The 266,388-nt window shown below is 32.8% G+C and overlaps 9 protein-coding genes and 6 long non-coding RNA genes across 43 annotated transcripts; 3 read left to right on the forward strand and 12 right to left on the reverse strand.

The window, feature by feature from the left end:
- Nucleotides 1–8,079: 8,079 nt before the first annotated feature.
- On the reverse strand, nucleotides 8,080–20,364 carry LOC127714989 (uncharacterized). The gene is made up of 4 exons (XM_052221031.1): nucleotides 20,239–20,364; nucleotides 14,512–14,650; nucleotides 10,019–10,111; nucleotides 8,080–8,251 (listed from the first exon to the last, which is right to left on the reverse strand). Exons 1-4 carry the CDS (start codon nucleotides 20,257–20,259, stop codon nucleotides 8,121–8,123), a joined length of 384 nt encoding a protein of 127 aa, XP_052076991.1. The 5' UTR covers nucleotides 20,260–20,364; the 3' UTR covers nucleotides 8,080–8,120.
- A 6,918-nt stretch (nucleotides 20,365–27,282) lies between these two features.
- LOC127714991 (uncharacterized) lies at nucleotides 27,283–31,998 on the reverse strand. The gene is made up of 4 exons (XM_052221033.1): nucleotides 31,842–31,998; nucleotides 29,686–29,833; nucleotides 28,436–28,516; nucleotides 27,283–27,454 (listed from the first exon to the last, which is right to left on the reverse strand). Exons 1-4 carry the CDS (start codon nucleotides 31,860–31,862, stop codon nucleotides 27,324–27,326), a joined length of 381 nt encoding a protein of 126 aa, XP_052076993.1. The 5' UTR covers nucleotides 31,863–31,998; the 3' UTR covers nucleotides 27,283–27,323.
- A 17,910-nt stretch (nucleotides 31,999–49,908) lies between these two features.
- On the reverse strand, nucleotides 49,909–132,626 carry LOC127714986 (uncharacterized). 2 transcript variants are annotated; one of them, XM_052221026.1, is made up of 4 exons: nucleotides 132,536–132,626; nucleotides 126,260–126,407; nucleotides 125,049–125,138; nucleotides 49,909–50,053 (listed from the first exon to the last, which is right to left on the reverse strand). In XM_052221026.1, exons 1-4 carry the CDS (start codon nucleotides 132,554–132,556, stop codon nucleotides 49,911–49,913), a joined length of 402 nt encoding a protein of 133 aa, XP_052076986.1. In that variant the 5' UTR covers nucleotides 132,557–132,626; the 3' UTR covers nucleotides 49,909–49,910. The 2 variants fall into 2 exon arrangements, with proteins under 2 accessions (XP_052076986.1, XP_052076987.1); XM_052221027.1 differs by lacking the exon at nucleotides 49,909–50,053 and adding an exon at nucleotides 123,821–123,976 and having other exon boundaries at nucleotides 132,536–132,623.
- LOC127715007 (uncharacterized) lies at nucleotides 52,261–55,667 on the reverse strand. The gene is made up of 2 exons (XR_007988062.1): nucleotides 55,595–55,667; nucleotides 52,261–52,323 (listed from the first exon to the last, which is right to left on the reverse strand). It is a non-coding gene; the product is annotated as an uncharacterized LOC127715007 (long non-coding RNA).
- Nucleotides 59,743–65,987, reverse strand: LOC127714990 (uncharacterized). Its single transcript, XM_052221032.1, has 4 exons — nucleotides 65,900–65,987; nucleotides 63,623–63,761; nucleotides 62,334–62,423; nucleotides 59,743–59,963 (listed from the first exon to the last, which is right to left on the reverse strand). Exons 1-4 carry the CDS (start codon nucleotides 65,924–65,926, stop codon nucleotides 59,836–59,838), a joined length of 384 nt encoding a protein of 127 aa, XP_052076992.1. The 5' UTR covers nucleotides 65,927–65,987; the 3' UTR covers nucleotides 59,743–59,835.
- Nucleotides 75,619–119,143, reverse strand: LOC127714987 (uncharacterized). Of its 3 annotated transcripts, none has more exons than XM_052221030.1 (4): nucleotides 119,036–119,143; nucleotides 116,907–117,045; nucleotides 115,596–115,685; nucleotides 75,619–75,840 (listed from the first exon to the last, which is right to left on the reverse strand). In XM_052221030.1, exons 1-4 carry the CDS (start codon nucleotides 119,060–119,062, stop codon nucleotides 75,713–75,715), a joined length of 384 nt encoding a protein of 127 aa, XP_052076990.1. In that variant the 5' UTR covers nucleotides 119,063–119,143; the 3' UTR covers nucleotides 75,619–75,712. The 3 variants fall into 3 exon arrangements, with proteins under 3 accessions (XP_052076990.1, XP_052076988.1, XP_052076989.1); XM_052221028.1 differs by lacking the exons at nucleotides 115,596–115,685; nucleotides 116,907–117,045; nucleotides 119,036–119,143 and adding exons at nucleotides 76,926–77,015; nucleotides 78,173–78,320; nucleotides 83,035–83,179 and having other exon boundaries at nucleotides 75,627–75,840; XM_052221029.1 differs by lacking the exon at nucleotides 75,619–75,840 and adding an exon at nucleotides 113,453–113,779.
- On the reverse strand, nucleotides 88,096–104,615 carry LOC127714984 (uncharacterized). The gene is made up of 6 exons (XM_052221024.1): nucleotides 104,369–104,615; nucleotides 98,221–99,029; nucleotides 96,510–96,602; nucleotides 92,467–92,526; nucleotides 90,580–90,686; nucleotides 88,096–88,864 (listed from the first exon to the last, which is right to left on the reverse strand). The coding sequence occupies exons 4-6, from the start codon at nucleotides 92,516–92,518 to the stop codon at nucleotides 88,367–88,369; spliced, it is 657 nt and encodes a 218-aa protein (XP_052076984.1). The 5' UTR covers nucleotides 92,519–92,526; nucleotides 96,510–96,602; nucleotides 98,221–99,029; nucleotides 104,369–104,615; the 3' UTR covers nucleotides 88,096–88,366.
- A 5,728-nt stretch (nucleotides 132,627–138,354) lies between the features above and the next one.
- On the reverse strand, nucleotides 138,355–150,475 carry LOC127714963 (uncharacterized). Its single transcript, XM_052220987.1, has 5 exons — nucleotides 149,625–150,475; nucleotides 146,986–147,078; nucleotides 142,670–142,729; nucleotides 140,782–140,888; nucleotides 138,355–139,127 (listed from the first exon to the last, which is right to left on the reverse strand). Exons 1-5 carry the CDS (start codon nucleotides 150,427–150,429, stop codon nucleotides 138,630–138,632), a joined length of 1,563 nt encoding a protein of 520 aa, XP_052076947.1. The 5' UTR covers nucleotides 150,430–150,475; the 3' UTR covers nucleotides 138,355–138,629.
- Nucleotides 150,476–154,704: 4,229 nt separating this feature from the next.
- On the reverse strand, nucleotides 154,705–155,896 carry LOC127714995 (uncharacterized). Of its 24 annotated transcripts, none has more exons than XR_007988045.1 (6): nucleotides 155,741–155,896; nucleotides 155,293–155,676; nucleotides 155,101–155,164; nucleotides 155,005–155,068; nucleotides 154,816–154,879; nucleotides 154,705–154,784 (listed from the first exon to the last, which is right to left on the reverse strand). It is a non-coding gene; the product is annotated as an uncharacterized LOC127714995 (long non-coding RNA). The 24 variants fall into 24 exon arrangements; XR_007988039.1 differs by having other exon boundaries at nucleotides 155,293–155,580; nucleotides 155,645–155,896; XR_007988051.1 differs by having other exon boundaries at nucleotides 155,293–155,420; nucleotides 155,453–155,896.
- Nucleotides 155,897–157,282: 1,386 nt separating this feature from the next.
- On the forward strand, nucleotides 157,283–175,403 carry LOC127715002 (uncharacterized). The gene is made up of 3 exons (XR_007988058.1): nucleotides 157,283–157,491; nucleotides 172,862–172,953; nucleotides 174,863–175,403. It is a non-coding gene; the product is annotated as an uncharacterized LOC127715002 (long non-coding RNA).
- Nucleotides 160,791–164,942, reverse strand: LOC127715000 (uncharacterized). Its single transcript, XR_007988056.1, has 2 exons — nucleotides 164,458–164,942; nucleotides 160,791–161,118 (listed from the first exon to the last, which is right to left on the reverse strand). It is a non-coding gene; the product is annotated as an uncharacterized LOC127715000 (long non-coding RNA).
- Nucleotides 175,404–185,665: 10,262 nt separating the features above from the next.
- On the reverse strand, nucleotides 185,666–212,236 carry LOC127716630 (uncharacterized). The gene is made up of 3 exons (XR_007989049.1): nucleotides 212,113–212,236; nucleotides 206,934–207,066; nucleotides 185,666–186,673 (listed from the first exon to the last, which is right to left on the reverse strand). It is a non-coding gene; the product is annotated as an uncharacterized LOC127716630 (long non-coding RNA).
- Nucleotides 198,407–205,133, forward strand: LOC127716632 (uncharacterized). The gene is made up of 3 exons (XR_007989051.1): nucleotides 198,407–198,485; nucleotides 203,115–203,201; nucleotides 204,358–205,133. It is a non-coding gene; the product is annotated as an uncharacterized LOC127716632 (long non-coding RNA).
- Nucleotides 212,237–221,658: 9,422 nt separating the features above from the next.
- On the reverse strand, nucleotides 221,659–232,230 carry LOC127716626 (uncharacterized). 2 transcript variants are annotated; one of them, XM_052222876.1, is made up of 4 exons: nucleotides 232,025–232,230; nucleotides 224,956–225,148; nucleotides 224,156–224,262; nucleotides 221,659–222,432 (listed from the first exon to the last, which is right to left on the reverse strand). In XM_052222876.1, exons 1-4 carry the CDS (start codon nucleotides 232,083–232,085, stop codon nucleotides 222,365–222,367), a joined length of 429 nt encoding a protein of 142 aa, XP_052078836.1. In that variant the 5' UTR covers nucleotides 232,086–232,230; the 3' UTR covers nucleotides 221,659–222,364. The 2 variants fall into 2 exon arrangements, with proteins under 2 accessions (XP_052078836.1, XP_052078835.1); XM_052222875.1 differs by lacking the exon at nucleotides 232,025–232,230 and adding an exon at nucleotides 229,357–229,508.
- Nucleotides 232,231–248,279: 16,049 nt separating this feature from the next.
- On the forward strand, nucleotides 248,280–253,660 carry LOC127716625 (WSC domain-containing protein 2-like). Of its 2 annotated transcripts, none has more exons than XM_052222873.1 (4): nucleotides 248,280–248,559; nucleotides 249,357–249,481; nucleotides 251,673–251,808; nucleotides 253,409–253,660. In XM_052222873.1, the coding sequence occupies exons 1-4, from the start codon at nucleotides 248,355–248,357 to the stop codon at nucleotides 253,423–253,425; spliced, it is 483 nt and encodes a 160-aa protein (XP_052078833.1). In that variant the 5' UTR covers nucleotides 248,280–248,354; the 3' UTR covers nucleotides 253,426–253,660. The 2 variants fall into 2 exon arrangements, with proteins under 2 accessions (XP_052078833.1, XP_052078834.1); XM_052222874.1 differs by having other exon boundaries at nucleotides 248,285–248,541.
- Nucleotides 253,661–266,388: the final 12,728 nt, after the last annotated feature.

Below are 266,388 nucleotides of genomic sequence, written 5' to 3' on the forward strand. Positions count from 1 at the left end.
ATGTATAGCAAATGAAATGACGTTCCAAGGACTTTGTTTTTATGAAAATAAAGTATCCTTTATTGAAAATTGGATTATTTTATCATATGATAAAAACTACTTTACAATTACAGAATACCTTTTCACTATTTACGTTTGTTGTTTTTTTTTTTGCTGTAAAACTCGTAATTTAATCTTTAAAAAGAAAACATAATAGATTTGTCTATGTTGTATTGTAATATAGGAAGATCCCACATTACTATTTTTAAGCGAAATTAAAAAAGCAGAGAGAGCGCTAAATTTGTCTATTACGATGTTAGTTTTGTTGTATGTCAAGTAAATATTTTGCAAACTGCGATAAAACCTTATAAATACTACCAAGATAAATCTGTCGACGGTTATCATAAAAATTTATCTATTTTACCTCGATTGTTTTCAAATCATGTAGCCTTGGGGACTATTTGAAGTAATCCCGGAATAAGATATATGTATCTTGCCATTAGTCAGGCCTTATCGGAACTGGAGAAGAAATTTCCGACCGTCTGAAAAACGGCAAAATGGTCATCTATGCAGGCAAGCCGGTCATTCTATAGCGACCATCCTTCATAAAATAGTGTATTATTTAATACATTTGAAGAGATACATTGAAATATAACTGGGACTGTCTATGGACACAGCTTGTACCATCAAAAGAGACAATTTACTCTAAACACCCTTCCAAATAGAAACAAACCCAAGCCCCAGCTTGTTAAAATGTGTCCACAGAAAAGTGGAAAGACCTAATTATTCACTAATGTTATTGAACAGCATCAAAGGAGGCAGGTATGGAGGACTTCAACTGATGATGCAATTTAGCCAGTATTTCTTCGATGTTAAAGAGGTTATGTAAACTGATATTGATATTATGAAAACGTTATTTTGTACAAAAAAATAATTGAGGATTAATGATTCGAAAATAAGGAAATTTAAAATATATATGTATAGCGTCATATGGCATATAAATAATTGATAATATATGGGAAAAGAAACTGTACACCCACAAAACCCATATAATGTAAAAGTATAATGTGTCAAAATCTTCTTAAAATAATGTTTGCAATGTATGAAGACTTTTCCGGTGGTACATATGTAGGACCCTAAAGTGCGATGGTACTCTAAAGTGTGATAGTCATTCTAAATTGCGATGGTCAAGCTAAAGTGCGATGGTTCTTTATTTTGTTAAGTGCGATTATATGACACGCTAAAGTACGATGATATGACACGCCAAAGTGCGATGTACAACACGCTAAAGTGCGATAGTGTAACGGGATTGGGATTCAGGCAATGGTTTGCGTTTGTTGCTGTGTTCCTATTAGTTTTTCGTTTATTGTTTTCTTTACAATTGAAGCCGTTGTCATTCTCTTTTGAATTGTTTTACACTGGTGATTGTGTGGCCATATATAGCTTGTATAATATAATATAATTATTAATTTATTATTTATTTAACAGGACATTGAATTAATCTTTAAGTTATTTCATTTTTATATATTTTTCATTATGAATTACTTATTTTGAATTTAGCTTAAACATTTTTTTTCATTATTTTGTTTGAAAATCCGTGATTTTGTTTGAAAATCCGTGATATAAGAAATAAATTTTTAAGATTTTGAAAGTGACTTATAGACCCAATGGGTCGGGTGTACTTTATTGTTTTTGTAGCATTTTGTATTTTGTTAAACTGTCTTTACACATGTCACTATAATAAACATTTACTTATTTAAAAGTCTGCACCACAGTTTTTTTTGTTATTTCGAATAGACAGAAAAAATATTACAGTCATTCCTTATAATTTAATTTTAAAAAGGAGTAAATCACGATGAAAACGTTGATGAAGTCACGGTCACATGACAAAATTATGTCTATGAGCTGATAGACAAAACACTTTCAGCCAATCAGAAGACGTGTTACATCCAAAATTAATTTTTTTGGCGATCATATCATGATACTACACCTGTAGTCGTTAGGTTACTGTCTAGTTGACGAATATCTATCATTTTAACAGAAATGACGAACCATATTGTAAAAACAATGTTTTGAAATGGCTTTACACTATCAAAAGACATATTAACAAAAGAAATGTTTTATAGAATAATTCAATTATAATCACGCAAGCACATGACGTGGGATTATAAACATAGAAAGAGTTTCTAAATTGTATTTTTTTCTCTATGGAACTTCAGCTGTATTGATCAGATTTCTTTTTACAAACCAAGTTAACCGCTTCCAGCGCCGACCAAAAATAAACCGGATTGGGATCATTTGTTTCTCTCTTCTTTCTTTTGTCTAATAAAAACCTTTCATTTGGACAAACATTTTCGTTTCCGGCATGTCCATTTTTGTTTGTACAACGGTATGTGATGATGCTAACTTCCATACAATTGCGATCAAACGCAGTTTCGCGGAAAAACGCACTTTAGCGTATTGAGGCATCGGACTCCAACGTTTTCCATTGAATAGCCCAGACCATCGCACTTTAGCATATCAAACCATCGCACTTTAGCGTAGACCATCGCACTTTAGCGTGACCATCGCGTTTGAGCGTCCCCATCGCACTTTAGAGTCCTACACATATACCAAACTCAGCATCACGTTTTGTTTCACAAACAATAACCTTTAAACGCAGCCTCGAACAAATAAAAATCTATGTTCAAGGGAATCTGAGGTTTAGTGTTTATCAAAAAAATATTCTGTTATATTGGCTATCGATTCATCTAAATGGCGTATTCTACTGACTTTACATCATCCAAACATCAAGTTCCCACCGCTTTCGATGGCTAGTTCGACCGAAAATGAAATCGTGTAAATTTTAAATCTGTTTAATCATTCGAAATATTCATCGCAAATATAACTGAGTTTGAAGCATGGCTTAAAAATGTTTCCTAACGGCATACGCGGGAAACGTGTATCATTACAAAATTCTGAAAACGCCTACTTTTAATATTTATCTAAATTATATATATATATATATAACCAGTCTAAAAGGGTACAGCATCACCAAAAATAACAATAAAATGAACAAATGTAATTATAAATATTTCGGATAACAGATATTTTATTGTTGTTTTTGGTGATGTTGTACCCTTTTAGACTGGTTATACATTATATTTTGTAGTGTACTGTATCATAATTATATGATCCATCGCCCCGTAAGATTTATCGTTGGTTATAATTCAGTCATTTAATATTGAGAGAGAGAGAGAGAGAGAGAGAGAGAGAGAGAGAGAGAGAGAGAGAGAGTTAGCGTTAAATGTTAGTAATGTATTAATAAAAGCCAAGTTTATTTTTTCCGCTTGACAATGTATAGATAGAACATATGATGGTTATTTTGTTACATAACTCTGTTTGTCCTATTTTCGTCTTTTGGAAAGGTTAAAGAGGCCCGTAAGACTTTTTCAATCATAGCAAAATATATGTGGAAGAAATGACCAGCAATATCTTCCACGGTATTAACCTCAGTCATGTCCTATTCTCATCGTTTATATTTATTACCGAATTTTTTATAAATTAATTATCCATACTATAAAATGATAAAGCATTTGGGGTAACAGTTTTTGATTCAAGTGTTGTCACAATAAATGTGTTTTAAGCTTGAAATCAAATAAAATAGATAATAAAACTGTTATTCAGCTTTGATGCGTTGACCATGCTATTCTTTTTTTATTAATGGTATATTTTTTTTTCTAATGTAATTAAATATAATATTTTTATCACTATTATCGCTCATGATCATAATATGCCTCTCATAATGGTGACTGTGTTTAATTTTGGTACTTTCATCTTAGACACCAAAATAAACAAGAAATGGTTACAGCCAAAATATAATTAACGTCTTGTTTACAATGTAATAACAAATTTAGAATAATGAATTTAACAAAAGCGATTAAGTTTCATTTGAATTGAGAATGCATTTTCTAACATATATGTTTATTTTGGATATATGTTCCTTATTGTTGTCGTATACCTGAAGTCCGTACCTAATTAAATCAGGATTATGCTTTCTTCTTTTTTTTTTTCATAATGTTTGCTTGACAAAATCTTCTTATCAAGGGTTTACAATGCTTTACATGATGGTTGGCATAGTATTAATTACTGAAATAACTTCATTCAGAAGGAGCATTTTTAGTGATTAAAAATTCTTGTGACTTGTGTTAAAAGGACCATTTTTTTTTCATTTGAAAAGTGTGAGGTTGTTCTAAAAAACATCCTGTTGCAAAATGCTCACAGTTGTTTTTGTAAAGATTTTATGCTTACGAGTACTCTCAAATCGTACTTTCGTGTTAATTTGACCTGTTGATACAATTTTTTTTTTTTTTTGTTATTTAATGTTTACTTATTCAGTGGTTTATCTAGTTTCACTATTTTTAATATATACCACCTTTGATAAGTGTTTAGTATGACGAAACATTTTCACTTTTGTTCTCTTACTAGGAACAACAAAATTATTTATTTTGTAAAAATTATTTCCGTACTCCATGTATACCTTACAACAAAATCATTTTATTTACCTGTGTACGTTATTTTATTTGGCGGCATTTTGTCCAAGGTTATGGTTGTCTTTCTGGTATTGATTTACATCTAACTCCCTTGTTTTATTAATTTTGTATTAACATTGTGTCATAGATCAAATTTATTCGTTTAGTGTATGTTCACTTGTTTTTGTTAATATGTCTTTTGATTGAGTTAAGCCATTGCAATTGATATTTTATAGTGTGTCTTTCTATGTTGTGATTTTACACTATTGTTTCAGGTAGGATAAGGTTAGCGCCTATTAAAACGTTAAAATCCACTGCATTTGTTTGCACCTGTCCTAAGTCAGGAACCTGATGTTCAGTGGTTGTCGTTTGTTGATGTGGTTCATAAGTGTTTCTCCTTTCTCATTTTTTATATAGATTAGACCGTTGGTTTTCCTGTTTGAATGGTTTTACACTAGTCATTTTTTGGGCCCTTAATTTATAGTTTGCTGTTCGGTGTGAGCCAAGGCTCTGTGTTGAAGGCCGTACTTTGACCTATAATGGTTTTCTTTTACAAATTGTGACTTGGATGGAGAGTTGTCTCATTGGCACTCATACCACAGCTTCTTATATCTATTTACAGTTTTGTCTGTTTTTCAACTTAATGGGGCATTAGGCAGCAGTGTCTCTTGTTTCAATTGGTCTTCCATAAACAGGTCTGATCATACGATCGTTTTTTTAATGTTTTGGTTTGAATGGTAATGGATGGGTTTTTTTTACTACACCTGGTACATCTTTTGAATTTAGGATAGTATATAAAGTTGTATTTTGTTCTGCTGGTTGAACTGCTGAAACAATACCATGATGCTCATACCTAAATTTTGTTTTTGGAAAATATGTGATATGCTTTATGCAGTTGATTTATATCGTTAATTTTTCATACCCCATAAAAATCTGCAAATAAATAAGTTTGATCAAATACATTTTTCACAATTGTTCTATTGTAAATTCTTAAAATGAATTTGTATTTGTTAATGACCAATTTTTCCTCAAATAAACAAAACAATTTTTGCTTCCAGTCGGATGACAGTTCGTTGAAACAGTGGGTTTTGTGTTATGCGCGTCTATATAGTATCGAGTTTTGTTTAACGAAGTGCAGGATTTACCTGTATAACTGAGCTATTTTCAAACATAAACACCTAGTATTGTGTCACATTTGATAAAGACACTGACACTGAAGACGGCCAATTGTTTTTCCGATATATTTGTCAAATTGTTTGAAAACGACTTTAATGCTTCTTCGTATATCGCTATCTTATATATGTACCGTTGCACAAATCGTAAGACTTTAATGATGTTTTCCATATCTGTGTAGTATCGCCTAATCTAGACGGTCCAGTACATATTAAATTTGCCGATTAGTTTCTTTTATTATCAGTTTGTAATTATATCCAACATGTCCTGTTTGACCCTTACATGTTAATGATTTCTGGATGTCTCTCCTGGTGTTTTCTATGTTCGATGTTGTTTTATGAACAGAGATACATGTGGTAAGAGGAAATGACCTACGCAATCATGTACTTTGTTCTCAGTATTCATGTAATTTATAACAATTCAGATCAATAAGATATGAGTACAATTAAAAAATTACTCCCCTTCAACCATTATTTTGTTTTTAATTTTCAGCCATGTAACAAATGCTGGTTTATAAGCCTGGTATCTATGATAGCAGGAGCAAAATACACAAAAGTTATATAAGTCATCTAAGCTATCATTTAGTCAAATTGCCAAGTTTTGCAAAGATTATTCATGAAAAACACGTTTTTGTTAATAAAAAGAAATCTATGTGATAGCATTTTAAAATACAATATGCTTTAGGAAAACGAAGAGAAAAAATGGTGTCACCGAACTAATTTTCTTGCTACAAGTAAAGATATAACATTCCTTTATAATTTTTTTACAAAAAGAGTTATATCCCCTTAAATGGCTAGTTGAAAAGGTGGTTGAACAAAAGCAAATATAAAGTATTTCTTAAAACAGTCTATATAATACAATAAATCATTTATTTTCTTTATTCAAATAAACAGTCTAACCCATTAATTGACAATCTTTCGAAAAATTTGCATATTCAAGCAAAGAACTTTTACAATCCAAGATGGCTGTATACAGTAAATCTACCTTAACTGATTAAATGCCGTTCCATCTTTATATATTTATATGAGTTACCAAATTATGATGTAAAATTTAAAAACAAAAAAAAAACAGTACAACGTCCGTGTTATGTAATAGTTTTAACAGACAGTCTATGGTCAGGTGTCATTTTCTTCTCACAAATTGACGAACAAAAGGCATTTTTCTGAATAAAGTAAGCAGCTACTTCAAAGCAATTCCACACTAGTTAGAGTTCGTGTTATTATTTCGACGTATTTACCATTCAGTCATATTTCCTATAAGATTGAAACATGATGGGGGCTTTTTACACGGGTTTGGTTTTGCTTATTGCAGAAGGCCGTATAGTGAACCTATAGTTGCTTACATATACATACGTCATTTTGTTTTCTGATGGGTAGTTGTGACATTGGCAATTATAACACATAGGTGACCTATAGTTGCCACATTGACGTCATTTTTCTGTGGTGGATAGTTGCGGCAATAGCGATCATTCCACATGAGGTGCTCCGAAAAAGAAGCAGGATCGGCTCAATATCTGTCGTGTTGCTAATGGTGAGTACACATTCTGTTATGTGTTATTCAGTGATGTCATAATCGAGGTGAAGGACGGGATTGCCGTTTCGACACTTGGTACATTTGTGAAATATATATATCATAACGGTCACTCCAATCGTCATGGTGTCTGTAAAATTATCAAAGAGGTCACCTAAACTTTACCAGTTAGTAAACTTTTGTATCATGTTTAAGAATTTTTTAAGACTCACTTAACTAGTACAACAAATGTATTTAGACCTTTATGCTAATGAATTTAAAATTATGTTCTGCTTCATATCTCAATTTTTAAGATAAGTTGACATGTTCCTATTACTAGTTTATGTAAATTTCATATTTTTCTATGCGAGTGAGCAAATTTCAAAAATTAAACCGCAGAACTAACTCTTCATTTGCAAAAAAGAAGACTACTATATTCAAGAATTGGAAACTGTGACCCCAAGTCATATGGTTGCACTGTCAGTCAGTCTCAGATAAACTGAAATTAAAACGTAAGGCAGCAACTAGAAAAGTTATTAAAATACATGTATAGAAAACTAGATGAATATCATCGTTTATTGCAATTGCTTAATACTACTATTTATCTCGATGTAATCAGGGGTGTACGAAATTTTACACCGATATGTTATATTCCGTACACCCTTGATTACACGAATGTATTTCCTATTTCCTATAATTTATATGTATGAAAAATCTTTTCGTCGCCATTTTAGAAAATTTATATCGTTTCATATTGATGCGCGTTAAGTAATCTTACGATTTTATCCTTGGGTGTAAATTGCTAGGGCGAGTTGTTATTTTCTCAGCCGGATAACTAACCAATCTTGTTTCAAAAGAAATGAGGCTTTTTATCTGTTTTAAATGTATTAAACTATAAAGGTAGTGTTTAATATTTTATTGTTATGTTATGTCTCTTTTATGTATATTTTATCTAGGAAAAAAACATGTTGGAGGGCGACAATTAGCCCAGTAACGTTGTCTTTGTTCTACCCACGTGGCATTGTAACATCTCATTGGAGGACAGCATACTCCAGACATTGGTCGATAACATTTATAACCTATAAAAAATCGTTACAATTATTGGTGTAATCAATTTGTTTGGTCGTTATTTCACAGGTGTGAGTTAAATATCAATTTTGTTACTATGGAGGACAGTTGGTTCATGAAGAGCAATGCGAATTAATATTGATAACGATATGATAAACATAATATTCTATTTTGTATTCCAAATAAAATTCAAATATTTGTACTTGTGTTTTCTTTCTCTCCCAGGTATTACTTTTGATTTACATATCAGTATTAGATGATGCAGCCGATTTCGAAAAAAAGGTTCCGTAACACTAGTACGGAATTATGTATCATTCTTTCATATTGTATGAGAAAACATAATATAGAAACTACGAGTAGCCTGTATCGCTCACCTTTGTGTTTTCTTTTTGCATAAAATTGATACAATGCGAGATAAATATTTCCGTCTGTTGAAAGGAATTTCTATGGGCAAACATTATTGTTATGCTGATACTTAGAGCTGTTCAAAGTTTTCAATTTCTTCTTGTAGGTTTGTTTTGTTGATCATTTATTACTTTTTAAAGTTTCTCTCTATCTATTATTGTTTTGATATATTATAGCTAAAAACGCCAAATTTGATAAACTCCTTTATTTATGATTAGTTTTGTCTGTTTAATGTCAAGTGGCAAATATATCATGCATGTTCAAGACGAGAAAATAGGTCCTGTTATATAGGGTCGACCGGGATAGATGACGGGGTATTTTGAATGGCATTGGAAAATGAGGGTGTATTGGATAGGGACAACAATTGAGACTTGTAATTGCTTTCAAGATATTTGTGATTATATAATTACCCCCCCCCCTTTTATTCCTTTGTTCTTAATAGCACGATAGCTTTGATGTATGGAAGGCGGAATAAAAGGTCCAACTTTTTAAATACATTCCACAAGATGATTGTGACCTTGTTTGGTTCACATTCGAAAAATAGTTTCAAGAAGAAGATTTTTGTGAAAGATAACAGACACCAAACGAGGATGACAAATGCAAGTGAAGACGTTTGCTCACTCTGGCCTTTTTGTCCAGGATAGTTAGGAAGGAAAACATGCAATACAATTTGATGAAAAAAGAACCTGGTGGCATCAACTGTAATGCACAAAAAAAATGCACTGTCATCCCATAACCACTTATCACAATTCAGTCTTGACTTAAAACAAATATTTATTGACGAAAACTTATGAAACGAATATCCCTTGCATTAATATCATTTGCTTCTATTCAACATGGTTAAAATACAGATCCTGTGTTAAAGCTTTGCTTACAAGGATCTGAAAACGCCTCGTTATACTTACTGCTTTTTAAAGACCATTTGGGATCGTCTGATTTGTCAGATTAATACACACCTTCAAAAATTTTAAGGCTGAAATTGCATTGGCTGAAATAATAATTACAGAACTTCTAAGCAAAGCTTGGACACAGGATCTGTTGAAATTAATTAGATTGGGGTCTAATTATTGTAAAAATCATAATCTTCAAGGGAAATGAGTATTTCCGTGAACCAAATCTAAGACTGGAGGGTGGATAATAAATAGAAAACGATATTCAAGTCTATATTTTTCTAGTGGCTGAGTGTTCCAGAAATAAGAACTTCGTAGTTGATTTTATTAATTTTAGTTGCGTTTTTAAGGTTTTTGCATTCATTTGTTTTTTTAAATTAATTTCCATAATTTGTCATTAACCATTGTTTAGCTTTTCTGCTGTTGTCAGAATATGACAGCATGTGTTTCAAAGATCTTTTAGTGGTTCATACATTTACTTACCTGATTCACAACCGCAAGCAGAATCACAAATAGCTCTCTCCTTTCCGAGTAAACTGGAACATCTTCCACTTTGTGATGAACTTTTATGTTTCCCTAACAGATACATAATACATTTCAACAGAATGTTCGTTATATATGGACATTTTATTTTAAATATCCTTTCCAATTCAATGCAGATTTTAACTAGAAAAACTTATCAAACCTACGACATATTAATGTGCCTGTTATTAACCTCATTAAACGTTGTCCTCGTTCATATAACTAATTGTTTTTATTTGGAGAATTCGTTGGTAATGGTAGACGATGCAGGTGATGGACGTTTTAGAGCTTGCCAAATAGCAGAAACGCTAGCTATTGTTGAAGACTGTACATGTATGTTGCCCTCTGGTTCGTATTAACGCCTATTTAAGCCACATTAGCGATTTTTGAACTCGTATTAACGACTTTGTGAACGTAGAATTTTGATGTAAAATTAATTTTTACATGTAATACAAAACAACTTCTATTTAAAACTTCATAATTGACATTTGATATTCTACAACTCATATTGACAGTTTTTAACCAGCAACTTCAATAGAAAAATTGTGATGACTAAATATGTTTTATATTTGGAGAATTCGGTGGTAATGGCAGACGATGCAGGTGATGGACGTTTTAGAGCAAACGCTTGCCTATTGTTGAAGACTATACATGTATTTTTTATGCTGGTCGCTAATCCCAATTCTTATTTAATTCATATCTATCAAAATGCCATGTTGATGGTGCCTTATGCTAGCACAGCAGATTTGCTTTTTCCCAAAGAATGCAGAAAATGTGCCATTGACATTATGTAGCAGGCTTGTAGGTTTTTTTATAACTAATTGGACATTTGTTTCATACTTTTAACTCTAAAATACAAAACATATGGCCAGAATAACCTTAAATGATCGGCGAACAACCAACAATAATTGACGTTGCTCATGGGAAATAGTGCTCAACAGAATTTGGTACATTGTTTTTTTATCCCTACTGCTTTTGGTTAAGATGTTAAGGAATAATTGTATGAAATATTTCATCGCCGAAAATTTCTTAATACAAGTCGTTTGGGGCATAACTCTGTTTTACATGCTCTATGGAGAACTTAGGTTAACCAAACTAAGTCAAACTAATTATCACTGTGCAAATGCATTTTGGGAAAGTGATGTCAAAAAGATTAGGTTATTGTAATTGTAATTTGGCCCCAAAAAAATGATCAAAGTACATGTACCAACTATGAAGATTTTTACCAGGTCTCATCATATGTCGACTAGTCAGACAAATTTTGGTTCAGGTGTCGGACAGGAATTATTACAAAATTGCCAGTGGTTACAACATATGAATATTAGTTGTCATGAATAGATATAAGAAGATGTGGTGTGAGTGCCAATGAGAAAACTCTCCATCCAAGTCAAAATTTATAAAAGTAAACCATTATAGGTCAAAGTATGGTCTTCAACACGGAGACTTGGCTCACACCAAACAGCAAGCTATAAAGGGCCCCAAAAAATTACTAGTGTAAAACCATTTAAACGGGAAAACCAACAGTCTAATTTATATAAAAAACGAGAAACGAGACACACTTATGAACCTCATCAACAAACGACAACTACTGAAAATCAGATTGAAGTTTGCTTATCGATCAAGCTATTTTTAGAGACTGTCTAATGATACTTTCAGAACTATGATATGTCTGTTTAACTGTACTACAAAGTGAGAGATACATTGTATTATTGCACACTAATTATATATATAAGAAATACACCGAGTTATCAGTTATATAAAACAGTTTGAATTCATAATGATGATACATTATGTAAAAACATGAAATATGTTAGAATGTATACTTTACAATCCAAGAGCAAAGTTGAATTGTACCACGGAGAATTACTGATTAAGCAGCAGTATTTTGATTGTCGATTTTAATTTTTTTTATTTACAGAATATATATTTGTCACTTGTTTTTAATATCTAAGAAATGAAGAATATAAACATATAAAAAAAGACGGACAAAATATTTGTATAAAATTTGTTGTAAATTTAATAGATTGACCACTTAGAAGTACAATAATGTAAAAGAAAATTAAAAAGATAAATACATTGCATCATTGCTAGGCCAACAAAATCATCATTTTGTGTTATATGATAAACAATAACCTTACACCACCTCAGATTGTTCCCAGTACAGAGATGGGGTCGATTACTATAAAATGTAATCGATTAAATTACAATTTCTTTGCTACATTAATGTAATCGATTACATTACAATACAATTATACCTAAATTCAAATGTAATCGATTACATTAGATAATTTTCTTTAAAGTAATCATGATTACTTTGGATTACTTATGATTACATTGTATATTGTATATTGTAATATTAAAGAATTTCTTTTAAACTTTTTATCCTCACGAACAAGCTAAGTTTGTTTTTTTTTGTTTTTTTTTTTTTGTATCCCTATTTTATTCATCTTATCAAGAAAGCAGACAACTAGGAGCAGTGTAACATGTGTAAAGTTTAAAAGCATTGACAAGTGTCCTTTTCTGTAAAAAATATAACATTGTTTTTATAAAAATTTTCTCAGACATTGAATCTTTAAAACAGGATATATTTTTTAAAGTAATTTAAAAAAATAAATTATAAAAAACGGTTATATGGTATATCGGTTGATAAAAGTGTGTAGGATAGTTGAAATCAGTGCAGTACAAAAAAAATATATACTTGAGATATAACAAGCTGTGATAAACAATTAAACTACCTCTTCCACAGTTTTCACCATTACTTTTGCCTTGGTTTGTGATTTACTGCCTATAGCGCTCACAGTGCTTTGGTAGAATTAAAGCTTTGGGCTCAGTAGTAAGTACTAACATGATTACCATATTTCTCTAAAGTTCTCCGTCAATCTTTTATACAAAGTTGACCTTAGAAGATGTTCGCTATTTTGTTATGGTTCCAATTTGTAATATAGCTACTAACGTTTATCCATATTAAAACATCCCTGGCTTTCCAATATTTGGCTTTGAGTATTCCTGATGAAGATATATTCAGAAAATCGCGCCTGTTAAAAAGTTTATACCCGCCGCATTTGTTTGCACCTGTCCTAAGTCAGGAACCTGTTGTTCAGTGGATGTCGTGTGTTGATAAGTGTTTCTCGTTTCTTCTTTTTTTATATAGATTAGACCGTTGGTTTTCCTGTTTGAATGGTTTTACACTATTCATTTTTGGAACCCGTTATAGCTTGTTGTTCGTTGTGAGCCAAGGCTCGGTGTTGAAGGCCGTACTTTGACCTATAATGGTTTACTTTTACAAATTGTGACTTGGATGGAGAGTTGTCTCATTGGTACTAATACCACATCTTCTTATATTTAAAAACAACTATTAGATTTCGAAACAGAAAGTAATGTTATCCCAATCTTACTTGAAGCACATGAGATCACCCCTGGTTATTGGTGGGGTGCGTTTTGCTCAGTCTTTAGTCATCTATGTTATGTTTTGTATTTCATTTTTTTTTTAATCTTTATTTTGTATTGTTTTTCTTCTTCTTTTTTTTTTGCAATGGCGTTGTCAGTTTGTTTTAGACTTATAGTTTGAAGGTTCCTTTTTGTGCTTTTTGCCTCTTTTATATAACTGGTAGATGGTACAACATCCCGAAAACCGACATGTACAAAAACCGTATGTAATGCATTCGTTGGTGATAAAAAAACAGTATTTATATATATAGGTAGTAGCAATATTATATCTGAGCTAATCAGGAAAAACATGTGCATACTTATCCGCGCTGTAAATGAAAAAAAAAAATTCATTATGACGATGTCAGTTTTCATACACCTAAACAATTTTGACATTTTAATCATGTATCTTTAGAATGTACTTGTGCTCATTGTTGTAATGGAATGTAAGTCCAGTATAATACTCTGTAAAATTTTGTCGAAATAACACGCGGCAATTTAACAAATAAATCGAAATTTTCATTATCTTTGAAATGCATGAATAATAAGAGAAACTGTATTTAAAATGTGCATTTGTATCTTGGTTTATATCTGTAACCGAAATGCGACAGTAGAAATTGTTATTCGATTGATTTACTTTACTGACTGTACATACTGGTAGGACACATTCTACTTATGAGACAGTTTCAATTAGCATTGATTGATAGGTTATTTCTTCAACATAGTAGTTAATTTAACTGTATAAAGCTCTTAAACAAAGTTCATGGAAAGTCTGAAAGAACGTAGTATGTCGACATGTAGTAAATGTTATTTCTCTGTGCATGTGAATTAAAGTTCAAGGTCAATATTTAATTTATCTATATAAAGGCTAGATATGTTGGTGTGTTAGTCCGATAAATAGAACAAGATAACGTTCTTTAATTTTCATTTTTCACTTTACAAAGACATAAACGTTTTGGAATCTAAAAATTTTTGTTGATTTTTTTTGTATTTGAAATAAAGCGAGTGTATTATACATAAATAATTACCAAAGTGTTGTTGACCAGCAAGTGCATGACCGTCAGCATCCCTACAGCAAGGTTTGGCTTTGCTACATTCATATGACTTTTTACATTCGGTACTTTTTCGTATATGATAATTTGTACACCACACAATTGCTATCAAACTCTAAAAAAATGATGAATGAGGTGAATAGTGTTTGGAGGCAATATTCTTCATAATTTAAAACAGGAATATCCTTTTCTAGTGAAATTAAATGACGATTCTATTAGACACAAATTAAGACAATTCACAATAATAGATTTTGGAGATTGCATGTCTTTTTTGTGTTTATTTGTTCATATTGATATGCATCATTCATTCATCTTTTTTCCAGATTTTGTTACAATTTTATTACTATTATATATTTATCAGTATCTTATTAACGTCTGTCACTCAGACTCAGAATTTCGGATACCGAATTAAAAAGTTGAAGTTAGAAGTCAGTCTAAAATGTATAATTTGATGCGTTTATTGTATAAAAATATCGTTTTTTTTTAAGTATTTAGAAACGTTTTTGTACTTCCTTTTAGCATATACATCACTAATAAGAACACGAATTTTAAGGGAAGTTCTCCCCCTTGTGATCCCTTTAACGATTAATTGTGTTGTTAAAAGAGAGAAAACAATATACCGAGGGGACAATAAAAAATAATTATTCTAATAAAGCAGACACCACTATGGCTAAAAGGAACATTGGGGTTGAAGTCGGGAGGTTCAGAAGAAACTTTAGTTCCGGTTTTACTTTTCACACTCGTCGTGTTACTCATTGAAAGTAAAAATGCTGTCGAATTCGATAATATCCCAATTAAGATAAGATCAACTTCTTTTGCAGTAACCATTTTTATATACCATTAACAAACATTTGCTCCAAAAATCTACTCATATATATGTTGTGTACAAGTTATCATTTTGTACAAATTATATTGTACAAAAAAAATTGTATGTTAACTTTGTACAAATTATAATTTATCCAAAATATGCTCGTACAAATTAAAATTTGTACAAAATTTGATTAAATTCACTTATTAATTGAATAAAGGATATATGATAATTTAACACGATAAAAAAGATGGCCTTTTATATATTTTAACAGAAATGCATTTAATAGCCTTGAATTCTTTTGGACTGTTAATTATTTTGGGTTAAATTAATTTAATAAGTTGTCAAAAATATATATCCCCGGTGTTTGTGAACTTTTGATGATATAGTGTAAACATTGCCAGCATTGTTGGTCAGCAGGATAAATTTGTCCAAGAAATTCTGAACCTGGCAGAGAATAATACATGAAAGCACAATCATGTGTTCACCAAGGATTGTTGGTACTGCACTTGAACAGCTGTAGAAATTTTAACAGGATATTTGTCTAGAATTCAAATTCAAGCTGTTAAAGATAAATGTTTATTCATAGCAACGGTTCATGAGCTTCAACTTTCGCTACGTGAAGCAGTTAAAAAGCTTTAAAACTGGTGGTCCGGGGTTTCTTTCATGTAATGCAAACAGGGTGCAGTAATTGTTATTGTGAAACAATGGAATAATTTTGAATTCTAGAAAATAGATCAGAATTGTATGATAAAAACTAAGCCAATTAGGGAGGATTAGACATGCATGCACGGTTAAGTGTTGTAAGTAGGTACATACCGAAATATCAGCTAAAGTAACTTAAACCTACATTTCTTCTCAATTTCCCAGAATTCAAAATTATTCAAGATTCAAATAATTTCTTGTTTAATTGTAAAAAGCAAAGATGTTGTGCAATTCCCGATCCCATAATTCTCTCACATGCTCAAACAAATGTTATAGAACTATTTTTTTTTTTTTTTATTATTATGTAAACAAGGTTTACTGTGTGGACATTAAAAAGAAATGCTATAGAATGTATCAATGCTTTTTTAACCTAATCCATATTATAAATTATTGTATAAGTTATAAGTAAATTCTTGACAAATTTTGTACAAATTGTAAGTTATATAAGAACTTTTGGACGAATTACAATTTGTACCAAGCTAAAATACAATTATAATTTGTATAATTTTTTTGTGCAATTTATGATTTGTACAAAATGATAACTTGTACACAACATATATATTAGCCTCAAATGTATGTGCAGCCTGAATTCTATATTGCATCATAGAAGTAATAAATCTATGTCCATTCTTTTCTCAAATCAGTGTCCTTTTCAACAAGTCATGCAGTCCTATGTTAACGTCAGATTTATCACAAGGTCTTCCTGTAAATACTTGTGTTGCCATAAGATTTTATATTTTCAAATAGAATTGAAAATATCATGTATGGAAAACTACGTAAGGATTAGTAAAAAAAGGGATATGCTGGAAACGTTTCATTGACCGATTTTTGTCTGAAAGCAAGAGAAGGGAATTTGGAGTAAGAGGGAAAGGGCGATTTAGGAACTCCAATGTTAATCCCCTTTACTTGGTCGCTTACTGTTTTTCCTCATATTAAAGAAAAGTTTTAGAATAATAATTCCTTTTTTTTATAATAAGTTAGCCTTGTTTTCATTTCTTTTTTTAATCAATTTTGTTAAATAGTTTAATCAAGTCAGTAGTGATAACAGTCAACAGTTTTGTTTTTTGAATTTTTTTGAATTTTTTCAATTTCACCTCAGAGATAAATATATACACTCATTATTCAATTATACTATATCATTCCATATAAACAGCTATACAATCCTTTGCCTATTCCATACCCAGTTTAAGATTATATATATATATATATATATTGTCGTTAAATATAATAAAAAATAGCTCATGACATATATAATTTTTTGTTCCATATAAATAGAAAGTTTAGATAATCAACTATCATTTATGTATAGTCATTTTTCATAGATAAATTGATCAACCTATAAGTCGTTTTGTTCCATCCCTAATAAGTTGGTGGTGAGTGGTGCAAGTTAACCTTGCCGCATTCTATGTGCCTGTCCCAAGTCACGTCATATTACGGAAGGCCTACTTTATAAACAGGAGAAGGATTTTTAAAAAGACCAAAGGGTTACTTGTTCAAAACGTCACGGAGCACAAATCATGTGAAATAACATATATTGGAGACTTGGCAACCGAAAAGATACAGATTTGAGTGTCATGACGTCATGGAACACATATTCCAGAGAAGAACATAAATTTGAGGCCGGAAATAGATTTGACTCTTACGTATATTTACAGAAAAGTTCGTTTTAAACCGTGTTTCATGTTACAAAGAAGGCGGAAGGACCTTTTTCGGGACTTCGGGATTGAGACGTTTAATTCGCGGGGATTCAGGAATGGCCAGTTATTTCGTCGGGAATTCGGTTATTAATTATGTTGCGATGCGGAACACACACATTATTTTCACGGGAAATCGAGATTTGACATTTGTTTTGTCTGGAATTTGGAATGAGACCTCCTTCTACACCCAAACCCCACCAACCCCCAACATATATAGTCTATTCCAACAAAATATGTGCATTCAACACACAAACAATACATGCAGTCTATTCTCCCCTCCGTTATGTTTCATTGCAATAGGTCGAGATACGATCTGGTAGTTTGGTTATGTCGAATATTGTCGTTGTATTGAATCTCTAATAGAAGTTTTAAAAAAGCATTTAAATCATTTGAAAGATTGTTGACTTAATGTTCATGACTTTATTAAAAAGCGGATGATCGAAACTTTTTGATGAACAGGCATTTGGTACAACAACATGTGGCGAAAACATTATGTGTTTGGTCAAACCGTGGAAAGTTTGATGATCAACTCAAAGTCAAAGTGAAAACATTCCAGCATTTATATTGTCCCTTTTGGTGGCTTTTCTCCTTTACACTTCGGTCAAAATATAAATAACCTTCTGATTTCTACTGTAAGCATTGTTATACGCAGTGTTCAGCATCGTTAAATGTTAAGAGTCACACGGTCATTTTTTTTTCACCAAATAAAATTACAATATTTTCAATAATGTTAAACATTTCAAATATAAGCTACAGTAGTTAACCGATGATCAAATCTTATTTATCGATTAAGAAGGCAAATTTAGGATGTACTTAGGTGAAATTAAAAAAAAAAAAAAATTCAAAATTGATACTATATGTCGGAAGGGCATTAGTTAAGGGACAAAATAAGCTAAAAATATATGGGGCTCCTTTTCGAGATATCTATTGGTTTTAAAATGGCGGAAAAAGGCTGACTCAGGAATTTTGGGTCCTCAATGCTCTTCAACTTTGTACTTGTTTGGCTTTGTAACTATTTTTATCTGAGCGTCACTGATGAGTCTTATGTAGACGAAACGCGCGTCTGGCGTATTAAATTATAATTCTGGTACCTTTGATAACTATTTACACCACTGGGTCGATGCCACTGCTGGTGGACGTTTCGTCCCCGAGGGTATCACCAGCCCAGTAGTCAGCACTTCGGTGTTGACATGAATATCAATTATATGGTCATTTTAATAAATTTCCTGTTGACAAATCTTTAAATTTTTCGAAAAACTAAGGATTTTCTTATCCCAGGAATAGATTACCTTAGCCGTATTTGACACAACTTTTTGTAATTTTGGGTCCTCAATGCTCTTCAACTTTGTACTTGTTCGGCTTTATAACTATTTTGATCTGAGCGTCACCAATGAGTCTTATGTAGACGAAACGCGCGTCTGGCGTATTAAATTATAATCCTGGTACCTTTGATAACTATCTGACTTTTATCTTATATTTGCATTGGTATTATTTGGGTCTCAAATCGAAAGAAAAGAAATCTCGAATCTGCTTGAATTTTGGAAAATGACCTTTTATTAACTATTGAAGTCTTATATGAAAAGCAAAATGGGTGTTATGGGGCAAAATATTTTACCTTGTATCATAGGAAAAAAACCAAGGAGTCCGAACATCTGACACAAATTCATTAAACCTGACCTAAGTACATCCTTAAGGTAACAAAAACAATTGAAAATCCATTTGTACTTAATGCACAATTCGGGGAAAAAATCTTCATAGGAGCCAAATGAAGGCGAGAGTATAGTTAACCGGTGTTCAATTCTCTTAAATCGTTGAAGAAGAGACCAATCAAAGTAACAACCCAAACACTATAATAAACGTGAAAAGAAGCTAACCTGGATGCGCCGACACTGTAACAAACTCATTAAGGTATCAGGCTAATAATTTGGTACGCCAGATGCGCGTTTCGCCTACATAAGACTCATCAGTGGCGCTCTATTTAAAAAAGATAAAATCCAACACGAAATCATAAAGCGTTAAAAAACGAAAAATTCCGAAAGAGTTATGCCTAAAACGGCTGAGCCAATATTTGCCTGGGTGTAGAATAACCTCAGTGTTTAGAATAATTCAATATCGTATCCTGCTATGCATTCATTACCTGCCATTCGAATCCACACTCAGTCAAAAGTCACAAACGATATTAAACACAATCGGTAAGATTATCGATCTACGACTATTCTGGCATTTAAAGATCTAAGACCGCGAAAACATGTCGCTAGTGAACTGAGACATCGACACATCCTTTCGATCAATCTGTTCGTCTTGTTGACCATAATTCTTCATCCACATAACTCTGTTTAATCAGTTTTTGGACAAAGAACATTCCCCTATAAATGAAATCTGTAGAGTGTGAACATGGACCAGCTAAAAAAGACTTTGATTGACAAGAGTGCTTTAAGTCGTATATTTAAGATGCATATATATATAAAACAAATGATAAAACAACGTTCTCACCAGTATTATAAAACTCTGCATCCTTTTAATATTATATCCTTATTTTCAAATATGGTACATGCAGAATCCACCACTTCCCAAAAGTCCTCAGACTACTCCCTGATTTAACGACCACATATTGAGCGACAGGTTGTAGTTGGTATTGAAGTATTAATCTGATGTAATATTTACATTTAAGCCTAGATCAGGCCTGTAGTTACATTATATTTCATAGCTTTTCAGATGTACTTTATTGTCAAATTAATCTTGTTATTGAATGCGTAGAAACTTACATTCCTTGGATAAACCAGGCTTTTGATTAAACACACAACCGTCCGCACTCGAGGCTTGTAGTCACATTATATTTTCTGAGGTACTTTATTGTAAAACTATTCTTATTATTGAATTAATTTAGTTACATTATATTACATAGCTTTTCAGTTGTCCCTTATTGTCTAATTATTCTTTATTATTGAATTCGCACTCGAGGCGAGCACAGTGCACAGTATAATTTACTAATTTTCCATTATAATAATTAAAACATTTGTCGTATTATGAACTCGTTACACACATTTCTAGGATAAACAACATTGTAAAAGAGGGACAGTCAAACTCATAGATCGAAAACAAACTGACAACGCCATGGCCAAAAATAAAAAGACAAACAGACAAATAATAGTACAGATGACACAACATAGAAAACCAAAGACTAAGCAACACGAACCCCACCAAAAACTTGGAGTGATCTCAGGTGATCCAGAAGGGTAAGCAAATCCTGCTCCACATGTGGCACCCGTCGTGTTGCTTATTCTATTACAAATCCGGTAAATAGTCTAATTCGGTAAGTCACATTCGTGAAAAGGGAGGGTATTATACTTACGAAATAAGGAACATATCCGATATTATCTGTGAAACGGTTATTCCATAACGGTCAACCAACTCGTGATGGCGTCCGTAAAATTTACGCAGGGATGACTTCAACTTCACCATTTGGAACTCTTGGTTTAATAGCTTCCTTGTGAGCAGCAATCCTCTATCAAGGAAATCATGATAGGAAACACAAGCCCGGGAATATCGTATCAATTGGGAGATATATACTCCGTATGCAGGCGCTGCTGGAATGTTGCTACATAGAAATGGAAAGTTCACAATTGTAAAGCTGAAATCATCTTTTTTGTCGTAAAGTTTTGTTTTCAACCGACCTTGCCTTAAACAAACCTGCTACATGACAGTCTATGAAGCTAAGGTTAAATCTGTTTTAACTTTTGAAATAAACTTGAAGTCAAAGTTTATTTAAAATTCATTTTACCCTTATATATATCTTGCATATAGAAATGGAACTTGTAAAATTTAACAACAGTTCGCGGATCTAAGAAAACAAACCATCACAAAGTGAATTATTCTCAACTTATTCGCAAACTGAATAAATACTAGTATCCGAGGTTCTTTTTTTTGTGAAATGTGTGTGTCAACGACCAAGTTTACAAATCTATAATGTCTACTTTTCATCTAAAGGATGCAATCATGAAAAAATATAGGGATCATTCTACGAGCCTGAACTTCATAAGACAAATCAAGACGTGTACACTATCGAAAAGGTTAGTTGTATTGCTCAATATGTTTTATAAATTGAAGTAGACAGACCTGAATGCTGATTTTCAATAATAGGATTTATATTAGATCATTAAATGTAGTATAAAAAATAACCGTGAACCGGAAACATGTGGTGGATTTGGGTTTATAGACAACGAGCTAGATTTCGGATGAAATAGGAAATCCTATGTGTTCGTTTGAATTTAAAAACGTCAGATGATATAGAAATATATTATATATGTATTTTGGTCATATATTATAGAAAAAGATTTTAAATGAAGACTCTTATTTAACAACTTTAAAGTACCCACCTAGCATACGGCTGTATAACTTACGGCTGTCATACAAGTGAGAGGTTTAGCTAGCTATAAAACCAGGTTTGATCCACCGTTTTCTACAAAAGGAAATGCCTGTTCCAAGTCAATTGTTTTCCGTTCTTTTGATTTGTTTGAGCTTTTGATTTTGCCATTTGATAAAGGACTTTCCGTTTTGATTTTTCCTTGGAGTTCGGTATTTTTATTATTTTACTTTTTATATATCATCTGAAAGCTTATCATTTGTACTTTGTATTTTGCATGGTCATAAACAAATCCGTTGAATGAACCTTCCAAACTTTTGCTAGAATAAAACAAAATATCCTTATCTGGTTCGAATTTTTATACGATAAAATGTGTATTTAAATAATACGAACCTGATAGAACACAATGATTCAAAATCAAACGTAAAGTTAACAGTATTTTTATGAGATTTTGTCTTACTTGTTGGAATGTTAACAATGCTTTGGTTTTACAGTCTACAATAGATATAAGAAGATGTGGTATGAGTGCCAATGAGACAACTCTCCATCCAAGTCACAATTTGTGAAAGTAAACCATTACAGGTCAAAGTACGGCCTTCAACACGGTGCCTTGGCTCACACCGAACACCAAGCATTTAAAGAGCCCTAAAAATGACAAATGTAGAACCATTCAAACAGGAAAACCAACGGTCTAATCTTAATAAAAAACGAAAAACACTTATGAACCACATCAACACACAACAACCACTTAATAACAGGTTATTGTCTTAAGACAGGTGAAAACAAATGCAGCGGGTTTAAACGTTTTAACAGGCGCAAACCTTCATCATCCTAACCTGAAATAACAGTGTTACATCACAACATAGAAAGACACAATATAAACTATCAATTGAAATGGCTTAAATCAATCAAAAGACATATTAACAAAAACAAGTAAACATATAAGTTTGATCTATGACACAATGTAAATACAAAGTTAATAAAAAAGGGGGTTGAGATGTAAAACAATATAAGAAAGACAACGATAAACTTGGTCAAAATGCCGTTTAATAAAATAACGTACACAGGTAAATAAAAATAATTTTGTTGTAAGGAGTACATGGAGTACGAAAATATTATTTACAAAATAAATAAATTTGTTGTTCATAGTACAAGAACAGAAGTGAAAATTTATCGTCATACTAAATACTTATCACAGGTGTTATATATTAAAAATAATGAGACGAGATATAACACAAAATAAGTAAACATTAGATAATAAAAATGCATTGTAAATTGTATCAACAGGTCAAACTAACACGAAAGTACGATTTGAGAGTACTCACAGTTACTGAAAGCTAGTTCAAAACAATTAATAATAAAAAAATCATTCATCAGAGACTAAAATCAACTAAAACACATCCCAGGAATTTAGTGTTTTAACGTCATGGACAGTCAAAGAAGACATGACTTGTGCAATGCCAAAATAAAAGTATCGACAAGCAGTAGGATAGTTACGATTTAACCTTAAATAAATATGTAGAATGTTATATATAGATGAAGTAATCTCTAAATAGAAAATGAACGTGGATGTGTATTTATACATCCCAAAAAACATTTGAAATGAATACAAATTTAGTTATGTTTTAATGTTCTTTATAAATTGTATACCATATACATTCCATTTCATATAAAAAGTATATTCAGTAACTGGAAAACAGTAAAAAAAATATCAAATGACAACATTTCTTTTTTTACATATAACTTTGTAGTACGCGTTAAAAATTTCCTTTCTCAATGCAAGCCATTGGACTTTAAACTTACTCTTTTCAATTGAAAACTGTAACACCACGTAACTGTTGCAGTTCGGCAAGTAAATGAATTACCATCTGAATTTGATAAAAAAAAAAAAACAATTCCTTAACAAAGATATTTGATATAAAGATATGCGCAGAAAGAATGGAAAATACAATATATGTAATCCCCATTTTGAAATTTAGTAATACTTATATGAGTTCTACACTTGACTCTATCCGTCTCCCCATCCTATATGAACTTAAAAACGTAGAATTTAGATCGTTTAGCTGTAACGGGTGTCAATTCGGCGGAGTAGTGAACTAATGGATCAATCTTTGAAATTTGAGAGTATAGACTATAGTGACTCTAACTAGTTATGTTAATTATCTGTGTTACCAGCTTTAAATTATGATCAAAACCTTCTTGGCACTTTTTCAAAAATAAATATAAAATATACAATTGAAATTAAAAGAAATATGTTTCTATAAATTGAAGGCGAGTATGTGAACACAGAAAATACATTTTGGTGAAAGTTTTTGGCAGTAGAGAGACTAAAGATACTGAAGGAACATTCAAACTCATAAGTCTAAAACAAACTGACAACGCCATGACAAAAAAAGAAAAAGACAAACAACAGTATACAAAACACAACATAGAAAACTAACGACTGAACGACACGAACCCTATCAAAAACCGATGGTGCTATGGAAGGGAAAACAGATCCTGTTCCACATGTCGTGTTATTCATGTTAATACAAACCCGGTGATAAGTCTAATTCTGTAGGTCACATTCCTGAAAAAGGAGGATTAGGTTGTGGTTACGACGATTGGAACATATTCGTTATCATCTAAGAAACAGATATTTCATAACGGTCAACCAACTTGTGATGGCGTCCGTAAATTTTAGATGGGAAGTCTTGGTTGGATAGCTTCCTTTGTTAGAAGCAACCCTTTATCAAGTAAATCACTATAGGAAACGCAAGCACTTGAATATCTTTCCAACGTGAAGATATATACTCCATATGCAAGCACTGCTTGAATGCTGCTACATAGAAATTGAAAGTTCAAAATTGGGAAGCTGACATCATTTCTGTTGTCGTAAAGCTTTGTTCTCAACCGACCCTCATTGTCAATTTCTAGATGTAAGTTAAGATGTGAAGATCAGATTTTTTTCAAGGGCATTAAAATTCAGAAACGAACTTGCTAATACTTTTTGTACATTATTAAAAATCGACTCTACATGATTTTAATTTTTTTTTTCATCCTTTATAATATATGAATTTCACGCCTTTTTCTCTGTCCAACTATTCAGACTTTACTACTGTTGATATATCGTCTCTTAAGCCATCGGTGTACAATGACAAATGCTTTCTACCATTTGTCAATGAAACTAATAAGAAGATGTGGTATTATTGCTTAAAAAAGCATCCACCAGAGACTAATTGGAAATGACGTAGATGTGATAAACTATAAGGCTTGATATGACAATCAACAATGATCTAAACATTTACCATATAGTAAGCTATAAAAAGCCCCCCTATTACAAGATCAGCATGTAGGGCATGACATTAACAGTACCAATTTTTCTGCAACAGATCAGCACTTCGACAATGAAGTCTCTTCAGTAATAGCCGGATCAAAATATTTGAAAATTCAATTCCAAATCGTATTAAAAATAATTAAAGAGCTTATTAACCAAAAATGTTACATTTTTAGAATAATGCTTAGAAATCAAAATTGTCACATTTTGAAATAAAACATAAAAAGTTTGTTGACCTTGAAATTAAACTGTTGCTAATAGCACTTAAAGACTCTATTATTTATGTAGTTACAAAATATTGGACTGATGTTTTTCACCTCTAATGTAGAACTGAAAAAAACTTCTAAAGGACTTTGCTACATACTATTGTTATTATTATGACCACTGTTTTGATTCTGTTCGTCTTCGACGATTTAGTAAAAGATAGATGGGTTGTGTCAAATGCACAATTCTTTGGGCTGCCGAATTTTTTATTTGAACTAGTAACGCATGTGCTAGATTAGATTAACTAACAATACAATCTGCCGATTAACAACGCGACAGTTATATGTATAGCCGAAGAAACGAAGATTGAAGGTTTTTTTTATACAAATCATGTATCCTACATACCTGTTTATCTGTAAGTATAACGGTTTAAAGAATGTTGATGTATCCAACAAAGCTCAAAGATACTGTTTCGTAAATATGCAACAAAAAGGGCACTTGTTGTCTGATGATTAAACTTTGAAATACTACATTATTGAATGGTTATCTCATATTTTTATTTAGTCTATTGCCTGACTTTGTATAAGTGGATATAAAAAAACATTTTATATTCTAGAGGGAATTAGTTTTGTTTTTCAACTAGCCCGATGTGTTGTTTTGCTCTTATGATTTATTTCAAATATCTTCTAGTTAACTTAATGATAAAAAAAAGACGCGGAAGATACTAGAGGGGCGTTCAACATGTATCATTTGATAAGTCTCATTCGGTGATGCAACAATAGGTAAAGCATTTTGAAAAATTGATAGAATCCAGATTTATATATGTATAATGTCCTTTACATTATAATCCTCATTTCACTAAGGACTTACGTTCTTACATTTCATTATATACTAGAAATATTTGAAATTCGATGAGACCTCATCACACCTGCGTCATGTTTAGAATTATTTTTTTCTCTAATTTGATAAACAGTTAAAAAAATGATCTAGTAAGTTTAATTTTATCTATTGACAACTCTTGTTTCATTAATCACAACATAGTACATGTCCTTGGTTCCAGTGTGGTCGAAGAATCTCTATTTTCATGATTTGACATTGTAGTATATTTTAGGCTTGACCGTTCCTGATGAAGTTTAATCCATAAAAGTGCTCTGAAAAAAATACAAAATGTATAAAGAGGTATTTATAGTGTCCCTAATATTTAGTTTTGCTTTATAAGCTAAATGTCAGAGCCACTTTATTTAAATAGTGTAGTTCCTTATAGCACGGAAAACGAACTGAAAAAAGAAATCCGATAAAAATATCGTTTTACAGCTTTACATCTCGCAACAATAAATGCAGATGAACATTGCCATTCTTGCTGAGATTTAAGACAGATATATAATAATGAGTCTTATATGAGTAAGCTTTCAAATGCACTATGTTACTTAAAGTCTTATATTTATTTCTTTTTTTAAATCCATAAGGAGGGACATTGGAACAATTATTATTCAAATAAGTACGGAAGAAGTATATCTGAGATAAACACTTAACTAAAAACGTAAGATAGCATCGTGATCAGAGAAAATTTAAGATAGATAGCAGAATGTTACCGATTTTCACAACTACATAATACAACTGGTCTTGCCCTGTGTTACATGAAGTAAACAATCAATACGGAAATTGATATTTTATTTTGTTATGGTATGACACATTTTATACAGGATAATAACATGTTGGCGGGTGACAATTTGCCCAGTACTGTTCTTGTTGTTTTACCCAGGCGGCATCATAACATTTCCTTGGAAGACAGCATACTCCAGTCACTGGCCGATAACATGTTAAACCTGTCAAGTATTTGTTGCAATTAGCATTTCATAGAGTTGTCTGTATTATTTCACTATTTTACTCACGGCTGTGAGTCAAATAAAAATGGCATTTCCGCAGATGATAGATTGTATATGACGATAAATGACGAGATTATTTTCAAAATTACATTCTGTTTTTTTTTTTTTTTTTTTTTATTGTGTATGTATCATTGAAAACATGTATGTGGTTTGTTTTTAATTACAGTTTTAACTTTTAATATTCTTGCTATTAACCATAACTTTATATTGTATGATACAACATCAATCACGAAATGATAAATAATCCCACTCAGTAATTATTTTACATTCGTATGAAAAAAGCGTGTAACATCCACTGTTTTGACTCACAATCTGTACTGATAAAAAAAATATTGGAGGACCTACGAAACGTATGACCTTATTGGAGTCATTATTTTGTTTCGTTGTAATGTTTTTATCATATCTTTGTAATTTTTTTTTCTAACTACAAGCCAATTTAAAATCTATTTTGATAGCAGTGCTAAAATTTTAAACAAAACACAAATTGAAAATAAATCACAAATCCGAGACTTGAATTATCTTACTGTGAAATCTATAGATAAGAGCAAAGCAAAAATCTTGGATTCGGTTTATTATTTTTTATATAGTCAAAAAGGTTTTGCAATATTTTTTTTTATTTTTAATTTTACACTTTTGATTGTCTTACGTGTTTTGAACGTTGTTCAGCTAATATGAAAATATAAATTTTACATGCATTGTTGTCGCTAATTACAAAACCAGGTTTAATCCACCATTTTCTACATAAGGAAATGCCTGTACCAAGTCAGGAATATGACAGTCGTTTTCCATTCGTTTGATGTGTTTGAGTTTTTGATTTTGCCATTTGATAAGGGACTTTCTTTTTTTGAATTTTCCTTGGAGTTCGGTATTTTTGTTATTTTACTTTTTCATGGTGCGTATATTAAAAAAAACATAACTAACCTAAATTGCAACCACAAGAAGAATCGCAAATATCCCCCTTCTTTCCAATTACACTTGAGCAAGTTCCACTGAGTGGTAAACCTACAGAAGGTAAAAATGGATAATTTTGATATATATTAGTATCATCTGTATGGTACAATGTATATAACATATATAAACATCAAAATTTTAAACTTCAAACTAAATATATTTTACGAAATACCCAGCTGATTACGATTATCATTATAACGCAGAATTTAAACATCCATGTCTTCGTGAGCATTATGATTTAGAGTATTTAAGTAGAAAAAGAGAATACATAACATAATTGATTAGTAAAACAGTCGAATGTATTTATCAACTGATAAGGTTGGGTTACATATACAGTATATGTGCATTATTGAGGAAAATATAATTTATTTATACGAGCTTAAGAAACGTATCTCCTGTTTAACAGCGAATACAAATTTTTGCTTATTTTCAGACAGTGTATGCATATTGTTGTTATACTGTAGTTAAACATTGACACTTATATAGTCATATTTCTTTTTAATTACAAGTTGTTCAGTTTAGAAATCGACATTGCATAGACGCGGACTGCGAAGACAGCACTGTGACTTAATCAGTTATTTGAATGCTACTCTTGACAGAAGCAGGAAACCAGGAGACTATACAAAATGTACACATGTATACTATACTTTTATCGTTTCGGTCAGGCTTTACAGCTGTATTTGTATAGTTAAACGGTCGATTGCAAGATAAACTTCACCAATGAGGCATTTATAATGAATAAAGTTATCTAGAATTGAATCTTCAAAATAAAACTGTAAAAAGGCTGCAAAACTAAGTTCACTTGGAATTCCTTAGACAGCTAATGTCAAAATTTATAAAAAAAAAATAGTTCCATGTAAAACGAGGATAATTGTTAAGTATGCTCTTCAACTTAATTTGGCCTTTTAACCTTTTTGATTCGAGCGTCACTGATGAGTCTCTTGTTGACGAAACGCGCGTATAAAGGGATAATTCTGGTTTTTTTTAGGAGTTTCATTTTAATGGTAACACGTTAAGCTAAATGTAATCAAGACCTTCTGTCGAGGTATTTGTTTAAGTATATTAAATCATGGTAGATATCTTTCTTTTATATATAATAAAAATAAAATAAATGATTTGTTTTGTATTCTGAAATTTTATTTTCAAATCAGTTAGAAATTTCGCTTTTTGGAGTTTCATGATTTACAATTATGGAAGTGCATTATTCATTGATTACATACCAAGTCCACCAAAGTCTTCGTCGTGAGTAAGTGTTTTACCGTTAGCATCTCTACAGCAGGGTGTGGTTGTGGTACACTGATAAGAGTAGGTACATAGGGTATTTCTTTTTAACCGAAAACTAGTACACAACACAAAACATACTGCACTCTACAAAGATTAGGGTTAATTACAAAAATAATCTAAACATTTTATACTATATATTAATATGACGGAATGTAAAACTTTGATATTTTAAACTTTTGTATTGTCTTGGAGTTTATGAGTATTTAATGAATATTTAAAACCGAATATAAAGGAAATTAGTTGTTTACATAGACGTATGTACGTGCAGTTGGTCTAGATTTGCACATATAAAGCCAAACAGATGAAAAGAACGGCGGACATGTTACTTGCAAAGTTTCAAGTTATTAAGACCAAAAATTATTATATCTCAAAAACCAGGACACGGACTTTACATTTTTTTCTGCTTTTTAAGTTTCTTTATTCATATTCTATCAATTTATTTCAGTCTGTTAAAACCCTTGTTATTTTGAAAGAGAGGAGCGAACATCCTTAAGTCTTGTTTGGGTCCTTTTCCTTGAAATTGTTATGAACATTCTGCAATGTTTACTAAAATAAAAATGTGTTACCTGGCAGTGTTACCTTTGATTTTCATAAAGTCTTACTTTATTTTTTTCTTAGACATTTGATGTAATTGTTTCCTTTTCGTGGATTTCATATTTCAGGGATTAAACACAGATTGTGCGCAACTATTACAATTTACAGTTAAACCTATAATAAGCTGTAACTCATGGGAAGTAATAAAAGTGACTGCTCAAGAGAGGTGACCTTCAAAATGCAGTTCCGTTAAAAATTCCGACATCGCACGTGGCATGGATCGGGGGCAAATTGTTTTAGTGTTTTAATTCGTAGAGTTACAAGTGAGAGGTTTAGCTAGCTATAAAACCAGGTTCAATCCACCATTTTCTACATAAGAAAATGCCTGTACCAAGTCAGGAATATGACAGTTGTTATCCATTCGTTTGATGTGTTTGAAAATTTGATTTTGCCATTTGATTAGGGACTTTCCGTTTTGAATTTTCATAGGAGTTCAGTATTTTTGTGATTTTACTTTAAAGTTTTAGCATTCTTACAATCAGGCAAGTAAAAATGATGGATTCCGACGCACTAAATTTGAAGAAAAACATTCAAACTAGTAAATATTCGAGAATAAATAAGTCGATGATATGGTTTACAATAGAAACAGAAAGCAGTGGAACACGAGAAATTTACGAATTTATCTCGTTGCAAACGGGTTCCAATTCTCATTATGACCTCGATACTGAACACATTTATGTTTCGTCATGATTAAATTTTTACTGATAAAAAAAATGAAAATGACCGTTGTTAAAAGTAGAAATGACGATTTCGTGCTGCAAAAATTAGGTAACCGCTGGATAGAGTTAACTTATATAGAGAAAACATTTTTGGTGGTTTAAGGTTGACCGTTAAAGGCAAGTGACTGCTACAACAACGTGACCGTTAAGGTAGGTTTGACTGTACAAGCTTGTAGAGGCTAAACGGGACTAAATCCCAATTAATTTGGAATATAGCATCTTATTGCCAATTATTTCCGGGTATTTCAGTAATACAGAACACTTTTTTCAAAATTTGTGTTTGTATGCCTTTTTAACATTCCCTCGTCGATTTAAAGCGGTTTTAACATACTGCGTTCGACATAGTTTATAGTAGTTACTTTTTATAAAAATTGTAATCAGGTAATAGAAGTAAAAATCAGTAAACCGAAAGAAATAGGAAGGATTGGCGACTAATCGTTATTCTCGAACATTCTTTTTTACACTCCGATTAAATTATAATTACTTGTGATTTGCTCTTTATACATAAGTTACATTCAGTTTGCAGCATTATGCAATTTTTTTTTTTACAGTCAATATGTCAAACTGAGCTTCAATTGTTTTACCCAAAGAAAGCTTTAACATTTTTAAATGTGAGTGGTATACAATATATTCTAATACAAAAATAATCAAAGCTAATTTAAATTGTATGCGCCGTTTAAAATTGTATTTCTCGTTAGTGGTGGTTAAAAGAGATTTCATTAACAAAATTTTCTAGTTGTATTATTAAGATGCATAGACAAAAATAACAGCCTTCTCACCAGTATAATGAAATTCTGCATTGTTTCAGAATAATATCCTTATTTTCAACTGCTGTACATTCAAATTCCACCACTCCTTATTGTCAGAAAACAAAACTTTACAAAAGTCCCTAGATAACTTCCTGATTAAACAACATATGTTTGGGCGACAGATGATAGTTGTTATTGCAGTATTGATTTGATGTAGTATTTTTACATGTAAGCATGTAGTTAAAAATGACAGCATAATTATTATATAATTACGTGTACTCGAATCTACAAGGTGTACTTTATTATTAAGTTGAGCTAAACTATTGGATGTGTAGACATTTCAGGGCTTGTTTCATTCTAAATATACATGAACGAAAGTAAAACTTAAAACTGAGGACAGTTAAGCTAAATCATCAGAACAACTGAAGCAATAAACCCCTTTAAAAAGTAAAGTCTTGGTTAAATGTGGCATGAGATCCGACACAACTTATGGCACTCTCTGTGATCTTAATACTACGAAATTACCTAAGCGGTTTTACTGACTTAATATAATTATATCTAACACTGTCGTACTTTCACATTAAAACAAGCCCTTTCGAAGGTAAACAAATGTGTTTCTCGCGCTGGACAAACCTCCTTAGTGTATGACCATTTGTAAAGATGAATTATAGTCATTTCGTACCCTAATTATTTCGTACCCCCCCCCCCCCCCCCCCCATTTCGTACCCTGGCAAAAACCATTTCGTACCCTGACCATTTCGTACCTTGACCATTTCGTACCTCATGGAATATTAACATGTATACCATTTCGTACCTCATTGAAGATTTGTATGTATACCATTTCGTACCTCATAGAAGATTTTTATGTATGCAATTTCGTACCTCATGGAAGATTTTTATGTATGCAATTTCGTACCTCATGGAAGATTTATATGTGTTTCATTTCTTGGTAAAAAAAAGTCTCATTGATGTGCGCCATTTCGTACCTTATGGCAGATTTATACGTATGCCATTTCGTACCTCATGGAAGATTTGTATGTTTACCCTTTCGTACCCAGTGTTCGTACCTCATGGAAGATATATATGTTTACCATTTCGTACCTCATGGAAGGTTTGTATGTATACCATTTCGTACCTCATGGAAGGTTTGTATGTATACCATTTCTTACCTCATGGAAGATTTATTTGTATGCAATTTCGTACCTCATGGAAGATTTATATGTATGCAATTTCGTACCTCATGAAAGATATATATATGTTTACCATTTCGTACCTCATGGAAGGTTTGTATGTATACCATTTCGTACCTCATGGAAGGTTTGTATGTATACCATTTCGTACCTCATGGAAGATTTATATGTATGCCATTTCGTACCTCATGAAAGATTTATATGTGTTTTATTTCTTTGTAAAAAAATGTCTAATTGATGTGCGCCATTTCGTTCCTTATGGAAGATTTATATGTATGACATTTCGTACCTCATGGAAGCTTTGTATGTATACCATTTCATACCTCATAGAAAATTTTTATGTATACCATTTCGTACCTCATGGAAGGTTAGTATGTATACCATTTCGTACCTCATGGAAGATTTATATATATGCCATTTCGTACCTCATGGAAGGTTTGTATGTATAACAATCCCTACCTGTCCCACATAGACGTAGCTGCCATTGTAAACAGCTATCACATTGTAGTGCTTCTTGTCTTGGACGAATTGTACTATTACAAAAGAGGGACGAAAGATACCAGAGGGACAGTCAAACTCATAGATCAAAAACAAAAGGACAACGTCATGGCCAAAAATAAAAAGACAAACAGACAAATAATAGTACAGATGACACAACATAGAAAACGAAAGACTAAGCAACATGAACCCCACCAAAAACTTGGGGTGATCTCAGGTGCTCCGGAAGGGTAAGCAGATCCTGCTCCACATGTGGCACCCGTCGTGTTGCTTATGTTATTACAAATCCGGTAAATAGTATAATTCGGTAGGTCACATTCGTGAAAAGGGAAGGGTATTGTAGATACGACATAAGGAACATATCCGATATCCTCTGTGAAACGGTTATTCCATAACGGTCAACCAACTCGTAATGGCGTCCATATAATTTACGAAGGGATGATTTCAACTTCACAATTTGGAACTCTTGGTTTAATAGCTTCCTTGTGAGCAGCAATCCTCTATCAAGGAAATCATGATAGGAAATACAAGCCCGGGAATATCGTATCAATTGGGAGATATATACTCCGTATGCAGGTGCTGCTGGAATGTTGCTACATAGAAATGGAAAGTTCACAATTGGGAAGCTGAAATCATCTCTTTTGTGGTAAAGTTTTGTTTTCAACCGACCCTCATTGTCAATTTATTGATGTAAGTCAAGATATGAGGCAGACTTAACTGTATCTGTAGTATCCTTTATCTCTAGTTCGATGGGATAGATTCGTTCAACGTAGTCTTTAAAAGTTTAGGTATTGGTAGAGATGCAAACAGTTTTTTTTTCTGTCAGACATTGGGGCCTACAGGGTAGTAGTTTTGCCAGACCCATCAAATTTTTGCTAGACCTATATTTTTACTCAAAAATAAAATGAGACGCTTTTGAATAATTAATTTTTATTTTGTTATATATAATTGTAATCTGTGATTCATATTCATAAACATTGTAGTTTATTCAATATATTAATACATAAATGATGACCCAAGAGTTATTCCTCACAGGAGTACTTTGACACAAGATAATCTAATTGTTCTTACGCCAATAATTGGCATAAGAACAATTAGATCAAAAACAAAGACAGTGGCAAGCTACATTTGTACGTCAAAACGAATAAATCTGTTCATACATTAACTAAAATGAAGAAAAAAACACTCTTAGAAAACTAAAATAATACTTGTTTTTGTTTAATTTTATAATTTACTTAAATTTAGTCATTACGACATTAGTTGTCCCTTAATAGAACTTTTGGTTTTCAGTGCTTTTCAACTACATAATTGATTTGGCCATCTATTGTTCCAACTGTTCATGCACCACTGATGTGTCATATGGAGACGAAACTCGTTTTTTATACTAACATTATGTTCTCGTTATGGCGACTTATTCGCGCCATGGACGCATGGTTTTCTGTCTGGACGCGCCATTGCATGAACCGTGCGTCCAAGGAACGCGTCTGATAACACTTGCTGAGTCTTGTAATCAACAGAATTATCCCTCAGCTATCAAAAAGAAGCTGAAAACATGCTTCTACTCAATATTTTTACCGGAAATTTACTTTTGTTTTCATTGCTATGTGTAATGATAATTCCCGAGAAATACGAAAAATAATTATGATCACATGACTTGCGCTAATTGGATAAACGCAAAGAAGATCGAAATATGTTTACATCAGCACATTTTCCTATTACCGGCAATAAATGTGTCATTAGAACTTTCGGTTTTCAATGCCTTTCAACTACATTATTAATTTGAATGCCAAGGTTACAAGAACCAACAAAAATTTCAATTTTGACGGCCCCAAACAGTAAAAATATTTGCCGGTCATTGGGTCTGACACAAAGACGTCATTTGCCGGACCCTCTAAAATTCTGCCCCCCCCCCCCCCCCCAGGTCCGACAGGTCCGACGATTAGTTGCATCACTGCCCGGGCGGGTCACCGTCACTATCAACGATCTCACAGCCTTAATTACCTTAGTCACGTGTCGCCTGTCATGTTTGTTTTTGCATAGTTGCCGTTTCGGCTTGCACTTTTTATGGAAAACCATCTTCAGAAAAAGTTATCTATTGGTTGTCTGTAATTTCTCAAATTGAAAAAGCCATAGCAAGTTCACAAAAAGTGCAAACAAAAAAGTGTAATTAAAACTATTAAAGTTTCCAAGTGCTGCTTTATTAAACCAATCATCGGTCTTTATGAAATTTCTACGGCTGGATGCATAATTTAATTTCTTTTATTTTTTAAAAAACATTAAAATCATGACAACTTTTACAAATATATGATACGAAATAGTAAACATGTATTTAGTCCATGTTTACTATTTCATATCATATATTTGTAAAAGTTATCATGATTTTAATGTTTTTTGAAAAATAGCTGCATTTGCACCACATGGTACGAATGGATTTTATCGAGGGTACGAAATGGTAAATGTTGGGTACGAAATGGCAAATTTGGGTACGAAATGGCAGAGGTACGAAATAGATAAGGTACGAAATGACTTGCTTCCGTCAAGATTAGGTTAAAATAGTTTGAACTTTTGAAAAAAAATACGTAAATGAGGTCAAAATTCCTACAAAATAACATGAAGAACTAAAAACAGACAACTACTGTTTCTCGAGTCTAACCTTTATTAAAATAAGGAGATATGGTATGATTGCCACAGAGACATCTATCCACCAAAGTTAGGTGCAGTCGAAGAATTCTAATAAAAACTGTAGTTAATTGGCCCGGGAACACAGTTATTTTCGTTTAAACTGATAATAAAACAAACTAAAGTTTATTGTAGTCATGAATCATACACATCCCATTTATGCTTGTATTACATGCATTTCATACCCTACACAATGAAATGTAAATTTGGTTATCAATCTTAATGGATACAGCGTATTAAAACATCGCATATCAAGTCGGAAGCCAATCTTTGTACATGCCAACTTAAACGGGAAAATGATTTCTGTTGGATATAATTTAAACAACATATAATCGTGTTTCTTACAAAACGTGTTTCGTAAATAAAATTCCAGTACGTGAATAATATCCCAATATTAAACTGCTGTACATTCAGATCCACCACTGCTTATGGGCAGAAATCAATACTTCACAAAAGTCCCTTAATTTGAAAACTTCCTGATTAAACGACACTAGAACACACCCGCGAAATCGCGGGCATTTAAAGCTTAGTTGAAAGTATGTAAACTGTTGTAGGATGAATTTTTGTAAAAGATTTTATGTCTGGAGAATTTCAGAAAAGGTATCAAAAGTCGAAGGTACTTGGAGACAAGCCCTCTCCCTTTTTTCCAATGTCCGTTTTTTTTTCTGTTAAATTCCATTATTCAGTTCGCGTTTCTGTATACTCTGAACATATGTATATTATAAATAAAGTGTATTTGCTATTACCTATCAATTCCAATTTTCTTCACCACGGCGATCACTGCTATATTATATAGAGAAAATCTATATATTACAGTAGTAAAATCATAGTATACATGCAGATAAACGCGAAAGTAATTGTCCTGTCCCCAAGTACTTCCCAAAGTCGGTCTGATTACGGAACCAATATCCAGACGCCTTTATTTTCGTTTTTCTCCCAAAATAACCCAAACTGAATAATCATAAGAATGGATGACAAATGCGACTATGCATGGTACCTATAGGACACAGAGGCATGATGATAAATTTATTGTGGAAGGAAGAGAAGCGACACACAAAATGAGGTCTTCTCGTTTAATAGTATAGATATGTTTTAGCGACAGGTGATAGTTGTTATTGCGAATTGATTTGATGTAGTATTTGCATGAAGGCAAGTAATCAAAAATATAACAGCTTATTAAAATATCGCATATCAAGTAGGAAGCCACATTTTGTACTTGCCAAATTAAAGGGGGAAATGATAATTTAAACAACAGCTAATTTTGTTTTTTACAAAATTTGTTTCGTAAATAAACCTCTAGTACGTGATCTGCTTGTTTTTCGATGGACAATATACAACCGACTGATCGCATGAACTCCAAAATGATACCGTGTGTGTGAATTATTAATTTTGTATACAACTCGTCGAAAATTGGGTTATCAGTCAGAACCCTCCTGATCTTCAATTATCATGAAATGCGGTTAAGGGCTATACAATGAATCATTATAGATTCTTTCAAAGGAATTTTGTTAGTATTTGCATGAAACCAAGTAATTAAAAATACAACAGCTTATTAAAATATCGCATATCAAGTAGGAAGCCACATTTTGTACTTGCCAAATTAAAGGGGAAAATGATAATTTAAACAACAGCTAATTTTGTTTTTTACAAAATTTGTTTCGTAAATAAACCTCTAGTACGTGATCTGCTTGTATTTCGATGGACAATATACAACCGACTGATCGCATGAACTCCAAAAGGATACCGTGTGTGTGAATTATTAGTTTTGTATACAATTCGTCGAAAATTGGGTTATCAGTTAGAATCCTTCTGATCTTCAATTATCATGAAATGCGGTTAAGGGCTATACAATGAATCATTATAGATTCTTTCAAAGGAATTTTGTTTACGGAGCAGATCCTTTCAAATAAGTGGCACTATCAGTTTGTCAATATTTTGCAACATGTTAATATATTTCAAACATGCCAACCAAATGAAAAAAGCTAACGGATTGGCCTGAACACGAGTATTTTTTAGTATTGTTTAAATATTTTTTTTTTATAAGTAAGTTTAATTCTACACATTGAAGTTTGATGTTTACATCAAAAGAAACCCCAATAAGAGGAAAGAGTTAGCTCAATAGTGCTTAAACGAAATGAAAAATAAGAATTTATCTAAAGTGTTGTTTTCAAAGATTCATTTGCTTATGTTTTCTATTTCATTAATCAAATTAATCATCAATAATTTGTCTATATTTGTACATTCCAATAATAGAAAAGAGAGGAAGATTATACCAGAACATTTGAAATGTCTTATATCTGCACGAGATAGAGAGAGATAGATTTTCACTTTAAATTTCGATTTTCAATATTCTGTCCGCAGGATTTTGTTTAATATGTTATAGTTATTGAACAAGCAAATCGGTGTATGTCATTTAATCTGAATGGCTCAGGTGACCCTACTTCTGTTTTAATACACGACGCCATCAATTTACATGACAGTTTGGGAAATATGCGGACGATATTCAATCCATGGCTCCTGGTAAAGTTCTCTTGTATGTTAAAGAAAGGGGAAATTATGCCTTTAAGTAGTAAAAGATTGGTACCTTTGGTATTTTTATGTTCAGGCTTTTTCCTAAATTGTTACATTATTTGGAGAATTGCGTTTTAATGGCAGATCTTTATTTGTTTTTGTTAAATGTATTCACGATTTTTGTATAAACTCGTCACGATTTAGAACTTGACATACTTTGTAGACACCTGTTTCTTTTTGAAGACTATATGTTACCCTCTTGATGTTTTTATGTTGTTTTTGTCGTTTGATTGCTGTCATATTGACGTTTATACCACATCTCCTACAGTTTGAGTTCCGTTTGATTACTTTTAAATCAGTTTATGACAAATCATAACTGAAAGGGTTATTGATTATTGATTAATTGCTTTTCTTTCCCTCAAGCCATGAACATACTCAGCTGAGGAAGATTAATCGTTGAGAGATGTACCTAAATTAATAGTACATAGTTAACAGAAAAAAGTTTCACTTTTCGATCTTTAACTTCTCCCCTCCTCCCACAATATTCCAATTGTATTAAATTTAGACAGGTCACATCCAAACGAAGTCTGTTTTTTTTGCAACTATAATTTTTTTCCAGTTTTGGCACATACTTAAATATGAACCTCATTAAATTCGATCTCAAAATAGTCACTATTAAGGAATAAATATTAAAAAAAATCTAATTAAATTCCATTGAGCACAAAACTAATCCAAATCCGATTTCAATTATTTGGTGATTCTAAAATACGTTTTTTTTTTGGCAGAAATTACAATTATTTTTTTTTTATCTTGTATGACTTTGAAACACAAATTTAAGATTTACATTGTCCACAAAATATCATAAAATGTTCCCAGTTTAAGGAATACAAAACACGCTTTCTATATTTTTGTTTTGTTTACAAAGTTGTTAATTGATTAACTATGTCGTAATTGCTAGGTCAGTGGCGGATTCAGGGGGCGAACAGAGCGTACGCTTCCCCTTTGATTGGAAAATATATAATTTTTAGCATAAAATCATCAAATTTGTTTTATCCTACACTCGGCGTTGTTTCTTCATCTGTATAGCACATGCTAGTGAATTAATCTAAATTTCAATCAAATATATAGTAATATTTCTTTTTCATCACTTTTTTTTATTCTTAATATATATTTAAGAACATCAGTTGTTCGACCTGTTAGTCAAATGCGTTTTGTTTAAATATACCTATTCACTTTTTTGGTCTTTTGGAAAGTATTGTTTGTGCTGTATTTAGACCCCTCTACCAAGAAATTTGTTTTGCATGCACACGTATAAAAAATGCGGTTTGGGCTAGTATTATATTTGCCTTCGGGTTTATATGATCCGTTCATCCTATTTCGACTCTTCAAAATTCAAAAGTCTATCCTAAATTGAGGTAAATTATATGGCCTTCCAAGTACCGTTTCGATTCCTAACATCACTGAAGAGACATTAATTGTCGAAATCCGGATATGGTGTACAAATCTTTGCACCTCATGTTTGCGGTATACCATCTTTTCCGCGAGTTTATTGTTTTCTGTTTGGTATCAAATTAAGAATAAAGATCCATTTTGTTACATCTTGTGATCCGTTTATTTGGCAATCGCCAATGGCAGTCAGCCGTTGTTCGACCTGTTAGTCAAATGCGGTTTGTTTAAATATACCTTTTCACTTTGTTGGTCTTTTGGAAAATGTTGTTTGTGCTGTATTTAGACCCCTCTACCAAGAAATTTGTTTTGCATGCACACGTATAAAAATTGCGGTTTTTATCCAACGCAATCATAGGTTTGAACGTTGTTTTAAATTTAGACTTATATATATAAGCGTTGTCTATTTTTTTATATGACAAGCCCAGAGTAGCAATGACCTTTTGATGATCAATTCATTAAAAAAAAACTATGTCGACAGTGTTCAAGCATCATCACACACAGGTGTGTTTCATAAGACAGCTGATTGGATAAAAGTGATAGATTGCCACGCCTACATTAAACTGATATCCAATCAAATGCCTTCAGAAACCTGTCAATAAAAAAAAATGCAAACATGGATAAGTTAGAGATTTGATTTTGTATTCGATATTTGAAAAAAAAAGTTAGATCGCAGAGACATATAATACGTCTCTGTAGATAGTTTCTATTCGTACAACATTAAATTGCGAAGAACATGTCGTGTAACAACCCTCCCCTTTTCCCGTTTTCGCCTTCTTATTTTTACACTTTCTTTTTAAACGGAGAAATATAAAATATGACCGTACTGCAAGTTTCTGAATTTTACAAAAATTCTATATAGCAACGTGCGATTCCCGGGAACATCATACTTTCAAGATTTGACAGACCTCTGAAAAAAGTTAGATCATACAATTTTCATCTACCTCGCGCTAAAAAAAAACACCAAATTATATTTGCAAATTGGAAAAGATTAAGCAAAGTTTTATATCCGTACTAAAAATCTTCTGCAATTATTTGAAATCAAACAAAAAATATGTTTCTCTCTGCCTGAATGCAATCGAAAACAAATTTTCATTTTATTCTTTATCTATTTGCAAAAGATTAAGGATGCTCCTTAAAACTGTAAATTATTAAAGACAGACTAAGGATAAATTACCAGTGAGTACTACCATCAAGGGAAATGAGTTTTCCATAAAGAAACTAATCCTCAATTCACAACCGTCCATGTACATGCAAAACTATGGATTTATTTTTGATATTTTACCTGCGAGATCATAAAAGACATATCTAACAAGAACTTCGATGGCAAAAATGAAACAATAAATGTTTTTTTTTTGTAGACGAGTAGCAAATTGAATAAGGAAATTTTGTTGAAATAAAATTAAAATATATGCACATCTTTCTAAGTAAAGTGGCAATACACGCATATAGAGTAACGTAGATGCAAAAGAATAATTTTATTAGTAGTAATTAACGACTATTTCATAGAATAAAGGATTATTGGTCGAACACGACACACGATTCATGATTTCCAATGTAGATAATTTAAAACAGGTTTATTTATTTGTTTCTATAGAATGCATTCCGATGTACACATGCTTTGCTATGATCGTTGAATGTTCAGCGAACAATATTACATGGTACGCAGGATGATATCAATCGACAACAAAATAGAAAGATTTAATTTTCGAAATCAGAGCATTCCTTAAATTCAACATTTAAAACAGTTTTTTTTAAGCACCAGCATGCATATTTTGATTAGATAAATATGAACTTGAGAATGACTGATGTACTTATCATTCTATCTAACAATTAGCATTGGTAGTATCGGCAGCTTTCTCTCCCTGAGTGGTCCCCAAGGGTGACTGGGGAATAGAAATATGGTCACTACAGGTCTCCTTCCGACCGGCAGTAAAACCGTTGCCAAAGTGGGCCGGGGCGTCCGTTTGGCCGTGCGGGATGTATCAAGTACGCAGTCACGTCCGGTCAGAATGGAGACGTTAAATCCGATACCTCGTGTAGAGAGAGTGTCAAGCTCTCTGCACGTTATGAACCCTAGCAACAACTCTTTGAGGGGTCCGTAGGTGTCCTTTTGCAAGGCCAAATTTCTGTCCCTATCCGATATACCCTCATTTTCCCGTGGCAGTCATATTTTCCCGACCTGCAACCTAGTTGACCTCTATTACCGGACCTACCTATTTTATTTATTGTTAATTTGTTCTCGTCCTGAACATTCATGAAACATTTCCCACTGGACGTTAAGCAAGCCAACCAACAATCAATCAATCTCCCTGAGCGCGGGAGGTCCTTTTTTAACGGCAGATGGACAGAAAGTCACAGGACAAAAAGTCACAGGACAGAAAGTCACAAATTTGATAGAACAAAAAGTCACAGAACAAAAAGTCACAAATAATTTGTTGACAAATGTTTGAATATATAAGAGAAAAATCTTGAAATACTTACTTTTTATTACATATATATTTTTTATAGTTTAAGAAATTGTTCATTAGTCTTGATAAATGAAGATTCATTAAATTTTAATCATGCAAAGGATATATTTCTTAGCACCATAAAGCCGTTTAGGTACAAAACCACTTTGACATTTTGTTTTCTATAGGGAACATGGTACAATAGATCATTTTCGAGTCCTAATTCCAGCGTATTGTGTACAAAATTCCAAGTGTTACCTTATTATACTTGTCTTGAATGGTTGATAAAGAAATATCATGGCGAGATGTACAAATATGCAGCTACGTGCGATTTAAGGTAGATTCATGGTATACCGCCATCTTGGATTGTACAATCCCAGTACAAAATCGGTCTAGTTATTTGCCTAAATCTGCAAATTTGGAGACAGATTTACAAATTATTGGTTAGATTGTTTATTTGTGTAAATAAAAATTGGTGATTCATTGTACAACTCAAAATATTTAAACAAATATCAAATTTTGTGTTTTAGAATCAATTTTTTCAAATAAGCCATTTCAGGGAAGATAACTCTTTTAGTAAAAAATATATACTGGACTGATAGGGAAATTTTTAATTTTTGACTTGTAGCAAGAAAACAAGTTCGGCGACACCATTTTTTCTTTTTATTTTCTTAAAACATATTATAAAACCTATCTTCTCACAATTTATTTCAAAATTCTATCTCATAGGTTTTTTTTATGCACACAAATGTGTTTTTTCATGAACAATCTAACCAAATTTAGGCAATTTTAAAACGACTCATAGCTTGGAAAATAGCACGGTGACCCATAGTTTTTATTATATCTTTGAAAAAAGCATAGTAAAATCTTCATTTTGGCAAAGTATAAGAAAATTCTATCTAAAGAAATATATACCTATGATCTACCTTAAAACCTTTGTCACAACTATTTGAGGGGTCCGTATATGGCCTTTTGTATGGCAAAATCCAGGTACCTATTCAGAATAACCTCTCAATCGAACGCCTTTTAACCAGTGGACTCTCTTTGAACAACTTGCCTGTATGATCCATTGTTAATTCGTTCTTGTCATTGATATGCACGAAATATATGCTGACGGGCATCGCTTATCACAAACACAAATGTACTGAGTTAATTAAGCAATAATGACTTTAAGTGTCGAAATTGTAAAGCAGTCATAATCTTTTGCGGGGCAATGAAATCGGCAACATTTTTCAAAAAAAAATATTACTAACAAGTATTTTTACTATAAGATTTTTTTGTGAAAAGAGCTCCAGGAACTTTAGCACTTATGGGATATATATTTTACAGAATCAGTTATCTAGTTCAAAGCTACTTTAAGTCAGTTGTTTTTTGTTGTTTTTTTTTCATGGTTAGTCAGTTTCAATACAAACGTTTATAAATTATATTCTGTTCATATTTATCCCTATCCAGCTGTTAAGGCTGTTTTCATTCTTTTACGTGTCATCTATAAATAGGCTTTCTACCGATGCAATGTCAAAAACAAAACGGTAATGAGTGATGCGACCCTATCTCAATGGGTTTGTAACACTCGTTTTAATAATCAAAGATTCGCCATTGTTAAAATTTAAAGTTTACCATCATACGTGTTTACAGTTTTTACACAATGTTCAAAAATAAAGAAATTTTCCGCATCTCAGATTTACTTATTCATTAGCTTTCCTCACTTTTTAAATACTATAGATTCATTATTATATATATTATTCGTTGCATACATCTTTTCGTTCATTTCCTGGTTACAGGGATACCACGAATTTAAATGTTCAACGATTTGCTAATCCTTTACAAGAATTTATGCATGCATTTTAAAAACCAAGGTAATCAAATATCCACGAAAAGCAAGTTTTCTCCAATCCTCGAAAATGAGTACTCATGAAAATAAATGAATATACAGGAGGTAGAATGCAGAATGACATATTAAACACACATTTCCTATGAATTAATAGGGGTCGATGACAGTCACGTGTAAGTTTTAATATTGTGATAATTACACATAGATCTGCTTAGTCCTATAAAGATAGTTCCAATATTATCGATTTCAAATGATAAATATCAGTTTAAATCATAATGGGGTTAAAGTTTAAACAGTATCTATATGACTTACCTGCATGTGATAGGACGGATATTTATCATTAACCTTTATTATTATAGTATTAGGACTGTTTAGTTGCATAAAGTATTTATGCTTTCATTTAATTGAGTAAGTATTTTTTAGAAATATGATAAACGTTTTAATTCCCCTAGAACACTTTTTAAATCTGTGTAATAAACTGTGATGACATACAGCAGAGTATACACAAGTTGTATCAGGCATTATTAAGTATGGGCAAAATGCTAAACACTTTAAACTTGTTTATAATAAGGATAATTAAGAAGATATTTAACATGTACTAGAAGCAACTCCTCGTTCGTGGGAGAACTCTTTGAATCGGGTATATGGCATTTAAAGCAAATTCACATCCAACTAAAAATTCTACAAAAAATTGGAAGGTTTTTTTTCAAATATGTTAATATTCATTTATTTTAAGGGTACCGCCATAGAATGTTTGACTTTACACAATAGAATCAAAGAGTTTCGACAAAATCATTTTGCAATTTGTTTGTGATAGTGATGCAAATCCTGGTTATTAAGTAGCTCGTTTTCATCTTGTAGCTTTAATGACCTTGAATATGACAGTGCTTTTTATTATAATAACGAATTGTTTTGCTTTAGTAAACATAGAACATGGTTACGATTCTGGATTTGCCAACCACTACAGTAATTCACATTACAGATTTTCTGAACTGGGAAGAAAAGTTCGACTTGGCATGGGCTATACCTGCATGGAAAGATCTCTTTAATTCGACAAAAGTTTGGCAATATATTGAACTAGACTGTGGTGAATTGGAATCAAAGGTCGACATACAGCGGAGTATACACAAATTTGTATCATGCATTGTAAAGTATGGGCGAAATGTTAAAAACCTTAAACTATATTTTCATAAAGAAAATTTAGAAGATATTTTACATGTACTAGAAGCAACGTCTATTTCGTGTTGGAACCTACATGATCTTGCAATTGGGTATATGCCATTTATAAACATTTCACAACCAACTCAAAATTTTACAAAATCGTTCTCCTCATTCGTTTGCAACCTTTTGGCAAAATGTCCAGGTCTTAATTCTGTTGATATATCGTCTTTTAAGCCTTCGATAGATAATGACGAGGGACTTTCAACTCTTTTGTCAATGATACAAGATCAGCATGTAGGGCATAAAATTTCAGGGATAGATTTTCTTTTGATAAGCCCTTATGAAAACTTTGACTATATGAAATTCTTCAACGTATTTGACAATTTGAGGAAGTTGGCAATCAGACGCGAATGCATAACGGGTAATTGCCTTCTGCAAATGGTAGATAGAAGTCTCTCTGAATTAGCTTTGTACGGAGATAGTGAATCAGATGACATTTCAGTTCCCAACGATGAAAGCTTAAATGATCAAATTTGGAATAAGATACTAACAAAACGCCCAACTTTTCTTGTTGACTTGGAAATTAAACAGTTGCCAGTAGTACTAGAAGACTTTCCATGTGTGATGCCTTTACGAAATATTGGACTGACCTTTTTCACCAGTGATCTAAAACTAATAGATCTTTTGAAGCACTTCACAAAGTTCTATTCCAAAACGCTGGTTAATCTTTCATTCGTCTTTGACAATTCAGAAGAGGATGGAGGGTTTGAGTTTGATGAGCAGTTCCGTAGGCTATCTTTTGGTCTGTTGGAACTGGTAAGGGCGTGTCCTAAATTATCCTTCTTACGATACAATCTGCCAATTAACAGTGCAACAATACTGTGTATAGCAAAAGAACGAAAGATGCAAGAACTTATTTTTTATAAAAATCAAGTATCGTACATTATAGAAACCGATAAATCGTCATATAATATAAAAATAGAATGGCTAAAAGAGTGTGGATATGACCAAACAAAGCTCGAAGATACTGTTTCATCAATATGTAATAAAGAATGGCACGTGTTACCGGACGAAGAATATGAAATTCTAAATCATTAATTTGTTATTTGATATGAGTGACATTAATTACATTAGTTCGTAAATCTCTTGTAGTTGTAGATAATATTCAAAAGACAGTAGGTTTTCATTTGGTATAAGTTGTGCTTTTAAACTATCCGATGTGTTGTTTTGTTGGTAATAATAATATTATAAAGCTTCTACAAGACAAAAATAAAAAACTTTAGCATAACAAAACCATTAAATTGCACACTCAGATATATTGATTATGTTCCATACTTTTTAACATCCTAGAGTTATTTGGTAATCGATGGTACGTTATACTTACACAATCACTCCTACGTCATATCTAAATTATCTTTAAATTGATACTGATAAGATTGTTGAATAATTGACGCATGGTGATTTTAGTCTTATCTGTTCTCAATTCTCCATTCTTCAGTCACAACATATCATTTACCAAATGTCTAACTCTTTGCATTGACGGGTCTGGTTTATTATGACATGCACTAGTAAACGTATAATAACGTTCAGTCATGTGTCAAAGTGAAATGCAATTTAACAAAATTGTTTGAAGTACTATATTGGTTTATATATAGTTGTAAGTTATCACGTCTTTCTTTAATATTTTATAAATAGTATAATATAGTATTCTATAATTGACTGATTACTTCCTGTGCAATAGAAACTTCAACATGCATATTCAGCAAAGAACAACAATGACAAAAATATAATTTGGTCCTACAAAATTGGTCGGAGAAATAATGGCAGGAATTTCGACTGCAACTGGTAGATGAGGGTATATTCGATAGGGTCAGACATTGTTTCTTACAAAAGTCAACTTTCGTACCCCTCAAAGAGTTGTGTTCATGTTTTTAACGTACTGAATATACGGCACTCTCCATGCACGAGTCATTAGATTAAACTTCACACATGTGACCAGACGTGGACCATCGGTTACTTGAATATGTTTACTGCCAGATAGAATTCTGATGATGACCATATTCCTAACACCATTCAACTTTTATCGTTGGGTTAGAGTTTTTCTATGGATGAAGTTAGCATGTCTGTATAATTGGAACAATACGAAATGATGATACAATAAGGTTACTATATAGGTTGAATTGTAAAGAAAAAAAATGTTTAAGTATTTTAATTACTTTTAAATGAAAACGCGCCTTGCTACATTTCGATTTAATATATTAATAATAATATTTATAACTAGTAAATAGAATGGTTGATAGAGTGACAAATTATTTTGTTAAAACGATTTTAGTTTAGTACATATTTGTTTTTATTAAGTGTCCATTATATTTTATCCATATTTCTAAAATATATAAAGGCACCGAAAAGGTGAATATTAATCTCCTTTTGACATAAACAAACTTTGTCATCCGTTTTGGGGTTAAAAGTTGACATTACAATGTGTCTATTTCATATCAATTACCTTATTACTCAAACACCTCATTAAAAATGCCTTTTATTTTTTGGTTTTACCATCTCTTCAAAGTATGTATTTCAAATATGTTTGCCTTTTGCCTCACTGAAGAGACATGCATAGTCATAAAGTGTATCGAGTGCAGTATATATGGTACCGATAACGTTTTTAAAACATGAAGTAAAAAAATAAATGTTGTAATGAGCACGCGATCTCGCTCCCTTTTGAGTTACTGCGATTTCATTATTTTTGTAAGTTACCTTGATTTGTCTCCTCCTAATCGATTTACGAGTTTTGAACATCGATAATATGCTATCGCCTTAGTTTTCTCAATGTTAATAAGGTTTGTAATTTTAATTTGAGATAATCTCTGTATTTAGCCGAAAACGAAATGAAGTGATCAATTCATTTTTCAAATTTGTAAGTCGAAGAAAAACTGATATTTTTTTTTAAATCTTTTGTCGTAATGTCGGGTTTTAAACCGACCCCTTTTGACGATTTATAAATGTAAATCTAGCTACGAGACAAACAATTGTATATGTGGTATCCTTTATTACCTTTATTTCATTTTTGATGGGATAGATAGCTGCACTGGGCAATCATTTTATTGTTGTCTTTACAGTAACGACTTACGTGTTAGACTTGTACGTCTCTGTTGGAGAGTTGTCTCATTGGAAATCATACCGTATCTTCCTATTTTTAAAGTTTGAGGTATTTAAGCTGGAAAAAAATGGTTTAACCCCTACCTCACTACATGCCTATACCAAGGCAAACTATCTGTACAATGTTTTTTTCGATGCTGTTCGTCTTAGTATGTTCGTCTATTTCATTCGGAGGAGCCTGATGTTGGTGTGGTCTGTTGTAATGTCCGGTATGTTCGGTATTCGTGTCATTCTTATTATGTATTAGTCAGTATATATGAAGTATAAAAGTAAAATGATTTTGTTATAAAGATTCCTGTTAAGATAAATAGCAAGTTATACCTAATAGTCATTTATATTCTATATACATTTAAAAAGCCTGTACATTTAAATGTAGTCACTTTTCAAAAGTGATGACAAAAAAGACATACAAGGGAAACTGCATATCTGAAAATTATTTTCGCATATGCAATGTAACAAACGAAAATTGTTTTCTATGTTGTGATTTGTATACTGTTGTTTGTCTTTAAGTCGTTTTTTGTTATAGCCATGGCGTTATAAGTTTGTCATCCACTTAAAAGTTTGAATATCCGATTATTTTGATATCTTCCACTTCTCTTGTCATATTTACAAGGTTTTCGACTGGAACATAACGATTTATTACAATTAAGTAAAATATTAAACCTGGAATCTAGTTATTTCCTAATTATAAAAATCAACGCAGAAGAAGCGTGTGGGAGATAAACAACGAAGAGGCTACACATCACAATCACTAAATCAGAGGAAGGCACGAAAATATGACGTCATAATCAAATTTAGGCCAATGAACAATTGTGATCAAACGAACGATTATAAAAAAGAAATATAAAAGTAAAATCGCAAAAATACTGAACTCCGAGGAAAATTCAAAAAGGAAAGTCCCTCATCAAATGGCAAAATCAAAAGCTCAAACACATCAAACGAATGGATAACAACTGTCATATTCCTGACTTGGTACAGGCATTTCATATGTAGAAAATGGTGGATTAAACCTGGTTGTATAGCTAGCCAAACCTCTCACTTGTATGACAGTCGCATCAAATTCCATTATATTGACAACGATGCGTGAACAAAACAAACAGACACAATAGGTAAAACCGATTGCTTAGAATTAATCACATTTTATTCTATAAATACGCGGTTTCCTATTTTTATATTGTTATGGTATGAATTTATGAGGATAATGACATGTTGGTGGATGACAATTAGCCCAGTAATGTTGTTTCTCTTCTACCCACGTGGTATTATAACATCTCATTGGAGGACAACAATGTCCAGACATTGGTCGATAACATTTATAACCTATAGAATAATTGAAAAAAATCATTAGTTACAGCTATATGTATTTATTTGGGATTTATATTTGAGTAAAAAACAAATGATGTTACTGAAGAATTTAGATGGTCTGTAAAGATTAATGACGATGCTATTTTAAAAATGTTATTTTGAACATTATTGTGGTTTTTCCCTATATTTTGGCATAGTGCATTCATCTTGGAATACATTTATTATTTAATGAGTATTTAATTTGACATGTAAGAATTATCTGATTTATCTGGTTTCCATTTAAGACATCGTAGGCCTCGATGGCCGAGTGGTTTAAGTTATTCATCTACAGCAATCACTAGCCAGCTGTCAACACAGAGGTTATCAGTCCGAATCCCGCACGTGGCAGGTGCCTTCGACTCTTATCTAAATTGACTAGGATTTTGAGTTTTCTGTGAAGGTTTGTGGTTCTCTCTGGGCACTCCGGCTTCCTCTATCCAGCACAAAGTGGCCGCCATGACATAGCCAATAGTGCTGAAAGTGTTGTTAATTTAACACCAACAATCAATCAGTCAAATAAACACATCGTTATCATTAGAAACGAAAATGGTGTCATACCTTTATATTGTATGAAATAAACGTTCATAAATGTATGAAAACATGTAAACACAGTCTGACTCTTTATAATTTACGCTTGGCATTATTTAAGAACTACTTCAAAACTCAAGAAACGCGCTTTCTTTTTGTACTTTTTTGTTTTGTCTTTTTATGTTTTTATCTTTATCATTGATAATTTTGAAAACATAGGTTGTTATTAGAAACCAATTTTGGATAACATTTCATGTTAATAAAGATAAAACGTTTATAAACCACAAGAAAAGAAAACAATCTTCTTTCTTTTTCATCTGTAAGTTCTGTAGAAATGCAAACAGAGGAACAAAACATGGCCTTATTTTCAGACCGCCTTTAATTTTTACTTCTGGTTTTCTGGGTCATTAACGATTAAATTGATTTTCCTTTGCTGTACACGTATGACAATATCGCATGCATAATAAAATACTTCCTTTGTTTTATTCATCTTTATACACTTACCTGATTCGCATCCACAAGAAGAATCACAAACATCACCTTTCTTACCAAGTACACTGGAACAAGTTCCACTTAAACCTCATGGGCTAATAAATAAATGGGGTATACATTCATATCATCAGAAAGATATCGAAAGAGACTGAGGATACATAGGGAAAATCAAAACTGAAGAGTCGAAGTACTAAAAACGACAAAACAAACCAACGGCCTTCATAAACTACATACAAAAGTATAGACTGAGCAACACGAACCCAACCAAAACAAAAGCAGCTACTGCGGAAGGGTTAGCAGAACCTTAATGCACATGGGACAAACGTAGTTTATGAATATAATAACAATGAAGTAAAATTGTAAGAATATGTTTATTATATGATTGAATGTTTTTAATCCTATTATACTAGCTGAAAAGAAATTTTCAGGATATAACACGTGGTATTTAAAACAAAATGATCATAAAAATGATCCGAACCAGTTAAAGCGTATAAATAATTCGAGAGAAAAAAGGTTAACAAGGTATGTTGGATGTATTTGTCACCACCATACGACAGTTGGAAGATTCATTTTGTTTTACTGTGCATGTGTGTATGTTATTAAAATTGTCTTCTTCAATATTAGAATAAAAACTGCAGTAAAGTCAGAAAGAAATTTTTGAAGAAAAATGAAAAAAAAAACTTGATATGCCAATATGTCAAACATGATAAACCAGGGAGTGATATGCGTGAGCTTGTGAATAACTAACTTAAACGAAAACAAGTTTACTGAACATTTCTTGCTTGATCCTACCTCCTGAAAATAATCCTAAATCTCAGTCCATATATTATTAAGTATTTATAGCTAGGCTTGGTAGAATTTCTGAAACCATAAAATAAAACAAATTCGTTTCGCACTCTCTCGTTATTAAAATATCAATAATAACTTGCGTTAACAGGCTTCCAGTATTTACAATTACGCTAGTACATTAATCATACACAGTGTGCGGGACAAATTTGCCATTCCAGAATTGGTAAACCTGACATTTTACTGGTAAGAGATATTGTAAACATTCTTCAATACTAGTAAAGCAATAACATACAAAAGTGTTGTTGCTGGTCTGCAGTAATTGTATGATTGTTAGCATCCCTACACCAAGGTGCGGTTGAATTACAGTCATGTGATTTGGTACATTTGGTATCTCTTCTTAAATGATAATTGGTACACCACACAATTCCTAATACACTCTACAAAGAAGGTAAATGACGCAGTCAGTTTCAACGATGAAGATAATTTTTAGCCATTGCCAATAGCCGATCCTTGTTAAATTTAATGACAACGTTCCTATATTTTGTAAAAATAAATATTATGTATTGATTTGGGGAACAAAATACCTTATATAATAGAAGAAAAACAAATCCAAAAAGGCTGTTTCGCTCATTTTGAAGTACAGCATTTATTTTTCTTCTATTTAAATACACTTCTTTGTGTTCCTTTTTTTCTGTTTTAATAGAAACGATATTCCATAGCTAGGGTTCCTTAAAGTAAACTCATCTCTTAAAAAGTCTTACGAAGGCCATAGAGATAAGATTGACAATTATGAAATATCTGTGTTGTGAATGACCATGAATATTAGTATGTTCCTCTAGTTGTAGCCAAAATACTGTCATCATCTATTCAAATGTAACATCATATAATGCGACAAATAACCCGAATATTAACTTCCCATTAGCAAAAAGACAGGTGCGACCAGTGGTGCATGGACATTTTAACCGTCTAAACAATACGACTTCACCTCGATTTTGGTGAATTTGAGTTGCTCAATCTTCAAATTACTGTGACGAACATGTGGATTGATGAACGTCTTTTTGTTGTTTCATTTGATTATGATGTTGGCTTTTTTTCATTCTTTTTATTGTTTTTGAAATACTTTGAGGCACTGATAGAAAAACAACGCTTTTGGAATACGTAAAATCTAAAATAAAACCTCAAATCACAACTTTCATAAATACGTGTTTTTTCTGTAGCCTATATAGCTAGTTGTGAAAAAATAAATCTTCCTGTAAAAAAACATTGCCCATATAAACATGTATTCACATGATATTCCATTTTCATCTATTGTCATGGAGGATGCAGTTTAAAGAACAACGCGTTATAACCTTACAGTTAAAACTTCCTTAATATACCCCTTTTGAACATGAACAGGAAAGAAGAGGATATTTAATAGATAAATGTACCTAATATGTACATGTACATTTTTTGTGCCAAGACCATGGAATACATCGAGCATTCCTAACTCGTAGATAGAATTTTTTATAGTATTAGGAACGATTCGTTTAAGTCCGATTTTCTTAAAATTTCTTCTGTGCATTAATAATCAGATTTGTAGAAAACTAATCCTTTCATAATCTGTTGCATTTAGAGACAAAGGTCATTTACATAAAAGGAGGATGTATAATAAGAGCCATTATTTTGCCCCTGAAACAGCAAATTAGTAAAATTAATCAAGCCATTCAAAATAATGGCACGTTTATTGATGAATGAACAGATTAATATCATCCGGACACTTTGGAGCACAAAAGTAACTGTGATGTTGAAATTGACATAATTGACCTACAATTATGGCAATTTTGTTCATAGTTTTTTGTAAAAAGGATATGAGCAAAGCCTTTACCTAAACAATTTTCTATACAGATTTACATCTTTTTTGGTAAAATAAATCTTGTAGCAAAATATTTTTTTTTTGTAAAGTATTGGCTCTCATATAAATATTTAAGACAAGATCTGATAATGATACTATTTTAGCATATTTTACAGGTTACTAACTAAATTCAAGAAGTTTACCGAATGCAGATATGAAAATATAAAAATAATGATGTCTGACAGACTAATGCCTGATAACCTCTGAAGGATGATTTTTATTGATTTATGATACCTCCTTATTTTCAAATTAGCATGACCGATAATAGATTAGTTTTATCGCACCTAGTCCTTTTGTGCATGTTATATTTTGATGGGTTTTTTTCAAAGCTGAGTTGAGAGGTTATAAGGATGTATGATAACAGATTGTGTATCTTCCTATTACAGTTTCCAGTCTATTAGAGGCTGAAAGCCTTATACTACTACAAGTTTAACCTTTCAAAAAAGGTATGGAGCGCTTCGCACTATCATAAATTACGTCAACATGTATCAACAATTGTTGATCGTGTCTTCAATACCCATACTGTAATTTTATTCCTTATCATCCGTATTTGATATTTTCCCTGTCTGGTACATGTTCCCAGTTCTATATCTCATTGTAGCCAATATAACTTTAGCCAAATCACGATGCAGCAAATCAGACTCGATATTTGTTAAGTAATAATTTCAAGACGACGTGAATGTCGAGGCGAATGAAACTTATAGCTTCACACAGTAGTGGGAAGCAAATACGAAATTGAGCATTCATTTATCCATATCACTTCAACATTATCAATTAATCAAAATTAACTGCCTAAGAAAAACTATTCATTCATCGGGTATCGGATCGAATCTTGATTACTCATACTGTAAATTTTCCGTATTTGATATCTTCTCCTGTCCGGTACATTTTCCAAATTCTATATCTAATTCTAGCCAATAGAATTATTCCAAAATCATAAGACAACCAATGAGAACTTATATTTGTTACGTAATGATTTCAAGATGGCATGAATATTGTATGAACTAATAGCTTCACACAATGATGCGAAGCAATTAACTCATCATAGATACCAGGATTAAAATTTTGTACGCCAGGCGCGCTTTTTGTCTACAAAAGACTCATCAGTGATGCGCTCAAAAAACATAAATAGACAAAATAAAGTGCGATATTAAAAAGCATTGAGGACCCAAAATTCCGTAAGGTTTTGCCAAATACAGCTAAGGTAATCGTGTTCCTGGGGTAGACAATCCTATGTATTTCGAAAATTTAAAATTTTGTAGCAATGTTATATGGTGCATAGCTAACATAGCACTGAGCTCAGTCAATTATTTACAGGATATTAATAGTACGGAAGTGTTGACATCGTATTTGTGACCTTAATGATGGTATCATCACCTCAGTAGTCGGTGCATAGGAACTGGCATGAATTAAAGTGTGCTTTTTTTAAATTCTCCGTTGATAGATTTAAAATTTATTTAGAAACTAAGAGTTTTGGTATCGTAAGGTTTTCAACATCCATCAATTTTATTGTTCACAGTCAAAAGGTCATACTGGGCATCCAATTAATTTTATATTAATCAAATTAAAAATTGCAATATGATCAATAATATACGTTAAAAGTGCAAGTCTTTCTAAAAACCTTCTTTTTTATAATAAAATGGTACAACACTTGTGTTAAAAAAAGACAGCAAATTCCTAAATAACTTAATACCAAATGTGCATTATAAAAACAAATTTTCCGTTCAAAATGCTGCCAAATGATCAGTTTGTTTACGAAATAATTTTGGTGGTGTACTGAAGATGCACTACCTGAGATAACAGTAAATTATACTTACCAGTATGATGAAATACTTCATCATTCTTATATCCTTATCTTCAAATGAAGTTCATACACGCTTTCTTTTTCTAATCATAATGTACTAAACGAAAGTGGGCGTTTTGATAACCGCATTAATCAAGAAACACATACGATCCAAAAGAATAAATCTTGTAATCTTCATGAGTTCAGAATATTTATTGTGAAAGCTTCTGAACTATTGGTTGGGCTGTTTGTTACAGTAGCAGTTACATTTTTATTTTTGCATAGTATCATAAAGTTACATCATACTACATCATTTCTAGTATTCAGCTATGTTTTTTTAAAGGTAAGCACACTTTAGTATTGGAAGCGTACAAATGTCATAGCTTTTATTTCTATGTTTCTAAAGAAATTGATATTCAGCACATTCCGTGACTAAGATTTAAAATTGAGGATTATATTTTATATAACCGTAATATGCTGATGCATGGAAAAGATGAAGAGAAGGTAGATCTTGACAATCTGAACAATTTTTTCCTGTCAGATTTTTATCTATTCAACACTTTTTAAGATATAAGACGATATTGTTTTGGCACTTTAGCGGTTTTTTTTTAATTTTTATCCATGGCTCCCATGTTGGTTGGCAGGCGGGATCATCGGACTTTTTTTTTAAATATTAGCCTCTCTGTGTACAAGTAAATGTAAGTTATGTATGTTCTCTATAATATGAAAATAAATTAATATAAAGTGAAAATAAATGAAAATAAAGTAGGTTAAATGCAGAATGACATATTAAACGCACATTTCCTATGAATTAATATGGGTCGCTGACAGGCAATTGTAAGTTTTAATATTGTGATAGTTACACATAGACCTGCTTAGTCCTATAAAGATAATTCCATTGTAATAGATTTCAAATAATAATTATCAGTTTATATCATAGTGGGGTCAAAGTTTAAACAGTATCTATAAGACTTACCTTCATGTGATAGGACGGATATTTATTATTTAACCTTATTAGGACTGACTATTCGCATAAAGTATTTATTTTTTCATATTTAATTGAGTAAGTGTTTTTTAATAATATGATAAAAGATTTAATTCCTGTGGAACACCTTTAAAATATGTGTAATAAATATATTCCTCATTTGTCGTGCAAACTTACTCACTTAGTGTAATTTAACATCACAATTTGATCTGTGAAGTATTCTTTTTATGCTATCACTTATGACACTATAAAGGATAGATTAAACTTATTATTTATGGTGTTATATTTAATTTAAAAAAAAACAATGATTACACAATAAATTGAACTAAACTGTGATGACATAGAGTAGAGTATATACAAGTTGTATCAGGCATTATTAAGTATGGGCAAAATGCTAAACACCTTAAACTTGTTTATAATAAGGATAATTAAGAAGATATTTAACATGTACTAGAAGCAACTCCTCGTTCGTGGTAGAACTCTTTGAATCGGGTATATGGCATTTAAAGAAAATTTACATCCGACTCAAAATTCTACAAAAAAATGGAAGTTTTTTTTTTTTTCAAATTGTTAATATTCATTTATTTTAAGGGTACCGCCATGAATGTTTGACTTTACACAATAGAATCAAAGAGTTTATACAAAATTATTTGACAATTTGTTTGGGATAGTGATGCAAATCATGGTTATTAAGTAGCTCGTTTTCATCTTGTAGCTTTAATGACCTTTAATATGATAGTGCTTTTTATTATTATGACGAATTGTTTTGATTTAGTAAACACAGAACATAGTTACGATTCTGGATTTGCCAACCACTACAGTAATTCACATTACAGATTTTCTGAACTGGTAAGAAAAGTTCGCCTTGGCATGGTCTAAACCTGTTTGAAGAGATCTCTTTAATTCGACAAAAGTTTGGCAATATGTTGAACTAGACTGTGATGAATTGGAATCCAAGGTCGACATACAGCGGAGTATACACAAATTTGTATCATGTATTGAAAAGTATGGGCAAAATGTTAAAGACTTTAAACTATATTTCTATAAAGAAAAGCTAGAAGATATTTTACATGTACTAGAAGCAACGTCTAGTTCGTGTTTGAACCTTCATTATCTTGGAATTGGGTATATGCCATTTAAAAACATTTCAAAACCAACTCAAAATTTTACAAAATCGTTCTCCTCATTCGTTTGCAACCTTTTGGCAAAATGTCCAGATCTTAATTCTGTTGATATATCGTCTTTTAAGCCTTTGATAGATAAGGACGAGGGACTTTTAACTCTTTTTTCAATCAAACACGATCAGCATGTAGGGCATAAAATTTTCTTTTGATAAGCCCCTATGGAAACTTTGACTATATGAAATTCTTCAGCGTATTTGAAAATTTGAGGAAGTTGGCAATCAGACGCAAATGCATAACAGGTAATTGCCTCCTGCAAATGGTAGATAGAAGTCCCTCTGAATTAGCTTTGTACGGAGATAGTGAATCAGATGACATTTCAGTTCCCAACGATGAAAGCTTAAATGATCATATTTGGAATAAGATACTAACAAAACGCCCAACTTTTCTTGTTGACTTGGAAATTAGACAGTTGCCAGTAGCACTAGAAGACTTTCCATGTTTTATACTTTTACGAAATATTGGACTGACCTTCTTCACAACTGATCTAGAACTAATAGACCTTTTGAAGCACTTTACAAAATGCTATTCCAAAACACAGGTTGATCTTTCATTCGTCCTTGACGATTCAGAGGAGGATGGAGGGTTTGATTTTGATGAGCAGCTACAATCTGCCAATTAACAGTGCAACAATACTGTGTATAGCAAAAAAAAAGGGAGATGCAAGAATTTTGTCTTTATGAAAATCAAGTATCATACATTATAGAAAATGATATATCGTCACATAACATGAAAGTAGAATGGTTGAAAGAGTGTGGATATGACCAATTCAACCTCAAAGATACCGTTTCACCAATATGTAATAAATAATGGCACTTGTTACCGGACAAAGAATATGAAATTCTAAATCATAATTTTTTTTAATTTTATATGAGTGATATTTTGAAATATTTTTTCACAAATTCGCTTAAAGTTGTGTATTTTCAAAAATAGTAGTTTTTTATAGGTGTAAGTTACCAAACCAGCCGATGTTTTTTTTTGTCGGTATGAAGAATTCTACAAAGTTTTTACGAGACAAAAATATAATACGTTAGCATAGTAAACTCATTAAATTACACACTGACATATATTGATTATGTTCTACCACGTTCCTCATTTCACTATGGAGTACTTAGCATTCCAGATGAAGGTAAATTCAGAAAAGCACTATGGACGCACAAAAGTAATAAAATGGTCAGTTTATTTTCAAAACTTAAGTCGAAGAGATTTTGATAATGCTATGGAAAAAAAACGACAAACGACAAAAAGACAAACAAATCCACAAAATACTACATTAAAAATATAGGACTGAAGAAAACAAGCTCCACCAAAAACATTGGTTAATCTTGGTTGCTTCGAAAGGGTAAGAATATCCTGCTTCACTAGATACGTCAGTCATGTAGTTCATTATAAGTACAAATTTGGTAATGTTACAATTAAAGAAAAGAAGAAGAGATTGTGATTACGGCAATTAGGACATATCCGTGTTCATCTTTGGTCAACTTGTGATGACGTGCGAAAACTTTCGAAAGGATGACTTGTACTTTATCACTTGAAACTCTTGGTTCAACAGCAACCATGTAGGCAGCAATTCTGTATCAAGGACATAGTAATAAAACACTTTAGCTCTGGACTATCGTACCAACTGGGAGTAAATAAGATATACTCCGTACTTATATTGTAAGTTAGTCATGAGTTTGAATATCAATTTGGTATCGTTTGCTTCTCTTCTCATATTTCCTAGGTTTTCGACCGGTACTTAACGATGTGTTACAATAAAGTAAAATCTCAAACCCATAATGAAATCGTGGTATTTTCATTATCAAAATCAACTCGTAAGACGCGTGTCTGAGATAAACAACATATCACAATCAGAGGAAGGCAAGAAAAAATGACGTCACAATCAAATTTTGACCAATGAACAAATGAGATCAAACGAACCACACGTTAAATATAACAAAAAATAATATTCAAGTCGGGAAAAGTTTAAATCTGCTCAGAAGAGTCTAAGGTAAATATTTATGATAACATAACCGATTGCTTTAAACATTTTAATACAGTTGTTTTCTGTTGTAAATCTTGTCTACTATAAACACGTGGTTCACTATCTTTATTTTCTTATGGTATGACTTATGGAGGATAAAAACATGTTGGTGGGTGACAATTAGCCCAGTAATGTTGTTGCTGTTCTACCCACGTGGCATTATAACATCTCATTGGAAGTTCTATTCCAGCCATAGGACTATAACATTTGTAACCTATAACAAAATAAAACAAATCATTAGATATAAGTATTTGTTTGGGATTTAAATCATATCTTTGAATAAAATAGAAATAATGTTACTGTAGAGGTAAGATGGTCTGTGAAGATGAATGAGGAGGTTAATTTAATAATGATACATGTATGACGAACATAATTGTGGTTTTTTTTTTTTTTTTATCTTTTGGCATGGTGTAATTATGATAAAATGCATATTTATGGCATATTGTATTTATAATAAAATACATATTTATGGCATATTGTATTTATAATAAATTACATATATGATTTGATTAATATTTAACATTACATTTCAGAGTTATCTGATTTTTATTAAACCCATCGTTATCACTAGGTATGAAAATTGTGTCATACCTTTAATTTGTAAAAAAAAACGTTAAGCACATGCAGTCGTCTTTTTTATTATTTGATGCAATAACTGGTGGCATCAAAAAAATCAAAAAAAATACTAAAGTCTGACTCTTCACATTATACTCTTGACGTTATTCAAGAACTACTTTAAGAGTTAAGATACGAGTTGTTTTTATGTTTTTCTTTTTAATGTTTTTAATATTTTATTTATATGTAATATAAGTTTTGTTTATACAAACAAGCATATGATTAATATCTTGTGAAAGATGCTGACATCATTGATACATTTAACATCATTGACCACCTGTTTTAGCTTGAGAATAATTTCTATGGTATTTAACATTTTGAGGTTATGGAGTCTTACCAGGACGCACCTTATCTGTTCCTAATCAGATACATGTCACAAACAATTACTCGTGGTGAGGAAATGCAGATTATGATAACAGATCTTATAAAATTAATTGCACAGCAATTAGTATATCATTCTGAATGCCAAGTGAGTCAGTCTCCTCCCATTGATGTACCCAATCTGTGTGTGAAGTCATATGCATGGTCTTTGTATACTAGTAATCACTTTCTATGTTCATAGCAGTCTAACTAGTTGATATAGTTTACAGTGCTATTATTCAATTTACCACCCACCGTCCAACTTCCTAACACCTTCAATAATGTGTCATGACAAGGGAAACATTTCAGCAATTATAAATTTTTTTTTTTTCATATTATATTTCCTTGATGGAATTTTATCACTGGTCATTTCTAAAATTTCATTCATCCCCAAGCATTTCGGGGACAAATTTTATCAAAATTATTCCAGCGCCAGTTTGATAGACCCCTGCTACTCTACGAGCACATGGGCTATCTCCTGATGCAGACCTTGCACAACCCGGCTGCAGATGAGATGTCTAGTCTCATCCTCTCTGTGGAGACCCCTCGCTCCACTTCCTGGCTGGCGCATTGTCGGGCAGGCAGGTTCTTCTTCACGCTGAAGTTTGCAAGCTGACTTGCTCAGGCAGGAACTCAAAATTTTATTTTGTATGCTGAGTGTTTCTCAAGGGCCAAAACTGATTTGATAGTTTATAATAAAATTATTATTCTAACATATCTTCCTGCTTTAAGTCAGTGTGACTTGCAAAGATTATGTTTTGGTTAACACACAGATATCCCTTATGTTAAATTTGGTTTAGTTGTGTTTGGAGCTAGTAATTGGTGTACATGCTCAATTATGTGGGTTGCTGTCTTGACTTTATTTGAGATTTGCTCTTGAACTAAATATTGGACTTCAGGACTTCTCATCAATACACATATAAAATAATTTATCTAAATTACAGCTATAAAATACATATTGATGTGATCATTAATTTTTTTCATTTCATCAATGGAAGGCTTACATTATGAAACTTTGGTCTTTGGGATAGGTAAATAAAATTAACTCAAAATATCTAGTAGGCCTGCCATTGGTGACCTAGAATGTTTTGTTCACTGACACTATACATTTATAAAAGAAGTTTCTGCATTCCACTCGACAATAACAAAATAATAAACAACCACCTTCTTAAACTACAGGAATTATTTACACCTATGAGATTTCAGAAAAGATTTCAGATAATATACAAGAGACTACAAGAAAATTACAATATGAGACAATTACAGACTGACTACATACACCAAGTTTGTATAAACGTTATCATTGTTAAATCTGAAAACATTGGTATCTATTGGAAATCAATTGACTATAACATATCATATTGATAGAGATGTAACGCTTATAAACCACACGAATACCGTGAGTAATGTAGAGATGCGAACAGAGAACAAAACCATGTCCTGATTTTTATCCTTTATATAATTTAGACCGCCTTTCATTATTTACTTCAGGTTTTCCGTGTCGTTAACGATTGAATTTAAGTTCTTTTGTTGTACGCGTATGACAACAACGCATGTAAAAAAACAAAATACTTTTTATGCTTTATTCATTTTATTTAAATAAACTTACCTGTTTTGCATCCACAAGAAGAATCACAAAAGTCATCCTTCTTTCCAAGTACACTTGAACAAGTTCCATTTGAACGGTCTAGACGCGGGACTAAAATGTAAATGAGGTAATATTCATATCATCAGACTAGTAGGCAATTTGCAGACCTTTCAATTTAAATAATTTCAACAAGTCAGATTTGAAATGCAAGTCTTGGATTTAAACAATCGATAGTGAAAAGAGACCGAAGATACATAAGGGAAAATCAAAACTGAAAAGTCAAAGTAAGAAAGACAAAATCGGGCAAAAAATACCCAGAAAAATTACAAAAAGACAACCAACAGCCTACAAAATACTACATACAACACAAAAAACTTAGCAACACGAACCCAACCAAAAGGCAGCGGTGTTCAAAGGTACTCTGGTAGGGTAGGATCACTACTCCACATGAGGCACACGTAGTGCATGAATATCATATAAATGAGGTAAATGGTAAAATCTGTTCCTCTTATGATTTTTTTTAAATCCTATTTTATGCGACTGTCATACAAGTGAGAGGTTTAGCTAGCTATAAAACCAGGTTTAATCCACCATTTTTTACATTAGGAAATGCCTTACTAAGTCAGGAATATGACAGTTGTTTTCCATTCGTTTGATGTGTTTGAGCTTTTGATTTTGCCAATTGATAAGGGACTTTCCGTTTTGAGTTCGGTATTTTTGTTATTTTACTTTATACTACTAGTATTTGAAAAGAATTTGAGGGAAATAACACTTGACAATTAAAACTAGATAATTATAAAATTGGCCTGAACCGGTTGAATTGTATAAACAATTCGAGAAAAAATATTAACAAAATATGTTGGATGTATTTGTGACCTCCATATGACAGTTGGTATATTCATTTTTTTAGAGGAAGCTGCTATCAACATATCTTTCTGACTTCAAAGTTATATTTACAAGCTGTAATAAAAGTTGAAAGAAAAGATATCTTATTTATAAATTAAAAACAAAACTTAACATGCAAATTTGTCAAACATGTCATAAAGGGAGGGGAGGTGCTTGGGCTTGTGAATAACATAAACGGCCCCAATTTTGCTGAAAATTTCTGGCTGGATCCGACCTTTTTGAAATCATCATCTCAATCTATGTTTTTAAGTAACCTAACAAAACTTAAATCATGAAATAGAACAAGACACTACATGTCATTTAATACTTTCTCGTAATTTAAAATCAATGATACATGTGATAAGTTTTGTTGCAGGTTTTCATTATTTACAATTACTGTAGTTCATTATACATAAATAACATACCAAGGTGGTCCTGGTCAGTAAGTGTACGATTGTGAGCATCCCTACAGCAAGGTGCGGTTGAAGTACAGTCATATGACTTGGTACATTTGATATTTCTTCTTAAATGATAATTGGTACACCACACAATTCCTACTACAATCTACAAAGAAGTTTAATCACGTAGTTATATTCAATGTTGTAAACCAAATTTTTCGCCATTGCATAAGACAAGAATAGCCGATCCTTGTTAAAATATATGAAAATGTTCCTTTGTCATAAGTTAATAAATAGCACGCATTTATTTCGGGGATTTTTTACTTGAAACAATATTTCCTAGCTTGAGTTTCCTATTTTTGCTTTCTATAGAGACCGTATCGGATTCCAATACTACATAATAGTAAAGTCATCTCTTACAAAGTTTTACGGACGCCATGAATATTTGACTGATAATAATGAAATAACTTTTTTGCGGATGACCATGAATAAAAGTATGTTATTTTACCTGGCCAAGATACTGTCCTCGTCTCTTCGATAATTACATCATATAATGCGACATATATCCGACTTTTTACTTGCCATGAGCAACACAATGGGTTCGAGTAGTTATGCATGAACGTTCTAGCTGTCTGGAGGACCTTAACGATAACTTCACCTCTGATTTTTTTGTGAATTTCAGTTACTCATTCTTTAAATTTGTCTGTTCGTCGTTTTTGTATTTGCGTATGATTTTTGTTTTATTCTACAAATGGTTTTTAAAATACATCGGTGCGCTTGTATGAAAATATCACATTTAAAATAAAAAATATTTTTGTCTTTGAATTCAGAAGACTTTCTAAAATAAAACCTCATATCACAACTTTTATAAATCCGTTTTTTGTTCATTGGTTGTGATAATGTACCGATAATGGTATCCAAGTTGTTGACATGTTATTCGTTTTGCTGTAGCCAAGTATTGTAAAAAGTAACATTTCCTTAATGTACTCTTTTTGACCATGAAAGGCAACGAAAGAAGAGAATATTTACTACAGAAATGTAGCGGATCTGTACGAGTATGCCTTTAAAGTCAGGAAGATCAAATACAGCGAGCTTATCTTAACATCCATACTACGTAGATAGGTCTTCTGTAGTATAAGGGACTAATCGTGTATGTCCGATTTTCTTATATTTCAAGTCCGGGTTAATAAGTTCTACTCATTTTTTATTAAGTTTTGTTAATCAGATATGTAGAAATTTGGCTTCTCCATTCTCAATTGCATTTGGAGTCAAAGATCAGATACATTAAAGGAGAAGGTGTAATAAGAGCCATTATTTGGTTGCCGAGACAAATAAAAAAAATATAGTAAAATTATTCAAGCCATTCAAGATAAAGTTTATTGATAAATGGACAGATTAATATATAGTCCGGAAAGTTTAGTGCACAAAAGTCAGTGAGATGTAATAAAAAAAAAAGATTGATCATAAAATGCAATTTTACACATAGTTTTTTTTCTACAAAGGAGACGAGCAAAGCCCTGACCAAAAAGATATTTTATACATCAACGTCTTTGTAAACTACATCATGTGGCAAAATATTTTTTTTTCTTGGCTCACATTTAAATATTCAAGACAAGATCTTAAAATGAATATATTTTAGCAGTTTATACAGTGTATTCATTATATTCAAGAATTTGAATATCCCTGTCGTACCTTTCGCCACTCTTATTAAATTCTCCGCTGATAAATATATAAATTATTAAGAAACTAAGGGTCCAACTTAGTATCATAAGGTTTTCAACATGCATCAATTTTATTGTTTACAATCTACAGGTCATGCTGAGCTTCCATTTAATTATATATTCATCAAAAGAAAAATCGCAACATGTTCTATAATATCTAGTTTTGAATGTATTCAAGAAATCTTTCCAAAATCTTTCTTTTAACATATACAACACATATTGTGATTTCAGAAATTATTGCGAGGATTTTATTAATGCGAATAATGCGACTAGGTGAGTATCGCAGTAATAAGAACTCGCATTATAATATCCGATACATATAGCTGTATGCAGATTTTCCTGAAATCGCAATAATTAATCTCGCATTTTGGCCTTTTTTAAAACATTACAAGAATATATGCACGCAATAGTTTCTGAATTAACAGTACTCAAGACAACATATTCCTTGAATATAATTAAACAAAATGCGCAATATGAAAATAAATTTCTCGCCAACGGTGTTCCAAATGAGAAGTCTATTGACGCAAATATTTTAGTGGTTAAAGAAGATACACAGACTGAAATAGCAGTCAAACAAACTTACCAGTATTATGAAATACTGCATCTTCATTGTAGCCTTATTTTCAACTTAAGTTCATAAGACTTTCTACTTTTTCATAATATACTAAACGAAAGTGGGCGTTGTGATAAAAACAAATTGTCAGGAAACACAATCCGGACGTATAAATCTTGTAATCTGTATTTTTATTGACAAGTAAACTTAAGGATTGAATGCATAAAAATGTCAGAGCCTGTATTTCTATTTTCTTAAGTTGAAAACATCGAAGCGTAAGAAGTTGAGGATTATATTTCAAATAACTGCAACATTTTGATGCATGAATATGTGTTTTTTTTATTTTTGTTACACCATATTGATTTTAAAAAATACATTTTTTTACCACATATACTATATCAGCGATACATCAGTTTTTTTATATTCAAGTTTGTCCAAAATATCATAGTAACAAAAACTCTATCATATTCATTTACACATTAGCATAAAAATTGCACTATGCCATCGTTTCTCTAAGCAACTTTAATTCTGCAACGTTAGCATAAGGTACATCTTATTTATGTTTTCTCTAACTCGGCATAAGGTACATCTAAGTTACGTTTTCTCTTACTCAGCATAAGGTACATCTAAGTTACGTTTTCTCTAACTCAGCATAAGGCACATATAAGTTATGTTTTCGATAACTCAGCATATGGTACATTTAAGTTACGTTTTCTCTAACTCAGCATAAGGTATATCTAAGTTATGTTTTCTCTAACTCAGCATAAGGTACATTTAAGTTACGTTTTCTCTAACTCAGCATAAGGTACATCTAAGTTATGTTTTCTATAACTCAGCATAAGGTACATTTAAGTTACGTTTTCTCTAACTCAGCATATGGTACATTTAAGTTACGTTTTCTCTAACTCAGCATAAGGTACATCTAAATTACGTTTTCTCTAACTCAGCATAAGGTACATCAAAGTTACGTTTTCTCTAACTCAGCATAAGGTACATCAAAGTTACGTTTTCTCTAACTAAGCATAAGGTACATCAAAGTTACGTTTTCTCTAACTCAGCATAAGGTACATCAAAGTTACGTTTTCTCTAACTCAGCATAAGGTAATCAAAGTTACGTTTTCTATCAGCATAAGGTACATCAAAGTTACGTTTTCTCTCAGCATAAGGTACATCAAAGTAACGTTTTCTCTCAGCATAAGGTACATCAAAGTTACGTTTTCTCTCAGCATAAGGTACATCAAAGTTACGTTTTCTCTCAGCATAAGGTACATCAAAGTTACGTTTTCTCTCAGCATAAGGTACATCAAAGTTACGTTTTCTCTCAGCATAAGGTACATCAAAGTTACGTTTTCTCTCAGCATAAGGTACATCAAAGTCACGTTTTCTGTCAGCATAAGGTACATTAAAGTTACGTTTTCTCTAACTCAGCATAAGGTTCATCAAATTTACGTTTTCTCTAACTCAGCATAAGGTACATCAAAGTTACGTTTTCTCTCAGCATAAGGTACATCAAAGTTACGTTTTCTCTCAGCATAAGGTACATCAAAGTTACGTTTTCTCTCAGCATAAGGTACATCAAAGTTACGTTTTCTCTCAGCATAAGGTACATCAAAATTACGTTTTCTCTAATTCAGCATAAGGTACATCTAAGTTACGTTTTCTCTCAGCATAAGGTACATCAAAATTACGTTTTCTCTAACTCAGCATAAGGTACATCTAAGTTACGTTTTCTCCCAGCATTAGGTACATCAAAATTACGTTTTCTCTAACTCAGCATAAGGTACATCAAAGTTACGTTTTCTCTAACTCAGCATAAGGTACATCAAAGTTACGTTTTCTCTAACTCAGCATAAGGTACATCAAAGTTACGTTTTCTCTAACTCAGCATAAGGTAATCAAACATAACAAATAGCCATTAATATTCCAGATTATGTAGAACAACAAAGCAGGACAACACGGCAATATCACCAAAGTAAATTTAGAAACCTTCAAACTTCAAACAACACCTACAGCTTCTTTCCACGGACAATCAAAGACTGGAATACCTTACCAATAAGACTGTTAAATATAGAAGATGCAGAGGCATTCAAGAACAGCCTCACATCTTATTAAACAGAGTAGTCACGCAACAAACACTAAATTTTGATTTCACATGTAAATATGTTTTTAATGAGCACCATATTGAATGACTTAATTAGTACTTGCGTGATGGGTCTTAGACCCTTTGCATTTCAACGATGTAGATGTAGAAACCTTCATACAATTTTATAAAACTTTGGCAGAAGCTTTTTTATGATTAAGAGATAATGTCTGAAGCAAACTTTTGAAAATATATTTTTTTCATTTCAGTATTTTTCTGAAAAATGGACTTAGTTTGTTATACATTTACAGACAATCTGGGATTGAATTTTTTTGACATGATAAACTTTCATGGATTTGAACTTGGACAGGAGCTCGTCTTAAAGTTTTGACGTAAATAGATGGTAAGGAAATCTCAACATTTTGAAAATCCCTGCTCCTGTCAGATTTTTTCTATCTATAGCAGTTTTCAAGATAATAGACAAAAGTTGCATTTTACCCCGTAAGTTCTATGTTTAGCCGTGTCGGCCATGTTGGTTTGAAAGAAGGGGGTGGTCATCGCACACAATTTCTAAAACTCAATACCCCGATGGTGATTGTGGCCAAGTTTGATTACATTTAGCCCAATTGTTTCAGAAGAGAAAAATTTTGTAAAAGTTAACGGACGACTGACGCCAATTGATGGGAAAAGCTCACACTGGCCCTTTGTTCTTAAACTATACTTTGAAAATGATTTCAGAGACTGTATTTTTATAGCTGGGCAATCTGTTCCATTAGATAAAACGCTGATGTTTACAAAAATGACTAGACATGATTCGTAGACTGTCAAAATGTTGTCAAACGTAGAATTCAACTGCCAGACTTGAATGTACAGTTCATGCTGGTTCCAAGGACCAAACACTCAAGAAAATCATTTTACTACCAAATTGTGATGCAACAGATGCACGTCATAATACATTCACAAATATTTCTGTTATATAAACACATATATTAGACAGAAGAAGCAAATATTTCTCGTTATAATGTCCTCAACTGATCTTGAGTTCAATATATTCAATATTTGACAGTAGTATTTCATTTAAATCTGAAACATGTACTACATCTGCTTCATCAATTGTTTCCACTTTATTAGAATTGTCCACCAATTCATTTGTTTTCTTTAAGGTAAAGTTTCCAAATAAGCTTCAGTTCTAATTTGATGATAACCATTCTTTTGGTGGAAACATTTTATATGGAGTTGGTTTTTTTTTCAATGCGATCGCAAATGCCTTCATCACAAGGTCTTTTTCAAGTTTTTTTTTCTCCTTGCTCAAAAAAGCATACAATATAAAAATAAGAAGATGTGGTATTATAATAAGTTCTCTTTCAATTTTGGGGAAATTTTACAACTATCTTAGGCCTTTTCAAAACCCAGCCTTTATTTATCAAAACTTTATGGTTTTCTTAGTTTATTTGGGAAATCAAACAAACTGAATTTTACATGTACAATGTATGTCGAAACTTTCTGATCGAGACCTTCAAAATATATTTCTTAAAATTCAAAAAAATATTGCAATATAAATAACACAACAGATTTTCAATGTCACCCGCCTACTAAATTTTTGAACAGGGCTCATTTCCAAACTTGACCGGTTGTCTGTAGAAAGCTACTGCCTAAATTTTATCCAAATTAGATAACGATTAATTACTCTAGAAAGTTTACAATCCGGACCGATGCTCGCTCGGACAGACAGATAAACGAAAAACATTTATATATTCCCTGTCGCAATGTGATGCAGAAGGGGGACAAGAAGAACAGATACGGGGTTTATGTCAAGAAGACAATATTTCATCTCAGAAGTTAATTAAACAAAAATGTACACCCAGAGGTCGCCACACGCTCTGCAACATACTGGGAAACCTCACACCATGTAGTTAGCCCTATATATGGCCCAGACTGTGGCATGACCTTAGTTGCATCTTCATTTTTTGTACAATATTCAATATAATTTAAATTTGCTTTAATCAATCTCACATGTTTGACGGTCAACCTGAATACGCAATTATATTATTACACACATTAAGTTCTGAATTCACAGTATTTCAATTTTTTTCTTCATAAAGTCAGATTTCTACTAAATTGTCTTTGAATTTAATTACAACTAAGTAGAACCGTTTTAGTGAATAAAAAATAATGTCTCCCCTGTAGAAGTCACTCTGGTAAAAAAAAGATTGTCATTGCAAGTAAGAATATATGGTTAATGTGTGGAAATATGCACTGTTTTCAATATATTTACTAATTTATGAAACAAAGGGGTAGAGCATGAGGGACAAAATATACGTTACACTTAATTGGTCTAGTCATGATATATTTATTAGAGTATATGGTTAAGGGGTGGGTATCTGACCGGTATCTAAGGGGCACGAACCACAGCAAAAACATGTACATGTATGGTGTACTCAAAGGTGGTGTCATGCTGATTGAGAATATATATATATAATTTAGAGGTAGGGATATGAACATATTTCAAGCTATTTTACCATCAATGGTATATAGGGGGCAGGGTATGACCCCTCCCCCCCCACCCCCCCCATGATGAACTAGAAAGGCAATCAAGAATAAATATGGGTTCAGGATAGGGTTCTGAACCCTTTTTTAGATAAATCTAAATAACAACATTATTATATGAAGGGGCGCGGCATGACCCCCAGGCACAAACCCTTAGGTGCACTTCAAAGGTCTTGCACGTTCTGTGGCCTCAAATTGCTTACTACCACTTCATTTTAACTGTGATGGATAGTTGTCTCATAAGCAATCAGTCCACATCTCTTCATTTTCATATTGACATGGCAAGAAAGAATATGTTTGGTTTTAGGGTGACATATAAAATTAAATATTTGACCTTGACTTTTTATTTGACCTTGAAGGTCGAAAATCAAGGTCATCATCCATGGTACGCGACACTTCATATTGAGGTGCTGCACATGTGTGTCAAGTATTAAAAGAGAGGAAAGGGAGATGAAAAGGTGTGCTCCAGCTAAGAAAATGTAAAAAAAATCAATTATTTTGACCTTGAGGTCAAAGGTCAAGGTCATTTGACGGTTTTAGTTTTATGAGATACACTGTCTTATTGTAATACACCTTCATGTCAAATATCATAAGTCAGTGTCAAAAGGTAAATCAATTTTCATGATTAAATACACGGATTATTGTGAAAATTACAATTGTTATTCCGTTGCCATGGTAACGGTGTAGAAGACCACAGCTCAAAAATCTTAAAACTTGTAGCACACATGTAAACCTTTATAGAAACATTTAAAAAATCAAAGTACTTTAAGAGATTTCATGTCTTTTTGTTGATCTTTTTAGGAAGTATCCAAAAAATGTCCAAAATGGCCTTTTAAGACCTGTCAGCCCCAAAATATAGCTATACTCAAGGAAAAACATTTTGTCAAGTTTCGAAGGACAAATGATGCTTGTCATAAAAATCTATTCAAATATCAGCTGAAAAAAACCATATCTAGCATATTCAGAGTAACAAAGTTATGACATTTTTGAAGAAATTTTGGGAAATTAAGCCTTTTCCAATAGATGGCGCTGCAAAATCTAAAAATAGCCTAAAATCAAATTTTAAAGTTAGATTTTTTTTCTCTTCACTATCATAACATAAAATTTCATTACATTTGGCTGACATGTCATTCGGACCAACTTATAAGCCTTTTGCATGGTTCTATCAAAGACTTGGTGTTAAGTAAAAAAAAAACTGCTAACGCTATGGCAAAACAATCGACAGACGACGACAAGTCCCCGACTACTACTTTATATTAAAACTATAGGACTGAGCAAATTGAGCCCCACCAAACACTGGAGTTGATCTCAGTTACTCCGGAAGGGTAGGAATATCCTGCTCCACTAGTGACGTCCTTAGTTGATTAGTTGATGTCACAATCGGGAGAAAGAGGACGATAGTGTAACTACGACAATCAGGACATATCTTTGTTCATCTTTCGAAAGGTGACTTCAACTCTTCCACTTGGAACCTTTGATTCAATAGCATCCTTGTTAGCAGCAACCCTCTATCAAGGACATCGTGATAGGAGACGTAAGCACTGGAATATCTTACAAAGTGGGGGTAAATAAAATATATACTCCATATGCAGGCACTGCTACATCGAAATGAAAATTATACAATTGGGAACCTGAAATCATGTCTTCTGTGGTAATGGTGTGTTCTGAACACACCCATATTGACAATTTCAAAATGTCAAGCTACGAGAACTATTTCACGTTAGATGGAGTATATAGAAGGCTGCACTGTGCATCCTTTATTTCACGTTAGATGGAATATTTAGAAAGCTGCACTGTGCACAGTGGAAGCATTTAATTGCGTTCTTTAACTGAACGACAAAAGGGATAGAAAGGTTAAGTTTTAAGTATTTAAGCACAAAAGATGGATATAACCCCACCACACAGGTTGCTTGTACCAATCTAAGGCAGGTTATCTGTAACATGTTTTGTTCGGTGTTGTTCATCTTTGAACAATGTATGTATGTCTATTTTTTCTGGATGAGCCCGATGTTGGTGTGGTCTGTTCTAACGTACAGCATGTTTGGTAGTTCATGTTTTTCTTATTGTGTATTAATCAGTTATAAGAAGCATACAAGTAAAATGATTTTGTTATAACGATTCCTGTTATGTAAACATTTCCATTTAAGATAAAAAGCAAGTTTAACTTAAGTGTCCTATATATACAATATTAATTTTAAAAGTCTGCTCATTAAAGGTAGATACATTCCAAAAGTGACTATAGCTAAGACTAAACAAGAGAGTCTGCATATCTATAAATAACATTCACATATTACACAAAATAAAAGACGAAAATTGTGTTCTTTGTTGTGTTCTGTATACTGTTGGTTGTCTTTTAGTTGTTTTTCGGTTTTGTGCAATTGATGTATCAACGAAACGGCTATATATCACAATCTCAAAATCAAAGGAAGTCAAAACTAGAGGCTCTTAAGAGCCTGTGTCGCTCACCTTGGTCTATGTGCATATTCAACAAAGGACACTCTCTATTATTGCAGACGAGAATAGAATTCATGACAAAAATCTCTGTTTTCTTGATCTTGTATTGCTGATCATTTAGTCTGTTTAGTTTCTCTATATTTTTTTTAGTTTTTGCTCAAAACACAAAAGAGGATAAAAAAATCCTCATTTAAGGGCAATAACTCCTATAAAGAGTGACAGTCTACAACTACCTATATCAGCAAAATTTGACTTGTTAGTAGATCTTGCCTTGCTGATCATTTTTGTGATTTAAAGTGTTTATTTATCTATTATAATTTTTATCATGTAAGGCAAAACCCTTAAAAAATGGTAAAAATCGTCATTAAAGGGCAATAATTCCAAGGAGACGTCGTACAATTTCCTCTATATTGTCTTAATTGCAGATCTTGTCTTGCTGATCATTTTTGCTTATTTAAGTTTCTATCTATCTATTATAATTTTTAAGATATAAGGCAAAAACGCAAAAAATTGGTAAAAATCATCATCAAAGGGCAGTAACTATAATAAGGAGTCGGCTGACGATTTCGACCATGGGACTTATTTGTAGAACTTGTCTTGCTGGTCATTTTTGCAGTTTAATGTTTCTCTGTGGTGTCTTCCTGCTATTCCTACATTTTAAAAATACATATTCCTTCTATTCCTACAAACAAAGTACAATAGCTGTTGTTATAAGGTAATTTGTTGTTTTAACATTTATATCTTATTGGTGTACAGGTAAATAAGTGCACAAAATACACCCTTTTTACTTATTTATGACAAATAATATAATTAAGATAAAAGCATGGATGCATTGCAGAGAATGAAATAGAAAACTTAAATATAGAAATGTACTTTGAATTTATATAAAAAAAATCCAAATATGACAAATATGAAAAACAATGAGGAAGAAAAGACTTAACCCCGCCATATTCTTTATTTGCCTGTCCCAAGTCAGGAACCTATATTTCATTGGTTTTCATTGGTTCATGTCATGAATAGTTGCATTGGCAATCATACCTCATCTCCTTATTTTTATATTTATACAGAAATGAGGAATTCAAAATGAGTTATACATATTATTTAACACATTTAGTTAAAATTTGAACTGTAATCTTACTAGACAGCCTTGACGCTGGATAAATGCTACAAAAATATAGTGTTAAATAGACAGAGCTAAATTTAAACTACACTTTATATCACTCAAAGTAAGATGGTCCACAGTACCCAGATGCTGCATGCGTCACACATAGGATCCATAGATAGGACCAATTCATGTATGGTCAAAGATCATACTGACTTTATATAGACTGATTTTGTGATAAATTCTCGTATTTTGAAGAAAAAAACATTGCATTTTAAATTTTGTTAATTTTCTAATGGTTCATGTAACATACATCTTGTAGAACTTGAATTCTTGTTTCATATGGACTGATTTTATGAAAAATTCTCATATCTAAACAATTCATTTTGTCTAGTAATTTTGAATTTTTTTTTTTTTCTCTCATGTATAAGATAAATTTTTTTTTTATTGTAGACTAACTATTTAAAGTTTAATATGGTGCTTAAATACTGCTTACATAATTGTAATAGTGAACTCTATCTTTTGGGTCAGACTTAGTACCATTTTGTTTTATTGGTTTTTGATAGATTCACTAAATGGCATTGCCTTTTCATTACTGGTGCAAATAAACACAATAGTTTTGAAAAAAGATAGAAAAATAAAATAAAACAGAATAAGCATAGATGACAAAGACATGCATCTGTTTACAACTTTGTTTTTACATTTTCTACTATTAATAGTTTCCACCAAACTCGACAGCTTTTATGGATATTTACCTGAAGTTAATTAGCTTTATGTTTTTACAACTTAATCTGATTTAATCCCTTGTTTATTCAACTATTCCTCCTATTCTTACATAGATTTTTCACAAATGGCATACGAGATTTTAAAATGAAGGAATAGGAGGAATTAACCTTCTCTGTATCTATTATAGTTTTCAAGATAATAGGCAAAACTGAAAAGAAATGGTAAAATTTGTCATTTAAGGGCAATAACTCCTATAAGAAGTCGTCTGACAATTTGACGTATATGGACAATTGGTAGAGCTCGACATTCTGAACATTTCTGCTACCGTCAGATTTTCTCTATTCATAACGGTTTTCAAAATAATAGACAAAACTTGCATTTTACCCCTATGTTCTATTTTTAACCTTGGCGGCCATGTTGATTGGCAGGCGGGGTCATCGGACATATTTTTTAACCTAGATACTGCAATAATGATTGGTTAAATTTGGCCCAGTAGTTTCAGAGGAGAAGATGTTTGTAAAAGTTAACGGACGACGACTACGGACGACGGACTACGGACGACGACGACGACGGACGACGACGACGACGGACGACGACGACGACGGACGATGACGACGACGACGACGGACGACGGACGACGACGACGACGGACGACGGACGCCAAGTGATGACAAAAGCTCACTTGGCCCATTGGGCCAGGTGATTTAAAAATATGACGTAATAATCAAATTTTGACCAATGAACAACTGAGATCAAACAAACCACGCGTTGGTTATAAAACAAAAAATCAACTGGTCGGAAAACGGAGTAATAGATATATTGATATAAATGTAACCGATTGCTTAGGGCAGTTCAACACATTTTTTCTCTGTCATAAACGTAGTTAACTATAAATACGCGGTTCAATATTTTTTTTATTTTGTTATGGTATGCATTATGGAGGAAAAAAACATGTTGGTGGGTGGCAATTAGCCCAGTAATGTTGTTGCTGTTCTACCCAGGTGGCATTATAACATCTCGTTGGAAGTTGTATTCCAGCCATAGGTCTATAACATTTGTAACCTATACAATAATAAAACAAAATTATTAGATACAGATATATGTAATTCTTTCAGATTTAAATCACAGCTTTGTGTGAAATAGAAATGGTGTTACGGTAGAATGTAGATGGTATGTGACGATTAATGATATGTAATTCTAATAATGATATGATATGGGGGGATTTTTCGGCATAGTTCATTCATCATGAGATACATTTATTATTTAATTAGTGTTTAACGTTACATGTCAGAATTATCTGATTTAGCCGGTTTCCATTAAACACATCGTAGGCCTTGGTGGCCTAGTGGTATAAGTTCATCTACAGCAATCACTACCTTACCAACACAGAGGTTATGAGTTTAAATCCGGCACGTGCTTTCGGATCTTATCTTATTTGACTAAGATCTTCAGTTTTCTTGCTGAGGGTTAAGGGTTCTCTCCGAGCACTCTTGCTTCCTCCACCAATAAAAACTTGCCGCCATGTTATAGGCAATAGTACTGAAAGTGGCGATGTTAAACTCCAACAATCAATCAATCAATTTAACAAATAGTTATCATTAAGTATGAAAATTGTGTCTTTATATTGTAGGAAATAAATATTAAGACGGAAAACATGTAAACACATTCAGTCGACTTTTTATCATTTGATGCAAACACTGGTGACAACAACTGACTTAAAATGTAATGACTCTTCACAATTTTAATCTTGTCTTATTTTAAGAACTACTTCAATATTTTACGAAATGCGCTTTCTTGATTCTTTTTTGTTTTCATTTTTGTTTTCTTTTTAATGTTTTTAACATTGTTAAATTTGAAAACATAGGAATTTACTAATAAATCAATTTAGGATAACATATCATGTTAATAAGTATAAAACGCTTTTAAACCACACGAATAGAAAAAACTGCATCTTGCTCATACTGTGAGTTTTGTAGAAATGCGAACAGAGAAAGAAAACATGGCCTTATTTTTAGACCGCCTTTCATTTTTACTTCATCATTAACGTTTAGATTGAGTTTCTTTTGTTGTACACGTATGACAATATCGCATTCATAATGGAAAACAAATACTTTTATGCTTCGTTCATTTTTATTAAATAAACTTACCTGATTCGCATCCACAAGAAGAATCACAATTGTCACCTTTCTTTCCAAGTACACTGGAACAAGTTCCACTTGAACCACCTAGAACCGGGGCTAATAAGTAAATGAGGTATTTATTCATGTCATTAGATTAGTAGGCAATTTGCAGACCATTCATAATTTTATTTCAATTTAAATACAGATTTTACGAAAATTCTCCGGTCAGTGAGGCTTTCAACAAGTCATATTTGAAATGAAAGGCTTTCCAAACAAATCAAAAGATATCGAAAGAGACTGATGATACATAAAGGAGAATAAAAACTGAAGAGTCGAAGTGAGACTGAAAAAATCGTACAAATGCGTAAAACGACAAAATTAAAAGACAACCAACAGCCTTCAAAATACTACATAAAAAAGCTGAAGACTGAGCAAAAACCCAACCAAAAAATAACGCAGCTACTCCGGAAGGGCTAGCAGATCCGTTCTGCACATAAAGCACACGTAGTTCATGAATATCGTAACAATGAGATAAAATTGTAAAATCTGATTGAATTTTATAAAAACAAAATAAGCATATAATATTATCCAAAAGATATTTCCAGGATATAACATGTGGCATTTAAAACAAAATAATTTTAAAAATGGTCCGAACCAGTTAAAGTGTTTAAATAATTAGAGAGAAAAAACGTTAACAAGGTATGTTGGATGTATTTGTCACCGACATACGACAGTTCGGAAATTCATTTTTTTTTTTTTTTTTTTTTTTTTGTGTATGTTTGTATGTTGTTAAAATTGTATCTTCAATATTATAATGAAAAGCTGTAGTTAAACCTAAGAGAAAAATTATCTTAAAAAATAGAAAAAAAACAACTTAATATGCCAATGTGTCAAAACATGTTAAAACGGGGGATACGTGGGATTTTTAGTAACAGAAACGGTTCTAATTTTACTGATTTTTCTTGCTTGATCCCACTTCCTGGAAATCATCCTACAAGTAGATCTCAGTCTATGTTATTAGGTAACCGATAACTAGGCTAGATAGGATAAAGTCATAAAATAGAACAAGACGCTGAATTTCGTTTAGTACTCTCTCATGATTTGAAATCATTTATAATTTGAGTTTACAGGCTTTCAGTATTTACAATTACGCTAGTACATTAATCATACACACTATGCGGGACAAATTTGCCATTTCAGAATCGGTAAATCTTACTTTTTACTGGTAAGAGATATTGTAAACATTCTTCAACAACAGTAAGACAATAACATACCGAAGTGTTGTTCCTGGTCAGTAAGTGTATGATTGTTAGCATCCCTACAGCATGGTGCGGTTGAAGTACAGTCATATGATTTGGTACATGTTGTACTTCTTCTTAATCTTAAATGATAATTGGCACCCCACACAATTCCTAATATACTCTACAAAAAAGGTAAATAACGCAGTCAGTTTCAACGACGTAGACAAAGTTTTTCGACATTTCGTAAAACAAGAATAGTCGATCCTTTGTCTTTAGAAAATAAATATCATGTATTGATTTGGGGGATTGTTGTTCTATACCTTACAAAAAAGAAGCAAAACAAAACCAAACGGCAGGTTTCACTAAGTGCAGCAGTTTTTTTTTTGTCTTATGTCAATACACTTCTTTGTGTTTTTTTTATTTTTATTATAGCTCCAGTTTCCTATTATGATTTTCGTGAAAGATTGTTTCTGTTTCAAAGGGTTCCTTATAGGTGAGCTTTTTACGGGCGCCAAAGAGATTGGACTGACCAATATGAAATATCTGTGTTGCGGATTACTATGAATATTATATATATAAGTATGTTCCTCTAGTTGTAGCCAAAATACTGTCATCATCTATGCAAATGTAACATCATATAATGCGACAAATAACCCGAATGTTTACTTCCCATGAGCAACCGTCTAAAGTACTCCACTTCTCCTCGGTTTTTGGTGAATTTGAGTTGTTCAATCTTCAAATTCTACAACTTTCATAAATCCGTTTTTTTCGGATTTTGCAAAAAGTGGTTGTGATAATGTACCGATAATGGTACCATAGTAGTCATATTGTTCGTTTTTCTGTAGCTTAGTTCTGAAAAATAAATCTTCTTGTGACAAACATTGCGCATATATTCACAGGAAATCTCATTTAAATCTATCGTCACGTTATAACCTTACAATTCCTTAATATACCCCTTATAACCATGAAAAGCAAAGAAAGAAGAGGATATTTAATAGATAAATGTAGCTGATCTGTACATGTATATTTTTTGTGCCAAGACCATGGAATACAGCGAGCCTATCTTGGCATTCATAACTCGTATATAGAATTTTTATAGTATTAGGTAAGATTCGTTTAAGTCCGATTTTCTTAAATTTCAAGTCCGGATTTCTACTTTGCTTTGATAATCAGATCTGATTCCTTCACACTACGTTGCATTTAGAAACAAAAATCAGATAAATTTAAAGAGGAAGTGTGGTAAGAGCCATAATTTGGCCTCTGAAATAGCAAATTAGTAAAACTAATCAAGCCATTCAAAATAATGCTTAGTTTATTGATGAATGAACAGATTAATATCATCCGGACACTTAAGAGCACAACAGTCACTGTAATATTGAAATTGACATAATTGACCTACAATGGCAATTTTACACATATTTTTTTGTACAAAGGATATGAGCAAAGCCCTCACCTAAAAATGTTTTATACACATTAACATCTTTCTTGTAAAATACATCTTGTAGCAAAATATCTTTTTGGTAAAGTATTGGCTGACATCTATATATTTAAGACAAAATCTGAAAATGATACGATTTAAGCAGTTTTTACAGGTTTCTAACTAAATTCAAGAAGTTTACCGAATGCAAATATGGAAGATTTTATTAAAAAATATAAATAATGATATCTGACAGACTAATGTCTGATAACCTCTGAAGGATGTTTTTTTATAGATTTATGAAACTTTCTGATTTTCGAATTCGTGGGACCGAAAAGGATAAGTTTTATCACACCTAGTCATTTGTGCATGTTATACTTTGCTGTTTTTTTCAAATGCTGAGTTGAGAGATTATAAAGAGATATGATAAAAGATTGTGTATCTCCTTATTACAGTTTCCAGGCTATCAAAGGCTGAAGGTGATACTACAATAAACTCATCATAGATACCAGCATTAAAATGTCTACAAAAGACTCATCAGTGATGCGCTCTAATCAAAAAAGTTACATAGACCAAATAAAGTGAGAAATTGAAGAACACTAAGTTCAGTCAATTATTTACAGGATATTAGCACGAGTAGTAACGTCGTCATATCGAGGAGCGTTTAGTACAGTGATTTTGTTATAGTTTGGTTAAGTTAGGTAACTTCCCAGAACGATTGCCTCAGTTCTTTTTAAATGAGCAAATAAAAAGCAAATAAGATGTTTGAATCTATATTGTAAGTCAAACGATCTACATTGAAAATGTTGTTTTTAAGAAATTAAGGCAGGATAACCAAAATATCGAGATTGATATGGTTTGGTTAAGCGATTGCCATGGTTCAGTTAAGTGTCTAGAAATTCATCATGGTTTTGATCACATTTGTCATGGTTTAGATCCAAATTAATACATATTTGTTTCACCTTAATATCGATAGTTTGTTTGATGGCGCTTATGAAAAAATGGAGTTACACAATTTACCAATTGACTAGGAGGGGAAAAAAGCCTTGGTTGGCGTAAGCGGCAAAGCGTACATTTAATGTTATTCAGGGTTATATCTGGTCTATATACCAGCTTTGATAAGTGTTTGGTATTACTATAAATTTTCACTTCGTACTATGAACATCAAAATTATTTATTTTGTAAAAATATTTCCTTTCTCTATTGGAACTGTATACGTAAACCTAACAACAAAATTATTTTCATTTACCTGTGTTCAAATTAATTACAAATGGCTGATATTTTTGTTCGAACACATTGTTTTTCTTAAATTGTTTAACATTTCATACCGGTATTACATGTTACTTTTATTATTCTTCCCTTAGTTTATTTATTTTGTATTTACATTGTATAATAGGTCAAATTTATTTGTTCAGTGTATGTTCACTGGTGTTAATATGTCCTTTGATTGAGTAAAGCTATTTCAGTTGATATTTTATAGTGTGTCTTTCTATGTTGTGATGTAACACTATTGTTTCAGAAAAAGGGTGAAGGTTTGGTACCATTAAAACGTTTAAACCCGCTGCATTTGTTTGCACCTGTCCTAAGTCAGGAATCTGATGTTCAGTAGTTGTCGTTTGTTGTTGTGGTTCATAAGTGTTTCTCGTTTCTCGTTTTTTATATAGATAAGACCGTTGGTTTTCCCGTTTGAATGGTTTTACATTAGTAACTTTTGGGGCCCTTTATAGCTTACTGTTCAGTGTGAGCCAAGGCTCCGTGTTGAAGACCGTACTTTGACCTATAAAGGTTTACTTTTATAAATTTTGACTTGGATGGAGAGTTGTCTCATTGGCACTCATACCACATCTTCTTATATCTATTATACATTTTTTTTCTTTTCGTGTGTTTCCTAAGATAGAATTGATATATCCACTGCTGTTTGTAATTGGCATTCTATCAGATAAATTACAAAAACAGAAAGCGTTGCTTCTGTTTCACCTAGAATCTTTTCTCCTTATTTCCATGATGGACTCTGCCGGGGATATCGTGAGCGGCGTTCCTAGTCAAATGGTTAATAACGTCTACATAAAGTTTAAACTATAATCAAAACATAATTTTTGTTTTACTTTTTTTTCTAGTAAACTATACATCTGTTGTTTTTATCTTGAACCAGATTATGTCTATGATGAATATAAGGAGATGTAGGGTTATACGCCTATGATACAGTAACCCAGCTACAAAAACTAACCAAACAATATCGAGAGGGAACCATACAGTCTTCAACCCTCCACGGGACAAACTGTTAACATGGACAACAGTTAAAACTTATTTTTTTTTAAAACTATAAATAAAATTACTAAGAAAACTACTTTCCGAATTCAAATATATGAAAGATCACAATTTCGAATTTGAATTAGGTTGATATAATGTCCATTTTTATCATGAATAAAATTGATTATGTTTTTGTCAAATTGTACAAATGTATTGTGTAGTATCACTTAACCCGTTTAAGCTTTTTTCTTCTATCCAATTAAATTTCCATAATATCAGAAAAAGCTCTGTCGATCTAATACTTAGTCTGAAAAAATGAACATTATTAAATGTGATTGAAAACAATGATTTAAATTCCAAGAAACACATGTTATTTTGCTTGGTACAAGTACATTTAAACTGTGTACGACCTTATTTTTGACCCGACAAAACATAACGTTTGTCTTGGATTCATGATATTTTTGTTAGTTGTTATTGGCTTGGAACTAGCTTCCAGTAAATGCGAGTACTCACAGATCGGTTCTTTGTGTTTTTAGTGTTTATGTTACTTGATTAACTTGCCTTGAATCAATCTGATGACTCAAGTCCTTTTCAACTAATTTTTATAATTTGTTCTTTGTTGTGCTGTTACACCACTGCCCAGGTTAATGACGAGGAGAGGGCTGTGAGCCCGCAAACATGTTTAACCCCACCATATTCTGTATGTGCCTGTCCCAAGTCCAGAGTGTAATGCATTGGCTGTCATTTGTTACTGTATATCACATTTGTTTTCGCTTATTGTTTTTAACTTAACCAAACTATGATAAAATCACTGTACTAAACGCTCATCGATATGACTACGTTACTACCCGTGTATTAATAGTACAGAGGAGTTTACATTGTATGTGTGACCTTATTGACGTTATCATTAGTCGGTGCTTAGGAACTGACATGAATAATAAAGTACCTTTCTTAAATTCTCCGTTGATAAATTTTAAAATTATTAAGTCATAAGGATATCAACATCCATCAATTTTGTTGTTCACTGTCAAATGGTCAAACTGAGCAAAAGTGGTACAACACATTGTGCGTAAAAAGACACCATAATTCTTAAATAACTTTGTACCAAATGTGCATTATGAAAACAAATGTCTCCTCAAAATGCTGCCAAATGAGAAGTCTGTTTAAAAAAATTCTTTCGTAGTGTGCTGAAGATGCTCAACCAGTAATAAAAGTAAAATATACTTACCAGTATAATGAAATACTTCATCTTTCTTATATCCTTATCTTCAAATGAAGTTCATACACACTTTCTATTTCTAATCATAATATACTTAACAAAAGTGGGCGTTTTGATAACCGCATTAGTCACGAAACACGTACGATCCGGACGAATAAATTTTGTAATCTTTATGAGTTCAGATTTTTATTGTGACAGCCACTGAACTATTAGTAGGGCTGTTTGTTACAGTAGCGGTTATATTTTCATTATTTGCATTCTATCATAAATTTACATCATATTACATCATGTTTAGTAATCAGCTATGTTTTTATAGATAAGTACTGAAAGCGTACAAATGTCACAGCTTTCTATTTTTCTAAAGAAATCTAAATTCAGCACAATTGTGACTAAGATTTGAAACTGAGGATTATATTTTATATAACCGCAACATGGTGATGCATGAAAAAGATGAACAGAAGGTAGATCTTGACATTCTGAACAATTTTTTTCTGTCAGATTGTCTATCTATTTAACGATTTTTAAGATAATAGACGATTTTTATTTTTTTTTTTTTTTATTTTTTTTTGTCATTTTACCTATATTTGTGTATTTTTAGCCATTTTTTAAAATATTAGCCTCTCTCTGTACAAGCAAATCTAAGTTATACATGTTCTCTATAATATGAGTCTGAAGTGAGTGGCCTGTTCGCTGTTTGATATACAATATATAATCGTTCGCTCTTCAATTTGAAGTGATTTAGATTCAATTAATTCATATATGTTTGAAATGTACTATGAATAAATATGTGTATTCAGCAAAACAAATAACGCACCATTTTCAAGATATTAGTTTCACAATTTCCTCCCCCACCCCCCAGACACACACACACACACACACACACACACATGGGACAGTGGTGTAACAGTACAACATAAGAACAAACTATAAAAATCAGTTGAAAAGGGCTTGAAACTCATCAGATCGATACAAACCAGAAAAACATCTAACAAATAAACTCATCACATAGATACCAAGACTAAAATTGTGAACGCCAGACGCGCATTTCGTCTACAAAAGACTCATCAGTGACGCTCGAATGATTCTACTGTAAAACATGTTCACACCATTTCAGCTGCCAAGAAAAAGCATCCAAAACTCTAGGTCAACACGGCATTCCTTATTCAATTTGACGTAGTGGTGCGAATCATTGACAGTAGTGGACAGCACTATGGGATAAGAAACACTAGGATCTACCAGGTAAAATGACACATGAAGCAAAATTTAAGTATCCCAAAAGCTGCAACAATTCCTTTTTTATTTATGAATTTTCATGTATAATTTTTTTAATGAATTCACAGATGCGATTGACTTTTTCAAGGGGCAGTCGAGTTTCCATTTTTTTTTGGAATCTTGAATTATAATACACAAATATTCTAAACCTTTTTCATTTCAATCCCTCTTTAAAAAGTATATCCCAACTCGTTTGCTATGGCCGTGTCTGCAGTGACGTTTTGGATTTCAATGACCTTAATTAAAAGTATACACAATAGAATGTTTGACTCCAATGAAATTAATGAAGGTTGTGCGTTTCTTATTTAATGAATTTACTTCAATAATTCATTGTAATTGCAAAGAAAAACTAAACGTGACACCCCAGAATAATGTTCCAATATCTATTGAGTAGAACTAGGGGAGATACAATCCAGTGTTATCATAGAGTAAGGCTAGGGAGAAATATAATTCAATTTTGGCGTAGTGTAAGAGTAGGGAGTGATACTATTTAATCAAAATCAGCCTGTCAATATCCTTAATATTTGACCACAATCTACATTGCAGGCTCAAGATTTGATCACGGAGAATATTTCGACACTTACAGTAACTGGTATATCCGGAAAAGGTGTAGTTTGATATTAAAGTTATTCATTTTTACAGAAGACCTCTCGTTTTAACGTAAATTTTTTTTTATCTTTCATTGCTTTACAAAATTTGAACACATAAGGCCAGACACAGCTACAAGACATTTTAAAAATCTTATCTTCGATATTTTGCGCATTTTAAAATCCGATCGAAATATATTACAACCAATGAGACCCAATGACAGTTTGAAAACGATTGCCATGTTAAATGTCTTTAAGCAAGAACGTGAATGATACGTTAAAAAGTAGTTTTTTTCTTCAAATTTTGTCAGAGGTAACCCTTTGGAGGAAATGGCGACTAAGATTATGTCATCATAAGTTTAGATTTAATCAACACAATAAACTTCAGTTAGTACATGTATGTATATTATCATTTCCATAAGCTCTTGCCAAGTCAACAACTTTTGAAAATTCCCCAAGGAGAAAAATTAACCTATGAACTGATGAAATCATCCTTGTAGAATAGCCTCATCACCATACTGGCTGATATACATAAAAACAAGTTTAAACTCGTCTCTTATGTACTTTTATGTACAGGTTGTCCTTATTTTATGTGCAAAGTTTTGTCATAAAAAGAAATTTCTTAGTTCCAGAATCACACGTTGTCTCCTGTTTTTAGTTTTCAAGGACGCTGATAAAGTCTGACGTCATTATAAATATATTTAAAGACAAGAATGCACACGCTGACATGTCTCGCCTTCTTTACAAACCATTGATATTATGTTGATGTCCTAAATATAAAGCTTTTCTATAACTATCACATAAACTTAACATGATCCAAGAAAATGAGGTCAAAGTCATATAAACCAAACGTGAAAAACATGTACGCCTTACGATCGTTCAATACAGCAAATATAGTTGACCTATTGCTAATAGTTTCTAAGAAACAGACTTAACCAAGAAAACTAAACATTGACCAATGAACCATGAAAATGAAGTCAAGGTCAGATGAACCATGCCAGGCAGACATATACAGCTTACAATCCTTCCATACAACAAATATAATTGACCTATTGCTTATAGTTTAAGAAAAACAGACCAAAACACTATATAAATAACACATAGCTGAGAGGGGTGATAGAGCAGATTGTTACCCCGAGAAAACATTGTCAACTGAGGCGAAGCCAAGGTTGACAATGTCTTTTCGAGGGGTAACAATCTGCTCTATCACCCTCTCAGATATGTGTTATTTAATTTATTATACTGAACGTTCTGTTATTACTGTCAATTAAATTTCAAATTCAAAGTAATAAACTATGACGTCTTGTACATAACAACCATCCGTATTTAATAAAGCGCACACTTGATCAAGCGTCTCCGTGAAAGGTAATAGAGTATTTGCCATAGGATAGAGTCGTATTTAATAAAGCGCACACTTGATCAAAAAGTAAAATCACAAAAATACTGAACTCCGAGGAACATTCAAAAAGGAAAGCCTCCAATCAAATGGCAAAATCAAAAAAAACAAACACATCAAACGAATGGATAACAACTGTCATATTCCTGACTTGGTACAGGCATTTTCTTATGTAGAAAATGGTGAATTGAACCTGGTTTTATAGCTAGCTAAACCTCTCACTTGTAGTATGACAGTCGCATCAAATTCCATTATCAAGCGTCTCCATGAAGGGTAATAGAGTAAATTAACACCCTCGTATTAGCCAATCAAAATATGGCATTTTAACGTGAAGTATAATAAAAAAAACTTAACAATGAGCAATGAACTGTGAAAATGAGGTCAAGGTCAAATAAAACCTGCGAGACTGACATGAGCATCATAAAATATTTCTTTACACCAAATATAGTTGACCTATTGCATATAGTATTAGAAAAAAAAACCTCAAAAACTTAACTTTGACCACTGAACCATGAAAATAAGGTCAAGGTCAGATGACAAGTGCCAGTTGGACATGTACACCTTACAATCATTCCATACACCAAATATAGTAGACGTAGTGCATACAGTATAGGAAAAGCAGTCCAAAACATAAAAACTTAACTAAAACCACTGAACCATGAACATGAGGTCAAGGTCCAGTTGGACATGTGCACCTTACAATCCTTCCATACACCAAATATACTAGAGCTATTGCTTATAGTATTTGAGATATGGACTTGACCACCAAAACTTAACCTTGTTCACTGATCCATGAAATGAGGTCGAGGTCAAGAGAAAACTGTCTGACGGGCATGAAGACCTTGCAAGGTACACACATATAAAATATTGTTATCCTATTACTCATATTAAGAGAGAAATTAACATTACAAAAAATCTTAACTTTTTTTTTCAAGTAGTCACTGAACCATGAAAATGAGGTCAAGGACAATGGACATATGACAGACGGTAACTTCATAACATAAGGCATCTATATACAAAGTATGAAGAATCCAGGACTTCTACCTTCTAAAATATAAAGCTTTTAAGAAGTGAGTTAACGCGGCCGCCTCCGCCGCCGCCAGATCACTATCCCTATGTCGAGATTTCTGCGACCAAAGTCGCAGGCTCGACAAAAAACAATTTACCGCGTTTCACACAGCTTATTCTTATGTCAGTATACTTTGACACTACTGTCCCATTTTACAGGGAGGGTTTTGCCAAGCAAACATGTTTATCCCCGCCACATTATGTATGTGCCAAGTCAGAAGCCTGTAATTCAGTTTTTTGTAGTTTGTTTCTGTGTATCATATCTATTTTTTGTTAATTGTTTTGGACATTAATCGGGTCGTTAGTTGTCTCGATTGAATTGTTTTACATTTGTCACTTCGGGCCATTTCAAAGCTTACTATGTGGTAAGGGTTTAAAATTTGTTGAAGGCCGCGCAGTGACATCTTGTTGTTATATTTTATGTCATTTTGTCATTGGTGGAAAGTTGTCTCATTGGCAATCATACCACATCTTATTATTATTATTTTTAAACATAGTCTGAACTTTGTTTCACTTAAAAACGTTTGAAATGACTTCTGTTTTAAACATGGGGGAATAGAGTACATTTTTGTAGTTTTATTTTCTATTCAATTCCTTTCATTTATAGAACTCTAAACAGATTTAACAATCAATTTAACAAATAAACAGTATCGTCAATTAGTTGACAAGTCATCGAGCGCCTTGCTTCAAGTTCTTAATGATGTATAAGAAAAATGGAGTGTACGATCATGGTGTGCGATATCTGTATAGCTAAAAAGATACTTTATTTACCAAAATGTTATAATTAAAATACAATGAAAGAGATTTTTACAGACAGAAATTTACAAAAATGACACTTTTATCGTTTAAACTTATATTAAAGACTAATTACTTTCGTGTAAATTGATATATCGTATTAAGTAATATTCCAGTCGTTGCTTGTCTATATGTTTTATATATTTACTAAAATTATCACAAACTTGTTTTGCACATTGACAGTAATTCATATTTACACACATAAACGAACTTGTCTTTTTTTTTAACCTGCTTCAATATTTTCTCTTTGGCGCTTTACACTCTTCGACGCCGCAATCATTCCGGTCTTGACCAATGCTTTCACAAGTTCCTTGCCATTCTCAACTTGTGTGCTGTATGCTTGACCAGTAACACAATATGTGGCTAAGTGTTCACAATTGTTGCTGAACACACTGTATATAGCTATCCTATCCTCTTCTGTGTACCCGATGATAACTTCTGCCATGGTGGCTGTGGCCTCGTGAAGATAACGGTCCTTTTCGTTATACTCTAAGACATAAAACGCTTCATCTAATTGTTTCATTTCCTGTCTGATGAGTGGTGAATCTTTCATTTTATTTCCAGATGCTGGCGGTTGAAAATGAACGATCTCATATTCATTACTTTCTGGGAAAACGTTGGTAACTATTGCATGATGGGAGTAGCCAAAGAGTCTTTTATATTTTATATGATCTCCCCTCAATAACTGAGATATTTTTATCACTTTCACTTCTTTAGGAATCTACAATAAAATTTTATTATATATTTATGTATAATATAGATGCATATATATTTCTAAATCCTTGATGAAATTCACGAATACTATTATTTTACTTTATTGTTCCTATATTCTATTGATAAATCATATAAATAAACGTCAAGTGTATGCTTTATTTGTAACTCTTGCTATTGTTATTAAAAAAATAAAATAGACAAAAGAAGAAATAAAACCTCAAACGACGGCATACATTAAGTATGTTTTACTTGTGTCTGATCCATTTTGCTTTGATCGAATAAAAATAAAAATACATGAGTGTACACAAAGTTGTATAAGACGTAAAGATCAAAATGTATTATGGTAAATATGATAATATCGTTCTTGGCCCCTTGAAATCGAAAATCTCAAAGTATAATCAACATGTAAAAATAGCCGTGAATACCGAGGTTGTGAGTTCGAACATCGAAAGTGGCTGGCGCGTTTGTTTCCAATCTTAATTGGATTGTCAGTTTTCCTGTCGAAGATCGGTGGTTTCTATGGACACTTCAGCTTCTTCCACCAATAAAAACTTATCCCACGAAATATCCAACATCAAACAGGCGTTGAACATCAATCAATCAATTGAATTTTACTCATATATCTGCTGTAGGTCTTTAAACTTATTGAATTGGATAAGTGGGAAAATTTTAAAAAAAAACTGACTAAATAACCTCTTTCTGTAATCTTCAAATCAATATTCAGAAATCACAAACAGCTTATTGACAATGGCTTTTTATATTAGTGAAAACCTTTCGAATATCAAAAGGACATCCCATTATATGACGTAGCAAAACTTCATAATCTTATTTGTGTAATAAAAAAATGAATATGGTGTATCTAATCATACTCTAATATTACGTTCTTCTTTCGCTTTGTAAACAAACCCATGTTATAATTCAAATAGCACATGATGTGCACGTGATTGACGTCACAATTAAAATTGCTGCAACGTCACTTGTTTTTTGAATAACTCCGCGAATCAAAATGGACGTTAGTATTTGGTCGATATCCCATGCTAGGAAATTAAATAAAATATAAATCTACATGCATCTGTTCAGTTTTGAATCATGAAACGGTTGTTTTTCTATAACGTTTCAAAATGGCATCATCAAATCAAAATGGTTGCCTTTCGAACGTGTCTTAAATGTCCTATGCTCAGTTTAACATGGGTATGCATCATATTTGTCAACATTTTGCACCTTGCTAACGCTTAGTATAAAGATATCGATGCCTACCTAAGTTAAAATGTGCATAGAGCATGACATAACATAATTATTTCTATACACTTAATCCCAACACGCACTTGCCAGAAGCTGAAGAAACGCTGTTTTCATTGGTGTTCTCTGTATCAACGTCATAGTAAGGTTTTAAAACGGGGAGCAAAATCGTACTTCTTACTGCGATATCAAGACGGACCGGTTTCATCCTGAATTCTTTGCCAGACGTGAAACGCTACAAATGTGTATCGAAGAAAAGTTGCTGGGTAAAGAAAATTAATTTAACATCTAGTTTATTAATGTACCCGACAACCTCATTGTCAAATACAGAAACAATCAACTATTTAGACAAGACCGGCATATATATAAGCAAAATATACGTACACTATTAGTTAGGATTGAAGAATTTTGTCTTTCTGCAATTTCAGGCCTGTCAAATGGCCATCCTTTCGTTCTGTTTTAGTTTCAGTTTAATAGACTTACATGAAATAATTGAGGTCGTTCCGATACTTCTTTATCTTTACTTTCAGTAGTTTTATGTCGCAACCTCGCAGAACTACTCCCCTGTAAAGTATTTACCAGGAATTCACCTACATAAAGAATGATTTGTTTAAACATACTATTATATATTGTAATATAGAAGTTGGTGATTTACAGAGATTTCTCTCTGTGATTAAGTCCAAAAATTCACTTGTGAAAAATGTCGTCCATTACACTATCGATGCTTCTTCCCCAACTCCCCAAATTTGCATGAAACGTCTTGGGGTGAGGCAAGGGTCGTAGTTTACTATTCAGTCATGTATCAAAATACCCAAAGACACTACAAGTATCGTCACACAACCACGCGTTTGTTTTTATGCAACAAATTGCCCTATTAAAATTATTCAAAATAAGTGTACGTACAAAATATAACGCCGAAATGGAGTAAAGTCATTTATGCGGAACAAGCCAACTTGTTTAGTCCATTTGCTGTTCTGTCACAAGGGTCATGTGCCTATTTATACATAAAGAGCGATTTACCGTGCTTTGATGATTAATTCCTTGATACATAATACAGTTATAGAATTGAATGCATTCTGAGAAATACTTTAAAACGTGTAAGCACGGACTCTGTGGCAAAACAACGACATAACAATCCATATTCATAACATGGTACAAACAATGAAATTTCAAAAATCCTGTTGTTTGAAAACCATGAATTGATGAATAAAGGAAAAATATGTTTTAAAATTATACAAAATTCCATAAACTAACACTATTTGAATATGTACAGCATGACTGATATAACAGAAATTTTCGAAAGGATGTTTTGTCAAACTGCTCTCGAATATTCTAAACTGTAATATTATATACTCTTTGGTTCCTTAATTCTGTTTCTTAATATAATTAAGAAGCATATCGAATGTTCTTATTGTGTAACTCGTTTAGTTTTAACTGAATATAGTTATTGCTGCAGGTGTATTAATGCTCTCAACGATACGTATGTTGAATGATATATAAATGAATAATTTGATTTCCGTGAATGCAAATCGTTTTTTTGGGATAGTCGCCATCAAGTACACTCAAGACCAAAAGTTCAGAAAGCCAAGAAATATAACCTTTTCAAGAATGTAAAGGTGTATCGATTTGTTATCCGTGTCTGCAATTACAAAAACACTGGTTTTTGTTTTTACTTAGAAAAGGTGAGAATCAAGAGAAGAATGACTTAAAAACTTATAATTTATGCTAAAATTGTAAAAATAATGATCTTCCGATCCGCTTTAAATAACTCATCAAAGATACCAGGCTTATAATTTGGTATGCTAACTCATCAGTGGTGCTCGAATCAAAACAGTTGGAAGGTCTAAACAAATTCAAAGTATCCCAACATTGTATGTATGTATAGAGGACTATTGGGTCCTCAATGATCTTCAACTTCGTACTTTATTTCGCCTTTTTAACTTTTTTGATTCGAGTGTCACAGGTGAGTGTTTTGTAGTCGAAACACGCGCCTGGCGTACAAAATGTTATCCTTCTATCCATGTTGAGTTTTTTTACGTTATTAATGTTATCCATGATTCACAAAATCAGTCCGTCTAAGATAATATATTTGCCACACCCTACTTAAATGATTAAACTTAAGTATACCACTGATCTCCCCTAAAATCGAAATATTTTTTTTTTCTCAAAAACAACAACTTTCAATAATCAAAATGGTAACGTTGTTTAAAAAAATGAAACAAAAAACATGCGCGGAGTTAAATGTGTGGTATAATTTTTTTTATCATTGATCAAATTAAAGTTTATGGTTTTAGAAAAACACAACCCAAGTATTTCGTCTACTTTTTGCTTACATGTTTGTCAACTTAAATATTAATAAACTATAATTACCTGCCGAGCTGTTGTCCAGTATCCCTTTAGAAGCTACGATTACTTTACCCATGGTTGCAGCTGTTGACAAAAAATTCAAATTATAATTGTTTATTTTTCTTTTGATAACTTTATGCTGGATTACTTGTACATTAGATTACATCATATGTTTTGTAGACGTGATATAAAAGGCGTAATTTTAATTTTTTGTTAATGTGTATAGAAAAAGAATGTAGACAGTCGCAGTCTTTGCCAAAAAACAACTAGCCCTAAGATCATGTAAAGTTTTAATCAAAGTACTGAAGTACTGAACATCGGATGACCACAAGTTCTTGTGGATGGTCAACAGCACTTGTCTCAGAAAAAAATCATATATCTCTTTACCTGAAACTGAGGTTAATGTACAGAGATATTTTTTTTCTGAAACAAGTTTGTGCGGGGATGATAAATAAATGACAGGAAATTTAACTTCACCGTAATAACTATTAAATTGTAGTGATACAAATCAGTATACACTGATTTGTTGTTATATTTCATATTAAAATAACAGTTACATGTATATATGATTTCCATCCATTTGTATATCATTCTATTCTACTATTCTAATAATAGTGCAATTCAAGTGCATGGTGGACACTTTCTGTCAAAATTCGATTTTTCTTAAAGATTGGATACGAGTAGGCATTCATATTTTCCCGCAAAAACAATTACAGAGTTACCGGTACTTGTCGGTATTGTCGCAAAAGGTTCTTTGAGATATTCTTCCGCATGCTTGATCACAATTTTCGGTACGTGTGCATTGATATTATCAATGATTTTTTACTTATATATATATATATATCTAACTACAAAACATTTTCATATTATTAATTTATGTTGTAAACAAAAATATTTTTATCAGTATTCATTAAAGAGTTGTATTTATATCAAACGATAAGGAATGTTATTTTGCACTCGTTTATGTGCGCGTATTTATCATGTTTATAGATCGGTTACAAACCCAAAACTAATTTACATAATGGAAATCTAGGCGATAGCAATACATCAGAATTACTTCAAGGTCATCGCGATGTAAAAAATGGTGAGAAATATATATCTGAGGTTTAAACGTTTTTGGCCCAGTTTGCAGACTTGTGAGACGTTGTGCGCATTTATGATTGGTATAAGTTTAGTTTGTTAGGAAAAATGAATAGAAGTTTGCGTTATCCTTTAACTTTACTTTCCGCTATATAGATGACGTCATCTCACAAATATTTCAAAGTTTGGTGACTATGTTAAACGAATCTATCCCAATGAACTTGAAACAAAGGATATACAAGATACAGTTAAGTCTGTCTCATATCTTGACTTACATTTAGAAATTGAAAATGAGGGTCGGTTGAGAACAGACAAAAGAGATGATTTCAACTTCGCAATTGTGAACTTTCCATTTTTATGTTGCAACATTCCAGCAGCGCCTGTATATAGAGTATATATCTCCCAGTTTATACGATATCATCAGCTTGCGTTTCTTATCATGATTTTCTTGATAAGGGGTTGCTGCTCATAAGGAAGCTTTTAAACCAAGCGTTACAAGTGGTGAAGTTGAAATCACCCTTCGAAAATTTTACGGACGCTATCACGAGCGAGTTGGTTGACCGTTATGGAATATATGTTTCACAGATGACGACAGATATTTTCGAATTGCCGTAACAACAATCCCGTCCTCCTTTTTCCCGAATGTAATCTACCGAATTAGACTTATATCTGCTTACCCTTCAGGAGCGCCTGAGATCTCCCAAGTTTTTAATGGGGTTCGTTTTGCTCAGTCTTTAGTTTTCTATGTTGTGTTTTGTATACTGTTGTTGGTCCTTTTGTCTTTTTATTTTTGCCATGGCGTTGTCAGTTTATGTTCGACTTGTGACTTGAATGTCTCTTTGGTATCTTTCGCCTCTCTTTCTGAACCAAAAGGGAAAATAATTGCTGGTCTCAATATGGAATAGTTTTATTTCTCTAATTAGGTTAACTTGAACTTCACTTAATTTTTATTTCTTGTTTGCTTGGTGTTATGTTTATCACAATTCCTTCTTCACTAACCGCCAACATATATATATAATTTGCTTTCATTATTGAAACATAATTCAACAATTTGATTTTAGTGTATTTGCAATGTAGTTTCTTTTCATGAATGCATATTTTCTTATAATTTATTCATACGATCTTATGATGGAATATCTTCTCTACGATGTTACTGGATTATGCCATCTTAAAATTAAAAGTTGCTACGTCAACCTTTAAATTTTTAATATTTTTCGAAAGTCACATTATTTTTAAATATAGTTTATGATATAACAGAATTGCCTTCTAGTAGAGAAGAAACTGCTTCCCCCTAATCTTCTGGAGCAAGGGATATATGTTTTTTTTTTTTTTTTTTTTTTGTTGTTGTTTTGTTTATTTATTTTTTTCGATGTTCCTGACTGCCTTTCTTTGACTTTTGCTTTTTGATTGGCCTTTGTGTTTCTTTTTACTTTTTATGAATATATATATATATATATATATATATATATATATATATATATATATATATATATATATGTAGGACTCAAATCTATGGTGGGTTCCAGATCTATGGCAGATTCCTAATCTATGGTAAATATGACGTCATGCCATCCCAAATCTATGGCAGATTTTTTAGAATCCTAATCTATGGCAACTTTTTAGTTTCCTAATCTATGGCGGGTTTCTAGTTTTCAAATCTATGACAAATTTTCTGCAAAGGTCGGACTAGTCAGTACATATCTGACATGTGATTTCGATGTCGAAATGTCCAAAGGTAGCCACAGAGCTGCTTTTAAGTAAAAACCAGTATAAGAAAAACGGATTAGGATTATTACCATATCCATAACTGTTTGTAAAATGAACACATACTTAAAGGTTAAAATTATGTGCCCCGGAAGAATACATATTTCCTTCTCTGTGCATGGTACCTGTTTGCCTCTTCATTTAACCAAGTCCCTTAACAATACAAAAAGCAGTTTGAATTTTTAACTAATGTCGATTTGAGCGCTAAATAATGTAAATCTTTTTTGACTGATGACGATTTAAGTCCTGTAATGAACAATGACTGGCCTCAAACACGTGACTTTCTAAAAAGAAATCCTTATTTCTCTACCAGTACAGTTATTCGACATATTTATAGCGGAAAATAATATTAATATCTATTAGAAATATATGACATAATCATTATTTCCAAATCTCAAGAAAGATTATTTGCTACAATAGTACAGGTAGTCACTGTTATATAGCTGACAAAATACTTTAATTTGTGTTACTTCTAACAGAAAATTACAGAGATCATAGGGATACAAAAAATAACAAAACAGCAAAAAGCAAACCAAAATGCACAGTAAAAGCTCGTACAAGTAAGGGTGAGGGCAACACCAGCAACACGAAAATAAGAAAACAAGGGTAGAAACAAACACACTTTATTTATTGATTAGGATCCTTGCAAACTTGTTTTTCTATCTTTTTCTTTTCCTTCTGAATAACAACACCGTCGTTGTCAGCGACAGCTTCGACGTTACATGAAGTTATTTAATTGTGACGGATAATTACGTAATATCCAAATCTGCCATAGATTTGGAGAAAACAAAAAACTGCAATAGATTTGTGATTTGTTTTGCGTTTGTGACATCATATTTGCCATAGATTAGGAATTTGCAGGAATTTGCCATAGATCTGGAACCCACCATAGATTTGAGTCCTACATATATATATAACGTTTGATGCCGATTTGAATGCGCATGAATAGTCTTTATTAGAAACGGACAAAGCGATCAAACTCTAGTGAAGCAAACAAATAAAATATGAGTGAGCTTCAAACCGAAATAGTTCTACAAAAGTCTACTGTGATCTCTGCCAGAGGGAGTTGAAACTTAGTTTAAGCACAAATACATAATTTGTAAATCAAATATAGCTTCTGTGTACAAACAATTACTCAGGAATAATAAGTATAACACTGACTGTAATTCTGCAAAAGATAAATCTGTTAAAATAGTAAGCAACATTATAGACAACGTTTGTACCTGCATCATTAGTAGATTCAGTAAAATCTGCAATAGCTAATGTGACTTAAAACGCTGGCTGATGCGTATTGGTTTCTTGGTAATTTTTTGTTTCTGAAAAAAGGTTACCAAACATTAGTGAAATAACCTATATCATCAACATATATCAATTATTCTTACATACGTGTTAATATGCCGTAATAGATTTTCTATAAATTGTTTGAAATTTTACAGTGATATCATACTTTAACTTTGTTTAAACCTGTTTATTTACTTTTGACTTTTATTATTTATCCCTTGTAACTTTTTATTAACTGTGTATTTGCATTCAGGTGTCACAGGTCAAATTTATTCGTTCATTGTGTGTTAATTTACGTTTTTTGATTGAGTTAAGCCTTCTAATTGATATTTTATAGTGTGTTTTTCTATGTTGTGATGTTATACTATTGTTTCATAAAAGGGAGAAGGTTTGGTACCATTAAAACGTTTAATCCCGCTGCAAATGTTTGCACCTGTCCTAAGTCAGGAATCTGATTACAGTAGTTGTCGTCTGTAGTTCATACGTGTTTCTCGTTTCTCGTTTTTATATAGATTAGACCGTTGGTTTTTCCGTTTGAATGGTTTTACACTAGTAATTTTTGGGGGCCCTTTATAGCTTGCTGTTCGGTGTGAGCCAATGCTCCGTGTTGAAGGCCGTACCTTGACCTATAATGGTTTACTTTTATAAATTGTAACTTGGATGGAGAGTTGTCTCATTGGCACTCAAACCACATCTTCCTATATCTATGTAAGATGTAAATTGCATATGACTATGGCGTTCTTATATATTGATCGCTAGTTTTATGAATTTAAATTTTTGGACACTCCACCATCTACCTTGGATAAAATAGATCTTAGAATAGCTTAGGTGTTCTAATAAGGCACCTTTTTTGCTTTCAAGGTGTAATTTATTTTCTTCTAACAATTTCATATATTTTGATACAAAACGTTTGGCCACAACGTACCGGATAAGTGACGTTAATATTGATCGTATTCATACGCATATACATGTAGTAATATATATTTTAATCGACGAAAGTTTATTAACAAGAAGATTATGAATAAACAATATACAATTGTTTTTCGCAACCACCGATAAAAGTCGTTACCATCGGCAGATAAATTCTTACATCCACTTCATTTGAACTTTGGTGGATAGTTGTCTCATTGGCAATCACACCACATCTCCTTATTTTTATACTGAATTGTTGAGACACTGATTTCATGGATACTTTGATAACATACCTGATAACACAACAGGGTGTTTCCCAGATTTAGATACTTGATAACGTACATGATAATACAACAGGGTGTTTCCCAGATTTAGATACTTGATAACATACCTAATAACACAATATGGTGTTTCCCAGATTTAGATACTTTGATAACATACCTGATAACATAACAGGGTGTTTCCCAGATTTAGATACTTTGATAGCATACCTGATAACACAACAGGGTGTTTCCAAGATTTAGATACTTTGATAACATACCTGATAACACAACATGGTGTTTCCCAGATTTAGATACTTTGATAACATACCTGATAACACAACATGGTGTTTCCCAGATTTAGATACTTTGATAACATACCTGATAACATAACAGGATGTTTCCCAGATTTAGATACTTTGATAACATACCTGATAACACAATATGGTGTTTCCCAGATTTAGATACGTTTATAACATACCTGATAACATAACAGGGTGTTTCCCAGATTTAGCATGGGATTCGATACTCTGTGATTTTGACTTCTTGTTTTTGGAGTCTGATGGTTTTTGTATTTTATAATCAGCATTTCGGTTATTATTTTCAGATTTCACTTTTGGTTTTTTCGTTGATGGTTTCTGATTTTTTTTGGCTTTTGCCTTTATTTCTGTTCTTTTTTGCCTTGGCCGTTTGCTGATTGTAAGCCACTCCTGCAGTATGTCCGGCAAGACCATCAAAAGCTAGAGAAGTAGCCATATCAACCCACTGACCCGCATCCTCGGGCTTTTCTTTTATTTGTTTTATTTGATTCAAGTATCCGTATGGTTTATCCTCGTCATGGATTAATGTGTCCGCTGTTGTAATTGTTGCATCCATTATTACCCCTCCTGTTATCCCTCCTGCAATTGCACCAATAGGTCCTAATAATCCAAATCCAGCAATACCACGATCTATAGTACCAGTCGTATGTGAGGCGGACTTCATAGCTTCATCGCCACCCATTTTGTCACCGGCTATATAGTGCACCACACCTTTTGCATGACCTACTATTGGAATACTATTTACTGTGTCATTTATCATGCTGAGAAACTCCATCTGTGTTTCCTTTGCACCTTCCATGTTCCCGTTGAACGCTTGGTGTACAGATACGGTTTGGGAAACAATAGGACATCGTTTTGCAAATGTTTCCTGGGTTTGCTTTGCACCTTCTTCATCGCCAGCAGATATCTGGACGATCGACTTAACTTGTGCAACCAGAGGAATCCAGTCGGACATCTTTGACTCAAAGAACTAAAATAGAAGTTTTATAACTATAAACTGATGACACAGAGATATGTCTCGACTGTTTGTTTTGATAGTAAATGCAAATGTTGAAATAACAATAGCAATACTTTCACATTTGCATGGAAATGGAAATAAGATATGCCACTGCTGATATAACTGCACACCAAATATCATTATATCATAAGTGGTTTTCCTTAAACAGACCTAATCACAAACTTTAACATGTAAACAATTCAGTTTCAAAAGCAAAAGACCATGACTGAGGGGGCAGGGCCAAAAAAGATGAGTCAATGCTATTACAACTAAAATTGAGAATGGAAATGGGGAATATGTCAAAGAGACAACAACCCGACCAAAGAGCACACAACAGCCGGATGCCACCAATGGGTCTTCAATGCAGCGAAAAAATCCCGCACCCGGAGGTGGTCCTCAGCTGGCCCTTAAATAAAATTGTGTACTAGTTCAGTGAAAAGGGACGCCACCATAAACTGCAAAACATATAAATGAACTAGAATTAAAAAACATACAAGACTAACAAAGGCCAGAGGCTCCTGACTTGGGACAGGCGCACACATGCGGCGGGGTTAAACATGTTTTGTGAGATCTCAACCCTCCCCCTATACCTCTAACCAATGTAGAATAAAGAAACACATAGCAATACGCAGAGTAAAACTCAGTTTAAAAGAAGTCCGAGTCCGATGTCAGAATAGGTAACAAAAGAAACTAAGCAAAATGACAATGATACATAAATGAACAAAGGACTACTAGCAGTTACTGACATGCCAGCTCCAGACCTCAATTAAACTGCATACCAAATATCATTAACTTATTATAATTGGTTCTCCTTAAACTGACATAAACACAAACTTTAACAAATTGTTGATGACGCCGCCGGAAAAAGCATAGTAAATTCTAGCTTGTAGACTTCGTCAAGGCGAGACAAAAATAGACATATTTATTTCAAGCTTGAAAAAAAATCATTAAAACAAATCTAATAATAGCCATGACACAATTTACTCGTTTTATAACATTTTTATTTAGAGATAAAACCACGTACTCAATAAGAAACACGCGTTCGACCAGATTCGCCTCGAGTCTACAACAGTTTTGACTGAATTGAACAAAGATTACCGAGTAATTGACAAAAACATAATCCGAGTTTCAAATGGTAAACACAACAATGGTGCTAAAGACGAGATGTCTGACTCGTTTACAGTTAGCGATTATGAATGAAAATATATTTAATGTAAGAACCATCAATATATTACTGAATGAAAGCGACCAAAAAACTTCAGAACAACAAAAGACAGGAAAGAAAGAAAATTCATGTAATTCCTGAAAGTGGGGCGACTATAACAGAGACTGACGTTCTTTTGAAACTAAAAGAAGCTGAAGAAAAAGATAATGCAAAACTAATCAACCAATGATTCAAGATCAAAATAAGGGAGAGACAGACAGCTGATAGCTGAAATACAGAAAGAGAAAACTCCTAATGCAATTAAGAAAAGGGAAAACAAGTGAGAAGTTAAAAACAAATCAAAGGTAATGATAACGAAACTCTACAACTTACAAGAAGCTCAACACAGCCTGTGTCACACACCTCGATCTATGTGCATCTGCCGCAACGATGATTGTAGACTCGTATATAATTCATAACTAAAATCTATTTTTGTTGATCTTGTATTGGCGATATTTTTTTCTGTATACAATTTCTCGCTATCTACACAGTTTTTGCCCAAAATATGGGCAAAAATCATCTTTCAATGACAATAACTCCAATCAGTTGTTTATAGATAATTTTATCTTTGTTGGTCACGTTTTTATTGGTCTGGCTGATATTTTAGCTATTGAAAGTATCTCTCTATCTTCTATAATATTTGCACAAAGCAATAAAAAAATCAACATTTCGGTGCAAAAACTCCTTTAAGGGGTCAACTGACTATTTGGCACCGTCGACTTTTTTGCAGATCTTATCTTTCTCGTCATGTTTGCTGCTAACAGGTTTTCTTTATTTGTCTATAGTTTCATAAAAATAAAACCCAAAACAAGAGGTAAAAATCATCATTAAAGAGCAATAATTCCTATTTGTGGTAAACTGACAACTTCTGCAATGATGAATTTTTGTAAATCTTCTCTTACTCAAAATTTCTGGTGTTTTCTTTATTTTTAAACGTTTCGCATACAATTGGGTAAAATTATCATTAAATATAACTCTAATAATGATTCGACTGACAACTTTGGCCTTGTTGACAAATTTGTAAAGTAGCCTTTCTAATAATTTTTGCTATGTTGTTGTCTTGCAGTACAAATTGCGTAGTTGAGATTTATATTTTCTAAATTAAACATTTTTAGAGAATGATATTTTTCAAAGTGGAAGTGTGCGATAAAAAGATCATATTAACATGATAATTTTCATATAAGATGCATGTTTTGAGGGCTCGATGGCTGATATCTTGACTAAAGGTAGATACAACATCTGATATGAAAACTGTCATGTAATAATCTGATATAATAGTTTTCACGATGATAGGCAAACACGGAAATAATTGATAAAAATCGTAATTTAAGGGCAATAACTCCTATGAAAAGTCTCTGACAAGTTTGGTAAAAAAGGACAGTAGGTAGATCTTTACATACTGAACAATTTTGTTCTGTGAAATTTTCTCCATCAATAACGGGTTTCAAAATAGCACACAAAACTTGCGTGTTACCCCTATGTTCCATTTTCAGCCATGGCAACAATATCTTACCGATTTAAAAAGAAAAAAAACAAAACTTGTGAATTTTGATTTTTATCACTGAAGAACTATAATTTGAAAATTTCGAACTTAAAATGTCGATGCTACTCGCTGTTCATCGTCATATACGGATTTGGCAACGTATCAACATATACTTTACTCCTGACTGAATTCAAAGACGACGAAACTTTTCTTCATACTATATTTTTATTTTATTTTCACCTGTTTACATCCTGTTGAATGAAGTTTTTACTGAGTTACTTCTTTAAAAAGAATTAAGTGTGCCAGTGAACCGAAGTTGATATTGTCAATTCTTTGTGTGATTTAGCGAAATTTTTGTAATAGTACATGCATATACTGAAATCAGTAAAAATATCCAATTCACATCGATGTAACAGATCATTTCAACATGAAACATGTATTGATTTATGTTAATGCATTCATAAAGTTCATTTGTACTTTACTGGTGTATTTAAAAATAACCTTAACAAAAAATATCTCAGTTTCACCTTGACCTTGGAGAAAAACATTATACTGCACATAAGTCACTAAAAAGAATTATACATAGTTATTCTATTAAAATTTTGTTATGTGCGAGGGCTTTGTTAATCAATTTGTCAATTGTTACTAAAATGTGTTGTTTACAAAAGGAATAAATAAAGCTAGGTTTATTGGACAGTGTTTACTCAACACATTGACTTTTACAGTGTTTTTAGATACTATCTTAATTTTCCCCAAATTTAACGTTCAAATACACTCCCAACAGATTTCTCTCCAAAAGAACAATGGTAAGTGTCCGACCTTTTTCATCTATGGTCAACGTCATGTTATAATAATAACAGGTTGATAATTTGTATATAGAAAATATATTGACTTTTTATCTATAGTTTTTGTATTAATTTTACTAGTAGAAAAGAAAATATAAAGATGTACAGGCTTAAAATGTGATAGGGTTAAACCAGTTTAACATGCGCACGAACTTCTCAATTTGTGTATCTAGATTATATGTCGTAAACCTGAAACACACAATCATCCTGTTATGCCAAAGTACACCTCCAAAATCATCATATTATGCCAAAGTACACCTCCAAAATCATCATGTTATGCCAAAGTAAACCCCCAAAATCATCATGTTAGGCCAAATAAACCCCTAAACCGTCATGTTATGCCAAAGTACACCTCCAAAATCATCATGTTATGCCAAAGTACACCTCCAAAATCATCATGTTATGCCAAAGTACACCTCCAAAATCATCATGATATGCCAAACTAAACCCCCAAAATCATCATGTTATGCCAAAGTAAACCCCCAAAATCATCATGTTATGCCAAAGTAAACCCCTAAACCGTCATGTTATGCCAAAGTTCACCTCCAAAATCATCATGTTATGCCAAAGTACACCTCCAAAATCATCATGTTATGCCAAAGTAAACTCCCAAAATCATCAAGTGAGGCCATATAAACCCCCAAAATCATCATGTTATGCCAAAGTAAACCCCCAAAATCATCATGTTATGCCAAAGTAAACCCCCAAAATCATCATGTTATGCCAAAATAAACCCCCAAAATCGTCATGTTATGCCAAAGTAAACCCCCAAAATCGTCATGTTATGCGGCCAAAGTGAACCCCCAAAATCGTCATGTTATGCCAAGGTAAATCCCCAAAATCATCATGTTAGGCCAAATAAACCACCAAAATCATCATATTATGCCAAAGTAAACCCCCAAAATCATCATGTAATGCCAAAGTAAACCCCCAAAATCATTATGTTATGCCAATGGAAACCCCAAAATCATTTCGGTGAAGAACTGACATAAGAGGTGCAAAATTTGTCATGATTCTTTGAAAGTTTCTTAAAATTCTGTTCAGGAGCGGATGTGGATACAAAATGGAAAGGACACACGAACGGACGGACTCCCCAATCAATAACATAACGCCAAAGTCGAATTCACATCAATCGCATACCATATCTACATTTAATATTACGGCACTTATCTGACAACTTCCAGTTCGTTCTTACTAATTGTTTTTTTTTTCACGTCCAGTAGCCAATATCACAGGATTGTCTTTCTCTGGATAACAATTAATGTAACAATTAGAATAAGTTGCAGGTAAACAAAGGGAGAAGTCTCTGCTTTGATTTACATGTACATTATCACTCCAGCTCTGATGCCATACACGAGACGAGACTTGTTCCATATATAAACAACAGACCATGGAAAGTTAACAAATATTTTATCACAAATGCAAATTACTGTTACCTATACACATACATATAACATGTATAAACCTTAGGACAAATTATCAATACACAAAACAATATATATATAAAACATATGAAAATGCACAAGAATCAATTTTCATTCATATTGACATTGTGTCAAGACATAATTTTTTTAAGAGTGTGTTATTTATTTCCATTTCAAAATAGTGTCTACTAGATACAGCTAGCTTTTCTAAGCTGACATCAACACTAAGTTATGGAGAACACATATATATATATATTCATAGTTCACCACCACCATAACGTTGATTTTAAAATATGCATTCACATTTATATTTCAATTATTAATAATCAATATACATCTTAGTAATCAATTCTTACCTTGTGTCAAACTAGTTATATCCTTCTGTGATTATACACAAACAACATAAAGTGCATCCATTTTAAAGCAGATGACGTAACATCCTGGTTCAAAAGCAACACTAAATCCAGGTTAGAATATGAAAATTGAGGAAGTGCAAAGGAAACCTTATTATGAAGCATGATTACTTGTCGTCTTTGCCTTCAATTGGAATAGTGTTTCCTATACCTACTGATTAATTACCACAAAATATGAGACATGATAAGCATGTATCACTGTTGCAAATCATTGCTTTAGAAACAGCGCTGATAAAAGGCTACAAAAGAGCAATTGTGTTTACAACCTTTCTAAACGTTCCAGCTACCTTATTTAATCCAAAAACAAAGGATCTAGGGCAAATCGCAACAACAACAATTCGGTCATCTAATAAGATCAACTAATCTATTGACAAGTAATATATCTAAATTTAATTGTTAAACACTATTGCACAAGGAGCGTATGCAGTTTTGAATGATGCACCAAGAATGCAACCCGACTAGTTGGAACATGTACGTTAAATCAGATATCCGTGTTGAGAGAGTTCCACTTTATCTGCACTTTAAAGAAACCTTTGTTCAAAAATTACTATTTGAGTTGTGAGTAGGTAACAAGGCAAACGATCAACCCCTACTCGATATTCCCTCCTTTTGTAGCCAACTTTGTAGTACCTACTCAGTCATTTGATGCGTTTTTAGCTCACCTGGCCTAAAAGGCCAAGTGAGCTTTTCTCATCACTTGGCGTCCGTCGTCCGTCGTCGTTAACTTTTACAAAAATCTTCTCCACTGAAACTACTTAATCAAATTTAACCAAACTTGGCCACAATCATCATTGGGGTATCTTGTTTAAAAAATGTGTCCGATGAACAGGCCCGCCAACCAAGATGGCCGCCATGGCTAAAAATAGAACATACGGGTAACATGTAGATTTTGGCTTATATCTCTGAAACCAAAGCATTTACAGCAAATCTTACAGATTTAAATTGTTCATAAGGTCAAGATCTATCTGCCCTGAAATTCTCGGACAAATCAGACAACCCATTGTTGGGTTGCTGCCCATGAATTGGTAATTTTAAGAAAATTTTGAAGGTTTTGGTTATTATCTTCAATACTATTATAGATAGAGATAAACTGTAAATAGCAATAATGTACAGTAAAGTAAGATCTACAAATAAGTCCACATGACCAAAATAGTCAATTGACCCCTTAAGGAGTTATTGCCCTATATATTAATTTTTTAACAATTTTTTGTAAATTTTTGTAATCTTTTACAAAAATCTTCTTCTCTGAAACTACTGAGACAAATTTAACCAAACTTGGCCATAATCATCATTAGGGTATTTAGTTTAAAAAATGTGTCCGATGACCCCGTTGCCAACCAACATGACCGACATGGCTAAAAATAGAGCATAGGGGTAAAATGCAAATTTTGTCTATTATTTTTTAACCGTTTTAAATAGAGAAAATCTGAAAGGAGCAAAAATGTTCAGACTTATGAACTCTACCAATTGTCCATATACGTCAAAACTGTTAGACAAATTCTCATAGGAGTTATTGCCCATAATGACAAATTTTACCATTTTTTTTCATTTTTGCCTTTTATCATGAAAACTATGATATTTAGAGAGAAACATTTTTTTTTCGTTATGCCTTATATGATTTAAATTATAATAGATAAATAAACACTTTAAATCACAAAAATGATCAGCAAGGCAAGATCTATTAAAAAGTCAAATTTGCTGTTTTGAATAATTAAAATTCATATAAATAAAAGTGTATGTTAATAGACTTCAACGAGAAAACAAGTAACATTAGGTTTTAATCATCCGTTTATTTTAACTGTGTTTTGTTTTTATTTGAAATTTAAATTGAAGAATTGGAAGGAGAAGGAATATTTCTACATACATAAAGACTCGAAGTGTTGACTGATGTATTGAAATATGGTCATTCCTGGATTTCCCCCATCCAACAGTTGCGCCCATTATGAAGAGGGCGTCCGTTTGGCTGTGCTAGGTGTATAAATACACAGCCACGTTGTCTCGGAATAGGAACTCTGAATCAGATACCTCGTCTAGGTAAGTGTCACGCTATGTGCACGTTAAAAAAAAACCTGAATCAATCCTCTCTCTCTATGGGGGATTTTTTGGATACTATTGGACTATTTAATTAGCCTTTACGATAACACATTTTCGTTGGGTGCATATGAATTGTTGCTAATAATCAGGCGTAAATCCATTTACGAATTATTGTAAATGCATTTACGGATAACTGTAAATACATTTACGGGATCAATTATAGATTGACGACCGTAAATGCTTTTACAGTCGTAAATGATAGGTAGTCTTCGAAGATTTCGTAAATGCATTTACGACCGTAAAGTATAGTTAAGATTAATTTACGGCGTCCATCTATAATGGTCGACCGTAAATCTATAATGGTCTAATTAATGTAGTTCCAGCGTGCCATAGACATGAACTAACCACTGAACTTCAGAGTTTGAATGCTTCTTAAACAGTCAATATTGCAACACTTTTTAGAAGACAAGAATAATGTTCACTTTAATTGTCATGATAATTTGATTTTCAGGTACAGTCATGTATCGAATCTTTTTGTAATTATGTGAAGTCGAATTCGTAAAATGACTTCAAGAGGATAAGGATAACGTTTACTTATCAGCAACTCTTTTCACAAAAAAATCTTACGAGTAAAAACACTCGTTAGTCATGAACATTTCAGTATAACTTACGATCAATTTTAGTCGTAAGATTTTTTGTGAAAAGAGTCCCTGATCTTTAGGTGCATGTATACTGAGGATATAGCTTGTTTATCAACCCTTTTTAGTAAGCACTAAAACGTACGTCTTGTATAACGATGCCTTGTATATTTATAACACGATATTGTAGACCATTCTGTCGAAAATCTATCAAACTTTTTTTTAATCAACATTATATTGCACTACCGCTGTTAACAATTTACTTCACTAGTCCAGCAGTCTAGCGAAGGGTCCTTGTTTGTTAAAACAAGATTTACAGGTTTACTCACTTGTAAGCATCATTATATATGTTCGATTTTAGTTATCGTCAGACGATCAGCAAAACAGACCGTGGCCTTGCTTCACTGTTAAGCCCTGAAGAATAATTGTCTGACGTTGTAGATCAAGTGATCGTTTTTGACTGGCTTCATATGTTAGAGCACAAGATAGATTATATGGATCTCGACATATCCTTGTTTTCACGATATCCCTTAAATTTGTCCCAACACACTATTTTGAGGTTTTACGACACACCAAAGCATATTACTTTTATGGGTCGGACTCTAGTCTCAAATAGGATGTCCTCTATAGTAAAAGGAAACGCCAAACTCATTTTGGGAAAGAGCGAACAATTCACAATTTCGGTCTGAGAGGTCAACTCTTTATGTGTGTTTCTGTGTCTTAACGACAATTAATGTTAAGTAATCAACATTCAATCTATAAATCGTAACTACAAACATTTTTACTGTTTCGTATATCCTTGTTTATTGTCGTGAATCTGGATTAACTTCGTGTTCCTGGTTTGTTGCAATGGCACACAAAGAAACGTGTATTATATATTCTTAACAGAGTACTTGACAGTAACGGTGATGATGATATATAAAAATTGTTAAAAATATATAAAAGGTTAAAAATAATAAAAATAATAAAAAGGTTTAAAAAGTGTAGATAAAATACAATACATTAAAATAAACATCTATAAGAACACGAGACGAAACAAATTGAAAATACGGAAATTTATCCTTTTTCAAAGTGATGATGAAAATCATTCGTTTAAGTCTTTGAAGTCAAAAAGAAAAAAAATACTCACCTACTACCAGGTACAGAAAATACATTTTCAATTATGTACTTTTTCATAAAAATATTCCCATGTATACCGGAACAAACTTAATACGTATGTGTCTACTCTATCTTTAAATGTTAAAATTACAGGATATTAATAGTACGGAAGTGTTGACATCGCATTTGTGACCTAAATGACGGTATCATAACCTCAGTAGTCGATGCGTAGGAACTGGCATGAATTATAGTGTGATTTTTTTAAATTCTCCGCTGATAAATTTAAAAAATTTTAAGAAACTAAGAGTCTTGGTATCATAAGGTTTTCAACATCCATCAATTTTATTGTTCACAGTCAAAAGGTCATACTGGGCATCTAATTAATTGTATATTCATCAATTTAAAAATTGCAATATGATCAATAATATACGTTAAAAGTGCAAGTCTTTCTAAAACCCTTCTTTTTTTATAATAAAATGGTACAACACTTGTGTTAAAAAAAGACAGCAAATTCTTAAATAACTTAATACCAAATGTGCATTATGAAAACAAATTAACCTGAGATAACAGTAAAACATACTTACCAGTATGATGAAATACTTCATCTTTCTTATGTCCTTATCTTCAAATGAAGTTCATACACGCTTTCTTTTTCTAATCATAATATACTAAAAGAAAGTGGGCGTTTTGATAACCGCATTAATCAAGAAACACATACGATCCGGACGAATAGATCTTGTAATCTTCATGAGTTCAAAATATTTATTGTGATAGCTTCTGAACTATTGGTCGGGCTGTTTGTTACAGTGTCATTTTTATTTTTTGCATAGTATCATAAAGTTACTTCATATTACATCATTTCTAGTGTTCAGCAATGGTTTTTTTTATAGATAAGCAAACTTTGGTATTGGAAGCGTACAAATGTCACAGCTTTTATTTTTATTTTTCTAAAGAAATTGATATTCAGCACATTCCGTTACTAAGATTTAAAATTGAGGATTATATTTTATATAACCGTAACATGCTGATGCATGGAAAAGATGAAGAGAAGGTAGGTTTTGACAATATGAACAATTTTTTCCTGTCAGATTTTTATCTATTCAACAATTTTTTAGGATATTAAACGGTATTTTTTTGGCATTTTAGCGGGGTTTTTTTAAATTTTTATCCATGGCTCCCATGTTGGTTGGCGGGCGGGATCATCGGACATTTTCTTTAAATCTTAGCCTCCCTTTGTACAAGTAAATGTAAGTTATGCATGTTCTCTGTTATATGAAAATAAATGAATATAAAGTAGGTTAAATGCAGAATGACATATTAAACGCACGTTTCCTATGAATTAATATGGGTCGCTGACAGTCATTTGTAAGTTTTAATATTGTGATAATTACACATAGACCTGCTTAGTCCTATAAAGATAGTTCCAATGTAATAGATTTCAAATAATAAAAATCAGTTTTTATCATAGTGGGGTCAAAGTTTAAATAGTATCTATAGGACTGACCTTCGTGTGATAGGACGGATATTTATTATTTAAGGTGGTACCCAACACCTTGACTAATATTAATTTGGCATGTTTAATTTTCATAAAATTTTGACAAAATGTTTACTTTGAGCTTTTGACAAAAATATAAAAATTTCAAAAAATTTGAACCAACCACTTTATCAGAAAAATTTCATTGGTTATATAGCAGTTTGACAAACACTAATTTTGATCATTGAGAAGCGTAATATTTCCTTAACAAAACAACGTGATTAAAACGTTTAGCTGATTTTTACAGAGTGATCTCCCTGTAGTGTTAGGTACCACCTCAACCTTTATTATTACAGTATTAGGACTGACTAGTCGCATAAAGTATTTATTTTTTTCATTTAATTGAGTAAGTATTTTTTAATAATATGATAAAAGATTTAATACCTCTGGAACACTTTTAAAATATGTGTAATAAACATAGTCTTCATTTGTTGTGCAAACTTACCGTTATGGAATAACCGTTTCACAGATGATATCGGATATGTTCCTGTCGTGACTACAATACCCTTCCCTTTTCACGAATGTGACCTACCGAATTAGACTATTTATTGGATTTGTAATAACATAAGCAACACGACGGGTGTCACATGTGGAGCAGGATCTGCTTACCCTTCCGGAGCACCTGAGATCACCCCTAGTTTTTGGTGGGGTTCGTGTTGCTTAGTCTTTAGTTTTCTATGTTGTGTCATCTGTACTATTATTTGTCTGTTTGTCTTTTTTTTTTTGCCATGGCGTTGTCAGTTTGTTTTTGATCTGTGAGTTTGACTGTCCTTCTGGTATCTTTCGTCCTTTTTGTTACTCACTTACTGTAATTCAATATCACAATTTGATCTTTGAAGTATTTTTGCTATGCTATCACTTATGACACTATAAAGGATAGATTAAAATTATTATTTATGGTGTTATTTTTATTTAAAAAAAAACAAACATTACACAATAAATTGAACTAAACTGTGATGACATACAGCAGAGTATACACAAGTTGTATCAGACATTGTTAAGTATGGGCAAAATGCTAAACACCTTAAACTTGTTTATAATAAGGATAATTAAGAAGATATTTAACATGTACTAGAAGCAACTCCTCGTTCTTGGTAGAACTCTTTGAATGGAGTATATGGCATTTAAAGAAAATTCACATCCGACTCAAAATTCTACAAAAAATTGGAAGGTTTTTTTTCAAATATGTTAATATTCATTTATTTTAAGGGTACTGCCATGAATGTTTGACTTAACACAATAGAATCAAAGAGTTTATACAAAATTACTTGACAATTTGTTTGGGATAGTGATGCAAATCATAGTTATTAAATAGCTCGTTTTCATCTTGTAGTTTTAATGACCTTGAATATGATAGTGCTTTTTATTATAATGACGAATTGTTTTGCTTTAGTACACACAGAACATGGTTACGATTCTGGATGTGCCAACCACTACAGTAATTCACACAAAAGATTTTCTGAACTGGTAAGAAAAGTTCGACTTGGCATGGGCTATACTTGCTTGGAAAAATCTCTTTAATGCGACAAAAGTTTGGCAATATTTTGAACTAGACTGTGATGACTTGGAATCCAAGGTCGACATACAGCGGAGTATACACAAATTTGTATCATGTATTGAAAAGTATAGGCAAAATGTTAAAACCTTTATAAACTATATTTCTATAAAGAAAACTTAGAAGATATTTTACATGTACTAGAAGCAACGTCTATTTCGGGTTTGAACCTACATTTTCTTGGAATTGGGTATATGCCATTTAAAAACATTTCAAAACAAACTCAAAATTTTACAAAATCGTTCTCCTCATTCGTTTGCAACCTTTTGGCAACATGTCTAGATATTAATTCTGTTGATATATCGTCTTTTAAGCCTTCGATAGATAATGACGAGGGACTTTCAACTCTTTTTTCAATCATACACGATCAGCATGTAGGGCATAAAATTTTCTTTTGATAAGCCCCTATGGAAACTTTGACTATATGAAATTATTCAGCTTATTTGCAAATTTGAGGAAGTTAGCAATCCGACGTAAATGCATAACAGGTAATTGCCTCCTGCAAATAGTAGATAGAAGTCTCTCTGAATTAGCTTTGTACGGAGATAGTGAATCAGATGACATTTCAGTTCCCAACGATGAAACCTTAAATGATCATATTTGGAATAAGATACTAACAATACGCCCAACTTTTCTTGTTGACTCGGAAATTAAACAGTTGCCAGTAGCACTAGAAGACTTTCCATGTTTTATACTTTTACGAAATATTGGACAGACCTTCTTCACAACTGATCTAGAACTAAAAGTCCTTTTGAAGCACTTTACAAAATGCTATTCCAAAACACTGGTTAACCTTTCATTCGTCTTTGACAATTCAGAAGATGATAAAGGGTTTGATTTTGATGAGCAGTTCCGTAGCTTGTCTTTTTTTTTTTGTTGAATTGGTAAGAGCGTGTACTAAATTATCTTACTTACGGTATAATCTGCCAATAAACAGTGCAATAATACTGTGTATAGAAAAAGAAAGGAAGATGCAAGAACTTTGTTTTTATGAAAATCAAGTATCATACATTATAGAAAATGATATATCGTCACATAACATGAAAGTAGAATGGTTGAAAGAGTGTGGATATGACCAATCCAATCTCGAAGATACCGTTTCATCAATTTGTAATAAAGAATGGCACTTGTTACCGGACGAAGAATATGAAATTATAAATCATTATTTTTTTTAATTTTATATGAGTGACATTTTGATATATCATTTCCCAAATCGCTCAAAATTGTGTAGTTTCAAAAAAATAGTAGGAGTCTTATAGATGTAAGTTTTCAAACCAGCCGAGGTGTTTTTTTGTCGGTATGAAGAATTCTACAAAGTTTTTAAGAGACAAAAATATAATACGTTAGCATAGTAAACTCATTAAATTGCACACTGAAATATATTGATGATGTTCTACCACGTTCCTCATTTCACTATGGAGTATTAAGCATTCCAGATAAAGGTTAATTCAGAAAAGCACTATGGACGCACAAAAGTAATAAAATGGTCAGTTCATTTTCAAAACTCTTAAGTCGAAGAGATTTTGATAACACTATGGAAAAAAATGACAAACGACAAAAAGACAAACAAATCCACAAAATACTACATTAAAAATATAGGACTGAAGAAAACAAGCTCCACCAAAAACTGTGGTTAATCTTGGTTGCTTCGAAAGGGTAAGAATATCCTGCTTCACTAGATACGTCAGTCATTAAGTTCATTATAAGTACAAATTTGGTAATGTCACAATTAAGGAAAAGAAGAAGAGATTGTGATTACGACAATTAGGACATATCCGTGTTCATCTTTGGTCAACTTGTGATGACGTGCGAAAACTTTCGAAGGGATGACTTGTACTTTACCACTTGAAACCCTTGGTTCAACAGCAACCTTGTAGGCAGCAGTTCTGTATCAAGGACATAGTAATAAAACACTTAAGCTCTGGACTATCGTACCATCTGGGAGTAAATAAGATATACTCCATACTTATATTGTAAGTTAGTCATGAGTTTGAATATCAATTTGGTATCTTTTGCTTCTCTTCTCATATTTCCTAGGTTTTCGACCGGTACATAACGATGTGTTACAATTAAGTAAAATCTCAAACCCATAACGGAATCGTGGTATTTTCATTATCAAAATCAACTCGTAAGACGCGTGTCTTAGATAAAACATATCACAAATGAGATCAAACGAACCACATGTTTAATATAACAAAAAATAATCGACAGGTCAGGAAAAGTTTAAATCTGCTCAGAAGAGTCTAAGAGAAATATTTATAATAACATAACCGATTGCTTTAAACAGTTTAATACAGTTGTTTTCTGTTGTAAATCTTGTCTACTATAAAAACGTGGTTCACTATCTTTATTTTCTTATGGTATGACTTATGGAGGATAATAACATGTTGGTGGGTGACAATTAGCCCAGTAATGTTGTTGCTGTTCTACCCACGTGGCATTATAACATCTCGTTGGAAGTTCTATTCCAGCCATAGGTCTATAACATTTGTAACCTATAACAAAATCCAACAAATCACTAGATATAAGTATTTGTTTGGGATTTAAATCATACCTTTGAATAAAATAGAAATAATGTTACTGTAGAGGTTAGATGGTCTATGAAGATGAATGACGAGGTTAATTTAATAATGATACATGTATGACGAACATAATTGTGGGGTTTTTTTTATCTTTTGGCATGGTGTATTTATGATAAAACACATATTTATGGCATATTGTATTTATAATAAAATACATATATGATTTGATTAATATTTAACATTACATTTTAGAGTTATCTGATTTTTATAAAACCCATCGTTATCACTAGGTATGAAAATTGTGTCATACCTTTATATTGTAAAAAAAAAAAACACATAAAAACGTTATGCACATGCAGTCGTCTTTTTTGTTATTTGATGCAAAAACTGGTGGCAACAAATTAATCGAAAATAATACTAAAGTCTGACTCTTCACATTATACTCTTGACGTTATTCAAGAACCACTTTAAGAGTTAAGATACGAGTTTTTTTGTTTTTTTTAACTAATGATATTTTTTTCTTTTTAATGTTTTTAATATTTTACTTATATGTTATATAAGTTTTGTTTATACAAACAAGCATATAATTATTATAAAATTTATTGCACAGCAATTCGTATATCATTCTGAAGGCCAAGTGAGGTCAGTCTCCTCCAAGTGTTTGATTGATGTACCCAATCTGTGTGTGAAGCCATATGCATGGTCTTTGTATAATCACTTTCTAGGTTCATAGCAGTCTGACTAGTTGATATAGTTTACAGTGCTATTATTCAATTTACCACCCACCGTCCACCTTCCTAACTCCTTCAATAATGTATCATGACAAGGGAAACATTTCAGCAATTTTTTCTAGTGATATATATTATTTTTCTTTTCAAATTATATTTCCTTGATGGAATTTTATCACTGGTCATTTCTAAAATTTCATTCATCCCCAAGCATTTCGGGGACAAATTTTATCAAAATTAAATTTGGTTTAGTTGTGTTTGGAGCTGGTGATTGGTGTACATGCTCAATTATGTGGGTTGCTGTCTTGACTTTAATTGAGATTTGCTCTATCAGGAGAGTTTTATTTGAACGAAATATTGGACTTCAGGACCTCTCATCAATACACACAGAAAATAATTTACCTAAATTACAGCTGTAAAATACATGTTGATGTGATCATCAATGGAAGGCTTACATTATGAAAATTTGGTCTTTGGGATAGGTAAATAAAATTAACTCAAAATATTTAGTAGGCCTGCCATTGGTGACCTAAAATGTTTTGTTCACTGACACTATACATTTATAAAAGAATTTTTGGCATACCACTCGACAATAACAAAATCATAAACAACCACCTTCTTAAACTACAGGAATTATTTACACCTATGAGATTTCAGAAAAGATTTCAGATAATATACAAGAGACTACAAGAAAATTACAATACGAGACAATTACAGACTGACTACATACACCAAGTTTGTATAAACGTTATCATTGTTAAATTTGAAAACATTGGTATCTATTGGAAATCAACTGACCATAACATATCATATTGATAGAGATGTAACGCTTATAAACCACACGAATACCGTGAGTTATGTAGAGATGCAAACAGAGAACAAAAACATGTCCTAATTTTTGTCCTTTATATAATTTAGACCGCCTTTCATTATTTACTTCAGGTTTTCCGTGTCGTTAACGATTAAATCGAGGTTCTTTTGTTGTACGCGTATGACAACATCGCATGTAAAAAAAACAAAATACTTTTTATGCTTTATTCATTTTATTTAAATAAACTTACCTGTTTTGCATCCACAAGAAGAATCACAAAAGTCATCCTTCTTTCCAAGTACACTTGAACAAGTTCCATTTGAACGGTCTAGACGCGGGACTAAAATGTAAATGAGGTAATAATCATATCATTAGACTAGTAGGCAATTTGCAGACCTTTCAATTTAAATAATTTTAACAAGTCAGATTTGAAATGCAAGGCTTGGATTTAAACAATCGATAGTGAAAAGAGACCGAAGATACATAAGGGAAAATCAAAACTGGAAAGTCAAAGTAAGAAAGACAAAATCGGGCAAAAAAACCCAGAAAAATTACAAAAAGACAACCAACAGCCTACAAAATACTACATACAACCCAAAGGACTTAGCAACACGAACCCAACCAAAAGGCAGCGGTGTTCAAAGGTACTCTGGTAGGGTAGGATCACTTCTCCACATGAGGCACACGTAGTGCATGAATATCATATAAATGAGGCAAATGGTAAATCTGTTCCTCTTATCATTTTTTAAATCCTATTTTATGCGACTGTCATACAAGTGAGAGGTTTAGCTAGCTGTAAAACTAGGTTTAATCCACCATTTTCTACATAAGGAAATGCCTTACTAAGTCAGGAATATGACAGTTGTTTTCCATTCGTTTGATGTGTTTGAACTTTTGATTTTGTCATTTGATAAGGGACTTTCCGTTTTGAGTTCGGTTTTTTTTTTGTTATTTTACTTTATACTTCTAGTATTTGAAAAGAATTTGAGGGAAATAACACTTGAAAATTAAAACTAGATAATTATAAAATTGGTCTGAACCGGTTGAATTGTATAAACAATTCGAGAAAAAATATTAACAAAATATGTTATATGTATTTGTCACCTCCATATGACAGTTGGTATATTCATTTTTTTAGAGGAAGCTGCTATCAACATATCTTTCTAAATTTGTATCTTCAAAGTTATATTTACAAGCTGTAATAAAAGTTGAAAGAAAAGATATCTTTTTTATAAATTAAAAAAAAAACTTGATATGCAAATTTGTCAAACATGTCATAAAGGGAGGGGAGGTGCGTGGGCTTGTGAATAACATAAACGGCCCCAATTTTGCTGAAAATTTCTCGCTGGATCTGACCTTTTTGAAATCATCATCTCAGTCTATGTTATTAAGTAACCTATAACTAGGCAGGATAGGATTTTTTAAACCATGAAATAGAACAAGACACTAAATTTCATTTAATACTTTCTCGTAATTTAAAATCAATGATACATGTGATAAGTTTTGTTGCAGGTTTTCAGTATTTACAATTACTGTAGTTCATTATACATAAATAACATACCAAGGTGGTCCTGGTTAGTAAGTGTACGATTGTGAGCATCCCTACAGCAAGGTGCGGTTGAAGTACAGTCATATGACTTGGTACATTTGATATTTCTTCTTAAATGATAATTGGTACACCACACAATTCCTACTACAATCTACAAAGAAGTTTAATCACGTGGTTATATTCAACGTTGTAAACCAAATTTTTCGCCATTGCATAAGACAAGAATAGCCGATCCTTGTTAAATTAGATGAAAATGTTCCTTTGTCATAAATGAATAAATAGCACGGATTAATTTCGGGAATTTTTTACTTGAAACAATATTTCCTAGCTTGAGTTTCCTATTTTTGCTTTCTATAGAGACCGTATCTGATTCCAATGTGTTATTTTAATTGTAGCCAAGATACTGTCCTCGTCTCTTCGATAATTACATCATATAATGCGACATATATCCGACTTTTTACTTGCCATGAGCAACACGATGGGTCCGACTAGTTATGCATGAACGTTCTAACTGTCTGGAGGACCTGAACGATGACTTTACCTCGGATTTTATTTGTGAATTTTAGTGACTCATTCTTTAAATTCTTGTGACGCACATGTGGACTGATGTTTGTCTTTTCGTCGTTTTTGTATTTGCGTATGATTTCTTTTTTATTCTACTTATGGTTTTTAAAATACATCGGTGCGCTTGTATGAAAATAACACATTTAAAAAAAAACATTATTTTTGTCTTTGAATTCAGAAGACTTTCTAAAATTTAACCTCATATCACAACTTTCATAAATCCGTTTTTTGTTCATTGATTGTGATAAAGTACCGATAATGGTATCCAAGTTGTTGACATGTTATTCGTTTTGCTGTATCCAAGTATTGTAAAAAGTAACATTTCCTTAATATACTCCTTTTGACCATGAAAGGCAAAGAAAGAAGAGAATATTTACTACAGAAATGTAGCTGATCTGTACGAGTATGCCTTTAAAGTCAGGAAGATCAAATACAGCGAGCTTATCTTAACATCCATACTACGTAGATAGGTCGTTTGTAGTATAAGGAACTAATCGTGTATGTCCGATTTTCTTATATTTCAAGTCCGGGTTAATAAGTTCTACTCTTTTTTTATTAAGTTTAGTTAATCAGATATGTAGAAATTTGGCACCTCCATTCTCAATTGCATTTGGAGTCAAAGATCAGATACATTAAAGGAGAAGGTGTAATAAGAGCCATTATTTGGTTTCCGAAACAAATAAAAAAATATAGCAAAATTATTCAAGCCATTCAAGATAAAGTTTATTGATAAATGGACAGATTAATATATAGTCCGGAAAGTTTAGTGCACAAAAGTCAGTGAGATGTCAGTGACCAAAAAGATATTTTATACATCAACGTCTTTGTAAACTACAGCATGAGGCAAAAAAATTTTTTTTCTTGGCTCACATTTAAATTTTCAAGACAAGATCTTAAAATGAATATATTTTAGCAGTTTATACAGTGTATTCATTACATTCAAGAATTTGAATATCCCTGTCGTACCTTTCGCCACTCTTATTAAATTCTCCGCTGATAAATATATAAATTATTAAGAAACTAAGGGTCCAACTTAGTATCATAAGGTTTTCAACATGAATCAATTTTATTGTTTACAATCTACATGTCATGCTGAGCTTCCATTTAATTATATATTCATCAAAAGAAAAATCGCAATATTTTCTATAATATCTAGTTTTGAATGTATTCAAGAAATCTTTCCAAAATCTTTCTTTTAAAATATACAACACATATTGTGATTTCAGAAATTATTGCGAGGATTTTATTAATGCGAATAATGCGACCAGTTGAGTGTCGCAGTAATAAGAACTCGCATTATAATATCCGATACATATAGCTGTATGCAGATTTTCCTGAAATCGCAATAATTAATCTCGCATTTTGGCCTTTCTTAAAACATTACAATAATATATGCACGCAATAGTTTCTGAATTAGCAGTACTCAAGACAACATATTCCTTAAATATAATTGAACCAAATGCGCAATATGTAAATAAATTTCTCGACAACGGTGTTCCAAATGAGAAGTCTATTGACGCAGATGTTTTAGTGGTTAAAGAAGATAACAGACTGAAATAACAGTAAAACAAACTTACCAGTATTATGAAATACTGCATCTTCATTGTAGCCTTATTTTCAACTTAAGTTCATAAGACTTTCTACTTTTTCATAATATACTTAACGAAAGTGGGCGTTGTGATAAAAACAAATTGTCAGGAAACACAATCCGGACGTATAAATCTTGTAATCTGTGTTTTTATTGACAAGTAAACTTAAGGATTGAATGCATAAAAATGTCAGATCCTGTATTTCTATTTTCTTAAGTTGAAAACATCGAAGCGTAAGAAGTTGGGGATTATATTTCAAATAACTGCAACATTTTGATGCATGAATATGTGTTTTTTTATTATTTGTTACACAATATCGATTTAAAAAAATACCTTAGTTTACCACATATACTTTATCAGCGATACATCAGTTTTTTTTTATATTCAAGTTTGTCCAAAATATCATAGTACATCTAAATTACGTTTTCTCTAACTCGGCATAAGGTACATCTAAGTTACGTTTTCTCTAACTCAGCATAATGTACATCTAAGTTACGTTTTCTCTAACTCAGCATAATGTACATTTAAGTTACGTTTTCTCTAACTCGGCATAAGGTACATCTAAGTTACGTTTTCTCTCAGCATAAGGTACATCTAACATACATTTTCTCTAACTCGGCATAAGGTACATCTAAGTTACGTTTTCTCTAACTCGGCATAAGGTACATCTAAGTTACGTTTTCTCTAACTCGGCATAAGGTACATCTAAGTTACGATTTCTCTAACTCGGCATAAAGTACATCTAAGTTACGTTTTCTCAAACTCAGCATAAGGTCCATCTAAGTTACGTTTTCTCTAACTCGGCATAAGGTCCATCTAAGTAACGTTTTCTCTAACTCGGCATAAGGTACATCTAAGCTACGTTTTCTCGAACTCGGCATAAGGTACATCTAAGTTACGTTTTCTCTAACTCGGCATAAGGTACATCTAAGTTACGTTTTCTCTAACTCGGCATACTGTACATCTAAGTTACGTTTTCTCTAACTCGGCATAAGGTACATCTAAGTTACGTTTTCTCTAACTCGGCATAAGGTACATCTAATTTACGTTTTCTCTAACTCGGCATAAGGTACATCTAAGTTACGTTTTCTTTAACTCAGCATAAGGTACATCTAAGTTACGTTTTCTCTAACTCAGCATAAGGTACATATAAGTTATGTTTTCTATAGCTCAGCATAAGGTACCTTTAAGTTACATTTTCTCTAACTCAGCATAATGTACATCTAAGTTGTATTTTCTCTAACTCAGCATAAGGTACATCAAAATTACGTTTTCTCTAACTCAGCATAAGGTACATCAAAGTTAAATTTTTCTCTCAGCATAAGGTACATCTAAGTTACGTTTTCTCTAACTCACCTTAATGTACATTACAATGCGTATGTTTCATATCAACTACCTTTTTACTTAGATATAGCCTTATCGAAAATGTCTCTTCGGGTTTTATTAGCTCTTCAAAGTATTTATATCAAATATGCTGGCCCTCTGCTCCATTGAATATACATAAATTATCGAAATGCGTATTTGGTGCAGTAAAAATATGGTACCGATAATATTTTTACAGATGAAGTTTAAATAATCAAATAACTGGATGCTCACCAGGTTTCGCTTCTGTTTGGATTTCATGCGATTCTTTCAGTTTTTGTTAGATATATTGATTTTTATCTCTGTTATCGATCTACGAAATTTCAAAATCGGTAAACTAGTGTCACCTTATTTAACCAATGTTATTGTGCCTGTACTTTAAATTTGAATAATGACCTGTATTTAAGCGAAAACGAAATAACTTGCAACAATTCATAGATAGTTTGAATCTATTTTTTATTGCTTGGTACTATTTAATAAAAACCGTTCAATTTAAATTTTATCAAATATATTTGAAATATCAATTATTGATTTTTGTAGGAATAAATATTTATATACAACATATGATAGTTAACATCCCTATTAAACATAAAAACGCGCTTGATTTCGACATAAGTGGGCATCCTGTTGATAAAAAAAGAGGCGGAAGATACCAAGGGAATATTCAATATGTTTGCATCCTTGGCTTTAACATTTTTAGGTTCAGAAAACTGCTACGACGCACGAAAGTAATAAAGTGGTCATTTTATTTTCAATCTTAATTAAAAAAAACTGCTAACGCTATGGCAAAACAATCGACAGACGACGACAAGTCCCCGACTACTACTTTATATTAAAACTATAGGACTGAGCAAATTGAGACCCACCAAACACTGGAGTTGATCTCAGTTACTCCGGAAGGGTAAGAATATCCTGCTCCACTAGTAGCGTCCTTCATGAAGTTCATTATAAGTACAAATTAGTTGATGTCACAATCGGGAGAAAGAGGACGATAGTGTAACTACGACAATCGGGACATATCTTTGTTCATCTTTCGAAGGGATGACTTCAATGCTACCACTTAGAACCTTTGGTTCAATGGCATCCTTGTTAGCAGCAACCATCTATCAAGGACATCGTGATTGGAAACGTAAGCTCTGGAATACCTTACAAAAATGGGAGTAAATAAAATATATACTCCATATGCAGGCACTGCTACATCGAAATGAAAATTATACAATTGGGAACCTGAAATCATGTCTTCTGTCGTGATGGTGTGTTCTGAACACACCCTCATCGACAATTTTAAAATGTCAAGCTACGAGAACTGAACACACCCTAATCGACAATTTTAAAATGTCAAGCTAAGAGAACTGAACACACCCTCATCGACAATTTTAAAATGTCAAGCTACGAGAACTATTTCACGTTCGATGGAATATATAGAAAGCTGCACAGTGCATCCTTTATTTTACGTAATATGGAATATTTAGAAAGCTGCACTGTGCACAGTGCAAGCATGTTTTTGTGTTCTTTAACTGAACGACATAAGGGTTAGAAAGGCAAAGTTTTAAGTATTTAAGCACAAAAGATGGATTTAACCCCACCACACAAGTTGCTTGTACCAAGCTAAGGCAGGCTATTTGTAACATGTTTTGTTCGGTGTTGTTCATCTTTGTATGTATGTCTATTTTTTCTGGATGAGCCCAACGTTGGTGTGGTCTGTTCTAATGTACAGCATGTTTGGTAATTCATGTTTTTTCTTGTTGTGTATTATTCAATTATAAGAAGCATACAAGTAAAATTATTTTGTTATAACGATTCTTGTTATGTAAACATTTCCATTTAAGATGAATAGCAAGTTTAACTTAAGTGTCCTATATATACAATATACATTTCAAAAGCCTGCACATTAAAGGTAGATACATTCCAAAAGTGACTACAGCCAAGACTAAACAAGAGAGTCTGCATATCTGAAAATAACTTTCACATACACAAAATAAAAGACGAAAATTGTGTTCTATGTTGTGTTTTGTATACTGTTGTTTGTCCTTTAATTGTTTTTCGGTTTTTGCAATGGATATAACAACGAAACGGCTATTTATCACAATCTCAAAATCAAAGGCAGGCAAAACTAGAGGCTCTCAAGAGCCTGTGTCGCTCACCTTGGTCTATGTGCATATTCAACAAAGGACACTCTCCAACATTGTAGACGAGAATAGAATTCATGAAAAAAAATTCTGTTTTGTTGATCTTGTATTGCTGATAATTTAGATTGTTTAGTTTCTCAATATCTTCTTTAGTTTTTGCTGAAAACACAAAAGAGGGTAAAAAAAATCAAGGGCAATAACTCCTATAAAGAGTGACAGTCTACAACTACCTATATCAGCAAAATTTGACTTGTTAGTAGAACTTGCCTTGCTGATAATTTTTGTGATTTAACGTGTCTATTTATCTATTATAATTTCTATCATGTAAGGCAAAACCCTCAAAAAATGGTAAAAATGGTCGTTAAAGGGCAATAATTCCAAGGAGACGTCGGACAATTTCCTCTATATTGTCTGAATTGTAGATCGTGTCTTGCTGATCATTTTTGCTTATTTAAGTTTCTATCTATCTATTATAATTTTTAAGATATAAGGCAAAAACGCAAAAAAATGATAAAAATCATCATCAAAGGGCAATAACTCTAATAAGGAGTCGGCTGACAATTTCAACATGGGATTTATTTGTAGAACTTGTCTTGCTGATCATTTTTGCAATTTAATGTTTCTCTGTATCTATTATAGTTTTCATGATAATAGGCAAAAATGAAAAAAAATTGGTAAAATTTGTCCCTTAAGGGCAATAACTCCTATAAGAAGTCGACTGACAATTTTGACGTATACAGACAATTGGTAGAACTTGACGTTTTGAACATTTCTGCTACTGTCAGATTTTCTCTATTCATAACGGTTTTCAAAATAAAAGACAAAACTTGCATTTTACCCCTATGTTCTATTTTTAGCCATGGCGGCCATATTGATTAGCAGGCGGGGTCATCGGACATATTTTTTAAACTAGATACCGCAATAATGATTGGTTAAATTTAGGCAAGTAGTTTCAGAGGAGAAGATTTTTGTAAAAGTTAACGGACGACGACTACGGACGACGGACGACGACGACGGCGGACGACGACAGACGACGGACGCCAAGTGATAAAAAAGCTCAATTGGCCTATTGGGCAAGGTGATCTAAAAATATGACGTCATAACCAAATTTTGACCAATTAACAATTGAGATCAAACAAACCACGCGTTGGTTATAAAACAAAAAATCAACTGGTCGGAAAACGTTCAAATCTGCTTAGAATTAGAGTAACCGATTGCTTAGGGCAGTTCAACACAAATGTTCTCTGTCATAAACGTCGTTAACTATAAATACGCGGTTCAATATGTTTATTTTGTTATGGTATGCATTATGGAGGTACATAACATGTTGGTGGGCGACAATTAGCCCAGTAATGTTGTTGCTCTTCTACCCAGGTGGCATTATAACATCTCATTGGAGGACAGCACGCTCCAGACATTGGCCGATAACATTTATAACCTATACAATAATAAAACAAAATCATTAGATACAGATATATGTAATTATTTCAGATTTATATCACAGCTTTGTATAAAATAAAATGGTGTTACGGTGGAATTTAGATGGTATGTGAAGATTAATGATATTTTAATTTAATAATGATATGATATGGGGGGATTTTTCGGCATAGTTCATTCATCATGATAGACATTTATTATTTAATGAGTGTTTAACTTTACATGTCAGAATTATCTGATTTAGCCGGTTTCCATGAAACACATCGTAGACCTCGATGACCGAGTGGTCTAAGTTCATCTACAGCAATAACTAACTTATCAAAACAGAGGTTATGAGTTTAAATCCCGCACGTGCGTTCGGATCTTATCTTATTTGATTAAGATCTTCAGTTTTCTTTCTGAAGCTTTATGGTTCTCTCCGAGCACTCTGGCTTCCTCCACCAATAAAAACTGGCAGCCATGTTATAGGCAATAGTACTGAAAGTGGCGTTGTTAAACACCAACAATCAATCAATCAATCAATTAAACAAAACAAAAAATTGTGTCTTTATATTGTATGAAATAAATATAAAGACGGAAAACACGTAAACACATTCAGTCGACTTTTTATCATTTGATGAAAACGGGTGACATCAACTGAATTAAAATGTAACGACTCTTCACAATTTACTCTTGTCTTATTTAAGAACTACTTAAATAATTACAAAATGGGCTTTTTTTTTTGTTTTCTTTTGAATTTTTTTATCGTTATCATTGTTTAATTTGAATACATATAGGCATATATTAATAAATCAATTTAGGATAACATATCATGTTAATAAGTATAAAACGCTTTTAAACCACACGAATAGAAAAAAAACTTCATTTTGTTCATACTGTGAGTTCTGTAAAAATGCAAACAGAGAAAGAAAACATGGACATATTTTTAGACCGTCTTTAATTTTTACTTAAGGCTTTCTGTGTCATTAACGATTAGATTGAGTTTCTTTTGTTGTACACGTATGACAATATCGCATGCATAATTGAAAACAAATACTTTTTATGCTTCGTTCATTTTTATTAAATAAACTTACCTGATTCGCATCCACAAGAAGAATCACAAACGTCACCATTCTTTCCAAGTACACTGGAACAAGTTCCACTTGAACCACCTAGAACCGGTTCTAATAAGCAAATGAGGTATTTATTATTGTCATTAGATTAGTAGGCAATTTGCAGACCTTTCATAATTTTATTTCAATTTAACACAGATTTTACGAAAATTCTTCGATCAGTGAGGCTTTCAACAAGTCCGATTTGAAATGAAAGGCTTTCCAAACAAATCGAAAGATATCGAAAAAGACTGATGATACATAAGGGAGAATAAAAACTGGAGAGTCGAAGTGAGACTGAAAAAATCGTACAAATGCGTAAAACGACAAAAAAGACAGCCAGAAGCCTTTAAAATACTACATAAAAAAGCTGAAGACTGAGCACGAACCCAACCAAAAAATAACGCAGCTACTCCGGAAGGGCTAGCAGATCCGTACTGCACATAAGGCACACGTAGTTCATGAATATCGTAACAATGAGATAAAATTGTAATATATGTCTCCTATATGATTGAATTTTATAAAAAAAAAAAAAAGCATATAATATTTTCCAAAAGATATTTCCAGGATATAACATGTGGCAATTAAAACAAAATAATTATAAAAATGGTCCGAACCAGTTGAAGTGTTTACATAATTACAGAGAAAAAACGTTAACAAGGTATGTTGGGTGTATTTGTCACCGCCATACGACAGTTCGGAGATTCTTTGTATGTTGTTAATTTTTCTATCTTCAATATTATAATGAAAAGCTGTAGTAAAACATAAAAGAAAAATTATCTTAAAAAATGGCAAAAAAACAGCTTAATATGCCAATGTGTCAAAACATGTTAAAACGGGAGGATACGTGGGATTGAGAAAAACAGAAACGGTTCTAATTTTACTGATTTTTCTTGCTTAATCCCACTTCTTGGAAATCATCCTAGATCTCAGTCTATGTTATTAGGTAACCGATAACTAGGCTAGAAAGGATAAGGTCATAAAATAGAACAAGACGCTGAATTTCATTTAGTACTCTCTCATGATTTAAAATCAATTATAATTTGAGTTTACAGGCTTTCAGTATTACACTAGTGCATTAATCATACACACTGTGCGGGACAAATTTGCCATTTCAGAATCGGTAAATCTAACTTTTTACTGGTAAGAGATATTGTAATACTTCTTTCAACAACAGTAAGACAATAACATACCAAAGTGTGTTTCCTGGTCAGTAAGTATATGATGGTTAGCATCCCTACAGCAAGGTGCGGTTGAAGTACAGTCATATGATTTGGTACATGTTGTACTTCTTCTTAATCTTAAATGATAATTGGTACACCACACAATTCCTAATACACTCTACAAAGAAGGTAAATGACGCAGTCAGTTTCAACGACGTAGACAAAGTTTTTCGCCATTTCGTAAAAAAAGAATAGCCGGTCCTTGTTAAATTTATTGACATTGTTCCTTTGTCTTGAGGAAATAAATATCATGTATTGATTTGGGGGATTGTTGTTCTATACCTTAAAAAAAAGAAGCAAAACAAAACCAAGTTTCACTAAGTGCAGCAGTTTTTTTTATCTTATGTCAATACACTTCTTTGTGTTTTTTTATTTCTATTATAGCTCCAGTTTCCTATTATGATTTTCGGGAAAGATTTTTTCTGTTTCAAAGGGTTCCATATAGTAAAGCTTTTTACGGGCGCCATAGAGATTGGACTGACCATTATGAAATATCTGTGTTCCGGATTACCATAAATATTATATATAAATATGTTCCTCAAGTTGTAACCAAAATACTGTCATCATCTATTCAAATGTAACATCATATAATGCGACAAATAACCCGAATGTTTACTTCCCATGAACAACCGTCTAAAGGACTCGACTTCTCCTCGGTTTTTGGTGAATTTGAGTTGCTCAATCTTCAAATTCCTGTGGAGAACATGTGGACTGTCTTTTCGTCGTTTTTTGCATTCGAATATGATGTTGTCTTTTTTATCTATTAATTGTTTTTTTTAAATACTGTGTTAAGCTTGTAAAAAAATAACAATTTTTAAATAGAACATTTCGTTTTCCGTAAATTTAGAAGACTTTCTAAAATAGAAACTAATATCACAACTTTCATAAATACGGTTTTTTTTTCGGATTTTGCAAACAGTGGTTGTGATAATGCACCGATAATGGTACCATAGTAGTCATATTGTTCGTTCTTTCTGTAGCTTAGTTCTGAAAAATAAATCTTCTTGTGACAAACATTCGCATATATTCATAGGAAATCCCTTTTAAATCTATCGTCACGTTATAACCTTACAATTAAAATGTCTTTAATATACCCCTTATAACCATGAGAAGCAAAGAAAGAAGAGGATATTTAATAGATAAATGTAGCTGATCTGTACATGTATATTTTTTGTGCCAAGACCATGGAATACAGCGAGCCTATCTTGGCATTCATAACTCGTATATATAATTTTTATAGTATTAGGGAAGATTCGTGTTAAAGTCCGATTTCTTAAATTTCAAGTCCGGATTTCTACTTTGCTTTGATAATCAGATCTGTAGAAATTTGATTCCTTCACACTTTGTTGCATTTAGAGACAAAGATCAGATACATTTAAAGAGGAAGTGTGATAAGAGCCATAATTTGGCCTCTGAAATAGCAAATTACTAAAACTAATCAAACCATTCAAAATAATGCTTAGTTTATTGATGAATGAACAGATTAATATCAACCGGACACTTAAGAGCACAAAAGTCACTGTAATATTGAAATCGACATAATTGACCTACAATGGCAATTTTAAAAGAAAAAGCACCTTGCGAAATTCTTTAATTTTACTTTCCGGTATATTGATGATGTTCTATCATTGAATAACCCATATTTCAGCCAATACTTACATCTCATATATCCCAGTGAACTTGAAATTAAGGATACTACTGATACTAGAAGGACTGCTTCATACCTTGATCTTTTCCTCAATATTGACACAGATGGACGACTTCACACGAAAATCTATGATAAACGGGACGATTTCAACTTCCCAATTATCAATTTCCCATTTCTCAGCAGTAACATACCATCTGCCCCTTCGTATGGTGTTTACATATCTCAGATGATACGTTATTCTCGTGCTTGTTCACACTATACGGACTTCATATACAGGAGTGTGCTCCTTACGCAGAAACTGCTCCAACAAAGTTATGAGGACGACAGATTAAAAATGACACTCCGTAAATTTTACAGACACCATCACCAATTGGTTGATCCATACGATGTGTCCAAACTAACTAAGGACATTTTCACCACGTGTTAGATTGTGGTTTGTCATTACGTCGTCTGATCTTTTAATTACCGAACGTGACTTATTCCCGATTGTGACTGTTTTGCTGAGTGTGAAACCGCTTTGCTATTAGACGTGTCACGGTACCTTTCTATCCCAAATTCATCTATTTAATTTTGATGTTATATTTGTTGTTCTCGTCGGATTTTGTCAAATGTCTTAACGTCTTTTCTGTTATATTCGTGTGTTATGGTAAAGATAATTAATCATCCCCTTCATTTATTAGATTTTAGTTTGGTTCAACGAAATTTATACGATATATTTGGTTTACAGTTTGATTCAGAAAAACACCGACATAGCTAGATAATACAATTAATTATCTAATTACTACCATTTGATATTAATAAGTATTGTAATTTTCATTGTTATTAATAGATGTAATGTAAGTATTACAAATCTAATCTTTAATCAATCCTAATCCTATCTTATTTTTGGGAAATATTTTTACAAATTCAAATATGACGTCACTTTGTGTGTTTTTTTAAAATTTAAAATGTGACGTCACTTTGTGCGTTGAGGCTTTGGCTAACTTGGCTGTGTATTTTTTTATGTGTTGGTTTATGTAATGTATCCGTTTTTATTTTGTAGTTAGTCCCCACTTTGGTTTTATCATGTATATCTATTATATAGTCATTTTATAAAATTTACTGTTTGCAAAATTATAAATTATTCTAAATAATAAGGATGTTCTTGTCCCAGGCAGAAAACACTGGCCGTGTTAGGCGCAACTTTTTGGAACTTTTGGTCCTCGATGCTCTTCAGCTTTGTACTTGTTTTGGCTTTCAAACTTTTTTCATCTGAGCGTCGCTGGTTGGTCTTGTGTGGACAAGACGCACGCCTGGCGTATTGAATTTTAAGCCTAGTACCTTTTGTTAGCTATTATTCGTGTGTTTCTTTGTCCTATATGTTCTACCATTTATTTGTATTGTGGTACTGTCATGTGATGTTGTCGTTTTGGTGTTGTGTTTGACGTTGCCATAAAAGCGGGAGGTTTGGCATGCCACAAAAGCAGGTTCAACCCACTATTTTTTTTTTTAAATGTCCTGTACCAAGTCAGGAAAATGGCCATTGTTATTTTATAGTTCGTTTCTGTGTGTGTTACATTTTAATGTTGTGTTTTTGTTGTGTCGTTGTTCTCCTCTTATATTTGATGCGTTTCCCTCAGTTTTAGTATGTAACCCGGATTTGTTTTTATCTCTATCGATTTATGAGTTTTCGAACAGCGGTATACTACTGTTGCCTTTATCTACACATAGTTTTTTTACAAAGGATATGAGCTAAGCCCTCACCTAAAAATGTTTTATACACATTAACATCTTTCTTGTAAAATACATCTTGCAGAAAAATATCTTTTTTTGGTAAAGTATTGGCTCACATCTAAATATTTAAGACAAGATCTGAAAATGATACGATTTAAGCAGTTTTTACAGGTTTCTAACTAAATTCAAGAAGTTTACCGAATGCAAATATGGAAGATTTTATTAAAAAATATAAATAATGATATCTGACAGACTAATGTCTGATACATGTAACCTCTGAAGGATGTTTTTTTTATAGATTTATGAAACTTTCTGATTTTCAAATTCGTGGGACCGAAAAGGATTAGTTTTATCACACCCAGTCATTTGTGCATGTTATATTTTGCTGTTTTTTGCCAATGCTGAGTTGAGAGATTATAAAGAGGTATGATAACATATTGTGTATCTTCTTATTACAGTGTCCATGCTGTCAGAGGCTGGACGAGCTACTACAATAAACTCATCATAGATACCAGCATTAAAATGTTTACAAAAGACTCATCAGTGATGCGATTTAATCAAAAATGTTACATAGACCAAATAGAGTGAGAAATTGAAGAGCATTGATGACCTGAAAATTCCGAAAGGTTTCGACAAATACAGCTATGGTAATCTATTCCTTGGGTAGACAATCCTAAGTATTTCGAAAAAATTTAAGTTTTTAAAACAATGGGTAGTAACGTCGTCATATCGAGGAGCGTTTAGTACAGTGATTTTGTCATAGTTTGGTTAAATTAGGTTACTTTCCAGAACGATTCCCTCAGTTCTTTTTTAAATGAGCAAATAAAAAACAAATAAGATGTTTGAATCTATATTGTAAGTCAAACGATCTACATTGAAAATGTTGTTTTTAAGAAATTAAGGCAGGATAACCAAAATATCGAAATTGATATGGTTTGGTTAAGCGATTGCCATGGTTCAGTTAAGTGTCTAGAAATTCGTCATAGTTTTGATCACATTTGTCATGGTTTAGATCCAAATTAATACATATTTGTTTCACCTTAATATCGATAGTTTGTTTGATGGCGCTTATGAAAAAACGAAGTTACACAATTTACCAATTGACTAGGAAGGGAAAAAAAGCCTTGGTGGGCGTAATTGGCAAAGCGTACATTATTTTTTTTTTCGTGTGTTTCCTAAGATAGAATTGATATATCCACTGCCTGCTGTTTTTAATTGGCATTAGATCAGATAAATTACAAAAACAGAAAGCGTTGCTTCTGTTTCACCTAGAATCTTTTCTCCGTATTTCCATGATGGACTCTGCCGGGGATATCGTGAGCGGCGTTCCTAGTCAAATGGTTAATTACGTCTACATAAAGTTTAAACTATAATCAAAACATAATTTTTGTTTTACTTTTTTTTTCTAGTAAACTATACATCTGTTGTTTTTATGTTGAACCAGATTATGTCTATGATGAATATAAGGAGATGTTGGGTTATACGCCTATGATACAGTAATCCAGCTACAAAAACTAACCAAACAATATCGAGAGGGAACCATACAGTCTTCAACCCTCCACGGGACAAACTGTTAACATGGACAACAGTTAAAACTTTTTTTTTTTTAAACTATAAATAAAATTACTAAGAAAACTACTTTCCAAATTCAAATATATGAAAGATCACAATTTCGAATTAGAATTAGGTTGATACAATGTCCATTTTTATCATGAATAAAGTTGATTACGTTTTTGTCACATTGTACAAATGTATTGTGTAGTATCACTTAACCCGTTTAAGCTTTTTTCTTCTATCCAATTAAATTTCGATAATATCAGAAAAAGCTCTGTCGATCTAATACTTAGTTTGAAAAAATGAACATTATTATTCGTGATTGAAAAAAATGATTTAAATTCCAAGAAACACGTGTTATTTTGCTTGGTACAAGTACATTTAAACTGTGTACGACCTTATTTTTGACCCGACAAAAGATAACGTTTGTCTTGGATTCATGATATTTTTGTTAGTTGTTATTGGCTTGGAACTAGCTTCCAGTAAATGCGAGTACTCACAGATCGGTTCTTTGTGTTTTTAGTGTTTATATTACTTGATTAATTTGCTTTGAATCGATCTGAAGACTCAAGTCCTTTTCAACTGATTTTATAATTTGTTCTTCTTTGTTGTGCTGTTACACCACTGCCCAGGTTAATGACGAGTAGAGGGCTGGACGCCCGCAAACATGTTTAACCACGCCATATTCTGTATGTGCCTGTCCGAAGTCCAGAGTCTGTAATGCATTGGCTGTCATTTGTTAATGTATATCTCATTTGTTTTTCGCTTATTGTTTTTAACTTAACTAAACTATGATAAAATCACTGTACTAAACGATCATCGATATGACGACGTTACTACCCGTGTATTAATAGTACGGAGGAGTTTACATCGTATGTGTGACCTTATTGACGTTATCAGTAGTCGGTGCTTAGGAACTGACATGAATAATAAAGTACCTTTCTTAAATTCTCCGTTGATAAGTTTTAAAATTATTAAGAAACTAAGAGTCTAACTTTGTGTCATAAGATTTTCAACATCCATCAATTTTATTGTTCACAGTCAAACTGAGCATCCAATTAATTTTATATTCATCAAATTAAGATTTGCAATATGATCAATAAGATACATTAAATGAACATGTATTTCCAAAAACCTCCTTTTTTAATATAAACTGGTACAATACATTGTGCTTAAAAAGACACCATGATTCTTAAATAACTTTGTTCCAAATGTGCATTATGAAAACAAATTTCTCGTCAAAATGCTGCCAAATGAGAAGTATGTTTACGAAAGGTCTTTGGTGGTGTGCTGAAGATGCTCAACCAGTAATAAAAGTAAGCTATACTTACTAGTATAATTAAATACTTCATCTTTCTTATATCCTTTTCTTCAAATGAAGTTCACTTTCTATTTTTAATCATAATATACAAAAGTGGGCGTTTTGATAACCGCATTAGTCACGAAACACGTACGATCCGGACGAATACGTTTTGTAATCTTCTTGAGTTCAGATTTTTATTGTGACAGCCACTGAACTATTGGTAGGGCTGTTTGTTACAGTAGCGGTTATATTTTCATTATTTGCATTCTATCATCATGTTACATCATCTTACATCATGTCTAGTATTTAGCTATGTTTTAATAGATAAGTATTGAAAGCGTACAAATGTCACAGCTTTCTATTTTTCTAAAGAAATCTAAATTCAGCACATTCTGTGACTAAGATTTGAAACTGAGGATTATATTTTATATAACCGCAACATGGTGATGCATGAAAAAGATGTACAGAAGGTAGATCTTGACATTCTGAACAATTTTTCTCTGTCAGATTGTCTATCTATTGAACGATTTTTAAGATAATAGACGATTTTTTTTTTCTTTTTTTTTTTCATTTTACCTCTATTTGTGTATTTTTAGCCATTTTTTAAAAATATTAGCATCTCTCTGTACAAGCAAATCTAAGTAATACATGTTCTCTATAATATGAGCCTGAAGTGAGTGGCCTGTTCGCCTATACAATATCTAATCTTTCGCTCTTCAATTTGAAGTGATTAAGATTCAATCAATTCATATATGTTTGAAGTGTACTATGAATAAATATGTGTACTCAGCAAAACAAATAACGCACCATTTTCAAGATATTAGTTTCACAATTTCCTGTTTTTGCTACAAATTTGCAAAAATATTTTAATCATTATCTTTAAATACTCCATTGTTTACAGAGCAATTTGTATACCACTGCTTCAAAGAAGGGAATACTGGTGACTTCTACCCGTCCGTTCGTCGGTCCCTCCCATAATATTTTTGATTGCATTATTTTCGCATACTACAGATCAGAGCTTCTTGGTATTTAGTGTCAAGCTTCATGTAAGAATGTTTAACTATATGAAGCATTTACAGATTCATCGCTCATGAACTTCCTGTTTACCAAATACTTATATAATCACATATATTCTCAAGTTTACAAAATGGCCATGTATGACATTTTGTCCCATTTTCTCAAAAAAAAGTTAGATATCAATCTTTATGTGAGCATGGTATACTGTCTGATGCATTTTCACATCAATTGCTCATCGCCTTCCTGTTTACTGAATACTTATGTATTATTTCACATAATGGCCATGTATGAAATTTTCTTCACAATTATGGCAGGAAATACAAATTTATGCTTTCTGAAATTTAAAATCAAAATTCATGTGATATAAAATTAAGGAGATGTGGTATGATTGCCACGCAATGAGACAACTATCCACCAAATTGCAAATGAAGTGGATGTAAGCAATTATAGACAACCGTATGGCCTTTAATAATCAGAAAAAACCTACCGTATAGCCGGCTACAAAAGGCCCCAACATGAAACATATGAAACGTTTCAATTGAGAAAACTAACGGCCTAATTTAAAACAAAACAATTTACGAAAAAAAAATATACCGGTTAAACATGTTTTGTTTGAAGGCACCACCCCTCCCCCTACCCTTAACATGGGACAGTGGTGTAACAGTACAACATAAGAACAAACTATAAAAATCAGTTGAAAAGGGCTTGAAACTCATCAGATCGATACAAATCAGAAAAACATCTAACAAATGAACTCATCACATAGATACTAGGATCTAAATTGTGTACGCCAGACGTGCGTTTCGTCTACAAAAGACTCATCAGTGACGCTCGAATGATTCTACTGTAAAACATGTTCACACCATTCCAGCTGCCTAGAAAAAGCACACAAAACTCTAGGTTAACACGTCATTCCTTATTCAATTTGACGTAGTGGTGCGAATCATTGCCAGTAGTGGACAGCCCTATGTGATAAGAAACAAAGGATCTACCAGGTAAAATGACACGTGAAGCAAAATTTAAGTTTCCCAAAAGCTGCAACATTTCCTTTTTTATTCATGAATTTTCATGTATAATTTTTTAATGAATTCACAGATGCGATTGACTTTTTCAAGGGGCAGTCGAGTTTCCATTTTTTTAGAATCTAGAATTATAATACACAAATATTCTAAACCTTTTTCATTTCAATCACTCTTTAAAAAATAAATCCGAACTCGTTTGCTATGGCCGTGTCTGCAGTGACGTTTTTGATTTCAATGAGCTTAATTAAACGTATACACAATAGAATGTTTGACTCCAATGAAATTAATGAAGGTTGTGCGTTTCTTATATGTTGAATTTACTTCAATAATTCATTGTAATTGCAAAGAAAATCTAAAAGTGACACCCCAGAATAATGTTCCAATATCTATTAAGTAGGACAAGGGGAGATACAATCCAGTGTTAGCGTAGAGTAAGGCTAAGGAGAAATATAATTCAATTTTGGCGTGAGTACGGAGTGATACAATTTAATCAAAATCAGCCTGTCAATATCCTTGATATTTGACCACGATCTACATTGCAGGCTCACGATTTGATCACGGAGAAATTTTCGACACTAACAGTAACTAGTATATCCGGAAAAGGTGTAGTTTGATATTAAAGTTATTCTTTTTTAACAGAAGACTTTTCGTTTTAACGTAATTTTTTTTTATCTTTCATTGCTTTATAAAATTTGCACATATAAGGCCAGACACAGCTACAAGACATTTTAAAAATCTTATCTTCGATATTTTGCGCATTTTAAAATGAGATCGAAATATATTACAATCAATGAGACCCAATGACGGTTTGAAAACGATTACCATGTTAAATGTCTTTAAGCAAGAACGCGCACGATACGTTAGAAAGTACAGTCTTATCTTCAAATTTTGCCAGGTCAGAGGTAAACCTTTGGAGGAGATGGCGACTAAGATTATGTCATCTTTAGTTCATATTTAATCATCACAATAAACTTCAGTTAGTACATGCATGTATATTATCATTTCCATAAGCTCTTGCCAAGTCAACAACTTTTGAAAATTCCCCAAGGAGAAAAATTAACCTATGAACTGATGAAATCATCCTTGTAGAATAGCCTCATCACCATACTGGCTGATATACATAAAAACAAGTTTTAACTCGTCTCTTATGTACAGGTTGTCCTTATTTTATGTGCAAAGTATTGTCATAAAAAGAAACTTCTTAGTTCAAGAATCACACGTTGTCTCCTGTATTTAGTTTTCAAGGACGCTGATAAAGTCTGACGTCATTATAAGTATATTTAAACACGAGAGTGCACACGCTGACATGTCTCGCCTTCTTTACTAACCATTGATATTATGTTGATAGTCCTAAATATAAAGCTTTACTATAACTATCACATAAACTTAACATGATCCAAGAAAATGAGGTCAAAGTCATATAAACCAAACGTGAAAAACATGTACGCCTTACGATCGTTCAATACAGCAAATATAGTTGACCTATTGCTAATAGTTTCTAAGAAACAGACTTAACCAAGAAAACTAAACATTGACCAATGAACCATGAAAATGAGGTCAAGGTCAGATGAACCATGCCAGACAGACACATACAGCTTACAATCCTTCCATACAACAAATATAATTGACCTATTGCTTATAGTTTAGGAAAAACAGACCAAAACACTATATAAATAACACATAGCTGAAAGGGTGATAGAGCAGATTGTTACCTCGAGAAAACATTGTCAACTGAGGCGAAGCCAAGGTTGACAATGTCTTTTCCAGGGGTAACAATCTGCTCTATCACCCTCTCAGATATGTGTTATTTAATTTATTATACAGAATGTTCTGTTATTACTGTCAATTAAATTTCAAATTCAAAGTAATAAACTATGACGTCTTGTACATAACAACCATCCGTATTTAATAAAGCGCACACTTGATCAAGCGTCTCCGTGAAGGGCAATAGAGCATTTGCCATAGGATAGAGTCGTATTAAATAAATCGCACACTTGATCAAAAAGTAAAATCACAAAAATACTGAACTCCGAGGAAAATTCAAAAAGGAAAGTCCCAATCAAATGGCAAAATCAAAAAAACAAATACATCAAACGAATGGATAACAACTGTCATATTCCTGACTTGGTACAGGCATTTTCTTATGTAGAAAATGGTGGATTGAACCTGGTTTTATAGCTAGCTAAACCTCTCACTTGTATGACAGTCGCATCAAATTCCATTATCAAGCGTCTCCATGAAGGGTAATAGAGTAAATTAACACCCTCGTATTAGCCAATCAAAATATGGCATATTAACGTGAAGTATAATAAAAAAAACTTAACAATGAACAATGAACTGTGAAAATGAGGTCAAGGTCAAATAAAACCTGCAAGACTGACATGAGCATCACAAAATATTTCTTTACACCAAATATAGTTGACCTATTGCATACAGTATTAGAAAAAAACCTCAAAAACATAACTTTGACCACTGAACCATGAAAATAAGGTCAAGGTCAGATGACCCCTGCCAGTTGGACATGTACACCTTACAATCATTCCATACCACAAATATAGTAGACCTATTGCATACAATATAAGAAAAGCAGTCCAAAACATAAAAACTTAACTAAAACCACTGAACCATGAAAATGAGGTCAAGGTCAGATGACACCTGCCAGTTGGACATGTACACCTTACAATCCTTCCATACACCAAATATACTAGAGCGATTTCTTATAGTATCTGAGATATGGACTTGACCACCAAAACTTAATCTTGTTCACTGATCCATGAAATGAGGTCGAGGTCAAGAGAAAACTGTCTGACGGGCATGAAGACCTTGCAAGGTACACACATATAAAATATAGTTATCCTATTACTCATAATAAGAGAGAAATTAACATTACAAAAAATCTTAACTTTTTTTTTCAAGTAGTCACTGAACCATGAAAATGAGGTCAAGGACAATGGACATATGACAGGCGGTAACTTCATAACATAAGGCATCTATATACAAAGTATGAAGAATCTAGTACTTCTACCTTCTAAAATATAAAGCTTTTAAGAAATGAGTTAACGCGGCCGCCTCTGCCGCCGCCGGATCACTATCCCTATGTCGAGATTTCTGCGACCAAAGTCGCAGGCTCGACAAAAAACAATTTACCGCGTTTCACACAGCTTATTCTTATGTCAGTATACTTTGACACTACTGTCCCATTTTACAGGGGGGGGGGGGTTTGCCCAGCAAACATGTTTAACCCCGCCACATTATGTATGTGCCAAGTCAGAAGCCTGTAATTCCGTTTTTTTTGTAGTTTGTTTCTGTGTATCATATCTATTTTTCGTTAATTGTTTTGAACATTAATCGGGTCGTTAGTTGTCTCGAGTCTCGATTGAATTGTTCTTCATTTGTCACTTCGGGCCATTTCAAAGCTTACTATGTGGTAAGGGTTTAAAATTTGTTGAAGGCCGCGCAGTGACATCTTGTTGTTATATTTTATGTCATTGTGTCATTGGTGGAAAGTTGTCTCATTGGCAATCATAACACATATTCTTATTATTATTTTTAAACATAGTATGAACTTTGTTTCACTTAAAAACGTTTGAAATGTCTTCTGTTTTAAACATGGAGAAATAGAGTACATTTTTGGTAGTTTAATTTTCTATTCAATTTCTTTCATTTATAGAACTCTAAACAATTTTAACAATCAATTTAACAAATAAACAGTATCGTCAATTTGTTGACAAGTCATCGAGCGCCTTGCTTCAAGTTCTTAATGATGTATAAGAAAAATGGAGTGTACGATCATGGTGTGCGATATCTGTATAGCTAAAAAGATACTTTATTTACCAAAATGTTATAATTAAAATACAATGAAAGAGATTTTTACAGACAGAATTTTACAAAAATGACACTTTTATCGTTTAAACTTATATTAAAGACTAATTGCTTTCGTGTAAATTGATATATCGTATTAAGTAATATTCCAGTCGTTACTTGTCTATATTTTTTTATATATTTACTAAAATTATCACAAACTTGTTTTGCACATTGACAGTAATTCATATTTACACACATAAACGAACTTGTCTTTTTTTTTTAACCTGCTTCAATATTTTCTCTTTGGCGCTTTACACTCTTCGACGCCGCAATCATTCCGGTCTTGACCAATGCTTTCACAAGTTCCTTGCCATTCTCAACTTGTGTGCTGTATGCTTGACCAGTAACACAATATGTGGCTAAGTGTTCACAATTGTTGCTGAACACACTGTATATAGCTATCCTATCCTCTTCTGTGTACCCGATGATAACTTCTGCCATGGTGGCTGTGGCCTCGTGAAGATAACGGTCCTTTTCGTTATACTCTAAGACATAAAACGCTTCATCTAATTGTTTCATTTCCTGTCTGATGAGTGGTGAATCTTTTATTTTATTTCCAGATGCTGGCGGTTGAAAATGAACGATCTCATATTCATTACTTTCTGGGAAAACGTTGGTAACTATTGCATGATGGGAGTAGCCAAAGAGTCTTTTATATTTTATATGATCTCCCCTCAATAACTGAGATATTTTTAACACTTTCACTTCTTTAGGAATCTACAATAAACATTTTATTATATATTTATGTACGAATACTATTATTTTACTTTATTGTTCCTACATTCTATTGATAAATCATATAAATAAATGTCAAGTGTATGCTTTATTTGTAACTCTTGCGATTGTTATTAAAAAAATAAAATAGACAAAAGAAGAAACAAAACCTCAAACGACGGCATACACTAAGTGGAGAAGATTTCATAAGTATGTTTTACTTGTGTCTGATCAATTTTGTTTTGAGCGAATAAAAATAAAAATACATGAGTGTACACAAAGTTGTATAAGACGTAAAGAACAAAATGTATTATGGTAAATATGATAATATCGTTCTTGGCCCCTTGAAATCGAAAATCGCAAAGTATAATCAACATGTAAAAATAGCCGTGAATACCGAGGTTGTGAATTCGAATATCGAAAGTGGCTGGCGCGTTTGTTTCCAATCTTAATTGGATTGTCAGTTTTCCTGCCGAAGATCGGTGGTTTCTATGGACACTTCAGCTTCTTCCACCAATAAAAACTTATCCCCACGAAATATCCAACATCCAACAGGCGTAGAACATCAATCAATCAATTGAATTTTACTCATATATCTGCTGTAGGTCTTTAAACTTATTGAATTGGATAAGTGGGAAAATTTTTTAAAAAACTGACTAAATAACCTCTTTCTGTAATCTTCAAATCAATATTCAGAAATCACAAACAGCTTATTGACAATGGCTTTTTATATTAGTAAAAACCTTTCGAATATCAAAAGGACATCCCATTATATGACGTAGCAAAACTTCATAATCTTATTTGTGTAATAAAAAAAATGAATATGGTGTATCTAATCATACTCTAATATTACGTTCTTCTTTCGCTTTGTAAACAAACCCATGTTATAATTCAAATAGCACATGATGTGCACGTGATTGACGTCACAATTAAAATTGCTGCAACGTCACTTGTTTTTTTAACAACTCCGCGAATCAAAATGGACGTTAGTATTTGGTCGATGTTCCATGCTAGGAAATTAAATAAAATATAAATCTACATGTATCTGTTCAGTTTTGAATCATGAAACGGTTGTTTTTCTATAACGTTCAAATGGCATCATCAAATCAAAATGGTTAACTTTCGAACGTGTCTTAAATGTCCTATGCTCAGTTTAACATGGGTATGCATCATATTTGTCAACATTTTGCACCGTGCTAACGCTTGGTAAAAAGAAATCGATGCCTACCTAAGTTAAAATGTGCATAGAGCATGACATGACATAATTATTTCTATACACTTGTTCCCAACACGCACTTTCCTGAAGCTGAAGAAACGTCATAGTAAGGTTTTAAAACGGGGAGCAAAATCGTACTTCGTACTGCGAGTTCAAGACGGACCGGTTTCATCCTGAATCCTTTGCCAGACGTGAAACGCTACAAATGTGTATCGAAGAAAAGTTGCTGGGTAAAGAAAACTAATTTAACATCTAGTTTATTAATGTACCCGACAACCTCATTGTCAAATACAGAAACAATCAACCATTTAGACAAGACATATATAAGCAAAATATACGTACACTATTAGTTAGGATTGAAGAATTTTGTCTTTCTGTAATTTCAGGCCTGTCAAATGGCCATCCTTTCGTTCTGTTTTAGTTTCAGTTTAATAGACTTACATGAAATAATTGAGGTCGTTCCGATACTTCTTTATCTTTACTTTCAGTAGTTTTATGTCGCAACCTCGCAGAACTACTCCCCTGTAAAGTATTTACCAGGAATTCACCTACATAAAGAATGATTTGTTTAAACATACTATTATATATTATTATATAGAAGTTGGTGATTTACAGAGATTTCTCTCTGTGATTAAGTCCAAAAATTCACTTTTGAAAAAAGTCGTTCAGTACACTATCGATACTCCTTCCCCAACTTCTCAAATCTGCATGAAACGTCTTGGGGTGAGGCAAGGGTCGTAGTTTCCTATTCAGTCATGTATTAAAATACCCCAAGATACTACAAGTATCGTCACACAACCACGAGTTTTTTTTATGCAACAAATTGCCCTATTAGAATTATTCAAAATAAGTGTACGTACAAAATATAACGCCGCAATGGAGTAAAGTCATTTATGCGGAACAAGCCAACTTGTTTAGAACATTCGCTGTTCTGTCACAAGGGTCATGTGCCTATTTATACATAAATAGCTATTTACCGTGATTTGATGATTAATTCCTTGATACATAATACAGTTATAGAATTGAATGCATTCTGAGAAATACTTTAAAACGTGTAAGCACAGACTCTGTCGCAAAACAACGAGATATCGATCCATATTCATAACATGGTACAAACAATGAAATTTCAAAAATCAAATCCTGTTGTTTGAAAACCGTGAATTGATGAATAAAGGAAAAATATGTTTTAAAATTATACAAAATTCCATAAATTAACACTATTTGAATATGTACAGCATGACTGATATTACAGAAACTTTTTAAAGGATGTTTTGTCAAACTGCTCTCGAATATTCTAATCTGTAATGCTATTTACTCTTTGGTTCCTTAATTCTGTTTCTTAATATAATTAAGAAGCATATCGAATGTTCTTATTGTGTAACTCGTTTAGTTTTAACTGAATATAGTTATTGCTGCAGGTGTATTAATGCTCTCAACGATACGTATGTTGAATGATATATAAATCAATAATTTGATTTCCGTGAATGCAAATCGTTTTTTGGGATAGTCGCCATCAAGTACACTCAAGACCAAAAGTTCAGGAAGCCAAGAAATATAACCTTTTCAAGAATGTAAAGGTGTATCGATTTGTTATCCGTGTCTGCAATTACAAAAACACTGGTTTTTGTTTTTACTTAGAAAAGGTGAGAATCAAGAGAAGAAAGACTTAAAAACTTATAATTTATGCTAAAATTGTAAAAATTATGATTTTCCGATCCGCTTTAAATAACTCATCAAAGATACCAGGCTTATAATTTGGTATGCTAACTCATCAGTGGTGCTCGAATCAGAACAGTTGGAAGGTCTAAACAAATTCAAAGTATCCCAACATTGTATGTATGTATACAGGACTATTGGGTCCTCAATGATCTTCAACTTCGTACTTTATTTCGCCTTTTTAACTTTTTTTGATTCGAGTGTCACAGGTGAGTGTTTTGTAGTCGAAACACGCGCCTGGCGTACAAAATGTTATCCTTCTATCCATGTTGAATTTATTTACGTTATTAATGTTATCCATGATTCACAAAATCAGTCCGTCCAAGATAATATATTTGACACACCCTACTTAAATGATTAAACTTAAGTATACCACTGATCTCCCCTATAATCGAAACATTTTTGTCTCAAAAACAACAATTTTCAATAATCAAAATGGTAACGTTGTTTAAAAAAAGGAAACAAAAAACATGCGCGCGAGTTAAATGTGTGGTATAATTTTTTTTATCATTGATCAAATTAAAGTTTATGGTTTTAGAAAAACACAACCCAAGTATTTCGTCTACTTTTTGCTTACATTTTGTCAACTTAAATATTAATAAACTATAATTACCTGCCGAGCTGTTGTCCAGTATCCCTTTAGAAGCTACGATTACTTTACCCATGGTTGCAGCTGTTGACAAAAATTCAAATTATAATTGTTTATTTTTCTTTTGATAACTTTATGCTGGATTACTTGTACATTAGATTACATCATATGTTTTGTAGACGTGATATAAAAGGCGTAATTTTAATTTTTTGTTAATGTGTATAGAAAAAGAATGTAGACAGTCGCAGTCTTTGCCAAAAAACAACTAGCCCTAAGACCATGTAAAGTTTTAATCAAAGTACTGAAGTACTGAACATCGGATGACCACAAGTTCTTGTGGATGGTCAAAAGCACTTGTCTCAGAAAAAAACACATATCTCTTTACCTGAAACTGAGGTTATTGTACAGAGATTTTTTTTTCTGAGACAAGTTTGTGCGGGGATGATAAATAAATGACAGGAAATTCAACTTCACCGTAATAACTATACACCTTATCGCTATTCCCGGCTGACCCGGCCGCTTGAACTTTTGACGTCAACAACAATCACTTTTCCATTGTGGCGTCAGATATTTTGTTTTATGACGTCAAAATTTTACGGGAACCTGTGTGATATCCAGTAATGGCGGACAAAAAGCGATAAGGTGTATTATATTGTAGTGATACAAATCAGTATACTTTGTTGTTATATATCATATTAAAATAACAGTTACATGACTGTATATATGATTTCCATCCATTTGTATATCATCCTATTCTACTATTCTAATAATAGTGCAATGCTAGTGCATGGTGGACACTTTTCTTTAAAAATTCGATTTTTCTTAAAGATTGGATACGAGTAGGCATTCATATTTTCCCGCAAAAACAATTACAGAGTTACCGGTCCTTGTCGGTATTGTCGCAAAAGCGGTTCTTTGAGATATTTTTCCGCATGCTTGATCACAATTTTTCGGTACGTGTGCATTGATTTTATCAATGATTTTTTACTTATATATATATATATCTAACTACAAAACATTTTCATATTATTAATTTATGTTGTAAACAAAAATATTTTTATCAGTATTCATTAAAGAGATGTATTTATATCAAACGATAAGGTATGTTATTTTGTACTCGTTTATGTGCGCGTATTTATCATGTTTATAGATCGGTTACAAACCCAAAACTAATTTACGTAATGGAAATCTAGGCGATAGCAATACATCGGAATGACCTCAAATTCATCGCGATGTAAAAAAATGGTGAGAAATATAGATCTGAGGTTTAAACGTTTTTGGCCCAGTTTGCAGACTTGTGAGACGTTGTGCGCATTTATGATTGGTATAAGTTTAGTTTCTTAGGAAAAATGAATAGAAGTTTGCGTTATCCTTTAACTTCACTTTCCTCTATATAGATGACGTCATCTCACAAATATTTCAAAATTTGGTGACTATGTTAAACGAATCTATCCCAATGAACTTGAAACAAAGGATATACAAGATACAGTTAAGTATGTCTCATATCTTGACTTACATTTAGAAATTGAAAATGAGGGTCGGTTGAGAACAGAACTTTGCGACAAAAGAGATGATTTCAACTTCCCAATTGTGAACTTTCCATTTCTATGTTGCAACATTCCAGCAGCGCCTGTATATAGAGTATATATACGATTTCATGAGCTTGCGTGTCTTATCATGATTTTCTTGATAAGGGGTTGCTGCTCATAAGGAAGCTATTAAACCAAGCGTTACAAGTGGTGAAGTTGAAATCACCCTTCGAAAATTTTACGGACGCCATCACGAGCGAGTTGGTTGACCGTTATGGAATATCTGTTTCACAGATGACGACGGATATTTTCGAATTGCCGTAACAACAATCCCGTCCTCCTTTTTCCCGAATGTCATCTACCGAATTAGACTTATATCTGCTTACCCTTCCGGAGCACCTGAGATCTCCCCAGTTTTTAATGGGGTTCGTTTTGCTCAGTCTTTAGTTTTCTATGTTGTGTTTTGTATACTGTTTTTTGGTTCTTTTGTCTTTTTATTTTTGCCATGGCGTTGTCAGTTTATCTTCGACTTATGACTTGAATGTCTCTTTGGTATCTTTCGCCTCTCTTTCTGAACCAATAGGGAAAATAATTGCTGGTCTCAATATGGAATAGTTTTATTTCTCTAAATAGGTTAACTTGAACTTCACTTAATTTTTATTTCTTGTTTGCTTGGTGTTATGTTTATCACAATTCCTTCTTTCACTAACTGCCAACAGATATATATACTTTGCTTTCATTATGAAACATAATTCAACAATTTGATTTTAGTGTATTTGCAATGTAGTTTCTTTTCATGAATGCATATTTTCTTATAATTTATTCATACGATCTTATGATGTAATATCTTCTCTACGATGTTACTAGATTATGCCATCTTAAAATTAAAAGTAGCTACGTCAACCTTTAAATTTTTAATATTTTTCGAAAGTCACATTATTTTTAAATATAGTTATGATATAACAGAATTGCCTTCTAGTAGAGAAGAAACTGCTTCCCCCTAATCTTTTTTGTTGTTTTTGTTGTTTTTTTTTTTTTTTTATTTTTTTTTTTCGATGTTTCTGACTGCCTTTCTTTGAGTTTCGCTTTTTGATTGGCCTTTGTGTTTCTTTTTACTTTTTATGAATATATATATATATATATTGTTAAAATATACTTTTTCACTTTTTTGGTCTTTTGGAAAATGTTGTTTGTGTTGTATTTAGACCCCTCTAACCAGAAATTTGATTTGCATGCACACGTATAAAAATTGCGGTTTTTATCCAACGCAATTATAGGTTTGAATGTTCTTTTCAATTTAGACTTGTTTATATATATATATATATATATGTGTAGGACTCAAATCTATGGTGGGTTCCAGATCTATCGCAGATTCCTAATCTATGGTAAATATGACGTCATGCCATCCCAAATCTATGGCAGATTTTTTAGAATCCTAATCTATGGCAACTTTTTAGTTTCCTAATCTATGGCGGGTTTCTAGTTTTCAAATCTATGAAAAAATTTCTGCAAAGGTCGGACTAGTCAGTACATATCTGGCATGTGATTTCGATGTCGAAATGTCCAAAGGTAGCGACAGAGCTGCTTTTAAGTAAAAACCAGTATAAGAAAAACGGATTAGGATTATTACCATATCCATAACTGTTTGTAAAATGAACACATACTTTAGGGTTGAAATCATGTGCCCCGGAAGAATAAGTATTTCCTTCTCTGTGCATGGTACCTGTTTGACTCTTCATTTAACCAAGTCCCTTAACAATACAAAAAGCAGTTTGAATTTTTAACTAATGTCGATTTGAGCGCTAAATAATGTAAATCTTTTTTGACTGATGACGATTTAAGTCCTGTAATGAACAATTACTGGCCTTAAACACGTGACTTTCTAAAAAGAAATCCTTATTTCTCTACCAGTACAGTTATTCGACATATTTATAGCGGAAAATAATATTAATATCTATTAGAAATATATGACATAATCATTATTTCCAAATCTCAAGAAAGATTATTTGCTACAATAGTACAGGTAGTCACTGTTATATAGCTGACAAAATACTTTACGTTGTGTTACTTCTAACAGAAAATTACAGAGATCATAGGGATACAAAAAATAACAAAACAGCAAAAAGCAAACCAAAATGCACAGTAAAAGCTCGTACAATTAAGGGTGAGGGCAACACCAGCAACACGAAAATAAGAAAACAAGGGTAGAAACAAACACACTTTATTTATTGATTAGGATCCTTGCAAACATGCTTTTCTATCTTTTTCTTTTCCTTCTGTATAACAACACCGTCGTTGTCAGCGACAGCTTCGACGTTACATGAAGTTATTTAATTGTGACAGATAATTACGTAATATCCAAATCTGCCATAGATTTGGAGAAAACAAAAAACTGCCACAGATTTGTGATTTGTTTGGCGTTTGTGACATCATATTTACCATAGATTAGGAATTTGCAGGAATTTGCCATAGATCTGGAACCCACCATAGATTTAAGTCCTACATATATATATAACGTTTGATGCCGATTTGAATGTGCATGAATAGTCTTTATTAGAAACGGGCAAAGCGAGCAAACTCTAGTGAAGCAAACAAATAAAACATGAGTGAGCTTCAAACCGAAATAGGTCTACAAAAGTCTACTGTGATCTCTGCCAGAGGGAGTTGAAACTTAGTTTAAGCACAAATACATAATTTGTAAATCAAATATAGCTTCTGTGTACAAACAATTACTCAGGAATAATAAGTATAACACTGACTGTAATTTTGCAATAGATAAATCTGTAAAAACATTATAGACAACGTTTGTACCTGCATCAGTAGTAGATTCAGTAAAATCTACAATGGCTGATGTGACTGAAAATGGTGGCTGAAGCGTATTGGTTTCTTGGTAAACTTTTGTTTCTGAAAAAAAAGGTTACTAAACATTAGTAAAATAACCTACATTATCAACAGATATCAATTATTATTACATACGTGTTAGTATGCAGTTATAGATATGTAGGATGTAAATTGCACATGCCTATGGCATTCTTATTGATCGCTAGTTTTATGAATTGAAATTTTTGTACACTCCACCGCCCACCCGGGACTATTACCGATCATTTTTTAATTATTATACTGTAGGCAAAAATTAAGAATTCTAACGACGGTTTGTGTAATATACTGGTCGTAAGTGTTTACAATATATATAATTATTATAAATTGAATACATATTTTTGAAGTTTTATTGGTGAGAAATAGCGTTGATCGTTTGCATAGTTTTGTATTTATTGTACCCTACCCTTCAAGTGTCAAACTAAATTTCCCGCCCTTCATTTGAGACCAACACACTTTGCTGAACCCAACTATTTAATTTATTATTAGTTTGTTCTAGTCCTGAATATGCATGAAACATTTGCCACTGGATGTTAAGTAAAAAACAATCAATCCTATAAACATACACAATATGCTTCGGTCAACGCTTTTGTATGCCAAAAACGTATTTTCATTAGGATGTATATGAAACGTGTAATCAGGTATTCTGAATTGATTTTCATGCACATGCAGCTTACAAGATTTGACAATAAAAAATATTTGTTTCATAATTAAAAATAATTTTAACATCTGAATCATACGTTTATAATAATTACTATGAAAGGGTCAGTACAGCTGCTAGTGAATTGTTAACATTAGACAAGGCTTCGGCACAGATATGTTTTAATGTTTTAATGTTACAACGTTATTGTATATTTATAAACTTAGTCTCCTTGGATAATAAAGATCTTAGAATAGCTTAAGTGTTTAAATTAGGCACCTTTTATGCTTTTTTTCTTCTAAAAATTTTATATATTTTGATACAAAACGTTTGGCAACAACGTACCGGATAAGTGACGTTAACATTGATCGTATTCATACGCATATACATGCAGTAATACATATTATAATCGACGAAAGTTTATTAACAAGAAGATTATGAATAAATAATATACAAATGTTTTTCGCAACCACCGATAAAAATCGCAGATGGTTGCCTATAGTTGCTTACATCCACTTCATTTGAACTTTGGTGGACAGTTTAAGACTCTCTCATCTTGCAATAGTATTAAAACATTTGACTTTTCTACACTTTACACAAGTATTCCCCATTCCAAACTAAAAGACAAATTGAAAGAGTTGGTATTACTTTGTTTCATTAAAAAGAATGGCGAACGTAGATACAAGTATCTTGTCTTGGGGAGGGATAAATCCTACTTTGTAAAGAATCACTCTGATTCAAACAAAAAATTCTCTGAAACTGACATTATCAAGATGCTTGATTTCTTGATTGACAACATATTTGTTACGTTTGGAGGACGTGTTTTTCAAGAGACTGTCGGAATTCCAATGGGAACCAATTGTGCCCCTCTTCTTGCCGACTTGTTTCTTTATTATTATGAGGCTGACTTCATACAGGAGCTTCTTAGGAAGAGAGATAAGAAGTTAGCAATATCCTTTAACTCTACGTTCCGCTATATAGATGATGTTCTCTCACTAAATAATACAAAATTTGGTGACTATGTTGAACGAATCTATCCCATCGAACTAGAGATAAAGGATACTACAGATACAGTTAAGTCTGCCTCATATCTTGACTTACATCTAGAAATTGACAATGAGGGTCGGTTGAAAACAAAACTTTACGACAAAAGAGATGATTTCAGCTTCCAAATTGTGAACTTTCCATTTCTATGTAGCAACATTCCAGCAGCGCCTGCATACGGAGTATATATCTCCCAATTGATACGATATTCCCGGGCTTGTGTTTCCTATCATGATTTCCTTGATAGAGGATTGCTGCTCACAAGGAAGCTATTAAACCAAGAGTTCCAAATGGTGAAGTTGAAGTCATCCCTTTGTAAATTTTACGGACGCCATCACGAGTTCGTTGACCGTTATGGAATTACCGTTTCACAGATGATATCGGATATGTTCCTTATGTCGTAACTACAATACCCTTCCCTTTTCACGAATGTGACTTACCGAATTAGACTATTTACCGGATTTGTAATAACATAAGCAACTCGACGGGTGCCACATGTGGAGCAGGATCTGCTTACCCTTCCGGAGCACCTGAGATCACCCCCCGTTTTTGGTGGGGTTCGTGTTGCTTAGTCTTTAGTTTTCTATGTTGTGTCATCTGTACTATTATTTGTCTGTTTGTCTTTTTATTTTTGGCCATGACGTTGTCAGTTTGTTTTCGATCTATGAGTTTGACTGTCCCTCTGGTATCTTTCGTCCCTCCTTTGTCTCATTGGCAATCACACCACTTCTCCTTATTTTTATACTGAATTGTTGAGGGACTGATTTCATGGATACTTTGATAACATACCTGATAACACAACAGGGTGTTTCCCAGATTTAGATACTTTGATAACATACCTGATAACACAACAGGGTGTTTCCCAGATTTAGATACTTTGATAACATACCTGATAACACAACAGAGTGTTTCCCAGATTTAGCATGGGATTCGATACTCTGTGATTTTGACATCTTGTTTTTGGAGTCTGATGGTTTTTGTATTTTATAATCAGCATTTCTGTTATTATTTTCAGATTTCACTTTCGGTTTTTTCGTTGATGGTTTCTGATTTTTTTGGCTTTTGCCTTTATTTCTGTTCTTTTTTGCCTTGGCCGTTTCTTTTGCCGTTTGCTGATTGTAAGCCACTCCTGCAGCATGTCCGGCAAGACCATCAAAAGCTAGAGAAGTAGCCATATCAACCCACTGACCCGCATCCTCAGGCTTTTCTTTTATTTGTTTTATTTGATTCAAGTATCCGTATGGCCTATCCTCGTCATGAATTAATGTGTCCGCTGTTGTAATTGTTGCATCCATTATTGCCCCTCCTGTTATCCCTCCTGCAATTGCACCAATAGGTCCTAATAATCCAAATCCAGCAATACCACCTCCTATAGTACCAGTCGTATGTGAGGCGGACTTCATAGCTTCATCGCCACCCATTTTGTCACCGGCTATATAGTGCACCACACCTTTTGCATGACCTACTATTGGAATACTATTTACTGTGTCATTTATCATGCTGAGAAACTCCATCTGTGTTTCCTTTGCACCTTCCATGTTCCCGTTGAACGCTTGGTACACAGATACGGTTTGGGAAACAATAGGACATCGTTTTGCAAATGTTTCCTGGGTTTGCTTTGCACCTTCTTCATCGCCAGCAGATATCTGGACGATCGACTTAACTTGTGCAACCAGAGGAATCCAGTCGGACATCTTTGACTCAAAGAACTAAAATAGAAGTTTTATAACTATAAACTGATGACACAGAGATATGTCTCGACTGTTTGTTTTGATAGTAAATGCAAATGTTGAAATAACAATAGCAATACTTTCACATTTGCATGGAAATGGAAATAAGATATGCCACTGCTGATATAACTGCAAACCAAATATCATTATATCATAAGTGGTTTTCCTTAAACAGACCTAATCACAAACTTTAACATGTAAACAATTCAGTTTCAAAAACAAAAGACCATGACTGAGGGGGCAGGGCCAAAAAAGATGAGTCAATGCTATTACAACTAGAATTGAGAATGGAAATGGGGAATATGTCAAAGAGACAACAACCCGACCGAAGAGCACACAACAGCCGGGGGCCATCAATGGGTCTTCAATGCAGCGAAAAAATCCCGCACCCGGAGGTGGTCCTCAGCTGGCCCCTAAATAAAATTGTGTACTAGTTCAGTGAAAATGGACGCCACCATAAACTCCAAAACATATAAATGAACTAAATTTATTTGTTCAGTGTATGTTCAATGGTGTTAATATGTCCTTTGATTGAGTTAAGCTATTTCAGTTGATATTTTATAGTGTGTCTTTCTATGTTGTGATGTTACACTATTGTTTCAGAAAAAGGGTGAAGGTTTGGTACCATTAAAACGTTTAAACCCGCTGCATTTGTTTGCACCTGTACTAAGTCAGGAATCTGATGTTCAGTAGTTGTCGTTTGTTGATGTGGTTCATAAGTGTTTCTCGTTTCTCGTTTTTTATATAGATTAGACCGTTGGTTTTCCCGTTTGAATGGTTTTACACTAGTAATTTTTTGGGGCCCTTTATAGCTTACTGTTCGGTGTGAGCCAAGGCTCCGTGTTGAAGACCGTACTGTGACCTATAAAGGTTTACTTTTATAAATTTTTACTTGGATGGAGAGTTGTCTCATTGGCACTCATACCACATCTTCTTATATCTATAAAATTTAAAAACATACAAGACTAACAAAGGCCAGAGGCTCCTGACTTGGGACAGGCGCACAAATGCGGCGGGGTTAAACATGTTTTGTGAGATCTCAACCCTCCCCCTATACCTCTAACCAATGTAGAATAAAGAAACACATAGCAATACGCACAGTAAAACTCAGTTTAAAAGAAGTCCGAGTCCGATGTAACAAAAGAAACTAAGCAAAATGACTATGATACATAAATGAACAAAGGACTACTAGCAGTTACTGACATGCCAGTTCCAGACTTCAATTAAACTGCATACCAAATATCATTGACTTATTATAATTGGTTCTCCTTAAACTGACATAAACACAAACTTTAACAAATTGTTGATGACGCCGCCGGAAAAAGCATAGTAAATTCTAGCTTGTAGACTTCGTCAAGGCGAGACAAAAATGGACATATTTATTTCAAGCTTGAAAAAAAATCATTTAAACAAATCTAATAATAGCCATGACACAATTTACTCGTTTTATAACATTTTTATTTAGAGATAAAACCACGTACCCAATAAGAAACACGCGTTCGACCAGATTCGCCTCGAGTCTACAACAGTTTTGACTGAATTGAACAAAGATTACCGAGTATTTGACAAAAACATAATCCAAGTTTCAAATGGTAAACACAACAATGGTGCTAAAGACGAGATGTCTGACTCGTTTGAAGTTAGCGATTATTAATAAATATATTTAATGTAAGAACCATCAATATATTACTGAATGAAAGCGACCAAAAAACTTCAGAACAACAAAAGAAAGGAAAGAAAGAAAATTTATGTAATTCCTGAAAGTGGGGCGAATATAACAGAGACTGACGTTCTTTTGAAACTAAAAGAAGCTGAAGAAAAAGATAATGCAAAACTAATCAACCAATGATTCAAGATCAAAATAAGGGAGAGACAGACAGCTGATAGCTGAAATACAGAAAGAGAAAACTCATAATGCAATTAAGAAAAGGGAAAACAAGTGAGAAGTTAAAAACAAATCAAAGGTAATGATAACGAAACTCTACAACTTACAAGAAGCTCAAAACAGCCTGTGTCACACAGATGGATCTATGTGCATCTGCCGCAACGATGATTGTAGACTCGAATATAATTCATAACTAAAATCTATTTTTTGTTGATCTTGTATTGGCGATATTTTTTTCTGTATACAATTTCTCGCTATCTACACAGTTTTTGCCCAAAATATGGGCAAAAATCATCTTTCAATGACAATAACTCCAATCAGTTGTTTATAGATAATTTTATCTTTGTTGGTCACGTTTTTATTGGTCTGGCTGATAATTTTAGCTATTGAAAGAATCTCTCTATCTTCTATAATATTTGCACAAAGCAATAAAAAAAATCAACATTTCGGTGCAAAAACTCCTTTAAGGGGTCAACTGACTATTTGGCAACGTCGACTTTTTTGCAGATCTTATCTTTCTCGTCATGTTTGCTGCTAACAGGTTTTCTTTATTTTTCTATAGTTTCATAAAAATAAAACCCAAAACAAGAGGTAAAAATCATCATTAAAGAGCAATAATTCCTATTTGTGGTAAACTGACAACTTCTGCAATGATGAATTTTTGTAAATCTTCTCTTGCTAAAAATTTCTGGTGTTTTCTTTATTTTTAAACGTTTCGCAAACAATTGGGTAAAATTATCATTAAATATAACTCTAATAATGATTCGACTGACAACTTTGGCCTTGTTGACAAATTTGTAAAGTAGCCTTTCTAATGATTTTTGCTATGTTGTTGTCTTGCAGTACAAATTGCGTAGTTGAGATTTATATTTTCTAAATTAAACATTTTTAGAGAATGATATTTTTCAAAGTGGAAGTGTGCGATAAAAAGATCATATTAACATGATAATTTTCATATAAGATGCATTTTTTGAGGGCTCGATGGCTGATATCTTGACTTAAGGAAGATACAACATCTGATATGAAAACTGTCATGTAATAATCTGATATAATAGTTTTCACGATGATAGGCAAACACGGAAATAATTGATAAAAATCGTAATTTAAGGGCAATAACTCCTATGAAAAGTCTCTGACAAGTTTGGTAAAAAAAGGACAGTAGGTAGATCTTTACATACTGAACAATTTTGTTCTGTGAAATTTTCTCCATCAATAACGGGTTTCAAAATAGCACACAAAACTTGCGTTTTACCCCTATGTTCCATTTTCAGCCATGGCAACAATATCTTACCGATTTAAAAAGAAAAAACCCAAAACTTGTGAATTTTGATTTTTATCACTGAAAAACTATAATTTGAAAATGTCGAACTTAAAATGTCGATGCTACTCGCTGTTCATCGTCATATACGGATTTGGCAACGTATCAACATATACTTTACTCCTGACTGAATTCAAAGACGACGAAACTTTTCTTCATACTATATTTTTATTTTATTTTCACCTTTTTACATCCTGTTGAATGAAGTTTTTACTGAGTTACTTCTTTAAAAAGAATTAAGTGTGACAGTGAACCGAAGTTGATATTGTCAATTCTTTGTGTGATTTAGCGAAATTTTTGTAATAGTACATGCATAAAATTATACTGAAATCAGTAAAAATATCCAAATCACATCGATGTAACAGATCATTTCAACATGAAACATGTATTGATTTATGTTAATCCATTCATAAAGTTCATTTGTACTTTACTGGTGTATTTAAAAATAACCATAACAAAAAATATCTCAGTTTCACCTTGACCTTGGAGAAAAACATTATACTGCACATAAGTCACTAAAAAGAATTATACATAGTTATTCTATTCAAATTTTGTTATGTGCGAGGGCTTTGTTAATCAATTTGTCAATTGTTACTAAAATGTGTTGTTTACAAAAGGAATAAATAAAGCTAGGTTTATTGGACAGTGTTTGCTCAACACATTGACTTTTACAGTGTTTTTAGATACTATCTTAATTTTCCCCAAATTTAACGTTCAAATACACTCCCAACAGATTTCTCTCCTAAAGAACAATGGTAAGTGTCCGACCTTTTTCATCTATGGTCAACGTCATGTTATAATAATAACAGGTTGATAATTCGTATATATAAAATATATTGACTTTTTATCTATAGTTTTTGTATTAATTTTACTAGTAGAAAAAAAAATATAAAGATGTACAGGCTTAAAATGTGATAGAGTTAAACCAGTTTAACATGCGCACGAACTTCTCAATTTGTGTATCTAGATTATATGTCGTAAACCTTAAACACACAATCATCATGTTATGCCAAAGTACACCTCCAAAATAATCATGTTATGCCAAAGTAAACCCCCAAAATCGTCATGTTATGCCAAAGTAAACCTCCAAAATCATCATGTTATGCCAAAGTAAACCTCCAAAATCATCATGTTATGCCAAATAAACCCCCAAAATCGTCATGTTATGCCAAAGTACACCTCCAAAATCATCATGTTATGCCAAAGTAAACCTCCAAAATCATCGTCATGCCAAAGTAAACCCCAAAAATCGTCATGTTATGCCAGAGTAAACCCCAAAAATCGTCATGTTATGCCAGAGTAAACCTCCAAAATCATCATGTTATGCCAAATAAACCCCCAAAATCGTCATGTTATGCCAAAGTACACCTCCAAAATCATCATGTTATGCCAAAGTAAACCTCCAAAATCGTCATGTTATGCCGAAGTAAACCTCCAAAATCATCATGTTATGCCAAAGTACACCTCCAAAATCATCATGTTATGCCAAAGTAAACCTCCAAAATCGTCATGTTATGCCAACGTAAACCCCCAAAATCATCATGTTATGCCAAAGTACACCTCCAAAATCATCATGTTATGCCAAAGTAAACCCCCAAAATCATCATGTTATGCCATAGTAAACCTCCAAAATCATCATGTTATGCCAAAGTAAACCCCCAAAATCATCATGTTATGCCAAAATAAACCCCCAAAATCGTCATGTTATGCCAAAGTAAACCCCCAAAATCGTCATGTTATGCCAAAGTAAACCTCCAAAATCATCATGTTATGCCAAAGTAAACCCCCAAAATCGTCATGTTATGCCAAAGTAAACCTCCAAAATCATCATGTTATGCCAAAGTAAACCTCCAAAATCATCATGTTATGCCAAAGTAAACCCCCAAAATCGTCATGTTATGCCAAAGTAAACCTCCAAAATCATCATGTTATGCCAAAGTAAACCCCCAAAATCGTCATTTTATGCCAAACTAAACCTCCAAAATCATCATGTTATGCCAAAGTAAACCTCCAAAATCATCATGTTATGCCAAAGTAAACCCCCAAAATCATCATGTTATGCCAAAATAAACCCCCAAAATCGTCATGTTATGCCAAAGTAAACCTCCAAAATCGTCATGTTATGCGGCCAAAGTGAAACCCCAAAATCGTCATGTTATGCCAAAGTAAATCCCCAAAATCATCATGTTAGGCCATATAAACCCCCAAAATCATCATATTATGCCAAAGTAAACCCCCAAAATCATCGTGTAATGCCAAATAAAACCCCCAAAATCATTATGTTATGCCGATGTAAACCCCAAAATCATTTCGGTGAAGAACTGACATAAGAGGTGCAAAATTTGTCATGATTCTTTGAAAGTTTCTTAAAATTCTGTTCAGGAACGGATGTGGATACAAAATGGAAAGGACACACGAACGGACGGACTCCCCAATCAATAACATAACGCCAAAGTCGAATTCACATCAATCGCATACCATATCTACATTTAATATTACGGCACTTATCTGACAACTTCCAGTTCGTTCTTACTAATTGTTTTTTTTTCACGTCCAGTAGCCAATATCACAGGTATGTCTTTTTCTGGATAACAATTAATGTAACAATTAGAATAAGTTGCAGGTAAACAAAGGGAGAAGTCTCTGCTTTGATTTACATGTACATGTACATTATCACTCCAGCTCTGATGCCATAGACGAGACGAGACTTGTTCCATATATAAACAACAGACTATGGAAAGTTAACAAATATTTTATCACAAATGCAAATTACTGTTACCTATACACATAAATATAACATGTATAAGCCTTAGGACAAATTATCAATACACAAAACAACATATATAAAACATATAAAAATGCACAAGAATCAATTTTCATTCATATTGACATTGTGTCAAGACACAATTTTTTTTAAGAGTGTGTTATTTATTTCAAAATTTCGATTTTGATTCAAAATTTCAAAATAGTGTCTACTAGATACAGCTCGCTTTTCTAAGCTGACATCAACATTAAGTATATTCATATTTCACCACCACCATAACGTTGATTTTAAAATATGCATTCACATTTATATTTCAATCATTAATAATCAATATACATCTAAGTAACCATTTCTTACCTTGTGTCAAACTAGTTATATCCTTCTGTGATTATACACAAACAACATAAAGTGCATCCATTTTAAAGCAGATGACGTAACATCCTGGTTCAAAAGCAACTGCTACATTAAATTCAGGTTAGAATATGAAAATTGAGGAAGTGCAAAGGAAACCTTATTATGAAGCATAATTACTTGTCGTCTTCGCCTTCAATTGGAATAGTGTTTCCTATACCTACTGATTAATTACCACAAAATATGAGACATGATAAGCACTTATCACTGTTGAAATCACTGCTTTAGAAACAGCGCAGCGATGTTAAGGCAATTTCGATAAGATTTTGTCAGGGGCAGATAACCCCGTAAGGACCTCATTATGTATTCATATATTCATTAATGGCGAAGATTCCGTAAGCTGCGTCTATCGATGAAACTGTATGAAATCAAATTACATACATGCCTGTTAACTAAAAACGGGCATACATATGATGTAATTTGTTTATCAAAACACGAATATTGTATGTTTGTGCTTTAATTATTATGGCAAACAGTTGCAATAGCTGTTTTTGTTGACGATATTGTCGGCTTGTGGACCCCGCCTCCTTTTGCAGATTAACCAATCAGTAGACGATCGCCGTCAAATAGATGTTTGTAGTTTGCAGAATGGAAAGAACCTTGCAGCGAAAATTATTTTCACTTCTCTGTGAAAATCTAACCAGAAAAGTAAGTGTGAGCCTCCAAATATGTATTATTTATGAAACATACGTTGCTTGTTTTGTTAATCATTCGCTTCAGAAATAAAAAAACTGTATACTTATAGATAAAAACGAGTTCAGTTGTTGGCAAGCATGATATACACGTGGTCATGGTGGTCAAAACGAAACTAGACTGTAACAAATATCTGAAATTTGAATAATTTATCGAATCCCGTCAATAAATGAACAGAATATCGAATGAATCAAGATCCCTCCATTATACCGAGAGCCCATTATCAACATTTACCCTGAAATTCGTTTCTCAGTGGGAAAGCCAGTGACATTGAAGAGTTCTTTCCGGTGGTCACGCGGGAAAGGGGACATAATCTAAAAATCTCGAGGTGGCGCTGTAATCAGCGTGTAAACAAAAACGTAGCATATGATTCAGACAATAAATTTATCAAAACGACTTATCATCCAACAGTATTTGCGGTTAAATCTTCATCAGAATAGATTTTGTCACACGACTGCCAAAAATATATTAAAATAAGTGCTTCGTTATTGAAATATGATCAATCAAAAGACTACCTCCGTTGGTTTCCAAAAAACCGCGGGTAATACCCCCGTCTGAAAATAACTGACACAATTGCATCCTAAAGCTTTTCATTGGTTGAGATATAAATAAATGTGACCCAGAAACACATGGGCACATGACTATGTAAAGAATTCCCCGTCACTTCGAGTCTTGTTTACATAATAAATACCTCAACCGGAGGTCAAAATTCAACATTTTTCTAACGTTTTTGGCGTTATTTCATTGCAAAATGGAGCAAATGATGTCAATTTTACCAGTTTTTAACCACGAAATTGATTCAGACAATGAAGTGTGATGATGTTTCCTGGATTTTTAATATGTTTTACATAAAAATGTTGATAGGTTGAAGGCTTTACTCCGTCATTTGTTGATTTTTTTCATGTTGCTCAGACTCCTTGTTTCAATAATTTTCTGCATTTATTTAATTATTTGTTTAATTATGCTGCAGTGTATAACAGATTTATGTAGTACATTGAAACTGGTTTATTCTATGAATGAATTTTTCCATATAAATGACTTCAGTTGTCTGGAAGCCCCCCCCCCCCCCCCCCATTGTCACGGAATAGAAGTTCCTTCATAATATAAGTTCCAAATGGAAAAAATATTCTGGAATATTATTTCCACTGGAATAAATATTACAGCAAATGTTCCTTACGGAATAAATGGTATAGAATATTTGTTCCAACAGGAACAGATATTATGACATTGTTTATAACAAAGTTTCCAGTGGAACTTCTGTTAGGCGGAACAAATATACGTTGACACCCCCCCCTTTTTCCCACTTTCAAGAAATTTCAGTTGGGCAAAAAATATTGTCTGAATGAAAAGCTTGCACAAATGCAAAGTGTAAACACTCAGCTAATGTCTGTTTTAAGCCATTTTTTTAAGTCATTCTTTGTTTCTGTAAATATTTACCTGAAATGTGTCAACTTGTCAATTTTAAAAATATTAAAAGTATCAATCAACAAATATTGCCTGCCTGCCACTGTGACATGAAAATCTGATGAGTCAATAATTTTCACTTGATTTTTAGTCTTTGTTCTTATTGTATGAATAAAACTATGCAAGTGGGAAGTTAACACACAAACATTTGTATTTTGCCTGTCCTTATCAAGGAACCTGTTGTACACTAACCATTCATGTTTAAGTGTGTCTGGGCCCTGGTAACAAATATTTGTCATTGTGTTTTCAAATTGTGTGCATGTTCTTAAAGAAATGTTTTGAAAAAGTTTAGTGGCCATTCATCAAATTTGTTTTTCTTCCATATTATTATATATATATAGTAGCTGTATTTATTTTATCATTAGTTCTGGATTTAGAATTTTTATCACATGCTGTTTTATAAGGTCCTTTATACTTCACAAATTGGTTTGCAAATTGTTGAAGGCTAAAACTGTTACCTATAATTATCATCCTCTATCAATTGTCAATCATGTCAATATGGGTTTTTTTAAAAACAACTTTTCCCAAAAAATATAGTTCAACCCAGATATGCTGCTGCTGAAGAAATTAACATTAACAATGGTATTTTTCAAATATAGCATTCATTAATTACACTATTCCTTCATTGAAAATGAAAATTTTTTTTTTTAAATTGAATGCATCCAAGGGCTTTCCTGGATTAACCTTCAACAGGTATGCTCAATGCCTAGTACATACAAGTCTTAATACAAGTGAGAGCTATATGACCATTAAGAGCATTAAAAAAAGCTATATTGCTTCTGAGGTTTGCTTTGAAGATTGCATATGAATGTCTCACTCTGATTTTTGGTGATCCTGTTTTGTTGCGTTGATGTTAATTTTTCGACCCACAACTTTAATTTCACACTAATCTTTTTCGAGGTCTATCATGATGGAAATTTTTAGGTACTGTAAATTCAGAAAGGATAGCAAAGTTTTTATTACTGCAATAATGTGAGTGGGTGAGTATCTAAATAATAAATTGCATTCCGATACCTTTTAATCTGATTAAAATGCAAATCCTATGTCCAAGCTTATTACAAGAAAACAAAGCTTGGACACAGGATCTATACTTAAATCAGATAGATATATACCATTCCTATATCTGTGTGCTGATTTTTCTGCAAAAGCAATACTTTTTATACATTTTATTCCATTCTTCAAATTTGCAATAATAAAAGCACACAATAATTTGCAAAATCATGTGATTACATATAGGAAAAGGGCACCTAGGCATCTCATTCTAAATACTACACATAGAGCAGGATCTGCTTCCAGAGTACCTGAGATCATCTGTATTTTGTGGGTTCAAGTTGCTCAGTTTTCGTTTTTCTAATTTGAATATTAGTTTAAACTTTTCATCAAATAGTCTGAAAACAGAGATATGTATCTGCTGAAAATGATTTATTTAGGTGCAGGGGTCACCACACTTCAAAATCTCCCTGGAAGCATATAACAGTGAAAAGTCATGTCATGAGAGGCCACTAGAGAGACATCAAGGATACCTCTGGGAGAACTGAACGATTCTAAAACCACTCTGTTTAAGTCCTTCACACCTAATAAATCATTAAAGTAGACCTTTTACATCTTTGATATTTTTTTATGTCTCAAATACTACAGTACATACATGTATATGGCTAATGTGCTTGCTTTGCATCTATGAATGTTGTATTGTATTGCAGCAGCAGCATTGTCTCATGTACATCTACACCATGTCATCAATATAAAATGATTATGGTGTTTCACTTTGTATATATAAAAATATAAAAATGTTAAGAAAAAAAAGTTTATTAAAAGATAAATAAATACAAATGCATAAAAATAATGTTAAATTGAAACATATGTAAATAATATCTTAAATAATTATAAGTAAATAAGCTTCAATCAAATAAACAAAATTTAATACAACTTAAATACGTTGAAAGTTAAAAAAAAAAACCAAACACATAACAATAAAGTTTAAAATTTAAGAAGCATAATTATTGTTAAAAAGTCCAAGTTAAAGTAAAAACAAGTCAAATAGTCCTCTGTTCCATAAATCCTCAAAATGGAAATGTTTCCTACTCTTCTTTATTCCTTATTTTCTATTGTTACATGTATCTGTAAATATATAATTTATGCATATGATATTAAATGAAAATAATTTCCCAACTTCTCTAGAGTTGTCATATGAAATTACAATTTACATTTTAATTGTCTACTGATTCTTAGGGAGCTACCATTTGATTTTTTTAGTTGTAATCTCTGTCCTGCCTTTTTATTTTTCACTCTGGTCGGTCCTGCCTTTTTTTTTATTAGTTTATCCTTACTTTTTCTACATAAAATGTCATCCTGCCTTTTTTTTTTGCCAAGTTGCTCATCCTGCCTGTTTTTTTAACTCAAAACTCCTGTCCTGCCTTTTTTTTTTAAATTTCATCCTAGCCCCCCCCCCCCCCCCCCCCCCCCTAAAAATCAAATGGTAGCTCCCTTATGTGGTCCAAGTTTTAATTTAGTTTCTAATTTCACTAATGTAAAACTAATCAGATGTGAAATAATTGCCAATGAGACAACTATCCCCAAAAAATCAAATGGAGTGGATATAAGCAATTTTATGCTACACTAAAGCCTTCAATCATGAGAAAATCCCATAATGTATACCGGTATACTTAAGTTTGTTTTTAGATATTTGTTATTATTTTTTTGAAATTGAAATTATTCTTATTTCAATCTTAAATAATCAAAAGTATGTATATAAGCTTCAATAAAAAAAAACAAAAAAATTTAGACTTTTTATGTAAATAAATAATTTATTTTAATGACTTTATATGATATGTCTGATAAGAAAAGGTCATAATCATATACAGCAACATATGTTCAAAGAAATTTTTCTATTTATTTATTCATTTACTTCAGTATCTTAACATGTTAAAGTTAAATTCATCACTATAATAACATATCAATCTGTTTAATAGATATTAATATTTATTTTATGATATTAAATGTAAGTAAACGTCATAATTACAAACAAAATATCAGTATGAGAGCAAAAATATAAAGTAAATGCACAAGTAAGTCTGCATTCAGGTTGAGAATTCAAACTCTCCTTGTGCAAGTTATCTGAACTTAAGGATTGCTGTAATCAAAGGTCTGTGGTTATCTAGGATGGACGGACAGACAGACGGATGGACAACGGTATACCATAATACATTTGTACCTCTCATAAACGGGCGTATAAAAAGGAGGGTTCTTTTTCCAAATTGTCTTTGACTAATGAATATTCTATTAAGAATTTCTTTTAAATATTTAGGAAATTTCCTTTTATCATTAAATGACATTTTATCCAAATAAATGTGAAAATTACTAAGAATATTCATTTCTAATGAAAATTAATCTTCAAAATGACAACAGATTATGGGTCTATTCTAAATTTTAAAAAAATGGAAAATTAATAAAAAAAAAAAAAATCATTACATTCCTTTAACTGTATCTGACCATGATTAATGAAAAAATAACACTGACTAGATTGTCAAAATCTTATGAAGAATATTTATATTTATATTTCAAGTAAAGACAGAAAATGGCAAAATGTTGACTTTCTTATCAGATAACCTATGTGTAACATCTGTGGTCAGTTTATTCATGTCAATATAACACTTCCATGGTTTATTGGGAAGAGTGATATATAAATTACAAGGACTTCAAACTGTGAAGCTAATCAGTTGTGAAATTTGAGATTCCCTCAAATCTGAGGGCATTCTTCGGGCTGTACTATAAAGTAGCCTGGGGTCCTGGCTAATCTGTCAGTATAGCCAGGCGTGTATCAATGTCCTGCCTGTCAATGATTGGTTAATACTAATTTTGTCGTGCAATGTTTGTTTTACATCTGTATCAAATCAATTTTTGTTTAACATCAATTAGTAAAAATTAGACTGTATTTATTTTTCTTTATGAATTGATGTACAGTGTTATCATATCTAATTATTAGTATGATGATAATTAGTAAGCAGAAAAGGGTTAATTCTTATCAGTAATCAACTGGTGAGAAAGTTAAAAGTTTAAGATTTCACATGACCAAGGTGTGAATTGGATTTTACTTTTACGACCTAATTTACATGTACACATGTATCTCAAAGGGCAAAATATATATGGAAAAAAATATAAAAAGTAAAGGCCAACAAAAATTGCAGTTATTTTTTTTTTTTGGGAGAGGGGTTACATTTCAAATGATGTATACATGTGCGAAGATACACCATCGTACATCTATTTTAAATTATAATTACATTAGACAATTACAATATTTATTAAATTTGATTTTTATAAATAAAGAGTTGTTTCGTTGACTCTTACCCCATATAATCCTTCCTGATAAAATATATATTAAATGTACAACATTTTTCAAAGTTTCTTTTGATTACACATACTAGTATTTATTTATACTGTTTAATATATATTTATTTTATTATATTACTGACAATGGGGACTCGTCAATCTGAGAGCAAAATGTATTGAATCAGAAGCAATGTTTCTTAATCATTGGTTTGAAATCTCTGGTTTACATCAAACATCAAAATTTATGCAAATATTTATTCAGCCTCACTTTAGATTCAGAGTCAACTGGCACTGAATCGATCACGTGGTATTTGTTCCCCACCTGACCCTTGCGACGCGCAGCTAGATCGGGCCGGGATGCCAGGCTATACTATAAAGTATATGAGCAATCAGGCATCCACCACCAATAAAACCTGGCCACAACACATACCTTGCCAATACTGTGGCGTTAAAAATCAACAATCAATCACATATAATTTGTGTTTTTTTAGCATGGAAGGAGGGGCTGAGAACTGATACTTTCCTCCTGATTGATATTTCATATACCTGAAATCTGTTCAAAATATTTTTCATGACCATATATGCATTATTTAACAAAAAAATGGTACTGTTGTTCACATAACAAGGGTCTGGATGGGGTGTCCTCCATTTCTATATTATTAAATCTTTAAGGTCATTTGTCTCTATTCTTTATACTTTTTGCCCATCATTCTCTTTTCTCAATAAATTAGCACAACATTATTCTCTATTCCTTATATTTTTTAGTCAATTTTTCTCTATTCTTTATACTTTTAGCCATAGTCATGATAGTACTCTATTCTGTTGCTATTTTTTTTTTGTCACACACTCATTGAACTAACCTGTTTACTATTCGAGATAATCAAACAAATGATCACAAATGCTTTACACAACCGTAATAATTAAACTAAAATATAAATGCTATCATTGACAGGCCAAAATTAAAGTTTTATTTAAAATTGAAGTCTCACGCTGGGAAAGGGGCGTTTATTTACATGTGGTCTGTGGAAATTTCAGCATCGAAAAAGGGGCAAATATATAGCCATAATTTGGCATAAACCGATCTGATCAATAAAATTTTGTTATGGATATTGTTCATATCTTTCTACTAACCATTAAAAGAATATTACTAGGATTTTGTGAGCACAGAAACCTACTATTCATGTGGATCTGTTGAAAAATGGCGTCGATTTATGTGCTTCCCTTTCGCAGCCTCAGTTGCAATTTGACACGAAGTGATGGGTAATTATGCAAATATTTAGGGACTCCCATCATCATAGATACTATTTTTGGTCATTTTATATTTAAATAGCCATTAGGATGCAAATGTGTCAGTTATTTTCAGAAGGGGAAAACACCCGCCATATTTTTATCTTCCAAAACAACAACGTCACTTGCCATTTTCAGATGTTTGTTTCTTGTAAAATAAAATCTCCTAAGAAGAAAAAATAGCATGGTCACCTGTTAAACTTACCTATATAACTAATTGATGATGAAATGATGCAAGTTTAATTGTCTTTAATAATAAATTTCTTGAAAAATCAAACGTACACGATGTAAACAAATTACCGAGATGGTGCGATACTGTCGCCGTCTATGTAAAAAGCCGAAATTAAAAGTATGGACGCCCGAAATACAAGTAGCGTTGAAAATTGCAAGGCAAAAATATAATGTTTGGAAACATCACGGGAGACCCAACAACAAAAGTAACGTAATGCTCCAGGAGAAAAATCAAACTAAGAAGAACGTCCGTCGGGCAATAAGAATAGAGATTGCTAAAATAAGAGACAAGGAGAAGGAAAATATTCTCGAAACAAGAGTAAAGGATACAAAAATGTTCCATAAACTCGTACGTAACAACAGGAAGAAAGGAAATGTTGTAATCACGGAGCTAGAGGTTAACGGAGTCAAATACACAGAAAGTGAAAATATCATCACTGGATTTGAGGAACACTTTAGAAATCTAGCAACATTTAATAACCAGACAGACATAGATAGCACATATCATAACCAAGTTGAAGATGATATTCAGAGTATAAACCGACTCGTGCAACGTAATAACATCAGAAACGTAACGCACAATGAAATTACAAATGCAATCAGATCAATAAACAGAGGTAAATCTGCGGATTTCCAGGGCATAACCATCGAACATATTATCCATGCAGGATCCGACATAGAAACAACGTTAGTAACACTCGTGGAATGTATCTTCAAGCACGGAATTGTATCAGCATCATTAAAAATGGGACTACTAACACCAGTTTTCAAAAATAAAGGAGCAAGACAGCAAGCTACCAACTATAGAGGAATTACAGTGCTACCAGTCATAGGCAAAATAATTGAAACCGTCATCAAAGAGCGTACGAATAACAAAGTATTAGAAACACAAAATAAAAGACAGAGAGGTTTCACTGCAGGATCATCACCAATGAACTCAGCGCTGCCAATAGAAGAAAGTTACAGAGAATCCAACGACAACAACACACCTTTCCACCTGGTACTCTTAGATGCCAAAGCAGCATTTGACACTGTTATTCATAGTCATATGCTCAGAAGAGTTTTTATGGCAGGAATTGATGATGGACACTGGGGACTGATCAAAGATCTACATGAAAACGCTAAAAGTGCTATTAAATGGGAAGGAAACATCTCGCAGCCATTCAACGTTAACCAGGGAGTGCGACAAGGAGGTATACTTAGCACCAATCTCTACAAAATATACATCAACCAGCTATTAAACATGTACGAAACAACTGAGGCAGGATATAGAATAGGAAACATAAGTGTAAATAGTACTGCATGTGCAGATGACATCGCACTAATTAGTGAAGAACCAGACCAAGCGCAACTGCTTATAAACATGGCATGTGATTATGCATATATGGAAGGCTACCAATTACAACCTACCAAAAGTGTAGTCCTCAACGTAACCAACAGGAAGCGAAAACAGGACCCCGTAACAACAACCTTTACTATGGGCCCCCACGAAATGCCATCAGTGAAGAGTGCCACACACTTAGGAATCATCAGAACCACGTCACTAAAAGAAAACATGACTGCCAACGTGGAGGAAAATATAAAAAAAGCAAGGAGAAGCGCATATAGCCTCCTTGGAGGAGGATTTCATGGTCATAACGGATTAGATGTAGAAACAATGGTGCATCTATACAAAATATATGTATCTCCAGTACTTCTCTATGGTCTAGAGCTAGTATTACCAACAGCAAGCTCATTAGCACTAGTCGAAAACTTCCAAAAAAAGCTACTTAAGCAAATACTTTCACTACCAACTTGCGTAGCAGATATAACTATTAACATCTTAACCGGAATACTACCAATAGAAGCCCAACTACATATCCGAGCACTTGGACTATTCAACAACATCTGTAATCAGCCCGAAGAAAGCATAGAAAAATCACTAGCTAGACGACAACTTATCCTAAAAAACAACCAAAGTTCTAGTTGGTTTGTTGCTATAAAACATATGCTCAGGAAGTACGATCTACAAGAGGCTACATGGTATCTGGATAACCCCGTAAAAAAATCCTTATGGACCTCAAACATCAAGAGAACAGTACATAACTACTGGAGTAAACCAATAGTGCAACTACTGCCACTATATAATGGACTGGACCATCTCACAACAGGAAACCTGGAAAAAGGGAAAATTCATCCTCTGTTCAAAATTAACTGCCATTCAGCCATAGATACGACAAGACTACCAGTTAAACTTAAGCTGCTTACTGGATCCTATATACTACAAAGCAAACGTATAAAAATGTACAAGGACGAAACCGATCCGAAATGCCTTCTATGCTCAAAGGATGACGAAACTGTGACCCATTTCATATTAAAATGTGAACAACTCCATAATGTAAGGAATAAGATACTACTAGAAACAGTTGTTGTACTAGACAGTCTTGGAATCAAATTTAATGAACTTTTGGACAATGAAAAGTTGCAAATAATTCTGGACATCACACCGGTTGCAACATCAAGACAACTCTCTCCAGCCAGTGTAGCAAAAGTAGAACGCCTAACTAGACGCTTGATATACCAGCTACATATAGCCCGTTATAAGATAGTATGCGGTTGATAATAATAAGGATAATGACTTTAAAAGGAAAAGCTAACCACTACCATAACAGAAGAAACAATACCTTAGCCACAAAACTCATATATACTAGTCAATTTACAGAGTGTAACATAATGAACCTATTTTACCATATATACATACTAGTGGTGACACTTTACTAAAGTGTGCGATCTTATATCGAAATTATCTTAAATTATATATAGCCAACAGAATTTTAAGCAATATATGGATTATATAAAGGACTTTTTAGAAGAACCGAATATAACTTTTAGACAATACTTTACTATATATCTTTTAAATCATGAGGAAGAGGCACTCATTCTTTTATCATCTTACCGTGATAGGAAAACAAATGATTTTATGGAATAATGTTATTGATATCTTACAGAAATGAGTTATACTTTTAAAGCATATCTAGCTACGTACACAAAACGGTTAGGGGAACCGAAAACAAATGTGTAACATGCGTGTATATATATATAAAGAAAGAAAGGAATTTTATATTATATAGTGACTGACTTTTAACCACCGTATGATAGGCACAGAAACATTTTAATTATAAAACAAAGGATTTTTAATATAAGTGTGTGTGGGTAGGATTTCACTGTAAATATAGAGCACTGCAACATATTGGTGGAGGCATCACTGTACATAGAAATTGCGGATCACAAGTTCTACATACTAGCGTATGGTTCCTCTACAAAGGGGGTTAAAGATACAGAGGTAAGGTAAGGATTGTCGCCCTTGAATTCTAGTCCGTTACGTCATATGGAAGGAGGCGCAGAACTGATGTGTGGCTTTCCCACTGTCTAATTTTCGTTAAGCAGGAACCTGCCATTCGGGGAAAGAAAGGGAGGGGGGGGGGGGGTCCACCGTTCACTTCTCTCCGGCACCCACATTGCTGGAGCCATGACCCATACTTTCAAAGCATGGAGATCTTAACTTGTAACACAGGGCACACAAACTTGCTCAAAAGAAAGCCTTGCAAGACGTCATAATTATTTGGACTACCCCCCCCCCCCCCCTCTTTCCAACTTCTACTCCCACCATTTAATCAGTGTGAAGTCCATACTATATTATTTTCTGCTTAGTGGTTTTGGTATTAATCAACTTTGAATTTAAAAGGGCGGTAAAGGGTTAATTTTATGCAATGTTTTCTATTTACCCAGTGTTTATATTTTATTTCACTTGTTTTCGTGTTTTGACGTTTGACCTCTCAATACATGTATCTCTTGTTTGGTTCGATGTGCGTGCTACAAGTTTCCCCTTATTTATTTCCATGTTTCCTGTCGTACAATTTGTTTCTCATGCTTGTCAAAAAGTTTTGCAATTCTATTGAATATTTATGGTTCAAAAATTGTATCATTGTATGTGATAAAGAACTTCAAATTTAAACGTACTATAAATAATAATTTTTTGAAATCGGATGCCACTTAAGCTTTTAAGGAAGTTAAAAGGTGACAGCAACATGATTACATCTTTATGTCCATTAAAAATTACTGCAGAAGGCTGAGTATCTGGGTAATTATTTGGAAATATCCTGGACAGTATGTCTTTCTCTGGAAAAACCCTGTGCACCTTGAATAAATTATCTTAATATCTGTGAACCAGTTTTTTTCAAATCATTACCAAGTCAGAAATATAGATATAACCAATTGCAAGTTTATGTACTTAAATTGCTGGCTAAATAGAACAATTTTAAACATTTTTAATACATAGTCAAAATAATATTATAATTTCTTGAAAGGTTTTGTTAATGATTAACTGGGACGCCTTCCTCATGTTCCTATGACCGTCATTATAAGGAAGGAATCGCAGCAAACAATTGAAGAAGCTTTTCAGGACACAATAATATTGTACTAATTAATATGTAGTTTGCTCATCAAGACTGCCCACTTTGACATAATCTTTTTATATATATGTATGACTCTAAAGTGCGATGGTCATGCTAAGGTGCAATGATCTACGCTAAAGTGCGATGGTGTAACGGGAATAGGATTAAGGCGATGGTTTTTGTTTTTTGCTGTGTTCATATTAGTTTTTCGTTTATTGTATTGTTTCTAAATCATGTCGTTGTTATTCTCTTTTGAATTGTTTTACACAAGTCATTTTGTGATTCTGTATAGCTTTCTGTGTGATGTAAGCCAAGGCTCCACATTGAAGGTCATAACGTTATTAGGTGCATACATCAAGGATATTTGGTCTTTGGTGGATATTTATTCGTTGACAATTACACCACATCTTCTTATCTGTTTTTTTGTTTATTGTTTATTTTGTATATTAATCAGTCCGTTATCTTTCTCGTTTGAATTGTTATACACTGGTCGTTTAGATACTCTGGTCGTTAAAAATACTAGCCATAAGGTATTCTAAAGTTAATTACATTAATGACATTAGCATTGGATAGCGACTTGTCGCATTGGCAATCATATTATGATACTGCACCTCTGGTCGTTATGTTACTGTCTTGTTGACGAGTATCCATCTCTTTTACAGACATGACGAACCATATTTTAAAAAATTGTTTTTACAAAATTATTCAATTAGAAAGTTAAAAAGTAGCTTTTATTTCACGCAAGTAAAAAATTGAAAACAAAACGTTTAATAATTTCATGCGTCCGAAGTGCTTTTCTGGATTTACCTTCATCAGGAACACTCAAAGCCAAACATTTGAAATCCAAGGATGTATAAGTACCGAAACAGTTGAAGAGCTATATGCTTTTCCAGTAAATGACATGGGACGAATTAAATACTTTGACACTTGGTGTATTTTGCCATTTTTGCTCTCTTTTATGGTATACACCTTCCCTTTACTAACGTCAGTTTCAGTCTATGTTAATGAAAAGTAATTTTTTTCCAGTATACTGACAGAATCATGTTTGTCCCCGCCGACACAGCGTTTGTTTGTACAAACGGCTTGTTGCGTCATAATGCGATTTTACGTTGCAAACGTCAATACTTTCGCTAACAAACGCACTTTAGCATATCGCGGCATCAGACTGTAGCGTGTTCCATTAAATAGCACAGACTATCGCACTTTAGCATATCAAACCATCTCACTTAAGCGTGACCATCGCGTTTCAGTGTCCCCATCTCACTTTAGAGACCTACATATATATATATAAGTAAAACAGTATTTAAATTGAATAGAACACTGCATGCATCATCGTTCTAAAAATAGAGTATTACATAAAATATCTGAACTGTATCCCTGTTGGCAGGAATTAAATCCATTACTCGAAGATATATCCCCGGTAAACAGAAGGGACCCATTTATAAAATTTTCTTTGGGAGAGCACTTAAGTCAGAGAGGCAGTAAAAAGCAGACTACACGAAATTCGTCAGACCGTCGGACAAATCCGGTGAATAATGGATCGGTCTGGTAAAATTTTGTTGAATTCCGGTCCGAATGTCCGGTGTTGTTTTTTTCATGGATTTTTCTAGCATTCTAGCAAATCCCAAACGATCTCAAAATTCATTTTCATCTTTATTATTCATGACAGTTATGTTTATTTTGTTCAACCGCAAGCTTTATGCCGAAAATCGCCAACAAGTACATGTAATGTGTAAATCCGGGAAAAAACATATCTGACAAAAACAACAATGGCTGCCATCAACCGGAAATGTAGACAATACCGGATCAGATTCCGGGAACGGATAAGGCTAATTCCGGGTTTGCCGATCAAATACATTGAATAAATAAAAAAAAATCCAAGCAGGTAACAAAATACAGCTATGAGTATGAAATATAAACACTAGAATTGAAAACCAAAAGATATATGAAAAAGAAAGAAGAAACAGGAAATATTTTATACAGAAACTCTAAATTATTTTTAGTTCACAAATAATTTTCATGTCAAAATCCAATAAAATGTGACATTACTTTTCTTTGTCACTGAAATGCATTCAAGCAATTGTGCACAACTTTCATCAAAATATACACTCTTGTCACACGATTTTGTTTTTGTGCATTTTGGAGAGGAGTAGGGCACAACAAGTCATAAGTTTGTTGTATTTTGTCGGATAATATACAATTAGATGTAAAAAAAATTGGTCTGGTAAAATTTCATTCGGTTTGGTAAAGCTAGGTTGTTTACCAGACCGAATGTCCTGTAAAAATAAAATTCATTCGTGTAGTCTGAAAAAGCCCCATTTGTAATAAAGTCGTTTATTCTGTGACAACAGACCAGTTTGTGGAATCACTAAAGTACGCAAATCACATAATCAATTTATAAAAGGAAAAGGCCACAGCTCTGTAGGAACCCAAAGATTAAGGGGGTCTCATATTTCTTATTGCTCTCAAAGTAAGTCTACCACCAACTGCTGAGAAAAAAAAATTACGACATGTACAAGTGTTATGGACCAACTAGCGTAACGGTTAAAATGAACCAGACACCATGAACACAAATTAAACAAAAATTGATAATCATAAATTAAATAACAGCTATCACACATATTTGAAAGAAATATATTTTTATTTGGAGCAATGCCTTGCTGATGAATCATTCAGATGATAACTCAAAACAGCTTTCACCAATCTTCATGAAACTTTGGTGAATTGTTTAAATTTATCGAAATAAGTTTCCTTTCCATTTCTATTAGATATTTTTGATACCTGGTTTTGGAGTATAGGGACTTTATTCATAATAACGGGTCGAAATTATCGCGTTTTTTGGACAATGTCTCAAAAACGCTTAAACACATTTTCATGAAACTTGCTGAAATGTAACGTAAGCTCCCTTACAATTTTTAATATATTTTAAATTATACTTATTCCAGTTATGGGATTTTATTCATAAGAATTATTCATGAATTGTGCCACTGTGCGCAAGTTTTTTTTTTTTTTAAATTTTTATACCCCCACTTTTAGTCTTTAAAAAAGTGGGGGTGGGTATACTGTTTTACTTTTGTCTGTACATCCTCAAGTCAGTCAGTCTGTCCGTCCCATGAATATTTGTCTTTGCATCTTTCTCAGGAACATTACAAGGATTTCTGAAATTTGGTTTCAGGGTTTATATGTGTCAGCTATACCCGATAATACCGTGTGATGCTTTTTCAGATTCATCACTCAACAACCTTTGTTTACCTTTTACTTTAAGGTATGGGGGTATATTAGTAGCTCACAGATTCACTTGTTTGTTTTAGATTTTTTTTTGGGGGGGTGGGAGGGCTGGCTTTTTTTTAGCACAGCTCTTTATTTAGCATAGGATGCAGCAATTCTAGAAATCCAAGAAAAAATAGGCATTTATATATCTATGGAGGAAATCCTGATATCAAATTAGGGTTGTGTGGCAGACGTAATTTCTTTATTTTAAAAATTATATGAATCATTATACATATGTACATATGTTTATGCTCCTTATTTTAAAAAAAGTATCTATATGTAATTAAATAATTACTTTCTCATATTTTTTTTAGCTCCCCTGTCAATTACAAGATACAGTATGCCATTCCAGCTTTGATGAAATAAAGTAATGGTTTGATTTGGAGAGCTTTATTATTATAGACAGGTAAATTGTTAAATCCTGATATCAGCTAACTATTGTACAATGAGACAACTCTCCCCAAGAGTCCAAATGACACAGACATTAAAAACTATGGGTCTTTGAATGGCCTTCTACAATGAGTAAAGCCCATTCTGCATATTTGGCTATTAAAGGCCCCAAAATCACAAATGTAAAACATTTCAAAGGAGAAAATTAATGGTCTAATTTATGTAAACAAAAATGAATGAAAAAGAAATATGTAACACAGCAGCAAACGACAACCACTGAATTCCAGTAACATACATTGTACATACAGAATGTGGATGGGTTAAACATGTTAGCGAGCCTGGCTTCTCTTTCTGTTTTATAATTTGTGCAAATAAATTTCTGTTCTTACATCATGTACATTGTAAGAATATTGTATGATGTAAACTCAGAAATTATTGCAATGTTTTTATGAGGCAAATTTGAATATCGCAATAAAAGGAACTCACATTCTGAAATCTATACATATAACTACAAGTATTCAGATTTTTCTGAAATTGCAATTATAAATCTCACATTTTTGTCCATTCTTCAAAAATTGCAAAAATAAATGTACCCAATAATCATGATAATTTCTTAATTTAATCAATGTTAATGAAGTATCTGTACCAGCAATAAAATTTATTTACACAGACATGACAGATATTAATACAATAATATACTGAACTTGCTAGCAAAATTTGTTTAGCTGTGGATTACTGATATTGATATTGAAGTATTCCTGTCGGAAAAGGAGATACAAAACAAAGTAAATTAAGATAAATACATCAATTTAAATATTTATTACATAATACATCTTATAGGCACATCTGGGTTTTTGTCTCGCCTTGACGGAGTCAAAAAGCGAGACATAGGTATGCTGTTTCTGGCGACGGCGGTGTCAACAATGTATTAGTTTGTGATTTAAGGTCTAGTTCATGGTGAACCACAAGTGGTAGGTCAATGATATTTGTTATGCAGTTGTATAAGCATTGGCATATCTCATTTCCATGGAGAATATTTGGCTCCGCCCCCGTTGTCATGGTCTAGACTTTGAAAATTTTGCTAAGTTAACATGTATTAGTTTGTGATTAGGTCAGTTCAAGGGGAACCATTAGTGATAGGCCAATGTTAATTGGTGTTCAGTTGTATAAGCATTAGCACATCTCATTTCCATGGAGAATTATTGGATCCGCCCCCTCAGTCATGGTCTATTCACTTTGAAACTTTTGCTTAGTTTACATGTATTAGTTTGTTATTAGATCAGTTTAAGATGAACTGCTAATGTTAAGTCAATTATATTTGGTATGCAAATTTATTGGCATTTGCAAGTATTGTTTCCATGGAGATTATATAGCCCCACCCCTGATCATGGTTCATTGACTTTGAAACTTTAACATAGTTTACAAGTTAATGTTTGTGTTTAAGTTTGTTTAAAGGGAACAACTTATAATAAGTTAATGGTATTTGGTATGCAGTTGTATTAGCATTGGCACATCTCATTCCATGGAGATTTTTTAGCCATGTACCTTCAGTCATGGTTCATTGACTTTGAATATTTGCATAACTTACATGTTAAGTATTGCTATTTTAATTTCAACATTTGCATTATCATGATTATCAAAATTACAAAAAGACGAGACATATCTCTGTGATAACAGTTTATTTTTCATTTAACTTTAAAGTTTTATAAAAGTACATGTAGTGCACCTTATTAAAATGTGTATGGAAAATTAAATCCTTGTTCAAATGATGAATGAAGACATTATTAAATAAGGACAGGGAAATTATTTTGTTAGCATTTTAACAGTAACTTCTTGAAGAAATATGTTTGCACTAACTTTTGATTACTTTTCACATGCTGAAAATTTCATTTAATATATATTATATTTGCATTTTCATATTTCAGGGATGATGACCTGCAGTAGAAAGTTCCTTATAACTCATCATGGCCATTATGGAAGATCTGATTAAAATTTGTTTAGAAAGCCACCAAATATGTCCATGAAAAGTAGAAAAAAGACAGCAATTCTATATAATTTACATATATGTACTAAGCAGAAGCATTGACTGTTTCAAGACCAAATGAATTGGAATTTAGTGTTTTGATGCTGAGAGACAGAGGAAAATTATCTAGACAATTTAGCTTCTTTTTCATCATCAATTGTATCACTGAAGTTGATGTTTACAATCTTAAAGAGCTTTTACCTCAGTTAAAATGAATTCTAAATACGGACAGTTTGGAGATTTGTGAATTTTCTTACAATTGGAGTTTCAAAAAAGGATTTCATTTAACAAAATTATATTTCATGGATGTAATTTGTAGTTTCTTTCATGAAATATTTGAAAAATCTGCAATACATTTGTATCTGACCAAGTGAGAGATCTACAAATAGACATATGATATTCAGTTGAACTGTAAAGAAGGAGATATTCATTTATAAGACTTATATGAGTGTTTTGTTATTTTTATGGCAATTACGGGGAAAAGATAGTAATTGATTTTAACATTAATCCTACCTAGATATACATGAGATTTACTATCATATACATGTAGGCATACAATTCACTGATGCACCACTAATGGAGTTGCATGTAATTATAAAACTAAGAATATGACATATGATTGCCAATAAATTAACAACTCTTCATCAGAGAACAAATAGTCATATTATATATTGTCCACCAGCATGACCAGAGAACAAGAAGATCATATTATATCATGATTTACATTTCAATTTCATTTCATTTCATAACAGTTAACACAGAATAAAGGTATACAAAAGGTTCATAAGTATAAAAAAGTGTTTTAATTGCAGTTGTTGTTCATCTTAAAGTGACTTAGTCATATTGATGTTGGCCTTCAATACTGAGCAAGACCTCTGTAACAGCCACAGAATGTTTGAACAAAAATATTATCTATACTTATATATTTGTCTATACTTAGAAATCAGAATTTTTTTTCATTTCTTGTCTAAATTAAAATTGGTTATACAATTGTATACGTTTGGCAAAAAAAAATATAAATTTATTTAAATGATGGTATTATTTGTATCCAGGATTTTCTGAAACTGCAATAATTAATCTCGCATTTTTAATTGTCCTTACATTGTTCAATAATTAAAATTATCTTGGGAATAAATTTACTCAAAAAATTCTGAGTCTTTTTGAAGGATATATAGACTTGGAAACTTGTACCTGTGATGGAATATTTTCACAGTTACTGTTTTAGAGATTCTTATATCTAGCATGTTTAGCAAAAGATGTTAGGTATACATGTATGGCAATGAGACAGCATCCCCAAAACAGACAGAAATTGCTTTGTTCTCAGTTTGAAATTGCACACATATTTTTGTATTACAGCAAGAATTTGATATAAAAAAGGATGATCTGGTATAATTGCCAATGAAGTTTTGATTTACAATTAAGTAATTTTTTTACTCTTGTGATTGGTTCAGGTAAACATGGTAAATATTAACCACTGATTGTACCCTTGTCAATGATATTTGTAGGCAGTAGTTTTATAAGCATTTACACATCATTTTAATTTCCATGCGGACTAGTTTGTCCTGTCTGCTATGTCATGATTAATTCACCTGACACTTCCTGAAACTTTTGGATTGTGTATATATGTATTAATTGTGATTGAGTTAGTCATTTCTGTGTATTTATATTATATATGGTACATAGAATTTCTTTTATTCTGACAGAAAAGAAATACCATTCAGTTGCCTCCAATCTCAGCAGGTGATGGGGAAATAAGTTTTCTGATTTTGACATGTTTGAGATGAACCTTAAAATATTATGGCACTTGATAATGAAAAAACAATTGATTAATTGTGGTGAATGTCATGTAAGCACTTTTGGCTATTTCTTGGCTGTCCATTTGTATTCGTGAACACTGGTAGGCAGGGAGTTAATATGAAATGAGCAGCAGAAAAAAATAGGTCACTATTTCCAACTTCATGGTATAAATGTAAACTATAAGGTTGAGAAATTGAGATGATATATATGACAAGGTTGTTGATTGAATCATAGGTACATGTACATGTATCAGAAACTAATTGGATGTGGGTTTTTTTCACAGATGCGATTAAAATTAATCGTGTATATATATGCATCCGATATTTGTCGAACTGGTTATCGCTTTATGATATAGTGTAAGCATAAGTAATGAGAGCTCAAGGTACATGTTTTTGAAGTATGGGGTACTCAATGACGTAGCTCGTAGCTTTTTTATAAAAAAAAGCAAGCCATACAAAATACTGGCCTGGTAACTGGTGAAAATTCATATTCATTCATAGGCAAAAAAATTACCCTACCCCACCAGAATAAAATTCAAAAAGACCTCCCAATCATGATTTACAAATTGATACCAGTCACACTTGAGATTCAGGAGATATTCAACTAGTAAAATGTGAATATTTATATGCAGGTAGGAGTTAATATTTATGATTTAAACACTGTCAATGACAAAGATCAAACAAAAAAATCATGAATTTTGGTATAAAGTTCTGTATGAAAATGCAACTTTTTTCATTAAAATTTTAATGGTTCCCAATATACAAGCTCTAGAAGAGACTTTATAGTATACTATTAATTATATAATGAACTTGCATTTGCAAAAATGAGAACTGCACTATGACCCCAGATGCGGATTCCGGATTTTGACAAAAAAGGGGGGGCTGCGTGTCCCAACACTAATCGAAGTTATGGACATATAAGTGTATACATTAACCATAAATTGGTTGGTACACAAGGGATCAAAGCCCACATGAATCCGCCTCTGCCATTTCAGCCGTTTGCGGTGATATACACAAGAGAGTGAATATGCAAGAAGATGTAAATATTCTATTTTATGAAAGTCCAGCCTGTCACAATGAAAATTCCCTTAAAAAAAACCCAATACTGAATAAGAAGCTTCAATAAATTAAATATACGAAACGTCTGTTCGGTTTGAACATCAATCCACAATTAACTATAGACTTCAATAGAAATAAACCGCCAAAAGATATATAACCAATGAAATAGTAGAAAGTGTGCGGTCAAATCAAGCGTAAAACACTGACCATCAAAATAGTAGAAGTGAGTAACAATCAAGACGAAACTAGTCAATCGTCAAAGTCTGTGAATATAAAATACGAAAAGTACAACTCATACTAAATTACAATCCGTAATTAATCTATTTGAAAACGAAAACACAAATATGAATTAGGAATAAAATCATCTTTATTTTAAAGTAAATTCAAATAAGAACAATCATGAATAAATACACGCTAGCACACAAGAGCTATACCAACCCACTTGATTCTGGTATTGGTAGAAAGGCCACATTTCAAATTTTTCAAAAAGTGCTGTGCCTAGTTATATAGCGTTCGTATAAAAGAAATTTCACAACCCGAAGTGCCAAAAAGTCGATAAATCGAAAAAATTCTCCACGTTTTATTGTTTTTTATTTACAACACCTCTATTAAAAACTAGGCACAGCACTTTTCCAGTAAAATAAGTTATCCTGATTACAGAGAGCCAAAAACCAGGGCGATCGGATTTCATCTTGCACCTGCCCTTTTGACTTTTTTAGGAAATGTCCTTACTTTCAGTTTGAAGTCACGTGACACTAGTGTATTTATATTTTTCTATAAATAAAAGTTTGGAATGTGATTCAGAATAGACCCTTTTCCCTCTGTTTACGCTTTTGACGTGCATTTTAACCTTTAAGCAAAGAAAACTAACTTTGAGTTCAATATGATTTTTTTTTTGTATAAAAATGGGATATTTCTTGAAACGCCCTTAACGTCCCTGCGAGCGCTGGTAAAAGGCTACAAAAGAGCTATTGTGTTTACAACCTTTGCAAACGTTCCAGCTACCTTATTTGATCCAAAAACAAAGGATCTAGGGCAAATTGCAACAACAACAATTCGGTCATCTAATAAGATCAACTAATCTATTGACAAGTAATATATCTAAATTTAATTGTTAAACACTATTGCAGCATGATATGATGTATCTCAAGTTGATGTGTGAATTGCTATAGTCCTCCGAAAGATTCCCGGTTTAAAGAAATTGACCGAGTTAATCCAACTGAAAGATTCGATCACCGCAAGGAGCGTATGCAGTTGTGAATGATGCACCAAGCACGCAACCCGACTAGTTGGAACTTGTACGTTAAATCAGATATCCGTGTTGAGAGAGTTCTACGTTATCTGCACTTTAAAGAAGCCTTTGTTCAACAAATTACTATTTGAATTGTGAGTAGGTAACAAGGCAAACGATCAACCCCTACTCGATATTCCCTCTTTTTGTAGCCAACTTTGTAGTACCTACTCAGTCATTTGATGCATTTTAAGCTCACCTGGCCTAAAAGGCCAAGTGAGCTTTTCTCATCACTTGGCGTCCGTCGTCCGTCGTCCGTCGTCGTCGTCGTCCGTCGTCGTTAACTTTTACAAAAATCTTCTCTGAAACTACTGGATCAAATTTAACCAAACTTGGCCACAATCATCATTGGGGTATCTAGTTTTAAAAATGTGTCCGATGACCAGGCCCGCCAACCAAGATGGCCGCCATGGCTAAAAATAGAACATACGGGTAAAATGTAGATTTTGGCTTATATCTCTGAAACCAAAGCATTTAGAGCAAATCTGACATTGGATAAAATTGTTCATCAGGTCAAGATCTATCTGCCCTGAAATTTTCAGACAAATCAGACAACCCATTGTTGGGTTGCTGCCCATGAATTGGTAATTTTAGGAAAATTTTGCAAGTTTTGGTTATTATCTTCAATATTGTTATAGATAGAGATAAACTATAAACAGCAATAATTTTCAGCAAAGTAAGATCTACAAATAAATCCACATGACCAAAATGGTCAATTGACCCCTTAAGGAGCCCTTTATAGTCATTTTTTAACAATTTTTTGTAAATTTTTGTAATCTTTTACAAAAATCTTCTCCTCTGAAACTACTGAGACAAATTTAACCAAACTTGGCCACAATCATCATTAGGGTATTTAGTTTAAATAATATGTCCGATGACCCCGCCTGCCATCCAACATGACCGACATGGCTAAAAATAGAGCATAGGGGTAAAATGCAAGTTTTGTCTATTATTTTTTGAACCGTTATAAATAGAGAAAATCTGAGAGGAGCAAAAATGTTCAGACTAATGAGCTCTACCAATTGTCCATATACGTCAAAACTGTTAGACAAATTCTTATAGGAGTTGTTGCCCATAAATGACAAATTTTACTATTTTTTTTCATTTTTGCCTTTTATCATAAAAACTATGATATTTAGAGAGAAACATTTTTTTTTCGTTATGCCTTATATGAATCAAATTATAAAAGATAAATAAACACTTTAAATCACAAAAATGATCAGCAAGGCAAGATCTATTAAAAAGTCTTAGAACAAATTATCAATACACAAAACAACATATATAAAACATATGAAAATGCACAAGAATCAATTTTAATTCATATTGACATTGTGTCAAGACACAATTTTTTTTAAGAGTGTGTTATTTATTTCAAAATTTCGATTTTGATTCAAAATTTCAAAATAGTGTCTACTAGATACAGCTCGCTTTTCTAAGCTGACATCAACATTAAGTATATTCATATTTCACCACCACCATAACGTTGATTTTAAAATATGCATTCACATTTATATTTCAATCATTAATAATCAATATACATCTGAGTAACCATTTCTTACCTTGTGTCAAACTAGTTATATCCTTCTGTGATTATACACAAACAACATAAAGTGCATCCATTATAAAGCAGATGACGTAACATCCTGGTTCAAAAGCAACTGCTACATTAAATTCAGGTTAGAATATGAAAATTGAGGAAGTGCAAAGGAAACCTTATTATGAAGCATAATTACTTGTCGTCTTTGCCTTCAATTGGAATAGTGTTTCCTATACCTACTGATTAATTACCACAAAATATGAGACATGATAAGCACTTATCACTGTTGAAATCACTGCTTTAGAAACAGCGCTGGTAAAAGGCTACAAAAGAGCTATTGTGTTTACAACCTTTGCAAACGTTCCAGCTACCTTATTTGATCCAAAAACAAAGGATCTAGGGCAAATTGCAACAACAACAATTCGGTCATCTAATAAGATCAACTAATCTATTGACAAGTAATATATCTAAATTTAATTGTTAAACACTATTGCAGCATGATATGATGTATCTCAAGTTGATGTGTGAATTGCTATAGTCCTCCGAAAGATTCCCGGTTTAAAGAAATTGACCGAGTTCATCCGACTGAAAGATTCGATCACCGCAAGGAGCGTATGCAGTTGTGAATGATGCACCAAGCACGCAACCCGACTAGTTGGAACTTATACGTTAAATCAGATATCCGTGTTGAGAGAGTTCTACGTTATCTACACTTTAAAGAAACCTTTGTTCAACAAATTACTATTTGAATTGTGAGTATGTAACAAGGCTAACGATCAACCCCTACTCGATATTCCCTCTTTTTGTAGCCAACTTTGTAGTACATACTCAGTCATTTGATGCATTTTTAGCTCACCTGGACTAAAAGGCCAAGTGAGCTTTTCTCATCACTTGGCGTCCGTCGTCCGTCGTCCGTCGTCGTCGTCGTCCGTCGTCGTTAACTTTTACAAAAATCTTCTCTGAAACTACTGGATAAAATTTAACCAAACTTGGCCACAATCATCATTGGGGTATCTAGTTTTAAAAATGTGTCCGATGACCAGGCCCGCCAACCAAGATGGCCGCCATGGCTAAAAATTAGACATACGGGTAAAATGTAGATTTTGGCTTATATCTCTGAAACCAAAGCATTTAGAGCAAATCTGACATTGGATAAAATTGTTCATCAGGTCAAGATCTATCTGCCCTAAAATTTTCAGACAAATCAGACAACCCATTGTTGGGTTGCTGCCCATGAATTGGTAATTTTAAGAAAATTTTGCAGGTTTTGGTTATTATCTTCAATATTATTATAGATAGAGATAAACTGTAAACAGCAATAATGTTCAGCAAAGTAAGATCTACAAATAAATCCACATGACCAAAATGGTCAATTGACCCCTTAAGGAGCCCTTAATAGTCATTTTTTAACAATTTTTTATAAATTTTTGTAATCTTTTACAAAAATCTTCTCCTCTGAATTTACTGAGACAAATTTAACCAAACTTCGCCACAATCATCATTAGGGTATTTAGTTTAAATAATATGTCCGATGACCCCGCCTGCCATCCAACATGACCGACATGGCTAAAAATAGAGCATAGGGATAAAATGCAAGTTTTGTCTATTATTTTTTGAACCGTTATAAATAGAGAAAATCTGAAAGGAGCAAAAATGTTCAGACTAATGAGCTCTACCAATTGTCCATATACGTCAAAACTGTTAGACAAATTCTTATAGGAGTTATTGCCCATAAATGACAAATTTTACCATTTTTTTTTCATTTTTGCCTTTTATCATAAAAACTATGATATTTAGAGAGAAACATTTTTTTTTTCGTTATGCCTTATATGAATCATATTATAAAAGATAAATAAACACTTTAAATCACAAAAATGATCAGCAAGGCAAGATCTATTAAAAAGTCAAATTTTGCCGATATAGTTAGCAGACTGTCATTCTTCATAAGAGTGATTGCCCTTAAATGAGGATTTTTTTTTTACCCTCTTTTGTGTTTTGAGCAAAAACTAAAGAAGATAGAGAGAAACTAAACAGAATAAAAGATCAGTAATACAAGATCAACAAAATATAGATTTTTGTCATGAAGTCTATTCTCGTCTACAATGTTTAGAGTGTCCTTTGTTTGATATGCACATAGACCAAGGTGAGCGACACAGGCTCTTTAGAGCTGCTAGTTTAATTTGTTCTCGTCCTGAACATGTATCAAATATTTGCCAGTAGACGTTAAGCAAATAACAATTAATCAACCATGTGTTGCTCTAAATTTATGTTGTTTCCTTTATGTAAATTGTTTCAAAGACATGTCAGTGTAAAGCCTATAACTATTAGTCAACCGTGTGTGTAGTTCATAAAATATTTCATAGAGGCATTTGCTATTTTGAATAATTCAAATTCATATAAATAAAAGTGTATGTTAATAGACTTCAACGAGAAAACAAGTAATATTAGGTTTAAATCATCCGTTTATTTTAACTGTGTTCTGTTTTTATATGAAATTGAAATTGAAGAATTGGAAGGAGAAGGAATATTTCTACATACATAAAGACTCGAAGTGTTGACTGAGGTATTGAAATATGGTCATTCCTGGATTTCCCCCATCCAACAGTTGCGACCATTATGAAGAGAGCGTCCGTTTGGTTGTGCTGAGTGTATAAATACTCAGCCACGTTGTCTCGGAATAGGAACTCTGAATAAGATACCTCGTCTAGGTCACGCTATGTGCACGTTAAAAAAACCCTGAATCAATCCTCTCTCTCTATGGGGGATTTTTTGGCGGTCTAGTTTAAAGCAAATTTCTGCCACTATCCATAATTACCTCATCATCACCAGGGAGACGTAAAATTCTACCCTTCACCCCGGTCGATCCACTGTACAGTATGTACACATACGATTTCTCACCGTTAATGTATATGAAATATATATTTGAGACTGGATGTTTAGCAAATAAAGAGCAATATAGATGTGAAATTTGGAAAGTTATCCTGTTTTCAGTGTAAGGAAATTTGAAAGGACTCAGAATGTTCATTTTCAGTACATTAACTAAAAAGAACTTTTATTTAATGTTGGCAAAAAACCATATAAGAAAAATAAAAATGAAATAAATTTGGTTTTTTTCCAAGTTGATAAATGTCTTGACAGGTTTTTACAAGCATACCCAACTACACCAGAGGAAGTTCGAAGGTTTATAGGATGTGCTGCCTACTGCCGTAGATTTTTTAGGAACTACAGTCAGATAGCACGACGCTTGAATGTATCGTATGCCAGCGCCAAAGCAAAAATAATGAAAGAAGAAATATCAGGAACAGGAAAAATTAATAACTATGATGATGCACTTTCCATATTACCATTAACTCAGGAAGCCTATCTTTCTATGGACAGTATCAAGGCAATTTGTGGAACCATAGGAACACCGGGGTACCATATGTGGACACATTAGTAGTTGAACTTGATGTTATCAACACTATGATTATTGCCTTGCACATGCAAATGAAGCATGAGATTGATTGTGCTACAGTTCAACATTCAGACACAAATCTTAAGCCTTGGATTGACTTTGTGAAGTCAGGATCTATACCGAGAAAAGAACAGTTACCAACAAGTTCTGTGAATCGAGATTTTGACCAGCTGAATTACATACTATACAGTGAGTTTACTCTTGATGGAAGGATTTTTCGGCAGTTAATATGCCATCTACACATGTACATGTACCTTAAGTATTGATATCATTGCATAATGAAATGGACCATCCCATCCAGGGAGAGATTGGACACACAGTTTAGTTTGCAACAGATTTTACTGGCCAGTTATGGCCAAGGATATTGATGAATTGATCAACTACTGCGACAAATGTCTATACAGAGAAAAAGACCCAAGAACTCCATTGATCCACCTTTCATCATCAAAGCCTTTGTATTTGGTATGTTTTGACTTCTAGACTTATCCTTGTAAAAACTGACCACTTCACACGCTATGCTCAAGATTTACCAACAGTAGCATTGTTTAACAACTTTATAATGCATAACGGAATCCCACAGAGGTTACACTCAGACTCGAGAGCAAAGTGATAAACAAACTCTTGTCAGCTTCATGGATGACAGAAATCGAGGACAACACCTTATCATCCCATGGAAAATGGCATGACTGAGATGTTCAACAGGACTTGGCATGTCGGGAACCTTACATCCACACAAGAAGATACACTGTTCGACTCTTGTTGCTCCACTTGTACATGCTTACAACGGTACCCGCCATGAAGCCACCATTCATTCGCCTTATTTTCTTATGTTTGGTAGAATCCTAACTTGTCTATAGATATAGCTTTTGGACTAACTAAAGGCACAATCAAACAGCCTTGTCCAATCAATTCAAGAACTAACGGAACGACTTATTAAAGCTTATGTGATAAAGCAATAAAACTGCAGACAGGGCTAGAGAGAATCAGGAGATAGGATATGACGTAAACGCTAGAGGAGATGCTTTAGAGATCGGAGACCGACCGATGAAGGTAGAAGCACATGAATGAAAACACAATATAGCTTACCGTTGGTAAGACGATGTGTTTGTCATCATGGACCAACCCGTCAGTGATGTGCCAGTTTACCTTGTACAGAAGGTGGTCGGAGATGGCCGAAGTCATACACTTCATAGGAATCTACTTTTGTCTTTTGTTCAAGTCACTCAGGGAAAGCCAGAATCACCACCCAGACCAGCACCACCCCTCCCATATTAAGACAAGGTATAGAACAGCCTTTACCAGAGCCATCTGATTATGAGAGTGGTGTTGAGTAGTGAGAAGTTCTTGTTGGAGTAGATTATGGTATTCCACACTACCAGACAGACCCTGTTTTACACGATAAGGACGCTCCGGTATAGGTTAATGATAGAGAACACAGAATTATGTGGAGATACTCACTCTACTGCCACTGGTGCCATTGGAGATTATTCTGATGATTAGAGCACCGTTGGAAGCGCTTCCAAAGATCAGCAGGACGAGATGCAGACATAGCAAGAAAAATATTAGAAACTGGTAGATATTTTATTGAGTGTATTATGTTTTAATTTATGTAAGAGTGATGTAATATTTATTTTATTCGGGTTATGAAAATTGCGCGTTTGGCGTACAAAATTTCAATTCTTGTATCTATGATGAGTTTATTTCCAGTAGGCAGTATACTGGTACCTTTCATTGTAACTACAGATGGTTCCAAGCATGACCTATTTACCACGTGTATGTTAAGGAATATGTCTTGACAAATTTTTAACTCTAGAGTGTTTATATTTAATTTTGCTGACATCGCATAATATTGCATTTTTATAAATATGATGGAACAATAAAATTTATTTTACTCTATAACACTTCATAATGAGACTTTGGGTTTTCATTTGAATATTAGATTTAGAAATATAGTTAGGGATGATAACTGATTTATAGCCTATAGTTGTGTTTTATTTTGTTACGTGCTGTCTATGTAATGTGTATTATTATTGCATGCAACGTGAATAAAATCACTAAGAACCATGGACATAGTCCATAGTCCTTATTTGTGCCTTTTAGACCCGTTATGATAGTACTTAATAATATATTTAACTGTTTATATAGTTTTTTGCATTTGGACTGACCACAAGCTACCCTGACAATTAAACACAGATTCATGTCTTATTCAACAAAATTGTTGTCAATGGTTTTTCTAATGAAACATCAAGTATATCTCATCAATTTTAGAAAAAAAACAAGATGAAATTGTTCATGAATGCATATTGGGGTGATACTGTTTTTTTTTTTTTTTGTTATCTGCCTTTTGTACTAGTACTTTAAAACTTCCCGGGATATACATACATGCATACAATTTCTTAATACAAATTATAAACAAACAATATATATTGAACTTGGAAATAAATCAAAGTCTGTTTAAGAAAAGTCATTCCTTAGGTGACATACAGTAGAAAAATTCACGATGTGTGTTTTCACAATTTTCACTGCAACACTGTGAATCCATTAAACAAGGAATACCAAATCCTGAACACTCTCCACTGCAATGGAAGTATTATAGTAATGTAATATATATATATATATATATATGTGTATACTATATTGCCGATATCTTTCTATTTTTTACTTTCCTAGCGAGTACTGAATATATATTGTGTGTACCATCGTAAGACTTAGATAGAGAGTGTTTCCGTTGGAGTTGTACTGAATGATATCTTAGTCTGGAAGAACATGGTTTATTCCTTAGTTGAAAATGGGCGTTAAACTAGCTTGTAGTAACTTGAAGTACTCTTAGATCGGTACCTTCTTTGTTCTTTCTGTTAGTTATTTGTTTTTTTTTTTTGTGCCTAGTACCGATCTGTAGCGTCAAGTTTTTGAATTAATTTTTACAGTTTTATATTATGTTGTGCTGTTTCACCACCATAGGTTAGAGTGAGGGTTCAGCTCTTTCAAACATATTTACCCCCGTCTCATTCTTTGTGTGCCTTTACCTAACCAAACAATGTAATATTGTTGTAAAATTAATCAGGCCGTTGTTTTTCTGTTTTAAAAGAGAGGCGAAAGAGACCAAAGGGACATTCAATTTTTCACGTTTTGTTAACCCGGGGCTTTTTATAGGTTATTATACTGTTCGCGGTTTTTTCATTGTTGCAGGTCGTACGTGCGCATGTTATTGTTCACATCTTTGTCTCTTTGTTTTGATAGATAGTTGTCTCATTGACAATCATACCACATCTCCTTTTTATTCATAAACACTGGACACTTTTAATTTGCAAAACACTCATTTGCAAATCCGCCGCCGCCTCTCCTTAGAGCTACAGTGTCGTGTTTATAACCAAAATGTGCGGAATTACATGGGATTCAATAAATTCATTGCTTTTCTGCTGTTATTATTATATCTATTTTGTAATTTGATTTAGAAAAACATGGGATTTTCAATATCCCATGGGATACGGCAAATCCCATGGGATTGACCATTATCCCATGGGATTTTGGTTAAATCCCATAGGATTTTTTTGGGTCCCATGGGATAATTGTAGTCCCATGGGATATTTGTTGTCCCATGGGACAAAAAAAATCCCATGGGACTATAATTATCCCATGGGATTTTTAATATCCCATGGGACAAAATAAAATCCTATGATTCAAATTATAAATATACAGTAAATAAATGTGTATGTTACAATGAATTCTGTTTGGTAGTAAATTGTTTTAAGATGAATCTTTTTAGTTGAATATCTTTTTTTTCCTTGGAAATGTTAATGCAATTATATTGTTCTATAACTGTTCAAAACTAAACTTTTAAACAACAAAGCAGATAATGTTAGTATCAATATATGTTTATTTATGAATTCTAGAATACTTTTTTGAAACACAATTTTTTCCCATTTGAAATCAATGAAAACTCTATTAATAGGCTTAACATACTAGTAGCTTTTTACATAAATCTATTTTTTTTTTCAGGATATCCCTCCACCCAAAAAATAAATAGTTTCTTATCATCCAGCATTGTGTGATCGTAATGTATAGTCCACTTTTTTGCCATTCAGCACAGAACATTGTCATTATTGTGGTTTTAATATCTTTAGATATTTAATAGAACTTCAATTCATTGGCTGAGTGATGAAAATAATAACTGATCTGACTTTTGTCTTTGAATTTATTTTGGTCTTGTTTCTGTGTTTTCTCCTTTTATTCTCAGTGATGAATTTCAATCCTTCTGAAAAAGAACCAATAAAATCCGAAGTTATGGATAATAAAAAATTGTTTGCATACATGTAGCAAGAACATATGATTTTCAATAAAAATAGCTATGCGGTATGGATTTTACTGATTGTTGAAGGTTGTCCAGTGTCATCAGTTGCTAACCTCCTACATCCTTTGGTCTCTGATGGAGAGTTGTCAAATTAGCAATATACCACATCTTCCTATTCTAATATTATATAACAATCAATTTATGTATTCTTCTTTATAACATTTGGGTATTTTCCCCAGTTATATATATATAGATCAATGTTAAAACTTTAGGCAATTACAATAAAATTCCATTTTTCACAAGAATTTGCAATATATTATACAGAAAGCCAACAATAGAAACAGCACTTCTTTAAGCTTCAGAAGTTCTGAAAGAGTTCCACTTGTGTTTTATTGCAATTAGAAAATACGTTGAACTCTTTGGACATGTTGGAAATTATAACATTAATACAAAAAATTATATTGGTTTTTTTTTCTTAATTTTGTGTTGTTCGGTTGCTGTCTCATTTTTATATATGGTTACATATATCCTTAATCTTCTTTTTTATATACTTAATCATTAATACACAATGTAGTAAAAATGGGATATTTTTTATTTTGATAATCTCAAAACATTATTATTCTATCAAATAACTTATTTCCAAGTTCACAAAACACCAATGTGTCAGATATTAATTTTAAGACATGTATAAGCATGATCAACAAGCAGTTGACAGGATGTCATGCAAAAATCTCACTAATATTAAACTTTCACAAAAACTCCATACTCAGCCAGTTAACTATTAAAGTTCTTAGTACAGAACAAATTCCTAGTACAGGACACAATGCCTGGCAAACACTAGCATGTGTCAATGTCTAGTCAATCATGTAATCAGGCTCAAAATCATAGTTTGGCACTGAATTTAAAAATTCACCACATAATGAACATGTGTATGAAATTCAACTTCATGGTAAGCTATGTACCTTAACCTAAACCTTTAACCTAAGAATGTACTATAATTTCACATTATGACATTTCTATGTTCAGTGATCCATAAAATCAGGGTAAAAACAGTAAATGTGGTGTTTAATGTATACACAAGAGTGCACACGCTGAAATGTTGCGCCTTCTTTACTAATCATTGATATCATGTTGATAGTCCTAAATATAAAGCTTTACTACAACTATCACATAAACTCAACATGATCCAAGAAAATGAATTCAAGGTCATATAAACCTGACAAGAAATATATGTACACCTTACAATCATTCAAATTACTAAATACAGTTGACCTACCGGTATTGCTTATAGTTTCTAAGAAGCAGACTTAACCAAGAAAACTAAACATTGACCAATGAACCATGGAAATGAGGTGAAGATCAGATGAACCATGCCAGGCAGACATGTACAGCACATATAGTTGACCTACTGCTTATAGATTAAGAAAAACAGACAAAACACAAAAACTTAACACTGAGCAATGAACCGTGAAAATAAGGTCAAGGTCAAATTAAACCTGCGGGACTGACATGTACATCATAAAATGTTTCCATACACCAAATATAGTTGACCTATTGCATTTAGTATTAGAAAAAAAGACCAAAACTCAAAAATTTAACTTTGACTACTGAACCATGAAAATGAGGTCATGGTCAGATGACACCTGCCAGCTAGACATGTACACCTTACAATCATTCCATACACCAAATATAGTAGACCTATTGCATACAGTATAAGAAAAACAGACCAAAACACAAAAACTTAACTATAATCACTGAACCATGAAAATGAGGTCAAGGTCAGATGACACCTGCCAGTTGGTCATGTACACCTTACAGTCCTTCCATACACTGAATATACTAGACCTATTGCTTACAGTATCTGAGATATGGACTTGACCACCAAAACTTAACCTTAAATATAAAAAAGAAGATGTGGTATGATTGCCAATGAGACAACAACTCTCCACAAGAGACCAAATGACACAGAAATTAACAACTATAGGTCACCGTACGGCCTTCAACAATGAGCAAAGCCCATACCGCACAGTCAGCTATAAAAGGTCCCGAAATGACAATGTAAAACAATTCAAACGAAAAACTAACGGCCTAATTTATGTACAAAAAATGAACAAAAAACAAATATGTAACACATAAACAAACGACAACCACTGAATTACAGGCTCCTGACTTGGGACAGGCACATACATACAGAATGTGGCGGGGTTAAACATGTTAGCGGGATCCAAACCCTCCCCCTAACCTGGGACAGTGGTGTAACAGTACAACATAAGAACGAACAATAATAAAATGCTCCGCTGGGGTGCAGCTTGATATGACCGCAGAGGTCGAACCCTGAACCGTTTGGGCAAGTATGGACACAACATTCAAGCTTGATACAGCTCTGAACTTGGATTGTGATTAAATATTTGACACAGCATAGGTTTCTGACAAAGAATGAATGTGGTCTAAGAACTTAAAAAATTTTAATTTACCTATTCAAACCATATCATTATTATTTGCTTTTATATATAATTATCCCCAAACTCAAACCCAGCTTTCCCTTTGTGATATGGAACCTTGCAGTACAATTTCATAAAGATCCATACACTTGCACACAAGTTATTGTCATGAAACTAGAAAAATGCTTGTTTTTTGCCCCTTTTTGGCCCCTAATTCCTAAAATTTTGAGGCAATTACCCCCAAAATCAATCCCAGCCTTCCCTTAGTGGTATGGTACCTTGCAGTACAATTTCAGAGAGATCCATACACTTGAACACAAGTTGTTGTCTGGAAACTAGAAAAATGCTTATTTTTGGCCCCTTTTTTGCCCCTTTTTCCTAAACGTTTTGGGCAATTACCCCCAAACTCAATTCCAGCTTTCTCTTTGTGATATGGAACCTTGTAGTACAATTTCATAAAGATCCATACACTTGCACACAAGTTATTGTCATGAAACTAGAAAAATGCTTGTTTTTTGCCCCTTTTTGGCCCCTAATTCCTAAAATTTTGAGGCAATTACCCCCAAATTCAATCCCAGCCTTCCCTTAGTGGTATGGTACCTTGCAGTACAATTTCAGAGAGATCCATACACTTGAACACAAGTTGTTGTCTGGAAACTAGAAAAATGCTTATTTTTGGCCCCTTTTTTGCCCCTTTTTCCTAAACGTTTTGGGCAATTACCCCCAAACTCAATTCCAGCTTTCTCTTTGTGATATGGAACCTTGTAGTACAATTTCAGAAAGATCCATACACTTACACACAAGTTATTGTCATGAAACTAGAAAAATGCTTGTTTTTTGCCACTTTTTTGGCCCCTAATTCCTAAAATTTTGAGGCAATTACCCCCCAAAATCAATCCCAGCATTCCCTTTGTGATATGGAACCTTGTGGTACAATGTCAGAGAGATCAATACACTAACACACAAGTTATGTCTGGAAGTTACAAAAATGCTTATTTTTGGCCCCTTTTTGGCCCCAAATTCCTTAACTGTTGGTACCATAACCCCCAAAATCAATCCCAACCTTTCTTTTGTGGTATTGAACCTTATGGTAAAATTTCATAGAGATCCATTCACTTAAACTTAAGTTAGAGTGCGAAAACCAATGTGTCTTCGGACGACGACAACGTCATACCAATATACGATCGCATGCGGTCGTATAAAAATCAGTTGAAAGAGGCTTAACTCATCAGATGGATAAAAATACAAATACTACAAATACAAGTGGACGTGGCCGGGTACTTGTACATCCAAACAACAAAAAGACACTAAGTACAGATCCGAGAGTACTCGCAGTTACTGACAGCTAGTACAAAGCCACTAACAACTAATAAAAAAAATCATGCATCTAAGACTAAGTTCTTGTTCACTGATCCATGAAATGAGGTCTAGGTCAAGTGAAAACTCTCTGACGAGCATGAGGACCTTGCAAGGTATGCACATACCAAATATAGTTATCCTATTACTCATAATATGAGAGAAATTAACATTACAAAAAAATCTGAACTTTTTTTTCAAGTAGTCACTGAACCATGAAAATGAGGTCAAGGACAATGGACAATGGACATGTTTCAGACAGAATTCGTATCATGAGGCAGGGAGGGCCGGCTCCAGTCATGCTTCGATCCCTATATAATCAACCAAATTTTCCCAAGAAGGAATAACGATTTAGGCAAATTGAGAAAAACATCATGTCTGTGGTTGATAATAGTGTGTGTGCATTAATTTAATTTTCTATACCTTCTTATTTAATATTTTTCCAATTTTGAGTACTGACGGCAAGTGTTGTAACCAATGTCTTGAGACCAATGTGCTATTTACAAGTGCGATCGAGAAATGCAGGGGAAAGAAACTTATCAATTATGTTTATTCTTAAGACAAAACTGAGCCGCCGTAAAAATGAACCGTGTCGAGGAGGTTACTGACACGTAATAGGGCAGAGACATATTTACACATATGTGTATATATGTCTCTGTAATAGGGTCATCCCTCGAGAACATTAACTAGTACATTGATAGTTTACTATGCAGTCAGTATCCCAAAAAAGAAACGTATGGATGCAAAACGCTTAGTGGTTTCGGCTGACTACTTATACGTGCACTTTGTCTAAAAAATATCCCGGCAGCGTTAAAGTTGAAGTCAGGATCTGGGGGGGGGGGGGTCTTCTTTTTCTGTGTTCTTTATTTTTTGTTTTTTTTTGCTATATTTCTACAAACTTACACTTTTTGCTCATTACTCTCTTTCCTCATATTTTAGCATTTCATTATTCTTTAATCTTTATTGTTTGCCCGTTATTCTCTATTCTGTTAACCCCCATCCATACCCCGGCCTGTAATGTGGACTTAAGCTTTCGGTAGTTTATTTTATCCTATTTCGGTCTAAATACATTATTTATCACAAAACAAAAACTTACTAAATATTTATTTATGAAGTCCTCACCAGTTGCGGATCCAAAAAATGTCACAAGGAGGCACTAACTGTCATGCATAAAGACGGGCCCGCTTCAGTGATTCTCTAAACAATCAATCATTTTTTTTCCAAAAAAGGGGCGGGCCCCCATGCCCTCACCTTAATCCACCTCTAAACCCTTCTCACTTCGTATCCTTGAATTCAGATTCAAGATCTCTCTGACTAAAGTAAGTAAGTAAGTAAGTCACATTTGCTTATATCAGGTTTTTGAATTGAACTGGCGGATAGTTGTTTCATTACCAATCGTACCACATCTCCTTATTTATATATATACGAAAGCTTTATTCATATTTTTTGGTGTATTGATGAATGTGTAAAGATGCAGCAATTGTAATACATTTTAAAATACAGTACAAGAGATGCAGATTATATAAAACCAATCTCACTATACAAATCCTTGATAAAACCTGAGACTACTATAACTGTGTTATAGTAGTCTCAGATAAAACTTATAAGTCGAAGACATACTGACAAACGCCATGGCAAAAACTTAAAAACGACCAAATGACGTACAACAGTCTATAAAACTTGACTATAGCATTTAAAACACACAAGAAGCACCCAGACAGTCAAACAGAAATTAAAAGAATAAATAATTTGTAAAGATTTTCAACTAGGCCTACAGCTATATTTTCTTATCGTGTAACAGTAGGCTAAACATAGGTTCTGGTATTATGTGATAAGTCATTTTTTCATGCAGACCCAGTTTTATCGATACCTTGAACTTAAAGTGGTTTTATGCATATCAGCCCAGATTATGTGTGTAATTTTATTGAACAATTCAACAATACACGTTCTTAACAGGTTAAATTCAATTTAAAAATTTACAAATTCAGATCTACTGGCATTCAACACCCAATTACTTACTTGCTGTATATTGCTAACTTTGATTGTATATTGTCAATCCCTCCACATCGTGAATACGCCATGCGAGGTATTGGATAAGTTTGATACTGGGTGGCGGCTTCGAAGCGTAGAAAAAAATCCAGGTAAACGAAAGTGTAAAATTTTGTTGTTGAAAATTTTAAGTACTAAATTCCTAAATTTGTACTTAACTCCGTTCTACGGGTAACATGGTTGTTTGATATGAAAATAGGATAAAAAGCATCCGGGAAAATTAATTATCACGTTATAAGTATTCGTAAATGGATATGAAAAAACTTAACAAGGAATAAGTATTGGTAAACGGACAGAAAGTCGCAGGACAAAGGTTTAAATTAATTATTTTACAATTGTTTAAATATATGAGAGAAAGTTCTTGACGAATTGACTTTATTTATAGATAAATGTATTTAGTTGAGGAAATGATTAACTCGCCTTCAAATAGTTTTTTTTATCAATAACTTATAAAAAGGAGACATTTTTGACAGCATGACTTCAGTTAATTACCAAACCACTTTGGCAGATTGTTTTCTTAACAATCATTGTTCATATTAATATTCAAAAATAAATTTAGTTTACAAGTCCGTTTCCTTTAAAAATGTTTCAGAAAAATACTGAAACGTTTTTAAAATTAAGTTTATTCAAAGAAAAAAATATCCCAAAACTGAATCGTGACTTTTTACTTGTTACTTTTTGTTGTACATTCTAAGTGTCAATCCTAGCAAACACAAATTTGGAAATAAAATCGATTACAATGTAATTTTAAAGAAGGAAAAAGGGGGGTTAATGAACAAATTATTACTATACACTCACATACTTCTAAAAAGATTTGCATATGTAAGCTGTCTATAGATAATGTTAAATTATTTCAGGAGTTTCAATTAATTTAGGAGAAAAAAAAGATTATAAACAGTTTAGTTTTCAACGCCTACTACTACAAAAAATAGTGATTCTTTTTGTAGATTTGGTACTTCAGTTTCGACTCAAAATTTCCTATTGTAATTGTTAGATGCCAAATATTTAGGAGAAGATTGTATTTGTACTTTATGTAATTGTGGTGATATTGGCGACGCGATTCATTATATTATAGCAAGGATTTGTAAAAATCCTTGATTATAGAATGTTCGGCAATAGACGAAAGTAGACAAACCCTATTTAAACGGGGTTTTGATCTCAAGGACGCCACATTTCACATCGAATAAGATCTATATTTGTTAACGTTTTCAAATGAAATAACTTGAATTGAAAATTTCCTGACTATGTGTAGATATCTTATATTTCTAAATGGCTTCAATTATTACATACAAAACGAAAAATTTATTTAACTTTTTTTGTAAAAACAATATTCATGTATTTTTATAATTTTTCCAAGGAAACGGTTTTTTTTTTGTTTGTTTGCAAAGTTTACTTGTATGTGTTTATAACCATCACCAATCAGTCCTAATTATTAAAGATCAAACGTCGTAATCAAAATGAAGATTGGTATTGAATATGATCATCGGTCATGCATGACGTATCCCAAATAACTTCTTTAATGTTGGTTTGATTTTATCAAAACCAATATTATAAGATCAAATATTAAATAATCTATCGAATGTATACCCTCAACGCTCACTAAAACATAAAATTGAGAATGGAGTATATACATGTCCTGAGTGACTTTTTATGTCCTGTCTGCACTCAGGAGGTCCTGAGCGGTTTTTAGACGTACCGTTAATTTATAGGCATATATTTGAAGCTGTTCTTAATTATGTACATTATCTATAGGTATACATGTATCAGACAAAGACTTTCCAATGAACTTAGTTCGAGTTATCTTAGTTCCTAGTCACAGGCACTTGTCTCAGAAAAAATATTTCCTATATACTTTTAATGTTATATTAAGCAGGGACTTTCTATACTAAGTTAGTATAGAAAGTCCCTGTATTAAGGTATATAGGAAACAAAATTCTGAGACAAGTGCCTGTGGTCCTAGTGTGAAATAAATCCACTGGGAATTGGCCTTTTTAAACACATCTATATATACGTTTTCTCAAGGGTTTGTACATGTAAAGTGAAATTATGTTTACTCAATGCGTAGTTACATAAGTTTATTTGCTACTTTTTTCTTCTTTATTTAAATAAATGATTTTTTTTTTAAATTTTAACATTTTTTTCTTCGAAAGAATTGTAGTGTTCCAATAGGGAATGGACACAGATACTTAACTACATTTAACGAAAAAAATGTTGTGTAATGTCATCTATCTGTATTACACATAGACAGGATGTTCTCTAGAAAACTATGATATTTCTAATACGTTATATACACACCCCAGGGTACACGCACTGTCGTAATGGAAAATTACTGCGTGCTTTAATTACCTGTAATCAGCCATGCAACAAATCAGTTGACTGACCATGTCATTACAGTTTAAAAAGTTTTTCCTCAGATCAAAACGGAATTTTCATTTTAACTTTAAAATTTAAAACTTTAAAAAGTATACTTTGATACAATTATGACGTAAAAGAATTTAACAATTTAATAATCGGATTTTTCCAAAGATTAAGATACAATTACATTTATTATTCTGGGACTGACAGATATATCACAGGCACTTGTCTCAGAATTTTTTTCCTATATACTTTTATTAAAGTATATAGGATTTTTTTTCTGAGACAAGTGCCTGTGAGATATATACATGCATAAGTCCCAGACATATATAATTGTAAATCAAAATGATTTACATAATTACTGGGAAATAATATAATGTTTCAGTTATGTTGATGTCACAAATACACATGAATTATTTGATGATGCATGCTGGAATTTCTTATCTAACTGCATGACGGTGACCACAGACATATATATATATCCATTTACTGATTCTATAATTTCTTGAGAAAAAAAAATCAGGAGGGAAGTCAGAGGGAAGTGAAACAAACATTTTAAGCTTTTATTAAAAATTGTTGGGAAAACAATAAAATACGACACTGAGTTTTGAAAAAAAAAGTTTATGATTGGTCTTATTTTTTTTTTAAATAAAGATAGAAACAATTTTTTGTCCCAAGAAAAAAAAAACAATGCCCCCTTTTTAGCCAAACCGACACACGCCGTAAATGAAGAATTCCAAGTAGGGTCACAAGGTCACATTTTAAAACTTTTTCAGTCGCCCAGTCTCAAAAAGCAATTTTGACTGGCATTGTTTTTAGTCGAATTATGTTTTTGCAGGTCAGGTTGCAAAGTGGCAGGTCGGATTTGACAATGTCAAGTTGACAACGGTCCTAAAAAATATCAAACGATATGAACCTACGCAGTTTTATATTATAAGACTGACACACACCAGTGTGCTAACTGTGCTGGGTGAGGTGCTGTAACTTGATATACATGTATCATTAAGTTACAGTACTGTTAGGATTTGCCAGCTGCCTTTTTACAGGGACTTTCTATATATACTAACTGTTATAGACTGCCCCTGGCTTGAAAGTATGGTTCTCGGCTCATCAACGGGTGCGTGATTAGCAAATCAAATATCTTGTAGCAGTAAAATACCTCGGGGGGGGGGGGGGGGGGGGGGGGGGGGGAGGGGCACTTCAATACTTAATTGATAGGGGGTGTCGCTGGGGTTCTGTTACCCCAGCCTATTCATATAATTTAGATCTTAAAAATGTATACCTTTTCATATACTGCGTGGGTAAAATTGTAACCTTTTCCCATATTGGTTGGTTTTCGTGGGGTGTGTTGGAGAAGTGGAATATTTAAGGCTAAGATTCTGTATGTAATGTTTACTTACGGCGAGACTTTCGGCTGTGAAAAAATGACAGGGCTTTTCATATACAAGTAATTGGAACTTTATCGACCTTATCATATATTTCTGATAGTTTTCCCCACCTATTCCCATATTTTCAAGCTGGAAAAAGTGACCTATTCCAGCGGCACGTCCTATCACCTTGTATATAGGAAGTGCCCCCCCCCCCCCCTCGAGTAAAATACACAAATGTATAATACCTTAATTCAGGAGCACAGTCTGTCTTTACCGTAAATAACTTCGAGATTAATATGTAAGTTTACTTTGCTAATCGATGTTCCTGTAATTCAGATTTAAATTTATTTGTGAGACCCCCGTCACTATTTATATTCACTCAAAGAAAGGGGTTCTCCGTTACTGGGAAAATCCAAGGACGTATTGTGAGTTATACGTCCAGAAAATCTTATCTGATTCAGGATCAATTTATCGGTTACACTCCCCTATCACCAGTGATTCTTTGTGAACTGACATTCTGAAAAAGGTATACTGTTGACTATCAATTTGCATGATTAGTTACAGATGTCGACTCGGACTACTGCAAAAGACAATAATTCAGTTCACTGATTTAGATTGAATAGTGGTTCAGTTAATCCCCTCTTCCCCAAACAAGTAAGAATTAGGTTACATCTTTTGGTAGTCCAAATAATTATGACGTCTAGCAAGGCTATTTTATTTTTTTTATGCCCCCGCCGTAGCGGTGGGGGCGTTAAGTTTTACCCTTGTCCGTCTGTACGTACATACGTCCGTACGTCCCAAAATTGGTTTCCGTTCTCTAACTTGAGTTTGCCTCAACCAAATGTTAAAGTAAAAACTTATACACAATGCTTATTACCACAAAACTTAGATCAAGTTTGAATTTTGGTGGCGTCACTTTAACCGTTCTAGAGTTATGCCCCTTTATAAATGGAAAAATTGCTAAATTTTTAGTTTCCGTTCTCTAACTTAAGTTTGCCTCAAACAAATGTTATAAAACTTATACACAATGCTTATTACCACAAAACACAGATCAAGTTTGAATTTTGGTGGCGTCACTTTAACCGTTCTAGAGTTATGCCCCTTTATAAATGGAAAAATTGCAAAATATTTATTTTCTTCTAAATATCAAGTAATTTTTAAAATTGGAATTATCTTCCTTTGTCCATTATTATAGTTGAATCAACTACAATCAATGCTTTATACAATGCAATGTTTAATTTTGACTTCCACTGATAAAACACAGATCAAGTTGAATTTGGGTAGTGTCACTTTAACCATTATTGAGTTATGCCCCTTTATAAATTGAAAGATTGCAAATTTTTAGTTTCCATTTTGTAACTTAAGTTTGCCCCAACCAAACATTATGAAACCTATACCCAATATTCATTACCATAAAACTAAGATCAAGTACAAATTTTTTGTTTCCGTTTTCTAACTTTAGTTTGCCTCAACCAAATGTTATGAAACTTATACACAATGCCTATTACTACATAATACAGATTAAGTACGAAATTTGGTGGCGACACTTTTACCATTTTTGAGTAATGTCCATTTATAAACATAAAAATTGCTGAATTTTTCGTTTCCGTTCTCTTACTTTAGTTTGTCTCAACCAAATGTTATAAAACTTATACACAACCGTTCTAGAGTTATGCGTGTTTACAAATAGAAAAATTGCTGAATCTTTAGTTTCTGTTCTCTACTTAAGTTAGCCTCAACCAAATGTTATGAGACTTACACACAATGCTTATTACCACAAAACTCAGATCAAGTTCAAATTTGGGTAGCGTCACTTTTACCGTTCTTCAGTTATGTCCCTTTATAATTTTTCTATCTATCTATCTTCATATTTCCGCACTCAGTCACAACTTTGACTATTACGTGCCCAGAAAAAAGTTCAAATAGCCTTGCAAGACGTCATAATTATTTGGACTTATCTTTTGGCAAATATGGTCGTACCACAGGGGTTTGTTACAATTTGCGGGGTTTTCTATCCTTACGAACCCTGAAAAACTTACCAGGCCAGGTGATAAAAAATCTGTCTCCCCTTTTTATCCCACCAGAAAATCAAAAGGTTGTCTCCTTACACCTACATGACAAAAACATATACAAATATGGTATCATTGCCAATGTGACGGCTCTTCAACAGAAATTAAAAAACGTAGAAGTTAACAACTATATAGGTCACCGTACAGATTTCAACAATGGGCTAAAAAGCCAAACTGCGTAATAAGCTACAAAAGGCTAAAATAGATAGACAATATCTGAAAAGGGTAGAAATGTTCAGAATGTTGAAAAAAAAATCTACTGTCCATTTGCATCAAAACTGGCAGCTGACTCATAGGAGCTGTTGCCTTAAATACAGATTTTAACCATTTTTTTTCTTCTTCATATTTCTTGAATTTGCCTTTTTATCTCGAAAACTGTAATAATTAAAGAGAAACTTGAATCTTATTAAAAAGTTATTGCTTTTCAATGATGATTTTGATCCAGTTTTTGCAAAAACTTGGAAACTTTAAATCTTGGGTAAACTCCTTATATTATACTGCCTGGTCTCATGGTAGCGTGTTCACCTCACGTGCAGAAGGTTGTTTATTTTGAACCCAACCGGGTAAAACCAAAGACTTTAAAGTTGGTATTTGCTGCTTCTCCCCTAAGCACGCAGTATTATTAAGGAGTAAGAGCAAATACTGGTTTGTTCAGAGTCAGAATAATGTGTCAAGGTAAGGTGACATGTCTCTCTGAGAACTAGTGTAAGAGATAAATTGTCTGGTCAGACAAATATAACTAGTATAAAAAGTCCATGGATACAGAATTTACTAGTTTATTTAGTCCGATGTCAGTAATCTATGTCCCCAGACTAATTTTCCTAGTCCATGACATCACTGTTCCTAGGTAAAAATGTCCAGTTTTTCTAATACTGTATGCAACATGTCAAGTATATTTGGTGTATGAAAATTTTTAAGGATGTACATGTTAGTCTGGCATGTTTTATTCGACCTTGACCTCATTTTTATGGTTCATTGCTCAATGTTATTATTTTGTTTTTTGGTCAGTTTTTCTATTTTCTTATTTTCAAATTAGCAATAAATCAACTATATTTGGTGTATGTAATGATTGTAAGGTGCATATGTCTGACTGAGAAGTTTCATCTTACCTTGACTTTATTTTCATAGTACATTGGACAATGTTTAGTTTTTGTGGTTTTTTTTTTGGATACTGTAAGCAATAACATGAATAAGGCCCCTATATTTGGTGAATGGAATGATTGTGAGATGCACATGTCTGTCTGGCATGTTTTATATGACCTTGACCTCATTTTCATGGTTCATTGGTCAATGAAAAGTTTGCATTGTTTTGTCAGTTTATCATATGCTTTAAGCAACAGGTAAATTATATTTGGCGGATGTAACGATTGTAAGGTGTTCATGTCTGTCTGGCAGATTCATATAACCATGATTGCATATTATGGTACTTTGGTCAATGCTAAGTTTTCTTGGTTTTTTATACGACCGCAAAAAAATTTTGCGGTCATATATTGGTATGACGTTGGCGTTGTCGTCGTCCAAAGACACATTGGTTTTCGCACTCTAACTTTAGTTTAAGTGAATGGATCTCTATGAAATTTTACCATAAGGATTGATTTAAGGGGTTATGGTACCAACAGTTAAGGAATTAGGGGCCAAAAATAAGCATTTTTGTAACTTCCAGACATAACTTGTGTGTTAGTGTATTGATCTCTCTGACATTGTACCACAAGGTTCCATATCACACAGGGAATGCTTGGATTGATTTTGGGGGTAATTCCCTCAAAATATTAGGAATTAGGGGCAAAAAACAAGCATTTTTCTAGTTTCATGACAATAACTTGTGTGTAAGTGTATGGATCTTTCTGAAATTGTACTACAAGGTTCCATATCACAAAGGGAAAGCTGGAATTGAGTTTGGGGGTAATTGCCCAAAACGTTTAGGAATAAGGGGCCAAAAATAAGCATTTTTCTAGTTTCCAGACAATAACTTGTGTTCAAGTGTAAGGATCTCTCTGAAATTGTACTGCAAGGTACCATACCACTAAGGAAAGGCTGGGATTGATTTTGGGGGCAATTGCTTTAAAATTTTAGGAATTAGGGGCCAAAAAAGGGGCAAAAAACAAGAATTTTTCTAGTTTCATGACAATAACTTGTGTGTAAGTGTGTGGATCTTTCTGAAATTGTACTACAAGGTTCCATATCACAAAGGGAAAGCTGGAATTGAGTTTGGGGGTAATTGCCCAAAATGTTTAGCAAAAAGGGGCCAAAAATAAACATTTTTCTAGTTTCCAGACAATAACTTGTGTTCAAGTGTATGGATCTCTCTGAAATTGTACTGCAAGGTACCATACCACAAAGGGAAGGCTGGGATTGATTTTGGGGGTAATTGCCTCAAAATCTTAGGAATAAGGGTCCAAAAAGGGGCAAAAAACAAGCATCTTTCTAGTTTCAGGACAATAACTTGTGTGTAAGTGTATGGATCTTTATGAAATTGTACTACAAGTTTCCATATCACAAAGGGAAAGCTGGGTTTGAGTTTGGGGGTAATTGCCCAAAACGTTTAGGAATTTGGGGCCAAAAAGGGGCCAAAAAAACAAGCATTTTTCTAGTTTCCAGACAATAACTTGTGTATAAGTGTATGGATCTCTCTGAAATTGTACTGCAAGGTACCATACCACAAAGGGAAGGCTGGGATTGAGTTTGGGGTGATGAATCATAAGGGGGTTCAAAAAATTTGGGGGGGGGGGATTTTTTTTTCCCTTTTTTTCCTTTTTTTTTCTTTAAAATTTTCCATTTTAAATTGGTTATTTCTGATTTATATATAAATGCAAATAATAATGATTTGGTTTGAATTTATATATAAATCAGAAATAGGTAAATTAAAATTTTTTAAGTTCTTAGACCACATTCATTCTGTGTCAGAAACCTGTGCTGTGTCAAATATTTAATCACAATCCAAATTTAGTGCTGTATTAAGCTTGAATGTTGTGTCCATACTTGCCCCAACTGTTCAGGGTTCGACCTCTGCGGTAATATCAGTTATAGTAGTAATAGTAATAGTAGTTATTGTCATTAAATGATAATGTTTACCCTTTTATGTGTAGGGCAAGAACATTAAAGATAAAGGGAAACTATAAACAAAAGAAATTATCAACAAAAATAGATTTACAGACGTCAACAAAGCCTAAATGGTAAGTCCACTTCTATAAAAGTTATTGCCCTTGAATAATGATTATTTTGAAAATAAGATGTGGTATGATAAATGAGAAAACTATCCACCAGAGTTCAATTAAGTGGATGTAAGCAATGCAATTACTTATTAGAGGCCAATGATGACCTGTAAATAATGACAGGCAAAATATGGCAGGGTTGATATAAAAATAAGAAGCGGTACGATTGCCAATGAGACTTTTCTCCAATAGAGATCAAATGACATTAAATTTAACAAAATTAGTTCACTGTACAGCCTTCGACAATGAGCAAACCCTATACTGCATAGTAATCCATAAAAGGCCATGAAATAACAAATGTAGAACAATTCAATAAGGGCATGGTGTCATTTAAAAAGGGCATGGTGTCTATCCATGCTAAACATGCTTGGGGGAAACACCACAAAGGTGAAAGCTAAGTGCCTGATTTTTGCACAAAACAATTAACAAAAAACAAATATGATATATAGCAACAGTTGACAACCACTGAATAATAGACCCCTGACTTGGGACAGACACTTACAAAATGTGGCATGGTTTAACATGTTTGCTGGCGCCAAATCCTCCTCTTATTAAGGACAGTGGTGTAAGTGTCAGTTCAATATAAAAACTATAAAATCAGTTGAAAAGGGGTTTTTTCTGCTCTTGGGTCAGGTTATTTTGATACATTCCCGTTTTCATTCTCAATTTTATTAACTCATTAGAATGCAACAAAGCAGAAAAACAGCTACCAAAAACACAGACCGGATGTGACTGGAAATTTATTCTTTCCCTCAACATACAGATCTATTAGTACTCACAGTTACTGACAGCTAATTTAAAGCAAATATCAACTAATAAAATAAACATTTAGTGAGCACCCAACCCACCCCTAACCTGGGACAGTGGTTTTAATAACAGCACAACATTTGAACAAACTGTAAACATTTGTTGCAATTGGCTTAACTCAAAAGACTGCAACAAGGCCCAAAAAACCACCAATATGAAAACCATAGACACAAAGCACTGAAATAAGAGTTGTTACAATTTTAAATATTCAAATGAAATTTTTATCTAAATGTACATAAACATGATAAAATAGCCATTTTATTGCTGTATTTCTCTTCATTTATAATTTTTGAGTTTTGTGTATTTGTAGGTCAGACATCTTGGTTTTCATGATCATCATTCAACAGGTCAATACTGAACAGCAAACTTAAAGTTGATATTTTTCTACATAGTGTGACTTTTTTATTAATTTGAAATGGAATGTGTTTTTTTACCTACATGAGAAAGAGGAAATTTCAACATAATGACTATAAACAAAAAGGAGTCATATCATCATGATCATAGATGCTCAAGAACTTAATCATGTAAATGCAACAACGTAATTATCAATTGAAAGAAGGGAGGAATGAAAAAATATATTAGTATTTTGTTGTCTAAATGAACTTGCTTTGTCCACTCATTTAAATCGCTCCATCCAATAAAGATGTACTGAGGAAGATTTTGGAAGAACAGATTGCAAAAATGTTTTGTCTAAGAATTGTAGGAATATTCTAGTGAATGAAATAATTTATTTACTTGACTCTTATATAGTGGACTGAATAATTGTTCATAGCAAGCTGAAACAAGAAAACTAAAACTTAACAGGAAAAGTGTTTATTTTATAAATTTACAAATATAAATGTCATATTATGAACACCACAAAGGAATAAGATTCAAATCGTTTGCATATTCATGTATTGCAATGGAACTATAACAAAGAAAACTTTACCTCATGAAAAGAGTAAACTATTAACTGTGCTTTGTCAATTTATTCAGTCAGAATATGAAATATTTTTTTCAGTTCTATTTTTCATAATAAAACAAAGAAGACAAAGATTTCAAATCAATATTTTTTTCTTTTATTAAGACGTCATCATTTTATTTCAGTTAAAGGATTCTATTTTTTTACTTTAAATATTATTATATTTCCAAAATAATAATAATCATTATTGTCATATAAACAAATTAAAAACATGTTTGTGATAAAATGAAAAAAAAAACAAAATACACTCATATATATATTATAAACTTTTTACTACCAAACAGAATTCATTGTAACATACACATTACTGTATATTTATAATTTGAATTCCATAGGATTTTATTTTGTCCCATGGGATATTAAAAATCCCATGGGATAATTATAGTCCCATGGGATTTTTTTTGTCCCATGGGACAACAAATATCCCATGGGACTACAATTATCCCATGGGACCCAAAAAAATCCTATGGGATTTAACCAAAATCCCATGGGATAATGGTCAATCCCATGGGATTTGCCATATCCCATGGGATATTGAAAATCCCATGTTTTTCTAAATCAAATTACAAAATATGTATAATAATAACAGCAGAAAAGCAATGAAATTATTGAATCCCATGTAATTCCGCACATTTTGATTATTTACATGACAATGTAGGTCTAAGGAGAGGCGGCGGCGGATTTGCAAATGAGTGTTTTGCAAATTAAAAGTGTCCAGTGTTCATATATAAAAACCATTTTATTGCATAAACATAATGTGAAAATTTTCTTATGGCCATAAAACTTAATTGCACAAAAACAAATAGTATAACCTTCGATACTAAATTTTGAAAGCCAAATACAGATTTACAAATTTTATAAGCATAAAAACTAAAACGGAAAAATCAAAGCAAAAATAAATCTGTATAGATCGAAACTTTGCTTTACGAAGCTGCGACCCGTTTTTTTAATACAATTATGTAATGAAGTAAACCAAACATCAACACATAACAGCATTTCGAATTAAAACGACTGAATTGATTGGTGTCCAAATTCCAGTGGCAAATATAACTTTCATATCAAGACAAGAATATGATGTGATATGATTGAATATGCACCTTGTTTTTTATTAGTCCGATACGCTGCAGGAAGATAAATTTGCCTGCCCGGACGGGTTATTCTGACTTAGAGCCGACAAGTCTTGGCTCTTACTCTTAAATACAGCGTGCTGAGCAGAGAAGCAACAAATACCATTCTTTTAGGATGGCTTAACCAAACAATGGATTGAACCCTTGACACTAATTATGTTGTACGAACTATGACCTGTATAACAAAATGTTGTCCTACAAAGCTGGACAATGTTCAAATGGAAGATAATGTTCGTGAATATATGTAATATAATTGAATTAATATAAAATTAGTGTCTAGCACATAAAGTGATGCCAATTCCACTTTCGTTTCACATGTGTGGTTATTTAATGTACACATTTCTTACATATTTTAAACACAGAAAACGCTATAATTATCTACGTGTAGTACGATGTTATTTTTTTTCTGGTCAAGAAATTTCCTGTAAATAGCCGTAACACCTTTCAAATACTAATATAGTATTAACCCTTTGGTCGTTTTGACAAGCAGATGTTTTTCAACCTCGCTTCTTTTCGAAATTATATGTGCACTGGACTAATATGATAGGTTTAATATTCATTTGTTAGTTTTTGGCGCGTAAATGATATGCAATGTAAAAGTTAGGAAGCAAGTATTCAATTCAAAAGTCATCCTTTTGGGAGCAGAACTATGCAGGTTTTTTTTTTATATCAGTTCTGTATATTAAGCTTTTACGAGTCCCGGTCTTAATAGAATACGGGATAGGTTAATGCGCAAACAAAACTGACTAAATCAGAATGATTTTTACATTTAGTTTCTCTTTATAAAATAGATCATACCTCCAGTTTTCCATTCGATCAATAAGTATACTCTCCAAAACATTATTTACTGGCGGCTTTGCATGCTCCTGGACAAACTTGAGGCTTTCGTGGTTGTCATCATTGGTAGGTAGGCCATATACAATTGCTGTTACTACAAAATTAATTATTATTTTCTAAAATTCACCTTTCGAAACAGATGTTTTTTTAAAAAGCCTATGAACCCGAAAAAAAATTAAACATGGTAACACGTTTCTGCAGTTGCAAATAGTTTTCTCGGTGAAAGCAAAAATAAAATAGTAATTAGGGGATGTAGGCCACACATCAATTAAATCATGGATGTGCTTCAACAATTAAAGTGTTATCTATTTTTCTTTGGAAAAAAAATAAAAACAACATTTTATGAATTGCATGCGTCCGAAGCGCTTTCTGTATTTACCTTCATCAGGAACGCTCAACGCCGAATATTTGAACGCCAAGGATGTATAAGAACCGAAAAATTTTAAGAGCTATATGACTGAAAAAGACCTTAACAATCATAAACTGTTTAATATAATTTTACCTTACAGCGGTAAAATCCACGGAGTATACATGTACAAACAAACATCACCCGCTTCAACTCGTACTCAATACGACTTTATAGTGTGCGTTTTCCTTCTTAAACGTTGAGATAAGAATTTCGCATTGTAATCTTTGTACTAAAAGTTGAAGGGAACCGACTTTTAAATTCCTACTGCTAATGTTCCTTTCCTGGATAATGAGGTTCAATTTACCACAATATTTTACAATTGGTTCATTCAAAGAGTATAAAGGGGAGACTTGTCATTGATGGCAGGTAATTGGTAGACTTTGTTTAATTTGTTTACAACTTATCTAGACAAGGAAAGATTTTGATCTTGACATTGTTTAAATACTTGTCATTTGTTCTGTCAGTCTGTTGACATCTACGTGTTTTTCTGTTGTTTTTTTTTTTTTTTTTTTTTGTCGTTTGGTTGCTGTCTAATGGTAGATCAAACATCTCTTTTTATTCGTTAACAGATTTAATTCATGTTTTATGCGATGTTATGCAGTACTTGTCAATTATCCAGGTAGAAAGTGTGTAATGTTATATCCTGCTAGTGATTGGCAATTAAATCCAGTGATGTGATGAATGTTAAACATCTAATATAGTCGTACATATTGTAGATTTTCGATTATCAAAATAAAATTTAAAATGAAGTCCATTAGCAAATTGATGTGAACAGACTATTAAAAGTTCATGTTAGAGAAATTCGGTGTACCTATTGTATCTAAAATAAGATGTTGGTTTACGCAAACGAAACAACACAAAGACACTAATAACGTAAGGATATCTCGATCTCAACACAGTCTTCAATTACAATAGGACAGTTGTCTTTACAAGATTATACTAAGGGCAAACATGTAGGTACGAATGAATTTAACAAAGTTTATTAAATATCTACCATCAACAATAAAGCACTGGTGGGGGTCCTGAAGGGAAATCACATAAACGTATACAACACGGAGAGATGTTAAACAAACTTTTTATATCCCAAACCCCATCCATCCCCTTTAGATCTCGTCTAACATTTAAAATACATAAAACAAAGATCATAAGAGGAAAAAATCGGTTTAATAGAAAAACAAAGGATAAAGGGTATCCATCCATGACACAAAATCAGTACATGCACGGCAAAAAACACACAAAAAGCAAAGGAACAGCGCTTTTATTGCTGTTCTTCATCTCAAAGTCACAGTGAGGCCTTTTACACGGAGCAAAAAAACTCTCACCTCACTGCAAGTTTAAGACGGCTCCTAGCACCGGCTTGAGCGGAATTCTTTGCAAAAATAATTTGGATAGACTTAGTTTATATTTAGAACACAAGTAGAACAAAACAATTATACTTTATCAAAGAATCTTTGCAGATACCGTGATCATATCTTTTTTGGTCATATTTAAACTGATGATATAAAATCATGCCGTCCAAAACTGTAACATGTGTAATACAAGTAGTGGATGACTTCATATCAAAAAATCTGAAGCGCTGCAATGCCAGACAAATTTATAGATTAAAACATTGTTCACTATATTTTAATGTCCTGATGATTATCACAAGACATTTTTACACGTCCATCTGTGCCTGAGGAGTTGGAACTTTAGTTTCCTAATACTTTCTCTCATTAACTTTTTTCATTAATTCAAGAAAAGTGTGTTGTAAATCAGTACCGAAGCATTTACTACTGAATACAAATAGGAAAAAAGCTCAGTATTCAAGCCTCGCTTCACTTCCTGTTTCTATAGCTCATACAAAATAATATTATATCTTCCAAAAATGTAAAAATATTTATGTAAGTAATCATTTTATTTTACATGTACTTCAGATTATTAGTTTATTCACGTATTGATTACCACTTTTGCGAACTATAAATGCACTAGCTTAACAAAAGAGTTAAATGACACTTTATAAGATCCTTCAACGTTCTAACCAAAGACATTTTTTGCTGTACCTATTTTCCTCTATTGTAATGAACTGTGTCTAACCTTTTCTTTCTGATAGATTATTAACCGTTTAAATCATCGATATTTTAAGGTAAAGTTGTTTAGCATGTATATATATTAACAAAACAATCTTTTGAACAAGTTTGATAACCTGCTGTATTGGATTTGTGGTCTACATATGTTTAATTTCAATATATAATTTAAGGGGGGTAGCCAACACGTTGACTATGATAGGTTTGGATCGTTTAGTTTTAATGATATTTGGATAAAATATTTACTTTGACCTGTTGACAAATATGAAAATTTCAATAAATTTGAACGACACAATTTACAGAAATAATCTCATCGAATAGCAGTTTGACATACGCTAATTTTGATCATTTAGAGGCTTGATTTGAAAAAGCAATAAATATTTTTTTTAGCCCTGTTTGATAACATTTGTAGTCATTTTGTTTACTCTTTAGTGTTCCTGCTAAAGATTGGTGGAAGCAAATGCTAAAACTAAAAGTTTTTCTTATGTTTGAATTTCATTTATGTCAAAATAGACAATATATCAAATTAGACAATATATCAAAATATTGTGAAGGAAGGTAAAATAGTGTTTGTTACACGTCAACGAGAAAGCAAACCAACGAGACTAAACTATAAGACATCTACAGATTTGCATACGATGTTCAACAATAGGCTGGTGTCAATACATTATTGCCAAGCTTTAAATTGCTTCGAGTCTAAATAAAAAAAGTCGTGATTACATTTCACAGACACTTTCTGCCATCAAAATTTCAAAAAAAACAACATAAAGATATGACAACCCCTAATGAGGTTTTTTTTTAGGGGGGGGGGGGGGGGGGGGGGGTGCGCATGAATATTTGACAGGGTTAAACGGTTATAGTTTTATATCAAAACTCTGGTCCTTTTAATCTCAATAACTGGAGTAACAAAAGGTACAAACTGCAAAATTTGTATTTGACTTGCTGGATATATATATATATATAAAGATGTGGTATGATTTCCAATGAGACAGCTATTCACCAGATCAAATGATAAGGAAGTTTGCATTTATTAGTCAAAGGACGGCTTTCACCCAAGAGAAAAACCTGTACCATATAGCCGACTATAAAAGGTCCCGCCATGAAAAAATGTGAATCAATTCAAACGAGAAAACTAACGGCCTAATTTATAACAACACAATTTACGAAAAACAAATATGACGGAATCATTGTTTTTAGTTGTAAATTGCGGGTTAAAAGTTGTTTTTGTTTGTTTCGATGGATATTATTGGACTATTCAATTAGCCTTTACGATAACACATTTTCATTGGGTACATATGAATTGTTGCTAAAAATCAGGCGTAAATCCATTTACGAATTATTGTAAATGCATTTACGGGTAACTGAAAATACATTTTCGAGATCAATTATAGATTGACGACCGTAAATGCTTTTACAGTCGTCAATGATAGATAGTCTTCGAAGATTTCGTAAATGCATTTACGACCGTAAAGTATAGTTAAGATTAATTTACGGCGTCCATCTATAATGGTCGACCGTAAATCTATAATGGTCTAATAAATGTAGTTCCCGCGTGCCATAGACATGAACTAACCACTGAACTCCAGAGTTTGAATGCTTAGTAAACAGTCAATATTGCAACACTTTTTAGAAGACAAGAATAATGTTCACTTTAATGGTCATGATAATTTGATTTTCAGGTACAGTCATGTATCGAATCTTTTGTAATTATGTGAAGTCGAATTCGTAAAATGACTTCAAGAGGATAAGAATAACGTTTACTTATCAGCAACTCTTTTCACAAAAAAATCTTACGAGTAAAAACACTCGTAAGTCATGAACATTTCAGTATAACTTACGATCAATTTTAGTCGTAAGATTTTTTGTGAAAAGAGTCCCTGCGACTCTTTTCACAAAAACTCTTACGATTACAATTTATCGTAAGTTATACTGAAATGTGTCACTGTTAAGCCCTGAAGAATAATTGTCTGACGTTGTAGATCAAGTGATCGTTTTTGACTGGCCTCATATGTTAGAGCACAAGATAGATTATATGGATCTCGACATATCCTTGTTTTTACGATATCCCTTAAATTTGTCCCAACACACTATTTTGAGGTTTAACGACACACCAAAGCATGTTACTTTTATGGGTCGGACTCTAGTCTCAAATAGGATGTCCTCTATAGTAAAAGGAAACGCCAAACTCATTTTGGGAAAGAGCGAACAATTCACAATTTCGGTCTGAGAGGTCAACTCTTAATGTGTGTTTCTGTGTCTTAACGACAATTAATGTTAAGTAATCAACATTCAATCTATAAATCGTAACTACAAACATTTTTACTGTTTCGTATATCCTTGTTTATTGTCGTGAATCTGGATTAACTTCGTGTTCCTGGTTTGTTGCAATGGCACACAAAGAAACGTGTATTATATATTCTTAACAGAGTACTTGACGGTAACGGTGATGATGATATATAAAAATTGTTAAAAATATATAAAAGGTTAAAAATAATAAGAATAATAAAAAGGTTTAAAAAGTGTAGATAAAATACAATACATTAAAATAAACATCTATAAGAACACGAGACGAAACAAATTGAAAATACGGAAATTTATCCTTTTTTAAAGTGATGATGAAAATCATTCGTTTAAGTCTTTGAAGTCAAAAAGAAAAAAAAATACTCACCTATTACCAGGTACAGAAAATACATTTTCAATTATGTACTTTTTCATAAAAATATTCCCATGTATACCGGAACAAACTTAATACGTATGTGTCTACTCTATCTTTAAATGTTATTTGATTTTAAATAGTTTCAAAAAGTAATTCATGCATGATATACAGTGTATTAAACAAATTATTGGGTACATAGTAATGCTATTCTTATCCATTGAAAAATAAAACAAAGGGAATTATCTCATTTGCACTTGTTCATTTGAAGGTATTAAAACTTTACTGTTATCATTGTTTTGTGTTTGGTTTTGGGTTTGTTTGTTTGTTTGTATTGTGTTTGTTTGTTTGTTTTTGTTTTAGTTTTTTTTTGTGCTAATTTTTAAGACTGCTTTTATTCGGAAGCGCATTATTCATTGTGATCTTAATTTTTTAAATATTTGACAAAAGATACAGTGTGGGCTACATTAACTAAGACTAAACACCTACGGACTTGTAATCATTGAAGCAGGCCTAGGTGTGCAACAACTTTACTTTATAAAGAATTGATATATACACTTTCGTTTTGTACACTTTCTGTCATGAATAAATTATTCCGATGTGTCTTAAATGTGAAAATCCAAATCCAAATTTTAATTTATTACATAAAATTTTGAAAGAAACATTTTTGTTGTTCCCTTTCGGGAACACATTTCATAGCAAAGACAGATAATAGATCCTTAACATGGTTCAGAAACTTCAAATTCAAACAAGCTCGGGTGGTTTGAAAGGAGTTTTTTCAAATATGATTTCGAGATTGTTTACAGGAGAGGCCCTAGTCGTGCGATACAAATGACTAGCCCAGAAGGCCTGGAGAATTATATTGCAAATATTGCGGAATTGAAAGATGAGTTAAAGAAGAAAACTGGTCGCTATTTACATTAAGAGAACCAAAGTTATGTAGGCGTAGATGATTCAATTAAGTAAAATGTTCAAGTTGATTCTGAAATAATATTACAGGACATAAGCATTGAAAATATAAGATAAGAACAGTTGAATGGCCCAACTATTAGACCTAAAAATAATACTAAAAATAATACTACTAAGAGATTCGAGATATTGTGAACCAGATTGTTCAGAAATGAACAATCTTGCTCCGTCTAACAAATACAACAGGGCAAGGTGGAATACTCTCTATGTACGTTCTAGTCTATTTTATAGGTAATGTAAAAACTTGTAGGATATTTAACATGGCATTGATCTAACAGAAAATATAGAGAGCTATCACCACAATAACTGAAATGCATCAGGTCATTCAGGTGTTAACTTTCCTTTGGTTCAGGTGAGTTAAAAAGGGGGTTATCGATAAAAATCGACAAAACCAAAAGTTCAATTATACCAACCAACGGAACGAATGGACAACAACTGCTATATCAATTACAGTTCCTATACAATTATTGTTTGGACATGTCCTGGCTGTTGAAGATGAACTGAAACTGAAAAGTTTTTAAGTTATTCGCGGTTTTGACACACGTAATCTTCAGATTTAGGTGCTCATTTTTAATCAACGAAAATAAATTATGATCTATTAAACATCACACCCAAACAAATAGTGAATCAGACGAAATTCAAAATAAGGAGTCATTGAAGAATTGGTTGTTTCAGAGACATATATATGTGTCTGGTTGATCATAATGTATTTTTGAAGTTTACTGTCAGACCAAGAACAAACATTCATTCAGAGATAATGAAAAAATGAAAATGGAAAATGTAGTGTCAAGACGTGAAAGATCGGTAAATAATTGCAACCACATTGGTTTTTTTTTTCTGGAACAATCATATCTGCATGAAAATTAAACAAGTATAATATGTTTACTGATAATTCACGTCTTGATACTACAGATGTTTAATTATGTGAATGGTCACCAGTGTTTCTCGGGTCATGTGTTATATCTGTTAGACAAGTATTTATATATTTAATTGTAAGGTTTTGAACATTTTTCTATTTTCATTATCTCTGAATGAACGTTTGTTCTTTGTCTGACAGTTAACTTCAAAAAAAGGAATGCAAGATCACTGTGTATCATCACCACCGAATATAGGTACCCTTGGCCTGGTTCTCTGTTCATTGTCTAAGAAAAACAACATTACTGTACAAATACCAGCGTATAGCTACCTGGGTACCTATATGTTGGTATATGCACAGGAATGTAGTTTTTCTTAGACAATTGAACAGAGAACCAGGCCAAGGGTACCTATATCCGGTGGTGATGATACACAGTGGAGATGCAACAGAGGGAAAATGAACTCCAATGTGTACCATTTTAAAAAGGACCAGATGGGAAAATCGACGGAGAGGATGATGAAAATTGCAGGATAACCGAAGCGAAGATGAAGATCGTTAGATTCAAAAGTCTTGCATGACAGCCATCTAGTTAGTTAAAAAGGTAAAACTTCTACCATAATAGATGTCCTACGTACCGTAACAGCTTCAACAATCAGCCAGTCAGTCAAGTATGCCAGTACAAGACGAAATAATGAGTTCTCATCACCAACAACATACAGATCATCCAGTGCTCATGCATCGAATTCGTATCACTTTGTTCCATTGACAGCCGTTAACAAACTGAAACACGCAGAACTGAATTTTGTAACCTCGCATGTGTCTTTTTCTTCACGTTTAGAAATTTATAAACATATTGATATTGCTAATCCTCCTTGATCCATTTATACAGATTTAGAAAGTTTCACTGCTAGATATTATTATCCGATTGACTTTTAAATAATCATCTCTTATACTAGTGGAAGCTTATCAAATGTCTGTGGAAACAACCATTACCTAACAAATACGTCAAGCCATCGAGGTGAGAAATATAATTTTTGTGCAAAAATATAAGGAGAATCGTTTTATTTTGAATGTAGGAGGTACTTATCTTGGCCTACGTACACATGCACTAAAGGCAGTTAAATACTCTCTGCTATCAATTTTAGTTGATCCAAATTTCGGTTATACAGTTATTAACACTTGCGGTCCTAAATCGAAGACTTTGCTATCAATTATAGTAGATTCGAATTTCGGTTAACATGGAGAAGTTATGAAACAATCCATGAAATCTTATAGATCCTATGATTAAACTTCTAAATTCTAAAAGGTTATCAGTTTAATGCTGTAATAAAATCTTGGAAAATTGTTTTATCGCTACTACTGTTGATTTTGTTAGTAATAAATTAAAACATATCTCATATATAAAAAAGAAGATGTGGCATGATTGCCAATGACACAACTCTCCACAAGAGACCAAATGACACAGAAATTAACAATCATAGGTCACCGTACGGCCTTCAACAATGAGCAAAGCCCATACCGCACAGTCAGCTATAAAAGTATGTTTCTTGTACAGGTTTGAACACTTGTTGTCCTTAATCCTGTAGATACTTATATTTTGGCATTGCACAGCCATGTTTTTTCTCGGACTAATTATGAAGTCCTTGAACTAAATCCATTGGATGTGTACTGATTGATATTCTAGACTGGAAACATGATGTATTTATTATTTAATTACACCTTATGTAAGAATCCTGGGTTTTGATTGGTTGATAGCCAGTGTATTTTTCACCTATTTACTTTTATCAAATGAATATCGTTCATTTTTAAACAGCGCCGGAGTATATGCAAAAAGGATATGCCTTTTTTACCCTCTCTGCCGTGGTATTTGCCAAAAAATGCTCTATCCGACTGGACGCTTGTAATGTCACGATCATCAATGCGTTTTATGTCACGATCATCAATGCGTTTTGTACGTTAACATTCGGTGTAATTAAACAGATATAGCATGTTCTTGAGGGGTATTTGCGAAAAATACCAGTCTTACGGCTCGCGAAATTTAACATTCTCTCGACTGGTATTTTACGCAAATACCCCTCCTTAACATGATATATCTGTTCAAAACCATTGTCGTGACGTCAGCCTATTCATTTACCGTGGATTCTTTTTCTAGAATCAACGCTTCCTAAATCTGTCGCTGAAATGGATTCACCAAATTATATTCAATTGTTTCATTTGTGTGTCTAATTTCATTAAGTTTGAATTGGCTAATTTACTGATTTCTGTTCACTAATGGAATTAATTTAAAAACTTACCTTCAATTTTTGTAATTTCTATATGCCTTCACTGGGAATCGAACCCGTCCTTGAAATCTGTTATGTGTGACTCACATCAACATATCGACGAAACCTCTCGGCTACCAATGGGTTACAATTTAAATGTCTATTTTATATATATAAATGAACATATGATAAACGTCGGTACAACGGACACACAGGGCTTGTACCTTTATATATACATAATAGGCAATCGTATAGTATAAGTTCGTAGCCGCGAGGTTAGCATGGTTCAAAACAATGAGTTAAAGAGTCAATTAAATGGTAGGGACTTGTCGGTTTAGGTCGAATCCCTGTATTCTCTTTGTTGTCCCTATTATGTAGTTTTTCTGTTGGTTTTTTTTTTTTATTTTGTATGTAATTGTGGATATTTTTGTAATAATAGCGAGTTCTACCGTTTATTGTTGTCTATTTCACATATTTGAAACGAAAATGATTACATTCAATTTGTCCATTTTTGTTTTATAAATATAGAATGATTTCATCTGTTTTACTACATAATTTTACAAATGTTTATTCGCAAATTCCTATGCTATTAAATCGTGGTGTGCCTAGAATTAGGCTTCTTGCTAGAAATTTCGGTAACATACTTATTATATATACTTTATATATGCTCTTTGGTCAGGTTGTCGTCTCTTTGATACATTCCCATATCCATTCTCAATTTTATAGAAATAAGCTCGAATATGTCTTATTTTGTAAACACATATAATATTCAGATACCTGATAATTTAAAGGCAGACGTGTTGTGTTATATTTGTATTTTTCTAACCAATTAATTGTGATCTTATATTTATTAATGCATCGTTGAACATGATAACATGGTTATTTAAACTCACTTACAATACCTTCTAATTAAGAAAAGGCTTTAATTTTGAAAAGACATTAACACAATAGTTTAAGTTATAGATACAATGGATAAGTGATGATTCATGAAAAACAAACCATTCGCCATCAGGGCTCATGGTTTCTTTTTCAAGAATAAACGCGTATTCATTGTAACTATATTACGGTATGTTGTATTTGGCTCTGAACTAGCTTTCAGTAACTGCCAGTAGTTTCAGATCGGTTTTTTGTGTCATTAGTATTTTTGTTAGTGGTTTTTTATGGCTTTTTGTCGATCTGATGAGTCTTTCTAATTTTTTGTTCTTAAGTTTTGTTGTTACACCACTATCCACGGTTAATGGAGGGTTTAACTCTCACAATCATGTTCTGTCACATTTTTAATTTCCATGCCTGTAATTTAGTGGTTGTCGTTGATTGCTGTCTATTATGTTTGGTTTGTTTTGTACATAAATCAGGTCGTTGTTTTTTACGTTCTTATTGTTCTATATTGTGTCATGTCGAGCCCTGTTATATCTCAATATCCGGTATGAGTTTTGCTCATTGTTGTAGGATGTAAGATGGCAAATTGTTGCTTACATTCGATGATGAAGAATGTGAAAACCCATCACCCGATCTTCGACATGAAAGAAACCAACACAGCTGGTGTCTTCAACACTAATACAGGTATATCCAAAGCACCATCTAGCGGAATGTATGCCTTTATCTGGACAGTCTGTGTAGATTCTAGAATAACCGACGGATATATTGGAGAATTTTGAGCAGAGTTGGTTGTTGATGGAAAGGCTTGCGGAAAAATACACGCAGACTCAGAACAGGTCGCTGATGACGATAGTTCTACTGGGATTATAATTAAGTACGACAACTGTTTATTTAGGAAATATGTATTATCATAAAGGTCATCTTTTAAGCAAGGAATATCAAACACTTACAACATTTTCAAGATGGGAAATAAATTGATTAACTTTATATCCAGTTGAATAAAGTTTGCTACATTATACGTTTTGTCAATTATGTGTAATATAACTCATTGTAACGGTGACAACGGTGTCTTCCTCCTATTCCCCCTTTTTTGAAAATCACTATTCCTTCTATTCCCACATTCAAATAACAATAGATGTTTTGATAAATAATTTGTTTTTATAACAATCAAGGTTAATTAAAAATTCACATAAGATTTACCTGTATTTTTAAAAGAAAACATATTTCTTACACTGTTTACGTATACTATTATTTAAAAAAAAAATAATACACTGTTTATTTTTTATATGTTTTTTCTTCTTCAAACAAATACTTAAAAATAAACAATAAGTCAGATAAATAGAAGTAAGATTAAAATATCATTGAATTTGTAAACTTAAAAAAATTGTCATCCGAACAAATAAATTGATGATAGATAATATTAAAACAAAATATAATCTTAAGATTTGAAAAAAAAGTATACTCTAACAATAATATTACTTGGACCAATAATCAAAGATGTAAAATAATGGGTGAAAACTGTTCACTTTACCTCTAAGCATGAATAATAAACGGACAGCAATCGGATTTGATTAACAGACGACAACACACTTGGGCGTATGTTAATCTTCAGTACTCAAAAGAATCTAACACACTTAGCATCTGCAGATATCGTATATGGTGATGGTACATTTTACTCCTGTCCGAGCCTATTCTTCCAACTTTGCACATTTCTCGCAATGGTTGACGGCGCAATGTATCCACTGGTACACAGTTTACTTCCAACTAAGAGCGAACTAGTATACACAAAGTTCCTGACTTTACTCAAAGATGCATGCCACCAACACAAACTACAACTTCAGCCTACCACTATCGTCCTGGACTATGAAGTCGCCATCCGAAATGCAGCATTTTCTGTATTTCTTGGCATCAACACAACAGGCTGTTTTTCCACTACAAACAATGCATCTGGAGAAAAGCACAAGAAACAGGTCTTCAGGTTTCATACAAGGAAGACAACAACATTCATCAACTAGTACGCTATGCCGCTGTCCTTCCACTTGTACCTACTGCTGAGGTCAAAAATGTGTGGTTTAATGACATAACAGACATAGATCAGATTGATACTAACATCAACTACACGCCCTTTACAGACTATGTAACAACATACTGGGTCAAACACAGAAGAGTCACCTTTTGGAACCATTACACAACACAGGAAACGAGGACTAAAAATCATCTAGAGGGATATCACAGCAAGCTGAAGAAACATATCCAGCACCCACATCCAAACATCTTAAAATTCATAAAACTACTGAAACATAAGGAAGCTATTAACGCCCTAACCATGATCCACTATGTAACTGGTGGGAAGAGAGTGGCCCAAAAACGAAAGTATGTCGAAATCAACAACAGATTAGAAAAGCTTAAGGTTAGACACCGCAACGAGGAAGTCACAACAGTACAGTTTGGTGATGCAGCCTCCCACCTTATTCACGTTAAATAGATTAATAAACTTTAATAGATTTATATACAGTGAATTTCTAATGTGTGAGCTACAATGTGTGATTGTGAATGCTGTTGTATTGTTTGTTTCATATTATAATGCTTGCTTGAATCTACTGTTGAATTTGTGTTATAAAAGAAATAAGATGATTTACTTATATTTGTTTCTATTTCTTTCATATTTATTTTAATTAAAAACACAGAATTCATACACATACAAAAATAACCTATTACCTGTCGTAAAAAAACACTTGTAAATTAAAAGTTGATTAAACAATGTTTATACAGTATAATCCTTTGTTTGCACAAGTTTTCCCCCTATTCCCACATAACATTTTAATTTTTCTTACCAGATCTATAGATTGAGCTCCTAGCCATTAGACGCTACAGAAAAAAATCCATATCGACGGTTTTATTATTTAAAAACAATAAGAAATACAATTTATACGATAACATCAAAACATGTATATCAGCAGTAATATAACTTTAGTAAAAATGAAAAATATTTTGGAATTGATATATAGTATCTACAATATATTTGTTTTCACAATTAAACTAAAAAATTATATGAGTTAAAGCATAGAAATATATTTTATGCACTTTTGCGGGAAGACACGCGTGTGTGTCTTTATGTAAAATTTCATTTTTCATTATTGTTATGTTACTAGTATTGTCATTTCAATTCACTCAAAGAAGCCCGTTTGCTTGTTTTAATAGTTATCAAAGGTACCAGGATTATAATTTAATACGCCAGACGCGCGTTTCGTCTACATAAGACTCATCAGTGACGATCAAATCAAAATAGTTATAAAGCCAAACAAGTACAAAGTTGATGAGCATTAAAACCTGATTCGGCAACCTTATAAACTCTTGATAGGCTAAGGGCATCATGTCAGAAATACTGAACATCTATTCGTTAGATATCCATTAAATGTTACCAGCATTTCTATTGAGAATGCATTCTCATACTGTAAAGTCTGTGTCCCCTTGGTATCATCCGCCTATTTCATTGTTTTTTTTAGCATATATCAATTACCAAAAAGTGGCATTTTACACTTTGGTACCATTTTCTTTATGGTAAAACCTAAGGTAAATCATTACTATTAATCCAAACTGTCTGATTAAATACATTGTAAAGAACACTGATTCCAACAATAAATACAACAACAAGATGTAAAACAAATGCTGGACTTTTTTATCGACGACTTATTTGTTAAATTTGATTCATTTATATTTCAACAAACAGTTAGTATTCAAATGAGTACTAATTCTGCACCTTTCTAGCTGACTTGTTTTGATACTCGTTTAAATCCAAATTCATCTACATAATGACTGCTTTCCCATTGTCATCTTTCCATTTTCCAGAAAAAGAATATCCTATGTCTTCTTATATGACTTTTTAAAATATGTCAATTGATACTCGAGTGTATATTTGCATTATACGGACCTTATGGATGAGTCCGGAAAATCGCGTCAGACTCAATAAATTTATAAAATGACATTTTAATTATGGAAATTTGTTAAAAGCGGAAACTGTTCCATCATGGTTATTCATTAGAACTATTGAAATATACACGACATAAGTTTTACGGTCACCATCATGAATCGGTTGACCAAAATCTTGAGTCTATGGCGCAACTCACAAGAGACATACTTTCGCGGTCTTGCATCTTAAGATATCAGAAAAATCGTGTGAATTGTACATTTACCAGTTGCGTCCTATTCCCGATTGTGACGTTCTGACTGAGTGTGGATCCGCATGGTGGAGTATGCATGCATAGCTGGACATGCTTACCATGCCAACGCTCCCGGTCTTGCTTCTTTGGAGTTCATGCCATTCCCTCAGTTTCTGTTTGTTACCTTGATTTGTATCCTTTTAATCGATGTATGAGATTTGAACATCGGTTGACTATTGTTGCCTAAATATTCATCCAATTTTATCTTTCCTCAGCCTCATAGTTTTAACAGGTTGTTAGCAGCGTCTTAGTTCCTCATTTTAAGTTGGTATTTACTTCTAATGTTATATTATCAACTGTTTAATGACTAATAACAGCCATTGTTATACGAATCATTAAAATAATACTAGGATGTTATTGAAAGATGCTTATAACACAGAGCTTCAAGTTTATTTATGTTTTGTATTGGTTGCATCATGTGCACAAATAAAAAAGAAAAACAAAAAGTTATGAAACAAAACAAAAGTTATGACTTAGCATTTGAATTCGAACTTAAATCCCACGATAGAGCATACAACTAAATCAGGGACAGCATGGTACAAGCAAAAGTGAAAATTTTTTAATATTAAAACAAAAACATATATTATTGTATACTTAATGGTTAATTATTTACATTGTATAACACATTAGTTATTTATATACAAAAATGTTAACACAGATATGTGTCTCGACTGTATGTTATTTCGATAATATAATGTAAATGCTAAAACTTTGCAAAAGTTTCAAATTCAATGGACCAACGATTGAGCAGGCGGGATCAAACATCTCTTTAGAAATAAAATGTGACAATTTTAAAATAACATTGAAAAATACTACTGGCTCATTTGGACCACGTGGATTCCCTTAAACTGGCATACATTGAGATGTGTTTATGCTTATACAACTGCATACCAAATACCTATGATCCGCCATTGCGGCTTCCCTTTAAATTGCACAAATCACGAAATTTAACAAAGTGTTGAGTTTTTAAATGCCGCCATTGATGGAAGCAGCACGCCTATGTCTTGTGTCCGCTACTTTGTCGCAAGCAATATACAAAAATATAAAAAAAAGGTTCATGACACTGTTTTGGTTTTAAGATATTACTGGTCGTATCCTGCACGGTATGGGTCCTGTGTAGTGGTTTGTTGCTGGTGTATCAATAGTGTAGCTAAAATAGATAAACATATTTTATATCTAATTTTATGTTTCCATTTAATTTACTCATTCCTTTGATAAAAAGCAATGTTTTATATTATATTCGGTATATGAATTGTATTTATCAAAAACTGTTTTACTGGAAGTTTTAATGTCACACAACTCCTCACACGTGTGCTTCTCATATGAAGTGGCTAATATTATATCTATCAATTAGACATGGTGCCACATGTGGAGCAGGATCTGTTTACCCCTCCGGAGAATTTGAAATCACACCACCCCCACCCCGATTTTGGTGGGGTTCGTGTGGATCAGTCTTTAATTTTCTATGTTGTGTTTTTGTACTGTTGTTTGACTTTTTGTCTTTTTTGTGTTTATTTTACCATGGCATTGTCCGTTGTTTTCGACTTATGAGTTTGAATATCCTTTTGGTATCTTTCAGTCGCCTCTCTTAATGGTAAAATGACTTAGGTACTTTTGTTTTTGGATACAGGATTAATTTTCAAATATAAATAAGTGGAAACGTTTTGTATACGTCAATGAAACAGCAACCCAACGACATAAAAAGGATGTAGTCAACATCTGTAGCTCTTCGTCTCCCCGAGAATTTAAAAAGTTATGAATAGATTATCAAGTGTCATTCAGCGGGAAAAACTCCCACCAACACTCCATTCCTTTAGGGACAAAACAATATACCCTATAATCATCAAATATAAACCAACAAAAAAACAATGAACAAACCGCAATAACTCAAACTAGATTCAAAACTACCCACTAATCACATCAAATAGTTAACTGCATTAAGAGTTTATTCGAGCGCCAATGATGAGTCTCATGTAGACGACAAACGCACGCTTGGCGTACCAAATCATGCGCCTGGTATCTTTTGATGAGAGTGTTTTTGTTTTGTTTTGTGTGTATCAACACAATGGAAGATGGCGGTTGAAGGAACAAACAGAAAGCCTCAATTACTTCTATTATGTGTCTGTATCTTCGATAATTAAAATTTACGGTGAAAATTTATATTCTCATTCACAAAACAAACCTTCTAACGCAATTTAAGCTTTATATTTTTTTGCAAGAAGATCAAAGTAAAATATATCCCCTTTATTTAGTGTATCCTTGAAGTATAGATTCTAGGTACTGACGTTGTTATCATCTTAATTATGTGTTATAGTGTTCTTTTATTTGTCTTTGTAAATTATTAACCTTTACTGTTTAGTCCATTTTAAATATCCTTTTGGCGTGGCTCGTTACTTATACATCCCGCCATTGTGTTATTGTGCTATGGTCATTTTTTGTATTTTTGTCTTTCATATTTGCTTATGTGCTATGTCTATATGCCATTTTGTTTTTCGTTGTTGACATATTTGTTTGTTTTATAGTGATTAAGATTATAACACAATGTTGACTGCTGTTCCCCTATTTTTGACATGTTTACCTATTATGTCTGTTTGTTTTGTTCACACATTGTTGTCAATATAATGGAATTACATACGACTGTCAAACAAGTGAGAGGTTTAGCTAGCTATAAAACCAGGTTTAATCCACCATTTTTCACATAACGAAATGCCTGTACCAAGTCAGGAATATGACAGTTGTTTTCCATTCGTTTGAAGTGCTTTTGACTTTGCCATTTGATAAGGGACTTTCCGTTTTGAATTTTCCTTGGAGTTCGGTATTTTGCTAATGAATTTGAATTAACATACAATATAAAGTTTCAAGAATTAAAATACCTGGTTGTTGAGTTTGGATTATCACCCCTCCACGACGTCTCCGGCATGCACAACAGCAACAGGTCACTAAAGCAATGATCAATACAGCAACAATAATCGGGACGTAGCTGTAATTGTACATATAAACATACAACTTTAATGATATTCCACTGTTGTTTTATAAATTTCAAGATAAGATAAACATCTTTATTTATTCTTTTACAAAGTATTATAAAGTGTTTAGGCCTTTCTGGTTTTTATGCCAACAAACATTGCTTTTTTTTTACTTTCCAAACTCTTGATCACTAGTGTACAGGTTTAGAAATAGTGTTAAATTTTCTCTCAAATTATGCTGTGCAATTTTATTGTCATGCCATTTTTCACGTAGCATAGTGAAATAATAGTCAATAGACCACTTCCGAGTTATGTCCTTCACCGGAAAAGTTCGTCAATTATGCGCGCCTTTATGATGTCATTTACCAGATAGAGGGGACCGCCTGTATCCCTTCACTATTAAAGTTCACCAAGCGTCTTCGTGATCGTAATTATGCAGGCTAATCTAGAAATAATGTGTGTTCCGTGGATACTTAATCACAATTCCCTAATGACAGCAGTGCTGATTATCAATTATAAGAATTTAATTTGCCGAATAATTCGTGCAATATAGCATCATATGTTTTAAACCGTTCGCTCAACATGGGAAGGAAGTGACGATGCCCTTCAACGCACGAATGATGTTCACTAAATCCAAAGTTTTTGACGGAAATGCAACGAACCCGAAAGAGGTCTATTGACTTAAAAATATAGTGAAAAGTACTTACATGTGATCTGCAAACCACTGCATACAGAAGTCGTCTCGATCATCTTCACCTGCTCTTAAGGCTTCATGACTACAACAATAAAGCTTTATTGGCCGGGTACCACAACAAAAATCAGGGCAGTATTGTTCTGAATGTTCATTGAACAGTGCATCATCGTATGAATTGCAACATTCTCCTGCATCAACACTTGGTACTGAAATTATGAAAATAATAGCAAAATAAGTGATTTTATTTAGTCCTACATGTGTACTATTATGCATTTTGCTTGTAAAGAGGCATTATAAAATATAATCATCACAGACCGGTATTAAAGTTTTCATTTATATTCAATTTAATGGTGTACATTGTCATTCTTCGATTTAGATTTTTCATATTGTTAAAACAAACTTTTTCTAAAATTCGCCGTTGATAAATAAAAAAAAAATCATTAAGAAAATAAGATTCCAACTACCTCAGGAAATGTTGACCTTAGATGTATTTTGCTATTTGTAGGTCCCTACACGTGTTTCGGTAATATACATCATTGGCTTTTAAATGTTTGGGTTCGATCTTTCCTGATGCAGATCAATCAAGAAAAGCGCTTCGGACGCACACAATTAATAAAGTGATATTCATAGCAGAGGTCTTTTAGATTCTCATAAAGTGTTTTTTTTTCTAGCCACACTTTCGAAGTTTATTTATGTTCATCTCTTTGAAACGTGTATCAAGGGTGCCTAAAAATGTATAAATTTTAACATTTTATTTACATAGTTAAAGCGCAGGTCAGATCTTTGTATGCTTTGTCTTTATATTTCCAACCGTTACCAAAAATTAGTTGCATAAGACATTTCTAAAATTATTGATTTTATAAGGAGCACATTCATCATGTTATGCAAATTATATGTTGAGACATTGTATCTTTATAGTTAGTTGGTCAAATAAAACTGATAATGCGTGCGAGTCACAGGTACGAGACGAGATTTTGTAAATATATACTTTAGGGTATTAAGTATTATATACAATGTCATACCTAGTAAATAGAATAAATCTCGTCTCGTACCTATGGTGTAAGTCTACAATATAAAAATAAGGAGATGTGGTATGATTGCTAATGAGACAACTATCCACCAAAGTTCAAATAAAGTGGATGTAAGCAATTATAGGCAACCGTACGGCCTTCAACAATGAGAAAAACCCATACTGTATGGTCGGCTATAAAAGGCCCCGACATGCAAAATATGAAACAATTGAGAAAACTAACGAGCCCGTACTGAATGGAGACGTTTACTCTGATGCCTCGTATATGGTATATGGATTCCCTGAGTTGTTTTCTCTTGATTTGGATTTCAAAATTGATTACTAGATTAAAACATCGATTAAAGAGAGACGAAAGATACCAAAGGGGCATTCAAATTCATAAGTCGAAAATAACTGACAACGCCATTGCCAAAAAAGAAAAATGACCAAACGACAAACAACTACTGTTGTCGCTTATTTAGGCTTACAAAACACATTTTTGCAGTCGAACTTAGTAAAAACCATGCTTTTATTTACTGAATATTCTCAGTCGATACTTTTTCGATTTTCCTGTATATTTATATCCTACGAACCGATCTGAGGAAAATTAATTCCAATTGTTTACCGTGTTTATTTCAGCTGTTTAAATAGATAACTATACATTGTCCCTGCCCAGCATTACAGGCCTGTTTCGGGCAGAGTTCATAAAAATTTGATGTTTTAAGACAATGTATGGTTTTTCACTGAATACTGCAGCTTTTAAAAAGTTTCCAATTGAAATAATTTCGGTAATAAACAACAGTTTTGAATTTAAAGCGGACAACAAAAAGATCCCGCGAACATCTTTCATGACATCATAGATAAATCTCTACGGCATCATGATCAAAGTCACTACCAATACTATATAATTAAATTTTGGATGTAACACGTCTTCTGATTGGCTGAAAGTGTTTTGTCTATCAGCTCATAGACATAATTTTGACATGTGACCTTGACCTCACCAACGTTTTATTTCAAAATTTACTACTTAAAAATGGAATTTAGAATTAAATAATTCGGTATTCAAGAGCTTGCAGCTCCTACTCAGACTTTGTAAAACGTCACCAGTGTCTGAGCAGAAAGTTGATGAACCAGAGATATGTCAAAGAACGCCTCGTCCTTTTTCTAAAAAAGTTCATCGGAAGGTACCATGAACTTGTTGATAAATATTCCGTATCAACTTCACAAATAATACACGATGGTCTTGAAGTATAGATTTTGCGTACTGACGTTGTTTAGCATCTTAATAACGTGTTATAGTATTCTTTTATTTATCTTTATTAATATTACTTTTACTGTTAAGTCTGTTTTTTGAGATATCCATTTGACGTGACTCTGTGCTTATGTATCCCGTCATACTTTGAACGACAAAATTATTTTATTTATTAATATTACTTTTACTGTTGAGTCTGTTTTTTGTGATATACATTTGATGTGACTCTGTACTTATGTATATCGTCATACTTTGTACCACACAATTATTTTATTTTATTTATTAATATTACTTTTACTGGTAAGTCTGTTTTTTGTTATATCCATTTTACGTGACTCTGTATTTATGTATCTTCTCATACTTTGAACGACAAAATTATTTTATGTCTACCTGTGCGAATTTCAAACGCGCGATTTTACGCCAGTACTTAAAACCTTCCATCCTTTATGGGTGGATTTTACATAGATAAATAAAATCGTATAATATAAGCAAAATGAGGATTTTAAATTTGATGTATGCCTTTTTGTGCTTCTTCGTTACATTTGTTTGTTTTTATAGTGATTAAGATGATAACACAATGTTGACTGCTGTACCCCTATTTTTGACATTTTTATCTATTGTGTATGTTTGTTTTGTTCACGCATCGTTGTCAATATAATGGAATTTGATGCGACTGTCATACAAGTGAGAGGTTTAGCTAGCTATAAAACCAGGTTGAGTCCACCATTTTCTACATAAGAAAATGCCTGTACCAAGTCAGGAATATGACAGTTGTTATCCATTCGTTTGATGTGTTTGTTTTTTGATTTTGCCATTTGTTAATTCTGTAAGTGTTTTGACTGCACAAATAGTCCAGTTGCGGTATAAAACGTTTAAGTAATCATGTTTTTGCAGTTACCAAAACGTTTGTGCATTGTGGTGTGTTTAGTTTAAGCACTTTGTAATAATACTGTATTTTAATTTTGCTTTATTTGAATTCATTGTTTAGTAAATTTTTATTGTAGTGGTTAAATATTTTTTTGTTATGACACCTGAAACGAGATAAATACAAAGGCACCTTAGATAATTATGATAGCGAAATAAAATATTTAATCTTTAATTTTTAATCAGAATATGAGTTGCAATAATTTAAGTTGTAAACTTGTGTCATGTTATATTTTATTGACATCTCTCTTATTCAATCCTTTCAATAAACTTATTCTAAAAGGTTACCAATTCAACACTGTAACTAGATCTTTAAATAATTTTTTTATTGGTATAAATATTGATTTTGTTATCAGTAAATTAAAATCATACTAAATATTATTCTCATACATATAAGCACTTTCACGATACTACAATCTGTCGATACCTATATTTTGGCATTGATCAAGGTCATGTTTTTTCTTTGACTGTTAATGACTTTATGTTTATAAATTAGCTCAGTAATGCAGGTAAATTTGGAACTATTGGTTTTATCCAAAATCCTGGACATCACAAAACAAAACTCCATACTATAAAGACGTGGCTGCGTATCCAAACATTAAAAATTGTCAAAATGCATTAGTTTGTGTAAATATATATAGAATAATAGATGAGCACCTCTATCAAACTGCTAGTACTTCCTGTTGATAGAGGAGCTCGTCTATTATTTCAAAGAAAATGTGAAACTACTGGAGTATTTGTAGCAAGCCGTTCAGAAACAATAGAAAACAACTGTAGAGTGTAAACGCTTATAACTTATTCCTGTCCATTCTGTTACTTTTCCGTAACTACAAACTTTTTAGTTTCCTTAAACGATAGAAGTTTCCCATATCATTTTGTGAATAATGCTTATGGGATTTTTTTCTTAACTATGGGTTGTTTGTTCTACGAAATTGTCTGTGTTTCTATAGAATAATGCTTATTAAAATAACCACTGATAGGAACGTGGTTGTTTAATTTCATGACTCTTATAGTGCGAGTTAGTGTAATAACAGGTCATTCATCAGTATTGTCAACAGTTCAATGGCGAATTTTTTACCTTGACCATGTAGCATTCCAACTGAAAATAAGAACTTCAGTAACTATCAAACTAATTTATGCCAGAAATTGCCGACTTAACGCGTCATATAGTAGACGGAGTAAACACAAAAAGCAAGATTTGATAAATGTGAACGACAAAATTTACTCACCATACAAACTAAAGCATGCAATTATCACTATTAAACTGCAATACAATTTTGAATCCATTGTTTCCATTCAAAACGAATGCAGAAATCTTCAGAAAGAAAAATGACTTTTAGAAAATAACATCCAGGTCAGGTTAATTTAAATATCAAAAGAATAGATATTTTATACAACACAAAGAGATGTTTAAACCTTATATCTGCACAGTGCATGTAAGCATGAATGGTAGGTATTGATTTCTAACAACGCGAATGTTACAGTAAACAAAATGATCAATTGAGCCTGATCTGAGTTGTATTTATATAACTATCAATTCTATAATACGTAAATATATATTTTTTGTAAAAATACACTGATTTAGTCAAATACGAACAACAAAATACAGCTATAAATATTCATTTTATCAAAGTACAGTTATACAGTGGAATTAATTGCCACAACAAATGGTTTTATTTAATAGTGAGAGGGTTTTAAGAGCATGATACCAGATTCTGCTCTGATCCCTATTTTCTACCGTTACCTTTTAATGTTATCAAATTTGCATATTTTATCTAAACCATGTTTTTGTTGGGGTGGGCTTTGCCAATGCTTAGAACAGGGATTCTGGTAACGTACATTTATCACAATTTCATTATTTTAAAAAGAAGTGCTTCAAGATCTTTTAATGGTGTCTTCATCGCTATGGTCAGCACTATTTCTTGTTTTAAAAGTATAGTTTTTTAATATGTCGAGATCATGTTTCGTTTATATTTTTAGTAAACGGAGACAACTTTGATTTTTTTCATCTTAAAGGTATTCACTGTATTCCTTTATGACTTATATGTCATCTTATAATAAGTATAACATATACGGTGATATAATGTATAATAATCATGTATATTTTACTATCTGGGATTATCTCTAACACATAATGATATCTAATATTTAACACTTTTGGTCACTCATCCTGTCGATACATAATTTTTGCATTCCACAGGGTCATTCTTGTTTGGGATTTTCCCCTTTGTTTGGGATTTGCATCAATTGATATCTTAGTTCAACGCGAATTTGTTGATCTATACGATTTGTCTTTGCCTCAACTCAAGAGAGACATGATTTCGAAGTCTTTGATTTTAAAAAACATCTGTACATTTACTTTTTAAGTCCTATTCCATGTCGTGAAATTTTGGCTGAGTAAGGATGCATGCATAGAGAATGAGACGCTTATCCTGTCGACACAACCGAGTTTGTTTTTTCAAACACTTTAAGAATTCCGGTCGGTGTTTTCACTTGATCTAGATTTTTGATATTTTAACAGTGTTAACTACTTTTGCTCCTGTTAAATTCTAAAAAAGGTAATCTTATGTCAGTCAAACATGAGTTATAACTTTTTTTTTATAGTCACAGTGAGTTCTCTCAATTCAATACGTTGTGTTCTTTTGCCATATGTTGATGTCATATTTATCATTGAACAGAAATAATAATTTGAAAATATTAAATTAGAACATTTTGCAAAAAATTGAATTGTATACTTGCATTACGTATCTTTTTTTCCTATTTTGGTATGAACACAGTGAGATGTGATGTGTATTTCAATAAGACATCATCCCAACAAAATAATACCAGGAAAAATGTCTTGAGATCAGCATTCCACATTTAATGGTTCTCTCAGATTGTGTGTCTATATATTATATAAAATGTTTATTTGGGGCTTTTGAACCTGTTGTTTGTTGAGATTCTAGATTTTTAAACGAACTTATTACATGTACCTGCAGTGTAAGATGAATTGTTCAATATTACATTTTGTACATTCAACATTCCATTTTTGGCTGTAATTCATGTAACAAAAAGTACAAAGTTACTCGTAATAAATGTATACAAATAAAGTAAATCCATCACAGAAGGCCATGATATAGGGAGCCCCCAGAGTGTCATATGCAAACGATTTAAAAAAAAATATTTGCATGCATTTTGTTCATAGAATCATGCATCAATTTTATTTTTTTGCGCTATCTACAGAAATTGTAAGAGGCGAGAGTGAAATTAAGTCTATCTTACGTCTCCTTGAAATCGCTTATTTGTATTACGTCATATATTCCGTCGAATTTTATTTTTAAAACCTGAAGGAAAAATTAGAAGGAAATATGAAATAGCTTAAGTATTTGCAGTATGCAGTATAAGATAACACAGTCGTGAAATTATAAACTAAACTTTTCGTTGTTAATGCTCCAAGTATATACTTTGCTATGCGTTGCTTTTTTCGTCACAAACTGTGTACGCCTGAAAATTCAAGGGGAATTTTATTTCTCTTTACGATCAAAGTGTTCCGAAACATTTTGTGAAAAAATGCTGTTGCGATTTCTTTTGCAAAAGAAGGGCATGTGCAAATTGTAATAGCCACTTCTTAGAACTTAGAGTGTTAACATTACGGTCACAGTGTGGTATATGACGAATGTAGAAGCGTTGTCAACAATTAAATGGCGAGTTTTTAATGACCTTCAACATGTAGCCTTCAAACTGACAGTAAGAACTTCAATTACTACCAAGCTCATTGTGAAACAGTTTTGTAAGTTGTGGAAAAAAACATGAATAAAGACTGTTTTAGACTAATTCCACAATTGCAGACTTAATGCGTAGTATACGTAGAAAAAAACACACAAGATGTTATCAATTAAAACGACAAATTATACTCACCATATAAACTATAGCATGCAAATAACACTGTACAAACGAAATACAACTTTGAATCCATCATTTTTACCCTGAATAAATGCAGAAATCACTTTACTTCAGGAAGAATAATGATGTTCGGAAAATAAAATGTAGGTAAAGTTTATTTAAATATCAAGATAATGTGCATTGCCAAGTTACATATACACATGATATTTAAACCTCAAAACATTATGTAAACCGTGCATTATGTAACACAAAATAACAAATGAATCATACAAAAAACTAAAACATGACTTTTTAAATATTCAATGAAATTGGATTTTGACATATTTAAATATCCTTTTTAGATTGAAGCATTTTGGAATTTTAAATAGACCCGGTCAGTTCAGTTAAATACTGCTGATAAAATCACTATTGAATTTCGATAACAGAGACGCTTTTATTCAATTACTAGTATGTTGATTTCTAGTACAGTTTACATTTTAGTGTATCGGACATATTTGATATATTTCATAACCCCTTAGTCGAAGACTACCGGCCTACACCATGACCAAAGGAAATAAACTGTTGACACAGAGATATGTATCGCCTTTATGTAATCGTGATTGTATAATGCAAGTGTTCAAAATAAAATGGCAATACTTTATCATGCAAACAATGGAAAGTATTAGCCGTTAGTTTTCTCGATTGAATTGTTTCATATTTTTCATGTCGGGGCCTTTTATAGCCGACTATACGGTATGGGTTTTTCTCATTGTTGAAGGCCGTACGGTTGCCTATAATTACTTCTTTTTAAATTCTCCCTCATGAATTCGTCCGAATTTAAAACATTTCTATACTAAATACATGGCTAAATAAGAGACAAGTCATAATTTAGGTTTGTTTGCTCGCAGTAACTTTCTTATTTTCTCAGCGAAACAACATTTAATATCTTGTAAACATTTTACAAATTACAAAAATATACCACAATTCCATCTATATACATTCACAATGTCCTCTAAATACATATCAATACAAACATAACTGTAATATATTATGCAGAGCTTAACGTTAACTTCGTCTATCAAAGTTACTGGAGCACATCGATAATAATCAAACGTAATCAGGACTTATATATGCCTATAAAACCCCACCCGTACTACCGCCCTCGAAATATTCGTGCAGAAAACAACAGTAACATCAGACCACTTCTGATTTACATACTAGCCAAACTTGTACCACAAGTCTAAAGATAGAAATAGAATAGGGAAATTCCAAATATAACGGAATAGAAATAAATTTAAATTCTCCCTCATGAATTCGTCCGAATTTAAAACATTTCTATACTAAATACATGGCTAAATAAGAGACAAGTCATAATTTAAGTTTGTTTGCTCGAAGTAACTTCGATAAAACAAAGGAATAAATAATTTGAGAACTATATGCCAAGATTCAAGGAAACAGCCATTTGAGATTTTAAATTGTCTTTAATATACCCATCTTTGGCTTTATCAGAAGCCCATCTACCGTGGACTTTAAGTAACCTATCAGAGACTCCTCTATTAGCCCCCGTAGAAGCGCCTCCACTTCTCAAATTATGAAGCCCAAACTTAAGCTTATGTAAACCAATATCTGATAAACTCTCTAACAAAATTTCTCTCGCTCTGGTATAGGACAATGGACTATTTATATTACATAATTTATAAACATCTTTCGATTTCATAAAAGACAGTGCTCTGAAAATATAGCTATCAGAATTTTTGCTCAATTCAGCTAAATTGATATACTTATTTAACCAAAAAACTGGACATAAATCTGTACCTGTTGCAGCTATAACAACAGAATTACCCCTTCTGTATAAATCAGTTTTGCTTTTATCAATGCGAATTTTAACATGACTGACTTGAAACTCTATATTATTCATCTTAATGTTAGCCAATTCACTATACCTCAAAAATCCAGAAAATCCTAACAGAAATAATACTACTACACGCAATTTTTTGAGATTATTATGATCTCCGAACTTCAAAGCAATTTTTCTTAATATATCTGGCGTAATAGGTTCTTTTTTGTTTATAGGTTTACTTAGCAATCTCCTTCCTCCTTCATAAATAAGACCAAGGAATTTGTCTGAACAAGGATTATGTTTGAAATTAAAGTCATGAAACCATTTTATTGAATAAAAACTTGCATCTAAAATCGCAACACTGGATCCCTGTTGAATGAGTCCACCTATATACATAGAAATCGTAGTAGTTGTCGCTGGTAAACACTCACGTGAACATGAAACACACCATTTTTCAAACTTTTTAAAATAGCACTTGTATTTCTTAATTGTAGAATTTGATCTAGACGATTCGACAAAAGAGGATAAATCTCGTATGATACTGGCAAATCTCGAATCATTGGCATAACACTCAAATTGTTTCCATTGATCTGTAAAATAAATATAATAATGAATACCAAGTAATAACTATAAACAAAGTAAATATAATTAACATTACTACTATAAATGAATGCGGCATTTCCCTCGCAAACAACCCAGTGCGGCATTTCCCTCGCAAACAAATGAATGCGGCATTTCCCTCGCAAACAAATGAATGCGGCATTTCCCTCGCAAACAAATGAGTGCGGCATTTTCCTCGCAAACAAATGAATGCGGCATTTTCCTCGCACACTTACTGTGGCATTCAACCTCACAGTATCTAAAAAAGTCATATACTTATATATACAGTGGCATTAACCCTCACTGTATTCATAAACAATTAATCAACAATGTTAACAATGACATATCTAATTGTTGCAGTTAAAACATCACAATGTTAAATTTAACATTCTTACGAATATAGTCTCATATCTAATAACTGCGGCAAATAACCATCGCAGAAAACTAAATCAACTACAGTCTGTATACAACATTCAATGCATAAATCTCAATACTTCGAGAAATCCAACAACAAAACATATACATTACTGTTAAAAGGTCTCTGTGCAAATATACTCTTTTCTTGTGAACCTTTTGTAAAAAAGTTCATAGGTTTTACGTACTCTCTAAAGTCTATAACAAAAGATTTAAATCTGTCTGAAAACCTATTCACTAAGATAGGCCAAAATAACGCTGATGGCCATTTAGGTACAACTAAAGTGCCTTTAGCTTTACATAACCGCATGTGATTTAAACACTTGCTAACTAAACAAACTGGTGGAACTAACCAGTTATTATGAGCAGACCAATCATATGCGAAAGCATCAACCCCGGAAGTATCTGGTGAATAATATCTAGAATTAAAATAGTCTACTTTTTTGTTTTTCGAATCTGCAAAACGATCGCATGTGAATGGTCCCCATAATTTATCAAAATATATAAAAATTTGATAGGAAACACCCCAATCGTCATAATCAAAAATTTTGCTCAGATAATCTGCATAAGTATTTTTATCTCTAGGTATCCATTCAACATCCAAGAAAATATTATGTGACAAACAAATATGAAATAAGCTTAAAGCAATGTCTTGTAATTCTACTTTCATGCTACCTTTTTTAACAATCTGTACTACATTTTGGTTATCTGTATAAAGTATAACAAATTTTCCTGTTAAATCAGATTTAAAAGAAGAAATATTCTTTTCTACAGTTTTCAATTCTCTCCATGTAGAACTTTTGTTTCTTTCATGACCATCAAACATAAAATGTACAATTTTGTTATCATTCGTTATAAACCATGCTCCGGCATACTGACTAGCGTCAGTGAAAATTACACGCTGTGGTATTCTATTTATAGGTACAATGCGTTGGAAAGATAATGACTCGCATTCAAAATACCAAAATTTTAGTTCCTTCAAAATGTTGTCATTTATAGGAATGACATCGTCCCATGCAGATCTACAACAGACTAGCATATGCATATGCTTCGTCATCATTTGACAAACGTTACCAAGAGCAGGAATCATAGAAATGATTTTTCCACATATTTTAGCAACACATCTATAAGTCAAAATAGTTTTGCCATCTACTACGCTCGATATTACCAGCTTTAAAGCAAATAATTTTTTAAGCGATATTTCTAAAGTACAATCTTTAAAGTTCCAAACAAAACCTAACCAATCAATATTTTGTACTGGTTCCCAGACACTCTTTTCTGTATTAGCAATAAAACCGGAAAGCAGTAAATCATTTTTTACTGTTTTCGATAATTCAAAATGTATCAAAATTTTCTGCTGTACCTATACCATCATCTAAATAAACCACCATGGGAAATCCTAAAGATCTCCACTATTTAACTAACACACGTACTGTCTTGGTAAATATATGACCAGCTGATGAAAGTCCAAAAGGCAAAACGAAAAAGTAAAATAACGCACTGTATCACCATATTGCCAAGAAAATCCTAAATATTTTTGATGATCAGGGTGAATTTCTATATGGTGATAACCAGACTTTAAATCAAATTTAAACCCAAAACCGCTAAAATTTACAAATGTCATAGCTTCTTTAACCCCTTCAAATTTAACTTTTTGTTTCTCGACAAATTTATTAACATGTCTCAAATCTAAGACTAATCTTTCTTTACCCGTACTATTTACCGACACAGTAAGTGGATTAACGACAAATGGTCGATTTACTTCTTTTATACATTCTTTAGTTAAAAGTTCTTCAATAGAATTTTCAACAAATTCTGAGTGTTTTAACGCGGATCTATTATTACTTAGAAAAATAGTCGGTGGTTCACTCAGAAAAGGAATTCTATACCCAAAATTAATAACATTCATTATAAAATCATTAGCGTTAAGTACATTTTTCCAAAACAATGCATGTTTTCTTAAATTTCCTTTCACATTTATAAGATTTTGACAAGATTTTTTCTCATACTTGTTAACAAATTGAAAACAATACTCAACTTCATCTATGTCTGTATCTGTTTTGTTACTGGGTCTTTCCTGTGTTCTGTTCCTGGAACTTTGGTGCACCAACTGTCGCTGTAGGAATCCTTTTTTCGGGGCAGTTCCTTGCAAAGTGCCCGGGCTGGTTACAATAGAAACACTTGTAACTTTCTGACTTGCCTGCTTTGGAGAACTCGGTATCACTGACTTGGCCAAGGCCACGAAAAAAACTCCAGGAATTGAATTCTCCTTTTCCGGAACCACTATTGGAAGATTCTGGTTTACTGTACGGCTTGGAACTTCTTTTACGAGAAGCCCTGGAAATAGCAGCACGCAAATCACTAGCATCTTCTTTATTGTCGGCCAACGGACTATCCAAGTACTCTTTAACCGTGTCCCATCCATGCTTGTCGGCTATCTTTAGAATTTTGTTACGCTTACGGATGATTTCCTTTTCCTGGGTAATAATTTCACTACCTTCGGAAGCGTTTCCAAGCTTTATACAACTTTCAACGGCAGCAAGCCTCTCATGACGCTCGGTATTAAACGAATGTTGCACTTTAATTCCCTCACTTTGGAATACAAATTCTGGTTGGTCGACACCGGTTGCTTTAACACTTTTTCCTAAACGAGCTTCGAAATGATTAATCAAGGAATGTTTTTGCTTCTCTAAAGCATTGTTTAAAGCTGAAGTGAAAAGCGAAATAGCCCCGTCCGTACTTAACTCTGTTTCGTTACTATTTTCAGCATGTTGAGTAGTAGCACGGCGTTCATCATGGTCGGAGCCTTCCTCGGACATATTATGCAGAGCTTAACGTTAACTTCGTCTATCAAAGTTACTGGAGCACATCGATAATAATCAAACGTAATCAGGACTTATATATGCCTATAAAACCCCACCCGTACTACCGCCCTCGAAATATTCGTGCAGAAAACAACAGTAACATCAGACCACTTCTGATTTACATACTAGCCAAACTTGTACCACAAGTCTAAAGATAGAAATAGAATAGGGAAATTCCAAATATAACGGAATAGAAACAAATTGAGTTCAGCCAATTGCTACTGATTTTTACAGTTTGTTCTTATGTTGTGCTGTTACGCCGCTGTCTCAAGTTAGGTGGAGGGTTGAGCGCTCACAAACATGTTTATTGCTACACATTTTGTATGTGCCTGTCCCAAGTTAGGAGCCTGTAGTTCAATGGTTGTCGTTTGTTCACATCTATCATATTTGTTTTTCGTTAATTGTTTTGTTATAAATTAGGCCGTTGGTTTCCTCATTTGAATATACAGTATGGGTTTTTCTTATTGTTGAAGGCCTTACGATTGCCTATAATTGCTTGTATCTGCTTCATTTGAACTATGCAAACGTTTCAAAGTCATTCGACCATGACTGTAGGGGGCGATGCATAATACTAGTAATCTTCATATAAATGAGATGTGCCAATGTTAATACAACCGCATTCCAAATATCAATGATAATCCCTAGTGGTTCCCTTTAATCTGACCTTATCACTAACTAATATATTATTGACGCCAGAGCCGCCGAAAACGGCACGCCAAATTCTCGCTTTTCCGACTTCTTCGTGGCGAGACGAAAACTAAAAGAAAATCAACAATCCATAAAACATTTTAAACACTCGTTTGAATATCCCCTTTGGTTTTTGTTCCCTCTTTTTAATATAAAACCAAAAATTGAGAATCGTGAACCTAACCGAAACCCACTTTGAATTTTAGTCCTAAGGAGTGGTAAATAGTTCTCGTTACACTAGAAGCATACATATGGCATGTTGTTCATCTGAACAATTATATGATTAGAAGTCGTATATGCTGGTAAGTCATAAGGTAGCACTCCACAGTTAGGTGTGTAGTTTCGCATTTTGGCCCCTGTGGATTTTTCAAATATGAGAGCTAGTGTTCATAAAATTCATTTTTGGATAGCTGAAGATTAATAAAGCCTTCATAGTGGGTTTATAGGAACATCTAGATTGTGTAATGCATGTTTTATGGGCTATTTTCTGTACGAGTCCGTATTTTCATATCCATACCAGACATCGGTCCGGCATTTATTGCATTGTTTTTTTCTAACTTTTTGTCGCACGAACTTTGTGATTAAATTTTACGAAAAAATGAGGCGAAAGACACCCAATTTTTATTTGATCATTTGGTAGATTAATGTCAACAATTTTAGAAAAGGTATCAATCATAGGCATTGAAATTCTAGTTAAAACCAAATTTTGGGGGAATATGTGACATTTTCATGCCCCTTTTTGCAATATTTTATGATAAATAAATGCAGAATGTTGCCATGGATACACAAAAAAGGAATTATTTTTCACCATTTTAACTTTTGAAAATCAAATCTATGGAAGATACTGATTACATAAATATGCACATGTATGACACAAACAGTTGGCTTAATGTATTAGAAAGCCAGGAATAGAAGATGTTTAAACATTTTGTGGTTCAATTTTTATTTTATTTTCTAACTGTGGAGTGCTACGTCGTCTGTCTTTGGAAAATTGCGACCACTAGACATTACAAATATGTTGTGAATCAAGACATAATCATACTGATTGTTAGGGCAAGAATAGTTCCCAATCGTTCCGTTGGTTGATAACGTTTTATGATGTCAGTTTTTATGGCCTTCCCATTTTTGAATTTTACCTTGGAGTTTGGTATTTTTGTTAACCTTTTTTCCCGAATTTCAAATCTCATTAATCCATAAAGAAGATACAAACCAAGGTTAAAAAAATGAGAGAATCACAAAAACTCCAAGAAGAACAAGACAGGGTATGTGTCTCCTGTTATACAAGCATCACTCAAACACAATCGGTAAATTTATAAATCCGACTACTATTCTTGTATCTCAAGATCTAGTGAGTTGAGACCTCGGGAGGAGGGGGGCCTTCAATACTTGATTGATAGAGGTGACGCTGGGGTTCTGTTACCCCACCCTTTTCATATAATTTAGATTTTTAAAATGTATACCTTTTCATATATTGCGTAGGTGAAAATGTAACCTTTTCCCATATTGGTTGGGTTCGTGTGGTGCGTCCTTGATACGTGATAATTTGTTTAACTATGAGTCCAGGAGCGGACGAGAATCACATTCCGGCATAATTGAGAAAATATCACCTTTGCTTGGAGCCTAGATCTGAGGCTCAGATTCCTTAATTTGTAATCCTGTAATGTTTACTCAGCGAGACTTTCGGCTATGAAAAATTACAGGGCTTTTCATATAACAAGTAATGGGAACCTTATTGGCCTTATCATATATTTTTGACAGTTTTCCCCACCTATTCAAATATTTTCAAGCTGGAAATTGTGACCTATTCCAGCGGCACATCCTATATGACCTTGTATATAGGAAGTGCTCCAGGAGATTGAGACAGAGATACAACGTATCGGGCAACCAATTCATGATTGTTATTGTAAAACTGATGTTGCGTCGATTTCAATCGTTTGTCAGGATAAACTTTAAAAAAAAGGCAGGACCGAATAGAGTGAAAAATAAAAAGGCAGGACAGAGATTACAACTAAAAAAAAATGCAGAACAACATTTTTCATCCTAGCCCCCCAGTATTTACTGTTTTTGTCCTGTTGTAAGTAAATTGTCTAGAATAGAATATTGATTGATCATTAATATCTTTCATGAATGTCTAATATGGTAATCTTTTTATCTACACACTTGAACAATAGAGAATGTCGTTTGATTGCCGACTATACACCATTGACCAAAATGACAAGAATGTGAATTTAAAGAGATGTGTTTAAAAGAAATTAATAATTTATTATTTTAACAAAGAGAAATTGTAATTATTTGAATGAATCATTAATTGTACATGCAGACATGCTTGTATGATCATGTAAAGGAACAGCTACTATATAGTTTCATTTTAATTATCTTCATATCTTGTCGATACCATTGCATGTTTTACTCCAATATTAAATTTAATCATATTGTTCCATTGTGTAATACTTCCAACATTGTAAGCAAAAATGGTTAATTTGAAAATTGTCAAAGTTTATTTGTTACCATGCATCTGGGAAATCTAAGTAATGAAATATGCATTGATATATTCATTTGCCAGCATATTTTTCAAATTAGAGAAGTTGTTATATAGCAATTTAAAGCTAACATTGATAATAGTCATTTAACGAATCAATCAAAATGGTGACGGATAATGTGTTTGTTATACATTTTTAACGCCACATTTGTAAATCAATCATTACAGTCGGTTTAACCAGGGAGGCCTTATTTTATCTACGTTCGAAAGGACAATATAAGATAAAGGCAATTTTTTAGCCACATTTCTTTAAAATATGCGTACTATCATTAGTTCAAATACAGACTTATAAAAATTATGACCGTGTTATGTTCTCTTTAACAGTAAGTTACCTAGCAGCAACGGGTTATAAAAAAAAACATAAAATAACACACGTCAATGCATCCTCTTTTCGAAAAGGCAACATAATCAATTAATCAGTGAGGATAAGTGGTACCAAATACTTTCAATAAGTCTACTTGTTGAAGTTTACATAAATCAAAAGAGTACATAGCAACTGCCTAGTAACATATATTTATGGCATGAAAAAGAGAGTGTTGATATAAACTTTGATATTTTGAATGAACGACTATTAGATCAATTTTATCAGAGCTGGCGTGCGTCGGTTGAGAGCTCTGAAAAACTAATATTGTATAACAAAATAAAAAAGATTTTAAGATGAAACAATATATATTGAAAGATATCATTGTTAAAATGTCATCTTTATTAAGATTTGGTGTATTAAAACTATATATGGCGACTGGTCTTTATATATACCAACGAAGGGAGGATAGAATTTGTAAATGTTGTACTATGCAATGTATAGAGAATGAATATCATTTTATTATGGTTTGTCCAGCATATAAACAGTATAGACTTAAATACTTTTCAAGTTCAAACAAAAGCAGTTATTTACAATTTGATGTGTTTTGGCGGGAAAGTTGGAAACTGAGAACTTTCATACTAACGTAGTTATATATATATTGTCTTTTTTTTCATAAACAAAGTGTTCATAATCTTTATTGTGTTCTCTGCTGTTTTATATAATTATATATTACCATATTACTATAAATTTCATGTTGCTTGCACATAATAATGTTGTAATTTAAATATGCTAAAGCATAATTGTGCTTATTGCAATAAACGTCTTTATCTTGTCTTAACAACACATGTGGACGTTTTAAATCCTATTTGAAGCATGAAAAAGAAGGAAGTTGTTCAAAAATACAAAATATTTTGTATCTGTTTGAAATTCGTCTCGTTTGCAATCATACCATATCTTTTTTTTTTATTGTTAAAATTGTGATGTCGGATTTATGAACGTTCCGAACAGGGGGGCAAAATGTCCACTATCATTTCTTTTCCTTTAGGCCAATTAAAATTAATTGATAGATTTTCATCCCCGCCCGCCCCTCTGAAATCGTCCCGCCCCGACTTTTTTTATTTTTAAAAAAAATACGATTTCCGGATTTTGTTCATTTCCGTTACCGGAAACCGCCGACAACTTCGTTTTATTCAAAACTTTCTGTTTCAAATTTTGGTTTTCGTATTTCTTCGAGTAATATAAGTCGATATATTCTTCTGCTCATTGATGACAACATTATCTTCTGAGAATATAGATTGATTACTAGAAGGCATGAAATATTCGGGTTACAAGTAATAGGCGGTGTCCAAGAACGCTAATCGCGGTATGTCACAAATTTCCGAGTGACTAGAAAACCGTGGATTTTTTTATTTATACAATGACTTTGAGTCAGGAAAATTGGACTGTGAATATAATCAAAAGCGCAAGAATCGAAGGTCACATTAATACAAAAACATGACTGGAATAAAGTAATTGACACAAGCACGAACTTGTGCGATTTACGACTGTATATTGAATAAAAAGACTGTTGGCCAACGTACAAAATCAGAGACATATAATACTTGTATTATATGTCTCTGACAAAATGTATTATAGCAATCCCTTAGATATACCCCAAGGCTGTCGTTTTTGTAGACAAACAGCAAACACCCTCTGTCCCCAGCCCCTCAATAGAGTCATTAAACAATTTATTTTTAGTTCAGTTCATGTTTTACATTGTAATTATATTTGTACCTTGCATAAGAATCTTAAAAGCATCAACCCTAGTATTTTCAACACAAAGTTTTAGTTTTCATTCACTCTGTACTCATAATATTTGTGTTGCATACCAATGCATATGCTTCATTTTTGGGGCACTACAAATCATAGCTTAGAAAGCAAAATACATTTGATCTAGGTAGTCTAAAAGACAACATTTCTCCACGTTTTTGCTATTTACAAAAAATAGGTTTCTAAAGCGGCAATTACATATAGAACAGTGATTGCCAATCAGAAATATTAATTTAAGAATTTGAAAAATAATGTAGAACTCCTGATATAAACATGATGTAAGCTTATTAATACTTTTGTATATGAACAACACGTCACAAAAAGGTTTAGGGGGAAATAAAAATTAAAAAATAAAATCCTCCCACCCGCCCCATTTTTTTCAAAAATCTGGATGAAAATCTACCAATTAATTTTAGTTGGCCTTAATTAACTGAATTAAAAACTTAATGTAAATATAAGCATATCACCGCTCAATGGAGAAACATACAAGTGACATAACAGTACACTGACAGGTGTATACTTACGAGGTGACTTAAGATATGGATAGAAAGTAGCCTCTCTTCATTAATAAAAACGAGTAAAACATTCTGGAATTAGAATTCTAATGTATAGATTACGTACATGAGAAATAGACATTATTTAATATATGTAATAATAGTTGTAAAAACCACACCATTGTATTTTTTCTCAATAACATATTAACCAAACGTATTAGGTGGTGCAATATATTATATGTTATAGGAGAATGTGGGAGGTCCATTTATTCTATTCGAAGAACATCAAATAACTTTTAATCGCTGTTTTTATTTTAAATTATACGAGTACCGATATGATGATGACAATTCCGACAAGAGAAACAGGAGAACAAATAGTACAATAGGGTACAATAAGAGGCTGTTTTGACCAACTGTAGATGAACTAATTTATCACGACTTCGTATTAAGACTGCTGACCAAAAGCACTACCTAATCTTACCTAAAAAACGTTTTAAATCAATACAAATATTTGGTGTGTATTAAGATGCCCCTTTCTAAGTATAGCATAGTATTTTTTACACAAATGTTGAACTTTTTAAAGGACATCTTTTTCAATAAATATTGTCATTTACAGTAAATCGGTTAAATAAAATATTGTTTCGAAATCCATGAAATTTCAGTTGGCCTTTTTAACATTTTTGATTCGAGCGTCGCTGATGAATCTTTTGTAGACGAAAAGCGCGTCTGGCGTACACATTTTTATCCTGGGATTTATGATGAGTTTATTATTTGAAAGCAAAAGTCCGTTCTATCATCTTTCATATTTTATTGTGTTCCATGTTTGGGCTATTGTCTATTTTGATGACAAAACGGTCTGTCGTAGAAAATTCTAAGCCTGGTTTCTTTGATGAATTTTTACAACCACTTGGTCGATTCCCCTGCTGGTACCCGTTTCGTCCCAGAGGGTATCACCAGACCAGTAGTCAGCCCTTTTGAGATTTCATAGATATGTCAATTTCAAAAAACTTAACTGTATATTACATATTAAATTATTGGAAGCACTAAGGTTTAACTACCAACAGGTATAGATGGCCTTAGCCGTATTTGGCACAACTTTTCTGTTTTCGGTTTTTAAAGCTCTGCAACTTATTTTTCGATTTGACCATCCAACTGTTTTAATTCGATCGCCACTGTTGATTGTTATGTGGACGAAACACGCGTCGGGCGTACAAAAGTATAATCCTGGTATCTTATACTATTTTTTACAACCCCTTGATCGATGTAACTGAGGACATAACCAGCCCAGGAGTCAACATATAAGTACATAAACACTACCGGCCCTACATCCTGTCGATACTAATATTTTAGCATTGCACATAGTAATGTTTATCTCATACTGTTTATAACGTCTTTACACTGAATTCATTGGATATAGTAATGTTTTTTTCATACTGTTTATGACGTTTTTACACTGAATTCATTGGATATAATCTGATTTAAATTTCAGTGTAGGGAAAAGTAATTTATTTATTAGTGTAATTTTGCTTGAATATTAAATGCCGAATATCGATGTCATCAGCCTCCGAGAGATTTTACTTTTCTCTATTCTAGACGGTATTTTGATTAAATATAAGACAATTTAAAGTAAAGAATTGAAAGCGAAACGTTATTGTTGAATTGTGTAATATTAAGTTTTTATAGGAGGGGTGGCAATTTTTTCAAAATAGAGTCAGTATTTTGGTTCTGTGTGTTTTTCATATCCCACACTGCAGTATTCATTGTACTAGAATGATTACAAATCGTCTAGTTTGATCTGGCATGAACGAGGGATGTAACCAAATCGACTCTGTTGTCATTGGCGACACAACGCATGAAACTGGTAGAGCAGGCGTATCTCTGTCTTTATGTTTTGGACCAGCTCAATTATTACTGATTTAGGCATATTTATAAAATAGATATTTACAAAAATTTGAATTATTCCAAATACCAAGTTTTCTACCCCAGGAATAATTACCTTAGCTGTAAACCTTTCGGAATTGTGGATCATCAATGCCCTTCAACTTCATTTGACCTTTTATCTTTTTTAATTCAAGTGTCAATGATGAGTCTTTTGTAGACAAACGAAATTATATCTAGAATACATTTGATGAGGATTTTTTTAGAAAGTTTCTGTTGTATTGATTTCTTGAAATGAATTCGCTTCACCGGACAAAACCAACTGAAGTTTTGTTCTTTTTATATGTGTCTATAAGTTTTTACGCATGGTGTTGAACATTCTAATTATGGTTATTTGGAGTAAATGTCCATAAATATATGCTGCTACGTAAACTCTGAACAATATTTCAATTTTTGTATTGTATTAATTTCACTAACAAACCTCATCGGTTTAATTAGGTATAGAAATATGGTAGTTCATAGACTTCTCCTGTCCGCTGGTTAATTACCTCTTCCAAATAAAATTGAGAATGGAAATGGGGAATATGTCAAAGAGACAACAACCCGATCAAAGAGCAGACAACAGCCGAAGGCCACCAATGGATCTTCAATGCAGCGAGAAAATCCCGCACCCGGAGGTGGTTCTCAGCTGGCCCCTAAATAAAATTGTGTGCTAGTTCAGTGAAAATGTACGTCACACTAAACTCCAAAACATATAAAGGAACTAAAATTAAAAAACATACCGACTAATAAAGGCCAGAGGCTCCTGACTTGGGACAGGCGCAAAAATGCGGCGGGGTTATACATGTTTTGTGAGATCTCAACCCTCCCCCTATACCTCTAATCAATGTAGAAAAAAGAAACACATAGCAATACGCACAGTAAAACTCAGTTTAAAAGAAGTCCGAGTCCGAGTAAAAGATGTCAGAATAGGTAACAAAAGAAACTAAGCAAAATGACTATGATACATAAATGAACAAAGGACTACTAGCAGTTACTGACATGCCAGCTCCAAACCTCAATTGAAATGACTGAAAGATTATGTCTTCATCATATGAAAATCAAGTACAATCCCTCCCGTTAGGGGTTTAGTATCATACCATCATAAAATTTATGAGAAGAACATAACCCGTATCATGCCAACAACTGGTTTTAGAATAAATGTGTTTATTTCCGATGCAAAGACCCTATGAGTGAATCAATATTAATACCAAAATATGCAATCCTTAATGACTTGACAACAGTATCGCAACTATATCCTTTCCGAATAAGTCTGTTTAAAGGTTTGGTTAGCTTTTGAGGTGAATGCCTTAAAGTATGGCATCTGCTTGGCTGTATACATACGCAGTCATGTCTTGTCTGAATGGGGAATTTTACATTTCTCTTTTCTCGAATAAATGTGAGCGGTATTTTGATTAACTAGTAACGCTATAAAGTAAAGAATATAGAGCGAAACATTATTGATGAAGTGTGTAATATTAAGTTCTTATAGGAGGGGTTTCAATTTTTTTCAAGAACTAAGTCACCATTTCGGTTCTGCGTGCTATTCATATTCCACACTGCAGTATACTAGAAAGATAACAAATCGTCTAGTTTGATCTGGCATGAGCGTGGGCTGTAACCAAACCGACTCTGTTGTCGTTGGCGACACAACGTATGAAACTGGTAGAGCAGGTGTGTTTCGTGTGTCTCTGTCTTTATTTTTCTGTGCAGTATTTTGTGGACCAGCTCGCTAGTCAGCACTTTTGTGTTGATATGTAATATTATAAATATTGGCATATTTATAAAATATCTATTTACAAAACTTTGAATTGCTTGAAATACTAAGGATTTCCTACCTCAGGAATAATTACCTTAGCTGTGTTTGACAAATCCTTTCGGAATTGTGGGTCATCAATGCCCTTCAACTTCGTACTTGATTTGAACTTTTAACTTGTTAATTCATGTGTCAATGATATGTCTTTTGTAGACATTCCAATCATATCCCCGATATATTTGATTAGATTTTTTTTTGTGTTTCTGTTGTATTGATTTATATGTAATAAATTCGGTTCACCTGACCAAACTAAAGTTTTGTACTTTGTACTTGTATTTTTAACGCATGCTGTTGGACATTCTATTTATGGTTATTTGGAGAAAATGTCCATAAATATATGCTGCAACTCTGAGCAATATTTCAATATCTGTATTGAATGAAGTATACTAAAAACCTCATCGGTTTACTTGGGTATAGAAAATTGGTAGTTCCTAGACTTCTCCTGTCTGCTGGTTAATTACCTCTGCTCAAGTGAGGCATCCTTTTGGCTGTTTGAGATGTATAAATACGCAGACATATCCGGTCGGAATGGGGATGTTACGTCTGATGCTTCGTGTATGCTAAGTGCCATCAACTCTCCACGTTAAAGAACCATTGCAACATTCAGAGAAGTCCGAGGGTGGTCTGTTATAAGGTAAAATTTCTGCCATTTTACAAATTTTCCACCTATATGCGAGTCAAATTATCTACCTCTTGCATTGCTAGTTAATTTGTTCTAGTTTTGAACATGCATGAAATATTTGACACAGGACGTTAAACAAGCTACAATCAATCGTCATTGAAATGGAAGTTTGTATCTTTCTATATTGGAAAAAAGGGAAAAAAATGTTAATTCAGAAAAACATATCCTATAACCGGTAAAAGTCGATAATCTGGTACATCAATATTGTTATTTGATAGCTGAACAAGGAAGAAAATGTGATAAAACATATCTCATAGCTTGTTAAACTTAATAGATCTAGAATTATGTTATTTGATAGCTGAATAAGGAAGCCGTAAATAATATAGAGTATCCTACATTTACTATATCTATTTAGATAGAACAGTCACAATGTTGGTTAAACAACAAAGATTAAAAAAAAATGTTTTTATGTAAGGGCTTATTGATAAGTCTTCTTCATTTTGTCGTAGCAGCTCAGGACAAAAAGGACTATACCTGTTCAATTTCTTTAAATGGCAATGTATTCGATTTGAAGACATTAATGAACATGGTATCTACTATGCAAGGACAGCTAAAAGGAATCGAAGCAGATGTGAAAGGCCGTCAAGGTACTCTGATTAACAGAGGTATTTTTGTATAATTAATGCAAAAAGAATTTCAATTTTAATATGAAGACCTATTTTACAGACATAAGTTTCATATAAAAATTTAATGTATGATAACTCCATCAATATTTCTCTGAAACATTTTGGCTTAAATATAAACAAAGTGGATTAGGGAGTAAATCTCAATGCGAAAGCAAACAAACATCTCGAACACCTCATAATACATCAAGATGTCAACATACCCGCTTCATTAATATTGACAAGTGTGCATACCGTATTACCACACTGTAGACAAGTTACCCTTTATTTTAAACAGATAATTATAGATCTTTGATCAATGTCAAATACCTTCATTAACCTATAACACTTCTAAATATAAAAAGACACCAATAGACAATATATTTTACTTAGGACAGGCACTTTGTCATGTTGAACTTTTTAAACTTGGCCATTTGAAAACAAAAGTGATGAATTTTAACGTCAATCTCACTTTTCCTTTTATTTATAATAATTTAAACTTTGACACACCACTTTCATAAGAGCACTTGTCAATGTATTCCTAGTTTATAGTTACTACTTGCAGATAGCACAGGGAATAAGAAAATAGGTAGGTTTCTTGTGAAATCATTGAAGCCAACGCAAAGTGATGCTCTTGAGATTTTTAAGCAATGTGGTATGATTGGTAATAAGACAACTATCCACCAAAGTTAATTCAAACACCCTTAAGTTCAACAGAAAGGGATTATCTGCTGGTGTTTTGACATAACTTCCAGTTTTGTAATTGTTTTAAGATAAACTAATTCGTGTATATGTTTTAGGTTACATTGGATGCTTTAGAGACCGTAATTCCATGCTTCGATCACGTATAATCAAACATATTTCACAATTAACATTGGAGAAATGTCGAGAGTTGTGCAGAGGATATACATTTTTGGGTTTGCAAGTAAGTAGAAATCGTTATTGATTGGCAAAATTCTGTCAATATAAAGCAACTGTTATTAAGTGCAAGCATATAAAAATAAGAAGATGCGTTATGATTACCAATGAGACAACTACCCACCAAAGACCAAATGACGTGGAAGTAATTAACCATAGTTCACCGTACGGCCTTCAACGATTAGCAAAATCTATACCGTATACGGTTCATTTCTGGGTTTTTTCTGTTTGGGGAAATATGTTTTGATATACGATCTTTTGTAGTCTTTAATTTATTCACTCCTTTTTTAGACTCGGAACGATTAAGAGCTTGACATATTGGATAGACACCAATTTATTGTTGAAGACCGTATGTTTACCTCTAAATGGTTTTTTTTTATAATTCGTTGCGTTAGATTGCTGTCTCATTGACGTATACCACCTATTCTTCCCTTAAATCATATATCTGTAAAAACCTGTGTCGGGTATAATGATGTTATCAATAATTAGTCATTTCAAAGACACAAATACGACTACGAACTAAGGGTGACTTATTTTTAGCTCACCTGGCCCAAAGGGCCAAGTGAGCTTTTCTCATCACTTGGCGACCGTCGTCCGTCGTCGTCCGCCGTCCGTCGTCCGTTAACTTTTACAAAAATTTTCTCCTCTGAAACAACTTGGCCAAATTTAATCAAACTTGGCCACAATCATCATTGGGATATCTAGTTAAAAAAATGTGTCCGGTGACCCGGCGAACCAACCAAGATGGCTGCCATGGCTAAAAATAGCACAAGGGATAAAATTTAGGTTTTGGCTTATATCTCTGAAACCAAAGCATTTAGAGCAAATCTGACATGGGGTGAAATTGTTTATCAGGTCAAGATCTATCTGCCCTGAAATTTTCAGATGAATCGGACAACTCGTTGTTGGGTTGCTGCCCCTGAATTAGTAATTTTAAGGAAATTTTGCCGTTTTTGGTTATTATCTTGAATATTATTATAGATAGAGATAAACTGTAAACAGCAATAATGTTCAGCAAAGTAAGATCTACAAATAAGTCTACTTGACCAAAATAGTCAGTTGACCCCTTAAGGAGTTATTGCCCTTTATAGTCAATTTTTAACCATTTTTCGTAAATTTTTGTAATCTTTTACAAAAATCTTCTCCTCTGAAACTACTAAGACAAATTTAACCAACCTTGTCCACAATCATCATTAGGGTATCTAGTTTAAAAAAGGTGTCCGATGACCCCGCCCGCAAACCAAGATGGCCGACATGGCTAAAAAATAGTACATAGGGTAAAATGCAGTTTTTGGCTCATATCTCTAAAACCAAAGCATTTAGAGCAAATCTGACGATGATAAAATTGTTCATTAGGTCAAGATCTATCTGCCCTGAAATTTTCAGACCAATCAGGCAACACGTTATTGGGTTGCTGCCCCTGAATTGGTAATTTTAAGAAAATTTTGCAGCTTTTGGTTATTATCTTGAATACTATTATAGATAGAGATAAACTGTAAACAGCAATAATGTACAGCAAAGTAAGATCTACAAATAAGTCAACATGACCAAAATTGTCAATTGACCCCTTAAGGAGTTATTGCCCTTTATAGTCAATTTTTTACAATTTTCATAAATTTTGTAAATTTTTGTAAATTTTTACAAAATATTGTCCACTGTAACTACTGGACCAAGTTCATTATAGATAGAGATTATTGTAAACAGCAAGAATGTTCAGTAAAGTAAGATCTACAAACACATCACCATCACCAAAACACAATTTTGTCATGAATCCATCTGTGTCCTTTGTTTAATATGCACATAGACCAAGGTGAGCGACACAGGCTCTTTAGAGCCTCTAGTTAATATTCTTTGATAATTATTATCACATTCAAATTATCACACTGGTTTGTTTAATATGATCGTCATAACAATATTACATGTACACAAAATGTTCAAACCGGTCAACGACCCCCATCTCTAACCTGGTACAGTGGTGTAAAAACACAACGAAAGACAAAACTGTAAAATTCAATTTGAAAGTGTTTGATTCATCAGATCGATACTTAGTTAAAAACAAAAACAAAAAGAAAGACACAAAATTATTGATCTAAGAATACTAACAGCTACTGAAAGTCCAATTCAATCTAATAAATAAACCATGTACTCCCAGTTTAAAATGTAGTTTAAAATGTTTATATCTGTGTTGTCACTTACAGTATAGTAATGAATGTTTCTGTGGGAACACTATCGACTCCGCCAATCATAGACCTGCCCCAGAGAGAGAATGTAACATGAAATGCAGTGGGGAAAACCGAATGTGTGGTGCAGGAGATAGAAATTCAGTTTATAGAGGTAAGGAATGAGAGGTGACAAGTTTAGGAATTGTCCTTAATTGTTTTGTGTTAATATTATGACATTGTGTATTATTTTTGTTACCGTTATTTAATGGTTATGCGCTTTTCTGTATTATTTATAAATGTTAATGACAGATCTCTAATAGTCTCTGCTTAAATTATGCACTGCTTTTCTAGTCATGGGAGATTAATAGCTTCACATATTGTATAGACAACTGTCCATTGTTTTACGTTTACCTTTAAGTATCGTTAGGGTTTTGTGCCGTGGGGTAATCTCGTCTCCTGCAGAAATATTTCACTACAAACATAACTATATTCGTCCCCTTACGGTACTGAGAATATTGTGTCAGGAACTCAGACTATGTCGTTTGTAAATCAGATGCTAAATGATCAGTCTTTGGTTTTCTATGTAGTGTTTCGTAAACTGTTGTTTATCTTTTCGTTGTTGTTCTTTTTTGCCATGGCTTTGTTATTTCTCTATGACTAAATTGTTTTGAATGTCCCTTTAATATATCTCCTCTTTATTTTTCGCGAAGGCCATACACATATGAGACAAAACAAAAAGAAGGATACAAGGCGACGGACAAACAATAAACACGTATTGGAACAAAAACATAACTTATCATAAGCAATGCGACGGGTGTTGCTAGTTGAGCCGGTCCCGCTTTACATTTACAGCTTTCTGTGTCGCGTTATGTTCTATTTTATTTTAAATATCTACATTGTTTCTACCAATAACGTTATTATCTATCTTTTGTCCTGAAAAGGGGCTTTCATATCAGTTTATATATTTGGTTATGTCTCAGATTTGAAAAAGAGACATTTACCAGTCCACTGTTGTATAATCCTTATCACCTGATAAGACTCACAAATTGATCAGGCAGAACAAAATGGGTGTCACTAGTGGGTCATAAACTGCTGACAATTCTGGAGTTTCTGAGTTCACCAAACGTTGTTATGAGTCCTCGGTTTTTTGTTTGGTATTTTATGGACTGTTGTCTAACGTTTAGTGTGTTTTGTTTGGTATTTTATGGCCAGTTGTCTAACGTTTAGTGTGTTTTGTTTTTGTCTATCTTTGCTCGACTCGAGGTTTTTGAGTTCCCCTTGGTATCTTCTTAACTTTTTAATTTACTGCCTGCTTTTCATGCGACACCTATCATATTGTCTAGTGGTTTAAAACTGGAAATACGTCAAATACTTCAATGGCGAAGTATGCTTATAAAACAATGTTAATTCAGTTTGGTAGTTCAGAAATTTAACATTTAAGAATGTTCATTGCGGTATAACAAAAAAAGTTCTCAAAATAAAACTTTCTGCAATCACGTTTCTCGCACAATATATCTGTTATGTTAATCTATGAAAGAACATGTCTTAAGAAAAGTAATCATGCATTGTCAGATAAATCAATCGTCTAAAAATTATACTATACATTTACTTTTCCCCATAGGCATTCATCAATATCTTTTAAATATATAAGGCCTCTTAAATTACCTGCCACAACGCAATTTACCTCTCGTCGACTTCGAAAATATTAAGATTAGGTGGATACCAGGAAGGACAAGTACATTTGAATTTAAATTGATATTTTTATTTTGCAGTGAGGAATATAGAGTGAAAAATATGTGCTGATGCTGTATCGTTTATGAGAAGATTTCTCCAAGAACAAACCATTCAACTTGAATCTCCAAGAGAACTCTATTTGATTTGTTATTTTATTTAACAATATGACTTTTTTCCCTTCTAAATGCAATGAAAATCTTCCCTTTATTCACCTTTTGATTTGTTATACTAGTACTATGTAAAAATATGATGACTGTTTTTCTTAAAAATGCAATAAAAATCATCACTTATTTACCTTGTTGATTTGTTGATTTCTCTAAAGTCATGATTTAGTCCACACTTTTGTCCATCAGTATCTATTATATATTTCAAAAAGAGAAGACTTTGAAAAGAAATTGTGTGCCGCCTCTACTACATACACACTTACTTGACTTATGTAGTTTGATAATGTTGATGTACAGTGAAAAGTGTTATTTTGCAAGTATGCGTGAAACGGTCTGTAATATTGTATTTTGAGGCAAAACGGGAAAAAAACACATTCGGATTTCCAGTCCCTTCTCGGATCAGACTAGAAAAGTGTATGGGTGGTCATTTCCGCTCATCTGCATCCGTATCCAAGGAAATTCTACCAATATAGGCACACCTCCTTATTTGCAATCAATGTTAATCTATCGCCTTATAGTTGTTAAATTGTTAGGCCAAAATTTCGATTCTTAGTTGCATTGGTAATAAATACGATTAGAGTAGTAACGTTAGTGTTTGCTTCTGCCTTGACCTATATATATAATTTTAAACGGATTCTCAGAAATTTCAACAGAAACATTACCCTGGTTAGCTTTTGTTGTATTTTTTTACTCTCGTTTTTATTATTTTTCTCCTAACGTATTTAAACATCTTGTGTCTTTTCGAACTATTCATTAAGGCGAAGCATACGTAATTTAGTGGTACTAGTATCCTGATTTTTACTTTTTTGATTCGAGCGTCACTGATGATTCTTTTGTAGACGAAACACGCGTCTGGTGTACCAAATTTTAATCCTGGTATCTATCATGAGTTTATTTACAACAACTGCTGCTGGAGGGTTCTCCCCAAGGGTATCACCAGCTCAGTAGTCAGCACTTCTGTGTTGACATGCATTATCATTGATATGGTCATAATTGTAAATCAACTGATTATAAAACTTTGAAATTTTTCGAAATACTAAAGATTTTCTACCCCCAGGAATAGATACCCTTAGCTGTATTTGTCAAAACCTTTCGATATTTTGGGTCCCCAATGCTCGTCAACTTTGTACTTTATTTGGTCTTTTTAACTTTTTTGATTCTCGAGTCACTGATGAGTCTTTTGTAGATGAAACGAGCGTCTGGCGTACAACATTTTAATCCTGGTATCTATGATGAGTTTACAAAAATGTATTTATGAAATTTAGTATTATATGTATATAGAAATCGTTAACCTACGAAAATGATACATTTAGGATTTCCTCTTCCAGTATAAAAAAAACAGTTCAAAATTTTGTGAAATGAATGTTAAGAATTGTAAAATTTCGAATAAATTATGAATACGAAATACTTCTGTTCACTAACGTATATTTCTTCCTCAGGCGTTTATTTTGTTTTAAGTTGGATAAAAAAAAAAGGCGCTCTTAACAAAAACAAAACGTTAAATTTCTTACATTGAAATACACAAAAACATTAATCAAGATTAAATAGTTTTATGATGTACACAAGTCGTACATTCAGCTGATAGCAAAGGGTTTATATAAAATATAAAAAAAAAACGATTCACCAACAGTATTTGACAATATAACAGACATTTTGGCATTGCACAAGGTCATGTTTTTCTCTGACTGTTAATGACGTCTTTACACTAAATCCATTGGATGTTGGATGTGTACTGATTGATATTTTAGTCTTAGACACATGATTTTTTTATTAGTTGTTATTTGCTTTGAACTAGCTGTCATAAACTGTACTCTCAGATCTGTACTTAATGTCCTTTTTGTTGTTATGGATTAGGGGTGGATAAATACCCTGCCACGTCCGGTCTGTGTTTATGGTTGATGTTTTTTCTGCTTTGTATCAATCTGATGAGTTAAGCTTTTTTCAACTGATTTTTATAGTTTGTTCTTCAAGTATGTTGTGCTGTTACACCACTGTCCCAGGATTAGGGTGGGGGGGCTGAGCGCTCACAAATATGTTTAACCCCGCCACATTCTTTATGTGCTTGTCCCAAGTCAGGAGCATGTAGTTCAGTCGCTGTCGTTGGTTCATGTCTGTCATATTTGTTTTTTGTTTATTGTTTTGTTATAAATTAGGCCGTTTGTTTTCTCAATTGAATTGTTTCATATTTTCATGTCGGGGCCTTTTATAGCCAACTTTACTGTATGGGGTTTTCTCATTGTTGAAGGCCGTACGGTTGCCTATAATTGATTACATCCACTTTAATTGAATTTTGGTGGACAGTTGTCTCATTGGCAATCATACCTCATCTCCTTTTTTTATACTGATCAGCACCCGACTCAGATGACCTGTCTTGGTACAGACACAGAATGTGATGGAGTAAAACCAGTTTAATGTGTGTACAAAACTCCCTTTTTTCCTATCTAGAACACGTGTATACCTCGATATGTGAATTTCTGTATTCTGTTAATTCATATGAATATATCGTTGAACATAATAGTCATTCAAAGCACACCGCAGGAAGGTATGAATTTGGCCAGAAGATCAAATTGGTAGGGCCAAGTTTCCCTGCAGTTATTTTACAGTGGTGTCATTTTAAAACGTCTTTCAATCTTTACTTAAATTAACATTATTAGTTGTCTCATTGGCAATCATACCTCATCTCCTTTTTTATACTGATCAGCACCCGACTCAGATGACCGGTCTTGGTACAGGCACAGAATGCGATGGAGTAAAACCAGTTTAATGTGTGTACAAAACTCCCTTTTTCCCTATCTAGAACACGTGTATACCTCGATATGTGAATTTCTGTATTCTGTTATTTCATATGAATATATCGTTGAACATAATAGTCATTCAAAGCACAACGCAGGAAGGTATGAATTTGGCCAGAAGATCAAATTGGTAGGGCCAAGTTTCCCTGAATTTATTTTACAGTGGTGTCATTTTTAAAACGTCTTTCAATCTTTACTTAAATTAACATTATCCCAGATGATTTGGGGTTCTACAAAAACAATGTTAATATCTTTAATATCTGAATAAATAAATAATTAACGCTTAAAACTGGTGCAAAACATATTTTGCAAATTTTGAGTATTTAAACAAAAAGGACATTCTTACTAAAAAAAATTGTTTGGAAGCAAAGCTATATATTGTCATTCGCGTAAAAGTTAATTCAATTTGGTTAGAGAATGTTTTCGATGCAAAATTTACAATAACATGAAACTTAAATGCCTTCAAATCAACATTTTGCGTTGAATAACATTTTGAATTTATGGAAACCTGTTTAGGTGTGAAATGTAGACTCTTTCATATTCAATTCCCAATAGGATTTAAACACTTTTACATTTCGACCCAGGCAAGGAAACAAATACAGGGGATATTGGCCCTACTTTAAATAGAAAGATTAAACGTCGAATCTATGTTCTTCAATAAAACATTGCTTTTTTATCAAACATATGTTCTTATCCATTTATTATCCAGATATATCATGAAGATTAACAATTAAAATAGTGGAACAAAAACTTAATCGTTTACAACATAGGTATAGATTATCAGGTTTTCTGCTCAATGATATCGTAAAATATCAGACGCGAGCCATGATGCGAACCCTTATGCATGGTGAGTGAGCGCACCGAACTAGCAGAAAAAACGACATGTTCATCGTGTTATTTCTAGTCTCCCTCAAAAACTTCTTACACATTTTGACGTCGTTAATAACTTCTCACACATTATGACGTCGCTAATAAGTTTTGTTCATATCTCAAACCGTGATACGAGAATTACGGCGCGACAGGGCAGGGTAATATAGTCACACGGAGGTACAATAAATAAAACTATATGCCAACATCCTTGTGAAATCAAAATCATATTCATATTGTGTATTAATCCAATTTTCGGAGAACTTTCACGGTCATATAGACGCCAATATTATTAGTTACACAGTGTGCATTGACCCGATAAATTCCGTATTAGAACAATTAATTGCTCACTGTGTAATGAATTTATCCTGATTTTTTTATCACACCACTTATTGTTTTGTGTTTTTTTTTAAATAGTATTAAACAGTAATTAAAATATCTAAAATTATTAGGACAATATCAACCAAATATATTTAGATATTTAAATTAAAACTGTGAAAATTGAAATATAAAAGGACATTTTTTTATTAAATCAATAGTATAAGGGAGATAATTCGAATTGACTTAATAAAAAAATTGCACTGAAATTTATTAGGACAATATCAGCCAATCAAATTGCGAGAAATTACTCTAAATCAGGATAAAAACCTTTCCCTTTGCCAGCGTAGACCACATACTCTGAAATGTGTCAAATTCAAACTCGACCATATTTCAGTGGTTCTTAAGAAACAGTTACACCGACATACATGTAGCTAGATAATACAATTAATTATCTAATTACTTCCACAATTTTATATTAATTAGTATTGTAATTTTCATTGTTATTAATAAATGTTATATGAGTATTACAAATCTAATCTTGAATTCTATCCTAATTCTTTCCTATTTTGGGGAAATTTTTAGAAATTCAAATGTGACGTCACTTTGTGCGTTGATCTCTTTGGCTAACTCGGCTGTGAATTTTTATGTGCTGGTTTATGTTGTTTTATGTGTCCGTTTTTATTCTGTAGTTAGTCACCACTTCGGTGTTATCATGTATATCTATTATATAGTCATTTTTATAAATTTACTGTTTGCAAAAGTATGAATTATTCTAAATAATAAGGATGTTCTTATCCCAGACAGAAAACCTTAGCCGTATTAGGCACAACTTTTTGGAACTTTTGGTTCTCAATGCTCTTCAACTTTGTACTTGTTTTGGCTTTCGAACTTTTTTGATCTGAGCGTTACTGGTTAGTCTTGTGTGGACGAAACGCGCGTCTTTCGTATTAAATTTTAAACCTGGTACCTTTTGTTAGCTATTATTCGTATGTTTCTCTGTCCTGTATGTTCTCCCATTTATTTGTATTGTAGTCCTGTCATATAATGCTGTCATTTCAATGTTATATTTAACATTGCCATAAAAGCGGGAAGTTTGGCTAACCACAAAACCAGGTTCAACCCACCATTTTTTTCTTAAAATGTCCTGTACCAAGTCAGGAAAATGGCCATTGTTATATTATAGTTCGTTTCTGTGTGTGTTACATTTTAATGTTGTGTTTCTGTTGTGTCGTAGTTCTCCTCTTAACATTGTGCAAAAATATAGTTAAAAATGGTTTTATTGAAGCATATTTGAATAATACGAGATAAATGTAAATACGATCAAAAGGACTTATGTTAAATTTGAATATTTGCTCAGTGTGTATTGAGTTTAAATTTTCATAACTTTTGTCAAATCATTCATTATCTATTTAGTCAAAGCATAAAATGCAGTACTGAAAACAAATAGTTATTGTTTTTACATTATAGACAACAGAATAACACATATCTGCGTTTAAGTTTTCAAGCAGAAACCAATTTTGTGACGTATATGAACAGATAAACTTAACAAAAATCCATATTTCATCAAGCGGGGACATACACATTTTGTTTCTTAGGCAGAATACATTCCTTAGAAAATCTTCTCTTCAAATCTTACAGGATGCTCAGAAGAATGACAATAGAACCAGAAGGACCAAGTCTCAATTCAAACACAAATATTTCTCCAATGAAAAAGTGAACTGTTTCTCCAAATACAACATTTATTTGTTCAACATACTGACCATCAAATGAAAGACTTTTAGTTTATAGATCGATGTAACGATTTCGTAGGATTTTGTATGATAAAAAGAATAATGATTATAATTTGGTTGGTTTCAAAATTACTTCTAACAAAAAGAAAAAAATCTTGAATTGCCTTATCACATTATAAATATCAAATTTTTTAGGACATCAAAATCAACGTAAAACTATGCTCACTGATCAAAAACTTAATTAACTTCTGTTTAATGGAATTGTTCTTGGTTCGAAATAATTAGTTAGATTGAGAGACGACATGGTCGACTTGAAAGAAATAAACTACTTTTAATTGTAAATTGTACTTTAGAAGAGATCATAAGATACTTAATAGTGCATTTTCTTTGGTTGGCTGGTAAAAGGAAGACAACTCGATTTTTTTAAATGTTTATTTGCCATGTAGTATAGTGACATTAATTTTTAATGCACCCACCAAACATACAGCTGTACAGCTAAATCATATTTCATACGAGAGCTTATCATCTGTGCTAGTGATGTAGAAGGACTATTGCTTATTGAAAAGTGAATAGACACATGGATTGAACGTACAAAGATAGACGGGGTTGGGACAAGTTGGTTTCTACATTTCCGCAAAGCAAATACACGCACATATATATCTTGCAACTGAGTTTTTAATCTGAAAAAGGAAAATATGGTATGATTGCCAGTAAGACAACTATTCACAAGAGTTCAAATGACGAAGATATAAGCAATTATAGGTCACCGTACGACCTTCAACAATTAGAAAAACCCATACCGTATAGTGAGCTGTAACAGGCGCCGACATGAAAATTGTGAAACAGTTCAAACGAGAAAACCAACGGCCTATTTTATAACAAATTTTTACATTTACGAAAAACAAATATGTCAACATGAACCAAAGACAACCACTGAATCACAGGCTCCTGACTCGGTACAGGCAAGTTCAAATAGTTATTAAATGGTCGTTTGGAAAATCCAATGGCAAATATGTTTGCTGCAACTCATTTAAAGCCTTCTTCTCTAATGAAAAAGGTAAATATGCTAGATATACTTACTGGAGGTATGATGAGATGATTGAAGCGGTTAATTTTCTCCTTGAAACACATTATATTTTCAACTTGCATTATGCTTTCAACTTGCAGTGGCAGAATTAGTCGTTTAAATAACGTTTTGTGTTATAGAAAAATGCAATGTAGAAATGGATTCGCATTGTTTCTAGATATTTTTGCAGATACTTCCAAAACTTTATGAGTGTGCATACACTTTCAATTTATGCAGACAAGTATTCATAACTGACAGGCATTTGCAATTCAAACATGTATCTATATAACGTTATGGGTTGACATACAGTTTGCAATTCAGACGTATATTCATATAATGTTATAAGTAGACATGTATTCATATAATGTTATAAGAAGACATGTAGTCATATAATGTTATAAGTAGACATGTTACACTATTGTTTCAGATAAGGGTGAAGGTTTGGTACCATTAAAACGTCGTTTAAACCCGCTGCAATGGTTTGCACCAGTCCTAAGTCAGGAATCTGATGTTTAGTAGTTGTCGTTTGTTGATGTGGTTCATAAGTGTTTCTCGTTTCTCGTTTTTTTTATTTTTGAATAGACCGTTGGTTTTCCCGTTTGAATGGTTTTACACTAGTAATTTTTGGGCCCTTTATAGCTTGCTGTGTGGTGTGAGCCAAGGCTCCGTGTTGAAGACCGTGCTTTGACCTATAATGGTTTACTTTTATAAATTGTGACTTGGATGGAGAGTTGTCTTATTGGCACTCATACCATATCTTCTTATATATCTATGTATTCATATAATGTTATAAGTAGACATGTAGTCATATAATGTTATAAGTAGACATGTATTCATATAATGTCAACTCAGAACGTTATATGAATACATATCTGCATGAATTGCAAGTGTATTGTCAACTCATAACGTTATGGAAGTATAGGTTTTAAAAAATCTAGAAACAATGCGAGTCCATAGCAACATTGCAATAGTCCACAACTCATAACGCCTATTCAACAACTAATTGTGCAACTGCAAGTTGAAAGCATAATGCAAGTTGAAAATATAATGTGTTTTGATAACATTTATGTAGGTTTAGCAATAAAGTTTATCGACAGGTTGTAGGTATTCCTATGGGAACCAATTGCGCCCCTTTAATAGCAGACTTGTTCTTGTACTGTTATGAATCACAGTTTATGACCAAACTTAGTAAAGACACGTCTAAATTGCATTTAATTTATAAATTCAAAAACACTTATCGTTTTCTTGATGATATTTTTTCGTTAAATAATCAAGAAGTTTCTAAGTATACTGCCGAAATTTACCCAAAGGAACTTACTTTAAATAAATCAAATATAAACGGCAATAACTGTCCTTTCCTAGATTAAGATATTTCAGCTTTACACGGGAAACTTTACACTAAAATTTACGACAAAAGGGACGATTTTTCTTTCCCTATTGTTAATTTTCCGTTTTTGGATGGCGATGTTCCTTTGGCCTCATCTTACGGTGTTTATATATCACAGCTCGTTCGCTATACCCGTGTCTGTAGTGACGTTTTACATTTCAATGGACGTAATCTATGCGATACTGGTAAATTATTAAGGCAGGGATTTCGTTACCACAAATAACTTAAAACCTTTACTAAATTCTTCCATAGATACAAAGATTTGGTTTGTTAGTTTGGCTGTACCTGTAGAATACTTATTTCAAACGGGAGCACATCCTAATTTTTACGGAGATGTTGTTTACCGAGCCCAGAAATTTAGATACGATCCGGGTAAACTAATTGCTCCTTTAAATAGACTTATTATAAAAGGTTACCAATTCAACACTGTAAATAGATCTTTAAATATTGTTTTATTGGTATAAATATTGATTTTGTTATCAGTAAATTAAAACCAAACTAAAATTATTGTTTTATACAAAAACATATGCACATTCACGGTTCTACAATCTGTCGAGATCTGTATTTTGGCATTGCACAAGGTCATGTTTTTTTCTCTGACGTTAATGCGTCTTTAAACTAAATCCAGTGGATGTTAGATGTTGGATGTATACTGATTGATACTTTAGTCTTAGATACATGATTTTTTTATAGTTGTTATTGGCTTTGAACTAGCTGTCAGTAACTACGAGTACTCTCAGATCTGTACTTAGTGACTGTTTTGTTGTAGGGATGTATTAATACCCTGCCATGTCCGGTCTTTTTTGTTACTTGTTTTTCTGCTTTGTATTGATCTGATGAGTTAAACGCTTTTTAACTGCTTTTGATAGTTTGTTCATATGTTGTACTGTTCCACCAATGTCCCATGTTAGGGGAGGGTTGGGCACCCGCTGACATGTTTAACCCCGCCACGTTCTGTATGTGCCTGTCCCAAGTCAGGAGCCTGTAATTCAGTGGTTGTTGTATGTTGCTGTATATGATATTTGTATTCCGTTCATTGTTTTTTAAATAAATCAGGCCGTTATTTTTTCTCGTTTGAATTGTTTTTCATTTGTCATTTCGGGGCCTTTTATGGCTGACTATGTGGTATGGGTTTTGCTCATTGTTGAAAGCTGTACGATGATCTATAGTTGTTAACTTCTATGTCATTTGGTCTCTGGTGAAGAGTTGTCTCATTGGCAATTATACCACATCTTCTTATTTTTATACATATAGAATGTGAGCGCTCATCTGTCCCCTTACTTGGGACAGTGGTGTAACAGCAAAACAAACGTTGTACTACCTGCGACCATGTTTCGATTTCAAGGAGCATGACAACTTGAAAGGTCTGTTATCTGTGTTGTCTTCCGTGCATTAACCGAAATGTCATCTAAATGTTTTTTGAAACTTTACGCAAACACATAAGTTGATTAAGTTATCTATAATGATGTTGTAGCAATGCTGCTAGAAACATGATGTTGATCGATACCGTTTAAATAAGCTACTGTATAGCCCAGTTTGTCAAAACATTCTAATAAGTCGACAAAAAGTTGCTCCGGAATGCATAAGCTTGGTTTGCCAGTAACAAACGGCATTTACCATTATCCAGGCACTTTACACAAATTTGAAGAGTTTTTTAAGTGCATTTATTTTTCACTATCCGTTCTCTGAGTTCTCATACTCGTTGGCTCAACTGGCTGATGTATGAAGCAATGCCCATGTCCATGTCCATTTCACTACTCACACTCAGTTTCTAATAGTAGGATGTGTTCAGTTTTATGCAAGGTAAAATCATAAGGAGGACAGGAGGGACCCATATAAGGCTTTCCCCGACCTCTGATGACATCGCCGGAAGTCCATACCGGATATTGCCCGATGACGCAGCCCAGAAGAAACGTCATCTCCTTATAAGGGGGCCACACCCTGTATGAGTCATTGACATCATTCACCCTTATTAAAACAGGATGGAATAGTGTCGACCTCTTAAGGGACGTCATGTATAAGTAGCACATGACTCTTATAGTCGGCATTGTTGGTACGTTCATTCTACAAGAGCATGTCTCCCTATTTGTAAAGTTCAAATTTGAAAATAAGAAGTTTTTAAAAGTTTTAAAAAAAAATTAAATTCAAATTCAAAATTAAAAAAAAAAAAATTTAAATTATATAAATTTTTTTTTTTTAAATATAAAAAATAAAAAATATTTTGAAAATCGAAAAAAATCACTGCATAAAATTGATCAACCTATCAAACGTCTATAAGAATGTCTGAAGCAAAACTTGTAACTAAACGATGGATGAATTTTACCTTTACGTATCGAGCGAGGATTCTCTTTCGCTTTTTGAAAATAATAACGGTAGCACATTTAGGATTCAACTTCACAAAAGCTACATATTGGACGGAGAATGGAAATGTGCACTGCTAGTGTTATCGTTCGTACCGAAATTTCCAATACCAACGAGACGGGTCTTCTTTTGCTCGGACTATGTGATCGACACGTACGCCCGGGAAATGTCTCTACAAATTCTTCAATCGGCAGGGGTTTTGAACGAAGATATCGCGGAAATCGTAAATGAAAAACCAATTTACCTCAAAGTAACCAGAAACGAATTGTACCAAATCGAATTCGATGATAATCTCAAAGTATGTCGCCCGAAGGATGACCACCAGTTTTGCTTGCTGCATTTTCGCAAGAAACCTATAAGAGGAGATTGTATACACATGCAGAAAAGGTGAAAATGTTTCAGTGCAACCTATGTCGAATCGTGTATGCTTGGCCACATGATCTTCGAAGACATATGAGAAACAAACATGCACAGCAGCAGAAACAACAACACCACCAGCAGCAGCAACCTCAACAGCAGCAGCAGCAGTTCCTTCCTCTGAAAAAGGAATACGAATTTTCTGGGTGGCAGCAGCAGCGGCGCAGCAGCGGCGCAGCAGCAGTAACAGCTAGACCTTCCCCTGTATCTATACAACATACCTACAGACGTGTTATTCAACAAGGCAGTCAATATATGTTCCCATATCATTATCTGTATATTTTTTTTATTAAACATTATTAAACATAAGATCAAACCTCATTTCAATCTTAATTTTGTCATTACGAAATCACAAAACAGCTTATTCGCTAGCTTTATTAAATCTGACAGAGAGAAAAAAAAACCAAAGGCGAGGAAAAGTATTTTGCATGTCTCTTTAACCGATGTTAATTCATTCTTTGATCTTAACGTTGTTTGGTAAACGCCCAGTAGCTGACACTCCCGACACATGTTCACCTGATCTTTGAGAATATGTGTCTGAATCTAATATGGTGGCTTTTATGTTGTTAACACACACACGGAATAAATGGGGGAAAAACATGATATGAGCAAAAGTTTTATTATGATCAATATTTCATCAAAGCTGATTGATTGTGTACCAAAATATCAGAATGAAAATAACGCAATGAGTTTTCTGTCGTTGGCGTCCAGGTCGACCGATGAAAAGTCATTCAATACATCTTCCATCTTGATACTCTGACATCTCATTTTCATGTAATAGACGCAGTATAGTCCACATGTTACCGAAAATTCGGGTTGAATTTGACATCGAGAAAATCGGTACTGGGGTCCGTTAACGATGAGAACATTTCTAAAATGTTGTTGGTATGTCTCTGGTGTTCTTCCTAGGGAGTCAAAAAACTCGGGCGGTCCCGATATAGGAAAATGAAAGGCCACCCAATGAGTTCCTTCCTGGTTACAGTTGGCCGTGTTGACCACGTAGGTTTTAGGTCTGTCACTCACATAGGCTGGTAAGTCGTCTGCACAGCAAACGGTGGTCGACGTTCCCCTCAAAATTCCCTCTAGTGCCTCGCCAGACATTGGTAGGCGAATCGATTTCCATCGACAATTATGGTGTCCAAAACCATTATGGTATCTTTCGCCTCTCTTATTGATAGTTTGACTTCCTTATTTTTATGTTTGATCACAAAAGCATCGAGAGTAATGTTCAGTAATCCTGGTCGACTGGCTTCATTTGCATATTTTGAAGGTTTTTTTCGACAAAACAGGATTTGAGTGCACTGTAAAATTGATTTTGCAGTCGGTTGGCACTATTGGGTATATTTGTCCACTCATATTCATATTAATTCATTCTCCTTTGTATCACCATAAAATTTGTATTCCTTTCCTTTTAAATAAGTTTTGCATTGTCGCACAAAACGTAAAAAAAGTATAACAAAAATACCGAACCCCAAGGTAAATTCAAAAAGGGGGAAGTTCATAAAACTGACAAAATCAAACATTAGACTTTATCAACCAACGGAACGAATGGAAAACAACTGTTATATTCCTGACTTGTACATGCATTTTCCGAAGCAAATGGTGGGTTAAGCGTTTCCTCACTGTACTCATATTAGAAATTTTATTTGCTTTTCTGTAGAATTTACCAACATCAAGAATGAGCTTAAGAGGAATACTGTCAGTAATTATATTTTTTTCTTGGGCACTGTAATAACGACACGAAATTCTAAAGATCCATATCCTTCAAAGTGGCTATGAGATAGAGTGAATATTGTAGGGTGATATCTCATATATGATATTGTAGGATGATATCTTATATATGATATTGTAGGGTGATATCTTATATATGATATTGTAGGGTGATATATATGATATTGTAGGGTGATATCTTA

This window comes from Mytilus californianus, unplaced genomic scaffold (assembly GCF_021869535.1).
Source record: "Mytilus californianus isolate M0D057914Y unplaced genomic scaffold, xbMytCali1.0.p SCAF_9, whole genome shotgun sequence".
Taxonomy (NCBI): domain Eukaryota; kingdom Metazoa; phylum Mollusca; class Bivalvia; order Mytilida; family Mytilidae; genus Mytilus; species Mytilus californianus.

Coding starts and splice junctions, on each gene's coding strand:
- LOC127714989 (XM_052221031.1), bottom strand. CDS start 20,259: ATGCAGAGTTTTATAATACTG. Junction 14,651..20,238: donor TGCAGAGTTTTATAATACTG/GTGAGAACGTTG, acceptor TCATTTTTTTAG/AGTTTGATAGCAATTGTGTG. Junction 10,112..14,511: donor TGCTGGTCAACAACACTTTG/GTAATTATTTAT, acceptor TGTATCTGTTAG/GGAAACATAAAAGTTCATCA.
- LOC127714991 (XM_052221033.1), bottom strand. CDS start 31,862: ATGCAGAATTTCATTATACTG. Junction 29,834..31,841: donor TGCAGAATTTCATTATACTG/GTGAGAAGGCTG, acceptor TAATCTTTGTAG/AGTGCAGTATGTTTTGTGTT. Junction 27,455..28,435: donor TTCTTGTGGTTGCAATTTAG/GTTAGTTATGTT, acceptor AATACTTGACAG/GTTTAACATGTTATCGGCCA.
- LOC127714990 (XM_052221032.1), bottom strand. CDS start 65,926: ATGAAGATGCAGTATTTCATAATACTG. Junction 63,762..65,899: donor TGCAGTATTTCATAATACTG/GTAAGTTTGTTT, acceptor ACTTCTTTGTAG/ATTGTAGTAGGAATTGTGTG. Junction 59,964..62,333: donor TTCTTGTGGATGCAAAACAG/GTAAGTTTATTT, acceptor ATTTTGTTATAG/GTTACAAATGTTATAGTCCT.
- LOC127714987 (XM_052221028.1), bottom strand. CDS start 83,055: ATGAAGTATTTCATTATACTG. Junction 78,321..83,034: donor TGAAGTATTTCATTATACTG/GTAAGTATATTT, acceptor CCTTTTTTGTAG/AGTATATTAGGAATTGTGTG. Junction 77,016..78,172: donor TGACCAGGAACAACACTTCG/GTATGTTATTGT, acceptor TTTACTTATTAG/CCCCGGTTCTAGGTGGTTCA.
- LOC127714984 (XM_052221024.1), bottom strand. CDS start 92,518: ATGGGTAAAGTAATCGTAGCTTCTAAAGGGATACTGGACAACAGCTCG. Junction 90,687..92,466: donor ACTGGACAACAGCTCGGCAG/GTAATTATAGTT, acceptor TTCTTTATGTAG/GTGAATTCCTGGTAAATACT. Junction 88,865..90,579: donor AACGACCTCAATTATTTCAT/GTAAGTCTATTA, acceptor ATTTTATTGTAG/ATTCCTAAAGAAGTGAAAGT.
- LOC127714986 (XM_052221026.1), bottom strand. CDS start 132,556: ATGAAGTATTTAATTATACTA. Junction 125,139..126,259: donor TGACCAGGAAACACACTTTG/GTATGTTATTGT, acceptor TTTGCTTATTAG/AACCGGTTCTAGGTGGTTCA. Junction 50,054..125,048: donor TTCTTGTGGATGCGAATCAG/GTAAGTTTATTT, acceptor ATTATTCTATAG/GTTATAAATGTTATCGACCA.
- LOC127714963 (XM_052220987.1), bottom strand. CDS start 150,429: ATGTCCGACTGGATTCCTCTGGTTGCACAAGTTAAGTCGATCGTCCAG. Junction 147,079..149,624: donor ACACTCTGTTGTGTTATCAG/GTATGTTATCAA, acceptor CTTTTTTTTCAG/AAACAAAAGTTTACCAAGAA. Junction 142,730..146,985: donor TGAATCTACTACTGATGCAG/GTACAAACGTTG, acceptor TTTTGTCAACAG/CTGCAACCATGGGTAAAGTA.
- LOC127716626 (XM_052222875.1), bottom strand. CDS start 229,423: ATGGAAACAATGGATTCAAAATTGTATTGCAGTTTAATAGTGATAATT. Junction 224,263..224,955: donor CAGTGGTTTGCAGATCACAT/GTAAGTACTTTT, acceptor GTACAATTACAG/CTACGTCCCGATTATTGTTG. Junction 222,433..224,155: donor AATCCAAACTCAACAACCAG/GTATTTTAATTC, acceptor TATCTATTTTAG/CTACACTATTGATACACCAG.
- LOC127716625 (XM_052222873.1), top strand. CDS start 248,355: ATGTTTTTATGTAAGGGCTTATTGATAAGTCTTCTTCATTTTGTCGTA. Junction 248,560..249,356: donor AGGTACTCTGATTAACAGAG/GTATTTTTGTAT, acceptor TATATGTTTTAG/GTTACATTGGATGCTTTAGA. Junction 249,482..251,672: donor ATACATTTTTGGGTTTGCAA/GTAAGTAGAAAT, acceptor TGTCACTTACAG/TATAGTAATGAATGTTTCTG.